At 39.8% G+C, this 288,358-nt stretch overlaps 3 protein-coding genes across 8 annotated transcripts; 2 read left to right on the top strand and 1 right to left on the bottom strand.

Moving 5' to 3' along the window:
- The first annotated feature begins 8,913 nt into the window (after nucleotides 1–8,913).
- Nucleotides 8,914–76,960, top strand: sash3 (SAM and SH3 domain containing 3). Of its 2 annotated transcripts, none has more exons than XM_048544059.1 (8): nucleotides 8,914–9,068; nucleotides 50,855–50,953; nucleotides 51,498–51,644; nucleotides 58,577–58,718; nucleotides 64,784–64,941; nucleotides 66,763–66,969; nucleotides 69,248–69,398; nucleotides 75,810–76,960. In XM_048544059.1, the coding sequence occupies exons 1-8, from the start codon at nucleotides 9,012–9,014 to the stop codon at nucleotides 75,986–75,988; spliced, it is 1,140 nt and encodes a 379-aa protein (XP_048400016.1). In that variant the 5' UTR covers nucleotides 8,914–9,011; the 3' UTR covers nucleotides 75,989–76,960. The 2 variants fall into 2 exon arrangements, with proteins under 2 accessions (XP_048400016.1, XP_048400015.1); XM_048544058.2 differs by having other exon boundaries at nucleotides 75,807–76,788.
- A 4,717-nt stretch (nucleotides 76,961–81,677) lies between these two features.
- zdhhc9 (zinc finger DHHC-type palmitoyltransferase 9) lies at nucleotides 81,678–186,395 on the bottom strand. Of its 4 annotated transcripts, none has more exons than XM_059651457.1 (9): nucleotides 186,378–186,395; nucleotides 130,342–130,502; nucleotides 122,116–122,274; nucleotides 118,695–118,832; nucleotides 111,879–111,927; nucleotides 103,579–103,681; nucleotides 101,648–101,751; nucleotides 98,780–98,861; nucleotides 81,678–96,216 (listed from the first exon to the last, which is right to left on the bottom strand). In XM_059651457.1, the coding sequence occupies exons 2-9, from the start codon at nucleotides 130,430–130,432 to the stop codon at nucleotides 95,992–95,994; spliced, it is 951 nt and encodes a 316-aa protein (XP_059507440.1). In that variant the 5' UTR covers nucleotides 130,433–130,502; nucleotides 186,378–186,395; the 3' UTR covers nucleotides 81,678–95,991. The 4 variants fall into 4 exon arrangements, with proteins under 4 accessions (XP_059507440.1, XP_059507439.1, XP_059507441.1 ...); XM_059651456.1 differs by lacking the exon at nucleotides 186,378–186,395 and adding an exon at nucleotides 185,884–186,338; XM_059651458.1 differs by lacking the exon at nucleotides 186,378–186,395 and adding an exon at nucleotides 163,027–163,044.
- An 18,569-nt stretch (nucleotides 186,396–204,964) lies between these two features.
- Nucleotides 204,965–245,914, top strand: si:dkey-251i10.3 (uncharacterized protein LOC553498 homolog). 2 transcript variants are annotated; one of them, XM_048544641.1, is made up of 14 exons: nucleotides 204,965–205,075; nucleotides 209,284–209,359; nucleotides 211,186–211,256; nucleotides 211,701–211,765; nucleotides 214,782–214,921; nucleotides 215,656–215,811; nucleotides 218,713–218,832; nucleotides 219,914–220,008; nucleotides 227,682–227,805; nucleotides 233,317–233,394; nucleotides 236,052–236,924; nucleotides 239,570–239,760; nucleotides 241,570–241,669; nucleotides 244,696–245,914. In XM_048544641.1, exons 1-14 carry the CDS (start codon nucleotides 205,023–205,025, stop codon nucleotides 244,948–244,950), a joined length of 2,397 nt encoding a protein of 798 aa, XP_048400598.1. In that variant the 5' UTR covers nucleotides 204,965–205,022; the 3' UTR covers nucleotides 244,951–245,914. The 2 variants fall into 2 exon arrangements, with proteins under 2 accessions (XP_048400598.1, XP_048400599.1); XM_048544642.1 differs by lacking the exon at nucleotides 204,965–205,075 and adding an exon at nucleotides 205,137–205,611.
- Nucleotides 245,915–288,358: the final 42,444 nt, after the last annotated feature.

Consider the following 288,358-nt stretch of genomic DNA (forward strand, 5'->3'; position numbering starts at 1 on the left):
TCAGACATCCTGAGGTTGTAAAGTTACTGAAATTGGAGGTCCTAATGATGGCGGCTAGATGTTGGATTCCAGCTACTACCAGTGAGGGCTATGCAGAGCTATGCTGGCAAGGACTGTAACATGGGCATGCCATGTAGGAAGGAGAACTTTCACATTCGGCAGGCCATGATATGACAAAAATAAAGTTGCTGGAAAAGCTCAACAGGTCATGATGTGAAATAGCCACCTAAGCCGATTTGAAACACGTTTAGTGAAGTTGGACCACACAAGTCAAGTGAAAACCTTATGCTAACCATTCACAATTTGTTGTGCTTCTGCTTGAAGGCCCAAACACCTAACTTGGAGTTGAGATGCATTGACCAAGTGTTATTGTACATATTTTGGTGAGTTGCAGGATTTGGACAGGAGTGTTTCTGCATCCTGAAAAAAAGGGCAGAGAGGTTTTGATTTGTAGTCACAGAAAGAGTACTACATTTATGGTGTCTGTAGTCTGTATTTGTAACAGAACAGGGAAATGGAGCAGAAACTACAAAGAGGGGAAGTTCAGTGTCGAGGGAGGAGAAAGAGAGTTCTTCACAGAATGTCCTATCATAGAAGGATTTTCAGGAAATACTGCTCCTATTCTGCTTCAGCCAGGAAAAATGTGTGATGTGCCTCAAATTCAACAAGGAGGTGTTCATGGAGTTACACCACCTCCTTTAACAGTGCATGCAAACATACAGATAGGCAAAGACCAGGCTGCAAATAGCTACCATGGTCATCATCACTGCCAATTTATAAAAACTGGATCCTTCCAGGCAGAAGCAGTCAATATCACAAAAATATCCCAATTTACTGTCCATCTCTGCATTCAAGAGGTGATGAAAACTTTCTGTACCAGCAGAATTCATTGTAGTCTCTCTAAATAGAGAGAAGAAGTCTAACTGAAACATGGCTTTGCCAACTTAGTGGGATTCCTAGTGAAGGGGGGAAGAACTGTCCAAATGCACTGAGATCTTGTCAACTCCACATGTAAATGGGGAGACGGATGGGATCCACTAAGGGTTCAGTTCTATTACTGTATGCAAAATGTTGTGCAAAATGCCTATATCATTGTGTTGCTGAATACCCTCTCTATGTAGCGAGATCATACTAAGATTGTAGGGAGAGGTAAACCTGTCACCTTACTGGCGAACATTGTTTTTATTAACAATTTACACTATTTACACACGTGGGTGAGTGAGTATAACCCTAGAGTCTTGTCAGCTCAGTTCTAGATCCAAGTATGTCTCTACATTAGTGGGCACCATTGAAGCAGCTCTGTTATGTCTGGAGATTCTAGGCTTTCTTAGAGTCATTGGAGATCAAGGAAAAATATCAGAAAAAGGGGACTTGACTCATCTATTTACCACAATAGGACTCAATGGCATAATAACCTGCTGACTTGTTTGAAGATAAAGCTGGTTTCGAGTGAAACTGTTGCTTTAATCCTTTAAATTTGTAGTGGTAAGGAATTTAGTGGTGTCTTTTTGGAAAACTGCTGAGCTATCTTAATTCATAGATCTAGTAGGAGATACTGGAAACTCTGTGTCTCTCTGTACTTGGGCACATGGTAAGTGTGACTGGCAGATTGGGGTCGATCATGAGCACCTCTACATGATCAGAAAAGGCTGCTTCCACATACACTGCTCTGCTTACAGGAAGGAAATTAGGTGGCATGTCTCTTGAGACAAGAGGAGTGTGGTATCTGATTGTGGTTGCATGACGTTAGAATGCTCAGTAAGACTGTGAAACAAAGTTTCAGCTGAAACTGTAGGCAACAAAAAAGACTGGTGCTGGTCAAATGAGACAACAGAGACTGAAAGATATGGGTGATCTCTAAGATGTGCTGTCAAAGAGTGTATGGATCGACAATCACCTGCTCCATCAAACCCACAGCAATAGTGGCATCTTCCTTGTTGCTTGCTCTATCAACAAAGAGCCAGAGCAGATTAAACATGACATTCTGGAGCTGGTTTACTTCATGTCTCAGGCATCCATATTTTGCTGCATTTATCCTGTTCTGAGAAGGAAATGAAAAGTTAAAAGAATTCACCTGTGATCACTTATAAGAAGTGTCATTAGGGGAGAGTAGGTGATTGTCGTCTGCTGCAGAATAAAAGAAGTTCAGGACAAGAGAACTTCTCCATTCAGTAAAGAAAGCTGTTGATTAGAAATGATATATGTAACATCCTTAAACTCACGTCCACTTTGGGAAACTACCACACAGCTGCCCTTATCTTCCATCTCCTTTTAGTTCATTCATCAGATTAGGCATTGCTAACTTGACTAGCATTTAACGCCCATCCCTAATTGCCAGGTAGATGATGGTGGGGAGCTGTCCTCTTGAACCTCATAAATCACACATTAGACAGCAGAAGAGATGAGGCTTGGGCCTTAGTATAGCGTGGAAAAAAAATAGATAAAACAACCCCAGAATCAAATTTAAGTTCTCTTCCAGTTGCTAACCGGAAGTTGGCTTGAGGTTCTATAACTTATGCCAGAAGACAAAAAAAGGTGATCTTCACTAACGCCTATGTCTTGGATAGAAATCTGTGGCTGTAATTCATTCCTATTTTGTCCAGCTGCTGCGACTGTTCTGTTGCTCTGGCAGAGAATTCTTAAGTGTTTCCTTTTGTTACAAGATTGCACATGCACCGATGACTGGGCAATTTTCCCAATTGGTGGGTAATTTTTTACCAATCCACAAACGAGAAGATATGGCTGGTTTTATGGCCTCTTCCATTGTTTTCAATTTCTAAGCATCCTGGCTGGTTTGTAGTTAATAAACTGAACAGACCCAGCTGTGGAATTCCAGGTAAAACCTTGTCTCCCTAGAGAAAACATTTGTTACAGATTTCAGCCCATTGCGACAGCTTTATATAACAACTCCCCTAAACTATAAAATGCCAGAGGCTTGAGGATGACAAAAGTCATGTGTTGGATAACATTGTATCAGTGTGTCCAGTAATCAAAGTGATCTTCCAAATAATAAGAATTATTTATGAAATAATCTATATTCCTCATTCCTGGCTGTGCCAATTAAAACTAACATCACCATAAACTGAAGATGCTATTTCTTCCTCTACCACAAGTTGGGCAAGAATTATTTCAGCAGCGTCACATTAATCTGATCTTTATCAGATTTGGAAACCAGGCCTGATGTTGTATTCTATTGGGTAAATTGTTGGTGCCAACATATTCACTGAGGGGCATGGTCTGGACCAGGCTCTTGATCTAAAGTCTCAGGTAGGGCTAGATACATATCCATTGCTAAAGACTCTGAAGTCGAATGAGCACATCAACTAATTTATTTGTTAATTGCTGACAGTAAGTTTCAAATAATTGCTTGTTTGCTTCAGACTGTGGCCAAGACTGCAAATGCCTCCAGGAATTTTCCTGCCATAAATCTTTTGCTGCTCACTGACAATCAAGCTGATTGATTCCAGAGTTCATCTCCATCCATAGAATCAACGTAGCTTCTGCTTCAGACCCTATCCAAGAATTCACCTTGTGTTCCTGGCTGCTTCAAATGCTCCTGCCATCAATCACGCAAACTGGGAAATTTCTCCAAGCACGTAGTCCACTCCATTGCCACCACGTAGAGAGATCAAACTGATGTTGTAGTGGGAGGCAAATCTGTCCTCATTCTGAGGGACAACAACTTTGATGAATTAGTTATGTTATATAGATAAGGAAGATGTTTTCTTAGAACCTTGCTAGCTCATTTCTAGTTCCAACTGTATCTCTACATCATCAGGCACATTGAAGATATAATCTACTTCTTAGCCTAAGAAGCATGTCATTATTTTGTACTACCATGGAAATAGCCACAATATCTTTATCCTAGGAAGGTTTGCTATGCCAACAGTTTTTGAGCAAATATGTAAAATACAGACACTGGCCGCTTGAAATGAAGGACGCTCTGTACACGCGGCTGATGGCTCTCCTTCATGTGACAGCAGCGGGCCCAACGTGATAGCCATGCTGCCATCAGGAGCATCTTGAAGTAATTCATGGGCATTTTCAAATAAGATTCTGCTTCCTGGATAACTGCAGAGGGAGTTTTACAATATTCAATGGAGCAGGTCTTCAAGTCCTTCAAAATCCTTTTATTACAAGAGTGCAGACATTGCCAGAAGGCATATGGAGGTCTCCTCAATTGGATGAAGAAGAGGAAGAAAGGAAGATGGCATCAGTGACACTTCACTCTCAATAAATATCCTTGAGCATGTAATGAAACTCCAGTCCCTTTAGGATAACATCCCTTCACCAGCCTCTCACTCCACAATTCCCTCTGATTGAGCTCACTCCACGATGCTTTTTTAAAATTAAACAGTTGCAATATGCTTTCAAATTCCTTTTGCAAATATAAAACAGGGTCCTTTGTATTTATAAATGGAGTTTCTAGCCCATGCAAAAGTATCAGAGATAATGGGAACTGCAGATGCTGGAGAATCCAAGATAATTTTGTCAAACATTAAGATTGACAAGTCGCCAGGCCCAGATCAGATTTGTCCTCGGCTGCTTTGGGAAGCGAGAAATGCAATTGCTTCGCCACTTGCGAAGATCTTTGCATCCTCGCTCTCCACTGGAGTCGTACCTGAGGACTGGAGAGAGGCAAATGTAATTCCTCTCTTCAAGAAAGGAAATAGGGAAATCCCCGGCAATTATAGACCGGTAAGTCTCACGTCTGTCGTCTGCAAGGTGTTAGAAAGGATTCTGAGGGATAAGATTTATGACCATCTGGAAGAGCATGGCTTGATCAAATACAGTCAACACGGCTTTGTGAGGGGTAGGTCATGCCTTACAAACCTTATCGAGTTTTTTGAGGATGTGACTAGAAAAGTTGATGAGGGTCGAGCTGTGGATGTGGTGTATATGGACTTCAGTAAGGCATTTGATAAGGTTCCCCATGGTAGGCTCATTCAGAAGGTCAGGAGGAATGGGATACAGGGGAACTTAGCTGCTTGGATACAGAATTGGCTGGCCAACAGAAGACAGCGAGTGGTAGTAGAAGGAAAATATTCTGCCTGGAAGTCAGTGGTGAGTGGAGTTCCACAGGGCTCTGTCCTTGGGCCTCTACTGTTTGTAATTTTTATTAATGACTTGGACGAGGGAATTGAAGGATGGGTCAGCAAGTTTGCAGACGACACAAAGGTCGGAGGTGTCGTTGACAGTGTAGAGGGCTGTTGTAGGCTGCAGCGGGACATTGACAGGATGCAGAGATGGGCTGAGAGGTGGCAGATGGAGTTCAACCTGGATAAATGCGAGGTGATGCATTTTGGAAGGTCGAATTTGAAAGCTGAGTACAGGATTAAGGATAGGATTCTTGGCAGCGTGGAGGAAGAGAGGGATCTTGGTGTGCAGATACATAGATCCCTTAAAATGGCCACCCAAGTGGACAGGGTTGTTAAGAAAGCATATGGTGTTTTGGCTTTCATTAACAGGGGGATTGAGTTTAAGAGTCGTGAGATCTTGTTGCAGCTCTATAAAACTTTGGTTAGACCGCACTTGGAATACTGCGTCCAGTTCTGGTCACTCTATTATAGGAAAGATGTGGATGCTTTGGAGAGGGTTCAGAGGAGGTTTACCAGGATGCTGCCTGGACTGGAGGGCTTATCTTATGAAGAGAGGTTGACTGAGCTCGGTCTCTTTTCATTGGAGAAAAGGAGGAGGAGAGGGGACCTAATTGAGGTATACAAGATAATGAGAGGCATAGATAGAGTTGATAGCCAGAGACTATTTCCCAGGGCAGAAATGGCTAGCACGAGGGGTCATAGTTTTAAGCTGGTTGGTGGAAAGTATAGAGGGGATGTCAGAGGCAGGTTCTTTACGCAGAGAGTTGTGAGAGCATGGAATGCGTTGCCAGCAGCAGTTGTGGAAGCAAGGTCATTGGGGTCATTTAAGAGACTGCTGGACATGTATATGGTCACAGAAATTTGAGGGTGCATACATGAGGATCAATGGTCGGCACAACATTGTGGGCTGAAGGGCCTGTTCTGTGCTGTACTGTTCTATGTTCTATGTTCTATGTTCTATGTTCTATAACAAAGTGTGAAGCTGGATGAACACAGCAGGCCAAGCAGCATCTCAGGAGTACAAAGGCTGATGTTTTGGGCCTAGACACTTCATCAGAGAGGGGGATGGGGAGAGGGAACTGGAATAAATAGGGAGAGAGGGGGAGGCGGACCGAAGATGGAGAGAAAAGAAGATAAGTAGAGAGGAGAGTATAGGTGGGGTGGGGGAGGGGGGGGATAGGTCAGTCCAGGGAAGACGGACAGGTCAAGGAGATGGGATAACGTTAGTAGGTAGGGAATGGCGGTGCAGCTTGAGGTGGGAGGAAGGGATGGGTGAGAGGAAGAACAGGTTAGGGAGGCAGAGACAGGCTGGGCTGGTTTTGGGATGCACTGGGGGGAGGGGATGAACTGGGCTGGTTGTGTGACGCAGTGGGGGGAGGGGACGAACTGGGCCAGATATGCAGTCAGTCTGACTGTGTCCGGTTCAATGGCTTCAACTAGTTACAAACTGTATTAGTTACTTGGATAAAGTAACAATTTTGTATTACAGCCAAATTTACTGTAGAGATGACAGAAAAATAGGTTGGAAAGTAAGTTGTGAGCAGGATATAAATTTTTCCAAATCTTATCAGCCAATTTCCCATCAGTTAGCATTCAATCAGTCTTAAATTGATAGAAGACCTCATCAGAGATAATGGGAACTGCAGATGCTGGAGATTCCAAGATAATAAAATGTGAGGCTGGATGAACACAGCAGGCCAAGCAGCATTTCAGGAGCACATCAATTGTGTTCTGGCCCATCACTTGCACAACAAAAGCATGCTCATCAATGTTCCATTCAGCTCCATTCCTCATTACAGCCTTGGTTCATACATAGACTGAAAAAAGCAGAAAGCGAGAAGTGGGGTAAGACTTACTATCCTTGACAGCAAAGCAGTATTTAACTCAGTGTGTCATCAAGGAATCATGACTCTTCCTGTGCTGTAGGTTTCTTTGTTTAACAAAATTGAGATAAATAGAATGCAACAGGAAAGTTGTCTGCCTGTCAGGGTCACATATAGCATGTAGCTGGTTATGGTTATTGAATACTAATCAGTCTAACCCCAGAGTATCATGGCAGGGGTTCCTCAGAGAAGTGCCTATGCTTTAAACATTTTCATCTGCCTCACCTTCCCTCCATCATATTATCAGAATTTGTGATCTTGCTAACAATTGCAAAAGGTTTACAACCGTTCACAACACAACCCCTCAGATTCTAAAGTAATACATTCTTGCATGCAGACACATGGACAAGATTCAGTTTGGGCTTGTCAGTGACAAGTAACATTTATGCCAGACAATGAGAAACTCCAACAAAACAGTATGTAACTACTGCCTTTGATGTTCATCAGTTTTACTATTGCTGATTCCACTACTGAGAGAAACATTGGTAAAATAGTAATGTCACTATATTAGTAACCCAAGGCCCAGCCTAATGGCCTAAGAATTTAAATCTCACTATGGTAAGAGTGCTTAACGTAGTAACATTTCTTAAGTCCAAAAGCAGAAACTCTAATTTAGTGCTCAAAGTTTGAACTATATGCAATTTAAATGCTATTTTATTCATTTTTCATTTCCTATTAATCCATTTCCTTCTCATATTCATCACTGAGAATTTTCTTTTGATCTCTCAATAGGAGTAACCTACAATCTGTTTTCTGTGATCTGTTTACTCTTCTGATAGAAGAATTCTTCATACTGTTGTCCTTGGTAAATTGTATTGCCAGATACCTTCAATACAATACTCTGTGCCTCAAAGTTACTTTAATCTTTTAGTTCAGCAGTAATGATCCGAGAAAAGATAAAATTGTTTAATTTCCAATTGGTGTCATTTAATTTATGCACTTTTCTGTTATTCTGTTGGATTCAAAGATCTGTTATTATTTGCAGGAACACCAGCATTTAGGTTGATATGAATTTATCAGTTTGCAAACTAAATCAGAACAAATTGATTTCTTATCTGTTGACACAACAAAAGGGTTTGGTTTTTTACGAACTGCTCAACTATATTACAACATGAATCTGTGCCTTTGGCAGGGGATGGGGAAGAGTACTAGTAAGACAAAATTATGAAGGGGAAAGAACAATGTGTGAGACCATAGTTATAGACAAATTTGTTTATAAAAGTGACCATTATGATGTCTATTGCATATGTGGCAATTTTGGTGCTGAACTACTAAACAAAAGAAATAAGTAAAGCTTCAATCCACAATCTGACCATTTACACTTTATTGCCATCAATCCTTTACAACAGGCAGTAACTAAGAAAACATATAACAGCACTTTGGTATTAAGTTTTCTGAAACTATGGAATGCTACTGCAGGTGAAATTACATTGTTTTAGTAAAATAATTACTGTAGAATGCAATACCAGATACATCATTTTTATCATGCCACTATAAAGTTTCATGCAATAAGCCATGACTGGGTCAAAGCCATTTGTCTAAAAATAATTGAGAAATTCTGTTGTGAAAAAACGTAAATATTTCCCAATTTTGCTTTGACAATCATGAATAATGTGCAATTGTTCTAAAATGGATCTTTGACTTGCCCACTACTTACATAAAGCATGCAACTATATATCATACATTGCATCACACTTAACAACCAGTTAAATGTTTTAAAAATGTATTTTGTAAATAATTGCAAATTTGATCATTGAATCCTTGGAATGTAAAAGTATAGCTTTCATATTAGCAAATCTATTTGTCATTTTTAACACCTTAATTTTATTGCTGTGCAAGCAAGCAGAGCACTAAGTAAAACTTGTTATTTCCTTCCTGGTAGGTTTTTGAAGACTGACGTTCTAACCAACACCATTTTGTTGCGGCAACAATTTGCCATGTGACTCCCCTTCCTGTGACTCAGATTCTCTCAGTTAAGCAGAACATCTCTAATTTATATCCTTTTCTTATTTTCATCCTCAGAAAAAAAATGTTACGAAGAAAACCATCCAACGCATCAGAAAAGGAACAAAATCGAAAACCAAAGGTAAGGCTTTTAAGTGACTAGCATTTATGGTGACTTTAATTATAATCAACTGAAGGCATTTTACAATTTGAGGATGAGCTATGTGGTGTCGCACGACTACGCTTTGGGCAATCTTTTAATCACACCACACAATAATGCTGTACATCACAGATGTCAACAGTGTTTCAACAGTATAGTTGTAACAAATTCTGATTAGTTGAAGTTATTCATTCACAGTTCAGAGTGATATGTGTACATTGCCCAGTACAAAGATCAGTTTCACATGTTGATGCATAGTAACTCATGTATGCATTACAAATTAGCTGTTTAGCTATTGGACAAACAATTAATGAATAGTCCTCTTTTTAGGATATTTTCTGACTTAAGTTAAACATGTATCAATGTTATTATAGAATTAAGTATTACAAGATACAATATTACGCAGATCAAAGTGATTTACACATTAACTCTGCAGAAAGAACTATTTTCTGCTTAAGGCATTTAGTGTCAGAAGCAGTCCGACATCTAATCCTTTGTATCTCAAATCACGCAACAGCGTAATTTTCCGAAACGTAAATTACTCCCAAGTGCTAGCCTACATTATAAATTATGGCAGCTTGGTTGAAACTATAACCTTCTGAGTCAGAGATCAGTATCACTGATAATTACAAAGGAAAATAATTTCATATATGCAAATCTTTCACATTAACTGAGTTCTGAATTCAAATTTTGTTTAAACAGGAAAGCTCTTGTTACTGAGTTATACATTTTGAAACGAGGTGTAATACCAAGTGGAAACCACCTCCTGCAAGCTTTCAAAAATAAGCAACAAATCATCTTTGAATCTTCCTGGCTCAATATTAATCTATTTTTTAAGATTGATAAGTCCCTTTAAAGTATATGGAAAAACACCTGAATATTAAAGACCAAAAGTTTGTATTTTTCTAGTATCTTTTAAAGCCAATGTATGTCTCAAAGCACTTTAAAACCAATGAAGTGCTGAAATGTAGTCAGTTGTTGTAATGTAGGAAATGCAGCAGCCAAGTTACAGATTGTTAGCTCCAACAAGCAGGAGTGTGTCATGATCAGATGATATGTTTTTGTGTTGGTGACTGAGGAATAACACCAGGGAAAACTCCCCTGGTTTTCTTGGAAATATTGCGTGGGGATCTTTAATGTCCACCGGAGGGAGCAGGACCTTGGTTTAATCATATTCAAAAAGGCAGAACCTCCAGCAAAGTGGTAACCTCTCAGCTTCTTGTTTTAAGTACTCAAACAAATTACTGAGAGAAGGGCTGTGGAACTTTAGTTAAATTTGCAAAACAGGACCTGATGACATCACTGGGACCTATACTCAGAGGCCTGAGTGTATGGAAACATTACAACATTTTTTTGAGAAGTTAAGGCTGCTAGAAGAAGGATTGTGATTCCGAAAGTAGATGAGTTTTAATATTAATTTTTGATTTTCTTGTGGGCCAAGAACAAGCAGAACAACTCTAATCTTCACCCTGACCCTGAAGTTTCACAGCAAGTGTATAAAACCATTTTGCAGTGGGAGGCTGTGCAGTAAAATGGTTAATTTCTGCAGCAAGTCTCTGTACCAGCCATCGTAATATTTGTGGATCATCCATTAGTGTTCCTGATCAAAAATGTGTACATTTAGGACGCTTTCTGAGGCTTTACACATACCTCCGTGAAAATTGTGGTCGATGATTAAGAGAAATAACTTAGATATACGTACCCTAAGTTTCAAATTTCACACTTACTGAGGAGAACTAACTGTAATAACTTTGATTAAAATTAAAGAGATTCCATAAAGCTTATAAAAGAGAAAAATCTTGAGTTTAAATGTGACTAAGAAAAAAACAATAGATGGCTGTGGTGACCAGGCAAGTTCAGGTGGCCCACAGTGTATTTACTGACACCCATGAGAAGGTTGCTGACAGCGGTGTACTTTCTGAAGCGGAGTATTGTCAAAGTTTCATTGATGAGAAGAGGGGAAATGGAGGGAGCGCTACAGAGGCATGGATTTGCCCTGACGTGGCCCTGCTTCCCCTTGGCCACATTAAGAGAGTTTTTTTAAACTTTCCTCAGATGACCAAAGCCTTCTCATGGTGAAAGTGTCACTAGATTACATTGCACATGATTATGAATAGACCTAGTTTGAACATGTTATAGGCCCCCCACTAGACATTAGCACAGACTTCATGTTCAGCCAAAACTAATGACATTAAAATGAAAAATTGGTGGGAATAGAGTGGGAACTTAAACTGCTCCATTTTAACTCAGCTCCCAGTATATTTCTGCTGTCTGGGGAGCTTTAATTTCCATTTGAGTTGTTGTGTGAGATCTCATAATTTCATAGTTATACTATGTATATTCAAATCACAGTTTAAATAAAAAGTCCCCAAAAATCTGCCTCTTGTCAATTTCCAGAGAGCAGTTTGGTTTCATAGCAGCCATCTTCTAATTCACAGTTACCTGTTCCTGATTTACTCTTAACCATCTCTTCCTTGAAACTATGCAATGGAATTATGAACCCATTCAAAATTATTGAAGATAAACAAAATTAACTTCACAAAAAGGTTTCCAACATTTGGAGACTATTTTCCTTTCTTTTTAAAAATTCCATGTTACTTTTGCAAAGTGATAACATAAAACCAATTTTACAAATGCACAATACAGTGTGGAATATCAGAAACTTGGAATATGTGGTCTGTACTTCACAACATGCTGTCCACATGGGTGAACTTTTCTGGTATTAATGCCATTGGACATTTTGTGTTCTATTTACTTACTAACCCACAAATGAGACACATATTGGATAATGACAGATAATGGATTGCTGTGAGTGTCATAATAGTCTGAATGAAGAGAATCTCACCTAATCAGTCTGTCAACTGGGTTCAAATTCACATCAGAGAATAGTAAGACCTTTTTTTTCCCTATTTCATTCCTAATTCAACCCATGTTTAGATGAGATCAGTAATCTCATTGAGAGATCACAAGAAGAGTGAATTTCATTTGCCAAAAAAATGCCAGCTCACTTTAGGATATTTTCATTTTCTTCGCCCAATCTGGATTGGAACCCTCCTTCCTCTGGAATCTGGTAGACAAGCAGCTGTGCAAAGAGAGTGTAATCTCCTGTTCAGACATTGTGTGCATTGGAGATCAACCCCCAACCCATAAGTATATTCTTTCGTTCCTTGACATTCCCAGTCTCCTTACCCCCTAACCAGGGTTTATCAACCTTGCCCCAGAAAGAGACCATATTTACCTTTGAACCTGGGTTATATCACTACCACCCCTTACGGTACCCACGCTTGGTGGTGCAGATGAACAGGAGAGTTTTCAGCCATCAGTTTGGTCAGCTGCTTTCAGAAGTGTGGCTTCCTCTTAGAAAAGACTTGAAGAGGACAGTAAACCTGCCTCAAATCAATTAAAGATACAACATTTGTTAAAAAGCTTCAGGGTCAGCAAAGCAGTGACTGGCACACTTTTATGTCGGGGTGTCAAGGACATATACCCAGGGTATAATTCAACCTTAAAAGTTCTGTTTGCCTTGGACTGTCAAGAAGTTCTTTATGTTGTCCATCCAATTCATTAAGAAGTACCTCAGCAAATCAGTCCTAGAGTTGCCCTTTAGAATCTCAATCTGTGCTTCATTATTCTAAAAGTTATGTTGAAGTAGTTTTCAGATCTGTATTTTCTGCACCATTTACCATTGTCCATTCCAAATTGCATGGCTGCCTATCTGCGCAACAGTCAGGAATTGATTGCTATACAAGAAACAACCAGTGTACGAGCAACATTCTGTTTAAGGTGCACGCAAAAGTGGCTGTGCTTCAGTATTAAAAGAACCAGACAATGCAAAAAGCTAGTTGCACACAGCCAACAGAATTTGAAGGAAAATTGGCCAACACTATTTTGTATGAGCAACTTTCTGATTCTCATCTACATGCCGCATCTGTAACATATTAGTGGCATCACCTAAAATGCAGCATTACTTTCCATACATACCAGTCTCTGGTTCGACCTCACTTGATTCCTCCTCACTCCCCACCCCCACCACTGCCAACATACATATACACACTCTCTCTCTCTTATGCTGTAGATTGCTTGTCCAACATCTATTGAAGGTTGTGTTAAAATTTCCTCCAATTAAATGTCAAAAGACAGTGTAGTCTTCAGTTCTCAAACTTTGTTCCATCACTACTTATTCCAATATTTTTTCTGCTAACTCTCTGAAGTTGAACCAGACTATTTGAAATATGTGCAATTGACATCAAAGGAAGTTTCCTACCCCTACTGAAACGCTCGTCCGTACTTTTGTTACCTCTGGCCAACCTGCTTGGCAAACTTGAGATTACTCAAACCTCTGCTGTCCATATTTGAACTCTTACCAAATCCTACACTCACACAGCGCCACCTTGATTTTAAATCTCTGATTCTTGTTTTCAAATCCAGCCTCAGCCCTCCATGTCTCTGTGATCTACACCAGTCTTACAGTGCCACTACTGCAGCTACTAGTCCCATCCCCAATCTCAATGTCACCACCGATTCTCAATGCTTCATAAACTCTGACCTTTTGAGCATTCCTAAATCTATTCACCTTACCTTTGGTGGTTGAGGAAGAAAAGAAAAGTATTCTATTTATTTCTCTCTGTTTTTCCCTTTTGGTTACCTTTTAAAAGGAATGCTGCAACTTCAGACAACTGCAGCCCTCTAAACTCAGCCTACACTTCCCTGGATGCAAATCTTTGGATTGAGTCAAAAGTCACAAATTAATGTCCATATCTTTGAATTTTCAATCATTCTTAAATCATTTCTTCCTCTGTGTGTGTGTGTGTGTGTGTGTGTGTGTGCGTGCGTGCGCGCGTGCGCGCGCGCGCGCATGCATTGAAAATCATCACTGGATTTGAATGATTGAGTAAATCGTAATTTTACTTGAATGCTGAACAGATTTTGTGGTGTATCATGTAAAATTGAACTTCGTAGAGATTTTTGGAGAACATATACCATGACCTAAGTTGAAAAGGAAAAGAATTTTAAAATTTAACATCATCTAACCTAACAGACAGAAGTGGAGAAAAATAGAAAAAAGATCAATTTAAGTTACCGCAAGGGTCGGTGTTGGGTCCACTGCTGTTTGTCATTTTTATAAATGACCTGAATGAGGGCGTAGAAGGATGGGTTAGTAAATTTGCAGACGACACTAAGGTCGGTGGAGTTGTGGATAGTGACGAAGGATGCTGTAGGTTGCAGAGAGACATAGATAAGCTGCAGAGCTGGGCTGAGAGGTGGCAAATGGAGTTTAATGCAGACAAGTGTGAGGTGATGCACTTTGGTAGGAGTAACAGGAAGGCAAAATACAGGGCTAATGGTAAGATTCTTAGCAGTGGTGTCCATGTACACAGATCCTTGAAAGTTGCCACCCAGGTTGACAGGATTGTTAAGAAGGCACACAGTGTTTTAGCTTTTATTAATAGAAGGATCGAGTTCCGGAACCAAGAGGTTATGGTGAAGCTGTACAAAACTCTGGTGCGGCTGCACTTGGAGTATTGTGTACAGTTCTGGTCACCGCATTATAAGAAGGATGTGGAAACTTTGGAAAGGGTGCAGAGGAGATTTACTAGGATGTTGCCTGGTATGGAGGGAAGGTCTTACGAGGAAAGGCTGAGGGACTTGAGGCTGTTTTCATTAGAGAGAAGAAGGTTGAGAGGTGACTTAATTGAAACATATAAAATAATCAGAGGGTTAGATAGGGTGGATAGGGAGAGCCTTTTTCCTAGGATGGTGACGGCGAGCACGAGGGGGCATAGCTTTAAATTGAGAGGTGAAAGATATAGGACAGATGTCAGAGGTAGTTTCTTTACTCAGAGAGTAGTAAGGGAATGGAACGCTTTGCCTGCAACGGTAGTAGATTCATCAACTTTAGATACATTTAAGTCGTCATTGGACAAGCATATGGACGTACATGGTATAGTGTAGGTTAGATGGGCTTGAGATCGGTGACAGGTCGGCACAACATCGAGGGCCGAAGGGCCTGTACTGTGCTGTAATATTCTATGTTCTATGTTCTATGTTCTATTTCTCCCCTTTTCCTAACACTGACTTGTTGCCTACGATTTGCTCTTTAAGATGCTAGGCAACCCAAAGCTTCAGTCAAGTTTTTGATCCTAATATCTCCTTGTGTGGTTTGGGATCAGATTTTGTTCAATAATTGGGGAGCGATTAAACCAATTTGGCAGGTAGGTTACAGCCAGGAAGATTTCCAAGGGGTATGGAATACCAGAAGAAATAGGTAACTGAAGAACAGGCAATGGTAAATTATTAGTTTGGTTCAGAGTCAGCGTATTAATGTAAGTAATGTTTGAATTAGGATTAACATTCATCTTATGTGAATGTGCAAAATGTGGCAAATAAGATTGGTGAGTTGCAGAGTGTAAAGTGGCAATAACAGTGTCCTGACTCTCAAAAGGGCAACCAAAACCAAAATCACTGGAGAAACTCAGCAGGTCTAGCAGCATCTGTGGAGAGAAAGCAAACTTCACATTTCAAATTCTGTAAGCCTTCTTCAGAACATAGAGTCATAGATATAAAATATTAACTCTGCTTTCTGTCTACCAGTGCTGCCAAATTGCTGAGTTTCTTCTAAAACTTCTGTTTTTGTTTCATGATTCCTGCATCCACACTTCATTATTTTATCAAGGGCAGACTGAGTATCAATAATCCTGGACTGAAGTTGTTCAGGAAAGATAGAAAAAGAAGGAATAGGGAAGGAATCGGCAGGAGTGACAAAGGAGAGATTGCAATGCTAGCCTAGGGGAATCAAGGATTGAATTCATGGCTAGAACTGAGGAACAAAAATGTGCAATTCCATTCCTTGGTGTGGTGTATGGTTATCAACTCGCAGAATGGAAATTACAAAGTGCAACTAGTATGAGGACATTACACAAAGGTGTAAAAATTATAGAGTACATGTACCATGGTAATTTACTTAAATGAATGTAGACCTGGATAATAATAATGTAAACGGCAGAGAGAGACAAGCATTCCTATTGTGCACCCAGAAGAATTCAGGACTTCCCACACATTCAGGAGTCAGTGATGTTTTTAATAGCTCCGTTGGTTTCAACATCAGCAATGACTCTCCCTAACCTTCTTTCACTGAAAAGAAACTAACAGAATTTTATTACTTAGACATTTCAGTTTGATCACAATTATTTCATTTGCACAGGTCTGCAGATATCAGAGGAACAGGAAAGCTGATGTTTCAGGTTGGGCCAGCTTTCCTGCTCCTCTAATGCTGCCCGGCCTGCTGTGTTCCTCCAGCTCCACACTGTCTTATCTCTGACTCCAGCATTGGCAGTTCTTACTACCTCGCAGGTATCAGTGTATCGTTCTTGGTTTCTATTTAAACAGTATGATTAGGTGCAGTAGTACATGTGCATTTATATATATTAGCTGCAGGGTACATTCTGTATTGACCACAAAATGTAGCATTAACATTTCTAATGTCAACAAAAAAAATTAATGTTTATTTTTAATGGTTGGAAGTCCTCTTTGTTTGGATGAGAGCAGGGGTGTGAAATGGATGTGTTGAACAAACATGGTAATGTAATACAGGAAGCCATATAATCGGGAGAGTCAGAGGTAGTAGTATTAGGGGACAGCATAGTCAGGGAATTGACACTTCGCAATAACAACAAACATGAGTTCAACCAGCTGTGTTGACTGGCTGGTGCCAGGATTCAGGATACCTGCTCGGGACTGGAGAACAACTTGCAGTGGGAGGGTGAGAATCCAGTTGTTGAGGTGCATGTAGGCACCAATGACAGGTGGAACAAGGAAAGAGGCCCTGTGTAGCCAGTATGAGGAGTTTGGCAGCAACTTATGAAGCATAGCCTCAAAGGTAATAATCTCTAGATTACTACCTGAGCCATATGCAACATGGCACAGGGTAAACAAGGTTAGAGATATGAATGCCCGGCTGAAAGACTAGTCTGGGAGAAGTGGGTGCTAGTTAATGGGGCATTGGCACCAATACTGGGGACAGTGTGATCTGTACTGTTGGGAGCATCTATATCTGAACCATACTTGCGAACAGCATGGCCAGAGAAGTAAAGTAAATTTTAAACAAAAAAGTGTGTGCAAGGGCCAAAATTTGGGAAGTTGTAATGAATCAATACGTTCGGAAAAGGCAACAGAGGAATGAATTAATGAGGGAAATGATAAACAGACAATGGCAAGAAAGGACAGAGAATGTCCATCCAAAAGCAAGTCAGCAAATAAACGTAGAGGTGACACAAAAAATATATTCACAAAACTTAAGGCACTCAACGCATTCAAATGTGACTTAGCATTGAAACAAAATAGATGAACTAGTAGTATAAATTGAGATAAATAAGTATGATCTAATGGCCATGAGACATGGCTGCAGGATGACTGAAATTGAGACGTGAATATTTAAGGGTTTGTGACATTTAGGAAGCACGGGAAGCTAGCAAACAGTAGAAGAGTGATTCTAGTAATTAAAAACTATATTACCACAATAAAGAGGGATGACCTATATTGATGAAACCAGGATAGAGAAGCAGTCTGGGTAGAAATGAGGATTAATAAAAGCAAGAGGTCACCTTTGGGAGTTGCATCCTAATAGTATCCACATGACTGAACGTGGTATCGAGGGAGAAATAACGGGCTTGTCAAAAGGATAGTGCTATTATCATGGGGGATTTTAACTGATATGTAGACTGGCAAAAATCAGATGGGAAAAAGTATTTCAAATTAGGAATCTATTGAATGTTTTCAGGACAGTTTCTTAGGCCAGCATGTTATGGCACCAAACAGAAAGCAAGCTATACTAGATAACAAAGTGTGGGGCTGGATGAACACAGCAGGCCAAGCAGCATCTCAGGAGCACAAAAGCTGACATTTCGGGCCTAGACCCTTCATCAGAGAGTCTGTGATGAAGGGTCTAGGCCCGAAACGTCAGCTTTTGTGCTCCTGAGATGCTGCTTGGCCTGCTGTGTTCATCCAGCTTCACACTTTGTTATCTTGGATTCTCCAGCATCTGCAGTTCCCATTATCTCTGATCACCAAGCTACACTAGACCTGGTTTTGACCAAAAAGGCAGGATAAATTACTGACCTCATACTGAAGCATCCCCAGGTAGATATGTGGTTGTAGTTTTATGCCTAAATTGTTTCTGAAATTTGGCTGCTATAAAGAATCATTCTGAGGTTCGCTCTTCCTGTAAATGTATACAGAAATAAATAAATACCACTAAACTTAGCCTAAAGATCCACCTGTACAATACTATCTGTCTAGACTGAGCACCAAATGGCAGCCGTCTTTGTTGTTTACTTTGCACACTGTTAATTTCCTATCTCAGAATTAGCCAGACATGTCAACAATGAGAAGCCTCTCAGGCGAGAAGAAGAACAAAATTTTAAAAAGGAGAAATTTTCAGCATAGAGTACTTCTACATCTCATATCAGCACAGAGTTTCTCTCAAAATCACATTCTAGTCCAATCTTGGCCTCATCTAGAGGAAGTGCTGTTTCACACTTGAGAGCAGAGCTCCATCCTTTGTGTTATTGTTACAGCACTGTTGATGAGATTGGAAGGTGACATTAATCTGTTCTGTACTATGGGAACTTTCTCTTCAAGACAAAAACTTCAAAATTTGTGAGTTTTGCCTAAAAAGAGCTGGACAAGGTAGTTATTTATCACTATTGAAATGTTTGCTCTGAGGTTCTTGCGCAAGTAATGTACATTATTGGTATGAGTAAAAAGCCTCTACACTCATACTTGCTCATCATTCATATGCAAAAATACCACTGCTTCAACTGCCAGAACTGTGCAACCCTATAAGCAACAAGCACTTGCTTTTCTCAATTCAAGTCACAATTAAGGAAGTAAAGCAAATCAAGAATCTGTTAGACCATAGCCAACTATCAGGAAAACAAGCTTCTATATTGATTGCACTTTATTCAAATTTATACCATTGTAAGTTAAAGAAATTATGAAGCAGTTTCTGTGAAAATTGAAAATAGGGCGTCTGACAGGAAGTGGTTAAACTCTTCATCAGACAATTGGACTTCTGCCTGTAAACTCCCTTGCAAACTGAAGTGTGGGTCAAAGCACTCTGAGTTACTTTTGCATCAATAAAAACTTGCACATATATTTAAACAAAATGTCTCCAAATGCCTGTACTGGAATTTATTTTCAGACCAATAAAGATTAATTTCTAGGCTCAACTAAGGTTGTCTAAATGCCAATTTGAAGAGAACTGTGTTTTGTGCAAATCATTTGAATTGAAAAAGAGAACAAACTGGAGAAATAGAAATCGCATGTATATGTAATCGCACTTCTCAAGCTACGTGTGCAAAGTCAGGTTTCTCTGTGAAAACAGTAGATCAGTTTATTAAGCAGCTTCTTTAACACAAATATGTTCCAGTTAAACCAAGATAATGAGGAGTTATAATGTCTGTAATTGCTCATAGAGACATTTTTCAACCTTAGGTGGGCTGTGGGTGAGAAGACATCAAAGTAGAAAGGAAAGTAGAAATGGAAATCAAATCCTTAATGAGGGAACGTATAACAACGGGCAAGTCAAACCACCATTCTCTCAAGTGGAATAAACCCAGCTGTGGGCAGAATTACTAAAGTAGATGTCCTGCACAGCCTATTAGTTATGGCATAAAGTATTGCACAAAAGACGTAAGAGAAGAAAATGAAATCTGTCATTTTTTTTAATGTTGTTTTTCCAACCACTAGTCTGTGTACTGGGACATTATATGACATCTTAATAGGGACATTAACAGGCCATAAAGGCAGTCACCTTTTCCATCACTTGGTCTCTTCCTTGCTCACAGACAGTTACCAACATTTGACACTTGAGGCTATCGGGAAGGATGAATTGCTTCACACCCTCACCTTGTCATGAACCAGCTGACGGAGGACTCCATCTTCCCCCTTGACCCTCTTCCTGCAACTCAGCAGTTTCAGTGTCTGCTTGGACAGTCACCTGATGGTGCTGGGTGTGTAGGTATTGGGCCTTCTATAATGTAGCTGATACCTACATAAAATCAATTGAGGTAAATGGTAATGGTGAAACTACACCTTACTTTACCTGTCTGAATATATTTTGAGTCTCACTCATAAGTGCATTGGTACGGTTCACCGAATCATCGTCTGAATGTCGTGAAGAATCAGGGTCAGAATGCTGCCCTTGACTGGAGCCTGGCATCAGCTACAGTCCCTTTCAGTTTAACAGAAGTGGATTCCTTCTTATGGTCAGGCTTCTAACTAAACACATCAGCATTTGCATGGCTTTTGCTTGACCTGTATTGGATCAGGGATGAAAACTATGCTAGTTCAGTGGCCTATTGGGTCTCTGTTGCTCCTCTTTTAGCAGACACTTGGAAGTAGCTAAGTGGGTTGGCGTCTGTTAACTCTTCAAGTTCTGTACTGATTAGCATGTCTTTGAACTTCCAGGAAATAGGTTACCTCAAAGCTGGCAGTTTGTGTTTCTGATGAAGGGTCTAGGCCCGAAACTTCAGCTTTTGTGCTCCTGAGATGCTGCTTTGCGTGCTGTGTTCATCCAGCTTCACACTTTGTTGTCTTGTGTTTCATATTGAAATAATTCTCCATGTTTCTTTCTTTCATTCACATTGGAACTCCACTTGGCATAAGTGTTAACCACGATTCTCTACCCTTGAACTTATGACAGCACCCAAGTCAAGGAAACTGTTGAGTTTGAAATAGTGCTGGAAATCTGAGTAGCTAAGGACATGTAACATGACATACTTCTGCTTCAGGGTGGACACATTGAAGTCTGATTTCCTGTGATGCTCAACGATGTATGATGCCTCATAAACCCTTTCCTAACCAGCGTAAATTATAGAGTAGGGCGAGCACCTGCCCATAGCCTTGAACAATCCACTAAACCAGGAACCCATGCAGTTCCCTTCCCATCTTAGGTTCAGACCACTCCTCCACATTTGGATTTTCAGGAGTAATGCCCCCTTTAGTAATAAAGAGTCCAAGATACTGTACTTTTATCTGAAAAGGTTGACACTTCTCTGATTTGTCTTCCATGCTCAGCTGAGTCAAGTATGCTAAGGTGGTGTCTAGTCTTGCAAATATCTCCTCGAATGATGAATTAAAAATGAGTAATATACAGATACACAATGACGGATTGAAAATTAAGGTGCCAAAAGGTTTTTCCACCTCACGTAATAAAGTGAAGGAGCATTGCAGATCCCAAACGGCATTCTTCTCTGTTGTGAAGTCCCCAGTGCTTGTTCAAAGTGCACCTTTTCAATATCTTGTTCAGAGTTGAGTAGCTGATTGTAACTATAGGCTGAATCAAGCCTGCTGATATATTTTGTGCCTTTGAGATGCTTTCTCAATCCTAGGCAGGGGGTAAACAACGTAGGACATTCGCTTCACGTGCCTGGTAATTGTACAGATACAACATCCCCCCTCACAAGGAATGTGGGGTAGGTATAGATGACTGCCAGATGTCACTTCACTCCAAAGAATTCTGCAGGTAGTCCTGGACCTCATTTCAAAGATGCTGTGGGACTTGTCTGAAAGAAGTCTTTACTGAATGACCATCTGCAGTTACAATACTGGGATTTACCAGGTCACATTACCTATTGTCATTATAGTCTTTACTGGGAGTTGTCTGTGCTTTATGAGAGTACAAACAAGCTGCCTCTGCAGGGTCGCCTCCAAAATGCCAACATCCATCTTTGGTATGAAGTTCACGATGACTCTTCCAAAAGGCCACTGTCAATGATAATGGCAAGTTTAAAGGATATTAATAGGCATTCTGATTGGAGCTAAACATCTTCATCATTGACATTGATAATCTACAAGGGTACTGTACCTTTTTCTCCCAGAGTCAAGGGTCAATCCCATTCTTACACCAAGTGGGAACTCTGCTACATGTGACATGTGACGCTGCAGCAAGGCCTGATGTTGATCAGTTGGGCATAGCTGACACAAGCCTTTAAAATCAACCATGATGCAGGCAGATAAAAGAACAGCCTGATCCCCAGCTACCTGAAAAGCTCAAGGGTCTTGTGCAGGCTTCGAAGTTCTTTGAACAACTTTGTCAATCATGAATTCTACTTGCATACTTTAATCCCTTTTAGGGAAGGAAACTGCCAAGCTTACCTGGTCTGCCCTGCATATGGCTCCAGATCCCTCGCAATGTGATTGACTCTTACTTGCTCTCTGGGCAGTGAGGGATAGCCAATAAACACCGACTTGGCAGTGCCACCCACATCCTGTAAAAGAATTAAAATAAACCTCATGTTGAAGCAACTGGACACCACCAACAGCTGTGTGTCCTCAATCCAATCTTCAATTGCTGATCATTGGGTGTTTCTGAACTTTGCGGAATCTGTTCAGCCTCCCACCCATCAGCAAATAGGATATCTGAACAGGAGCACTGCTGTCTTCCACTGTAGCATCAAGAGAATGCGTAAAGGGAGCCTTTGTCTGGGTTTGCCGAAAGGTCCAATTCCCTCTGCTGCTACATGAGCCTCCAGTCATCCTGAAGCAGTTTCAGCCTCCCTCAGGGATCTTGTCAGTTTTGACTCCTCCATCATCCATCTCAGCCTGGCATCTTTCAAACACATCTGCCATGACTTGATGCCTGTGCATTGGAATCTTGCCAACAATGCCAGGAATTGAATAAGTGATTTGAACACACGAGTGACCCAAACATCATGAAGCAGGGATTCTTTATTCCACTGGCATCAGATCGTTGCAAACATGGAAAAGAAATAAAAGTGAAACAAGAAAATGTTTACAAAACATGAAGCCTATGGTTTACATTAAATTAAGGAATCCTTTCTTCCCACAAGGCTTCCTTACCTCAACAACACCTTCGTTTTTCAGAGAAAATCCTTTTGAGTCTTCCAGGTGCCCTCCTTCGCTGTTCCCACTTGCTGCTTGAGGTGCTGGCATAACTTTTCAATCTCCCTTGCCCATTAGTGTCTTTTGGTGGAAGGAAGTTTGTTGTCCTAGCCTTCTCTATTGCATATGACTCCACAACCAAGAATCACAGCTGACTTTTAACCATCTTCTGAGATGGCTTAGCAAGCTGCTCACTCACATCAAAACTGCTACAAGTCTGAAAAAGGACTTAAACTGGATGGACCGCTCAGCATTGACCAAGCCATTTGAAACAGCAATGACAATGACAATCCTGCTGACAACCCCTTATTAATGTCTCAGCATTGTGCTAAATTTGGGAGAGCTGACCCAAAGATAGTCATAATCATAGCATAATGGATAAGAAATCATTCCTTAGACCTAATGACCTAGACACCACCATTGCTAGTCCTGAGGATGTCCTGTCCCACCACAAGAGGTAGCAGCACGGTGGTATACATTGAGAGAGAATTGCCTTGAAAGTGTACAACATTGAATATATACTTCGCAAAGTTTCATGGCATCAGATCACTCACCACCAGCTGTTGCAGGTTCTGTTACACACTATAAAACTAATAACAATTAACTCCCTTGCTTCTCTTAGCCTAAAGGGTACTTTTGAAAAATGACTAAAGCATTCAAAATTTATTGTACATATCAAATATTGTTTTACATCAACAGGTGGAATGTTACAGGAATTTGAGCAAGATTTCCAGCAGAATCAGACATGATATCTGATGAGCACCTCTCAAAGTCAGGTGTAATCATTCTGTCTTTGATGCTTTTCCCAAGCAGTATGGCATGTTTCCTGTTAGGAAGCAGTAAGTTGCTAAAAAATATTAAGAGGGATTATTACTTGTTAGACACCTTGTTGACAGCAAAACTTGCCTCATTAATATTTAACTTTCTATCTTACCAAACTCATCCAAACAAGGTAAACATCAAGAAAACTCAACGTGTATTCAAAGGCGGCTACCTGGCAGATTCAACTTGCCACTTGTGCTGAAGATCCACTGAACACCACCAACTCAAGGCAAATTGCATGAGCACATCCTGTACCCATTACTAGTGGCATCTGCTGTACCAGCTTCAAAGAACCCTCATGGCATATCTCTTATCCTGTTACAGAACAGTACTGCAAGTCAATGTTGCACAAATTGTGCTGCACCAATGACCATCAAAATACTGTAGCTGCAAGGACTCTGTGTACTCAGGGACTCAAACCCAGCTCATGGACTGGGCAGGCTCCATTTCTGGGCTCAGTGCTTGCTGTCCTAGCACGTACGCACTCTGAACCTTCCCAGATGTTCACAGCAGCCTTGTTTTGACTTTTTGCATTTTACCCCCTAGCCAGCAATACCAGACTGATATTAGTTCTGTTTTGCCATGTCATTCAATGCAGACATATTGGAAAAGACCTCCCCATAGGTTTCAGCAAGCTCCAGCCAATTCAAGTAGATTAGCCTTTGCTCAGAGGGTCCTGGCAGTGTAGGTCTAGAGCAGCCTCTAATTCCAGTCCAGCAATTTGGACACAGTAAGGCAACCATTCAGCATGGTCAGAGTCAGCATACTCTCCATGTAAAGGTGAAGAATTGAATATTGGGCAACCATCTCCCATGTTTACTTTTTCTACAGTGTTGAGATCTGCTTTCCTCCTGGCATGCGAGTGAAGCAGGTGTGAGCTGAAATGGAAGTGGTTAGCATAGCTTTAGCTTTTGGTGAAAGGGGGTGGAGATGACTTGAATGGGTGAGTAGCCAGAGCAGAGAGCACAGGGTTATTGCTCTCGGGGGTGGGTGAAAATAAGTGAAAGTGATAGAGCATGGCCTTGGTGACAGGTACAGTCGCAGAGATAGTGAGTGTGAAGAATTTTGGAGAAGCTAATGGAGTGAAGAATATCTTTGGCCTTTTTCCTACAGTGCTGGGCATTCTCCAGCTAGCAGAGAATGTAATAACCAGGTTGGTAACCTCAGAGCAAGCTAGCACAGTCTGGAGTTGTAGCATCAATGGCGGAAGTTGGAGGAAGAGGAAGTCTCATTTCTGCATGTCCCCTTCTACCAGGAACCCTGGGTCACTGCTTGTGGAATAGGGTGCCAATTTCCCCTCTGTCTGCCATGTCTGGGGCAAATATCAAGAACTGTGCAGGGGAGCTTCAGACTGACGGCATTTGTTTGGGTACAGAGTGAGCTTTTCAAGATGATGTAGTCACAAGGCATGCCAGTCTTTTGACAAATATCTGCTTAGTGGTAAATTATTCTGGGAATGGCACATGGCAAGATGCAGCTGGAATTGGACATCAGAAATGCCACACAGGTGTGGTAGGTAAGAAATAAGACAGGTTTGATATGGTGGAGCAAGAATAATTGCTAGGCCTTGAGAAGCAAACACTTTAAAAGACTCAACGCAACTCAGACCTGGGGCTGAATCTTAAGTTTTTTGGTTATGCTTCTGCTGCAAAGTACTCCCTGCATAAAAAGAAAGTATTGTATTTATATCATACTGTTCATGGCCACTAGCCACATCATAAAATGCTCCTTGTATATTTACCTAAACGTGTAGACTGGACCTTGGTTCAATATCACATCTGATAGATGGCACACCTGACAGTGCAGTATTCCTTTTGCACTGAACTCTCAGTGTCAATTTTTGCACTCAAGGCCTAACGTGGCTTTAGAGCCCATGACCTTTTGATGCAGAAGTGACAGTGCTACCAATAGAGCCACAATGACACGAATGTCATTGCAAAAAATGGAAATGGAAATTTGTGAAAAATATAAATAAGTATTCTTGTCGAGACATCCAAGCGAATTCAAGCTTCTACTGGTAACTCTCTAGAGCCACAACCCAAAGTGACTTTCTGGGAATGAATTGGAAATCTGTATTTGGAAGTAGTTTGGTGATGATCCAGCGACATCCAGTGACTAACCATTAGTAACGTTTCCCAGTTGAGGCAACAGATCAACATCCCATTCCAGCTCACTCTAAAGCCTCTGCTGTCTATTTTCTTGCAGATAACTCCCTCATCTCTGACAGTTAACTGAAAATAGACTAGAGATGAAGCAGAACTTATTCAAACATTAACAAAGCCACAGCCTGCTTTGTGAGCAATGTATTATTTCATGAGTTCTTTTATTTGCTGAAAATCTCCAGAATCACTCAGAATTAGGAAGACAGTAAACCTACTGGTACAGTTAAGAAGGCATGTTTATGTATTCATCAATATTGGCTTGTGGAATAGTTTGCTTTCAATGCACATCCCATTTGCTGCTCTTACCATTATCCCCTTATCAGGCAAAACCATTCTGACCCCCTTCTGATTTGCATTCCATTCATTGCCCTCTAAAAAATTACATTGTTCCAAAATTCAGTTGTTCCCACCTTCAGACAAATTCCATTTTTTGACTGCCCTTGTCTTTGCCAAACGTTAATTGTTCCCTGTGTTCCAAATTCTTGAATTATTGCTTATATTCTCTTGTTTAAAGCCATCAAGGAGTTGTCCTCTTTATCTCAATAATCTTTTCCATATCTGCAGCAGCATTGCACATCCAACCCCATCTCCTGCTTTATGGGCAAGATAGCTCACGATGCTGTACAGCTGCTGCTCAAGATGAAAGTGGCTGCCCCCATCCTCTTTAAGGGCAGGAAACTGCAGGGTCTGCATGTTCTCGTGTGGTAGAAGAAAACCACTTCCTGGTAAAGCAAGAAGAGTGTCTTAGTGTTTACAGGATGTCATTTATTGCAGCTTCGCATTTAGTTATAAGTTATATTATTATGATGAACAATGTTTCAGAAACTTTGGGAGAACCATATGCTCGGTCTAAGTCCTTTGAGATCCTGACCTATTCTGCCACAACTCCATACGATATCATTTCCGAAGCTGGTTGTGGTGGCACACCTCAGAATTAACACTTTCAAACCCATATGCAATAGCCACCACCCCCAAATTCCCTTTTCTCTGACTCCAGCTATTTGTATCCCTTCCTCCTTTTGCTTCACAATTAGAGCCTGTATTTTCAGCTAAGTAAACGTTATACTCTGGAATTCCCTCTCTAAATACCTCTGTATCTTAATATCTACATGCTGTGAATTTTTAAACAATACTTGTTTTTTATTGATTCATGGAATGTGGGCATTGCTGGCTGGGCTAGCTGCCAATCCCTAGTTGCCCTCAAGAAGGTGGTGGCAAATTGCTGCCTTAACCTACTGCAGTCCATTTGGTGTAGGTAGACCCACTTCCATATTCTTTTGACCAAGCATTTATTTAAGCCTCATGAATTTGGTCTGACTAATTTAAAGAAAGATACCAATGAAGCACAAAGTTACTTTTTCTATGCTAAACATGACAAATACGAATTGTCGTTCTCTAAAACTCAGCCAGGAGCTTTACATGCATGAGATAAAAGAGGAAGTAGCAACTTTAGGGTTAAGATATACATGGTTGCTCACTGTTAGCACCCCCACAAATTCTGTATTTTTATTTGCAGCTAACATTTATTTTTAAAGAAATGTCTCAAAATGTTTGTAGAATAACTTTTTACATTAGTCCAAAACAGAAAATATGGGTATGATTTACATGAAACCCAATACCTTTAAAACATGGCTTGCATTCATTGATTATTGCCATTTATGATGCTTCTCAAAAGTTTTATTTTGTGCAGAAACTCGAAACAGTAAAAATTAATTATTAACTTTTTCAAATCCTTTACTTCTGAAAACCTTTTATTTACCATATTTCTGGTTTTCAGACACATTAAAAAGAGTTTGATTTACAATTATTTCACAGTAAAAACAAAATTACAGTACTTTTGCTGTTCTCAACTTTGAGTACATTCGTTGATATGGTTACACAGAGCTATCGCACAAAGTGTTGCATTTGTAGCTGATCATACCTGTCAGCTGTGGAGAATCATTGTTTCTCAGGATACAACAGCCTGACCATGTGCTCTGTGGACAACCTTACAGAATTCATCAAGATCAGTCTCCCATCATTTTCCTTAAATTACTAGAATATTCACGTATTTTATTTTTCATGGTCTTTCAAAATACACTGGATCATTATTTTTATAACTGAGAGAGAAGTAGAGCCTGCAGAAATATATGGACAGAGCCAAAGATGTGTATTAAAGGATCTGGTCCTTATATCTCTATACCAATAAATGTTTGCAGAAAACTACACTTGTTTTGCAATACAAAACTTGATTTTTCTCCCTCATACCAAGACAAAATTTATGCATTTATTTTTCTAAATGATTAGAATTTGGAGATAAATTTTAGAACCTTTTGGAGCTAATACTTTAAATTTTCAAACATTAAAATAAAAATAAGAAATGGAGGAAGTCGATTTTGTTAAGATCCTCAGAAAACAAAGAAGGCAGCTTACTTTTTTTTGTTGTTTTCTGCCTGTTTTATTATTCACAAAGAGATCAAAAGCAATTTTTGTGATTATCTGGGAGCCATATTCACTGTTGCACTATAGTGATGTGGTGAATGATAATAGCCTGATTCTTCTGAAGAGTAGCAGTGATGGTCAGATTGTTGGTTTCTCATTAGCCCTAACTTGACACTATTGTGCATTCTACAGGGATCCTGTCTCTTACAGAAACGCACAGTGTATTGTCCCTCAAGGAACCCTGTCTTGAGTGGAATCAGGGGAAGACTAAGACATGCCCCTTCTATAGCGCAAGTCACAAATATAGACTGATGAAGACGCTAATTTTACAAATGGCTAGCTTTCAGTGCAATCAAAGAGAATGGCAGCAAAGCTAATGCAGTCAAACAGCTAAAAAGGATTGCACTCCACGCAGAAAGAAAGACGTGGAAGAACTATGGATAAGCACAGGTTCACCAAATAGAAGGAAATGTCACAGATACAGATCAAACTATAATGTTTCTTGGGTAGGAAACGTTCCAACATGGAATAAAGGAATTATTCAGTGCAAAGAAAAAGATGATAAAAAAGATTACCTGATCAGAGATATAGCAACAGGGCACATGAAATTAAAAGGAAATGAAAATAAAAGGAACCAAACATGCACTATTTAGAAATGATGAAAAGTTTGATATCAGAATGGACATAGGGCTGATTCCTACATTTTTTGACTCATATCAGTTGCTGCAAGCTTTTTGGAGGGTTTTTTGCTTTGAGCTCAAGCAAGATTTCTTGCCATATCTTACTAAACTTACCTGATTAACAATCTACCTCACCCCTATGGCGGGCTCTCTGATGAAGGATCTAGGCCCGAAACGTCAGCTTTTGTGCTCCTGAGATGCTGCTTGGCCTGCTGTGTTCATCCAGCTCCACACTTTGTTATCACCCATATGACATTGTTTTTGCCCAATTTTATCCCATCTAGTTACACACTATTCTCAGAACAACTTCCCATCAGTGGATAGTCCCTGAAAGACTTTCATCCAGTGTGCTGGTGCCATCTTTAAAAGCCCATTATGCACATCGTCAAGCACTGGCACACCGTTGCCCCTCACTGACAATGTGATGGCACAGCAAGCTCAAAACCCTGCTGCTCATAGTATATGGCTGACACTCCCTGACCCCATTCTGTCACCTAATCACTTTTTACCCACTACAGCACACACTTTATCTGTTCTTTAGCTACATTCTGTCTAAACACCCTCTGTAAGTCACTGCTACTCTGTCCCCAGTGCCCACTGGATACCCGCAGTTTGCCATTGCCAAGCAGGGATATATCACATACAGTCAAGCCATTGAACAACACTACCCACCCTCCAACATGGCTATTTGGTTGAATAAAAATGCAATGTGTTTGCCTGACAGGCAGCTGGCACATGTTGTGGGTGTTAGATTGCTATACTGCACAGAAAGAGATTTGCCATGCCATGCAACAAATAAAGCCCCTCCCCAGAGAGAGCTTGAATGACGCACCTTACCAGCAATCTGTCTCCATACCAACATCACCTATAGCCTTTGGCTGAAGTGCCAATGTGCTGACAGACATGGCAAGGGATGGACAAGGTGAGCATAAGGTCAGTTCTAAATTAGTGAGTGCTAAGAGATTGAGTAAACAGTCCTGAGATGCAGCCTGGAGCAATTTAGGAGGTGGGTGTCAAGAATTCTTGCTGACTGGCTTGTTCAGTGTGTTTGCAAGATAGGAATCTGAATATCAAAGAGGCAAGTTGTGATCTTAATAAGACATTTAATAAAACTCACTGCTGCCTATCAAGAAACTTACCTCACCACTCAGCAGATATAGCAAGTAGCTTCCAATATTGAGATAGACCTTGTCAGAGGTCTCACATGATTCTGCCACAAATCTAGCCCATGTTGTCAGGCCCCTATATAATTCTGCATGAAGGAACCACACAGCTGCATGAAATGGTTGGATGTGCCAGTTCTCAGAGAAAAGAAATTCACAAAACCATTTAGAACTGGAAGGGGTTTAGAAACAAGCCAACAACCATAAACCTAAAGCTAAAGCTTGATACTGATGCTCATAGTAAATGCAAACAGATCTATTGTGAAATTGGTATTTTTAAAAATTGTACACATCTGGTGGAGGCAAACTGAGTCCTGAAAAAGTCACAGCAATCTCTGAGATGAAAACATCAAGAGTCAAGAAAGAGTTGAGAAATTTCCTTATTTGTTGCCACTGGTTTGGTCCAGTGGATGTTCTTCTATAATTCATATGTTAGAGCACGCAACAAATCTACAAGAACTGATGAAAGAAGATACAGAATATTAGTGATCAAAGTAACATGAGAGGGGTTTTAACAAGCACAAAGAAGTAGTATACATGGACACAAATCTGTGTCATGCTACAATAGAAAGAAACCTAATATTCTGCAACTAGACGCTTCTTTACAAGAACTGGTCATACCACGCTGAGTTTTAGTCATCTTATTTGGGGAACAATTTAACTGAATTGGAAGCAACTTAGAGAATGTTTACTGGATTAACACCTGGAATAGGCAGGTTGTCTTATAGGGAATGGTTGGACAGTCGAGACTTGTATCTGGTAGAATTTCGAAGAGTGAGAGGAGTCGTGATTGAAACATAAGATCCCAAAGTATTTTGACAGGGTGGATGTGGAAAAGATATTTCCTCCTCTGGAAGAATTCAGAATGAGAGGGTCATTATTTCAAAACGAAGGGGCTCTCCTTGAAAACAGAGATGAGGTTATTTTTATTCCTCATAGCATCTTGAGTGTATTTGGAACTGCCTTGTTGAAAAGGCCAGTAGAAGCAGAGTCTTTGAATATTTTTAAGGCAAGGGTAGATAGACTCTAGGTAAGGAAGAGGATAAAAAGTTATTGGGGGTAAATGGGAATGTGGAGCTGATGTTATAATCAAATCATCCATGATTTTATTGAATGACAGGGCAGACACATGTTATTGAATAGCCGACTCCTGTCCTAATTTGTATGTTTGTACGAGAGCAGCCCTAATATCCAAGAGAAAACATCTAGCATTTATATTCAAACACCTATATCAACCGAGACTTGATTTGCCAAAATTTGGCATTCATGTATGAATGTGAGAAATTCCATATGGGATAAAGTTCTATTTAGAGAATGATCATTGCCCTGTAGAGCAGATCTACAAGAAAAGCCTGTGTTGAGCTCCAGCAAGTGGTTACTTTGAGGTCATAGAATTACGATTTCATTCTGAAATATAAGCCAGAAAAGGAATGGTGCTGGCAGATGCCTTATCTCAGCTTTTGTCACAGGAGATAAAAGATCTAGTTATGAAAATCGATCATCTAGTGAATATATCAAACCAAATACTGAGTAACATTAGAAATGAGACTTGCAAAGATGAAGATTTACAGATACTCTCTCATCAAGCAGTCAAGGTATTACCTTCCTGGATACAGCGAGCACAACCAAGCACTCTAACTGCAATGGCATCTCAATAGAGGGTGCAGTTCTGTTAGCTGAATCCAAAATAATTTTACCCCAAATGATGCCAGAAGAATCTCTTCAGAATATACATGAAGGCCACATGGGAATGCAGAAAGAGTAAGCCCAGAGTCAGGTGAGTTGTGTACTAGATAGAAAGACCTTCATCCATTGCGCCAGTACCATCTTTAAAAGCCCATTATGCACATTGTTAAGCACTGGCACACTGTTGCCCCTCACTGACAACGTGATGGCACAGCAAACTCAAAACCCTGGCATCTGCATTCAATATATGCCAGCACAACACAAAATTTGCAGCAGGAAGAGGATATGACAGCCACTGTAGCACCACCACAGCATAGTATGCAGTGGATGTTGATTTATTCACTCATTGTTCATTAAAGAATTGCATTCCATAGTTACAAATTATATTTCTAAGTTCTCTTACCAAGACGTGAAAGCTGCAATAAATATTTCAGCAATATAAGTTGTGAGCAAGTGATTCCTGAAAGATCAACTTGTGACACTTTCCACAGAACCGATTTCAGCAATTTTTCTAAAACAGCAGCCAGAAATAAACACATCTCCAAATCTTAGAACTATGCATCACAGTTGTGTTCCAAACCGCAAGCTAGTTAGGATTGTCACTCACCATCCACTGATTCAAGTAAGAAATATCAAGATGTTACATTTTCCTCTATTCTTGATTCTCATTTTATAAGTAAATAAATACTACTATAAATAACTTCCAATATCATCTCATTCTTATTTGTTTGGGAGATTGTCTTAAAACAAGCAGCAGGATTCTGTTCACAATGCTCGAATCAAATGAAATCATTATGCTTTACTTTCACAACGTTTTTCAACAAATGAAAATTTACTTAAAGTTTGTACAAATGGCAAATACCAAATTAACTGTAGGAAGACAGTTATCAAACCTTCTGTACACCAGTGTCCATGGCAAATTCAGTTTTCTTTTTGATCATCATTTGGATAGTTGGGAACAAGATCAGAAAGTGCAATTGACATTCCAATTAAATTAACTCCAGACAGCATTTGGCAGTTAAAGAAAAAGTTTTTAATCCCTTTTTAAAAATGAAACTCTTGCTAATTGCTACAAATTTTAAAATAGCATGAAATACGATTCTCAAGGGGATGTCGGGAGACCTTGCTGAATTTTGGATAAACATCCAACAGCTGCCACATATCAAAATCTTAAATGCAATCTGAAATAAATGCTTTTAAAAGACATGGAAAGACTTGATTTTACATGACAATTAACACTGTTGTTATTCCTTTCGTAGCAGCCATATTCATAAAAACCTTCCATTGCGTTATCTGTGACATGGACTAAATTTGCATACCTCCTCAAAAAAGCAGTGAGGAAATGCGACAGCAAAGCTCAAGGTGCTTCCTTTTCAATATAAAGCCTGGCGTTAGTTAAGATGACAGCAATCGTCTGATCATAACCACAGACCTGTGGCCTGGTCCTGATGTAAGAATTGACAGCTTGAATGAAGCAACAATAGGGGCCAATTGTCATGTGGGCAGTCCAGACAGACAGGAAAGAAAGGTAAACTGCACCCACTGCCCACAAGAGTCCAACATTTTTGGAAGTACTGAATGGTACTTGGTTACCAAGCAGAGTAGTCAAAATTGCAAGCCACTGTACCTGGATCTCCAATTACTTTCTAGCAAACCCACACAAGAGTAGATTATTGCATGAGAAGGATGAATAAATGACACCAACTGCTTTTGTCAGTGCAAGTATTTGGACTGGGTCAGTTATTTACCAGGGTTTCCATTGAAACACAGAATAAAGGAGCAGCAAGAGGCCATTCAGCCCTTCAACCCTGCTTCACCATTCTTCATGATTATGGCAGGTAGTCCAACTCAATAGCCTAATCCTGCTTTCTCCCCATAACCTTTGATCTCATTTGCTTCAAGTGCTATATCTAGTCACCTCTTGAATACATTCAATGTTTTAGCATCAGCAACTTCCTGTGCTAATGAAGTCCAAGGCTCACCACTCTTTGGGTGAAGAAATATCTCCTCATCTCCGTCCTAAAGCATCTACCCCAAATCCTCAGACTGTGGCCCTTGGTTCTGGACACACCCACCATTGGGAACATCCTCCCTGCATCTGCCCTGTCCAGTCCTGTTAGAATTTTGTAAGTCTCTATGAGATACCCCTCATTTGTCTGAACTCCTCATACATCAGACCCACCATCCCCAGAATCAGCCTGGTAAACCTTCACTGCACTCCCTTGAGAGCAAAAGCATCCTTCCTCAGAAGAGGAGACCAAAACTGCACACAATATTCCAGGTGTGGTCTCACCAAGGCCCTGTATAACTGCAACAACACATCCCCGCTCCTGTACTCTAAACCTCACAGCTTTGACTCCATTCACAGCCCTGGATTCTTTGCAATTCTACAGATATCGACCATTTCAAATGATCCCTGAACAATATTCTTCTCTTCTATCCTAGATCATTAAAATTACCTGGAGTTACTCTGTGTACTCTGGCAGGATCTAGCACTAGCAAAACTAAGGGATAATTTGAGGGCAGCTATCCATCATGAAAATGAAATTTAAAAAGGGATAGTATTCAACTTCACCTTTATTCACACTGCTTTTTAGATCACTGGTTTTATCAGTTTCTTGATTGCTGCTAGTCCCAAAGATAATCATGTGATGACAATCCAAGGAGGCATTCTGAAAGCATTCGATGATAATTTATAAAACCCACATTCAGGGTTATGGGGAAATGGCGTAAAGTCAAAATCCACAAATAGCTGGTGCAGAGACAATGGGTTGAATGTCCCCCTTCCCCGCCATCACATTTCTGTGATTCTTGATTTTCCCAGCAATCTTCCACAAAATATGGGATTCTTCAGTGTCCTCAGCAGCTATGCAAATCAACAAAGGTGACCACACCAGCCACAATATCAATATCTACCTTCATACCACCAGGAAAGCTCTTGACATTACACACCAGGGGCAGGCACTCAAGGATCAATGAGCCTCTAATCTTTCTGCTAATCATTACCCCTTGGAATGGGACAGACCCCAGAAGCACAAATTGTGGAAAACAGCATCTCATTCTGTTAATGTTTCAAATCATTAAAGTTTTCGCGGAATTTGGTTAGTATGGAGGAGATCAGTGGGAGGTCTTGTGTCTTGGTAGATAGTGCCCCTGGCTTTGAATGTAAAGCTGTGGGCTGAGGACATATTCCAGAAATTTTTGACAACTGATTGAGCATCCATGACCCTGCCGCATACTTTGACAATCAATCTGCTAACGTTTCCAACTTGCCCATGGCAGATAGAATGAGTAGGAGATTTTCTCTCCATCTCTCTCTCTCCATCTGCCTCTCTCTCTTTCTCTAACCCCCCTCACCCAACCCTGTTTCTCTACCTAAGAAAGCAAAGTGTGGATCTGGATGAACACAACAGGCCAAGCAGCATCTCAGGAGCACAAAAGCTGACGTTTCGAGCCTAGACCCTTCATCAGAGAGGTTTGGTGCTCGGGGGTGGGGTCATGATGGAGGGGGCGGTAGGAGGAGGTGTCGGAGAGTTGGCGTTTGGCCTCGGCGATGTAGAGGTCAGTGCGCCACACTACCACTGCGCCTCCCTTGTCTGCAGATTTGATGGTGAAGTTGGTGTTGGAGCGGAGGGCTGCCCATTCTGTGGGGGAGAGGTTGGAGTGGGTGAGAGGGGTGGAGAGGTTGAGGCGGTTGATGTCTTGACAGCAGTTGGAGATGAAGAGGTCAAGGGAGGGTGGGAGGCCTGGGGGTGGTGTCCAGGAAGAGGAATTGTGTTGGAGGCGGGTGAAGGGGGTCAGTGGAGGGAGGGTTGGGCTCCCGGTTAAAGAAGTAAGCGTGGAGGCGAAGGCAGCGGAAAAACTGCTCTATGCCCAAACGTGACTGGTATTCGTTGATGTGTGGGTGGAGGGGGACAAAGGTGAGCCCCTTGCATAGGACTGACCGTTCGTCGTCAGTCAGTGGGAGGACTGGGGGATGGTGAAGATGCGGCAGTGCTCAGTGTGTCTGTCTTCTCTGAGGTTGCTGGCTGTGGAGGCTGTGGGCAGAGCGATGTGGTCCTCGGCTGTGGGCGGGGTTCCGTCGGCGTCTGCTGTGGGCGGGGTTCCGTTGGTGTCGGCTGTGGGCAGGGTTCCGTCAGCGTCGGCTGGCCCAAAACATCAGCTTTTGTGCTCCTGAGATGCTGCTTGGCCTGCTGTGTTCATCCAGCTCCACACTTTGTTATCTTGGATTCTACAGCATCTGCAGTTCCCATTATCACCAATTTCTCTCCCGGTATGGTTAATTATGGGCGACAGGCAGAGTGGGACAACAGTAAAAGCATGGGCTTCAAACTCCCCCCCACCGCCGCTCTCATTTACACAAAGAAAACTACCGAAACTACCAGTTCAATCCTTTTCTCTATAATTCCCACTGAACAGTTGTTCTGGAGACATTGATTTGCAATAAAGATTTTCAAAATGGCTCTCTGGCAAATTTCTCCTTAGCAACAAGCTTAAGAGGCTGATGACATTGTCCCATTCCCAGGTTTTATTTGTTGACACTAGCTGTAAATGTGTAGAATGAAGCTCATGCTCCCATCTGTGTAATCTTCGGGAAAACCCGCAGCATTTTGGGTCAGTGCTTCAGATGCCTCAGTAAGTATTGGATCATTTTACAACATAACACAGCTAACACATAATGCATCATGGTAATCTATTAAGCAACCTTAGATTACAAAGGGTCCAGAAATGGGAGACCCAAGCCTTAGCATCTTGGCAACCATGGATGACATATCTTAAGTACACAAGGCTGAACAGCAAACCAGTTGCTGACCGGTAAAAAAAAGGTAGGTAAATACCTGGGACTGATCTGGTGTTTCCAAAACCTTATTAAGAAAATAGGGGAGAGATTGCTGGGCCCCTTGCTGAGATACTTGTATCACTGACTGCCACAGGTGAGGTGCTGGAATAATACAGCTTAGCTAATGTGGTGATAATGAAATGTGAGGCTGGATGAACACAGCAGGCCCAGCAGCATCTCAGGAGCACAAAAGCCGACATTTCGGGCCTAGACCCTTCATCAGAGTCTCTGATGAAGGGTCTAGGCCCGAAACGTCAGCTTTTGTGCTCCTGAGATGCTGCTGGGCCTGCTGTGTTCATCCATCCTCACATTTCATTATCTTGGATTCTCCAGCATCTGCAATTCCCATTATCACTTGACTAATGTGGTGCCGTTATTTAAGAAGGAAAAACCAGGGAACTACAGACCAGTGAGCCTTATGTCAGTGGTGGGCAACTTGTTGGAAGGGATCCTGAGGAGCAGGATTTATATACATTTGGAAAAGTAAGGATGAATTAGTGATAGTCAACTTGGCTTTCTGTGTGAGAAATCATATCTCACTAATTTGATTGAGTTTTTTGAAGAGGTGACAAAGAAGATTGATGAAGGCAGAGTGGTAGACTTGTCTGCACGGCCTTCAGCAAAATGTCCCACAAAGTTCCACATGCTAGACTGGTTAATAAGATCAGATAACATGGGATCCAGAGGAGCTAGCCAACTGGATACAAAATTGGTTTGAAGGTAGGAGACAGGGTGATGGTAGAGGGTTGCTTTTCAGACTTAAGTCCTGTAACCAGCGGTGTGCCACGGGGTTGGTGCTGTGTCCGCTGCTTCTTGCCATTTATATCAATGCTTTGGATGTGTTTGTAGGAGGCAAGGTTAGTTGTTTGCAGATGCCACCAAACATGTTCGTGTAGTGGATAATGAAGAAGATTATCTCAGAGTATAACAGGTCTTTGATCAAATGTTCTGAGGAACTATACTAAGCACTACTTCAATAAGTAACATATATGTTAAATTACAGAATAAATCCTCCTTTGATTTAAAATGATTGAAAATCTCTCCCATGCTTTACTGTACTCTATCCCTTAAGAGGACTCTATTTTGTAGAAATGAATCCAAACTGATTCCAAATTCCTCCTTGATTTTTACTGGCTCAGTGAATGATAAAGACTTTTCTTTTATTTTGGAAAATACTTTACTCATAAAATATCTCTCTATACATATACAGCCACTGAAGCAATTTGGTTCTGTACTGTATCATATGAAGAAACAAATTGTTGTTCAGTTATTGGACACCGTCGGCCAGTGGCTCAAATGCATGTAAATCCAGTCTTCTACAAGTAGGCAAAACCTCTCTGATGAAGGGTCTAGGCCCAAAACGTCAGCTTTTGCGCTCGTGAGATGCTGCTTGGCCTGCTGTGTTCATCCAGCTTTACACTTTGTTATCTTGGATTCTCCACCATCTGCAGTTCCCATTATCACTAATGCCTTTACTTTGTCGGACAGTGAATGGTAGAGATGCATTACCTTTATAGCTCCTCCCTTGTGCATGTGCTCATGAAAGTTTTGCATTCAGCTAGAAATGTTAATTAGCCATTCTTTAGATTCCAACTCTCTTCCATTCAAAATAGACTGTTTAAGATATAACCATTTTCAAAACCTGCCATATCTAATACCTCGCCTGTACCTTGAAAGTATCCATTGTCACATAGCTTTCCTCTTCACAGCATGAATATTTGACACCTTTTTCCCCAGTAAAACAAATTTGGTTTCACCTTTAATCTTCAACAAACAAGCCACCCAGGCTTGTTGTGAGCAGATCACATTACTCCCATTCCTTACCATAAATTAAAAATACAGTCCCAAAACATTATAATCATAAAACTTTGCATTCGTAATAAAATCCCACAACTATCCCTTCATCTAAACACACAATTAAATCTGATATATCCAGTGCTGTATTTCCTATACATCTTTAGCACGACCAGTTTCTGAACTTAATGTATCATCAGCGCAACCGACATTTTAATCAAACTAAACTTGATGATATGTAATTGCCTGCTGTTTGTCTTCCAATGGACATCACCAGCAATGCAATGATAATGTATTTCCACATACTTTGCTATCATACTTCATCTAACTGGCATGATCAAGTGATGTAAACATATGTGAATATGATATTTTTGAGTTAGTATTCCGTGATGTACCACCAATGGGACCCTTCTCAAAAGTAGAAGGCAAATTTGTCCATGAGTCCTTTCTAGTCCAGTTGCAGACATCACAAAGTATGCAAGAAGTTCCAAATATTTCATGTATTCTTTTAATTCCTTACACCAGCCTATTTTCAGATATTAAGGTGGGCTGGGCTCTTTGCAGGATTCCTGCCATGAAGCGAAAGCTTACTATTGCAACTGAGGGAATTTACTTTGTACTGTTTTGCATGCCACTATACCATCAAAAGACTTCCAAGTGCAAAATTTTTAAAGGGGATAGATGAATCCTGAAAATTGTGGCAGTGTTTATAAATGAAACTAACAATAATAGAGTTGAATTGGAGGGAGAATTGGAGGTATGTTTCTAGTCCCTCTTACTCCCATCCTCTCTGTTTCTAGTTTTCCAGTTCTTGTCTCAAGTCTACAGCTAGGCTGTTCCTGCCAATCCTAGGACAATGATGAGACAATTTCTGCGAATCCATGTTCCACTTTCCTATAAAAGCACAACTCTAGGAATGCTGGAAATCTGAAATAAGAACAGAAAGTGCTAGAGTAACTGAATAGTTCTGTTACAGAAACAGAGTTAATGTTTTGAGTCCAAGATGATTCTTTTTCCATTAACTCTTTCCTTCTCCACAGATGCTACCAAACCTGTTAAGTTTCTCCAGCATTTTGTTTTCGTTTCACATTCCTGTTGACATTTGCATCCAGTGGACCCAGCAGTAAGGCTCACAGTCTGATTTGTGGCAGAATGGTATTAATGGACCAAGATCACAAAGTCAATAAAAGCTAATATTGTGAAATGCCTATGTGTCCGGATTACACATAGTTTAGCTTCCTCTTCCAGTTCTAAAGAAAGGGAAGAGCTATTATTATGCCCTAGCAAAAGAAAAATAGATATTGTTTGTGTTGAAATAATAATAGGTAAAGAGCTTCAACATGCCATTTGTTGCTCTTGAACGAATGTAAGGTTACATATAAGCAACAACAGGTGAAGGCTTGCATTAACTTTCAGCTGGAAGTAGTTCTAGTACATCTCCATCTACATTACCTTTTCTATGTACTTGCTCAAAAAAAGCTGCAATGTGATCCAGACAGGTTAAGTGAAGGGACAACAAAGTGAGCAAATACATTTTGGATCAGTGTGAGATATGAGAGTTTCTTTGGTCGTAAGAGAAAAAAGCAAAATAATTTTTAAAATGCATGAAACTTGGAAATGTTGGTACACAAACAAAAAATGGAAATTGCTGGAAAAAGTTCAACAGGTCTGGCAGCATCTGTGGACAGAAATCAGAGTTTGCATTTTGGGCCCAGTGACTCTTCTTCAGAAATCATGGTGTTTATATTCAGTGGGACTTAAATGTGCTTATACAAGAAACACAAACTTGCAGACAGAACAAGTAATTTAGAGACAAATGGCACATTGGATTTGATTGTAAGGGGATTGAAGTGCAAGAATAAGAAAGTTATAGTACCATGGGGCTTTGGGGAGACCACATCTAGAGTACAATGCAGTGTTTTGGGCTCCACATCTAAAGTTGGATATATTTGTAATCCAGTAAAATTTCACTAGATTGGCATCTGGAATGAGATGATTAATTTATACAAAAGGCTAAATGAATTGGATCTTTATTCTCCAGATCTGAGAGGAATCAGAAGTGATCTTTGTGAAATGTAAAATGCTACATAGGGATTTGACAGCCTAGACATTTAAAGCTTGCTTCCCGTGGATGGTGAATTTAGCACACAGGAGCACATTTTCAGGATGGGGGGGGCAAGAATTTGGGACTGAGATGGGGAGAAATTTCTTCATTCAAAGATTTGTGAATCTTTGACATTCTCTACCCTAGAGGATTGTAGGTGCTTTATCGTTGAATATATTTAGGGCTAAGACCAAGTTTTAGTCTCTCGGGGTTTAAGTGAGAATTCACATGGCACCAGCTTATAGCCCAACAGGTTTATTTGAAATCACATGTTTCAATGAGCTGTTCCTTCGTCAAATTTCCCCTGATGAAGGTGCAGTGCTCTAAAATCTAATGATTTTGAATAAACCTGTTGGACTATGACCTGGTGTCATCTGGCTTCTGCCTTCGTCCACCCCAGTCCAACACCAGGACCTCGACATCAAGGGAATAAGTGGATTTAGGGAGTTAATTGGGAAAACAGAGTTAACTATGTTGAATAATGGAACATATTTTGAGGCCTATTCCTGCTCCTATTTTTAACATCCTTATGAATTTGAAGGAGATCTACATTTTGGCTAGAGAAGGACTGCCGCCTTGTTCTGTATATGTTCTTTCTCTGATGTGTTCTATAAGTGGAATACAAAAGTGAAAAGCACCAACTGTCATAATGTCAAACAGTCATACTCTGATTTCAGCAAGCAGTTCACAAAATGGAAATGTATGATTGTGCGGTTACATTAAATAGGAAGGTAACGTGGGCTGAATGCATGTCAAAATGTTAGATTGCCAGAGAAGCTTGAGAATGCAATGTTTTATGATGGGCATTCATTGTGAGCATTAAAAGTTTGTTCAAAACCAGTGTGACTGTTAGCCTATGAGATTATATGTTGAAAATGCAGTCTCAAATGATTTGTGGATCATTGTGTTGGGTTTTACTGCAGCAGGCCTGGCAAGGTGGTTATGCTTCTTTCAAAATGCTACAAGATTGCTCTGTACAGTGCTGCCACATAGTGTTCATGTAGAGGTCCTATGTTTCTCATTACTAACACGGAGATCTCCTTTCCCTGCAATAGAATTCCGATGTTTCCATCATGAAATGGGCTATTTTTGGTATGATGAACTACTTTCATCAAATTCTTTTGCAAACATGCACTTGCAAAACCGAGAAACTGTAATAGCTGTCCATTGAATTTGTTACAAAGAAAATTAATAAATCCTGAATATTAGCAGTTCCTATATTCACCAATGTAAGAGCTCCTAACCAAGCATTTGCCTCAACAAAATTAAAGAAAAAAAAATTGGGATTTTCCACTTTTGTTCTGCTACTGAACCTGTTTTAACACAGAACATTACAGCACAGTACAGGCCCTTCAGCCCTCGATGTTGTGCCGACCTGTCATATCGATCTCAAAACTATCTAACCTACACTATTCCATGTACGTCCATATGCTTATCCAATGACGACTTAAATGTACCTAAAGTTGGCGAATCTACTACCGTTGCAGGCAAAGCGTTCCATTCCCTTACTACTCTCTGAGTAAAGAAACTACCTCTGACATCTGTCCTATATCTTTCACCCCTCAATTTAAAGCTATGCCCCCTCGTGCTCGCCGTCACTATCCTAGGAAAAAGGCTCTCCCGATCCACCCTATCTAACCCTCTGATTATTTTATATGTTTCAATTAAGTCACCTCTCAACCTTCTTCTCTCTAATGAAAACAGCCTCAAGTCCCTCAGCCTTTCCTCGTAAGACCTTCCCTCCATACCAGGCAACATCCTAGTAAATCTCCTCTGCACCCTTTCCAAAGCTTCCACATCCTTCTTATAATGCGGTGACCAGAACTGTACACAATACTCCAAGTGCAGCCGCACCAGAGTTTTGTACAGCTTCACCATAACCTCTTGGTTCCGGAACTCGATCCCTCTATTAGTAAAAGCTAAAACACTGTACGCCTTCTTAACAGCCCTGTCAACCAATAGAGTAAGAGTTGGAGAATGTAGTGTTAAGTCTGTATGGTCCTCTAAACACTTCACACTTTAAGTACAGTGCCTACTTCTTGTGCCAGAACACAGAAAGACATTACAGACAAGAACAATAAGGCGAAGTATGAATGGAATGAATTATACAATGACTTTTTAAAACTGAAAAGGAAACAGAAGAGAGACAATCCTGGAAATGTTCAAGAAAATCTCGCCTTTACTGATCTTCATTAGCGTAGGAGATGATCCTTCCATTTCCACCCAGGCCCACATGTGACTCCAGACACTCAGCAGCATGGTTGAGTACTCAACTAAGCTATTTGCTTGCCTTAACAGAGTAAGATATACGGAGTTAAATGATTCCACAGTCACAATTCGGATCAAATCTAAACTCTGCAGTCCTGCCATTTCAGCAGCGAATCATTGTGAATAATTAAACAGCTCACTAGAAGAGGACGCTTTGTAAATTTTCTCATCCTCAGTGATGGGGAAGCCCAGCACATCACTGAAATTGCTAAGGCTCCAGCACTTGCAACAATCTTCAGCCAGAAGTGCCAAGCCCAAGATTCATCCTCCAGTGGCCTCCAGCATCGCAGATGCCAACTGTTCATTCCACTTGATATCACAAAGTGGTTGGAGGCAGTGGATGCTGTAAAGCTTATAGATCCTGACAACATTTGGCAATATTACTGAAGACTTGAACTCTAGAACTTGCCATACCCATAGCAATGATGTTCCAGTGCAGTTACAACACTGGCATCTTCCCGTCAATGTGGAAAATTGCCCAGCATTATTCTCTATACAAGAAACAGGGCAAACACAACCCACTCAATTACTGCCGTATAAGTCTGTTTTCAATCATCAGTAAAGAGATTGAAAGTGTCGTCAGGAGTGCTCTAAAGCTGTACCTGGTTAGTAACAGCCTGTACAGCAACACACAGTTTGGGTTTCACCTCAGCCAATCAGCTCCTAAACTCATTGCAGCCATGGTTCAAACATGGACAAACAGCCAAATTCCGGAGATGAGGTTAGATTGATTGCCATTGACATGACAGTGCAAGTGACCAAGTATAGCATCCAGGAGGTCCAACCAAACTGTAAAGATTGGGAAGTGTGGCAAACCTTCTCTGCTATTTGGAGTCATATATTTCACAGAGGAAGATAATTGGTTTGTTAAGGATCAGTCATCTCGGCTCCAGGATATCTCTACAGGATTTCCTTCAGTTAGTGCCCTGGGCCTAACCATCTTAAGCTGCTTCATCAATGATCTTCTTAAGGTCAGAAGTGAGGATGTTTGTTGATGATTGATACTGAGCATTGTGCAATCATAACTCTTCATGCTGAAGACGTTCTTGTCCAAATGCAGCAAGACCGAGGCAATATCCAAGTGGCAAGCAACATTTGCACCACACAAGTGCCAGGCAATGACCATCTCCAATATGAGAGAATCTAACTACCACCCCTTGACATTCAATGGCATTACCATTACTGAATCACCTGCTATTAACATCTTGGGAGTCACCATTGACCAGAAACTGATCTGGACTAGCCATATAAATACATTGGCTACAAGACCAGATTAGAAACTAGGAATACTGCAACAAGTGTCTTACCTTCTGACTCCCTGAAACCTGCCAACATCTACAAGGTACAAATTAGCAGTGTGATGGAAAAGTCCCCACTTGCCTGGATGGGTGCAGCTTCAACAGCACTCAAGAAGTGACAATGGCAAAACCTACCCAGATAACCCTGCAACAGATTGAAGACAGCTTCTTTCTGCTGTTGTCAGGCTTATGAACAGAGCTCTTATTTACTAGACTTGATCTTTCTCTGCACCTTCTCTGTAGCTGTATCACTGTATTCTGCATTCTGTTGTATTATCTGATGTATTTATGTAAGGTTTGACTTGTCAAGTTAGCATGTAAAACAATACTTTTTTTTGTATCTCAGCACGTGACAATAATAATTCAGATCAATGCCTTCCTCAGCATCTGAGGACTGATCCCAAAATTGTCCTACAGACCGGTCAAACATCAAAATGGCTCATTAATGATCAATGATTCATACCTTTCAGCCTGTGTCCCAGACTCATTGATCACCATCCTTAGATATATGCTGCCTATCAGTAGAATGGATCCACTGTAGGTGTCAGCACTGTGGGATGCAGTCATGAGAAAGATGCCGTAGGAATCCTCAACAGTGACTGTGCAAATCACGAAGTCTCATGGCATCAAGTTAAACTTTGACAAAGAAGTGTCCTGCTTTTAAAAGCTCCCCAATCCACAGCCTCCATGTCTATCCCCAAGATTGCCTTGGTACAGCATCATTACTGACTGAACCAGTCAAGGCCTGAGATCATATCCATTAGGCTGGGTTTGCAGCAGTGGTGAGAGAACCAACAAGAAGAAAAAGCCTGCATGACCTCACTATCACTAGTATTCGACCTGACAAAGTTGACTATGTCCATAGCAGAACTGTCAAAGTGACCACTTCACCATCCTTGTAGCAGCGTAGTCCACTATTCAGACAGAGGCTACCATGCATTGTGCTGTATGGTACTGTTGTGCTAAGTGGGATTCACATAGGACTATAAACCATAGAAGCTGAAGCGTGTCAGTTGGCCTATTGAGTCTGCCCTGCCATTCGATGACATCACGGCTGATCTGATCATTCCCATAATCCTTTACTTCCTTACCGATTAACCTCTCTACTTAGCCTTAGATTTGGGATTAATGTCAATTTCATCTGGCCTCTATGATGCAAATGTACTACTGCAACAATTGTTGACCTTTTTATTGTGCTCTCATATGGATTTCACTAATTTTGTTACAAAGATTTAAAGTGAAAGTCTCACTGAAACTGCATTTTCTGCAATAATGTTTTTTTCAGTCTACTTTCATTTTTTGTAATTGCTGACAAACTTGCTTTCAACTGAAGAATAGGGATGTAACAAATGAAATTCTGCTTTGTTTTACTCAATACACATGATTTCTCACTTTGAAATTATGATTCCACTTCCCATTTTATCTGAAATATTTTGCATTTCAAAATTGATTAACATATGATTATCATTACACTCATTTGATGTTATTGTTTGTCTTGTCAATGTAAATCTATCTGCTACCTTGGCCATATTAGAAACACCTCCATGGCATAAACTGTGGATCACATGCATTTTAACAGAGAGTTCAAGATGACTTTGTCTTCTGTTTTATCAATCTACTGGGAGCAATATATCTTAAAGTGCAACAGTTTACTGTACATACTCTTTTCATTATTTAACTTGCGATTAAGATGAGCTGTAAGTCTCAGCTATAGCATCGAGCTCTTGAGAAGCCCAATTTCTGTCCAAGCTCTTTAAGAGTGCTCCTTTGCCATTTCAAGCTGTTTCCTCTGCGGCTGACAATGAGGCCTTTTGGCAACCTCGGCAGGGCGACGGCTAGCCTGGCCTTCTGAGCACGTGTGGTAGGGGCAGTAGGAGTTGTTCCTTGGAGAGAACGAGCCCAGTATTGCTGGAGCAGGCCTTTAGGAAGCTCTCAATGGTGGTGATTGTGGGTCCAGCGGCGAGTGGTGGCACCAAAGTGGTGCATCTTTGACGCTGGTGGGCCCAGCAAAGGACTCGAGGTGGTGGCAATGGCATTGGCTTTCAACGCCAGGGGGGCCTCTGCATTTGGCGTCAGTCTAGTTGCTGCAGTGAGGTGGGTCTGAATTTATACTCCAGGTGGATTGACAGGAGTGATGTTTGCTTTGGTGGCAGCGTGGTAGACCCGGTGTGGTAACTCCTGGAATAGACTGTGCAGGGAAAGCATGACAAAGAGGAGGAGATCGAGCCCCAGTAGGAAGCGTATTCCCTGCATGACTAAGCACTTTTGAAAAACTGTAGTGTTCGACTTTTATTTTTACTCCTTTATTTTTCTACTTAATACTCAGAATTACTGTGATGTTTAACTTTGTTCTTTCTTTCTACCTTCTTATAATTCTATACGTAGGAACTTGTACCTAACAAAGCTCCTTGTGTGGTTATATTATACACTTTTCACCGTACTCCTGTATTTTCAGTTTCATGTACAACATTCTCCCCCATGTCCCCCAGCCTTTGTTTATCATACTAAAATATATCTGCATATATATAAAATTACATTTATCACCACCCGATCTCCCACCAAGCCTTTGACTTTTCAAAAGACTAGTTTAAAAAAACAGGACTGCAGATGCTGGAAATCATAAGTGAAAACCTAAATTCCTGGAAAATCAGCAGGTTCTGGCAGCACCTGACCCAAAACATTAACTCTGCTTTCTCTCCACAGATGCTGCCAGACTTAGTAAGTTTTTCCAGCAATTTCATTTCTTGTTTTGGAAAACTGGTTGTTTGCTGAGTGGAACGCCATTGTCTTTGATTCCCTTTCTGATAGTCTTGAAGTCTCTAGATCCCTTTATACTGGAGGGCATTTAATCTCCTGGATTTCATTCACAGAGGACATCTTCCCTTCTGAAACTGTGTCTACGATCTTTGAGCATTGATCATCTCTTCTCAGTGATGGCCTCCATGGGATTCTATGCACTCATCTTTAACTTGTGTCATCAGATTTTTATCCTCAATCTGCCTTGTAGATTTTGTGCTGAAAGGGATAAACTGTTTATTTTGGCATGTTGATTTGTTTGAACTTGCTCATTCACTCTCAGTGACTATTATTAGTGAAAAATGTTTGTTTCCTCAGTTCTGCTATTTGAGGATTGCATCTGTCTTGGCATAATTTTTGTCACATTCTGCCAGTTTGAACATGACTGCCTATAAGAGAATGTAAAATCTGATTGTGAAGTTTGCATATATACATATGTATACGTATATGCATGTGCATATATATGTGTGGGTATACGTATGAATATATATAAATAAAATATACATGCACACACACCTATATGTGCATGTGTTTTCTACTATTTGGAGAGTTGATTGTCATAGCTTTAATTTAAATATTACACTTCCTGGACTATTTAATTACATTGTTGACTATATTCAGTCCTTTCTTGGCTATGGTTCACTGTCTGATAATATAGCGTCAAACCTGAAAGTTGTGAGATGACCTTTGACCTAAGTATCAGATTGCTAATATCTATGTTCTGAAATCACCTTATTTCCCTTAGGAACACTTTAGGTTGCTGTTCTGTTGTACATAGTCCTATCTCATTAACCTCTTTATGTGAGTAGCTAATATCCTGCACTTCTGAAATTAGGTCCCAGTTCTGCAATTTCTGAAAGTGACCTATTACGTGACAGATAAGGCCTTCAGTATTAATAATTACACACTGTCTCTGTCTGCTGATGGTGCTGACAGGGATATTTAGTGTCCTAGACACAGTATCAGTTTCTCACGTAACATTTCTGATGTTGTAGCTTGAGAATTTAATTGACTCTGCTGATAATCTGTGCCATGTTGATTCTCTCTTCTTTGGGTTGGTCTTGTGACAATATCAATTACAAGTTAATTTGTAGCCAAACGTGTGTTAAAGTGCATGTTGTTTAAAGCAGGATCCTCCTCTCATTAAACTACTGACTGACTTTCCGATACCACATTAAACCAAACTGGCCATGTAAATCTTTAACAGCACAGAGGATGGTGGCAGAAAATTTACCAGATAGATTTTGTAACATTATAAGCTGTGGTAAGGATTCAAGTTTCAACTGCCAACATTCTCCAAATTAAATCCTCCTGGGTCTTTTTAATATTTTTTAAAAAACTTTAGTACTTGCTCGTGACTTCCATAAGTAGTGTAAATCTTTTTTTTCAATTGACAATGATTAGAATCATAAATTCTGGACAATGAAGATAGACTGAGTAATGCAGCCCTATTGCCACTCCCTTAACAATTCCATTTTGACATGATATCTAACAATATGCCTCTTCGAGTACAGATGCCTACTGTCAAACCATGTACAATTGGTTAATTTTACTGTTCACTTAAAATTCAAATGTATTTTTACAACCTGCCAGCTCAAAGAGTATTTATTTTTAATATATATATATGGAACTTAAATTAAGTTGTATTTAAAAATGCAAATGTTGCAAAATTTTTTTTGATTACCAACAGAGGAAGTGTTAAATACTGTTTGAGCACACCATTCTTAATCTATTTCTTAATTGTTATAAATTTGCTAACATGGACTTAACTGCACAAACCCAGATAGTCCCAAACATAAATAGCAATCTGAACTGAGTTGGTTTCTTTCAACTAGGAAATATTTAGGGATTTCCAGTTAACCTCAGGCTAGGGGTATCAGCCAAGATCATGATCTTTATATGATGACATCAGCTGGGAAGTACCATGTGTGGACATTGGTTGTCAACAGCATCAGGCTGCAATGTAATGATTCCTATGTTTGAAAAGCCACTGATGTTAACTGCTGAAGCTTGTATATGAAGGCTGTCCACTTGAGTAAAATACCACAGATTACTGATACCTATGAATCTGTACATTGGCAAGAATCAAAGACCTCATCTGGGAAGATTAATAATAAAATGAAATAAGTGACATTTAGTCGCAATAATTGATAAATAAAAAAACAAAATTTGAATATATGATGTAAGATGATGCACAGGGAAAAACCATGAAGCATTTGTTTGAATAATCAAATGCTTTTCAGCATTTTCATTTAATAAGCATGCCCATCTCCTTTATTTGCAATATAATAATAACAGCAACTCGATTTTTTTATTATACATTCAATTTAAAACAATTGCCTTGGAATCAAAAGACAGTTTAAATTGAGAGAGAGTCCAAACATTTGTCACATAGAAGGAGCTGAGTGTTCTTGTGCATGAAACACAAAACGTTAATGTGCAGATACAGCAAGTAACTAAGAAAGCAAATGGAATATTAGCTTTTGTTGCTTATGGGATTGGAGTTTAAAAATAGTGCAGTTTTGTTACAACTGTACAGGATATTGGTGAGGCCACTACTTGAGTACTGAGTACGGTGTTGGCCTCAATACTCAAGTAAAGATGGACTGGCACTAGAGGCAGTTTTAAAAAGACTGACTGGGCTGATTCCTGGGAGGAAGGGCCTCCACAAAATATCTGTAAAATTTTAGCCATCCCAACAAGTTAGTCAAAGAAGTGAGTTTCAACAATGGTATTAAGGAAGGATGGATGGAAGATTTTTAAGAAGTGAATTCCAGAGCTTAAAACTTGACAGCTGAAGGTAAAATTTCCAATGGTATGTCACAGAACAGGAGATGAATGAGAGGATTTGAGTTTTCAAGTAGTTTTAGTGTGGAGAAATGCTAGAAATTTAAAGAGAAGTAAGGCCATGATGACATTTGGACTCAACATTAGATTTCAATGTTTGAATATTGCTTTTTCTTCTAAGCATTTTGCCTTGTACCGATAAGAAAATTTCACAAGAATACCACTTTAAGGAGAAAACCAACATTGACACCGCAAGTGTTATCATTAATAAGACTGACACTAACATGTGCTAATAGAACAATAATGTGCTTACCAATCATTAGGAACACTTTACACTCACATCCTAAATCAACACGTGACACACAACAGATGTCACACCAGACAGTTAAGAACATCATTCTTACTTCAAAGATTGCTTAGTGATTAGTCACTTATTTCTACCAAATATCAAAGATCATAGCTCCCTTAATTTTTACCATGGAACACTAGCATACTACAGTTCAATATCTATTTATAGCACTTTTATTTTAGCAGGGACATTAGTCCATTTAAGGTTGATGCTCCATGACAATACAAACCAAGAATTTCCTATAATCTGGTAGCTCATGGCTATTTCAGACCCAATTTTTACTTTATTGAGTTGATTGTTTCAGAATATTTGTTCGAAATATATGTTTTCTATGTTCATCAACAGTTGGAGTGGGATTAAAGTGACATGAAGGTAAATTTTCAAGTGATGGTACTCCTCCCACAATGGCAAAGAATCACGTTTCCTTGCGGAGTGAAAACAGGGAAGTGGGCATGTTTAGGAGTTGAGATTAGGATAAGGTGAGAGAATGAGAATAGACTGGCCATCAGAAGTATAATATTGGAGCAATGTTAACATTAGACTCAAGGGTTAAGAAAACCTGGGCCTTAATTGCATTAAATATTTGCGTGTATTGATATTTATGATACCTTGGCTGTACAATATTTATTTTTTATGTTTATTGAATTAAGGTGAAAATGCCACTGGTTCTCCAAAGTTTATCATTTTTCTTACCAGCTCTCTCTACAAAGATCAAGCAGCTTCAAGCACTTTGAACGCTCAAAGCCCCCATCATCACCATTGGTTACTGAACAAGACCTCAATTTTACTGAAAATGTAAGTCCAGTGAATAACTCTGTTGAAGATTTAAACTTGTGATCTTAGTTTAACAAAATAGAAGGTAGGTTCTCTTGAATATTCTACATACAGCAGTCTTTCCTTTTCCTTCACTTCACTTTTTAATCTTGTCACTCTTCCTGCATTTTTTATACACAGCAACTCATGTAAGGAAGGATTTAAGCCCATTCATCATCCATATCATTTTATTAGTTGAATACACCATTTTTCTAATTTTTCATAACTAGAAAAAAAACAAGTGAGTTTCTGTAATGTTGCTGACGTGCGTTACAAAATACAAATGCTATCTCTAATGGAAATATTCATAGATTTAAAATGTTTTATTTGATATTAATTACAAACAAATTAAAACATTCACATGAAATAAATTTGACTACTTTTTACAAGGATGGTTATCTGTTTGAAAATAAATAGTTTAATGTCTTGTTAGAAACGTAGACAAAATAATTTCATGCAACTACAGTAGTATGTTTATCACTGTATCAAAATAGATCCAGTTGACCTGACACTGATTTACTTACAGGTGGGAATGGCTGACACCAGGGAGCCTAACACAGAAGAAACGCCCAAATCTGGAAACAAACTTGGAAAGAAATGGCGAGCAGTTATTTCACGAACTATGAATAGGAAAACTGGTCGAATGATGGTGAAAGCTTTGGCAGAAGAAAGGGTAAGAACTAATTTTGGGTTCCACATTGTCGCCACAAATGTTCTTTTGATTTGCGATGCTTTTCATAGAAAATTTGTGAAATAGAAGCTGGCTTTTGGCCCATCACAGCATGCTAGTCAAATGGTAACACAGTTGCACTCATTTGAACTATGAATCCATGATTTCTTGCATCTGAAACACTGAAGTTTCCCAAGTCACCATGGTACGCCTGGGCCAACTAGTCACAAATTAGTGTTGCAGTGTAAGTGACTCTGGAAGAACTACAATCCTGGAGTGGATATTAAGTTGACAGAGTGAGGTCACACAACATTTACGACTGTGCACAACAGAGTAATGTTTGAAAAAGAACACATTTTACTTGTTTTGCACTTGTTAAAATCACGTTGAGTCACTGAATGTTATAGACAATCATAATCTTTGATGTAAGAACCAGCTGCAACATCTCTGGCAGTAATGGGGCACTGTGAATGCCTCGATGGTGAGTGGATCCCCTGCAGTTGCAATGGCAATGAGCACAGTATTTTTTTTAAGAAAGTGAGCAGTATGATATTGGTAGTAAACAACAGAATTTCAAACAAGTGACAATCTTCATGCATACTAAATTTCAATTCAACAAAGTCAACAAAAAGTTTTATTGTTATATTGGTATGCATAGATCTCATTAGAAATGTCTGATATCTTGCATCTATCTCAAACAAGTCTTGCTACTTTAGGGAAGACAGCACATGTAGCAAGTATTTTTATAGGATCAGATATCCTACAACAATCAATTTAGTCAACTCTAGAAGTTTTTAATTGGATTATTCTGAGGAATATCCAGGAATTGAACCTTCTCAATGATTAATTAACGGGAAGATAATGGAATGATTTTCAAGTCTTTAAAGACACTACCACCAACCTGTGGAAATGAGATGCTAGTGTTTTTAAAGAATAAGTACCATTTCCAATCTTGCCCCAAATTACAGTGTACTTAGCACTACTTTGTCAATGTTCTGTCTCTGTGGGACAAAAGCAGCCACAATTCATCTGTTTGGCCCATTTAATAAGAAAATTGGAGTTCTGTTACACTCAATGGAGGTGCTGTAAATCACAGTCTACAAGTTGACCGTTGAAACTTCAACACTTCAAAAAACAGGTGTTGTTTTATACACCAAGAACAAAACATAAAGCCCGACGTTGGTCCAGGTAGTCTTCAAGTGAGAAATGTGAGAAAAAGAAGCCTAACACCTATAATTCAAATTAAATTGACATAACCTATTTTTGAAAAGAATGAATTGATCCTACAAGCCTTGCTTTAACCACAATGAAAATGCTTTCACATTCAGGCTTTGGTGTCGGACACAGATATCACCAAACACAGTCTGAGTGACTTTGGTTATAGCATTAGTGTAAGGATCCCACTCTGGATCAGATTTAATTATGAATTTCAGCATCATTCCCCCACAAGAAAACATCATCTGGAAAAGCTGAACAGGCTATTCGGCAGTTTTTTTCAATTATCTGATGACACTTCATGAGTTAATGGCCCTCCATGATCTGATGACACAACAATGCATAATATCCAATAGGGAGCACACGTATTTCCACACTTCATTGGGGATCTTTCTTGAACAACCACTCACCCATTCCATTAAGCACAAATTTGATTTTTAAATGGCTCAATAAGGCACATATCCAAAAATTAAACATTAGGTGTGCTTTCCACACATTTTTCCATTAAGACTCCATTATGAAGTTTGAAAATTGTCACAATTCCCTTGTGAGAACTGTGAAAGAGGGGGTGATGCTTGTGGGAAGAACTTTGAGGGCAAGGGGCAGTAGATCTATAAGAGTGAGTACTAGCATGCATAGGTGTAAGGCAGTCATTGATTCCTCTGAGCTTATGGCTGCACATGGGGTCCCAGTCCATTCTTGGGAAGCCCCTATTTCAATACAAGTATCTCTTAATTTTATAGGATCAGAACATGTGGAAACCAAAAATCTTGATTCTTTGTGTGGCTACCTGGATGGCTGTGCCATATAATGTTATTATAAAGGCATAATGTTTTTGGAATTGAATTTTTAAGGATTATGGAAAAATCAATTTATTTCAAGTCTTGTACAGATACTTGTTTTTATTTTATAAGGGGATCAATTAAAGATGCATTGAAACATGTTTTAGTTTTTAAACAAAGTCACTCCAAGGAATTGGCATGACTTCAGGTAAGGTAGAAATCAGTTGCTTGGATTTTATCGCTGTTTTGTTTGAAGGGTATTTTGCTTGTAGATTGTTTGGTTTCTAGTCGCTGAAAAAAACCTGTTGAGGAATGGCTGTCCGGCTCATCTTTTTGAAATACCCTTGTGGTGAATCCATTTGAGACCTGCCCTCGTGAAGAGCAACTAAAAGTCTTCTCAATTCTATGTTTCCTGAGCAAGCTGCATCTGCAAAGACTCCACATAGACCTGCACATGCCGGCAATCTGCCCTCTTGTTCAAGAACGCCAAATTGACAGCCATCTGAATGTTATATATCTTATTCAGTTTGTCCTTCAAGAACTAATCATTATTGGCCAAAAGTTATTTTTCTACCAAAGTGAATATCTACAGAAATAACTCCTATCTGTCTCATTGGGTCACATATATTTTGTGTATTTAGATGGGTAAACATTGATACTTTCATATTACAAACTGTGTGACCAGTTTTCCAATTTTATTCAGTGAGTTTTGTTTTGTAACAAATCTTGTTAGTATTTATTAAAGAAGCCTGGTTGATGAATCTATCTACACAATGTCTGATAGGGAAAGAATTTGCCTGGCTATATCAGGGACAAGGTAAAATAATTAATTCATTTTGTGATCCATGAATGAGTGGGATGACAGAGAGAGTGAGAGAGGGAACAAAAACTCATGGGGAACTTGATTTTCAGTGAGGTTTTATGTTTGAGAATGTCTGTTTGTTCTGAGGCTATGCAGACTAAAATCTTCTCTTCTGAAAAACCAGAGGAAATAAGAATCGCCTTGAACCTTTCCACTTCATGCTTTGGTTTCTAGACAAAGCAAAATTCAAAATGTCAATGGTTATTCCTGGTTTTGCAATTTTTTTATGCTGTATCACTGGAATCTGAAAATGTTGGCATGGAGGCTGTTTTGTACTCTGAGCAAGATTGATCTTTGCTGCAATATGAAGCGTTTCCAGTCCATAAAATGACCTTACCGGCTACTTGTTTTATCTGAAATCTTTGCTGAATTCAGGTTTTCTTTATCCTGCATAAATGCACATATATTCATTGAATTTCTGGCAATGATGCAACCATTCTGTGAATTTTCAAGGAGCTATTCAGATACATGCTGCTCAGAATCAGCCACACACTGGTCCCCATTCGTATCATACAGTTCATCTTAGTATCTGTGCCTAAGATGATGTACTTCAGCTTCTACTGTTGCACTGAGTTTCCACTAAAGCCAAATGCTCTTGTGGCAACAAATTTAATGAGATCAGATGAGTTGATGAGCAGCAAATTGAATTTAATCTGGATAAATGTGCAGTGAGGCACCTGGGCAGAGCAAACAGGGCAAGGACATACAGGATGAATGGTAGGACCCTGGGAAGCACCAAGGATCAGAGGGTCCTGGATGTACATTATCCACTGTTCCCTTAACTCATTGCCCATAAGAGTGGTAAAGGCAAAGCCCCTCATAATATTTAAGAAGTAGTTAGCATTGAAAGCATACACCTAAGGCATGCAAGCCTGTTGGGAGTAAATTACTACAAACTATCTTAAATTTCCATAATTATTAAGAAATTACATAAAACCGAATAGTGAAACAATTATTTAAACTTTAATGCAAGAAAATAAGACCTCTCAGATAAACAAGTTAAGCCTCAAACCTAACTCTTACCTGACAAAAGCTACAATTTCAACCAACAGAGTCTGTCTCTGGATATGTACAGGTTTTGATGCTTATGTAGGTTTACTCATCAAAGTTCTGCTCCTGAAGCATCCTGGAGTTGAATTCTTTTGCAATTTTCTCTCTTTTAAGTCTGCGGTGTGACATGATTGATGATCCTTTACATTCTTTCCTTCAAAATATTAAAGCACTCCTCTGGAACTATTGTATTCAGCATTGACTGTCTGTTTGGTAACACAACTTTTCCTGCATTTAAGCCCTTTACTTCAGGACATTGTTTAATAACCTGCTGCCTCATGACAAATGGGTACTAAGAGTGCCTGCAGAAACAATGTTACCTCCTCTCTCCCAGGAAACAGTTTGTGTTGCTTCTTCTCCTTCCCAGGGATGAAAAATTACCATGTTGCTTTTAATACCTTCGTAACAATTTGTTCTTGCCACTTAACAGTTTATTCCAGAAAGAGTTATTACTGATTCTTTCAATCCATGAACAGTTGTTAAGTTCTGAAGTTTACACTATCTCAAAGCTATGAGACAATGGGATTAAAATAAATGAAATGGACATCAGTTACAAGCTGGTTGCCTGAGATGGCGACCGAGAGGTCCAGGAATGTGAGGGATGTGCTGGAGATGGCCCAGGTGAACTGAAGGTTGGGGTGGAAGGTGTTGGTGAAGTGGATGAACTGTTCGAGCTCCTCTGGGGAGCAAGAGGCGGCGCCGATACAGTCATCAATGTAACAGAGGAAGAGGTGGGGTTTGGGGCCTGTGTAGGTGCGGAAGAGGGACTGTTCCACGTAACCTACAAGGAGGCAGGCATAGCTGGGGCCCATGCGGGTGCCCATGGCCACCCCCTTTGTCTGTATGAAGTGGGAGGAATCGAAAGAGAAGTTGTTGAGGGTGAAGACGAGTTCGGCTAGGCAGATGAGGGTGTCGGTGGAGGGGGACTGGTCGGGCCTGCAGGACAGGAAGAAGCGGAGGTCCTTGAGGCCATCTGCATGCGGAATACAGGTGTATAGGGACTGGACATCCATGGTGAAAATGAGGTGTTGGAGGCCAGGGAATTGGAAGTCCTGGAGGAGGTGGAGGGTGTGGGTGGTCCATTTCAAGCCCACCGACTCCCACAGCTACCTAGAATACACCTCCTCCTACCCATCCTCCTGCAAAAATTCCATCCCCTATTCCCAATTCCTCCGCCTCCGCCGCATCTGCTCCCAAGATGAGGCATTCCACTCCTGCACATCCCAGATGTCCAAGTTCTTCAAGGACCACACTTTTCCCCCCACAGTGGTCGAGAATGCCCATGACCGCGTCTCCCGCATTTCCCACAACACATCCCTCAAACCCCGCCCCCGCCACAACCGCCCAAGAGGATCCCCCTCATTCTCACATACCATCCCACCAACCTCCGGTTACAACGCAACATCCACCGACACTTCCGCCATCTACAATCCGACCCCCCCACCCAAGACATTTTTCCATCCCCACCCTTGTCTGCTTTCCAGAGAGACCAATCTCTCCGTGACTCCCTTGTTCGCTCCACACTGCCCTCCAACCCCACCAAACCCGGCACCTTCCCCTGCAACCACAGGAAATGCTACACTTGCCCCCACACCTCCTCCCTCACCCCTATCCCTGGCCCCAAGATGACTTTCCATATTAAGCAGAGGTTCACCTGCACATCTGCCAATGTGGTATACTGCATCCATTCTACCAGGTGTGGCTTCCTCTACATTGGGGAAACCAAGCGGAGGCTTGGGGACCGCTTTGCAGAACACCTCCGCTCAGTTTGCAATAAACAACTGCACCTCCCAGTCGCAAACCATTTCCACTCCCCCTCCCATTCTTTAGATGACATGTCCATCATGGGCCTCCTGCAGTGCCACAATGATGCCACCTGAAGGTTTCAGGAACAGCAACTCATATTCTGTTTGGGAACCCTGCAGCCCAATGGTATCAATGTGGACTTCACCAGCTTCAAAATCTCCCCTTCCCCCACCGCATCCCAAAACCAGCCCAGTTCATCCCCTCCCCCCACTGCACCACACAACCAGCCCAGCTCTTCCCCTCCACCCACTGCATCCCAAAACCAGTCCAGCCTGTCTCTGCCTCCCACCTCAAGCCGCACCTCCATCTCCTACCTACTACCCTCATCCCACCTCCTTGACCTGTCCGTCTTCCCTGGACTGACCTATCCCCTCCCCACCTCACCACCTATACTCTCTCCACCTATCATCTTTTCTCTCCATCTTCGGTCTGCTTCCCCCTCTCTCCCTATTTATTCCAGAACCCTCTCCCCATCCCCATCTCTGATGAAGGGTCTAGGCCCGAAACGTCAGCTTTTGTGCTCCTGAGATGCTGCTGGGCCTGCTGTGTTCATCCAGCCTCACACTTTATTAGCCTAGGCGGATTAATTGGGCCCGTCCTTGCTGAGTTTCTCTGCTGTAGTACTTCATAGAATCCCCACAATGTGGAAACAGGCCCTTTGGCCCAAGAAGCCCACACAACAGAGCATCCCACTCAGACCCATTCCCCTATAACCCACCTAATCTACACATCCTTGGACACCATGTGCAATTTATCATGGCCAATCCACCGAACCTGCACATCTTTGGACTGTGGGAGGAAACTGGAGCACTGGAAGAAACCTACGCAGACACTGGGAGAATGTGCAAACTCCACACAGATAGTCGCCCAAGAGTGGGATTGAACCCGGGTTCCTGGCCCTGTGAGGCAGCAGTGGTAAGCGCTGAGCCACCATCCCACTGACAGTGAAGTCTGATGGACGAAAGGAACACAGGTTGAAGCCACTTAAAGGAGGGCTTAAGTATTTCAGAAAATTCTGTAAAAGAAAAAGTAAACAACAATTGGAATGGAGTTCAGGATTTGGAGGCAAAACTATTAGATGAAATTAAGAGTTAGTTACAAGCAACGACAGGTTGTAAATTTAATCACAAAATAACACAAATCAACAGCTGAATTAAAAAGTATTCAAATACGAGAAATGAAATTCACATATTGATCTGTTGTCTCATTTCTTCCTTCAGAGTGAAAGTGGTGAAGAAAGCCCCATGTCTCCCATGACACCTGATGAGCTCACGTATCTGCGACTAGGAGATGGCATATCACACTCACCCAGTGAATCAGAAGAGAATCTCAACAGTCCACTCAGCAGACAAGCTTCGAGCAGTAAGTAACAACAATAAATAATAGTAACAACAGACTGAGGACTATAAAATTGTGAGAAAGAAACTAATGAATATTTCCTTCAAGTCATATCGGATTGTTGTTTACAAAGGTTGCTATACTGAAAATTCACTAACAAAACTTTACTAAAACTGAGCCAAAAATGAATTATTGAAATTTGGTCATTAGGGAAAGACTTTAGAAATGATTAATACTTTTACTTGGAAGCAAATAAATGTTTCATAAATATGATTAAGATTCAGAATCAAATTAATGATGTGAGACCCACCTCAGTTGATCCTTAGCTTTTGTAATAACAACTTGAAATTTTATTGAAATTGTAAGTTGTCTATGTTCTTTATTTTTAAATCTAGTAACCGTTTCAAAATATTATAAATTCATTAAATTTAATCTGATTTATCTTGAGCAAGTGGTTTCAGGAAGATGTGATAATCTTATTACCCTAAAACATTTACATGAGAGAAAATCCTGACCTACTGTATGTAAACATCTGGAGAGCTGATTCCAAAGTACATTCTATGTTGTTATAAATTAAAAGAGTTGAAGGTTTGATTTGGTGATCAGTTATACATTGATTTTTTTTCAAAGATTGTGTTCAGCAAGGTACGTTTTACAAATTTAGGGTCTTGCCTTCAAAATTCTCCGATGTAGCAGTTCCAAAATAAATCCCGATAAGTAGTCCTCACATTTTAATTTCATGATGCTCCCACTCAATATCTCACAATATAATAACAGTGCATGACTAAAGTGAAGATTTCTGCTCTGAACCTGTAAGTCATGTCTCCCACATTTGTTCCATGTAGATAGCAAACTAAATTAATCAATGTAATCCACCCTCTGCACATTTGATTTCTTGGCAGGCATCACTGGATGAGTTAACCTTCAGCTTTGAGGGGCTCTGGGTGTAGAAGTTGTCCCCACCCTTGTAAATTTCTGCTCTATGTCTCTATTAAAAAAATAAATAAACTAATTGTATTTATATCCAGAGATAGTAGGAACTGCCAATGCTGGAGGCTCTGAGATAGGAAGGTGTAGAGCCGGATGAACACAACAGGTCAGGCAGCATCAAAGGAGCAGGAAAGCAAATGTTTCGGGTCTAGATCCTTTTTTTGCTTAGGAAGGATCTAAACCCAAAACATCAGCTTTCCTGCTCCTCTGATGCTGCCTGACCTATTGTGTTCATCCGGCTCTACACCTTGTTATCTTGTATTTATATCCACATGTCTCTGACTTAAAGACATCAGAATGAATATTAACAAAAGCCCAGGCGACAGGCTATAAAATGCAGCAACCAGTAAAATTGCAGGGACACAAGTTAAATTACAGGCATCCAAAATAGATTGGCTGTCCACCCTGAAGGAACAAAACAGAAAATGTTGGAGAGCCTGAAAGGTCTGGAAGCATTTGTGGAAAGAGAAACATTGTTAATGTTGAGTCTGGTATGCTTCTTCTCCAGAACAGAAAGGTGTTGGAAAACAGCAATTTTTGTAATTTTCACAGGCTCAAAGAAAGAGCAACTGTCAAATGATGTAGGGGCCCAGTGCAAAAGTCAAAGTTAGTGTTAATAGTGGAAAAAGCAACAGATGTAAAATGGGTGTAAATGAAGATGTGAATGGGAGAATTGACCCTTTTGATAAAATACAAAAGAAACAAAACACAAACACAACATGACTGTGGGGGAAGGGCAAGAATGCAAGAAAAATGGGGAACAGATATAACGTAGTCAGTTTCTGAATCTATTGAAATCAATATTGAGATCTCAAGGCTAATATGCTTAAGTTGAAAATGGGCTGTTGGTCCTTGAGCTTCTGTTGCGCTTTGTTCGAACATTCCAGTTGGCCCAAAGACAGAAATGTTAGCATCAGAGCAAGGTCATTTATTGAATGCAAAGAAACTGGGAAGGCAGGGTCATTCCTGTGGACAGAATGGAGAGGTTCCGCATAACCGTCACCCAATCTGCTCTTAGTATCTCCATGTTAAGGAGACTGAAATGCAAGCAGTGAATGTAATAGACTAAATTAAAAGAAGGACAAGTGAAACATTGCTTCACCTAGAAGGTGTGTCTGAGGCTTTGGATAATAATGAGGGAGGAAGTGAATGGGCAACTGTTACAACTCCTGCGATTGAATTGGAAGGAGTGCTAGGGAAGTGAGGAAACATTCGGAGTGATGGAGGAGCGGACCAGGGTGGCAGAGGAAATGTGCTGACAGTAGCAGAGAGGGGAAGATGTTTTTGGTGGTGACATCCTGCTGGATGTAGATGGTATACAAGAAGATTATCCTTGGAATGTGGGTGTAGTGGGGTGGAAAGTGAGGACAACTGGGACCTGTCATTTTTCTAGGAAGATAGGGAAGTGTTGTGGACAGAAATATTGAAGATAGGTTGCACGTGGCAGAAGGTCCTGAAAACCACGACGTTGGGGGATTCCTCCGTCAAGGTAAGAAGCTGCGATGTCAGAAGCAGCCCAGTGGAAATCGGCGTCATCAGAATAGATGTAACGGAGACAGAGATTTCTTCTCACTATGCGGACAAGACACCAGCTATATTTTTTTAATTCACTTGTTGGATGTGGGCATTGCTGATTGGCCATTAATTATTACCCATCTCTAGTTGCCTTTGACAAGGAGGTGGTAAGCTATCTTTTTGAACTGGTGCAATTCACTTGCTGTAGGTTGACCCACAATGCTGCTATTGAGGGAGTTCTAGGATTTTGACACAGCAACAGTGAAGGTATAGTGATATATTTCCAAGTCAAAATGGTGAGTGGCTTGAAGGAAATGGTGTTCCCATATATCTGCTGCCCTTGTATGTCTAAATGGAAGTGGTTGAGGTTTTGGAAGGTGTTGTCTAAAGATGTTTGGTGACTTTCTGCAGTGCATCTTGTAGATGGTTTACACTGTTCCAAACAGCATTAGAGCTAGATGGAGTGGGTGTGGTGCTAATCAAGTCTGCATTGTCCTGGATGATGCTAAACTTATTGAAATAACAAGGTGTAGAGCTGGTTGAACATAGCAGGCCATGCGGCACCAGAGGAGCAAGAAGGCTGACGTTCCAGGCCTAGACCCTCCATCGGGATTTTTTTTCTGCAGGAGGGTCTAGGTCTGAAACACCAGCCTTCCTGCTCTTCTGATGCTGCTTGGCCTGCTGTGTTCATCCAGCTCTGCATCTTGTTATCTCAGATTCTCCAGCATCTGCAGTTCTGACTATGCCCCAAACTTCTTCAACGTTCTTGGAGCTGCATACATCCAGGCTGGTGAGGAGTATTCCATCACACTCCTGATTTGTGCTATGTGGATGATAGATAGGCTCTGGAGAGTCAGGAGGTTAGTTACTCACCACGGTATTCCTAGCATCTGATCTGCGCTTGTAACCGTCGTATTTACACAGCAGCTGCAACTGAGTCAGTGGTCAACAGTAACCCCAGCATGGTGATAGTAGGCCAGTCATTGATGGTAATACCAGTGAATGTCAAGGAGCAGTGGTTAAATTGGCTGTTATTGGAGATGGTCATTGCCTGTTATTTGTGTGGTGTGAATATTACTTGCCACTAAAATGGAGACAGACACCCAATATTGGGGGCAGGTGGTGGCCTCACATGGTAAAGGAGGCACATGGTCACATAAGACAACACCCGTGCCATCAACAACGTCCCAGAGGTTCTGAAGACGACTCACTGTACTCAAATCGTCTACCCCACTTTCTCTCCACAGATGGTGCCAGACCTGCTGAGTTTCTCCAGCAATTTATTTTTGTATCAAATTCCCAACAGTCTTTCCTCAGACCCTTGATCCCACATATTTTTTTCAAATTCACTGTATGCTGCAGGCTCAAATTCCATTAAGTTCCTGAATAACGACCACCTGTCCAGCTGGCATTGCTGAGGTTTCAGAGTTCCTAGCTCTTAAATGGGCAGCAGACAGTCTGCAGTAAAATTGCCAAGCAGATCCTACTATCAGCAAGTGCAGCAGCGTGTCCTGCTCTTTCGATTTTGACATTCCATTCAGCTGATATAATTCAAACCATTGTATGGCTCTGGACTTATAAAACCAAGTCAGCTTGGAACCAAGCACCTAAAAGCATGAGGGGGAAAGAGGGCTGAAAGGATTCACAAGAACAATCACCAGGAATGTGGATACTGTGGCTGTACTGCTAAAAATAAGAATCGAGGAAATCACATGGTGATTTGAAAAATCACAGAGGAAAGGGGGCAGGGAGGGAGGCTGGATTATTTCATGTAAATGTGTTTTAATTACTGCCAAAAACTAAAGCAAAAAGCTGTATAAATGGTGTAACGCCTGCACAGAAACAAAAAACAAATGTCTTGTCATTCCAAAGTCAGAGAATGGTGGCAGGGACAAACAAAGCGAGATGCAAACGGTGAACGACAATGGTCTCAGCAATTTTCCTCCTGGTACATCATTTCCTAACTTGTGCTTGCAGCTGCTCTGAAGATCCTTTTAAAGGAGAGGGAGGCAGAAACTGCAATTTATTAGTTGTATCTACTGTTTATCATCCAATGCAGTTTATCTGATCTTAAGTTGCATGGTACTCCCGCACAACAAATGATGAATAATCTACACTTAGGGAAAAAGACTGTCATGGAAACGCAGCATCAGTTGCACCATCTGCATATGGGCAAGTGGCTATCTTTGCCACCACCTTGGTGTTTGCTATAACGTAAACAAGGTAGAGGTCACATGACCATTACAAGTCCACTAGGGACAATGCCTTTGCCCAGAGACAAACAGCAATTGAGAAAAACAGTTCCAATTAGGGAAAGGGACTAAAACCTGACCACTAATTGCAGGTAGTGGTTAGGATTCAGAACGCAACCTTAGTGCGGTGGTGGCAGCAGATTGAAGGGTGGCTTTTAAGAAGAAAATTAGATTATTTGCTGAAGAGAAAAGAAATGCAGGATGACAAAGAAAGGGCTAGGCAAATTGCTTTTACAGAGAGCCAACATGGACATTACAACTGGCCTCTTTCTGTGCCACAACCATTCCATGATATTTTTGAAATATGACAGAATTAGGCCTGTGCCGTATAGTTTAGTACAATATGGGTGCACAAGATAATGGCTTAGAACATGCAGCAGTGGCAAAGCAAGCATGCACAGTGGTGGCCTGGAAGGAAGCCTCGTAGATTTTCAGCTACTTCTGTGGTGAGATCATAGAGGTGCTAGATAAATAGGCTGACAGTAATGATGCAGAATAAGACCAACAACCCTTGTTCAATCTAATGATGGATGATATTGCACTAAAATCTAGTCACTTCCAAAAGTTGGTAAAAGCAAAAGAAAGATTGGAACATATTCTTTAGGTGAAGGTAGCAGTTTTAAATTTGTAGATATGCAGATAATCTTAACACTGAAATTTATCACTTTGCCAATATGAAACTTTGTTGATGGTCAGGAAGTAAAATCACAATTGCATTTTGTTAAATAAAAAATACCTGTTCATGGATTTCCTAACAGTAATCTGAAAGTGGAAAAAAGGGCGAGTTCTCATTGCAACCATTGTTTTCAATGATTGATTACTGATTATGGTGGATGAGAATGAGTTCAAGTACATTCTGTATCAGCAGTGAGTGACATCAGATTGTCAGAATTGCCCAGTTCATCTGTGCTTGCATTAAATCTGGTGGTTGCAGTTAACTTCAGGGGGATAATTATGGCACATGGCCACTTGCCATCTAACCACCCCTTTTGGCCCAAGATTCCAGACCAAATGTGTGTGAACAATTTTCTTATCCTCAAAAAGACCAAGAGAGAGTCTCTGTTTGACGTTTGATTTCTTGCCCCAGCCATCATCTGGCCCTTGGCCTGAAATTGAATGAGAATGTTTGAATTACCAAGAGGTTTGTGCTACAAGTAGGCATTAAGAGGAGTGATTTTCTTCAAAACATTTAAATTAAGACCCATTAAATACATTTTGTACAGGCTTCCATTAACTTATGAGAATGAATACAGGCAGACAAATAACATTTCTTATGTCATTGACTCACATTGTATTGATACAAAAAGATCGAAATGTATGCTTCTGAAACAGGTGGGGAGCCTTGCACCCCAGACTCTGAATTCAGCAACAGGGACAGTGTGCAGTTGGACAACCTACCTCCTCCTTACCTTGGACCATTCTGCGGCCGGGCCAGGGTCCATACAGATTTCACCCCAAGTCCGTATGATGTGGAGTCTTTAAAACTCAAGGTATGACTGCACCTGACCTGCTCCATGCTCAGGATGTGAACACTCAATAAGATCATAATGCAGGAGAATACGTCAATGTCTCTGGACAATACAATAATGGGAAGGTTATATTCAGCACACAGTTGATTAATCCTGTTGGTATACCTTCATTATTTTACTAATTATTTACACAAATAATGTGAAACGTAACAGATGAAGTAAAAAGTAATTTGAATAGGCCTCACATTTTGGGAGCCAACGTCAAAGATAAAGAGGTTTTCTTCTCTAGTCTTGCTTTTTATTATACACCACTATAATCAGAATGATATTTTATTAAAATAATCAATATATAGCAAAGGTTTTGCAATAGATCCTTGTTATAGTTAGGGCACACAAACAGCAAAAATTTCCAGGGGTATTTGAAATATTAGATTATTCTTGGCCAGGCTCATTAAGGGCCCTTTTCTCTTGGCAAACCCAACATCCTTCTACCCTTCCACAGGCAGCTGCATCGTGGTCTTTTAAGGTGGGATATGGCCCAGATGTGCAACCTAGTTAATAAATGTTAATCATTGCCTTGCTATCTGTCCTAATCAACTTTGATGAGGGCAGATACAGCTGGGAACATTCAGATCAATAACATTGCAATATGCAGAATCACGTTTCAGACAATATACTTTGCCTAATGCATTAATACACTGAGCTAACGTTCTCCTAACTAGAAGGATTATGCAGTAGCATAAGTTGGAGATGCTAAACAGACATGGATCTTCACATATCACTGTCATATCTCTTAATTGCTGACTGAAGGACAGCATTGATTGCAGGGTGACTAACAGACCTTTTAAAAAGTAAAACAGAGAAAGACAGAATTGGAAACAGTGAGAATTAAAAATGATCTTTGGAAGAACGTGTCAAAACATCTTCACAACAAAAACTGATTTAGGAGCCTGATATCGTTCTTAGGGCTAAAATGATTGGAGGGTGGTGTGAAAGTGGTCACATGATATTGAGCCAAATAATCAAATCATGTTCATACTAAAGGGCAGAGCAGGCTCAAAGGCCAAATGGCTTACTTTTGCCCTATGCTGTAAGTTTGTGATTTGTTAACTGGAAGCAGCAACGAAAAAGGGTCATTGATGACCGAATACTAGACACTCACATGCTTTCAGTTTGGTAGGGACAGGAGAGCATGTGGGTAAAGTAGGGTGAAGCTAGAAATGAAAAATACTCAAATCCACAGGATTGTCAAATCAGCTCTTGTAGTGCGAGCTCTCATGGCAATGGTTGCTTTGTTGCCCCTCTGCTCACAACCTTCAGTTTATAACTGATGTTACTACGTTTTCTGGGAAACTACTTCATACAGTGTAATGGCTTGATTTCTTGATAAAGGTATTTTTCAAATCCTTCAAGTCGTCCCACAACACAGGGATTAGCGATTGACAAAAGAATTAAAGGCAAGTGCTGTTCTGAAAAAGGAAATAATGAATGAAAAACCTTATTGAAAATTTCATAATTAGTCTATTAGTTCAAAACATTTAGAGCACGTGTCTCCCTGAAACTCGTGCATATCATCGCTTGCTGCCATGTGCCTTTCAGATGACACACAGGATTAGAAAGCATCTAAGCAGAACAGTTTCTAATCTCCAACTTGTATTCCACTATTTTGGTAATCAAATTCAGAATCACAAAGACTACAAAAAGGTTTGAAACATTGTCATTTACAAACAGACATAGATGTGTAGATGAGGAAACGATAGACATCAATTGCAAGATTCTGAAATGGTACATGTGTGATCTTTGGGCTTTCAACCAGCTAACCCATTTTCTCTTTACTAACAGAAAGGAGATATCATAGACATCATTGAGAAACCACCAGTAGGAACATGGACTGGCATGCTCAAAAACAAAGTAGGATCCTTTAAATTTATCTATGTCAATGTTCTACCAAATGAAGTAGAACAACCTAGGAAATCAAAGTTATTCACCAAGAACAAACGGCCCAAACCAAAGACTCTGCAAGAATTATTGGACAGAATTAATCTACAGGTGAGACATATTAATATTTGTTCTTTCATAGGAATATGTAAAAGAGGAGGTTTAATATTTAAGAGTGAGTGCAGGTGGAATTAAGTTGGTTAAAAAGCATCAGCAGACCTGGAAACACACCTTAGACATGTTGACTTTATGGTTTTGGTGTGTTACTCTCATCACTTAACTGGCATGCAAATTTAAATAGCACCCACACTGACAAAAAAAAAGGAAAAAGGGATGAAAGACAATTTAAAATTTGACAGAGGTCATCAAAAAATAATCAGTGGTTATAACTACTTTCTTACCAACCACAGAGACAGTTTATTGAAAATGCTTACGTCAGGAGGGCTATGCATGCTTTTTGGAATTATCAAGATTTAAGATTAGGATTTGTGGCACTATGGCTGCCTTCAGTTGAACCTCAGATGAGTTGTACCAAAAACTCACTAGAGAAACTTCCTGCTAATCAGCAGGGGAAGCAGTGCTAGGCATGGAATAACAGCAGAGAGGATGGAAAGAATGGGGTTGAGATGACAGGAAAACATTATCCGCTTAAATCAGGATGTACAAGAAAAATCACTGGACTTGAAATGTTAACTTTCTCCCACAAATACTGCCAGACATGCCAAGTTTCTCCAGCATTTTATGTTTCAGATTTCTAGCATCCACACAGTTTTATGTACATACAGAAAGAAAAGAGTCAGCTTTATCCCACCGGGTACTGCCAGACCACCCAAATTGTCACATCAGGTGACAGCAGATCTTGGACTTCTGCTGAATTTGGTCCCAGCTCAGGAAAGTGCTGCAAAATAATGAAATTTGAAATTTTGCCACTACATTTTATCATACTGTAATTTTAAAACACAGGTAGAAGAAAACTGAAATGTGCAGTGTAAAAAATTTGTCTTTTTAAAAAAATTAAAACAAATAAGACAATATTAATGTTCAGCAGGCAATATCTTCACAAACTGTACTTCCTGTAACAGCCTTTAAATGTTTGAAAGATCATTCTGATTAGGTGCACAGAAAACAACTGATATAAATTGGGACACAAAAATAGAATCTGTGGGAAAATAAGAATTTTTCACAAAATTAAAACATGAATTAGGCACAAAGCTCAACTTAGTTAAAAGAAAATTTGATATGTCTGAGAAGGCAAGTGTAAGTGTATGAAGTAAAAACACAAAAAAAGGATGAAAAAATAGGTTGCAGCAGTTTAAAAGAACTCATATTTCGCACATTAAATTCTACGAGTAACACGTACAATAAGGAGAAAAACATTGAGGGGCGAGGGTAATTTAGGGCAGGAGACCAGGAGAAATTAGTTACCTTTCATTGAAGAGTAACATCTATCTGAAACACTGGAACTAACAGATTTAGGACTTCATTTAAACAAGACAGTCTTCAATAACAATGTCACATTGAGGGAATACCGTGAAGAGTTAGTTTAAAAGTATTTGCTGAAAATCTTGTGACTCGAATCCATAAATGATAGCCAAAGTAATACTTTGAAGTATTTGTATCCATGTTGTTGATTCATCTCATTGAAGAATGTTCTTGAACTCTTAAGATTGTCATAAATATACTCTATAATATTGAGAATTTAAATAGAGTATGGGAATTAGGATATAGAACTGCATAGCTGCTCACCACAACATAAAACAGCCCACCTTCTAGGCCAGGACACTTTGCTTTCAGCAACTTGCAAGGATTCCTGCGAAGTGGGCACTTTTTGTTGAGTCCTACGTTTGGAGTTTTGACCATTTTTCCCCAATGATCAGATTTGAAAAAATAAAAATGTTGCCTAAAACCGATGTAAGTGATCAACAAATTTAAAAAGCAACAGGTTAAGTAGCTTATAAATTAGCTTTGATATTGCCTACTCCAAATGCAAATAAACAATTCACTCACTTTTAGGACACAGACAACAACCTCAGCAAAAATTGTACAATAAGTTGCAGGGGAATTGTTTTATTTAAATCTAGTATCACAACATATTATAGTTCAAAAGCAAAGTACTGAGGATATTAAAAATTCTGAAACAAGAAAGCTGGAAAAACCTCAACGGATCATTCCTTCACAATGGTTTTGATCTTAATTGATTGGAAGAAATTTCTGCTTATTCATTACCAGATATTATTTAACAGTCCAAGGCATAATTATTTCAAAGACTAATTTAGGTACTTTTAAACGGTAATTTATTTTCATCAAATTAAGCCAAAAATTTATTTGGATGCTTAGTCTCGAGTGCCCTTTGTTAAAAAACTGTTTTTTTTTTGCCTTGCTCTAAAAGGAGCATACCTCCACTCTGCTGCTTAATGGCTACCAGACTCTTGATGACTTCAAAGAGCTGAAAGAGACACATTTGAACGAACTCAATATTCTAGACCCTGAGCAAAGAGCCAAATTGCTGACGGCTGCCGAACTCCTCATGGACTATGACAGTAAGTGGGTTTCTTTGATTGTGGATGCAACACAAACAGTTGAAGAGCCAAAAGCCATGGAACACACAACCTCAGATACTATTGCTAGATTGTGTGTGTATGTATATAATATAAACTGTTGTGCAAAAGAACCATAAATGATTCACTGCAACAAAAGTTGGCAAAAAAAATTGCTGAGCCTCCTTATGCAGTGTTATGTGGAACTTTTAAGTTTTGCTTTATCCACATGTACATTAAACAATACCAACAACTGCTATTAAAGGATATTTTGCATGCCAGAGATATTTTTAAAATAACATTAATGGATCAGTTATCATTGGGAACACAAATTTAAATAGTAGACCTACTAGTTCTTATACTAAAGTCTACACATCAACTAGTAAAATCTGACTAGATATTATGTACCAATCATATTCCCTTTTGGATAAAATCTCACCAGGGAAGATAACAATAAAAATTAAATTTTAAATATGTGAAAAGAAGCCTTGTCTTCCATAAAAATTGAACATATAGAGTAATAGAGTCATACAGCACGGAAACAGACCCGTCAGTCCAATTCATCAATGCTGAGCGTGTATCCCAAACTAAACTAGTCTCACTTCCCTCCATTTGGCTTGAATCCATATCGATCCTTGCTGAGATAAAGATGGAGAGCTGGAAAAACTCAGCAGTGAGGAGGGAAACTAATAAGTTAAGAGTCTGACATGACTGTTCTTTAGAATACTACTTGTATTGTATAGCACAGTGTAAAGCTGGATGAACACAGCAGGCCAGGCAGCAGAGGAGCAGGAAAGCTTATGTTTCGAGTCTGGGCCCTTCTTTAGCAATAGGGGAGGCGATAATGGAAGGTGGATGCTATTTTGGTTTATTGTATTGGCCATTCCCGATGTGGGCTCCTCTACATTGGGGAAACCAAGCAGAGGCTCAGAGACCTACGCTCAGTTTGTGACAAACAACTACACCTTCCAGTCAAAATCCACTAACTCCCATCCCAGGGCAACATATCCATCCTGGGCCTCCTCCAGTGCCACAATGATGCCACCCAAAGGCTGGAGGAACAGCACCTCATTTCGCTTGTGAACCCTGCAGCCCAATGGTCTCAATGTGGACTTCACAAGCTTCAAAATCTCCCCTCCTCCGACCTCATCCCAAGACCAGCCCATCTTGTCCCCACTTCCTTGACCTGTCCATCTTTTCCCCCTACTATCTGCTCCTCCCACCTCACTGACCAACCCCCACCTCCACTTCCTACCTACAAAACTTTACTGGCTCCATCCCCGCCTCCTTGGCCTGTCCGTCTTCTCTCCACCTATCTGCTCCTCTATCCACCTTCCATCACCTGCCCATCTCTCCCAATTTATTTCAGAATCCCCTTCTCCTCCCCCATTTCTGAAGACCCAAAACATCAGCTCTCCTGCTCCTCTGATGCTGCTTGACCTGTTGCGTTCATCCAGCTCTTCACCTTGTTATCTCAGACTCCAGCATCAGCAGTTCCTACTATCTCTCGCTATTTGTATTATATATATTTAGCACATCACGGTGCTCCATGGCATCATCCTTGCTGCTCATTCAGAAGCACTTGATGCAAGTTCCACCTCAGGGCTTGATGGTCAAGAAAGATGCATTCATAGAGACAGAAATTAGAAGGAGACCGCCATTTGGCCCTTTGACCATGCTGTACCATTCAGCATCATAGCTAATAGTCTAATTCAATAACCTGTTCCTTGGAGAGGTGGATGCCTCCGTTAGCTGGGCAATTGGTGTGAATCAGATTGGTCCCAATAGCATAGATTTTGATCTCTTTTCTAGCCTTATGGTGGGGGTGGGACAAAGGAGGAGATAATGATTTGGGAGCAACCTCCTTGCCCTACTCATGGTGGAAATCGTACAAATTAAGAGAAGTGGAACATTAGGCTACTCAAGCCTGCTCGGATAGTTAATTAAGATTGTGGCTGATTGCATTGTAACCTCAAGTTCATATTCCCATCTCTTCCTGATTATCTTTCGGCCCCAAGAAGCTATCTTCTTCTTCCTTCATTAAATTTAAAGATTCTACTTCCACTACCTTTTCAGGCAGGCCGTTCCAAAGACACTATTCTGAGAAAGAAATTTACCACAGCTCTGTATAACTGTGCAAGCCCTTATGAGGTAGTGGGGAGAAATCAGTCCGTAGAAGGATTCAAAACAAATAAGAGGTTTTACATAGACTGCTGGTGCTTAAAGTTGATAAGACACGGACACTAAATTTAATGCAGCCAAGAGTATTGAAGGAAGTGTGACTAGATATTACAATAGCACTGGTAATTTTCCTTTAAATCTTCCCTGGACTCGTGATGTGCTAAAGAATAGCAAATCTGATCCCTTGTTCAAAAATGGTTGTAAGGTTAATCCCAACAATTACAAACCAAATCAACTTAATTTCAATACTCAAAAAACTTCTCGATGCTATTATATTAAAAGTAGTATTAATAGTCATATGGAAAACAAATTAATTTGGAAGAGAATGGATGAAATCCAAATGTGGATTTCTCAAACCCAGCTTATTGACACTCAGTCAGTCAATGAAATGTGGAGTGGAGGAGCACAGCAGGTCAGACAGCACAGCAGCAAGAAACGTGATGTTTCAGGTCTGGGCCCTTCAACAGGAATGGAGAGGGGGAAGGGAGCTCAGAAACAGGGGGAAGAGGGATTGGGCTGCGGAAGGTAGGAAGGATGATGATAGATGGATGCAGTTAGGGGTGTTGTAGAGATTGGTCAGTGGGCAGGGTGGAGTGGATAGGTGGGAAGGAAGATGAACAGGTTGTGTCAGGTCAAGGATGTAGGGAGTGAGAGGGAGGGCTGGACATGGGATGAGGCCAGGAGTGGGGAAATTTGGAAACTGCTGAACGCTAATATTGAGGCCACTGGACTGTAAGCTCCCGAGGCCGTATACAAGGTGTTGTTCCTCCAGTTTACGTGTGGCCTCATTTAGACAGTGAAGCCAGCCCAGGATGGCACATGTCGCCAAGGGAGAGGTTTGATGGAGGTGGGGGAAATAGAGTTGAAATGAAATGGCTGGCAACCAGAAGATGGTGTTGTTTGGGACATACAGGGCACAAATTCCCAAGTTATGGCACTCAGTTTGTCTTCTGATGGGGCCACTCAACTGCTGACTTCCTAGCAGCCTTAGTTCAAACAAGAACAAAAGAGCCAAATTCTAGAGGTGAGGTGAGAGTGAATGCTCTCATCAAATCATATGGTCAAGGAGCATGGCAAAACTGGGAGTTGGGGGAAATCAGGAAGAAAACATTTCACTGTTTAGAGACATGCCTAGCACAAAAGGAAGATGGTTACATTTATCAGAGATCTGCAGGAGCTTCCCATGTTTGTGGCTGGAGGTGCAAACATCTTCAGCTGTTTCATTGATGACCTTCCCTCCATTCAAAAGGTCAAAAGTGGGGATATTTGCTGATGATTGCAGTGTACAGCACTGTTCACAATTCCTCAATTACTGAAGCATCCGGTGTCCAAATAGAGCAAGATCTGGACAATATTCCAATTTGGGCTGACAAGTTGTAAGTGGCGTTTGTGCCATGAGTGCCAGACAACAACCATCTCTTATGAGAGACAAAGCAGGAACAAAAACAGAAGTTGCTGGAAAAGCTCAGCAGGCCTGGCAACATCTGAAGAAAAAGTCAGAGTCAGAAGAGAGAGAATCAAGCCACTGCCACTTGACATTGAACAGCGTTACCATCACCGAATTCCTTACTAACATCATTCTGGGGATAACCATTGCCCAAAGGCTTAATTGGACTGGCCACAAAGTGGCTACTAGAACAAGCCAGAAGCAAGGAATCCTTCAGGGGGCAACTCACTTCCTGATCTCCCAAAGCCTGTCTATCATCTACAAAAGGAAATGTCAAGAGTGCAATGGAATACTCCCGACTTGCCTGGTTGAGCTCTAACAAAAATAAAACAAAGAAGGAAAAAAATGCAGCTTGACACATCCAGGACAAAGCAGCCGGATTGATTGGTAACATATCCACAAGCATCCATTCCCTTCACCTCAATGCTCTGTAGCAGCAGTATAGCAGTATAGCAGTATCATCTAGAAACTGCAGTACAGAAATTTACCAAAAATCCTTAGAGTCATACAAATCCACAAGCACTTAGCTAGAAGGACAAGCACAAGCCCAGCAGATACACAGGAACAGTTTCACTTGTGAGTTCCCCTCCAAGCCACTTACCATCTTGATGTAGAAGTACAATCACTTGTGTCACTGGCCATGAACATTCCCAAAAATCTTGGAATTCCCCTCTAATTACATCATGCATGTACTTATTCCAAAATGGGCTGCAGTGGTTCAAGTAGGCAGCTCACCACTGCCTACAAGGAGATCTGCACCTGAGTGGCCCTGGCAGAACCTAAACTGGGTAGTAAGCAGGTTATTGCTGAGCCAGAACAACTTGATAGCACTGATGATGATCATCAGAAAATTGATGGAAGATTTCAAGAGTAGGCTGATTGAATGGTAAGTGGCCGGATAGATTTGTCTGGCTTCTTACACAGGACATCCAAGCAATTTTCTACATGTCAGCTAGGTACCAATGTTATAGCTGTCCTGAAACAGCTTGACTCAGAGGGTTGAAACTTCTGGAGTACTGTTTTCAGAATGTTATTGGGGCTCAGTGTTTGAAGCATCCAGTGCCTTTTGGCACTTGTCTGAGTCTCATTTTTGGAATGAGATGTTCATCGATCTGTTATTCACATGCTGAACACACTGAACCACAATAGTCACCTTTTCCTTTTGTTCCAATGACAACTTTATTTAGTCTCACCTGCCCTCTGCCTTATCCCAAACTTTTGTTCTTCCTGCCCCATTCTATGGCATAAATGACATCATATTTCTACCTTACTGGTGTTCTGAATAATCATATTCAAATTGAAACACCAACTATTTCTCTATCAGACCTGCTGAGTTAAGCAACTCTTCCTTAGTACTTCTGTAGTACTGCACTGAAGTCTCATGCTGGTTATGTATTTAATCCTAAAGTGAGGTCTGAACCCATAAACTTCTGACTCAGAGGCAAGAGATCAGCAGTTTAGCTGACTTCATGCTTCACATTATAACTATTATTTACAGAATACACAGTTTCAACCAACTTAAAATTAGGCACAAATATGTTTAATCTTGAAGTAAACCTAGTGCAGAATCTACTACTGAACCAGTGTTGTTTCTGACAGGAATTCGTCAGAAAAACAAGATGAATTACTTGTGAATGGAACCTATTCATTTCAAAAAATAAAAGTATCAATTCATATTTCCTCCTGGCTTTGACCCATTAAATACATTTGACCTATAGCATCAATGTTTCCCAGCTGCAGACTGATCTAGGAATAGAATTACAGCACAAAAACATTCCAAAAAAGGAACATTGGTGAGGTGGGGGGGGGGGGGAGAGAGAGAGAGAGAGAGAGAGAGAGAGAGAGGGGGAGAGACATAGACAGGCAGGGCCGGGGGGGGGGTGCGCGCAGAGAGAGAACAGAGAGCTAACACAGAGTGTAGAGGTACTACCAGACCTACTGAGTTTCTTCAGTTATTTCTGCTCATTTTGTCTGCTCTATAAATTAGGCACACTATTCTGCATTTACTACGAAATCACCCTTAATAATGCAGGAACAAAAAAATTGAAGAATCATTAGCCTTTAAATACCTTTAATTATGAAAGCAGAACCTAAATTTTAATAGTGATAATGGGAACTGCAGATGCTGGAGAATCCAAGGTAACAAAGTGTGGAGCTGGATGAACACAGCAGGCCAAGCGGCATCTCAGGAGCATAAAAGCTGATGTTTCGGGCCTAGACCCTTCAGACAGTCTAGGCCCGAAACGTCAGCTTTTGTGCTCCTGAGATGCTGCTTGGCCTGCTATGTTCATCCAGCTCCACACTGTTACCTAATTTCAATGCCTGGCTTCAACAAGAGTATTCCTATTAATTTTGAAAGGGGCTCTTTTCCAATGAAATCTTAGTGCTACATAAGTTGTTAGAAGTGTAAAAATGCTAAAGCAACAGTGCAATGCCTTATTAATTTCTATTGTAACGTACTGATCCATTCCACATTCGTGTTTAACACCATCGTCTGATCTGCATTTTGTATCTGGCATTTCACATACTGTATTGATTTGCACCATTTTGTGTAAGGGTGGGGATAAAAAGCTAAAGACTACAGAAGAAAATTTGCATTTAGCTTGGGCCTTCAACCTAGGATAACAAGGGAAATCGAGAACCTCTGGGAAAACCATATTATATTGGTCAAGCATGTTGTAAGAATGCATTTGCAATATTGAAATGAAAGGTTGAAGTCCCTCGGACTAATATTTTTAGGAGTGCCATATATCTGTAAAATCAATAATGTGTTTTTTTTACAGCAGGAAGTGAGACAGAAGAGCAAGGAGATAATACTGACACACAACTCTCAAGCTCAGCTCCTCTGTGTGATATCCCACGGGATTCAGGCTGCTATGAAAGTTCAGAGAATCTGGAGAACGTGCAGGAACATTCTGAATTCAGTGCCACTGAGGAACAAACACAGAACCTTTCTGAAGACTGAGCCAGATCAGTTCATTGTATAAAAGAAGGACGCTGATGCTGACATCTAGTGGCTTAAAAATACAAAACAATTATGGTTAAACCATAAAGCCTCTTTGCACCAAGCTAAAGATTTGAGGAGACTTTGTAAACTATTTGAAGAATACTGGTTTCAAAGTTTGCTCTTGTGGCATTTATCCTACATTGTCTTGGATATTTAGTTTTAGCAATTTATAGAAAGGAACACTGTGACATAGAAATGGTCTGCAGGTTCAAGGATCCAAAGAGGGCTCCATTCCATTGGTTACAGAACTGACAGTTACATCTGTCTGGTCAGGAGATGCTGTGTCTGCATGTATTTGCCATTTACTACAACCTTTGGTGATATTGCATTAATGCATGCAGGTAGGGTAGAATAGTAGAGATACTAGGGTCTTCTTTTTTCAAAGTGCACATGCAAACAGATCTCTTATTCACTCCCCACATATGGGCAGCTTTCCCACAATTTCTTGATCATATTGTGTTGCCAATTGCTAGAAGTTGTTAGCTTCTAGTCTACAGATGTTGCTATTTTGATTTTTCTATCCACCAAAGGCTGTAGTTGCAGGATTAACAGATTTAGCTGTTAAAAAGGTCATTTAAGTAGTGGATGCGACTGTCTGTAACTTTTTAAAAAATTTTTTTAATAGCTTATGTACATTTCAGGAATGAATTTTGCATATTTTTGCAATTCAATCATACTTTGCAGGAAGGCTTTATTCTCATGAAGACCCAACTTTGAAATTTGTTTTGAAGAAGTTGCATTTTCTTTATTTTTCTATTTGATTTTAAAAACATTTGTATTTCAGTTTAAATAAAGCATTTCTTTGCTCAAGTATCAATTTTTAAAAACATTATGTTTATTTTACCTAGTTGTGTCTGATCAGGGGAGAATAGCAAACTTAAATTCCTTGGTGAACAACCAGGTTTAAAAAGAGAGTGCTGAAAATCAATCTGAATGTCACATGCAAAATGCAAATGCCAGCTGTAATACAACTTGTGAAATTTTAGGAGCAAAATAAATTTAACATGTGGAAACAGAGACATCATGCTGGAACTTCCCTGCCCTTCACTGCCAATGCCAAATTTTCACTTTTGAAAATGTTCCTGCCTTGCTTCAAGCTGCTCCATAAATCAACATTCCAATCAGCATTCATTTTTGTTCCCACCACGGTGCATTCCCAACTGCTGCACACAGTCATGCACCCGCACATCCAGGCCTTATGCAATCAACAACCCTCGATAGCACCAGATTCATTATTTTTTCAGCTGGCTCCTATTTTTCAACATCTAGAAACTTCAGCTTTTTAAATTCTGCTGCTTGTCTCAAATCCAATTCAACCACAATCCTTGTCCTTTTGGATTTAGATTTTTCCAAGTGTTCCTACAAAATGTAAACTTATCCTCATGATTGAATCACTTTGTATCTACATCATTCCCTGTCTTTAAACTCCTCTAACCACTCCATTCAACTCACAAAATGCAGGGTAAATCTAAATCTAGGATATTACCATCTGGAAAATTTACTATCCAATCATAAGATTTTTAACACTGGTATCATGCACCATCTAATTACCAATGCTCGTTTAGAATCCAGAAGTATCCTCTCACCCCCAGACATCAAGAAAGGGCCATTTTTCAAATGTGGCTGGTACCACAGTATGTACAAAAGATAGATAGAGGCGAGTATTGAAGGCCAAGTCATCTCAGCAACAGGATGTCACTTGCAGGAATTCTTTTGTTGGATCTAGGAAATAACTTTCAGGCTCAACAATAAGATTTCCTCAATATGGTCATCAGTCCAGCAAAGTGAACTGTTTCAGATGCTCTGACTAGTACAATGTTCAGTTCCATCCTCAATTCCAATTCCTCAGATAATAAATCAGGCCATAATTCAGGCCTAGGATAAAATGACAAATATCAGACTGATACACAGATAATGACCACACCTAACCAATGAGAATCTCAACCATAAAATTTAAGGACTTAAGGTTCAAATCCCTCATCACCATGCTGGGGATTACTACTGACCAGAAACTGAACAAGCAACATAAATACTCTGCCAACAACAACTGTTCAGAAGTCCACTACTCTGTACTGTGTAACTCAACTTCTGTCTTCCCACTATCTCGAAGTCAGAATTAATACCATCCACTTCACTGCAAGTCCATATCTAACACTCAAGCATTCTGACCTGGCACAAAGGTCAGCAAATTGACTGTAATCTCATCCAGTACCTGAAATACTCACTCACTCCATAAATTGTGCCAAGTGGCTGCATTGCGTACTTTCTGCAAGGTGCATAAACTTACCAAGCTTCGTACAACAGCACAAAATCCACAACCTCCAACAATCAAGAAAAGACATGAGCATCAGACAGTAGACTGATGGGATTGGTAATTGGGCAGATTGGATTTGTCCTGCTTTTTCTTCTGGATAGTACTTAGCCAGACAATTCTCCTCAGTCAGACAGATGCTAGTATTTGTGAAGGACAATTCCCCAATGTGCTGAGTAAGTGCACATTTTGTTTCTCCTATTCTAAAAAGTTCTCTCCTAGATGCAGCCCAAGAGTCAAATACCAGAAAAAGTTAACTGTTTGTGGTGTAAAAGTTTCACGTGTCTGCATTAGCAATCTTCCCATAACTTAGGTCTGCCACACTTGTTGCATCACTCATATTTCTGCTGCTGCAGTCTAGTTTCCACCCCCCACCCCTTACTACCCCTAATGCCACTTGCATGAGTGCCTGGCACATGCTGATTTGAGAAACACTTTTGCAGATGGTTTCTAGCCATCATATTTTTAAAAAACTCAAAAAGGTATGGCTGTTGCTGACAAGGTAAGTATTTACTGTAAATGCCTAATGGACAATGAAGTATTGCCAGTTGAGAAGTACTTGACTTGACTTCTGTCCAGGGATCAGCAGGATGTTTGGCCTCATAGCAGTTAAGATACTGAAAACTGCTAGAACCTCTCATCTGTAGCCCAGGCAAAGGTCTTTGCAAACCAGTATGCAACAGTTTATCAGATATGTCTACCATAATCAAGGCTGTAATCTACTTTTGTGGAGAAGGAATGCCAGATTCCAATGAAGCTGCCACATTTTGCATTGACCTGTGCTAGTACAATGCTTCTCAAACATTAACCCAGGTAATGGCTGTAAAATCAAATCGTAACATTGGATAGGTCAACTGCACGTTAGAATATTTAACTGCTATCCCTCATATGTCGCTTTTAAATGAGTTCAAAGTCAAGGGCAATATTATCCCTATAATCACCACCAAAATCATCATGCATGCACATCCATTCTTCAAGGTTTTTCATATTTTCATGCCCAGTGATTTACACATTGCCAAATATCTAGATACTTTCAACTCGGAAGGAGCTAATGTAATAAGTGGATAATGAGAATATTAGTCATCGTCCTTTGTCCCATCCCCTTCCTTGTGCCTGTAATCTTTCAATGGAATTACACAAATTTCTGCTGCAAGAACTTTGAGCATAAGCCTTCATTTACTCAGTGTGCCTCTCAAATAGCTTAAGCTAACAGCATCGTGTAAAACTGAAGAAAGTGATTTGCAGGGTCTAAATCAAGTTAGCAGCGATGGCAACAAGGATGGAATAATGAAACTTCAATTACAAGTTAAGTGAAGTACTTTATTGACTAGTTTATCCCCATTGGTGGTCATTGTGCAATCTTACAGACATTTCAGTCAACACAGGACAAGGCACTCATTTACCTTTCTTTGCAATGAAGGTCTTTGTTACTGCACTTGATTTGGATAAGGTGTTTAAAACAAAACTAAACTAATGTCCAGCCTTACTTCCTCAGATGCTTCTCACTTGTTACCTCATGTCAACGCAATCTTGGGATATACAATATGACACATGAGCCATTTATAACTGGTACCTAGAAGAAACTAACTCTGGCAAAAAACATTTTCTCTAATTAACTGCTGTTCCAACCTGCTGCAGAAGTATTCAGTGGTTCCAGGCTGTTGGAGGCTGCCATCCTGTGAATGACAATTGCCAACCAAATATTTCAAGAGAACAGATCCATGTTGGAAATTCTAACCTTTACAGAATTCTTTAGTTGATAGCAATGACACTGGGAAGATCAAACATTCAAGATTCCTGGCAGTACAAACTACCAGTTCAAAACAGCGTGATAATTTCATGCGTTTAAAGGGGTTTATAATAAAATGATTGCAAAGAACATCACCTTTTAGCATCTGTTACCACAGTACTGAAAATAAGATGTAAAATAAGCTCTCAGAAGACTAAATAACCAGAGCTATTGCATTGGCACTTTTCCATTGGTAGGTTTGTTCATGTTTGATTTTTGCTGATTTATGATTTGATACTTAGGTTATGAAAACTTTAAAAAATGTGGAGCAAGTTTGTAAAAAAATGCAGGTAAGTGCAATTTCTTTTCCTACACAAGAACATTTGAGTGTTGCACTGGTTACATTTGGATTAAAAATCTCAACATAGAGGTTTCTTTTGTCGACAGCACTAAAGTCTCTTCACAGAACAGCCACCTTAAAAAAAGTACCTCGTGCAAAAGTTACATCTTCGTGCTAATTATAAATAAACTACGTGTTACACAATTCCTTGAAGAAAAATGTTTCTTGGGATGGTAATTCAGTTTTAAAAATACAGAATTTACAATTCAAGAACAGATCATTTAGTTCAACTGGTACATGCAAACCAGATGGAGACATCATTTAAATGCAATGTAATAAACTTACTTTTAGTGTAAAAGCTCAGTAATACGCATGTCCCATCCAAAAAAAAAAATCAATCAAATCCTCAACTCTCAATGGCTTAAAGCACAAGATACAACCAAAATGCTGCTACCTACATTTTTGAAATACCAGCCTGGACTATCTTGGGCTTTGGATATCTGCATACTCATCTCCAAATATGCTCGACTCCTTCTGTACGGTAACACTCCTATATTTATATTCTCTAAGTAGGTCAGTGAGCACAGCTCTGTAGTGTAGTGTTTAAGACATTTCACTTCACTTTCTCACTACAGACTGATGTTTACTCCCTTACTGGTGTCAGTTACATTATGATTCGCATAAAATTTCATTTTACCACGACTGAGATTAGACCTACAATTCCTTTCCAGATCTAAATACAGTACTAAAAATGAAGCCTCCAACAATTGTAAGTGCTCATGGACCGCTTGAAGAATCCCATTTTGTGCACTGATGACAGCAACACTGTGCACTTGAAAAATGTGAATTCCCTTTGTTATCTACCTCAGCATTCAGTGTCTGTCATTTTCACTTAACGGCCCAGAAAACACTTCACATTATGCTCTATTAACATTGCACAAAGTGTACACATGCTCATTTTGTACAGTATTCCACTTACCATATTGGATTTTGATTCCAAAGCACATGCAAGGACATTAAGATGTCTCACTAACAGTCCCATAGTTCTTGTCAGATTGACTCTTGAAATTGAGTTGTTTTAGCATCTGATCCATCAAAGTTACTCAGCAACTAACAGCAAAGAGAAATGACCTTTAAATAGTAAAATGTGAGGCTGGATGAACACAGCCTCACATTTTACTATCTAAAGGTCATTTCTCTTTGCTGTTAGTTGCTGAGTAACTTTGATGACTCAGATGCTAAAACAACTCAATTTATTCCAGAACCCTCACCCCATTCCCCTCTCTGATGAAGGGTCTAGGCCCAAAACGTCAGCTTTTGTGCTCCTGAGATGCTGCTGGGCCTGCTGTGTTCATCCAGTCTCACATTTTATTATCTTGGATTCTCCAGCATCTGTAGTTCCCATTATCACTAACCTTTAAATAGCACTGTTTTCAAAGAGGCCTGCCATGAAAAGAAAACATGCACAGTAGAATGTGGAAATAACTAATATTGGTCCATATTGGTTTTGTATACTTCAAAATGGAACTTTAAATTCAGACCAATATCAGTCATTTCAAAGTTTCACTGGATTTTCCTTCTTTATGATTCCATCGAGACAAAAGGCGCCTATCCAAGTGAAAACTGAAAATTACACTACTTCTACATAGAGTTTATCAAGTAGTTAGAGGCATCTGAAAGAGAGGGGTGAGGTTTGTTGAATTAAAACAGAAGGACTTGCTCCCAAAGCACAATTTCTGTAACTATTGAAAAGTTCACTTATCCGCAATCGAAACAGACTCTTAGGTCTGGTTTCTCAAAGTGAATGTGTTACGAACAGCAAATACTATTTTTTCAGTTATAAAGAATTTGAGAATCACGACACTTAAATTTCAAAAGTCAACATTTTCTGATGTACCACATTAATACAAAGAACCTAAGAAAGAGGTGTAGAAGTAATTCATTTGACCTTAAGCAATAAAACCACATGTTTGGCCCAAGCCTTAACTCAGAATCATAGAACCAAATCAGCATGGAAACAGACCTTTCAGTCTAATTTGTCCACAAGGATTTGGTAGAGTACAGAACTTGCTGCTTGGATGAAAACAGATTGACATCAGGGCAAATAGAGGAAAGTCAAATTTTCAAAAAAGCAATAAATTTATATCTTTTCTCATGTAGCATATATTGACGCTCCTTTGAAATTTGGCATTCTCGCATCTATGCTGATCAGTGCAGGATTAAAAAGCTTTCATAGCAGGTTTGCCAATTATTGCAGCATTGCTGAGCAAGGCAATGTCGAAATAGCTGTTGAACACAATAGTTATTGTTGTTACATAAGAAAGATGACAATTAAAACTAAAATACCACTGATGCTGAACATCTGAAATACAAAATACTAGAGAAACTCAGCAGGTCTGGCAGCATCTGTACAGAGAAAGCAGAGTTAATGTTTCAGGTCCAGTGACCCTTCCTCCAAACTCCGAGTTCTGAGGAAGGGTTAACTGACGCAAAAAAAAATTACTGATTTCTCTCCACAGATGCTGCCAGATCTGCTGAGCTTTTCCAGAAATTTCTTTGTTTCTGATTTACAGAATCTGCAGTTCTTTTGGGTTTTATTGGGAAGAGTTTACCTTGAGACTAGTATGACCCCTTTTCCAGAACTCAAGTTCTAAAAGAGTCATACTGGACTCAAAACATTAATTCGGGTTCTCTCTCCAAGGATGGCAGATTATTTCAAAGGGATTCATTAGCTTATCCAACCTAAATTATCTTAAAAATAGCCTACCCTCACAAATGTCCACAATGCATTATCCACTAGTATATTTGATATAGTTGCTCCTCCCTCCTTTGCCTGCAGGACATCCAGAAACTTGAACACGCACCAATATTTTCAAGAACAGCTTCTTCCTCGGCAACATTAGACTTGATGAAAGGACCCTCTAACTTCAAATAATGTTGACCTTGCCTCGCACACCTCCTGTGCAGTGTTACCTATTTGCCTCACTACACACCCCATGATCTGTAAGGCCTTGCTTACTATGATTTACCTTTACTGTTCACAAAGCTTTTGACTATAATAAGTCAAATCAAGTCAAGGAACACCCTCTGTTGTAAAGAGTCAAAAAGCAAAAAAAAAATCAATGCATCACTTCCAAAATGTTTGAGGTTAACTAAACCAAAGTTTAAATTCTAGTGTTGATGGGACATGGTGACTCTGGCCTTTAGGTGAACTCTTAACAAGAATTCACAAGTGAATGGTTTAAATTGATCCAAATCACCTCAAAAGATGAAAGCATTTCACCATATTCTGAAATAACAATTTGATCAGACTATCCGCATAATGAGGTTTTGAACCATCATGAACCACATATTGAGCTAAGTTACTCTTTGGAAACGGCATGTTATTACAGATGGAATTGCCAGAGATTCTTTGAATGTGAAGCCCATGAACAGTAGCCGTCTTGCATAATGTGAAATTGCTGCAAGACAATGGACACACGTGAAATAAATTAAGTACAAGAATTATATTCATATACACTTATTTACAATTAAAGATACACTGATTTCATTGCAAAGAAATACATGATAAATGAAATAAAGGAACCATAAATTAACAGTCACTCAATATTAAGGTGGTGTAGAACAATTTTCTAACAGTTATTATAAATGAATACAAAATTTTTTTGCATTTAGTTTAACATTTCAGATAGAGGGGCATAATTTTACCAACTGAGCCAAAAAGAGTAAACCTGAGGTAAAAGGCTTTTGAAGTCACACTGAATGATAAAGGGAGTTGGTAAGTTTCCCTTTAGTGCTGGTGGCACACAATAAACCAAACTTTTGGGACAGATGCCTTTTGATATCTTGTTGATCAAAAGTCTCATGCTCTGCAGTAGCTGAGTTTTGATTCCCTGACACTACCCCTTGTTCGCACTATTACAATGGAGTACAAATAATATTTGTAATCCATAGTTTGGCCACTGTGCTAAAAAAGCAAATGTTTCTGCAACAGTGACCATCAATGAGCAGCAATAAGACAAGACATACGTAGGACTACCTAATGATCAAGATTCAGCTTTGTTTACTAATGATAGCTTCAAGGTGACTGCAGGTCAGCCACAGCACCAATTGAATGACAAATTGAGCGTAATTCTTTCAGAATGAAATAGCAAAAAAAGTGTATTATTCCCTTACACTTCCCCACCCCACCTCGGTTTTCAATTTAGATTAGACCCTGCTGAGCAACTAATCAGCAAAAATAAAAAAATTATCTTTTTGCCTTAGTTTTAAAACCAGGTTGTTTAATGTGCTTCTGATCAAAAATATAACTTCACACTAGATTCAAAGAAAGTCCAAGTAACAGTAATGGATGGCACATTAATTTTTGAAATAGACAGAAATATTAGGAATTAGTTATACTACAGCTACCACTTAAAGACCTTCAGCTGCTCTCATAGCCCCTGATGAAACCTGAAGCAGTAGCAATTTCAAATCAAGGTTCCCTTCAAATCATTTTTGCTTTTCTACTTCATATGAAGAATACTAACCTCAACATATTCTCCTCCTCCCACATCCCAAAAGCAAACCTCATTTGCCAACTAATTGGACATTAAGTGCTCACCTCCACATCTGAATGATTTAACATTTTAAAGACTATGCCCAAAATACGTACGATGGTGGTTCTATAGCATGGAATTGAAAACTTGGTGCAGTAAGACAAAATTTTATTTTCACGGTACTTGCAAAAAAAAGCGTTATCAGGAAAGGCTGAAGAGGCTGGAGCTTTCTTCCCCTAGCACAGAGTGAGTCTGCAGGGTGGCCATGTAGAGGTTTACAAAATCAGGAGGGGCATGGAAGGGGTGAATAGCCAAGGTCTTTTTCCTCAGAGTGTGAGTCCAAAACTAGAGTGCACAGGTTTAAAAGGTGAGAGGAAAGGGATTTAAAAAAAGGAACTAAGGAGCAACTTTTTCCACACAGCAGGTGGTGCTTGAATGGAATGAGCTGCCAGAGATAGTGCTGGTAGAATTACAACATGTGAAAGGCATCTGGGTGGGTATATGCATAGGAAGGGTTGAGGGGGTTATGGGCCAAATGGATCTAGGTCAGATTGGGGCGTCTGCTCAGCGTGAACAAATTGGACTAAAAAGGATCTGTTTCCATGATGTTTGACTCCATAAACTATTTCATCCATTGAACCAGGTGTAATTGTTTTTTTTTAAATAACAAGGATTTGCTAGATTTTTTTTAAAAAAATAGACAATACTGTTCTTTCAGCATGGGAAGAAAAGTGATACTTCAGAAGGAAAACTCAACCAGGATTGTTTTTCCATCGACCCCTGCAGGTAAGTTGACATGGGAGCAAGGGCCAAGTAAAAGAAAGATCTGATTAAGCCTCCTCAAATATCAAATTGGGGATCACTAATGAGACTTACATGAAGAACAGCCAACTGATGATGATACTGGAGAGCTGCCAGCTATTCTAAAATTGTACTTCAATGGGAATCACTGGGGAGATACGCAAAAACAAAACTGATAAAGGAGGAAGTGTGTTCCAATTTTTAATCACTTCTCATACGTGCTTGAAGACACTCAACAATATTCATAGGAAAATGCTGCTTTTGAACATTCTCTAGAGTGATGCAAGGTCCACATTTTCTTCTGCAGACATTTAAAATTTTCTACTTAGATTCACTCATCATATTTCAAACAAAAAAAGCAGGTCCACATTTGCTCAGAAAATTAACATAATGGTGGGGGTGGTGTCTGCCAATGGTTAGCACTGAACTCTGATCATTACCTAAAGACCAATAAATTGTCTAAAATAAATGCGCTATAAAGAAATAACTTGAATTTATTAAGCACTGTTCACAGTCAAAAAAAACAGGTCCAACATGCAGATCATAAACTTTCAAAAGCAGCTATATTTTAATTACAAGATAGCCCATAACATGTAGACTGAGAGATTTGGAGAGATCTCCCTTCCTTCTTTCAAAATGGTGCACAGGTTCATTCATATTTGAACCTGCTAAAGTTGGATGTGAATACATCTCATCTCAATAATGTCATCTTACAGGGTGCATTTCTCCCTCAGTACTGCCAAGACTGATAACAGTATCTGGTGGCAGTAATACAATGTCTATTGTCTAGTATGATTTAGATCTGAGGAATGAGCTTTTAGCATACTGTAAGCTGACATTAGGAACTGTCCTTTCTCTAACTCCTGAACAGATGTGCAGACCCAACCACACTCTCTGCTTTGAATCCAGAGATTATCAGGAAGATCTCCTTAGCCTTGTTGATCTCGATCTATTAATCAGGATCAAAAAGGAAGCATTTATCTCAGTAATAGCATTGTGCAGATTAAAAAAGGTAGCCCTTCGGTTCATAAAGTGCTTCCCTGCAGTCTCTCCCTGTATTCCAACAACAGTGGGAGGTGCTGTTCCCCACAATAGCATAAGGGGAGCCATTCATCTCAAAGTCTGCAGGTGGTCAGTAGCTGTATCGTCCAGAGGTGTCGTTGCGTTCAATATAGAAAAAATGGTCAATGATGTCTTCTGCATCACCAGGTTGAAGAGGGTGGCGGGTTTGGGGAGGAAGTTGGGAAGAGATTAACACACAGAAAAAGTGAAAGCTCTATAAACAGATGCATCACAAGGCTAAAGGTGCATGGGGGCAAAAAGTTGCAGACTTATGCTTCCATCACTGTATAACTGACAGGAGAAACAAATTATCCCTTGCACCTCACTTTGAGTTTTAAAAATAACATTGCTAAAACTCCTGTTAATAGGCACAAACATTGAAATGTCACATTCCATTCCCTCTTCCACACTGCTGGTATTCCAGGCTTCTAACCAAACATCCTGGGTGACTGCCATACTATTCACTTCCAGCTATGTCGAATGATCTCTTGGCTAACATTAAATTCCACCTTGAAATTTTGTTGAGGTCTACAATAGGTTTTACAAGCCAAGTGCACATGTCTAATTAATCTGCATTAAACTTGAATATTACTTACTATCAACACCCTTATCTACAGTTTTGCACACCCAATGGAACAACTAAAATCTTATTAGCCAATATGATAGCAAACAACTACTTTCCAAAGCACTTAATTGGCAGGACTGAAAAGCACTACATGAATCAGGTCCTTTCTTTCATCCATTAATACGCATTTAGAACTACATAACGAAAACATTCTCAAAGACATCTTGGGTCTGTTGAATATTACTGAGAACACAGTACACATCATGCAACAATTTCAATTCTCACCACAGATAATAATTCAGTCCTGATTTTTGTAGTGATTTGAAAAATAACCAGATACATAAAATGCTATCAGCCAATACTCCAAAAGTGGAACTTTTCCATAAGTCTTCAGAGAACTACCAAATCTAATCCCACAAAAGAATGAATGAGTCAATGACAAAAATTTAATTCCAGAAAAAACCCAAAAACATCTCTTTTGTTGGAGGCTAAACACTGTTCTTGTTACATTTCAAATAAACAGTTCTTCTCTCGAAAACATTCACTTTATTTACAGGTCATAGCAGCACTGAGCACCAGCAACATCTTTTTAAAGATTTAAATTACATTACAAAAACTTACCAGAATATTGAGCAACAAAAACAGAATTGAAATGCAACGTTTTGTCCAGTTAGTTAAAAATTCCCCCATCTCCTCCCCCCCCTTGCATCATTCAAACAAATATACAGTATGAATCTACAGTAATGAGAAGAATCAATAGTTAATTGCAATGGGTGGTCTAGAAAAGGAATGTGAAAGCCACTGAAGATCCTATTTTCAGACATGTATAGCTATGAAAACTAATTAAAAAATGAACATACAAACTACTATTTCGGAAGGTGATAAAATACAATTTGCATGTTTAATTTAATTACTCTGATCTCCAGATACCAAAGGCAAACAAGTACTTGAAAAACAAGGCTAATGAATAAATCTGCAATTGTTTGCATGGGATTATGCAAACAAAGTGCAGCAAATGTTGAATTATATTGAGAGGTGGTGTATAGATTGTAAATCCTTTCCTTGTAACAAAAGTAAACACTGTATAACTACCAACTCATCTGAAGGAATAGGGTCAGTCTCAGCAAATGATTGGGATTCTGCTCCTCATTCTCTTGGCCCACGGGAAAATACTGAGTGAACGTGGAGTGGCTGCACATTTAGTTGAAAAAACATGTTAAATGATTCCAAAGGAGCTGTCCAAAGTAACTAAAAAATTCTGAGGAGGGGTCCTACCCAAAACTTAAGCTGACCCCTTACAAACATTGACTAAACCTGCTGTATTTTCATTCATGTTTCCAGCAGTTTTGAAATTTGTCTTTTTTTCTTCCTAATTCATGTATTTTTTTTTATGAAGTGTCCCGATCAGCTAAACCCAATGTTCGTAAAATGTACGTTCCAAAAGTACACTTTCATTAAAAAAGCTAAAACACATTGCCGCTTTGAAAAGGAGTTTTCAACATGAACCAAAAGAACAAAAATGTAAATAATGAGTATTGACAGAGGATATAATATTCCCAGTCAAACTTTTGACAGGGACAGATTTTTCATTACAGGTTTAGTAAAACCTGACTGAGCCCCTTTCAGCATGGCAGGCATGGTGTTTAGGTACAATATTAAAACAGTTCCAATTCTTGTGGGATAAAATATTTTAAATTCACACTTTATAACAGAATGTCTTAATACATTTAGTAAAATTTTGATATCTTACACTCAAAGCCATTGTACTCCCCTCAAATAATGTTTTCTTGAGTGATCAAGCAAAAGCCAATGCATTAAAAAACCTTAAAGACAGTTCAGTACCACTGAAACAACAGAGATGAGGTAAAACTAAATTTATTTCTGTCAAGCTTCACATTTAGAGTATTGAAAACTTAAGACATCAAGATTCTCATTTGACCATGAACTAAACCAGTGAAAAATAGTTAATAAGAAATCATGTGAAGACTTAAACTATCCAACTGCAAAGTGCAGGCAGTCTCTGTCCCAGTGCAATGCTGCTACTAGATAGAAGTCCTTTCTCCTATATTTAGATGAACCTCAAACCCAGCATTTTCTAATTCCAAAAAGTTGCCATTGTAAAATGGAATTAATTCCTTTAAAATGAAACACTTTTCATGCTTACTACAATTAAAATCAGCTAAAGATGAACAGGAGCTAGTTGTAAACTTCTGCACACAAATTTCTCCCTACAGGCAATCAGAAGTTTCCATTTACTTCATGGATGAACACAAGGGTCCCTCCAGCTTTCACTCTCATTTTCACTCTAAAAAATTTTTACACTGCTGCACTTTGCAAAAGGAATTTACACACCAAGCTATTTCCAACCAGCGCATTCCTTACTCAGAGCAGAATGTAGAAGTCTTCGTGTGGCACTTTGGGCAAAATTGGGAAATTACACAATGATAATGCACAAGCTGGAGAGACTACCAGCAAGATCTGAAGATGGAAAGACTGGCTAAAACAGGGAGAGATAGAGATAAATGGGCTGCAAAACAGAAAAGGGACCATAAAAGGAGACAATGAAAACATCTGGCATAAGTGAAACTCTGGAATCTAGTATTAAAGAGATCTTAGTCAAGCATGAATTGCCCTTTCACGAAACCATGTTGTCTCTGCCAGGCTGCATTAATTTTCTTTTTAAAGTTTGCTTTTTAAAGACTAGAGGCTTATTTGAAGACTAAACAAGTGACATGGATAAAGGAATCTTGCAGATCTAGTGTACTTGATTTCCAGAAGTCATTTGCTGGGTTGTCACAAGTTATAATGCCAAATAAAAACTTAAGGTGTAGGAGGCAACATATCAGCTTGGATAGTGGACTGTTTAAGTAAAATGAAACAAAAAAGTAGGCCAAGAATAAATAATTTTCTGGTTGGCAAGATGTAATGTGTGAAATGCAACAGGACTCAACTATTTAGAAGCTATAAAAATGATTTGGATGAAGGAACTGAAAAGTATGGTTGCTGAATCTGATGAATCGAATAGAAGTAAGAAAACCAAGTTGTGAAGAGGACACAAGAACTCCACAATGGATATTTTTGTGTGGCTGACTGTTGAACCAAACTAGCGTGGGAATAAAGTGGGAAAATGCGAACATGCCAACATTGGCATGATGAATGAAGAAAAATATTTAAATACTAGATGGTATACTATCATACCAAGTGTAGAAATTGATCAGAAAGACAAATGAAATGCTGTCATCTCCTGGAATGGAATATTAAAAGTTAGGGATTTGTGCTTCAGTCCAAGAGCATTGGTAAGAACACACCTAGAGTACCGTGTAAAATGTTGGTATCTTTATTTAAGGAACGACATAATAGCATCAAAAACAGCACTTGATTGGCTTCTGTGGAGAAAGCGTTGTCTTACGGGTAATAGCTGGGGGTTGGACCGGTACACAAAGAAATTTAGGAGAGGGAGCGATCAGAGTAAAGAATCTAAGATCTTGTGGCAACTTGACAGGGTGGATGCTGGGAAGATGTTGGTCATATGAGAAGTACTAGAAGTAGCAGATACTATTTAAAAACACGAGAGTGTGAGAGCGAGCACGTGAGACAGCGCGAGAGATCACGAAGCATTGAGGGATTCTGCAAACAAAAAAAAAGTCATTGGGATTTTCTTTCCCAAGGCAGCAGTGACAGGGTCACTGCAATGATTCCTTTTTTAAAAAAAACAGAGGTGGTTATTTTTGTGACTCCCTTAGTCATCAAGGACCCATCAGGCATAAGCCGGGAAGTGGAGCTTAAGTCACAATCAGATCATTCATGATCGTATCAGAGCTTACCAACTGCCTTAGTCTGGAAAGTAACCTACTCTTGCTCCAAATTTATCTGTTTATAGGTTTAAATGTTCAATCTACAAAAGGACGAGAAAACCTCTGAAACAGAGCAGCAACAAGGATTTTACGATTGAGGATCTTGTGCATCTCTGAACTGTGAAATCTCTGAACTGTGAAATCTTTGAACTGTGATGATATTTGGTGACGGCGTGGAACAACTGAGGAAAAAGAGGATAACTTTATTAAGAGGAAAGGGCATGATCAGGTAAGACGAAAACGTGTACAGTCATCATTGGAAGAAAAAGATTGGAGGTAGCTTTTAAAGGAGATAATATAATTGGGCGACTAAAAACAAAAAAGCGTGAGTCATTTTTCTTTAGTATAGACCAACCGAACACAAATTTAAATTAATCAGATTTCAGCACGAGAGAGAAAATATTTGGAAAGAGGGTGTACAATTTTAGCTAATTGTTTTCACTTGTAATGATTCTGAATTCTTCATTTGTCATCTAGATTTTAAATCAAAATTAAACGTTTTCCTCAGTTACAATATTGGTTACTGAAGAAATGGAAATTTAATTTCCAAATGGCTAAATACAAGTATATTTTGCAAGAAAATTGAGCTGTCCTTTCCTTATCCAAATTTTAAAAACATTGCACTGTAGCCTCTAAAATAGGGAAATGTACCAAATAAAACGCAAATATGCACTTTCTAGTGGAGTATACATAATTTACCTTGCAATTCAGTTTGAGAACAAAGTAGTCAGCATATCCTTAAAAAAGTTAGAACATCATTTTGAGGTTATTCAAGACACTAGTCAGGCCTCTTCTGGAGTAGTATGCAGTTCTGGTTTCCCTGCTATAGGGAGAATGTAATTGAATTCAGAGTTCAGAAAAGATTCACTAGGACATTGCTGGGAATGGAAGGTTTGAGCTATGAAAAATGGGCTGGATAGGCTGAGACCCCCTCCCCCTAAACCCCTTTGCAAAGGCTGTTGGAGGTTGAGGGGTGACCTTACTGAAGTTCATGAAATCATGAAGTGTGTAGAAAAGATGAACAGAAAGGGTTTTTATCCCTAGGGTGGGGCAGTTCAAAACTGAAGGGTTATTTTTTAAAAGACAAAAAAGGAGAAAGTTTTGAAAAAAGAGACTCTAGGGGCAATTTTTTTTTTAAAAAAACTGATTCATGTGGAATGAACTGCCAGAAGTGGTGAATGCAGGTACAGTCACAGCACGTAAGAGACATTTGGATAAATGCATGAATGGTTAAAAAAGACAGTTTCTAAGGATGTGAGCCAAACACAGGCACATGAGACTCGTTTAGTTTGAGAACTATGGTCAGCACGGACTAGTTGGACTCGAGGGTCCGTTTCCTTGAGTGATGTCTAACTCAAATTCTGAATTGTTCAGTTTATAAAGTGCTAAAACATCAAAAATATCTGCTCAATTGAAGTTGAATAGTTAAAGCTTTCTTATTAAAAAGGTGCAATGCCAATATATGGCATACACTGGAGTGTTATTTTAGAACAAAAAAGATATTCCAACAGGTCACATAGCATCAAGTAACAGCTAAGATAACCACAAAATTAGAAATAAGTAACTATATGCCCACAACTGTGCTATTTTTAAATCTTCAAATTTTACTTTAAAAGGCCTAATTTCTCAAGAATTCCCAAAAAGATTTTACACAAAATGATTACAGGATGAGAGGAAGATAAATTCACATCATCTATTTGTGCGTTAGCACTCCATTAAAAGCATGGACTCTTCTCCCTTCATTGAAATTTATTCTTCCTCCAATTTCATTGGCTACATCCAAACATAGATCTTAAACTTATTTTGTACACTGATTAATTGAACAAATGCCAAGATCAAAAGGATGGAACGAAGGTCCAATATTGAAGATTATTTGTGTTACCGTTCGTCATGTCATGTACATCAAATTCCCTAAGAAAAGTAACCTCTTAAGCCCTTTTTTATTGCACTCAAATCTAGGTCACTAGGGCAAATGTTTATTTGGCTAGTTTCAAATGAATCTTTATTGACACCAGCATGAAAAATAAACTGACTGAGGAGGGAATTTAACTTCTAAAGTGCTTTCCCACCATTTGGACAAAAGACTGTTTTAGAAGTACTGGAGGAATAAACAGATTAGGTTCATTTGGTTAGTGTTTTGAGAATAGAAACTACGTTATATAAGACATTAATTCAAATGATGTAATTTTCAATTGACTGGGATTTGTTTAGGTCAAAAACATTGAAATAACCAGCTATGAAGTAGTCATCAGGTACATAAAATTCATAAACCTCATTATTCAAATCAAAAATTTGTCAGTTGAAAACATGGCAAGCAAGAAAAGCTGATGCTCCTCCCATATGCATGCCAAATAGTGCATGATTAAATGTTTAATCCTTGCAAGATGTGCTTCAAAACATTGTAATCTGTTAAATGAAACATTATATCTCCTACATAACTAAGTGCAGTACAAAAAAAAATCATCCAGCTGAAATTACAGAATGCTGAACAACATTTACTCTATCAACTAGAATTTTGATATTTTTGTTTAAAACAACAAAAGCTGGTCACTTAACTTTTTTTAAAAAAATGCATTAAGAACAGTAGGTCATAAATCTCAAACTGCTCCTACATTGTACATGAAAACTATTGGGTCAGTTTTGGTTGCTGAGCCTGAACAAAGATAATCTAAATCAGAAAAAATTGACAGCCTCTTCTTTCCCTGCCCCAAAATAAATGCCAGGTGGAATGGCATGCTGTGCTAGGGCTCTTGACTGTCCAGCTGCTTCCCTCCCCTGAAAGATTGAAAAACCTTTGCTGTTAGTGGTCAGAGTAACGCAACTCACCAAACAGCTGTTTTAATTAATTGGCACCACCCATCTCCCAGCATGCCAAATAACAGCTTACCGTACTTCATAATGTTCAGCACTGCAACAATACAGTTCTAGGCATCGGAAATCTTAAACAGAAAAATCAAGATTTTGGTTCCAAAAATCTGGTTTACACTTGGAACAAAAATCACATACGAGAAAATAAAATTCTCATTGGGGTCAGTGTGGCTTCAGCACTACAGTTCTTCCTGTATACCATGGAGGATTATGGAATAGAATTGCTTTATTAAAACCATTGCAGCACTTAAGAGTACTTAAATAGTGCAATAATGTATAAGCTAATTGAATCCTGCACAACTGGGTGACTGAAACAAACTAAATGAATTACCATTTTCACTGACACCACAATTCTATTCTTATTACCATTAACACATAATAGTCACTGCCAAAAAATATAATAAATTTCAAAATGGTTGAATTCAGTATCATGAAAGGCACTGTTGACTGCGCAGAAGAGATTAGGAGCACAAGCATGTTTGTCAGTCTCCGTCTTGTGTTTATGCCTCAGTTTGAAGCTTTAAAATTAAAAAAAATAATGAGTGTTCAAACACAGCTTGGAGTTCAGGGACTTCAGCCTTTGGGCAAGGCCACTGCTTCCTCTTGGGTCTTTGTTGAAACTTGGTAGTTTTAAGAAACCACTATGGTCATCTTTGGACAATAGAAAGACTGTCTAATTAGCAACAATTAAAAGGGAAAACCTAATTTTTCTACGTATACCTTAACTGCAGCTGCACAACATTTTTTCTATTGAATTATAAATGGCACCAAACTACATATACTTTCCCTTAGGTCAAAATATTCCCTCATAGCAAGTACTCCTAAATAAAATGGACTTGTTAATTTAGAACAAATGAGTGATTTTGGTAACAAACTTGAACCATAAGATTCTGTTTCCAACTTCACTTTTGTCTGCTGTCTTGCACCTGTGCACTCCATCATTTACAATTACATGGCAGAATGACTTGTGAAACTATGGCTCCATCTTATAAATCGCACAGGAATGTAGAGGTTTAATTTTGTCAGTAACTATTCCTCCTGGCCTCGTCATTTAAGCCACATGCATTTTGTATATTATGTTAATATAGGAGTGGCCCCAGCTCACAATCCACTAGCAAAAACAACATACACCACAAGTATCAGATTGTAATTTCATGAAAACATCCAATGGCAGCATTAGTTCACAATTTGGTCTTTAAAAAAATTTGTATCACTCTACCTGGAATAAAGTTCAAATGTTCCTTAAACTACATATAAAGTTCATAAACCCAAAAGAGACCACACACACACACACACACACACACACACACACACACACACACACACACAACCTTTCTCACAACCATTTAAAATTGATAGCTTATCGCTCGTAACATGCCTGTAATCAGTGACATTTAAAGTTAAACTGGTCAGCTCTAAACATAGGCATGTTTTGCATAGTACCCACCTGGAACTCAGCATAAATGAGGTATTCACATTGATATTTACCTGCCAGGCATTTTCATGATGTTACAATATATCTTATGTGGGTAATAAATAGACACTTGATTAGTTAAATCTTTTGCAAACTTCATCTGTCACCTGTTTTTATATTCTGAATTAAAATAATAAATGTAATTTATGAAGAGACAGATTTGACCATGAATGGGTAAATTGGCCTTAGAAGGGTCAAAATGCTCTATCTTCAACCTATCTTCATCATTCCTCATCTGCAGTTACTTCTCATCAGCTACAACCTTAAAAATTCCTTCATAAAATAAAATGTACAATACTGATCAGATGGAAATTGCAGTATCAAACCAATTTGCATCTTAGTTTAGCTAGATGAACTGTCTTCCAACTTCTTTTTTGTGCCTCAAGTCTTTTTTGCACTTAGTTCAGGAACAAAATTTATTAGAAGGCATGCCCCTGGTATAAAGCTCCTTTTGTAACTGCATTCCTTTGCAGGGCAATAGTGCCAGACTGCATATTTAAGTCCACTGGTTGTGTAGATGGAAGTCGTTGCTTCGTGTCAGTTGATGGTACTGTCTCTTTTGCATCCTGTTCAGTTTGCCCAGGTACCACAGGATTTTCTTTTACTGGTGCTTGTTCATTGGGTATCAATGGAGTTCTACTTGCCTAACAAAACAGAAACAGGAGAATTTACCATTATAGCCTTCAACTATTTATATGGATGGAAAAGAAACAAAATCATTACAAATCATTAAAACCAGTCCTAATAAAATGTGGTTAATAAAATGTGAGGCTGGATGAACACAGCAGGCCAAGCAGCATCTCAGGAGCACAAAAGCTGACGTTTCGGGCCTAGACCCTTCATCAGAGAGGGGGATGGGATGAGGGTTCTGGAATAAATAGGGAGAGGGGGGGAGGCGGACCGACGATGGAGAGTAAAGAAGATAGGTGGAGAGAGTGTAGGTGGGGAGGGGATAGGTCAGTCCAGGGAAGACGGACAGGTCAAGGAGGTGGGATGAGGTTAGTAGGTAGATGGGGGTGCGGCTTGGGGTGGGAGGAAGGGATGGGTGAGAGGAAGAACCGGTTAGGGAGGCAGAGACAGGTTGGACTGGTTTTGGGATGCAGTGGGTGGGTGGGGGGGGGGGGGGGGGGGGGGGGGAGAGCTGGGCTGGTTGTGTGGTGCAGTGGGGGGAGGGGACGAACTGGGCTGGTTTAGGGATGCAGTAGGGGGAAGGGGAGATTTTGAAACTGGTGAAGTCCACATTGATACCATATGGCTGCAGGGTTCCCAGGCGGAATATGAGTTGCTGTTCCTGCAACCTTCGGGTGGCATCATTGTGGCACTGCAGGAGCTGCTCCTGAGATGCTGCTTGGCCTGCTGTGTTCATCCAGCCTCACATTTTATTATCTTGGAATTCTCCAGCATCTGCAGTTCCCATTATCTCTAATAAAATGTGGCTTTTGTTACAAAAAGTGAATGTGTACAAACGCACATGTTAATGCAGTTCTTGTGACATAATTGAGGCCATGATTATGAATTTCAAAGTCAATGGAGCTTGGTATTCCGCACCATACGATAAATGATGCATGTGTACCTGCCCAAGCACATGCAGATAAATGATGGGAACATAAGAGCTTTATAGCTGCAGGCCTGGAAGGCTGACAGCAACACCTAATTTGCTTTTCAAGGTAATCAGAAGAAGAGTTCAGACCTTTCTGCCCATAACACTTCTGACAGTGCTAACCCATATTGCACTGGCGTAATTCTGTAATTTCTAAGTGCAACTTGAACGTCTTCATCCTTCTTAATAGTACTATGATAGTTCTGGCTTTCTTTTCAGCTTCAATGAATTTGGGATATGCTGGGAAGTTGTAAGATGCCCAAACCAAGAATTTAACAAGTATTTGAAATAATCACTAGCAAGTTGTGGACATTTTTCAGAGACAACCTAATCAAGAATGCTAAGTTAGCAAAGATGCCCTTTAAAGTCTAAACTACTGTCTCGGCTACTGTCAGGCATAAGCTTTGACCTCAAATTTTAAAAAAAATCAATGACAATCAAGTAGGATTTTCTAGTAATTATGAATAGATCCAATTACAGATGTTTCTTCAATCTGGACAGGAATTGAGTTGAGATATATGGTTCCCTTTATTCTGATCTCTGCATTGCATACATGTGACATCAAAAAAATTCTTTTTTTCAGATCTGATGTTCCACAGAAGCCCATGCTTTGCACATTGTGATACCCTTATAGCTTGCTGTGTATTTTCTCTTAAAGGGAGACAGGGATGTTAGCTTCTCTGCTTACACCAGCAAATAACACAACAACTGTTTTTCATGCTGAATTTCATCACTGGACCACTGGGATGTTGCTGTGGCTAACCATGCGTGAAGAAGTCAGGAGCTAATGAGGTCTGGCAAAGTACAAACAGTGTCAGTGAACAGATTATTGCTGAACAGGTGTCTGACAGTGCTGTTGACAGAAGGTATTGTCAGTTTACTGATGATTGAGGGTAGACTGACGGGGCTGTAATTGGCTGAATTGAATTTGTCCTGCTTTTCACAGGCAGGACCTGGCTGAACAATTTTCCACTTTGACAGCTGGCTGCTACAGTAGCTTCACCACTAACCTGAGCAGTTTAGCTAGGCATGCAGCAAGTTCTCAACAAGTCTTTTGTACTGTTGCTGGAATGGTATCGGGGCCCATGGCTTGTGCCATATCCAGTGCTTTTAAAGTGCACCAATTTTTGAAGGCAAGTGAAAAAAGTAGAGTCAAATAAGCAGCAAAACAAGCAGTCAATTTATTTGGGTGTAGATTGCAGGAGGAATCACAGTCAGATTTCCATTTCGAAATGGCATCTTTAAACCCCAACCCAAACCAGAGGTTAGAACCTCAAATGTCAGCAATTAATGACGTAGCTGTGCTTGACTGAGGCACCGAGTGGTTTGTGCTCAAGTTACACTCAAGTAACGCTGGTGAACACCCCTCAATAAAACATTTTATTGCCTGTGCCTGCGTCCAAGCAAAGATGAATCCTTCCCATCAAATCTCCGACAATTTTGTCCCACAGGAATGCACACAATTGCTTCTTTAAATCAGCTTTGTGCTGTTACCTCCTAACTTGTTCCTATGAATGAAAATGATTTACAATGTTTCTTCTTCGGCCATATTTTAGTTTTAACCGAGTATCAAAGTATCCAAAACACCAATGTCAACTGGGTCTTACCGTCATCGGTGGCGCTGTACTTGCAATTTGGTTAGCAGTAACACCAGTCTCATCCTGAATAAGTCCTCTCCTGTCAAGAACACTGAAAAAGAAATATGTTTGGTATTGATTTCTAATTAAATAAAACCTTTTATTCCCTTTTAATGGTAACACGGGGTGAGGGTAGGAACTGGAATGACAGAAACCACGACTGCGAGTGCGAGCAAGAATTTTAAAAAATAGCATATACTGGGGGCACAACATGGGAAGGCGTGTTGCCATTTAACGGCACCATAGTCTCTACTTTTCAAATATGTCATACAATAGCACTTATAAAACGATCTGAAGCTAGATTTCACAAGATTTGTTTATAGGTATTTGACGTGGACAGGCAACATGATCTGCCAATGTCCAGTTCAAAATTGAAGAACATCAAAATACATATAGTTTTTGTTTAGCTCAAAGTCAAAAGTATTTGTCCAAAAAATTCTGGATGCAAGCCAGGCAGTCAATTTGCATATCGTAAGATTCCAAAAACAGCCAGTGCAACAGTGACAAATCACTTCTGGCATTTTAAGGAGCAGCAGATAGAGTACTGGTAGAACTCCTTGTTCTTCTCTGAACATTGTCATGGGGTCTTTGATATTCACATGATCCAGTGGAATAGGAGGACTGCCTTAATTTGAAAATCATAACCAAAGGAAGCACTCAGGCAGTGCAATGGACAGTTCTTACTCAGCAAAAATAACTTGCTTCATTTTTCGGAGAAGGTTACTACACTTATAGATTTTGTGGAAAAATGAGGACCGCTTGCAACTGCAAAATAATGCAAAACAATTTCTTCAATGTTTTTTAAAATTCTCAGAACAATATTCTTCACAGCAAATTAATTCTTGTGTAAGCAGGACAAGGGGGATTATGGTATACTTACAGAACAGTGGTAATGTGACCAGACTAGTAATTCAGATGCCTGCACTAATACCCTTCATTCTAACTGAACAACAGTAATTGAAATGATTGGAAATCAATTAAAAAATCTGGAATAAAATTCTAGGTCTTAATGGACTGTCATAAAATCAGGTGGGATTTTATGTATGTCCTTTAGGGAAAGAAACCTGTCTTCCTACACACAACTCCAGATACACATGCCAATGCAGTTGACTTTTATTGGCCCTCTATCAGAAAGCCACTTGTTGCATTTCACACTGCTACAGCAAAGTCAAAAACAGATGAAACCAGATGGGCTACCTAGCATTGAAATGAGGCACAACCCACTGGTTCCTTCTCACCAATTAGTCACGTATGGAGCATCAGACATACCGTCATACTGTCATACTCAGTGCACCAAACTTTACAGCCATTCCTCAGTCTCTACCATTACCAGATAAAGGTGGCACACTGATTATGCAGTCAGGAGGGAGCATCCCTCAAAATCCCCAACATTTTCTCCAGATTGCATGAAGTTTCGTGGGTTTAGGTCAGTCATTAGGAAGAAAGTTGCCTGTTGATTTAGTCAAAAGTGCCAAGTAGATGATGCAATCTGATCATCTTTAAAATAATTCAATTCATAACGAAATAGCTGACTACTGGATACAAAATGGAACATCCCAGTTGTAGTACCAAAACTCTGCTTAGGAACTAGGTACATCCTTCGCTAAGCTGTTCCAAGCCAGCTACAACATTGGCATCCACCTCAATGTGGAAAATTGCAACAGTAAAACAGCTAAACCCATCAATTACTACTCCAACATTCTACACTCAGATGGAAAGTGTCATCAAAAGTACTGTCAAACAGCACTTAGTAATCTGTGCGCTGATACTCAGTTTGGGTACTAACAGGGCAACCTAGTTCGAGATCCCATTGCAGGGCCAAACAGTATGCACTTGTGACTCCTAACAAAAGTTACAGCTATGATAATCTGGGGATAAAACTATCTGAGGATAAACCACTGGTTAGAGCTGCATCCTATATATAAGGAGATAGATGAGACTATTGGAAGTCAATCATTCCAGCCCCAGAACATCACAGAGCACTTCGGTATGGTGCCCTATTACCACCCATCTACAGCTGCTCAATAATGAATCTTCCTCCTCCTGAAGGTCAGAAGTGGGGCTTTTCAAATCAGATACCAAAACAGTCTATGCTCACACGCAACAAGACCTCAATAATAGGTAAGTAGTTAAGTGGCAAATAATATTCATGCCACACAATTGGCAGACAATGACAATTGCTAAGAAAGAAAGAATCTAACCATTGTCTTATGATATTCAATTACATTAGTATCACTGAAACCCCAGTAGCAGTAATGCTTCTCCTTGACTGCCACACCTAAGTCACAAACCATCCTGATTTAGAAATAGATCACCATTATTTCCTCATACTCACTGTCTGAGGGCAAAATCCTGGAACTATTTTCCTATTACCACTGCAGGTCCGTGGGCATGGACTGCAGAACCTCAAGACAGTGGTTCACCACTAAAATTCTGACCTTACCAACACAACTCAAATCACAATAATCAGGAATAAATAAAAACAAAATAAATGGCAAAGAAGGTAGCTGCTTTGTGCACAGTAGAGGAGGTCCCTCAAATACTAAAAAGACTAGTAACGAATTGTCGAAGTGCTGTTGGTTGTAGACTAAATGAATGTTGACCCAGACATGGATTGCTAAGCTCCTACTCAGCAGTTTAGACATCATTTAGTTGGTCCTGTGATTTCAAGTTCTGTGCAAAATATCTTCAGTTCTGTGTAAGGGTCATTCGACCCGAAACATTAGCTCTGATTTCTCGCCACAGATGCTGCCAGACCGGCTGAACTTTTTCAACAGCTTCTGTTTTGGTTTCTGATTTACAGAAGACCTGGCTATTGTGGTTTTTAATCTTTCTTACCTTGGTGGCACTGGTCCACATAAGATCTCACAACAGTTTTTTAACACACCATCATGGCTGTAAGGATTATGAATTCCATTTTTTCCTGACCAAGAACCCTTAATCTGTAAAAGGCAAATTAAAACATTTTTGAAAATAATAGTTTCAAACACTAAGCACTCATCGCCAGCTACATAGATACAATTTTTTAGCGACTATTATTCTTGCTATCTGAGCATGTGGATCATTCTATGCACCAGCACTGACTATTCCAAGTTAAAGACAGTGTATTCCCATCAGAATAAATCAAAGTACTAGTTACAGCGACACTTCATCCGTCACATAATATTGACCACTGCTTCAATGGAGTATCACCCAATAAATTAAAGCCAATAATAATGATGACTAAGTGAAAAGTCAGAGATAATAAAATGTGAGGCTGGATGAACACAGCAGGCCAAGCAGCATCTCAGGAGCACAAAAGCTGACGTTTCGGGCCTAGACCCTTCATCAGAGAGGGGGATGGGGGGAGGGAACTGGAATAAATAGGGAGAGAGGGGGAGGCGGACCGAAGATGGAGAGTAAAGAAGATAGGTGGGGAGGGTGTAGGTGGAGAGGTAGGGAGGGGATAGGTCAGTCCAGGGAAGACGGACAGGTCAAGGAGGTGGGATGAGGTTAGTAGGTAGCTGGGGGTGCGGCTTGGGGTGGGAGGAAGGGATGGGTGAGAGGAAGAACCGGTTAGGGAGGCAGAGACAGGTTGGACTGGTTTTGGGATGCAGTGGGTGGGGGGGGAAGAGCTGGGCTGGTTGTGTGGTGCAGTGGGGGGAGGGGATGAACTGGGCTGGTTTAGGGATGCAGTAGGGGAAGGGGAGATTTTGTCAGACTTGGCTTGTATTTTAGAAGTCAAAACAGTGTTCAAAAATACTGAATAGAGGGTTTAACTACTCATATTTTGACAATGATTATATTTCCCATTTGTGTTAATAACTGTTTGTTAGGACAAAACTGGAGTAATGCCAAAAGAGGAACTACTGTCAAAGCTTTGTGCCTTACAGTCATCAGTCCAGAATTGCACAGATGCCCCATTTCAAAAGGAATGTACTGTACTGAATAGTTGGCAAGTGGAATCTGTTTGGGAAAGATTTAGCCATACAGGATGCTTATTTTCAAACTGTTCTCTGGCTCATTATTCAATATTTTTAAAAGCAAAAAAAAAGTTAGGCATAAATGCAAGCCTTATGGCTCAAAGGGATCAACGTTCATGTAGAAAAGTAATAGACTATAGAAGAAAAATAGCAATGATTACGTTGTTTTGGAGAATTACCTTGAAAGCAAAAGCAGCCATTTTGGCATCAATATAATCAGTACAAATTTTTCACTTAAAATCTATTTGTGAAAGAATATTTTTACATCAATTTGTCACATTCCACTTGAAACAGTATTAATATTAATGACAAGATGTGCTTGTGTACAACATATAAACCTTATATTTTGCAGTCTACCGCTAACATCTACAGGGCCAATAGGAGGGCAATAGATTCAAGCATTTGTCTGTTTCATCCAACAGCAGGGTCTTGGAATTTAGAACAGTTCATTCTGAGCATTATTGGTTTGGAAATCACCTTTTGAAAATGAGGAGCTTTCATAAATGAAAGCATTGTTCAGCTGTTACTAATATAAATAAGTCAAGTGAAAGCATTACTGTACTTATAAAACAGTGCAGAAAATATTTAATTTAGTTACCACATAATTAAGTTGAAATAATAAATCACCAATGTTGCTAGCCATAATTATTGCTGGCAACATTTAGCCTTTGGAATAAACATTGCAAGTTGCCATTTTTTTAGATAAATATAAAGAATAATAATAATGAATAGACATCATTTTGATTGATTAGGAATAGTTACAGCCCCAAAGCCAAAGCATTCCCCTGTTGTGCACACATTACTTACATCTTCGTTGGTGGTCTGGTTGAGTGCAATAAGATAGGTGTGAAATCCAGACAGACCAATCACAGACCATAACGTGAAGAAACAGATTACCACTTCTAGTACCGTAATGACAAAGTTAAGGAATGACCAATCAATAGTAAATACACTTGCATAAAATTTTAAACATTTCTACTTCAACAGCAAGCTCTGAATATTTCAAACAATGCACTAACAATCACTATTACTTGGTTAAGCAGCAGTGCCATAATACAGCATTTCGACTTAACAGTCACAGCAACTCTTAATATCAAAGTAGTAATTGTTAGTTATTTTACAATACTGTGTAATAAGAACATTTGCATTTTTAAAACTGCATAAATTAAAGTACCTCGAGCAGCCAGACCTCCTCAGATTCAGACAGACAGACATGGTCATAAACAGATCCAGACCCCAAGTTCAAGTGTCACGGAAATATCAGAAGCATTCAAGGAAAGATAAATATTCCATTTTACTATCAATGCTACCTCCCCACATGGCTATTCCTAAACTCAGCCAAATACAACATTCTTTGGTTTATGAACTTAAGCTCTCTTTTACACACTATTCCAGGATTTCAAAAAAATCATTTCAATACATCTACCACAGCTGCATTAAGTTTTATAGCGATACCAAAAGCTTACATTTTTACATAATTGAGATCCTTTCCCTAGAAAATAGCAAAATGCAAAGGTAATAAAATGTGAGGCTGGATGAACACAGCAGGCCCAGCAGCATCTCAGGAGCACAAAAGCTGACGTTTCGGGCCTAGACCCTTCAGAGAGGGGGATGGGGTGAGGGTTCTGGAATAAATAGGGAGAGGGGGGGAGGCAGACCGAAGATGGAGAGAAAAGATGATAGGTGGAGAGAGTATAGGTGGGGAGGTAGGGAGGGGATAGGTCAGTCCAGGGAAGACGGACAGGTCAAGGAGGTGGGATGAGGTTAGTAGGTAGATGGGGGTGCAGCTTGGGGTGGGAGGAAGGGATGGGTGAGAGGAAGAACAAATAGGGAGGCAGAGACAGGTTGGACTGGTTTTGGGATGCAGTGGGTGGAGGGGAAGAGCTGGGCTGGTTGTGTGGTGCAGTGGGGGGAGGGGACAAACTGGGCTGGTTTAGGGATGCAGTGGGGGAAGGGGAGATTTTGAAACTGGTGAAGTCCACATTGATACCATATGGCTGCAGGGTTCCCAGGCGGAATATGAGTTGCTGTTCCTGCAACCTTTGGGTGGCATCATTGTGGCACTGCAGGAGGCCCATGATGGACATGTCATCTAAAGAATGGGAGGGGGAGTGGAAATGGTTTGCGACTGGGAGGTGCAGTTGTTTGTTGCGAACTGAGCGGAGGTGTTCTGCAAAGCGGACTCCAAGCCTCCGCTTGGTTTCCCCAATGGAGAGGAAGCCACACCGGGTACAGTGGATGCAGTATACCACATTGGCAGATGTGCAGGTGAACCTCTGCTTAATAAGGAATGTCATTCCTGGGGCCTGGGATAGGGGTGAGGGAGGTGGTGTGGGGGCAAGTGTAGCATTTCCTGCGGTTGCAGGGGCAGGTGCCGGGTGTGGTGGGGTTGGAGGGCAGTGTAGAGCGAACAAGGGAGTCACGGAGAGAGTAGTCTCTCCGGAAAGCAGACAGGGGTGGGGATGGAAAAATGTCTTGGGTGGTGGGGTCGGATTGTAGATGGCGGAAGTGTTGGAGGATGATGCGTTGTATCCGGAGGTTGGTGGGGTGGTGTGTGAGAACGAGGGGGATCCTCTTGGGCGGTTGTGGCGGGGGCGGGGTGTGAGGGATGTGTTGCGGGAAATACGGGAGACGCGGTCAAGGGCGTTCTTGATCACTGTGGGGGGAAAGTTGCGGTCCTTGAAGAACTTGGACATCTGGGATGTGCGGGAGTGGTTTGTCTTATCGTGGGAGCAGATGCGGCAGAGGCGGAGGAATTGGGAATAGGGGATGGAATTTTTGCAGGAGGATGGGTGGGAAGAGGTGTATTCTAGGTAGCTGTGGGTTTTATTTTTGAAAAAAAAAAATCAGTCACTTCCATGCAAGCTTGTTAAAGCATGTTCCTAGCAGAAACAAATGCTCATCAATTCACAGCTAGTTATTTAGAAGCAATGAAACCCTTCCATTTTTATGGCACTTGACCATATTGCTGTACTGTTTTGCATCGCTTCACACAATTGGACAAACAAGGCAGTGGAATGCATGAACAACAGTAGAATCAGAGGGACTTTGGTGTGCATGCACACCAGACTCTTTAAAAAAGGTATCAGGACAGGTGGATGAAGTGGTTGAGGCACCTATTATTTACTTTTTTAGCCAAAGCAGGGGGAATTTTAGGAGAAGGGAAGTTATGCTGGAACTGTAAAACAAAAATGGCTACAGCTAGTGTATTGTGTACAGTTCTAGAATCCACATCGTTGGAGGGATGGGATAGCATTGGGGAGTGCAGAGAAGATTTACTAGGATATTGTCTGGGCTGAAGCAGTTTCAGTTATGAAGAGAAATTAGACAGACTGGGGTTGTTTACATTAGAGCAATGGAAGTTGAAAGAGGACATAATTGAGAAGCATAAAATTATGAGGAATACAGATAACATACTGTCACTTGTATTTATGAAAATAGTGAGATTTGTACAAGTCAGCACAATTTGGTGCCATTTTTGTCACAGGAATTACAGAGATAATTGATACAACGTTGTCTTTTGTTCCCGCCATGGCAATTTGGGTTTATTGAGTGACTATGGGACACTGCTGAAGCCATACCCAAGGCTGCTCCAGTAAGAGCAGCTGCTGAAGCCAATGCTGAAACCACTTCATCGCCACTGCAGCATGGAGAGACAGACCAGACCCAACAAAAATCACTGATGTTGAAACGGTCACTCAAGCTGTTGCCATTTCAGTCACTGCCCAAAGCTGCCTTAGCCATGAGGGACAAACCAGAACTATCATACCACAACTGCTGTAGCCATTGCTGAAACCGCCACACTGCCACCAGGAGAAATGGATCAGAGCCTTCAATAACACTGCTGCCACTACGGCCATGTGGAACAGACATCCAGATCTACCACAGCAGACCCTCACAACTGCTCTCGCATCCATCACAGCCACATATAAAAAGGTGAATTTTGATTAAAAAAAAGAAGAAAAATGGAACAAAACAAAGAAAAAGAACAAAACAGCTAGTCACGTGAGCCAGAACATACAGGCACAGAACTCAAACACTTTCTACTTTACTGCCACCATTAAGAAACTTTACCCTTTGATGGAAATATCAATGGTTTGGGGAGGGGGGTGGAGACATGGATTTAAGGTAAGGGGTTTTAGAGGCAACATAAAGAACTCAAGCAGGGAATTAGGAGAGTAAGAAGGGGCCATGAAATGACCTTGGCAAGTACAGTTAAAAAGGCAGTCTCAAGCATTCTACACATTGATGAAAACAAGAGGACTACTAGGGAGACGGCAGGGCCATTTGAGGATAAAGAAGGCAACTTGTGCTTAGAAGCAGAGGGTGTGAGCAAGATCCTAAATGAGTACTTTGGATCAGTATTCACCCAGAAGGATATGGAGGATAGTGAGATCTGTGTGGAGCATGCTAATATGCCATGGCATTTTGAGACCAAGAAAGAAATGGGTCTTTTGAAGAACATTAAAGGTAGAGAAGTCTCCAGTACCGATGATATCTAGCCCAGGTTACTGAGAAAGGCAAAAGGAGAGATGCTGGGGCCTTGCCCAAAATCTTCGTATCCATACTAGCTACTGGGCTGGTCCTGGTGAGTAACTAATGTTGTTCCTCTTCAAGAAAGGAAGAGGGATAATCCAGGTAGCTATGTAGTGGTGAGTCTCATCAGTAGTTGGGAAGCAATTGGAGAGAATTCTTGCGGATAGGGTTTATGCACATTTAGAAAAGCATGGCCTAATTAGGGACAATCAGCATGGCTTTATGCAGGGTAAATCACATCTTACTAACTTGATTGAATTTTGAGGAGGTGACAAAGGTGGTTGGTGAGGGTAGAGCAGTCAATGTTATCTGCGTGGATTTTAGTAAGGCTTTTGACAGGGTCCCTCATGGAGGAGCGGATCCAGAAGATTAAGATGCATGGGATCCATGGTGGCTTAGCCATCTGGATTCACAATTGGCTTGCCCATAGAAGGCAGAGGGTGAAAGGGTGTTTATCTGGCTGGAGATTGTGACTAATGGTGTTCTGCAACTGGAACCTTTGCTGTTTGTGACACACAAAAATGACTTGGATGAAAATGTAGATGGGTAGGTTAGTAAGTAGGCAGGTGATATAAAAGTTCAGTGACGTTGTGGATAGTGTAGAAGATTGTCAAAGAATACAGCAGCATATAGATAAGTTACAGATATGGGCAGAGAAATGCCAGATGGAGTTTCACCTGGGTAAGTAGGAGGCGCTGCACTTTGGGAGGTCAAATATTAAGGAAAAGTATACAGTTAATGGCAGGACTCTGAACAGCATTAACGAAGGTAGGATCCAGGGGTTCAAATCCCTAGCTCCTTGAAGATAGCCACACAAGTAGGGAGGGTGGTTAAAATAAAAGCATATGGCACCTTGCTTTTATTGGTCGAGGAATTAAGTACAAGAGATAGGATGTCATGTTGCAGCTTTTTAAGCCTTTGCTTAGGCCTCACTTATCGCATTCAATTCTAGTCGCTTAGGGATATGGAGGCTTTGGAGAGGGTGCAGAAGAGGTTTACCAGGATGCAGCCTGGATTGGGGGTAGGAGCTATAAGAAGTAGCTCGAAAATCTTGGGTTGTCTTCTTTGAAGTGGTGGAGGCTGAGGGGAGACTTGACAGAAGTCTGTAAAACTGAGATGTGTAGATAGGGTTGATGGCTAGAATCTACACCCTGCCCACCCACAAGAACTGAAGTGTCTATTACTCAGGGGCTTGCATTTAAAAGGTGGTGGGGGTGTGGGATGGGGTCATGTTGGTACAATGAGGGGCAATTTTTTTTTAATGCAATGGTAGAAATCTGGAACATACTGCTGGGGTAGTGGTAATAGTGGATATGACAGGGGCATTTAAGGGACTTTTAGATAGGCACATGAGTATGTAAAGAATGGAAAGATATGGACCAAGGGCAGCCAGAAGGGATCAGTTTAATTTGGCATGTCATTTCATGAACGGCTCATTCCTGAGTTGTAGAGTTCTAATGTTCTGTGTTCTAAAGGAAAGCATTTTTCATGCAGAGGGTGGTGGGACGCTGGAACTCTCTGCCTGTAAGTGCACACATGGGCACACACACAGCTATGGGCCAAGTGCTACAAAACGAGATTAGAAAAGTTATGGTCATTTTTGACTGGCATGGATGTGATAGGCTGAAGAACCTTTTTCTGTTTTGTAGATGTCTAGCACTCTAATTTGCAGTGACATCAAATTGGGAATCAGTGGAGAACAATAATGTTACAGTGTAACACGTTTACTGTAGAGATTCTGAAAGCCCTTCAGAAGAATGTTAACACTCAGCCAAAAGGAGAGTTACATTTGTGTAACCAAAAAACGTATGGAGGGTTTTTCAAAAAGCTGAGATAAAAATGTGAAACATGACTAGGAAAAATGGGGATCACTTCTAAATGTAAAGACATCCAGGAAAAGGAGACCACAAACTAATAATTAACTAAAATGGACAGCTGTGTGGGTGAAATGCTCAGATTAGGAAACAGGAGTTACAAGTACAGACTGTAGAAACTGCAATGGTTATAATTAAGAGAAGAAACAGAGGAGATTTTCTTCTCCCAAGTAAGAAACACTAGAAGTTTGAATGATATTGACTGTGATCAGTGAACTCAAAGATTGAATTAGTTTGTATGCTCCAGGCAGGAAACCCAAGTGGTTTTTCTTTAAGCCAAGCTTCAAACTTGACTATTCCACCATAGCATTTATTGCATCTTCAGTAGGAAAGCAGGAAGCTCATCTCTACTTGAATACAACTTTCAATCATTGGAAAAGTAAAACTGATACTAGAGATGAGGCTTCAAGCAAAATAACCTGAAAAGCAGAGGCTATAAAATAACCATAAGTAATTAATTAGGTGTGCGAATGTCCAGTATAAGGAACTTCTCTCCTGCTTTGGAGCACGTGTCATAGCCTGTTTTATGAAGTTTGTTACCAGCAAGATGGCAAATAATATCTTGCTCAATGTTGTCCATCGAGGGCACGGCATACAATATCCCTGGTGAAGATTGGGAGTGTTAGCTTGTTACAAGCAGTAATTCTTAACCTCTACTGATTAGAAAATTGATCTGTATTAGATTCTGTAGTTCACCCAAGATTGTAATTAACATAACCAACATTACAAATCAATTTTCTGGTCACTCTCTGGACTGTTACTTGTAAGAACCTGCAGTGTGAAAACCATCAACAGTACATCATAATGTTTTACTTGTGACTCTGTTCCAACGTATGTTATTGGACATATTGGAATTTGGGCATGTCCAAAATTTGTAGAAATCTGTTTAATAAAATTAACATTTTGAATATTCAGAAAGAAAGAAAGCATTGACAAGATAAATCTGCGTACAACGATCACTGATTCTACAGTATGATCCTAACCTTCAATTGGAGAAGTAAGGACGAAAATGCAGTTTAGAATTAGTGATATCTAATGCTGACTGCACTGGGTAACCTCACACAAAGGTGACCTCGAGTGCAGTATGAGGAATTAATGGAAAGAGACAACCAACGGGGGATGGAAGGGCCAACTAACAACAAATTCAGATGAATAAGTTTGGAAATAGGTTTGATGAAAAGCGGCATCTGATAATTTCCTTGAGCAGCAGTATAATAATCCCATTTCTACATAACTTTAAAAAAAAAATCATACAACTATATAATCAGGACAAATAAAATATCAAGATAACAAAGTGTGAAGCTGGATGAACACATCAGGCCAAGCAGCATCTCGGAGCACAAAAGCTGACGTTTCAGGCCTAGACCCTTCATCAGAGAGGGGGATGGGGAGAGGGAACTGGAATAAATAGGGAGAGGGGGGAGGCGGACGGAAGATGGAGAGAAAAGATGATAGGTGGAGAGGAGAGTATAGGTGGGGAGGTAGGGAGGGGATAGGTCAGTGCAGGGAAGATGGACAGGTCAAGGAGGTGGGATGAGGTGGTAGGTAGGAAATGGAGGTGCGGCTTGAGGTGGGAGGAAGGGATGGGTGAAAGGAAGAACAGGTTAGGGAAGCAGAGACAGGCTGGGCTGGTTTTGGGATGCAGTGGGGAAGGGGAGATTTTGAAGCTTGTGAAGTCCACATTGATACCATTGGACTGCAGGGTTCCCAAGTGGAATATGAGTTGCTGTTCCTGCAACCTTCGGGGTGGCATCATTGTGGCACTGCAGGAGGCCCATGATAGACATGTCATCTGAGGAATGGAAGGGGGAGTTGAAATGGTTCGCGACTGGGAGGTGCAGTTGTTTGTTGCGAACCGAGCGGAGGTGTTCTGCAAAGCGGTCCCCAAGCCGCCGCTTGGTTTCCCCAATGTAGAGGAAGCCACACCGGGTGCAATGGATACAATATACCACATTGGCAGATGTGCAGGTGAACATCTGCTTGATAATCTGAGAATCTTGGATTCTCCAGCATCTGCAGTTCCCATTATCACTCACCCAAGCCTCCCTAACCTGTTCTTCCTCTCACCTATCCCCTCCTCCCACCTCAAGCTGCACCTCCATTTCCCACCTACTAACTTCATCCCGCCTCCTTGATCCCTCCCCACCTATCTTCTCCTCCATCCATCTTCAGTCCGCCTCCCCCTCTGTCCCTATTTATTTCAGAACCCTCTCCCCAACCCCTTCTCTGATGAAGGGCCTAGAGGCCGAAACGTCAGCTTTTGTGCTCCTGAGATGCTGCTTGGCCTGCTGTGTTCATCCAGCTCCACACTGTTATCTTGGATTCTCCAGCATCTGCAGTTCCCATTATCTCAGATAAAATATCATGTCCTTCAACTTGAGCATCCCAAACCAAATGTCCAATATTTCAGGTATAAAAGGAGAAATATGCAGAGTTTAATCTGTAGATTTAGCATCCTAATCACTCAAATCTATCAATCCATGGGTTATCGGCAATGCATACATTACATCATTTCATTACTTAAATGCTGTTTACATGCTAAAAAAATGCTGTTCTATGAAATCATAGCATGTATCTCTATTTTTCGGATGTTATCATGCATTGCAATCTTCAAATTCCTATAAGCTGTAACCGGTTTGAACACTATTTCCTAAAGTCCAGAAACATGCATGCTTCTAACTCCATCAAAAAGGATATGTTCCTGGTGTGTCCTTCAGGGTGTTTAAAAAACCATTGTCCACAGATCCTGTTTAAAAAAAAACACACATGAGAATGGTTTGAACAGACAGGCTCCAAAAAGGAAAACAAAGGCTTTATGTCACAGGGAGGCAGAAATTGTAGTGGTAGGTTTTTTTGAGGGGGGAGGGAAGAAAGGGGTGAAGAGGGGGTGGGATGTAGAGGCATTAAAATAATAGATCTATAGGGCATTCCTTCAGAAATTGAATTTGACAAATTTAGACAAAAAGATATAAAATAAATGGGCACAACATAAAAAAAAGGAACTTCTGCCACTCTGTAAACGTCATCACAAAAAGCTCACAGGAATAATAGTAAAAACAGCACCATTTTTAGAATCCAGGCTCAGGCACAATTAAACTTCAAGGAAGTCTGCAGCTGCATGGAAATGGCAACGCTTTAGAGACTAGGAAGAGTCTGTGGTCCCAAAGGCAGAGAGAGATCAGGATTATCACTAATTGATAGGGAGGGGTACGTGTTTTAAGTTTCTGGTGTAAATTGTAATCAATGAGCACAGTTTTATGCGATTCAATAACTAAATTTATACATTTGACCGATTAAGGATAAAAGAACACCTTTCACTTTGAAACTCAAGTATGAATACAAATACAGTCCATTGGATGTACACTTGAAAAATCTTGGGAAAATCTGAACAAGATAAACTAGTCTGATAAAACCACTCATTCAGTTATCAACTTCCATTTGAGAGATATCCTATTTTTAACTATTACAAATTGCGACAAAAATAAATATTAGAAATATGTAGAAGTTTGGTTTTGAATTTTGAATTAGCAATGTAATCATTTCAGACACAAAAGAAAGAGCAGCAAAAGTATTTCTTTAGCCAAGGTGATTTATTTTATACTTCTAGATTTGAGTTTGCTCGCTGAGCTGGAAGGTTAGTTCAGACATTTCTTCACCATTCTAGGTAACATCAACAGTGAGCCTCCGACAAAGCGCTGGTGTTATGTCCCGCTTTCTATTTATCTGGTTAGGTTTCCTTGGGTTGGTGATGTCATTTCCTGTTTTTGTTCTCAGGGGATGGTAGATTGGCTCCAAATCAATGTGTTTGTTGATGGAGTTCCGGTTGGAATGCCATGCTTCTCGGAATTCTCGTGCGTGTCTCTGTTGTCCTAGGATGGATGTGTTGACCCAATCAAAGTGGTGTCCTTCCTCATCTGTGTGTAAGGATACGAGTGATAGTGGGTCATGTCGTTTTGTGGCTAGTTGATGTTCATGTATTCTGGTGGCTAGCTTTCTGCCAGTTTGTCCAATGTAGTGTTTGTCACAGTTCTTGCAAGGTATTTTGTAGATGACGTTCGGCTTATTTGTTGTCTGTATAGGGCCTTTTAAGTTCATTAGCTGCTGTTTTAGTGTGTTTGTGGATTTGTGGGCTACCCTGATGCCAAGTGGTCTGAGTAGTCTGGCAGTCATTTCGGAAATTTCTTTGATGTAGGGGAGAGTGGTTATGGTTTCTGGGCCCATTTTGTCTGTTTGTTTGGGTTTGTTGCTGAGGAATCGGCAGACTGTGTTCGTAGGGTACCCATTCTTTATGAATACGCTGTATAAGTGATTTTCCTCTGTGCTGCAGTGTGTGGTGGCTCGTTGGAATAATGTTCTAATGCAGCTTCGTTTGTGGGTGTTGGGATGGTTGCTCCTGTAGTTCAGTGTTTGGTCCGTATGTGTTGTTTTCCTGTAGACGCTGGTTTGAAGTTCCCCATTGGCTGTTCGCTCTACTGTGACATCTAGGAATGGCAGTTTGTTGTTGTTTTCCTCCTCTTTTGTGAATGTTATGCCAGTAAAGGGTATTATTGATGGTCTTGAAGGTTTCCTCTAATTTATTTTGTTTACTGATGACAAAGGTGTCATCCACGTAGCGGACCCAAAGTTTGGGTTGGATGATTGGCAGAGCTGTTTGTTCGAGTCTCTGCATTACTGCCTCTGCTAAGAGGCATAACCACTCTCCCCTACATCAAAGACATTTCCGAAATGACTGCCAGACTACTCGGACCTCTTGGCATCAGGGTAGCCCACAAACCCACCAACACACTAAAACAGCAGCTAATGAACTTAAAAGGCCCTATACAAACAACAAGCAAAACAAACGTCATCTACAAAATACCTTGCAAGAACTGTGACAAACACTACATTGGACAAACTGGCAGAAAGCTAGCCACCAGGATACATGAACATCAACTAGCCACAAAACGACATGACCCACTATCACTTGTATCCTTACATATAGATGAACAAGGACACCACTGATTGGGACAACACATCCATCCTAGGACAAGCCAAACAGAGACACGCACGAGAATTCCTAGAAGCATGGCATTCCAACCGGAACGCCATCAACAAACACATTGATTTGGAGCCAATTTACCATCCCCTGAGAAAAAGAACAGGAAATGACATCACCAACCCAAGGAAACCTAACCAGATAAATAGAAAGCGGGACATAGCACCAGCGCTTCGGAGGCTCATTGATGTTGTTACCTAGAATGGTAACGAAACGTCTGAAAACTAACCTTCCAGCTCAGCGAGCAAACTCACATCCAGAACCTCAACCTGAGCTAGAAATCTTCTCTGAACTCACTATTTTATAATTGTTTGGGAGGGCTGCTTTGGCAGCCTAATGGGCTTGTGTCTACTTCAGGATTTTACAACTTAACAAGGTGACCCATTTTTCATCGTCATTGGAAATGTGTAGACTTGGAGTTTGTTTTTAAGTTTAAAGAGAAACACTCATAGCTCAGATGAGGAGGTTTTTGTTTCATACCAGAAAACATTATGACTTGTGCCTATAAATAGTGTGATGAGTTTTAATGACTTCCAAACCACTTCTCTGGCAACAAACCTTCAAATTACCTAGTCTCTGAAGGTGGTTGTGGTATTTTCTAGATGACCACTGCAGCTACCTCTTGGTATTTGTCACCTCTACTTGTAAAGTGGGACACAGTGACAGCTGTTTGAGATAGTCTGCTGTCACCCATCCTCCTCTATCCTTGCTTTGTCTGGGGCTTATCTAAATATTCGAGGGAGAGGATGTCCCAACATTACCTATCTACAGGAGAGACTGTAGCACTTTAGCACGGTAAGAAGTGCAACTACATTTGGTCAGGGATTATTACTTGAACCTTAGACAGCTAGTACAGATATTTCTGCTCCTTCCCCCCCTCCCAAAAAAAAAGGTAGTATAGAACTCCTATTCTTCAGCCCTAGACAGGGGGACACCAGGAGTATGGGTTAAGCTAATGTAACATGAATTTTAATCCTTTCAGAACCATTACCTCCCCTTGGTTTATGAGGCAAGAAGTAAATGTTCTTCATTGGTGTGTAAACATACTTCAAAGGACAATTTCAACAAAATGTGGTACACAAACACACGACTCAAGAAAGACCGATAATTTGGAAAGGTTCTGAATTCTGACGATTTTAAATACATAAATGGAATGCATATTGGAAGATGGAGCAAAGTTTTCTTTTAAAAGAAAATTGTGGTTTGTTTTAGTTAGAATATCGTCCATTGGCAAAACAATGGATAGACGCAAAAAAGCCCACAACAAGTCTGTTAACATCTGTAAATATAATAAGCAGCAGGCAGAATTCCTTTGCTGCTAGATCCATGCCACAACATTTATCAAACAGGAGGCTGGAAGAACACAGCAGGCCGGGTAGCATCTGGAAGAAAGGAGTAGTCATTGTTTCTTCAGGTCCTGAAGAAGGGTAATACCCGACACATTGACTGCTCCTTTCCTCCAAATGCTGCCTGGCCTGTTGTATTCTTCCAGTCTCCTGTTTGGCTATCTTGGATTCCTGCATCTGCAGTTTCTTTTCCTCACTACGTTTATCACTTCAGTAACATTGGAGCCCTCAGGGGCAAACTGAATGCTGTGTTTGGGCTTTAATGGTAGAATGTTTCATTCTTATATTCTATGAAGCCATTAAAAAACAAAATCAGGTTATCTCCACACATTGCCGTCACTTTAAATCCCACATTAGTTAGAGAAAACTCAGCACTAACTTTAATCCTGATGCTGGAACACTAGATATAATGTAAACAGACTGACCCCTTCAGCAATTTCAATTAAGATATGGACCTTTCCCTTTTGAGAGGTCTTATAATAGTCCTGCTTTTCTTGAAATGCCACCTAAGCAGCCATATACTAATAGGGTCAGGGCTCACATTTCCCCATTCCCAATCTCAAATTGTCCACCACAGCCCAGTCCCTGACTCACTCCTGGGCCTCCCTTAGTTCCCCTGCCAGCAGTTTCCATTGCTGTTCTCACTTCTGCTTCTTTCAACCTTGCTGACCACTACCACTAAAGTTGCTCCTCCAATTGCAAATTGCTCCTTTCCTATTTGTGCTTTCTGCAGAACCTGACAGAACCAGCCTATTGTTGGAGCAGTGGCTCTTCATTTCCTTTCACTCTATTTACATGGGCAGTTTTTCTCTGGTCACTCCCAAAGGTGGAATTTCTGGGATAATTTGGGGATTTTGGAGGCAGATCATACCATGCACTACCACCACCTCCACCCTCCGCATTCCTCCCCCCCCCACCACCACCCTACCTTCCCTCCAGAGCTCCTAATGCATTCCAAAGAAAGGTCAAAATGACCTGAAACACCAACTCCACACCTCTGCCAACAGGCCAACTGAGCACTTTTTTTTTTATATTCACTTCTGATCTATTTTAGATGGTCATGCAAGGCAAAAAAGAGAAATGCAGAGAAACCAACTTTGTTTTAAACATAGTCACATTAGCAGAGAGATGTACAGCATGGAAACAGGCACTTTGGTCCAACTCATCCGTGCCAACCAGATATTCCCCCCTCATTTAGTCCCTTTTGGCCTATATCCCTCTAAACCCTTCCAGTCATATATTCATCGAGGCTTTTTAAAATCTTCTCACTGAACACACCCCTCCCAGCACTTCGACAGCTCAGTCCATACATGTACCACCCTCTGGAAAAGTTGCCCCTGAGGTCCCTTTTTGAAATCTTCCCCGTTACCTTAAACTTATGCCATCTAGTTTTAGACTCCTCTACCCTGGAGAAAAGACCCGAGTTTTTCACCCTAACCACATCCACCATGAGTTTATAAATTTCTATAAAGTCACCTCTCAGCGACTCCACGGAAAACAGTGCTGCCTGTTCAGCTCCTTGCTATGGCTCAAACCCTGTAATCCTGTCAACCCTTGTAAATCTTCTGACTCCTTTCATGTTTCACGACATGCAGGCAGACCAGAATTGGACAGAGTGTTCCAACAGAAACAGATGTGAGCCTAGACTTGCAGCTGGCAATTCTTTGCTGGTCAGGTTTTAACTTGAGAAAAATTTCAAATAAATGGAATGCAGTATATGCTTAACTATTCCGACAATTAGTTTGTGTGTTCATAAATGAAATAAAGCATGTCAGCAAGCCTTGGAAATTAAAAACTGTTCTCGGAAGATTTTTTTCTCTGCCTTATTTCTGTGGAGGAGACCACAAGTAAAACCTAATTCTTTGTTCGTTGAAAATTAGCTCACACATCCCCCATTAAAACAAAGTTTGTTTTACAATAGCCTATTGCACAGCTCAGGACATCTCCAAGTAAAAACGACCAAAGTTCAATTTCAGTATCCCTACATTTTCAGGATTAATGAATTGTTACATTGCAGAAGGCTATTTAAGCCATCATACTGTGTCAGCTCTCCAAGCGAGCAGCTCACCCAATACCAGTCTGTTGCTTTCTTCCCGAAACCCCAACGTGCTCGGTTTTCAAATAACCACTTAATATGCTTTTGATTTTCTCAATTTAACTTGCTGCTAGCACATTCCAGATCATAAACATTCACTATGCAAGAATCGCTTCCTTCTCATCAATATTTCAGATTTGAAAAGTTTAAAGTCGCTAGCAAAATAGGCTGGATTACAAAGTGTGAAGCTGGATGAACACAGCGGGCCAAGCAGCATCTCAGGAGCACAAAAGCTGACGTTTCGGGTCTAGGCCCAAAATGTCAGCTTTTGTGCTCCTGAGATGCTGCTTGGCCCGCTGTGTTCATCCAGCTTCACACTTTGTTATCTTGGATTCTCCAGCTTCTGCAATTCCCATTATCTGAGCAAAATAGGCTGACTTGGAATGGTGTACTATCGTGCAGGTTCCATTGTCCCAATGCATCCCTACCAGTAGAACTATACACCTTAGGAAGAAAAAACACTAAGATAAAAGGATTATAAATATTTTAAAAGTGTGCACATAAATTGAGTGCTTTCCTGCATGACCAAGGTTAAACACAAATTGTAAAAGTTTTGCAGATGCTGATCGAGAGCAAGAGTGGGAGCGAGCCAGACAGCCAGTGGGGCGGTTGGGGGGGGGGGGGGGAATGGAGATGACACATAGGGATTCTACGTAGCTTTTGGTAGACAGTGTCTGAAGCAGTCCTGATTTGTGATAAATTAGCAATCTTTTTGGGCTGCAGGCTGATCGGATGGCATATTGCAACATATGACATAGGTGCAACAGATGATCTGTTGCCCAATGACGAGACAGAATATAGCCCAGGATACTCAGATAAGAAAATATATGTTTCATTCACCATATTACAGAAGCAGATTTTTTTTTAATAAAGTGAATCAATATTTGGTCTGACTTGGTGTAATGAGATCAAAAGTGAAAGTCAAAGCTTCAAAATGGACCCATGCTTTTAAACAGGCAATGAGACTTCCTGAAACCTTATTGTAAATGTTTTGAGCAATAACTTTATAACACAAGTACTTTCTCTTGAATACTTACTCAGTGCCACATGTACAATATCAAAAGCAAAGATGTAGACAGTGAGAAATGACAACGATATGGTGAAAAGGTAAAAGAAACGGTAATTCCTCTTTCCAACACAGTTTCCAACCCAAGGACAATGGTGATCAAATCGCTCTGGGGGGAAAAAAAAGTACACCGGAAATTAAAAAAGTTTTGTACGTTCTTATAACTTTGTCTAATTCAAATGTTCCTGGCTTTCCAACTCTGAAGCAAAGACATTTGGAATGGTATATTCACAGGAATTTCTGTCACAAGCAAAACGCTGCAAGACAGGCCCTGTTAACATCAGGTCGTGGAGAAATTTTAAGGTATGATTTGCAATGACATTGTTTTTCAGAGGATTTTATGAATATCTCCCATTTATCAGCATCACAGTGGGGCAGGCATTTTTAATGAAGGGTCATTGTCTATGTTAGCAATGGATTTAATGCATGATATGGATTGGGTCATAAGACACTTCATTCAGTGTTTAGCAATCACAGCCAACATTCATTGCACTGACCTTGAAACTCAGTCTTTTCAACTGAAACAAAGCAAAAACTGTATTTCAAATCAACAATGAAATTTAAAAGATAGCATGCAAATGGAACCAAATCAAAACTACCGTACAAAGTAAATTTGACTTTGACAGTAGGCTTTTTTTCCTAATGTGCCTTGTGTATTAACTATTTAGGAGCGTTTAAAATTGGAGATTTTTTTTTAAAAACACATGAACTGTGCACAAGAGCCCATTGATAGAGAAAACATCAGGCATCTGACCACTTACAAGTACTGCACCCAAAGGCAAAGGCAATAACTGCAATGATGCACTTCCAGATCACTTAAAATCACTACAAATGGAATACCATAAAAATCAGAGTAGTTACAGCACAGAATGGGTCCTTCAGCCTGTCACATCCATGCTGGCTGTCTGAAAGAGCAACAAATTTAACCTCAATTCATGGCTTTTACCCTACAGTCCTACAAATCTTTTCATATAAATTATCCAATTCCCTTCTGAACGCCTCAATTGAATCTGCCACCGTAACAATCTCATGCAGTGCAAACTCCAAACACTACTTAAAAGTAACTTCTCACACCACAATTGCTTCTCGTACCAATCACCTTGAACTGGTGTCTTCCAGATCTGGATCCTTGTATCAATGGGTGCAGTTTCTCCCTATCAACACATTTCAGAGTCCTCAATTTCAAACACATTAAAATCTCCTCTCAACTTTCTCTGCAAGGACGACAACCCCAGCTTCCCAAAGCTATCCACATAATTGGAGTGCATCCAGAAACTGTTCATGTGAACCTTTTCTGAAGTCTTTACTGTCTTCATTTTCTTTCAAAGGGTGACGGAATGGTTTGATTAAAAGTATATTCTCAGGTCCCTATGTTCGTGAAATTCTTTAGAATTCTCCTTTTCAAAAATTTTAAAATGTTTTAAAACAACACAGTACATTGTAAGTTTATAATTTCTACCAATGCTTTCACGGACGTTTTCACAACTTCAGTTTTACTGATGCAACCTGCACAACAGGATTGACAAATACTTCTACTCTAACGAAACAGCAGTATTCAGTTTTCAAGGGCATTGTCTAAACCAGTGTTTTTACATTGTTTTGCAAAGTTTTTAGATAAATGTTCAGAGATGAGTCAAATCAGCAGCTTCTGTTCGCCAGTTCAACATTCAACAATGATAACTACAATTTACCTGGTACTGACGTAATTCTGGTTTCTTCAAATTCAATTACAAACCCTTGTCCCACACAGTTAAACTTTCAACAACCCTCAACTTACCATCCACAGTTAGTAACTACACAATATTAAGCTACAGCAAGCAAGAGAATGATAGCTTTGGGTGTCCATATTTTGTGTTTGGATGAGGGTAACCCACTGTAAATTGCAATAAAAGGTATGATGTTTACACCAAAAACAGAAAGTAATGACACAACATTTGAATGAGAATTTTTAAAAGTGATGACAACACATACTGAACTAGTTCACCAGACGACTTACTGCACTGCAGCAAAAACCTTCAAATGGCAAAAAAGAAGGAAACCACCTTTGACTTAATGTCTCTGAAGAGAAAACATCACAAGTCAGTGTCCCAACGTCTGAGAGACAAACCTGACCTTTTCAAAGCTATAGCAGCATTATGGTGGGGAGGAAAGCCAGAAACTTGTTTGCCTGTGGTCAATGGTATGTGCAACTCCAAGGACGTTGTTGACTTGCTGGCCAAGCTGGCTGGTTATTAGTTCAGACATGTTGTCACCATCCTAGACAACATCAGTGTGGCCTCCGATAATGCAATGTTGTTCTACTCCACTTAGAATCTCTAAATGATCTGGTCTGTTGAGGTAATGGGAACTGCAGAATTCCAAGATAATAAAATGTGAGGCTGGATGAACACAGCAGGCCAAGCAGCATCTCAGGAGCACAAGGGTCTAGGCCCGAAACGTCAGCTTTTGTGCTCCTGAGATGCTGCTTGGCCTGCTGTGTTCGTCCAGCCCCACATTTTATTATCCTGGTCTGTTGAGGTGTTTGGTTCTTCTTCACAAGGGTTTGTATATGGGGTCTAATTCTACATGTTTACAGATTGCATTATAGTTGGAGAACCTGGCCACTAGGAATTTCCACACGTCAACAGTTGGCTTGAGCTAGGACAGTCACATCATCCAGTTAAATTGATGGCTTTTGTTGTCTGAGTGCACTGAAATGAGGGCAAGTTCACGTTACTTTGTTGCTAGCTGGTGTTCACATATCCCAATGGCTAGTTTCCTTACAGTCTGTCCAGTGTAATGTTTTTGGCAGTCCTTGCATGGTATTTAGTACACTATGTTTGTCCCTTATGTTGTGGGTATGGGGTCTTTGGTCCTTGTGAATGTTTGCCATAGTGTGGCTGTGTTCGTGCACTACCCTGATTCCTAGTGGTCACAGGAGTCTCATTGTCAGTTCCAATATGTTCTTGGCATACGGTAGCATGGCCAATTTATTAGGGCATATTGTGTCTTCTTGGGTGTTGTCTATCTCATAAGCATGCGTGGATCAAGTTGATGCGGTACCCATTGATAGCAAAGACCCACACTCTGCCACTTTTCTTCTGCATGGAACCGACAGCACATCTTGGCTGCCATATGTCTTTAAAAGGCACAAATACAGGTATCTCCCACTGCCTGAGAGGCAATGGGAGGCATTCTAATGTTACACCAAAGTCAAGTCTCACCTAACCAGGACATTTACATTTGAAGATCATGTGCATTGTTTATGCAACATGGTGAAGGGTTAGGACCTCGACAATGAATGAATTCCTAATTCTGGGTCTAGACTCTAATGGAGACAAATGTTTCTCCATCCCTCAGGCTACCCAATTGTCTCCAAGTGCATTTCAAAGTAATAAATGAGCATTACATACCAACACAGTTATCACAAACACTACAGTGGGATGCCCGTGGCGGGCGGAATATCTTGCATGTGTAGCAGTATTTCAATTTGATAATCTGGTTGTTTATCTGGATATCTTTGATTCTTGGTGGTGGTCGCTGGCCTGCTGGGACATTCCCATTGGCTGCCTCTGGAGATTAAGATAAAGAAAACACAAACTTTGTAAACTAAACAGTCAAAAATAAAACAAAATAAAGCATAATTAAGTTAAGAACAAAGATCAAAGTCACATTGAATAAAAACGGAAGAGGCGCTACTGGCACAAATCCACTAACAGTCTCCAGCTTAAAGGTCAACACTTACACATTGACTCAACTAGATTCAAGATACTTAGTATTATTGAAAAAAAGCTAGATACTTCATTTCTATGCAGTGGCGAGTCCCATTTTCCACAAAAGGATTCCAATTTATTACAAAACCCCACTCTCACTAAAATAATAGAACTTCACAAAAATTTGCTTTTGAAAAAGAAGTCCACGTCACCAGTAGCAGAAAGAAATAAGAGATTTAGGGGGAAAAAAGACTAATATCACTTTAGTTACATTACCATTTAGGGAAAGCAAAAAACAGAAGTGAACTAAATTATGAAGGTTTTTCCAAGCAGGGATTAAAGTAATCAGCAAATATATACAGGACAGACTGTTCAAAAATAAGATATAAAAGGATTTGGGAGCAATTACTGAATTAATATCTTTGAGTCATTGGTTGGAACCTTTAAATAGCTGGGCTGACTACTGAACACAGTCAAAAGTAGTTATTTTGGAATTTCATACAAATGACAAAAAAAAATGTAAAAATTTGACTAGATTTCTTACTTAAAAGGCTGATCATCTGCAAAAAAAAAAATTGGAGGCCAGCAATCACACTGAAAAGTGCACTGGAGAGGCAGATTTATAACAAAAATTCTACAAAAAAAAAGGCTGAGTACAGAGAACCTAAATGTGTTTTTTTTTCAAAAAACAAAAAAAAAAAGAGAGAGAGAGAGAGAGAGAGAGAGTTCAAAAAATTTAATTCCTGCAGGAGATGGGGCAAACTGGAGGCATTCCACACTCCACCACTACCACCTTAATGAAAAGAAAGAGGGATTTTCACCACATTTGTAGCTTACAAACTAGTGGTTTAGTCTGAAAAGCAAAATCTATTTACTGAATTTCAGTGAAAATAATTTCATATTTGAAATGTAGAATTTCATTAGGTTTCTGAATATTTCAAAACTTCTTACTTCTGAAATTATTTACTCTTCAAATTAATTGACACGATATGGAGATTCAAATTTGGTCCTGTCCATTCATGGTGTATAGCGTGGGGGTGTAATGCATTATTATAATATATGTCTTTTTAAACCCAAATACCTCATTTCTGTTGATACATCTTTAGCATAAGAAGCAATGTGATTGTTATAAATGTTTGCAATTTTAGACATAAAGAACAGTTTATTCTTACTTAATGCCAAACATGCTGGGTATCAGTCACAACTGTCTGAACTGTAGACATTTTTAGATTTCCCTTGTCACAAAAGACAAAAAAGTTAATTTATTTCACTGGCCATGTAGTCACTGCAACTGAAACATATTCAGATTCTCTTATTACTTCCATGAATTATCACCACACTGAGCAGGCAATATTAAGTAAATGGTGATTTTAATGTAAGGGCACTATTTTAGAGCGATTACACTCAGTCAGAAACCCATGTGATTAAAATAGCAACTGTACTGAGAGAAAAATCTATCCATAATTAACAATAAATCTGCTTCATGCTGATGTTCTCTTTCAATACGAGTAACTGCAGCCAACTAGAAACAGCAATTTAATGAAACAGGTCATTCTATACAAATCACACAAAATGGAATTTATTCCACTTCCGACCCACTATTTGCTGCATTTGTACTTGCATCAAAAGAAAAATTGGTTGCAAACATGTTCTAACAGATTCTACCATTACACTACATTTGGTTACATGCAGGACAAAATGTAGATAGTAAAAGTAGTGCAGAACCTGCCTATCGGCTTGGGGAAAAATAAGCTGCTGCTAGAAGAATACTAGGGTGGACATTTTCAAATTTATCACAAGCCGAGTAAGCTGGCAGAACAAATGCCCACCCGTTGTAAATTAGCTGTTTTCAAAAAAATTCAGGAAGATTCTATGACAGACAGCAAATATGATTCTCCAAACTGTTAGCATTGAAGATGCACATTGGAGATAAAAGAGTACAAAAAAATGCATTGAAGGGACACAAAACTAGAGGCAAAGAAACAAAGAAAAACAATTATTCTAGATCTCACTCAGAATAGCCAACTACAGAAATCGAGTCGTGATTCACAGACAATCTATTTTACCACCTTTAGGAAGGTGTTCAAGCAGTTGTCAGCACTAATGCCTATAAAGCACTGGATTCGATAGGCTTGCCTCGGATAGCACTACTGATTGACATAAGGTCATTTCTAATCCGTAGCGTCATTTCATCTGCATTCTAGTTTCCCATAATTAACCAAAATTATTACCTGTAGCCCAGTCTAATTAATTTAAAATTGATTTACTTCCAAAAAGATCCAAAACATCACATTTCACCCATCCATTTTGATATGCAATTTGAATCAGTAACTTTCAGAACTGTTTCCTCTCAAGTAATAGTCTATCTTGTGTAAAATTGACTTTTGGGCCATAGAATCCTTAAGCTTCATTTTTTTAAAAATGTACAAGTCGACGTTACACTTTCCTGACACCACGTTTCATACTATACCTTGTATAATCAGACATAACTCTTTTCCCATTGAATCAATTACTATTCTGACAACAGACGATGACCCAATTCTCATCTGTTGCTCCAAATCATAGCTGCAAATCCACCAGGAAGTTGGAAAACCTCTTCTGCAACCCTTGCTTACACCCAATTTCTATTGTGTAAGACATAATAATAATGTACATTGCTCAATTATTCGCTGGTTCTAATGTAATGTTTGTCTCGTTCTCCCTGCTTCCTAGGAAAATATTATGTTTTCTTCCTTTGTCACATATGCCTTTAAGTGGCTTAAAAATGGAGGGGAAAAGTGGCACTGGGTATTTCTTGCTTTTGTGGAATACTGATTGCAAGCAAATCCTGGGAATAAGGACTGCTGGCACTTTGAAAGTAACGACTGCAGACTTTGGACAGAGCACAGGAAGAATATTGCTGGAATAAACTGATATTGGCAAAGGTAAAATTTATTCTCAAAAAACTCTTGGCAAAAAAGGTGAAGTACCAAATAATTTAATCAGTAAACAGACTTAAAATGGAACAGGTCAACTGGATTTCAAACCTCAAACATTACTAATTTTTAAATGATAATAAAATGTGAGGCTGGATGAACACACCAGGCCCAGCAGCTTCTCAGGAGCACAAAAGCTGATGTTTCGGGCCTATATCCTTCATCAGAGAGGGGGATGGGGTGAGGGTTCTGGAATAAATAGGGAGAGAGGGGGAGGTGGACCGAAGATAGGTGGAGAGGAGAGTATAGGTGGGGAGGTAGGGAGGGGATAGGTCAATCCAGGGAAGATGGACAGGTCAAGGAGGTGGGATGAGGTTAGTAGGTAGGAGATGGAGGTGCGGCTTGGGGTGGGAGGAAGGGATGGGTGAAAGGAAGAACAGGTTAGGGAGGCAGAGACAAGTTGGACTGGTTTTGGGATGCAGAGGGTGGAGGGGAAGAGCTGGGCTGGTTGTGTGGTACAGTGGGGGGAGGGGACGAACTGGGCTGGTTTTGGGATGCAGTGGGGGAAGGGGAGATTTTGAAGCTGGTGAAGTCCACATTGATACTATTGGGCTGCAGGGTTCCCAAGCGGAATATGAGTTGCTGTTCCTGCAACCTTCGGGTGGCATCATTGTGGCACTGCAGGAGGCCCACGATGGACATGCCATCTAAAGAATGGGAGGGGGAGTGGAAATGGTTTGCGACTGGGACGTGCAGTTGTTTACTGCGAACCGAGCGGAGGTGTTCTGCAAAGCGGTCCCCAAGCCTCCGCTTGGTTTCCCCAATGTAGAGGAAGTCGCACCGGGTGTGGCTTCCTCTACATTGGGGAAACGAAGTGGAGGCTTGGGGACTGCTTTGCAGAACACGTCTGCTCGGTTCGCAATAAACAACTGCACGTCCCAGTCGCAAACCATTTCCACTCCCCCTCCCATTCTTTAGATGACATGTCCATCGTGGGCCTCCTGCAGTGCCACAATGATGCCACCCGAAGGTTGCAGGAACAGCAACTCATATTCCGCTTGGGAACCCTGCAGCCCAATAGTATCAATGTGGACTTCACCAGCTTCAAAATCTCCCCTTCCCCCACTGCATCCCAAAACCAGCCCAGTTCGTCCCCTCCCCCCACTGTACCACACAACCAGCCCAGCTCTTCCCCTCCACCCTCTGCATCCCAAAACCAGTCCAACTTGTCTCTGCCTCCCTAACCTGTTCTTCCTCTCACCCATCCCTTCCTCCCACCCCAAGCCGCACCCCCATCTCCTACCTACTAACCTCATCCCACCTCCTTGACCTGTCCGTCTTCCCTGGACTGACCTATCCCCTCCCTACCTATACTCTCCTCTCCACCTATCTTCTCTTCTCCCCATCTTCGGTCCACCTCCCCCTCTCTCCCTATTTATTCCAGAACCCTCACCCCATCCTCCTCGCTGATGAAGGGTCTAGGCCCGAAACGTCAGCTTTTGTGCTCCTGAGATGCTGCTGGGCCTGCTGTGTTCATCCAGCCTCACATTTTATTACCTTGGATTCTCCAGCATCTGCAGTTCCCATTATCACTGATATAATTTTTAAATGACCCTTCTTTACAGCCTGTAAACTCCCGTTCTACAAAGAGTATATTATGACAAAATTGATTAAGTGGTCAGAAGGACCCTCAGTGGTTGATGCTGTAGCTGGAAACTTCAATCCAAATCAGATGTGGCTTTGACCAGTTTAAGAGTAGAAAGTACAAAACTAAATGAACTCCATGACGTTCCTAATTGAAGGATATCAAGAGGCGGCAGAATTGAAACATTATTTGCTCTAGGTCTTAAGTCATAAAACAAAGCAAAAAAAATAAAATAGATGGTTTCCTCCTGTAGAAAGAGGGAAACTAGCGCTATCTATACAAGCACAGCATCAGGAAATCCAGATGCCACAACAGCAGGTTATAACAGAACAGGTTTATTTGAAAACACAAGCTTTTGGAGCATAGCACTTCACCAGATGAAGGTGCTACACTCACAACCCATGTGTTTTCAAACAAATCAGTTGGACTATAACCTGGTGTCTTGTGATTTCTGACCTTGCCCACCCCAGTCCAACACCAGCACCTGCACATCAGGAAATCCACACAAAGGGAATGTGGAAGCAACTGTGTTTTTGGAAAGGCTAAAGAATAGTAATTATGTGGAATTTGCTATAATAAAGAAAAAGGTTCCAGCAAATAATACAGATGCTTTCAAGTGGAAGCTAGCCTAATGGCAATGTCGCTGAACTGTTATTCCAGAGACCCCGGCAATATGAGACCTGGGAATGTAGATGGTGGAATCTGAATTCAGTACAAATTGGAATCAAGCGCCTAATGATAAGCATGAATCCATTGCTGATTGTTGGAAAAACACACCTGGTTCGCTCATGTTCTTAAGGGAAGGAAACTGCTATCTTTATCTGGTCTGGCCTCAATCATTGCAGACCCATCAGCACTGTGGTTTATTTTTAACTGCCCTCTGGGTAGTTAGAGATGAGCAGTAAACGCTGGTCTAGCCAGCTATGTCCAACTCCTCCCCATAATGGAGTAGAAAATGTGGGAGGGGGCACAAGACACTTGCAAAAGATATAAATGAGAAAAGATAGCAAGAGGTTCAAGTACAGCATGATCAGCTGCATGGCTTGGAGGCCCAAGTGGTCTTTTTTCTGAGCTGTATATCTACATTATCCTACGTAACATACTTCCCATTTCGAAGGGAGTTAAATATTAGTCGAATTTAACCAGCATAGATCAGAATACATTTTTGAACAGTGTCTCTTAATTATAGGCCCACACAATGAAATAGTACAACTAAAAATGAAGTATAATAAAAGTACAGTCCAGGATTCAAATAAACTGGGCATATTATTTACGCATAAAACAAGCGCCAGGATGATCTGAATACTTCCCTTAAGCTTTAGGGATCCCTGTACTTAAAATAGGCTGCGCAAGTGCCTGGCCCAACTCCTATAAAATTTTCCTTAAAGTCGTAAGTTAAAGGGGAGAGGGCAATGAATATGGAGTGGAGTCATTTGTATAACAATGTGAAAACAAAAAAAGGTGGTGAATAGTGGCAAGAAATTAAACCAAATTTGAGTGAGTGCAACATGAAAGGCCAAAGCCCATAGTGCATAGGACAAAAGGTGTAAAAGAACAAAAAAAAACAGAAAAAGATTCAAAACCAGAGGACAAGCACAACAACAGATAAGTGGGGAATACTAGGTTTTTTTAAAAAAAAAACACACCAGAAGTCTTAAGGATTTTCAAGAAAAAGAAAAATCAACATTCCTTAATATTGATACAACAACAAGAAAGGCAGATTTGGTAGAAGAGGCTTAATTTCAAGAGAAGATGACAAGATTGAAGGAAGGGCACATAGAAAGATAATTTCTTCAGTTCAATTGCCACAAACAAGGGTATCAATTCTAGGACAGTACAAAGTAGAAATTTAAGTGGCATATTTGAAATACTGGAGAATAAAAGACACTAGTTTAGGATTAGATAGGATTAAATACAGAGTCAGGCCACTTCAAAATGGGTTCTCAGTTACGACAAAACTCAAATTAGCAAGATATTCTTTCCTTCAATCCACCCGTTTTAAAACATATACCTAATAAAATATCCCCAGCTCTCAACAGGCAGTGAATACAGAATTTTTAAGTGTATTTAAAGACAGTAGTAGATTTTTCATTGCCAAGAGATAAAGGATTCTTCGGGGTATGTACAAATCGAGAGTTTAGGTTAAAAATCGGATCAGCCACGATCTTTATTTCACAGCAATGTCATGGCCGCAAAAGGAGATAACTAATTGTAATTGCTTCAGGTTTCTGAATTAACTAGAAGTGGTACTAAGGCCAAATGAGACACGAAGGAAACTGAAGGGAGAGAGTGAACATATGGGAGATGCTGGTCAATTTTCCTGCCTCCCTTCAAGTTGAAGGGATGCAAGAGAGCTGAGCAACTGAAAATGTTGCCATCATAATTTTGATGAAGGGTGCACAATATGCTCAGCTACTACAATCCAGTTACTTTAATGTCAGTGGTGTAGACGCTTCTAGGAAGAGTAAATTGGAACAAAATTAAATGGTCACTTGGACAAATGTGGATTATTCCAGCACAGAGTCACAGGCAAATCATGTTACCTTGTGAGTTTTTCATGAGGAATATTAAGCGGGTAGGGATTAACCAGGGTAATTAGTGTGTACTTGGACTTCCAGAAGGCATTTGATAAAAATGTCACAAATCATACTTTGAGAAAGTTATCCCCCACCTGGGAGTAGGAGGAATCGTAACAAAATGGATACAAAATTGGCTTAGTGTAGCGATTAACGGATTTGGGATGGAGAAAGGTTTATAGTGGAGTTTCCCCACAGTTGCTGGCAGGATCTTTGCTCTTGATGATACACATTAATAACCTAAACCTTGGTTTACAGGGAATTTGTTGATACAAAACTTGGAAGTGTTGTGTACTACAAGGAGGATAGCATAGAATTTCAAAAGAGGACAGACAAGTTGAATGGACAAATGAAATTTAATGCACAGCTGTTTTTCATTTATGAGGAAGATCTCAAAACAACAAATAGTACGGTTCTACAGGAGCATAAAGAACCTTGATATAGGTGTTTGTATATAAAGCATTGGTAGTGTAACTTCCCTCCTGCCCAATACAGGAAACACAGTCTTCATCTCCCAAGTATGACAATAGTATGGTCAAGTGCAACTCCAAATAAACTCACTTCTACTGAAAACTAGACAAACTGTCTGAAGCTTTTATAAAGAGTATGAGAAGTCCTACTTACATTTTAAAATTCTGAATACAGGAACACTTCACTACGCTAAGAATCAAACAAACTACAAACTAGCTGTTGACTCCACTTTCAGAAAATGACTTTCATTTTTACTTGACTACAAAAGCATGAAAAAAATTGAATAAAAGCCATTTACTTAGTGTTCCATTTTTCCTACCTATTTCCATCTCCACAAATGCAGCCTCATCTGGCTCAGCACGTGGGAGCACACCAGGATCACTGAAACTGGTACGGAGTAACATTGCCATCACGAAGATAAAGAGAACTATTGCGAACACTGGAATGGCAGGGGAAAGATGTATCGCCAAATATGGACACCTGAGGAAGAAGAGAAAAAGATATAAAAGTTAGCACTCATTAAGTATTTACAAGCCAATCACACTACCATAGGAAGGAACAAATTCTCTGCTTCCAACCCAAACTCCCATTCCACCAATTTTCGGATTCATTAACTGAACCAACAACCTTGTAATACAAGTATACAGATTACATTATAAATAAGTGACAGGATAAAATTGCTCACAAAGTCTCAATGCTAAGGAGGTCTTGCAGCACAATGGAAGTGTCCCTCCTCGTGGATCAGAATTCAAGAGGCTTGTAACAGAAATACATCACAACATATTCAAACTTGTTGATAAAAAAGAAAATAAAATTTTTAATGCTGAACTATCTTACATTACGTAGCTATATGGATATGAATACCTTCCTGCCATAGAACCGAAAGGGAGTTTATGACCGTATTATCCATTAGCTTTAAATCCCACTAGTATATTTTACTTGCACTTTGGTTTCAGTATATTCAGGTGTGCAGTTTACTTAAAGAGACAAATCTATTATGATTTCTGTGATCAACAACCCACAGAGACACACTAAGATTCAAATGGACATTTGAGATCCAAAAATGTGAAAATGGTACAGCCAGACAGAAGGTGAATGCAACTGGCAGATTTTTTTAATATAGTAAAATGTGAGGCTGGATGAACACAGCAGGCCAAGCAGCTATTTAGATGATACAGGAATAAATAAAAGTTGGTTATGAAAATGTTACTTTAAAAAGGTTTCATTTAAAAATTTCAAGAGAAGAGAACTTTGATAACTCTCATGGTTTCTGTTCAAGTTCATCCTTCAACTAATGCTTCTCATCCACTTAGAACTGGATCTGTACTTGTAATTAGACTTTCAAAATCACTTGACATACTGGCTGAGATACTGCACGATGTAATGTCATACAAGAATAATTTTATGGTTAATGATCTAAAAGTACAGCATAAAAGCCATATATCTCCAACCTGAAGTCTAGTGAAATCGTAACTTTCATGTTTAAATTTCATGATGCGCAGACGCAACATGTTACGTGTTGTGTTACAAGGGTAGACAGAAATACAGACATCTTTTGAAGGCACTTGGTTCCATTTTAAAATGATGCTCATCATGCATCAACATGAACAACTTTAAGTGTCTATCAACTGGCTTTATGATGAACTCCTAATTTCAATGAATCAGGAAATTACATTTACTTCATTTCTTTGCAATATCCAAGAAAGTGACTAGGCTAGCAGTCTCCAAACTTTTTAGATTCTGCAGCTAATCATCCTCTTCCAACCATTTTGCTTGCCAGTCTTCTGGTTTACTTAGCTTTCTGCTCTGCCTGCGTCCTGCTTGCATTTTAACTTTATCATTTTGTCTTAAGCACTCTAGCATTTCTCAATTTGTTATTAATCTTCTGTAAATCGTTCTCCCACTGAGTAATATTACTCACTAATTCTGCAGTCCCATTTTATTTGCTGACCTCAGTAAACAGAAGAATTTGAACGTGAAGTACATGCTGTTGAAGTTTTGACCCGACAGGTCTAGATCTCTTTCTTAGATGTCTCTTAAGTTGCTCCGATCTCTCAATACTGATTCTAGTAAATTTTTCCCACCAAGATCAGACTATTTTTTGGTCCATCTTTTGCTCCCTTTTTCAATAACAGTATATCACATGCAAATCTTCCATCATTTGGTACCCAAAGAGAGATGGTTGGAAATTGATCCTCAGAGCTTCTGCTTTTTCCTCCTTTGCTTCGAAGGAAAAGTAAAGACAGCTTAGGATACAATTCAGCAGATCCTGCTAAATGAAGCTGCGTCCACATGCAGTAAACCCAAAACAAGATTGGGCTTGGGTTAACACTCCTCCTGACCCCACAAGGCCTGCACAAGATACACTGGAGATTAGACAAGTTAGGATAGAATCCACTTGCACAGCTTCAACACTCAAATCAGAACAATCTGCCCACATACACCTCCACACCAACATGTTCATTTCTTCCACAGCACAGTGGTTAGACCATCAACATATCATGAAGATGTACCCTGGCAGTTTAACAAAGGATCAATTGACAACACATTCCAAACCCAGATGAACACAAGTAGCAAACAAATGGAAACCAAGTTCTCTTAACAACATCTTAATTTCCGACTGTTTTGTCTTTTCTTTACTGTCACTGAGTCAAAGCCCTGGAACTCCCTTGTTAGTACTCCCTAGGTGTACCTATACCACATGAATTGTAGCAGTTCACCACAGCCTTATTAGTGACAAATGCTGAACTTTGTAACCATTGTCACAGCTCAATGAATAAAACAAAAAGTGGCAGCCAGCCTTTATGGACATCTGTGTGAAGAACTGGAATAGGTCCAACTAATTTAGACTGCAAAATTGGCCCTACATGCACAGCAAAATACATCAGATCAAGAACAATGCAAAACAAAGAAAAGTTTGAGATAATTATTACTTGATCTTGTGCTCTAAGCCACTAGTGCTACCAAACAGGGAGATACAGGTCTAAAGTATGTCAAGATGTGGATGCTGACTCATACATGGTCCCTCAGCCTGTTTGCTCATCATTAGGACTTTTCAGTTCCTTATTCACTGAAGAACTAGCATTATTTATACCTTTATATTGGTTACTACTGTACTGTTGAAGATGTCTCTTTTCACATGCTCATTCTTAAACAGATATCAGAGTCATGTGATTAATAAGTCATGCAGTAACTAACCGCATTATACCACAACATTCATTACATTGAACATAGTCAAGTCAGGCCTCTAACAGGTAACAGACCCCTGTTCAAAAACAAAACAAAAAAAAAACAGAAGATGACAACTATTTCCTAACTTTGGCCACATGCATCAAGTTTTGCTTACTGCATTATGCTAACTCAAGCAGTCAACATTTAAAAGGCAATCACCCAAGACTCATCACAAGCTCAATTTTTTTCCCTTCAAGCACCAGTTATAAAAAGATTGTGAAATGAGTAAAAAGTTCAGGATCAGTTTTAATTGTTCAGTTTATTTACTAAATAGGTTTAAACCAGTTGTCTAGTATCAGATCATTGTGCCAGTTAACATGATGAAACTTGTGGAACCAAAAATGTAACTTCTGAAAGTTCTAAAAAAACAAAACTGCTGAATAATAAGTTGTATTCAAATATTTTAAAGTTTACTTTTCCTTACATAAAGTCTGCATGTCGCTGCAGTGGCAATTTGATATCAAATAGGGCAAGATTAGTATTTCAATACAAACACTCCAATTCCCATTTCAACTATTCACTTGGTAACTTTCTCTGAATGAACGTAAAGTACTTTGAATGACATGGCCCATAAAAATCTTCTGAAAAGCCAAATCTCTCAATATGCAGCAACGAATTATGCTTTAAGTGATGTTAATTTCATACATCTCCTGCAAAATTCAAAAATGATTATATGCAACTAGACACAGTCAGGTTGCCAATGGTTTACTGGGTTTAATCAGCCAGGCTCACTAAACTGAGTCAAATGATGTTTTCAAGTCCAGTTTTACAATTTTCTGAAAACTTACATTTAAAATTGATAATGAGCAAATGGAAGCCATGATTAGATAATGGGATCCAAAAGGTAGTCACAGGTTAGTGGTCTTGCCAACATGCATAGGAAGACCACCTGGCTATATCCAAATGTTTTTTGTCCTTAACTGCATGACTAGACAGTAGATCAATTGCCAAAATTCTAGTGATGAACTCAAAAACACTTGAAAATTGAGACCATCCCTGTAACAAACAGGTGCCAGAAGACACAAAGTAACAACTTGCACCATTCCGAAACACTTGATTTTTATATTTGAGATGGTATTTCTTTTTAGGAACCCACCACTCCTTTGAATTCCTTACAAGCCTTCATTCTCCATAGATGAAGATTTACTATCATAGAATAAACATTTAACCAAATTCTGCTCTAATATTTTATCTGGATGCTGCACAGTTCCCCCAACAATATCCTTTAAAACTCGAAGTAACCTAAACAATTGATCAATTTGAAAGCCTCAATCCTATCTTCTCTCCAGAAGATGTTCTTCCATCGGAAACAGTCCTAACTAACAAGCTACTCTTTAGCCTCGTATCTCAATCACCATGTGTGGAGATCAAAACAGTTTTGTATGAAGATTCTCCAATTGGAGGATAGTTTCTGTAGTTTTATGTTGTGTTTCCCCCCCCCCCCCCCCCCCCGCCCCAGTTCCATTTTCGCTTGAGCATGTTAAAATGCAAAATAATTGTTCCTGATTGAATGCTGTCAATTTAACAAAATTAAAAAAACACATTCTAATTTTAAAAAATCTTGTACTATTTATCTATCTACGCCTCTCCCAGGAGAAGACGTTGGAGGAAAAAAACTATAGATGCTGGAAATCAGAATTTTCTGGAATAACCCAGATCTGGCAACATCTGTTGAAAGAAAGCAGAGTTAATAGCTCTGGGTCTGAAGGGTCATTAGACTCGAAACACTAAGTTTTCTCTCTACAGATGCTGCAAGAAAACATTGACGATTACTTTGCATTGTTGCGTGTCATTTTCAGTAGTCCCAATGGGAAATGTTGACAGAGTCACACAAGGAGCAGTCATCGTCTTCCCTCAAGGAAGACTGAATCCAGAAACAGTGCTATAGTTACCAAATACTTTTCATGTAACTCATGTTAAAAATTCAAGTTGTGTGATTGTTCATTACAAGATTTACAAACCAGTGGTGCTAAACCCAGTATCTTCAGTCTACAGATTTCAGCGCTTCCCCTCTGTTCATATGCAGGCATTAGTGGCTTCTCTTCCAACACTAAAGCACTTAGTCATATGACTAAGGCAAAAATGACCATGTAGTGTCCTGACTAAAGGTGGTGTTTTGCTTAACATCCTCCATTGACTGTAAATGCAGTGCATCCACCCAGCGATAAAGCCCTGGACTATTCACAATTACAGTGCAGCCAGTAATACAATTAAGCTTTGAAAAATTTAGTATGAAATTACAGCATTGCCAAGAAAAAAAAAAATCCTTGCCCATCCATGGTCAAAGAAAACAGAACTGCAGATTGGACATCATGGAGGCAACAGTTCAAGATACAGTATTACCTCAGCTTCAGATTTGGTGGTTAATTCGGAGCAAGTTTTAATCTATTGTAATTAGATCCAAGGAATAAATCAACAGAATATTAAAGGTATCTGCTCTTTTTAATAATGTTAATTTGCTTCATTTATTTACTTTAAAAGCAAACTTAATTGTGCTCAAGTGTTTTAACAAGAGTCAATTTCTAGAGGAATCTTAAGTACCTGTAACAGATTAAATGGAAATCCGCATATGGAGCTCTGAAATCAATGTTCATAGCAGGCATATTGGCTGTTTGAATTCCTGACATCAAAAGATTTCTTGAAGTCTACAGAAGACTTACCTTTTTAAAAAAATTTGATTTGACATGCTGTAATTACAGTGAGCTATGTACTTTGCTAGATCAGTTAGAAAAAAAAAGAAAGAAAGAAAAAAGTGATTGAAGGTGGCAGCTCAAGTGTAGCTAAACATAGTGCAAGAGTTAATAGTGATATCCTCCAGACGAGGATTACCTTAAACTGCCAACATGGACAACCAAATTTGCTTGCTTGATCCTCTCACTTCACTCATTTGTACTACTCAAAAGGAAGTAGTAGCTCACCACTGTATCCCCACACCACTAGCTTTCAAAAAAGATTCCTTCTTTCCCAATTATCTGACTTACTGCATGCTTGTTTTCAAGGCAAGGGCTGCCCATGGATAACTGCTCCATGGTTGTGTGCTCCAAAATATTGAGCTTGGGAAAATGTAAGACACAGTGTATCAAGTAAACCATGTTAATGGACTGGATGACAGCTTGAAAGCAGGAATTCTAGGATCAAACATCTAGTAATTCTGATGATACCCCTTAAAACAGGCGACCATTGAAAAGGCCTGTTTCCAGCCTAATGCTGTCAACTTAATGGCAGTGGTTGAGATTTTCTTTGGGGATCGGGGGGGTGGATATGAAGACGTTGTTGATTCTAGTTTCCACAGGTGCACCACGTTGCCTTTAATTCCTTCTACTAAATAGAAAATCATGGGCAGATAACGCATGATTGTGGCAAGCTACAAATGTACAAGTGCAGTTCTTCAAACAAACAAACATATCCAGTTTCCTGCCCTTTACATGAAAATCCAGCTCCATGATTTCAATCAACATACCAAGAATGACATTTCAACTATTCAACCACTGCAATGTGTGTGATGACATTGATCTGATCAGGAATGCACATTGAAAAATGTTGGAGATATTGCAACAGTTTTACTATTATTTTGCTTACTCCAGCATTATTATCCATAATTGATCTTGCCTATCCAGAGAAACTAATTTCTGTGGGGTTTATCCAAAAAATTAAAATCTGATCCATTTTGCGAGAAACACATGAAGCTTACTTATAGCTATTACATTTACCTGCTTACAGAGCGCACAAGTTTCTGGATAATGACTGGCAATTATCTTCACACAAGGGCACTCCTCAGGCAAATTGGATTGATGACAAGTAGTTAGCCAAGTTCAAACCTTACCGTATTTCTTTTTAAATACTAATTAGTGCATGAACTACACTGTCTTTTTTCTGCTCTTGACTGCAATAAGATTGTGTTTTTGTAAAGGCAGACATATTAGAATGCTGACTTTGTTCCAAAACTACTCTCATGACCTCCTCGCCTTCCAACAGCACCTATTAATCATTTAACATTCTTTACAGTGGTGCCCCAAACATTCAAGAAAGATGTTAGTGATTAACTGTACTGCCAACTCAATCTACTTATTCACTGCTTATGATGCTGCCTCCTCTGCTGTAGAAGCAACAGAATTTGGAGTGTTTTCAACAATAACTCTACAGGTTACAAACATGCTGTGTTGGATGCTTGCCATTTTTATTGTAAAAATGTACTTAATTCATTAAAAACCATAAGTACATACAAAAGGTTCTAAATCAGTTCAGTACAGTCTTTGCAGAGGAAGAACAGTATTGGAATTGTGACATTTCTCAGAAGTTCACAGTAGTTGGGGGGAAGAAAAGGCATTTTCTGCTGATGCAAAAACTATTTATATTCATTTTGAGGTAGCAAGAGGGTCTGAATGGATGCTTTATTATTCATTAGCGGAAAGACGTCAGATAGTGGTCTTTCCCCACTGCAATCCGGCAGCAGCTGCCCCAGGCTTTCATGTGAAATCTAGCACGTGGCCCTGGACCTTGGAACGTGCAAGTCTGCAATATTCTATTGAGGTCAACTCTTTACACTGGAATACCAACAAGTTTCAGGCAGAGAGTGAAGTGCATCTTTCAGAGTTGGTGGTCTGCAGGCACAGTCGACGTTTGCCTTGGAGTAGATCCCAGCGAACACTCCCCACAGTATGGAGTCCTGCTTCAGTGCCGCTCGTGACAAATCTTGATTAAAACCGCAGCATCCCACTCAAGACCTGCTTCTGGAACGTGCTTTTGCAAAGAAGTTGGGTGACTGTCTCTTCACCAGCAGAGCTGCTTCAAGAGCAGCGTGCGGTGGCATGTGGAAACCAGGCATGCTTGAAAGATCTCTCAGCTAGTGCCCTTCTCACCACCAGCCAAGCTGTGTCTTAGTGCTTGTTAGAAAGTTTTGGTGATGAGGCCAAATGAGTAACAGTCTGCCTGGGGAACTATATGACAGGATCTACCCTCTGCTTTTCCCGCAGGGTAGCAAGGACACTACATGCTAACCACTTCCTGATGGGCTTCTGGTCAAAAAGGTGTTTTTCTTTGAACACTCTTCCACAATGGACAAGTTTGTGCTTCCCAGTGGAGAGATCAGGCCCATCCTTCATGAGGAACAGGTCGATCCTCTGTACATGACAACTTTTGCCTGTTGGCATACCAAGAGACTACACACAGCTTGGTGCAGCCACACACAAAAAGGTCGCCATTATGAGGAGGACAGCATTGGATACATCCTTTCTCCCCCCTTAACTAAAGCTTTATACATGGTGTCCCTGCAGACCTGGTCCATCTTTGATGTCCAGATGAAGTGGAAGATGGCTCAGGTGACTGCAAAGGCACAGGATCTGGGAATGGGCCAGGCCTGCTCCAAATACTGCAAAACCAAAAAAAAATCTCATCTGATGAGTAGGTATTTAATTTTACCTGCAGTGGCACGGGAGCATGCTTCACCTTGGCAATATATTTCTCTCAATTAAATTTTACACATGCCGCAGCCAGTCCAAAATACATTTCCAGCACCTTCAGTTAATCTCTCCTGATGGTGAAGAGGGTAAAGTAATTGGCACAGGTCGCAAAGAACATGGCCTCACTCTTGCCTCAATTTACCTGGGCTCTCAAGGCCAGCTCGAACTGGTTGCAGATACTCATGAGTCTGCACACTGACAGCAGATCCGAGCAAATAATGGCAACATCATCCATGTCCAGGCAAGCTATGACCTACAGGCCTCTGCTGCCTGGAATAGTCACCCCTTCTGGCTCATATCCTTACTGATGAAGTGGGCAAAAGGCTCTACACGACACACAAACAAGGTGGGAGATGGAGTGGACAGCCCTGCCTGACTCTACACCTGATCAGGTAGCTTTCCGATTCTTGATCATTAACAGACTGCACTACTGCTGATGTTGGTGTACAGCAGACGATTCAAACAAGCCACAACACACTGCAGCAATCTGGAATTATGCAAAACAGAACGGGAGTACTTACATGGAGTTTTTAAAGAGGATTAGATAGCCAGAAAGCGCACACTCCTGGAAAACCTGGCATTCGAACTAGAACTACATCAACACACAAACAGGATGTGACATACAAACCACTGATAAAAAGAACCAGAAGTAATACCAACAACTCCAAACAAAGGCATATAAGTAACAAGCGGGACAGAACACCGACACTTCACCAGAGGCTCACTTACCATGTTACCTGGCAGGGTTACGAAACGTCTGCTACCAAACACAGTGGCTCAGCAAACAAACCTATAATGCTGTTATCCACAACCCGATATATAAATCTGCTCAAAAACTTCAATACTTTGCCCAAAGCCCATTTGGAAACGCATACCTCCCAGGTCAGTGCGCAATGTCCTGTCAAAGGCCTTGTCTTAATCAGGGCTGATGAGGAGACAGTGTCCAAATGCAAACACCTCCCACCCCACTCCACCTGAACGTAGGAGATTGTGTCGGAGAAGCATGACTTTCTCAGACGTCATCCAGTCTGGTATGGCATAGGTTTGGTCAGGGTGAATTACTGGTCCCAGATGTTCTGGGGAAAGGGTCATCAGACCCGAAACACCGACTGATTTTTTTCTTCATGGATCCTGCCAGACCTGAGCTTTTCCAGCAAGTTCTGTTTGTTCTAGGCCACAGCAGACCTGACCTGGTTGGCAATAGCCTTAAAAAGGATTTTGTAACCTGCATTCAGCAGTAAAACTGGTAACCAATTTCTAATTTCCTCCCTATCCCCTTCCGCTTGTAGATGAGGATGATACCTTTCCACACGCACGCACACACACACGCACACGCGCGCGCGCGCACACACACACGCGCTTCCAGCCTATCAAGTCCCACAGAGATAAATACAACTTGGCTGGTAATCCATCGCTCCTCGGAGTTTTATTCTTTTCAAAAGGATGAAGGGCCTTGTTCAGCTCATTCAGAAACAATGGCTAATCTAGCCTCTCCCATGCGCAGTCATCTAAAACATTTGTGAAAAAGGACGGGAATGGACAGGAAGCTGTCTGTGGGCTGCATATCATACAGAGTCTGGCATAAAAATAAAAGGATTTGCTGATCCTCAGGATGTCAGGCTGAGAACAACATTATTGTGGCATCTTCTTCCTTCAGACTACTGATCATAGAACTATCCCTATGCACCCTTGGGAAGGAGGAACATGAGCACATTTTGTTCTGCTCCATGGAGCAGATCCTGGACTGTAAGATTATCTTTAGAGGCAAAGCTTGCTGGTTCTTCATCTCCTGGAGATCCTCTTCAACAACTGAACTCAGTCATCTGCAGCAGGAGCAGGGTCTTCACGGTTTTCTGGAATTTACATAGCTTCCCCATCTCTCTCCCACCTTCAGAACAGTTTGGAGGATGAACACCCTCTTAAAGGTTCCCCTTGACTGTTTTTATCAGAATGCTGGAGACTCAGAGACTCCACACTTCCCTCAGCCACATCATCAGTTTTGAGCTCCTCGATATGTTCTGGAGTCAATAGCTTCATGTTCAGCTTCCATATTCCCTTGCCCACCTGCTGGTCATCCCATAGGTAACAAGTGGCCAACAAAAGGTAGTGGTCAGTGAAGAACACCAGCTTGACATTGACCGATCTGACAAAATGGTCAGGAAATAAAACAGGTCAATCTGCTCAAAGATTTCCTATCAATTTATTTTAATTCTATTTCAAAAATATATATTATTTATAAAAATCTATTCATAAACATATTGACAGAAGTTCAGTTCTGTATAGCAGCATAAGAAACAAACATTAGAATTTGACTCAATCCAAACAAACCAGAGGCATTTTTTACTTGCACAAGACTATATTTACAGGCATTTGAGGCACCAGGAGAATCCGATAACTGAACGACCCCCCATTAATCCTACTCCCACACATTTGTCTCTAACCTCTGGCATTGTTCTCAAAACTCAAGACACATCAACATTAGGCACTTGTAGACTGAAGATTTGAAAATTTTTAAAGTTATCTGTGGTAGGTTTCCCCAAATGCTAGAGAAGTTAGCATGAGCAATCTATAGTTATGTTTCACCTGCTAATCAAGAGACATTGGCCTCAAAACATCAGAAAAACACTTTGTTCCTTGATATTCATTCATTTGCATATCAAAGAATTAGTGGTTAGATCAGTGCATGGAAAAAGGTAGGGGTATCTCCTCCAAAATATAAGTTTGAAAGATCTCCTTGTAGAAAAGAAAGTAAAATTCTGAGATAGAGTCCTGAAAAAAAAAAACACCAATATTTTCCCCTTATGTAGTAACAGTGAAATAATAGCATGCAAAATGAAAAATGGCAGCCCTTGCCTTTTCTCCCCACATTTTCAGTGTGAATTGCTCTAGTGAGAACCAAAACGAAACACTGAACAACTAGTTTGCGATGTTTCCTTATTTACGGAACTTAATAGCTCTTCAACAAACTCTTCAATGTGGTTTTACCAATGGGGAATAAAATCAGGCAGCTAACAAAACAGTCAATTTCCTGATGAATGGATTCAGTTAAAAATAACCTAAGCATAACAAAGTGGTCCTGCTTAAAACAAATAGTTTTAATTCAAAACACCAGTGACAAATGATTCACTCCTTTCAGAACGTCCTTCTTAGACTTAAAGATTGTTACAAATTTAGCATGGTACCAGTCTTGTTAAAAGAAGCCTGGACATAGTGACCAGAGATAATGGGAACTGCAGATGCTGGAGAATCCAAGATAACAAAGTGCGGGGCTGGATGAACACAGCAGGCCAAGCAGCATCTCAGGAGCACAAAAGCTGACGTTTCGGGCCTAGACCCTTCAAAGGTCTAGGCCCGAAATGTCAGCTTTTATGCTCCTGAGATGCTGCTTGGCCTGCTGTGTTCATCCAGCCCCACACTTTGGTTGCTATGTCCAAGATAATAATCTGTTTTAATGAAAATTGATCAAGAAAAGGGGTGAGGCTTTGAGGCTTTAAAAAAAATGCACAAGGAGAAAATCTAGTTGTACTTAAATTAGATTTCTGTCCTCAGTAGTTTGCCAATGGTAATGATAGCAAGCTTTGGTGGAAAATTGCAACTGCCACCATGCAACATTTTACAATTGAACATCTTCAGCCACCCTATCTCAATAAGCTGACATTTGGGTCATGAGCCAATCTTCTTGGAGCAAGATGCTACAGCTGTACAAAACACTAGTGCGGCCTCACTTGGAATATTGTGTGCAGTTCTGGTCGCCCCATTACAGGAAGGATGTGGAAGCATTGGAAAATGTGCAGAGGAGATTTACATGGATGTTGCCTGGTCTGGAGCAAAGGCCTTATGAAGAAACGCTGAGGGACTTGGGTCTGTTCTCACTGGAGAGAAGGAGGCTAAGAGGGGATTTAATAGAGACATTCAAGATGATCAGAGGATTAGATAGGGTGGACAGTGAGAGTCTTTTTCCGAGGATGATGACGTCAGCTTGTACGAGGGGGGCATAGCTACAAATTGAAGGGTTATAGATTTAAGACAGATGTCAGAGGCAGTTTCTTTACTCAGAGTGGGAAGGGCATCGAACACCCTGCCTGCCAATGTAGTTAACGCAGCCACATTAGGGGCATTTAAAAAGAGTCCTTGGATAAGCATATGGATGATGATGGGATAGTGTAGGGAGATGGGCTTAGATTAGTTCACAGGTCAGTGAAACGAGGGCTGAAGAGCCTGTTCTGCACTGTATTGTTCTATGTTCTATGAGTCACTAGGGTTTTCATCCAAAAATATTCATAAGTGTTTCAAAACAACACTTTACACAAGTTTTAAATGTTTTATTGTATATTTGACAACTTTAAATTTTAAAAATTGTTCTAGGGATCTGCTGGCAGGCCAGCCCTTATTACACATTACCATCTCTGAGATAGGTAGTGAGCAGCCCACTGCAAACCATGCAAAGACACATCTAAAGTCATTAGGAAGAGAGCTTCAGTATTTTCACCCAGCGACAATAAAAGTGAGCGATCAGATGTTGTGTACAACTCTGATGAGAACTTGCAAGTGGTAGATTCCCACCTGTCTGCTGCCTTTCCTCTTCTAGGGGTAACCAGTTGGGCAGGTGCTGATCAAGGAGCCTTGCTTAATACAAACTGCTGCCACCCTATGCCACTCAAAGGTAGTGGGTAAGGTGAAAGTTATGGTGGTGTCAAGCTTCAAGCGTTGTCAGACCATAAAGATACAAGTGCAGAATTAGGTCATTCAGACCATTGAAAAGGTGAAGCACACTCAATAGTGGCTGCTATGTTTCACAATCCATTTTCCCGCCTTCTCCCTGTAACCCTTGGTGCCCACACCAATCAAGAACCTCTGTCTTAAATACATAAATCACTTGGCCTCTGCAACTTTCTGTAGCGATGAGTTCCAGAGATCAACAACTTCTGGCTGAAGAAATCCCTCTTCATCTCACTTCTAAAACAGTTGTCCCTTCACTGAGGCTGCCCTCGAGTCCCAGTTTCTCCTACTATTGGAAGATCTTCTCCACATAGGCCTGGATAGAGTGTATATCAGTTTCTCCATGCTCCTCCCCTACTCAAATCTGTCTAAACTCCAGTTAGTACAGAATCAGAGTCCGCAACCGCTCTTCACATTACAAGTCCTTCACCCCCGACATTCATGAAAGAAAAATCCAAAAGAACTGTGGACGCTCTAAATCAAATGAAAAATCAAATTGCTGGAAAAGTTCAACAGGTCCGGCAGCATCTGTGCAGACAAATTGAAGTTTACGTTTCAGGTCTATTTACCCTTCCTCAAACCAGGAGGGAGGTTCCGAGGAAAGGTCACTGGACCCGAAACCAACTCCAAATTTGTCTCCGCAGATGTTGCCAGACCTGCGGGGTTTTTCCCAACGATTTCTGTTTTCATTTCATTCTTTTGAAACTCCTCTGGACGCCCTCCAACACCAACACAGGCTTATTTAGATGCAGGAAGAGATGATAGGTAAGGAGATTGATTGCAATTTGGAAAAGTAGAGGCAAATATGCACAGCACATAGATTTAGCAGCAAATTAGGTAACAATTGATTTCTTTGAAGTATGAATGGGATTATCAGGGCAGTCAAAATGGTGTCCAATAAACTGCAATGTTATAGAAATGTTAACAAATTTGAAGCAAAGATTACAGGGGCAGTGTGGATACAAGTGATCTATACTCGTGACCCCAGTTTTGTACATCCCACAAGTGGGAATGTTTTCATTCAACCTAATCAAGGGAATGGATTTGGTGTAGAGTCCTGCTGTATCACAGGAGTCTGTATTAGGATCCACTCTTCTGATCTCTATGAATGCCTTAAATTGGAGGGAGTATTCTGCAGGATGAACTGATAAAAAACGTGGATAGCAGAAGACATTTAGTGTTAAATGTGAAGTGATGCATTTTGGCTGAGATGAGGAAATGAGCAGAGTTACAACTTTAAGCTGGTACAAGAGCAGATACCAGGTATTGTGCATACTCAAACGTCAGAGCCTGCTGAGAAAAAAAAGTGGTTTAAAAAGTAAAACTAAGAATACTTCATTTTGTAAAAAAGAGGCAAAGACTACAAAGCAAAACAAAATGGTTATGTTACTGATTAGGCCGTGGCTGGAATATTGCACCCATTCTTCACACTCACTGAGGAATTAGGTCACTCATCCCGATGGGATGTCACTGGCCCAAAACAAACACAACCTGCAGATGCTGCGTAACCTGTGGAGGAATTCCAGAATTTTCAGTCTTTCCAGGCTTGAACCATCAGGCACTTTTGCCTTTAATTCAATACAGATAAAATAGGGCTGCTCTCATTTTAAAAAAAAAAGGACTTGATACATGTACAAAACCCTGAATGATTTGGTCAGAGTAAATAAGCAGAAACTGTTTCCAATCCAGGAGGACTAACAGAGGACAGGGTTTTAAAAGGTGAAAAAAAGAGATGAACATTTGAGCTTTGCACACAGATAGTTGCGACCTGAAATGTAGTTCTTGAAAAAAAGTGTGTGTGTCATGGAACCAGGTTTAATCAAAGGGAACTGGATAAATACAAAAATAAGGGGAAGTCTGCAGGGCAGCAGGAAGTAAGGGACTATTAATCAGTTCAATCAAAGAAGAGTGAAATGACCTCCTCCTGTAGTTGAGCCAGTGATTCTCAACAGCAAACAAAAAAGGAACAAAAGAATCAAAACAGCTTCCAAAGCAAACTGTTTGTTTAAAACAATTAGCTCCATGTGTCAGAAATGGAAAACAAGATGATTTTGGTGAACTCACTGGCAAGTACCTCGGAGATACATTTTTTGAAATGCCAATTTAATGGAGGGCTTAAGATAAAGGCAAATGAAACAGGTTGGATATGTGACCAAGAAGATAAATGATGGAAAAATGGTAGATGTAGTCTACAAAGGGGACTTTAGCAAGTCCTTCAAAGTTCTGCATGGTAGACTGGTAAAAATGGTTAGATATCATGAAACTAGCCAACTGGATACAAAAATGGGCTTGACGGTAGGAGACAGTCGTGGTAGAGGGTTGTTGTTCAGACTGTGACCAGCAGCGTGCTGCAAGGATCTGTACTGGGTTCACTGTTGTTCATAATTTATAAAAAAAATTATATGAGAAAATTGCATATGTGACAAAGCCTCCCAATGAGTACAGTGAAAAGTTCACAGTTACCACATTACACCACCATCTTTAGGGACAAAAGGTAAGCAGGTACTGATACACAAGTTCAAATTCCTTAGGAAACTAAACAAAAATTAGAAAAGTAAAGAAAGAAATCATCCTGCATTATATATGTCATAGGAAAAAAAAAATTAGCAAATTAAAGTAGTATAAAGTTCGGACTATCAGTCCTTCAGGCCCTGTCCATGTCAGCACCTAACCTCAAGGCCAGCCTCTATTGGACCCACCAAAACGGAGGCTTCGCCCCTCTTTAGGCACCATCTCCTCGTCACTGGACTCATTTCATTGACACTGCCGAACCCACACTTGTCCTACAACCAAGAATTCTAGATCTGCAGCCAGGCTACCACCCGGCCATGAGTCACACTTTAGCTGCAATGTCACCTTGGCTGCACTGCCATCTTGAGGAATTTGCTGCCATTCCTGCCACAGACCCCAAAGGGGCAGGAGAAACCATGACCACCACTCCACATGCAGCCAGCTCCTGCTGCTGCCCTGGCACAACTGACCAACCTGCCAGAGGGGGAAAAAAAAAGGAAAAAAAAAAAAGTGAAAATGAATAGAAGAAAAAGTAAAAACAAAAAGAGAAGAAAAGCAGATAGGAGAGGATGGAACCTGGGCCCACACTCAGCCCTGTTCCTCCGCCACGATCTTGCACCAAAAATATGCTTAGTAAGTTTGCAGATGACACTAAAATTGGTAGCCTAGTGTACTCTTAGCATTCTTCCTTAAACAACAGGATCTTGATCAACTGGGCCAGCAGAGTATAATTTAGTTAAATGAGAGGTGCTGCATTTTGGCAAGACCAACTAGAGCAGGCCTTGCACAGTTAATAATAGAGCCCCAAGGACTGTATTTGAACAGAAAGACATCAGGGTGCAGATATATAGTTCCTTGAAAGTGGCCTTTTGCTCACTTGCCTTCAGTCAGAACAAAGAGTATTAAAGTTGGGACATCAAGTTACAACTGTACAAGACACTGGTAAGGCCACATTTGAAGCACTGTGCACAATTCTGGTCACCCTGCCAAAGGAAGGACGCTATTGAACTGGAAAGTGTCCAAACAAGATTGGCAAAGATGTTACCTAGACTGGAATGTTTAAGTTGTAAGGAAAGGCTGGGGTTATTTTCCTTGGAGTAGAGGCTAAGAGGTGACGTTAGAGGTTTATAAAATCATGAGGGCATAAGTAAAAGGTGAATAGGCGAAGTCTTTTCCTCAGGGGAGTGAAACAAGAGGGCAAAGGTTTAAGGAAAGAGGAGAAAGATTGACAAGGGATCTAAGAAGTCACCCTTTTCACAAAGACGTGATGCACATTGGGAATGACCTGCCAGAGAATGTGGAGGAGGCAGATACAATTACAACATTTAAAAGGCAGCTGGATGAGTACATGATCAGGAAGTGTTTTGAGAGATTAATGCAGGTATAAAATCACAACATTTGAGACATTTGGATAAGTACAAAGATAGGAAAGGTTTAAGAGAAATATGGACCAAATGCAGTTTGGGAAAGCTGGTCGGCATGGATAAGTTGGGCCGAAGGGCCTCCATAAAGCACTGGACAGGCTATCAGGAGGAAGAAATACTTTGAAAGAAACAAGTACATGGAATGTTGCAGCATAGACAAAACAGCCACAGAACAAAGCCCTTGGAGAAATAGGATGAGAAGACAGAACTGGAGATGGTGAAAGTGTGTTACATTTACAGGTGTAGAAAACCTAAGGCCCAGACCAATGCTTTGGGGACATGGATTAATGGGGCAACTCAGCTGCTGCTGGATTTTAAATTTTACTAATTAACAGATCTCTAATTCAAAGCTGGTCTCAGTAATGGTGGCTGTAAAACTATTAATTGTAGAAAAAGATCTGGTCTACGAATATTCTTTTGGAAAGAACATCTAACATTTATAGCAGGTCTGGCAGACATGTGACTCAAGGCCCATAGCAATGTGATTGATTTGTACGTGCTTTTTGAATCACCTAACAGAGGACAGATCGAGAGCAATTAGGGATGGGTAGCAAATACTGGCCTCATCATACTTGTAGCTCAAGAAGTAAAGAAAAGATAAAAGAAAGCAAGAACTTGGGATGAAATACATTTCAGCTAATATTCCAAGTGACTTGAGATGTCCATTATTTAAGTTACCAGAGACTTGAAAAGAGAAAAATATAGACTTCTGTAGGCAATAGGATAGACTGCAAGGAGAACAACAGTATAGGGTTATCGGTAATCAGAGTACATACTGCAGCTGGGATGTGAACATGTTTTGATAATACTCAATAAGATAATCCCATGCATTAACTCGAACATTATTGGATAATAGGTTTAGTGACTTGGAATGCGAACTGTGCAAATAAAAAAAACAAACTTGGGTAGAGAAAGGAACAAAAAAAAAATCAGAAATTGCTGGTAAAACTCAGGCCAGAAAGCAGAGAGTTAGCATTTCAGGACTAGTGGCCCTTGTTCAGAATTGTAAGAGTCTCAATGTTAACTCTTCTTTCTCACACAGATGCTGCCTGATCTGCTGAATTTTTCCAGCAAATTCTAATTTTGTTTCTGAATTATAGCATGCACCATTCTTTGGATTTTTGGTTAAAGATGAGTGGGTAAACTGCGACATTTTTGATTGGTACTTATTTGTAGGAAGTCAACTGGAAGCTTGCTGTCAAAAAAAATGACATTAAAAACCTTCCTGCAATTGACATTTCAGTTGTACACCGTTTTCTTGGTGTGTACAACTCCCAATCATGCACAAATAAAAAAAAAGTAAAAGAAAACCCAAAGTTTAAAAGAAAGAGGGTTAAAACGCACCCTTACAGACCTCAATGACAGTACAATCATTTCCCAAGTATAAGCTTCCCACGTCAAAAAAAAAAGAGATTTTCCAATTGTATTTTGTGGGTTTTACTGACTGCACAGCATTTATATTACCCATCCCTGGGTGCCCTTGAGAATGTGGTGAGCGCTGCCTTCTTGAACCAGTCCAGTGTGTGTATGTTGTGGATAGACCTACAACTCCATTAGGGAGGGAATTCCAGGATTTTGACCCAGTGAATGAATGATGATACATTTCCAAATCATAATGGTGCATGGAGAAGAACTTGAAGGTGGTGGTGTTCCCATTTATCTGCTGTCTTTGTTCTGCTAAATCAAAGCGTTTGTGGCTTTGAAAGTGCTGTCTAAAGAATTTCTACAGTACATCTAATAGACGAAATACACTGGCGCTGCTGAGCATGGGGTGGAGAAGGGTGCGGATACAGTGTCAGTGTCAATCAAGTGGCTGTTTTGACCGAGACACTGTTAAGCACGAGTGTTACTAGAACCACACTTATCCAGACAGATGTTGGAATATTCCAACAGAGTCCTGATTTGTGCCTTTTAGGTGGTGGTGCATATACTTAAGACAGTCAGGACGCGAATTATGCACTGCAATATTCCCCTCCTGACTTGCTCTTGTAGCCACTGTATTTAATAGTTGCCAGTCCAGTTCAGTTTCTGGAAAATGGTAATTCTTAGGGTGTTGATAGTGGGGTGGGGGGGGGTGGGGTGTTGTTTAGTGATGGCAACACCACTAAAAAAAAATCAAAAGGGCAAGTGGTTAGATTGTTATTGTCAGTTTTCAGACTAAGACTTGGACCCCAGGCTTGTTGCTTTTGGACATGGACACCTTTAGTACTGAACAAGTCATGAACAAGTAATAAAAAAACACAAGTGGTAAAAAAAGAGATAATGGGAACTGCAGATGCTGGAGAATCCAAGATAATAAAGTGTGAATCTGGATGAACACAGCAGGCCAAGCAGCATCTCAGGAGCACAAAACCTGACGTTTCGGGCCTAGACCCATCAGAGGAGTTTGGATTTAGACCTGGAGTGGGTACTAGAAGAAAATTTAATCCAAGAGCACTCTTCAGTAAATATCTAGAAGCCAAAAAAAAAACACCTGTAAATGCCTCATGGGCCATAAAAACGTGTTTGTGTTTATCACCAAAAGATAATAGAAATGTTGCTGAAAATACGATATTGACGAACAATATTTAAAGTCTTGACTGAGTAAATAGCAAACAAACTAGCAGTGTGACAAATCAGATGTGTTTCAAGTGGGGAGCAATATAGGTTGTAGTCAAAGTTGTTTGATCTGTACATTGTATGAATATTTTGTTCAATCAGATGTATTTTCAGGTATAAAAGCATGAAGCAAAAACAAAATCTTGCAATCTACTGACAACAATACACTTGAGAAGCAAATGGCCTAGTGGTATCGAACTAGTGATCCAGAGACCAAAACTAATGGTGTGTGGACATCTGACTAATGAAGAAATATCAATGAAAATTGAATTTTAAAAAGCTAGACTAAAAGGCAGTCATGTCATTGGATGGTAGTAAAATCTCATCCGGTTCACTCATGTACTTTGATAAATTTGTTTTTAAACTTCATCCATTTCCAGATGCAGGAAAAGGGTCTAGGCCTGAAACGTCAGCTTTTGTGCTCCCGAGATGCTGCTTGGCCTGCTGTGTTCATCCAGCTTCACACTTTATTATCTTGGATTCTCCAGCAGATGCAGTTCCCGTTATCTGATTCAATTTTAACTGCCTTCTCTATTAGTCTGGCAAGCCAGTCAAATCACAGACAGACATTCAGATGGGCAAATTCCAGCCTGGTCAGCGGCACCCACATTCCACATAAGAACAAAAAAAAAAGCACGACTTGGATCTCTTCTGAATCTGCAACAAATCTGGTAGGAGTTTAGAATATAGATGGAGTTTTGAACAGAAGACAAAAAAAAAGTTAGAAAGTAGTTGTAAAGAATACAAAAGAAAGGAATAAGTGACAATTGAAGTGGATGGTAATGCACTGTAACAACTTTGTCCAAATGGTTAGGTCAAACGGTCATATGATAAAATAGTGCAGATATACGACAAAAGTTAGAATGAGGGTAGGAGATAACCAGGAATAAAATTGAGAAGGTGAAGGATGTGTTAAAAGAAAATTCAAGCTTGTAACAAGGAAATAAATTTTCAAGATGCTACATTCAATGCATTTTTCTGTGTGCCTCAGAAACCAGAAAACAGTTAAGATCAGTGGAATAGCAGCCTGTTGAAAAGGTGGATGGTACAAATATCAAGTAAGACAAATGAAGAGGTACTTGAAACTGCAAGAACTAAAAAAAAAAAGTGCAAACAGACATTCAGAAAAGAAAACGTCAGCATTTCAGACACTTGACAGGAATTCTGATGCATCAGAACTGCTGCAAAAAGGGCAGAGTGGAGGGCAGCCAACCAACTGATGTCAGATTCATAGCAGACAACTGATAGTGCACACGTGAGAATGGTGCAAGACAGAAGACTATGGCTTACCATGTCAATAGATTTCCCAGCACGAGTAGCTACAAGTGACAAATCAGTGCTCAAATCAAATTTTCCTCCAGCCGGTTACAATAGTTTAGCTGATAAAAGCAGTGTATAAATATCAGAAGATGCAATTTGCTAATACAGTGACAAAGACGTCGGGGCAAGTTTTGAAGCAGCTTTTAAAGATGGCGAGGAGTCATGTCTGTCATACAGAACAAAATCTGTTGCCACACAATGTTGAGAGAATTGCTAATATGCTTAAAAAGTGCACAAAAAACCCAACAATCGGAAGAGGCCCATTTTTCCTGTTTAACAGATATGCATTAATCACGTGGTATGCATGTATTGCAAAGTCTTGGAAAAACTAGCCTATTTTGCTTTACCCCAAATAAAAATGAACATGTAAGTGGATCTGTTTAGATAGTTAATATGAATTGTGATGTTGGTGACATGGACTGTGGTGATAAGGATTATGCAACGCCTAGCAGGGAGTCTGGTGCAATCCAGTTAGGTACACAACCTTCATTTTTGGAACACAAGTTCAATATGTTACGCTATGAAATAACTGCACAGAGATCAGTATCCCATCACCAAGTCAGCATTTATTTATGCAGAGAACATTGACTGTTACCAGCCAGCTTTTTTCATCAACAACGAATGTGCAGACTGTGAGAAATCATTCCTTAAACATATAGAAGTTATGTAAATACAATCAGAAGCCAGCTTTTCCTGCAAGTTCAGAATCAGACATGAGCCACTACATTTTAGGAAAAGGAATACTGTAGGCAATTGAATTTCAACAAAAAAAAAAGTACTACAAAAAAAGCTCTCATATGTACAATATAAAAAGTGTTTCAAATAATCCCAACTACATACAAAACTTATTCATCACCAAGAGCTTACACACTGATTAGTTACTTTAAAAAAAGACAAGACTAGCATATTATTCTACAAATTTGATGAACTAGCTTCTTCAAACTCAGAACTGCTCAACAGCCTTAAATTATATCAGTGGTAATGGGAACTGCAGATGCTGAAGAATCCAAGAAAACAAAGTGTGGAGCTGGATGAACACAGCAGGCCAAGCAGCATCTCAGGAGCACAAAAGCTAACGTTTCAGGCCTAGACCCTTCAGAGAGGGGGATGGGGAGAGGGTTCTGGAATAAATAGGGAGAGGGGAAGGCAGACCGAAGATGGAGAGAAAAGAAGATAGGTGGAGAGGAGACTATAGGTGGGGAGGGGGGGGGGGGGGGGGAGGGGATAGGTCAGTCCAGGGAAGATGGGCAGGTCAAGGAGGCAGGATGAGGTGGTAGGTAGGAAATGGAGGTGCGGCTTGAGGTGGGAGGAAGGGATGGGTGAGAGGAAGAACAGGTTAGGGAAGCAGAGACAGGCTGGGCTGGTTTTGGGATGCAGTGGGGGGAGGGGGGGGATTTTGAAGCTTGTGAAGTCCACATTAATACCCTTGGGCCGCAGGGTTCCCAAGCGGAATAGGAGTTGCTGTTCCTGCAACCTTCGGGTGGCATCATTGGTGGCACTGCAGGAGGCCCATGTTGGACATGTCATCTGAGGAATGGGAGGGGGAGTTGAAATGGTTCGTGACTGGGGAGGTGCAGTTCCCCAAGCCTCTGCTTGGTTTCCCCAACATAGAGGGAGCCACACCGGGTGCAATGGATACAATATACCACATTGGCAGATGTGCAGGTGAACATTTGCTTGATATGGAAGGTCATCTTGGGGTCTGGGATGGGGGTGAGGAAGGACGTGTGGGGGCAAGTGTAGCACTTCCTGCGGTTGCAGGGGAAAGTGCCAGGGGAAAGAATGTGGTGGGGTGGGGTTTTCCAGGGGAAAGAATGTGGTGGGGTGGGGTTGGAGGGGAGTGTGGAGCGGATAAGGGAGCCGCGGAGAGTGTGTGGTCTCTCCGGAAGGCAGACAAGGGTGGGGATGGAAAAATGGCTTCGGTGGCGGCGTCGGATTGTAGATGGCGGAAGTGTCGGAGGATCATACGTTGTATCCGGAGGTTGGTGGCGTGGTATGTGAGAATGAGGGGGACCCTCCAGTTCCCTCTCCCCATCCACCTCTCTGATGAAGGGTCTAGGCCCGAAACATCAGCTTTTGTGCTCCTGAGATGCTGCTTGGCGTGCCGTGTTCATCCAGCGCCACACTTTGTTAGCCTTGACATTATAATCACTGCCAAGCCCCACACACACACACACACACACGTCCCCATTACATTTCTTAATGCAGTCACTGAATTCTGCTGTCTCACAAATAACAGATGGAAAACATAGCTTCTTGGAGTCAAATGTCATGTGTATTTTAACAAGCATCAGAAGCAAAGTCCTTAAACCACTGGTAAACAGTGGATCAATAACAAGCTTAGTAGAATAATTGGAAACTGTTCTGTTAAGCTGCTGCTGCTGTAATTTATTCCACTTGTGTTGGAGTATATATTTCACTGCACAGAGAAAATCTTTGATTCAAAGTGTATCCACAATTGTTTTGAAACTCATGACTGCAAGTTTTGTTCACTCATCACCTTGAACACCAGTTCAACTGAAAATGCAAGGTCTGTTGACTAATGAAAGATGTATCATTAGTTTCATCCTTTTTGTTACACCATCACACTTTCAGAGAACATAGCAAGAATGATTATTATTACTACAAGGTCCAGTGCAGCACTCTTCAACGAATACTTCTTTTAATGTCAAAAAACAAAGAGTGCGCTCCGAAGATGCTGCTTGGCCTGCTGTGTTCATCCAGCCCCACACTTTGTTATCTTAGTGTTGATTACAAACAGGTTAATATTTATCAAAATCATGAATTGATCCTCAAAAGAAATGAAACTTCAACCATAAATAATTTATGTAAGTTCCGAAAACAACAGGGTATGATATCACATGCACTGAACAGCAAATATGACATTACACATCTTGTTAAAAACAAAAGCTTTCTAAATCAGTATTTTTCTTAGACCAGGAAAATCCTAGATTGGTGCATCTGGCATGCTAACTTGCCTAATTGCAACAACCAGAGCGCAAAGGAACAATGTCACATGCATTTAACTCAAAATCCACGCAAAATAAACAAAATGATGAATTTTAGAGCACGTTCTATTGCCCTTTAACCTAGTGAATCATCTTTGTTTTCATGAAAGAATCCTGCATTGTTTTGGACAAATATTGGGATACCAGGCATCAAGGCAAAGCTTTGTAAATGCCAATAATTTTTCCAATTCCTACACCCCCGTCAGGTGAATTGCATTACACCCAAACGTTAGCAAACTTGTTAATGATCTGGGGCACCTGGCCAGTTCACTCCAGTCTGATTTAGTCACAGAATACAAAGTACACTTGAAGTCAGCATCACATAAAACCAGCGGTTGTCCCCAGCTTTAATTTCTTATGGCCGTTGTCCTTCAGCCAAATTTGAGTATACTATGTTGAAACTAAATGTTATTTTCGTAAATCTAGGCAATTAAGGGTGATATAACAAAGTTGGTTACAAAGTTACGGACTTGCTCACTGAACAAGTGTTAGATTACAGCTGTCTCGTCACCCTGCTTGGTCAGTGAGCCTCTGCTGAAGCATGTGTGTTCTGTCCCGCTCGTTATTTAGATACATTGGTTGGTATTACTTCCGGTTCTGTTTTTCAGTGGCTTGTATACTGGGTCGAGTTCAATGGGTTTGTTGGCGGAGATCCAGTTGGAATGCCAGGCCTCCAGGAATTCCCTGGCATGTCTGTTTGGCTTATGCTAACATGGATGTGCTGTCCGAGTCGAATTTGTGCCTTTTTGTCCGTGAGCATTGAGACCAGTGAGAACTGAGTCATATCTCTTGGTGATAATAAAATGTGAGGCTGGATGAACACAGCAGGCCAAGCAGCATCTCAGGAGCACAAAAGCTGATGTTTCGGGCCTAGACCCTTCAGAGAGGGGGATGGGGAGAGGGAACTGGAATAAATAGGGAGAGAGGGGGAGGCGGACCGAAGATGGAGAGTAAAGAAGATAGGTGGAGAGGGGATCAGTCAGTCCAGGGAAAACGGACAGGTCAAGGAGGTGGGATGAGGTTAGTAGGTAGCTGGGGGTGCGGCTTGGGGTGGGAGGAAGGGATGGGCGAGAGGAAGAACCGGTTAGGGAGGCAGAGACGGGTTGGACTGGTTTTGGGATGCATTGGGTGGGGGCGGGGGGGGGGGGGGGGAGAGAAGAGCTGGGCTGGTTGTGTGGTGCAGTGGGGGGAGGGGACGAACTAGGCTGGTTTAGGGATGCAGTAGGGGAAGGGGAGATTTTGAAACTGGTGAAGTCCACATTGATACCATATGGCTGCAGGGTTCCCAGGCGGAATAGGAGTTGCTGTTCCTGCAACCTTCGGGTGGCATCATTGTGGCAGTGCAGGAGGCCCATGATGGACATGTCATCTAGAGAATGGGCGGCAGAGTGGAAATGGTTTGCAGGGGAAGGTGCCGGGCGTGGTGGGGTTGGAGGGCAGTGTAGAGCGAACAAGGGAGTGCTCTCTCCGGAAAGCTTTACCACTCTCTCCGCGACTCCCTTGTTCGCTCCACACTGCCCTCCAACCCCACCACACCCAGCACCTTCCCCTGCAACCGCAGGAAATGCTACACTTGTCCCCACACCTCCTCCCTCACCCCTATCCCAGGCCTCAAGATGACATTCCACATTTAAGCAGAGGTTCACCTGCACATCTGCCAATGTGGTATACTGCATCCACTGTACCCGGTGCGGCTTCCTCTACATTGGGGAAACCAAGCGGAGGCTTGGGGACCGCTTTGCAGAACACCTCCGCTCAGTTCGCAACAAACAACTGCACCTCCCAGTCGCAAACCATTTCCACTCCCCCTCCCATTCTCTAGATGACATGTCCATCATGGGCCTCCTGCACTGCCACAATGATGCCACCCGAAGGTTGCAGGAACAGCAACTCCTATTCCGCCTGGGAACCCTGCAGCCATATGGTATCAATGTGGACTTCACCAGTTTCAAAATCTCCCCTTCCCCTACTGCATCCCTAAACCAGCCTAGTTCGTCCCCTCCCCCCACTGCTCCACACAACCAGCCCAGCTCTTCTCTCCCCCCCCCCCACCCAATGCATCCCAAAACCAGTCCAACCTGTCTCTGCCTCCCTAACCGGTTCTTCCTCTCACCCATCCCTTCCTCCCACCCCAAGCCGCACCCCCAGCTACCTACTAACCTCATCCCACCTCCTTGACCTGTCCATCTACCTTGGACCGACCTATCCCCTCCCTACCTCCCCACCTATCTTCTTTACTCTCCATCTTCGGTCCGCCTCCCCCTCTCTCCCTATTTATTCCAGTTCCCTCTCCCCATCCCCCTCTCTGATGAAGGGTCTAGGCCCGAAACGTCAGCTTTTGTGCTCCCGAGATGCTGCTTGGCCTGCTGTGTTCATCCAGCCTCACATTTTATTGTCTTGGAATTCTCCAGCATTTGCAGTTCCCATTATCTCTCATATCTCTTGGTGGCTAGTTGGTGCCAGTTTTCTTCCAGTTTGGTCTGTGTAATGTTTCTCAGTTCTTGCATGGAATTTCGTGTATTACAGAACAGTCTGCGCTCCCCACTATGTAATCCAAACTCTGGAACTGGTATGCAGATAACACCTTCATGATAATCAAAATGCACAAGACGAGAAGAAACCCACTGACAACATCCTCATCAGAATAAAATTCATAAGACGAAAGAAGAGAATAACCAACTACCCTGCAACAGCTATTAACAAAACGTAAAGGATCCTGCACCCACAACCAATAAAACTAACATAATATACAAAATACCAAGCAAGGACTGTCAGAAACTGGAAGAAAAAAAAACTGACAATAAAAGTATAGATGAACCTGAACCGACTACCAAGAGACATGACCAATTCTCACTGGTCTCAATACACATGGAGAAAGAAGGACATGAATTCAACTGGGACAACACATCCATGTTAGCACATGCCAAACAAACACACAGACATGCCAGGGAGTTCCTGGAGGCCTGGCATTCCAACCAGAGCTCCATCAACAAGCACATTGAACTGGACCAGACATACAAACCACTGAAAAACAGATCCAGAAGTAGTACCAACCACCCCAGCAAACAAACAGAGGCATATAAATAACAAGCAGGACAGAACACCAACGCTTCACCGGAGGTGCACTGATAATGTTACCTAGCAGGGTGACAAAACATGAACAATTAAACACACCGGCTTGGCAAGCAAGTATGCAACCTCATCCACTGGCCAAGCTACAAATCTTCTCAAAATTTAAAACTGATTTTACTGATGCTAAGCTCAGCTGCGCAAGCAGTGGAGATACCACTGATCCACGAATGTTGAGGTCTAAAAGGGAACAAATGGCAGCTTGCGCTCCTACTCATGAAAAAAAATCCAGAAACTTTGAGAGAAGTATGCACAGACTGAAACAAAAAGGTAGTAAGGATTGGCTGCAAGACAAATAATGTACCATCACCTTTATCAAGGCTCACTTAGATGAGATACCCAGAACTTGATAATGACCAGGCAAACAAAATTCCAGGAGTCAGAACACGGAGAGAAATGGCAGAAAAAAGCCACTTGTTAAAATCCTTCCTGCTTACTTCTAAAAAAACCTCTCGGCAGTACTTAAACTCCCACATGGAGCTCTGGCTTCAGATTATTGACTCAACATGATTTCGATCAGAATTGTAAAAACCACACAGGAACCAGCAAATAGAATTATCAAAAAACAACAACTAAATGCCAAGCCACATTACACGCTGAATAGCATGCAAATATATTCCATTAATAGTGACTGAATTACTGGAAATCTTCTTGAGCAAATTCCATGCACAAAAACCTTGTTAACATTAAATGTAGTTTATTGACCAACTTTTGTTTCTTTATATCAAAAAATGCAGTCTGAACAACTGTTTGCTAAACAGTGGGAGCTCGGCATTGAAAAGAATAATAGAATCCTTATGTGTGGAAGCAGGTAATTTGGTCTGTGGAGTCCACACTTAACCACTGTAGAGCATCCCAACCAGACCCACCCTATCCCCACATTTCCCATGCTTATCCCACCTAGCTTGCTCACTACAGGGCAATTTAGCACAGTCAATCCACCTGACCCACACACTTTTGGGTTGTGGGAGAAAATAAAACTCAAGCACCCAGAGGAAACACATGCAGACCGGGGGAAGAGAATGTGCAAAATCCGCACAGATAGTCATCCATGGGTGGAATTGAACCTGGGTCCCTGGCACTGAGGCAGCATTGCTAACCAGTTAGCTACTGTGCCACCCTAAAATTTAACTTTTTTCTTAAATCAACCTGTCCACGGATATTATTACACACCTCTAGGGCAGCTGGAATTTGAACCCAGATTTTCTAGTCTAGGGATAAGGACCCTACTTCTGTTCCACAACAGAATACTTAACAGAATAAGAAAAGAACACTTACTTGTCCTCAAAAATAAAAAGGTAAATACTTGTCAGTTAACATTATCTTTACACAATGCTAAGTGAACGTGGTAAATGTTTAACATAACAGGCAACTTGACAAGAAAATATCAACTCTAAACAAATACTGGTTAAAGATTATATACTTTAGATATTGCACAATTTGTTTCCATGGATGCTGCAAATATTCAACTAGTTTAGCAATGCTGCATCATAGCAACCATCTCTGAAATTTGCCTCAAAAACAACTTGTTCAATGCAAAAAGCATTTTTAATTAAAAATAAAGCATTTAGAGAGAGATCATTACTTTTGCAGTTACCAAACATGAAATGAACAATGGCCAAATTGTTGGTCTTGTAGCTTAAAAACAACAGATGGTGAGAGACAAAGTGCCAAGATCTGATACGAAGCAACATAAATCCTAATTTGACCAAATTTTAAATATTTTCAAAACTTTGCCAATACTTTTAACCATGGTTTGTGTGGCTGAGTAGGAGAAAGGAATGCAATTCACTTGGACTGCAGTGTATGAAAATTTAAAAACACATGGAATGTGGAAAGTGGCAATCTATTGAACATTTTACTTTCCATACAAAAAATCTTTCAGTAACATTTTAAACATTTGTTTAACCTGGAAGGACTTTTTTTTAAAAAACCTAACTGTAGAGCCAACTTCTGAAAGAAATCAAGTGAAACTCTAGAATATCTTTCTCGTCCTCAAACACAGTAGTCATTTGCAAGACATCTCTAGACAGAGCTACTTTGGTACCTCCTCCAGGTCTTCATTTACAAGCTTGGAAAAGTTGGAATCACTGATGCCTATCCCTCCCCTATGAACTTTAGTTCCTCCATTTCATAAAAAGCATCGATGCTTTTAACTGATAAATGAAACCTATACTTTCCTGTTTAAGAGTTGTGTAATTTCAAAGTGAAAGCTTCTATATTAAACACTCAACTTGTTTGATTTAAGATGACAAACATGAGATCATAAATTTTTTAATGTGGTGGTGTGAGGGACTGAAGACAGCAAACACAGTGCCAAGAGCAGTCCTTTTTCCTGGGTATCAAGAACTTTTAAGCACAGTAATTCCTTGTTCAATGCTGCATTTGCATTCTTTTGAAATTCAACTTTAAGTGAAGATTTGCCCACTGCAACTAATGCAAAAATTAAATTTGGGTGCCAAAAGAGCCTCTCAGGAAACACTAAAATGTTGCACCCTGCAAGTTGAAATACCGCATACAATTCTTAAATTGATGACATTTAAAAACACATTTAAAAAATAAAAATCAATGCTCATTCTACTTATCCCCAACTGGTAAACCCTCCTCCTTATAAGCCCGCAGTACAAGCTACAGCAAACACTAGACACAAAGAAAAAGTACATGTGGGTGGAAGACACTATTTCAAAATGGTGACTGCCGAGGCAGATTCAGTCAAAAACTGACTTCTGTTCCATGAACTGCAGAAAGACATTGCACAACTCCCAGCTTCTCAACACACAAGACCCAATGTGAACTTCATTATTTCATTGGGGTAGGAAAATAAAGAGGATGCATGTGGTTCACACGAAGAGTGAAGTTTCCAATATTTAAAAAGCAGCAGCAATTTCCTAGGAGGGCCATGATGGTAACATTGTAAAGCACTAAAGAAACATTGCTATCTATGCAGGAAATCATGCTGAACAATAAACAAAACACAATGGCCAAAAAGGATGCTGCTTGCAGTTCACCACTCCCAGTACAGTTACCTCTAGTCAATTCCTTCATTCCCCAAATTTAACATTGCACGTAGCCAAGACAAAATGCTGTGACCCTGTGAAAATTATCATTGGTCTGTTAAGTAATAGGAAGTATCTTCACAGTAAATATTCATAGCATTTTATCTTGACCATTTCTTTCAAAACAGTATTTGGGCTATAGGAAGCAGAGGGGACAAAAAAAGTCTTTTGATTTTTATAACAGATAGAAAGAAAACAAATCTGATGATATCTCCCATCTGAAACTCGTCAGACATGACTACACTATGCACTGGAGAAAAGTGGGTCTAAATTAAAAAAAAGACAAAGACAAAGACAAAAATCAGCTGTACTTACATTTCTGAAGAAGGGTCCCGATCCAAAACATCAACTTTCCTGCTCCTCTGATGCTGCCTGCCCTGCTGTATTTCCCTAGCAACATATTTCTTATCTCTTATTCATAGCTGTATTTAAATATTTTAACCTTGTGAAACATCCCAAAGGTGGGTTACATGACCAGCATCACAACATTTGACACTGCACTATCTGACTAGTGATGTTAAGACACAAAATGGGTTTTGAATTATTTTTGTAAGATGCTTCTTTCAAAGATGACAGATGCAGGGAGGTTTAGGAAGAGGCTTCAGAGCTTGATGTCTAAATCAGCTGAAGGCATAGTTGCCAACATTCAAGGGGTCTGTGTAACTGAAGAGCAATTTGCTGCAAAATTTTCATGCTAAAATCGGCTTGGGCTTATCCATACTCCTTACTAAAATACACAAAATAGTAGCAGAGCAGTTTTAGTCATGTCAAAGTTCTCAATGCAGGATCAGACTTTATTTGTACAGATACACCCTTGTAGTATTATTGGAAAAGGATACACGGATGAGACAAGACTAAGTAGCAAGGTAAGCAAAAGTAAGAGCGATTGTTTCGCATAATATTACTATTAGATTCTATTGAAATTCTAGCAACTCCTTTACAAAGCAGTCTGGGACAAACCAACACAGCCCAGAAACCCTCTTAATGAACTCTGTGGGTCCATTTGCAGCATTTTATTTTATTCATTCACAGAATGTGGACATTGCTGGCTGGACCAGCATTTATTGCCTATCCCTAATTGCCCAATTAAGAGTCAACCACATTGCTGAGGGTCTGGAATCACATGTAGGCCAAATGTCAGATTTCCTGCCCTTAATGACAATCGTGAACCAGATGGGCTTTTCCCCCTGACAAAACCATGAAACTATTGCCAGTCATCACTAGATTCAACTCAAGATTTTTATTACATTTATATTCTGCTATCTGGTCTGGTGGGATTTGAACCGGAGTCCCCAGGTCTCTGGATTAATAGTGTATCAACAGTAGCACTAGGCCATCACCTACCTCAATTATGCTGTAGTTCAAGAAGGCAACGCACCAACAAGGGCAAATACAGATGGGCAATAAATGCCTAGCCAGTGACGCCCATGTCCCATGAATTATTTTTTAATTTTAATATTTATTAAATACCTAGCATTCATTTTTATAACTTCTGATCAAGCATCCAGTATCTAGTTTTTGTCAGCATAACATTTTAAGGGAATTTTAAATATTCATCTATTTGCTCCCTCCCAAATGCAAGATGACTTGCTTTGCATACATTAAATGATTTGTTAAACCTTGAACATCACATTTCAGCACCTTCAAGAGATAAACAGTGATAAGGAAATAAAAAAAAGTGAGGAGACAAGGGAAGAAAAAATGTTAAAACTGCAGCAAGCCTGGACACCTAATTCCATGTTTTATTTATTCAAGACAATTAAGCTCAAAGATTGCTCAGCATAAAACGACTCAATTCTTAAATTAATTTTGCAGGGCAGGCAATTGCAGTGGTAATCACACTGGATTAGTAATCAAGAGCAGCGCAAACCTAGCTTTTTTCACCAACACCCTCCTCCCATTGTGACACCACTTCAAAGGCATCAAAACTGCCCTTGAGCAGTTGGAAACCCCAAAGGCCAGACTGATGATCTAGGAATAAGGGCTCAAAATCAAATCAAATGGGGGTAGAAAAAGGGGGGAGAAGAAGCAACACAACTAGACAATTGACAATTATGAAAAGATCAAACTAACTAAAAAAACACACAGCTGATTCATTAACTTTCATCAGAAGGAAATCTCCCATCCTTGCTTGGACTGGCCCATATGCAACTACAGATCCACAATGTGATTGACCCTTAAAAACACACCCACCCCCAAAATAGCCGAGTAAGCCAGTTAACTAGGGATGGCAACAGTTAAAAAACTAAAGCTGCATAACTAAGGCAAATGCAGTTTCAAGTGTTTTGCCCCCATGTCTGGTGCAAACATGAAAAATTTCCTCCCTCCTTCTGATTTGTTTATTGCCCAAAGTTTAGGCAAAATACGTAGAGTCTTTTTCATGTCAATCCAACAGAGTTAATGTAGGTTACTGCTAGGAGGGAGCACACATGTTGAGCCAGACCTAGTCAGCAACTAACATTCACAAATAAGCACCTCATTCAGATGTGGGAACACCAATCCATATTTTTAAAATCGCAAAAGCAATTTAAAAAGAAGTTCTCATATACCTAAATTATCACAGGTCAATTAACAGCATGGGCCTTCAGGTCCGTATGCCTTACTATAGAAGGGAATTGGACTTTATTCACTTGCAGAGAACTCATGAACTTCACCCTTTTACCAATTTTAAAACCTATCAACATATTTAGTTTGCAAATAATTGTTCTAGTGTCATTACAGAAAGATGTATTAATACAAACCTTTTATCAATAAAAAAAACTTGTTTTCAAATTTCTCAATGCTGCCTTTAAACTTCAATAAGGTATTTCAAATCTCAAAATAGAGAAACTAAGTAAAATCAAAATCATCAATTGTAAAAGACCATGTCTAGCAATGGCCTAAACTGCTTAGTAAAAGAGGATTTATGACAAAGCATCTAGTCAGCTGTTGTTTGCATAAAATAGTATTTCATTTGTTTGCAATTAAAACACAAACTTAAATTGTATCTAATCTCAATTCCATTGCTATTTATAAACCAAAAGATGTTGATCATAACCATTATCTAACCTCAACTGATTTTTGGTTTCAACCTTGAATATCTTTGGGCATGAATGTATTTGTTAGCTCCTTAGCCTATGAATAACGTCCTGCAAGAAACACATACAGATAGAGACAGATGAACAAATGTTTTGCAGTACTTGGTGTTTTAAAATACAAATGACATCATACTGCTTCTCCGGTCAGCCCTTTATAACTTTATTGCAGCATTATTCAGAATCAGCACGTTCAGAAAATAATTGGTCTCAGACTGAGAAACTGAACACAATCATATGCTATCTACCCATTGTTCCATTCCATTTTCACTATACATAGTAACAGCACATTAAAGTAAGCGTGACTTTCAAGTGACGAAAAACAAGACCACAAATCATTGGCAACCTTCCATTCACTGAACATTTATAGGCCATCAATTTAACTGCATTCAATGAAATCTTGAATTGTACTTGATAGTTTACAAAAATGCAAAAAAAAATTCCTCAGAAAATAAACATCAGCTAGACAACACAAGCTCCAGTTGAAAATTCATGCTCATTTCCCGCAATTAAAAAAAATCAACAAGACTGTATCCTGATCATCAGATATAGTCACTGTCACATTCAGCTTTAGAGTTGGCGTAAGAGCAAATCTTGTTATTTTAATTCAGGGTAAAAATGCATGAGATACCACTAACTCATTTCTTCTTAGAAACCCATGATTTACCAGCAGTGTCATTCCCACAAGACAGACTAGTTAAAAACAAAAGTATCTGCGTTCTAGGGAAGTGTAACAAGCTGCAACAAAATTGGTTCAGAGGCCGAAAACAAATTAATAATTGATGGGCATGTTTGACAAGTGGAAGGCTCAATACTGTGTCCCGGCCTTCTGTGCAATATATTAGTGACTTGGAATTAAAATGTAGGATGGCATAATCAAGAATTCTGTAGGCAACATAAAAATTCTGCTTGTCCAATCATGGGGTCGGGGGGTGGGAGGAGAAGGTGCAGCAGATATAGGAACAGGAAGAGGCCATTCAGCCCCTTTAGTCTGTTCCAACTTACAGCGAGACCATGGCTGATTTGTGGCTGTACTCCATATGTCTGCCTTGAGCCCATAACCCTTAATACTTCTGCCTAACAAAAAGAAAATTCTCAGGTTAAAATTAACAACTGACCCAACAGCTCTTACCATTTGTGGAGGAGATCTCCAAACATCTATCACCTTTTGTATATAGAAACACTGCTTAACATCTCTGAACAGTACGCCTCCAAGTGTCAGATTATGCTTCATTCTAGAACCTTCAACTGGTGGAAACATTTTATCTTGATCTACTCTTAAATTTTCAGCTTGAAGTCTTCAAGATGCTATCAGATCACCTTTAACCTTCTCAAGTCTAGAGAAAACAGGCACAATTTGTAAAATAAAACAAAACTGCAGGTGGAGATCAGAAATGAAACAGAAATTGCTCAAATCTGACAGCATCTATGGGAAGAAAGCAGACTTAATGTTGAGTCCAGAAGATCTTCATCACAACACCAGTCTGTACAATCTATCCTCATAACATAACCCCGAAGCCCAGATGTCATTTTTGTAAACTTATGTTTTACTCCTGCCAATGCAATATACCCTTCCTAATGTACGGTGTCAGATCAGCTCTCAGTACTCCAAAATGGGGTCTAACCAGGGTTTTGCATAGCTGCAGCATAACTTCTGCATCCTTGTACTCCAGTCCTGTAGGTAAAAAAAGCCAGCATTCCATTAGGCCTCTAGATTATTTTGTGCACTGGTCACATTGAAACATCTATACACTTGAACCCCCAAATCTCTTTGGACAGCCACTGAATTTATCTTCATACCCAAAAAGGAGCAAATAGATTTCTACTTCTCAGAGAAGTAATGATGTGATGCACATTTGGGGAGATCAAAGGCAAAACACTAAAATGAGAGAAAATTGGAGGTGTATAGAAAACAAACCGCCTCGGAGCAAATGTTCACAGATGCCTGAAGTTAGCAGGACAGGTTCGTGAAATGGATAAGACAACAGTGGAGAAAACTTCAATTTGTGAGCCAAGACATACAACTCAAATTAGGCAGCTTAGACTTTAACTATCTAAAACTAGTTAGACCACAATTGGACACTGTATGCAGATGGATCAGTCTATGACTGAAAATAGATCACTGCACTGGAGAGGATTGCAAGAAGATTTGAGGATGATGTCAGAACTGGAAAATTGCAGCTATGAAAGGAAAGACTGGGTGGGCAGGGGTGGAATACAGGAGGCTGAAGGGAGTTCAGATTTCGGTGTGCCAGGTTGACAGGCCTGCATAAAATGAAGGAAAGGGATCTGTATCCTTGCACATTAGGGATTAGGGGCAGAGTCTAAAAAGGTAGTTGAAGTATTAGAAGGAAGAGGAAAACTACTTTCACTGAGGGAAAGTGGTAGAAGCGTGGAAAAAGTCTGACTGTCCACTCTATCTATACCTCTGATCATTTTGTACACCTCTTTCAAGTCATCTCTCATCCTTTGTCATTCAGAAGAGAAAAGCCCTAGCTCTCCCAGCCTTTCCTTGCAAGACCTTCCCTCCATTCCTGGCAACATCCTGGTAAAATTTCTTCTGCACCTTTTCCAACACCTCCACATCTTTCCTGTAATGAGGCGACCAGAGCTGGACACACTACTCCAGATGTGGCCAAACCAGGCTTTTGTATAGGTGGAGCATAACTTCACAGCTCTCGAGATCAAACCCTTTATTAATGAGAGCTAACATACCATACACCTTAACTCTATCCACCTGTGTGGCAGCTTTCAGGGATCGGTGGACATGAACCCCAAGATCCTTCTGCTCCTCCACAATGCCAAGAATCTTTCCGTTAACCCTGTATTCTGCTTTCAAATTTGTCCTTCCAAAAATGAATCACCTCACACTTTTCAGGGTTAAACTCCACCTGCCACTTCTCAGCCCAGCTCTGCATCCTACCAATGTCCCTTTATAAGCTGGAACAGCCCTTCGCACTATCCACACCACAACGCACCTTCGTATCATCCGCAAACTTACTAATCCACCTTTCCACTCCTTCATCTAAATCATTTACAATCATCATAAAATAGAAGAGGACCCTGAACAGATCCTTGTGGTACACCACTCATAACTGAGCACCATGTTGAATATTTTCCGTCCACTACCACCTTTCGTCTTCTAAGGGTCAGTCAATTCTGAATTCAATCTGCCACATTTCTCCCTATCCAATGCGTCCTTACCTTCTGCGTGAGCCTACCATGGGGAACCTTATCAAAACGCCTTAGTTAACTCCAGGGATACCGCATCCATTGTTCTACCTTCATCCACGTGTTTGGCCACCTCTTCAAAGAATTCAACAAGGTTTGAGGGGCATGATCTACCCCTCAAATCCATGCTGACTATCATGAATCAAACTGTGTCTTTCCAAGTGATCATAAATCCTGTCTCTCAGCACCCTTTCCAGTAACTTACCCACCACTGAAGAAAGGCTAAGTGGCCTGTAATTTCCAGGGTTATCCCTGTTCCCTTTTTTGAACAAGGGAATGACATTTTCCTCTCTCCAATCTTCCAGCACTATACCCACGGACAGTGAGAATGAAAAGATCTTTGAAGACCCGGTGATTCCTTCCCTCACTTCCCATAGGATCCTTGGATAAATCGCATCAGGCCCGGGGAACCTATCAATCTTCAAGCCCCTCAAATTTCCTAGCACATCTTCCTTACTAACAAACAAACATCGACCTTCTCTAGTCTACCAGCCTGTTTCACACTGTCTTCTTCTACAACTTAGGTCCCTCTCATTTGTGAAAACCAAAGAAAAGTATTCATTGAAAAGACCTCTCCTATCTCTTTCGGCTCCATCCACAAATTCCCTTTACAATCCTTGATCGGCCCTACCCTTTCTATGGGTAGGCATTCTCTTATTCCTCACATACATGTAAAAAACATTGGCATTTCCTTAATCCTATCTGCCCAGGTTTTCTCATGCCCCCTTATAGCTCTAAGCTCTTTCTTCAGCTCCTTCCTGGATAACTAGTATCCCTCTAGAGACTTTTCCTTTCCTTGTTTCCTAAACCTTACATAAGCCTCCTTCTTCCTCTTAAAGAGTGTCATTGGACCTCTCTCAAGAACCATGGCTCCCTCACCCGACCTCATCTTCTCTGCCTGCTAGGGACAACATATCGAGCACACGCAGTATGCATTCCTTAAACAATCTCTACTTTACTATGGTGCTCTTCCCTGACAGCATCTGTTCCCAATTTATGTTACCCAGTTCTTGCCTAACAATTGTAATGACCCTTCCCCCAATTATAAACCTTACTCTGTTGTATGTACCTATCTTTTCCACAACTATAGTAAAAGTAACAGAGTTATGATCGCTACCAGCAAAATGCTCTCCTACCAACAGGTTTAACACTTGGCCCGTTCATTGCCAAGCACCAAATCCAATGTGGCCTCTCCTCGTGTTGGTTTATCTACATACTGTGTCAGGAATCTTTCCTGAACGCACTGGGCAAAATTTGCTCCATCTAAACCATTAGAAGTAAAAATGTTTCCAATCAATATTTGGAAATTTGAAGTCACCCATGACTACAACCCGGTGACTTCTGCACCTTTCCAGTATCTGCCTCCCAATCCACTCCTCTAATTCTCTGCGACTGTTTTTTTTTGGGGGGGGGGATCTGTTAAAAAAACCCAAAGCGACTGCTCCTTTCTTGTTCTGGACCTCAACCCAAACTGACTCTGTAGACGTATCAATCTCAAATTGCCATTCAGTAACTGCTACACTAGCCCTAACTAGAAATGCCACTCCCCCGCCTCTTTCTCCACTCTTCCTATTTCTTTTAAAGCATCTAAATCCTGGAACTTACAACAACCATTCCTCTCCCTGAGTTACCCAAGTTTCTATATTGTTAGCTGACTTTGTACAGTATTTTTTTTGTAGAATCCCTACAGTGTGGAAATAGGCCCTTCAGCCCAAAACACCCACAATGACACTCAGAGCATCCCACCCAGACCCATTTCCCTATAACTCACCTAACCTACACATCTGAATACTACAGGCAATTTAGCACATCCAATCCACCTACCCTGCACATCTTTGGACTGTGGAGGAAGCTGAATCGCCCAGAGGAACGCCTGAGATACAGGGAGAATGTACAAGCTCCACACACAGACAGACAGTCAGTCACCAGAGGATGGATTTGAACTCTGGTGCTGAGAGGCAGCAGGGCTAACCACTGAGGAAACTTGTCAAACATTGTAACACAGCCTCTATTTGAACTGATCTCATGACAATGAAATCTGTCAATTTGTTGGGCGAGTTGGTCGCAAGAACACCACCACAACATATAGGAACAGGTGCAGACCATTTTGTTAGTCAAGCCTGCTCTGCCATTCAAACACAAATATGAAATGATTTTTTTGAGCTTCAACTCCACTTATTTGCCTACTCCACAAATCCTTTGATTCTCAGTCAAGGGATTTTTTGGAGGCAAGAAAATGAAAGTTCCCACCAGAAATATTAAATCGCTATTTTTCATTTAGATACAGGCTCATTTACTGAACATTCCAATTTGATAAAAATTTCCAAGTGTATTCATTCTAAAGAAGAACAAAACAGACTAATTCACTTAAGTTACATGTCAACATGATACTTATTCTTTATTTAAAAACTAATGACCTCAAAACATGCATTTATTAAAACATTCTGTTGCACAGAACTGGTAATTGTTACGAACTGTTTACAAGGAACACCATAACCTCAAAAGCTTGCATGTTGTATTATTCACTGGATAATTATTGATGTCATTGGCACTCTGCCATTAAGGGTCAATAGCTTTTTCAACATGCACCTTAGAGATTACAAAAACACTTGCAATAGCTCGGAAATCTCAATATCAATTCAGGAGACAACTATATATAAACTAATATCAATGACATTTCAATTAATTGTCATATTAGTACGACTTTCTAAAAATCAAGTTTGGCCCCGAAAACAAAAAAGATGAGTTTTTTTTAATTCTAACAAAAGATAGAGAACTAGCAACTGGAATTAATTCTAGTCTTGGATCCCTAAAACTGCCAAATAGGGATTTTGGATACTCCTCCTTCCTGCAATGTGAAAAATATAGTCATCCTGAAAGCCAGGACAGAATAAAGAACATATCTCAATCTCAAACATTAAAAGAAATGTACACAAAGTAGTAAGTTAATTGTGCAATCCTCTATGCTTCAATGACATCACTTCTCATTATAAATCCTAAAGAGTCCCAACCTTTTAACATTTGCTCATAAAAACAATCCCTTCATACTGGGGATCATCCCAGTGAACGTTTACTCATCTGAGCAGACACACTTAAGCCTAGTGATTTGCTGCTGTGACACAGCAGGGTAATTGTACCTAATGGGGCAATACTTGTTAGATCCCCAACACAAGTGGTGAACTTGAGTAATGCAATAATGAAAAATTCACTGGGTGTTTATTACAGTTGGTGTATATACATTGGCATACTCTCAGTGTCTGGGCTAATCCAAGTAAGTGATTAAATTACGAACAGTAGCACACGTCGCAGGTGGCCCCAGTAAGATAGAGACTGAGACATATTATACCCTCAGATTACAAGGTTCTGATACACAATGCGATCATAATCAGTTGTCTTTAAAATGGTATACTGACATACTAATGGCAACATGATGCAACACCAGACTTCCCTATAACTATTTCTCCCCGCACTGCACCTCCAAGGTCGATGCTCAGCAGTATTTGAGTCAGGATGGGAGTTTCCTCGCTGAGCTGGAAGGTTAGTTTTCACATGTTTCGTCACCATTCTAGGTAACATCATCAGTGAGCCTCCGACGAAGCGCTGGTGTTATGTCACGCTTTCTATTTATCTGGTTAGGTTTCCTTGGGTTGGTGATGTCATTTCCTGTTTTTGTTCTCAGGGGATGGTAGATTGGCTCCAAATCAATGTGTTTGTTGATGGAATTCCGGTTGGAATGCCATGCTTCTAGGAATTCGCGTGCATGTCTCTGTTTGGCTTGTCCTAGGTTGGATGTGTTGTCCCAATCAAAGTGGTGTCCTTCCTCATCTGTATGTAAGGATATGAGTGATAGTGGGTCATGTCGTTTTGTGGCTAGTTGATGTTCATGTATCCTGGTGGCTAGCTTCCTGCCAGTTTGTCCAATGTAGTGTTTGTCACAGTTCTTGCAAGGTATTTTGTAGATGACGTTCGTTTTATTTGTTGCCTGTATTGGGTCTTTTAAGTTCATTAGCTACCGTTTTAGTGTGTTGGTGGGTTTGTGGGCTACCCTGATGCCAAGGGGTCCGAGTAGTCTGGCAGTCATTTCGGAAATGTCTTTGATGTAGGGGAGCATGGTTATGGTTTCTGAGCCCGTTTTGTCTGTTTGTTTGGGTTTGTTGCTGAGAAATCGGCGGACTTTGTTCATAGGGTACCCATTCTTTTTGGATACGCTGTATAGGTGATTTTCCTCTGCTCTGCGTAGTTCCTTTGTGCTGCAGTGTCTTCTCAAAACTCACTAGTATTTGAGTCAAACTCATCAATTCCACAAAACCTCCCAGTTGCCCCAGTTTACAGGGAACATTGCCCAACATGCATAATTATTGCAAACCCATACATCTTTTAAACAGTTGGAAGTTAGAACCCGAAGAGTGAAGCGCTTATTCTGTCACCTTTCAAATTCAAAGATAATCCTGAGGGCATCAACCATAAACAATAGTCAAAGCAGCTAAAGCAATTTATGAATAAAATCCAATCCATGGGATTGCAAAAGAAAAATAGTTGGTAGATGTTGGACCTGCAAAAATAAAGGTATATTGTGAATCACTGACGCTTGCCTACAGCATCTACTCAAGGCAGCAAAACGAAAGTATCTAACAATAGGTATTTAAGCTGTAGGGTATGTCCAATCTTTACGTAAATGCTGGAGGCAGGAGAAAACAAAACAACAAAATGGACACAAGCGTTAAAAAAGAGAGACTTGCTCCTCATTTGAAAATTAAACAGTAAGAGAAGAGTAATGGTTCTGGTGGCACAATCCCAAGAGTAAAATGGCACATTTCCCCACATAATAGGCAAAGATCAATGTTTTATTCATTGCATTCTCTTCATGAATTCACCACCCAAAAGCTTCCTAAGCAGACACATTTAGGAATTAAATTTAAAACTGAAAAAAATTGTTTATTGAAATAAAAAAGTCAACCAAATGTTTTGTTATACTATTAACTAAAATGAGACCTTCAAAATAAAAATACACTGTTGCTCTGACAAAAATTAATTCATGAATTCAAGATGATTTTCTTACCCCATGCAACTCCATCCCCCATGCTTCTTGTTCACAATATGCCTCTGACAAGCCAAAAGCAAACAAACAGTTTCTAGTCTTCCAAAAGGCGGTAAAAGGTTAAAATTGAATTAGAGTACACAAGCATTTGCCTTGACCCCTCTCGGCAGGCCAGAAAGCCATACCATAAGACAATGAAGGGAAATCATCTAGAAACCAAGATATGATTGGTCGATCTAAGTCATAACTTAGATATCTTACAATAACTAGTAGTTCAACACAAACAGAAGTGTGCAGGCCATGTTCAGAAATCCTCAGCTGATGGCTTCTTTCATGAACCTTAGAGAAAAGTGGAATTTCTAAACCATGAAACACTTTGGTAAGAAACTCCAAAAATGGGCTGGAACACGACATACAGAATATGAACAGTTGCATGATTAAAAGTTTTTTGTATTTTCAGAACCCACAGCATGAGGTCACCTTATTACTAAAGTGAAGGTTTGTCTTTACATTGTTTACCTTCCAAAAAAGAGAGTTGCAGGCAAAATCGTAAGAACAAACCCTGACCAAATTTGTTAATTTTGGAGCAAATCAGCCTATAAGTGGCCAATAGTCGTAGATTCTCCCACCAGAGGAAATATCCTTTTCACATCAACCCTGTTAAAAACTAGTCAGGTTCTAGTAACTTTCTGTCAAGACACTGCTTATTCTTCTAAACTCCAGCATATCTAACCCTTTCTTTTAAAGGCACTCCGTTGGATACCCAGGTCCCTCACCATTAAAAGGTTAATTATTTTTATTCCAATTTAGGGAAAAAAAACTGCATAATTTCATATTCCCCACAATCCACACCTTTTACCAGATCTTTGCTCACAACCTATCTAGGCCTTTTTGTAGCTCCCATTACATCCTATTCACGACTCAATTTCCTACCTTTGTTTCATCAGCAACTTAATTCTACCTCTAGTTATTTTGAATTTCAACATTGAGGCCTCAGATCTAATCCCAGTTATAGTATCCTTCCTATTACACTGGAGGGGGCTCAAGGATGTTGCAAGGAATAGAGAGCGCGAGCTATAGAGGAGGGGCTGGGCTTCGGGTCCCCCCCCCACCTCTGCCGCCACTGAAGCGCGGGAGGTTGAAGGGTGACCTTACTCAGTGTTTTATAAAATCACGAGGGGAATAAATAAGGTGAATGGTAGGTGTCTTTCTCCCCACCCCCGCAAAAGGTGGAGGCTTTGAAGACTCAGGGACATATTTTTAAGTGGAGGAAAAAGATTAAAGACACGGGTAGGGGGGGTGGTTCAGCTGTTCTTTTTAAAAGTCAAACAGTGGTTCATGTGTGGAATGAACTTCCACAGGTAGTAGTGGATGCGGGTACAGTAACATTTCAAAGACATTTGGATGTGTAGATGAATAGAGAAAAGTTTGGAGCAGTTTAGGCCAAGCACAGGCAGGTAGGACTAATTTAGTTTGGGAACATGGTCAGCAGGGACTGGTTGGACTGAAGGGTCTGTTTCCATGCTGTATGACTGACACCATTCATTACTTCTTCTCAACCAGATAAAAAAAAAGGTTCACTTTTACCTGTTCCCCGGTTAGCTGGCCAAACTCCAATGCACACCAACGTTTGCCCTTCACTACAGAAGTTTTATTTTAACAAAATGCTTTGATATCTTACGTTATCATTAAAGGCCTTCAAGTGCCCAGGGCTTAGTTTTAATTCCTCCAATGTCTGGAAATGCTGGGGAATACTTTCTCACTCGTGAGATCAACGGGGTCATTGAACCATCAACTGGCTTGCGCCAATATCACATTTGCTGTAATAATCACCCAAAGGCAATCTGGCCTTTTGACACAATCAAGTTATGACAATTTCGACATAGTTCTCCAAATGAAGCAAGGAAGGGAATAAACCCACAAAAGAACAAGCGACATGAACAAATAAAATGCTCCGGAAACATACAATACTACCAAATGACCTGGCTGTTAACTTGATATTTAAGATTCGATTCATAACTAGTGACTTTAATAAGCCCAAAGAACATGAAAGCCAATGAGAATTGGAGAAAATGTCTCCACTGGTTTGAGTCAAACTGTACGAAGGAAGATGTTAGTAATTGCTGAAGGTGGAACATTTCATATCCAAGACATTCAGGAGTTCCTACTGCAGAGTCCTTAAGACAGTACACTAGGCCCAATTATTTGCACTTCCTTTCATAATAATGTCAGAAGTACAGGAAAAATACCAGGTACTGCATTAGGTGCAACCAATTATGGGGTGCCAACCTAGTGAAACTGCAATACAAAATATATGCACGCTAAACATTACTGAATGCTACGAACCAAACAGTGACCCCAAAGGCCAATGGAGCAGAGCTCTGCAGTAATCATGACAAGATAGTATGAACTGCAGGTGCTCGAGTCAGAGGCAACACAGGGTGGAGCTGGAGGAACACAGCAGGGCAGGCAGCATCAGCAGAACCAGGAAAGTTGATGTTTCAGGTCGGGATCCTTCCTCAGAGTGTCTGAACGGTCCTGATCCAAACCATCACCTTTCCTGCTCCGGCTGATGCTGCCTGGCCTGCTGTGTTCCTCCAGTTCCACAGGGTGTTGTCTCTGCAGCCATCATGTTGCATTAATCAGGGTTAACAAAGCATGGAGCTGGATGAACACAGCAGGCCAAGCAGCATCTTAGGTGCGCAAAAGCAAAAGTTTTGGGCTTTGACCCTTCATCAGAAAAGGGGGATGGGGAGAGGATTCTGAAGATAAACAGGGAGAGAGGGGTAGGCGGACCGAAGATGGATAGAGGAGAAGATAGATGGAGAGTAGAGTAGAGTATGGGTGGGGAGGCAGGGAGGGGATAGGTCAGTCCGGGGAGGACGGGAAGGTCAAGGGGGCGGAATGAGCTTGGTAGGTAGGAAATGGAGGTGCAACTTGAGGTGGGAGGAGGGGACAGTTGAGAGGAAGAACAAGTTAGGCAGGCGGGGACGGCCTGGGCTGGTTTTGGGATGCAGTGAGGGGAGGGGAGATTTTGAAGCTTGTGAAGTCCACATTGATACCATTGGGCCGCAGAGTTCCCAAGCGGAATAGGAATTGCTGCTCTTGCAACCTATGGGTGGCATCATTATGGCACTGCAGGAGGCCCAGGATGGACACGTCGTCTAAGGATTGGGAGGGGCAGTTGAAATGGTCCGCGACTGGGAGGTGCAGTTGTTTATTGCGAAACCGAGCGTAGGTGTTCTGCAAAGCGGTCGCCAAGCCTCCACTTGGTTTCCCCAATGTAGAGGAAGCCACATCGGGTACAGATGATGCAGTATACCACATTGGTGGATGTGCAGGTGGACATCTGCTTGATGTGGAAAGTCTTCTTGGGGCCTGGGATGGGGGTGAGGGAGGTGGTGTGGGGGCAGGGGTAGCACTTCTTGCTGTTGCAGGGGAAAGCGCCGGGTGTGGTGGGGTTGGAGGGGAGGGTGGAGCGGACAAGGGAGTCGTGGAGAGAGTGGTCTCTCCAGAAGGCAGAGAAGGGTGGGGTTGGAAAAATATCTTTAGTGGTGAGGTCGGATTGCAGATGGCAGAAGTGTCAGAGGATGATGCGTTGTATCCGGGAGGTTGGTGGGGTGGTATGTGAGGACGAGGGGGGATTCTCTTTTGGCGGTTATTTCGGGGTCGGGGTGTGAGGGATGAGGTGCGGGAAACACTGCCAAGGGAGTTTTCGACCACTACGGTGGGGGAAGAGGGGTTGTGGGGGAAGTTGTGGTCCTGTAAGACCGAGGACATCTGTGATGTACAGCAGTGGAATGCCTCATCCTGGGGGCAGATGCGGTGGAGGGAAAGGAATTGGGAATAGGGGATGGAATTTTTTGCAGGAAGTTGGGTGGGAGGTGGTGTATTCCAGGTAGCTGTGGGAGTCGGTGGGCTTGAAATGGACATTGGTGTGTAGGTGAGCTTCAAGATCGCCCCTCCCCACACTAAATCTCAAAACCAGCCCAGCCCGTCCCTGCCTGCCTAACCAGTTGTTCTTCCCGCCTATCCCCTCCTCCCACCTCAAGTTGTACCTCCATTTTCTGCCTACCTACCTCATCCCGCCCCCTTGACCTGTCCGTCCTCCCCACCCATACTCTCCTCTCCACTATCCATTTTTCAGTCCGCCTCCCCCTCTCTCTCTATTTATTTCAGAATCCTCTCCCCAACCCCCTTTGCTGATGTAGGGTCTAGGCCCGAAACGTCAGCTTTCCTGCTCCTAAGATGCTGCTTGGCCTGCTATGTTCATCCAGCTCCACACTTTGTTATCTCAGATTCTCCAGCATCCGCAGTTCCCATTATCATTAATCAGGGTTACATGTGTGTAATTCAACGACTAACAGGAAAGAAGAGATATGACGTTCTCATCCTCAATGACAGCGGTACCAACATATCAGTGCAAACAAGTCAAATAGATTACTTCTGCTTCCTACTGAGGCCTTTAGCATCCTACATCCCAGTCTTAGACCTATTTTATCTGTGCCCTCACAAAACATCTGAAGCACTAGATGTAAAAGCTGTGCTTGGGAACATCCCAACTGTACTAAAGACATGGGTTCCAAAACTAGACAAAAAAAGTGTTCTTGAATCAAGCTGTTCCAGTTTTGCTACCTGACCTGAATGACGACAACTGGACAGTTATGTCCTGTCCAAAATAAAACAGAAGCAGCCCATGAGATGCATCAGGCTATTCCAGAATGTGAAAGTTGTAGCTGACAATCCATCAAGTAGCACCCACTCACGGATGCTCAAGTTAGGTTCTACTAGGATCACATCGCTCCTGATCCCATTAGAGAATTTCATTCAAAAATGGGCTCAAGTGCAATTCAAAAAAGGTCAAATGCAAGTGATCCCACTGACATTCAAGCAGCATTTAATCAAATGTGGCAATTAAAGAGCCTTAAATTCAATGAAGAAACCATGGGAAAATTCTCCATTAGTCAGTTTCTTTGTTAGTAAAAAGGAAGATAATTAATTGGTCACCAACAACCACATCAGACCCAGGATGTCACTGCAACAATTCCTCAGGATAATGTCCTAAGCCTGAGCAGCAACTGTCTTGTCAATGATTGTTCCTCCACCATAAAAGGTCAGAGGGAGGATGCTCACACATGATTAGCATTCAGTACCAACAACAAAACAAATTAACAGTACCCAAACACAGCCAGGCCTTAATATTCAGCTGATATCTATCCTACTTAAATGACCATCTCCCCTGCACATTCAATAACGTAACCATCCAAGTTTCCCAATACCAGCATTGGTGCTGGTCAGGAATTAATTAATCAGCCATACAAACACTGTCATTGAAATTGGGTCAAAGTATGAAATCCCCCATTTCTAATTCTTCTCCATCTCCCCATTCACCATCTAGAAGGCTATAGTGAGGAATTTAGTTGAATTTTCTTTTAGTTTTCTTGGAAACAAACAACTCAGACAACAAGTTCAAGACCATCCAAGAAAAAGCAGCATACTTGATCAGAACCCCATCCAGCTCTGTGCACCACCTGCAATTCCATAAGTGACCACCTAGCATAACAATGGCAAGTACAAGATAATCATCATCCAAGGTCCACAGAAGTCATGAAGCTGCTTCACTACTGCTGGAGCTAAATCCTAGAACTATACCCCTCACAATGCACCACAGCAAGTTAAAGGTTGGATTTCATGACCATTAGGGCAACAAATCCAGACCTTGCTAGCAATACTCAAATCCCATCATCTAAGGAATTATATATGCTTCCCAATATTGCATCGGTGCGTGCTCTCAGATGTTTTCGTAGTAGTAGATAGGGAAAAGTGTAGAAGTCGAGTGACAAAATTGATAAAGGAAGACATTGTTGCATTTAAAACAGAGGACACTTGAGCAAGACAAAGGACAAAATTCAATTGGTAGGAGTTCAGAGGCAAAATAAAAAGTATGAACAGGTACTGAAGGCATCGATGTAATGAAGAAAGGGTTTAAAAAGGACAAATCTGCAGGGAATTCATACAGATGTGCAAGAACCTTAGCGTGAAAGATGTTTTTCTTTTCAGAATTTGGATAATTATGTTAGAAAAAGGAAAACAAGGGGAGGAATGTTATGGTAATTTACAGATCAATATGTTTCAGTCCCAGTAGGAAGGCAGCAATGCTGTATCTGATGCTATAGAATGAAATGGGTAAATGGACTAAATACCTGTATGAGATCATCTGGATAGGAGTGATCATTGCAACATGGGTTCAGCTCAGGGAATTGCACTTTGCTCTTCTTGATTAAAGAAAAATGCTAAACTAAAAGAGAATCAACTCAATTTGGGAATGACTTGGTGTTTGGGGCAGGGGGGTGGCAGGGGAAGAGCAGGTAATAAAAACCAAAACATTTTGACAGAAAAAAAAATCAATATGCCAATGGGTGATTGCAAACTGTGTTGAAACAATTTTTTTCCTTCAAAGGGCAACAAAAAAGCAGGACTTCTTGGATGACAAGGGAGACAGAAACATGGTGAAATAAAACAAAGCTGAATTATGAGCATCAGATGAATTCTTCAAGCTGGAACCTAGCCAAACATAAGACAACTAGCAAAGACTAAGAACAGAATGATAGTTGACATTAAAGGTAATCTAAATTATCCTACTAGCAAATAAATGACAGTGAGGAAGCATCATATTGGGCTAGGCATAGAATGATGATGTACACTTTGAACTGCAGCTCAGGATTAGAATATTTAACAAATTTGATATCAACGTTCACCAAAGAGGACAATGACAAAATACTGTCAGAAGCACAATTATATAGAGTTAAAGCAGGAGGACAAAAATTTATCATTAGGATGCAGTGGAATAGTTGGCTATGCTTAGATTGGGTATTTGATTACCCAAATCGCTTGCTTTAAAAGGTAGGTAACAAAATGAGAAAATAAAAAGATTGCCTTGACGCTTTAATCCTCCCTAAATTTGGCTTAGAAAATACTGATGGCGGCCAATCCAGCAAATACAACACACATGTTCACGAAAAATACAAAAGGCATTTCTTGTAACAAGCCAGTCAGGTTCAGGAACGGATCATTTTAAGGAAGTAATAAACTCAGGAACAAAAGCTTCAAACTTCGCCAAGTGCATATTGATTTAATTAGGGACAGTCAGCAGGGATTTCTAAAAGGCAGATCATGTTTGACTAATCTAAATGAATCTTTTTGATGAAGGAACAGAAACCGGCAGCACAGTGGCTCAGTGATTAGCACTGCTGCCTCAGTGGTAAGAGCCCAGCTTCAATTCCAGGCTTGAGTGACTGTGTGCGGAGTTTGCTTCTTCTTCCCTGCCCATCTGCGTGGGTTTCCTCCGGGTGCTCTGGTTTCCTTCCACAGCCCAAAGATGTGCAGGTTACATGGACTGGCCATGCTAAATAAGGTAGGGTGATGGATCTGGGTGGTATGATCATTGGAGGTCGATGCAGCTTCAAATGGGCCAAATGGCCTTTAACTTTTCACATGAAATAGAACAACAATGTGGGAACTATAGTGGATATTGTCTATATTGTCAAGAAAGTGTACCATAAAATACTGATTAACAAAACTAAAACTCAAGGAAAAGAGGATCAGCATCAAATTGAACTTTAAAAATTGGTTCTGGACAGAAAATGTGTCATGGTATATGGTTATTTTTTTCCCAGATGGGAGGATGGTAGATTGTGGAGGATGTTAGTTCTGCAGGAGTCAGCACTAAGATCACTTCCTGCTGTACAGGAAATTTTCCAATGATACCAAATTTGTTGTACTGCAAACTGCAAAAATGATAGCAATTGAGTAATACAGGACAGACAGAGACTCGCAGATATGGTAGAGAAGTGGCAGGTGAAATCTAAAACAAAGAATTGTGTGGTGCTGTTTTTTGGCAGAGGCATAGCAAGAAGCAATTCACTTTTAAACAAAAAGCACAGTCCTAAGAAGAGACTGCTGGTAGAGTGATATAGAATTCACATGTAACTCAGGATACAAAATCTTAATAAAACTACTGAGTACAAAGAATGGAAGTCATGATGAACCTAAACAAAAAACTCTGGTCACATGACAACTAGCATCTTGTGCGTGGTTTTGGTCACACCACATTTTAAGAATATTGCAAGGGATCTGAGGGATTGCAGGAGATGAATCAGAATGCTGCTTGGTATTGGCAATTTCAGTTAGCAAGATTAGAGCAAGGAAACCTTCTCTTCTAATTGGGAAATAAAGACTCTGAGAATGATGCACCATCCATTGTTAATTAAGTTGGTTCAAGGTAGCATCACATTGAAAAAATAAATACAATGCCATCAAGCTAAATTACAGGCCAGAAGATGAGGAAAGTTTTAGAAACTAAAAGATGACTCAAAAACAAACAAATTAGAATATGGTAGTCAACTAGCGAGCAATTGTTCCAGACTGCAAGAACTTCTACAAGTATCCACTTAAACAGCTAGCCTTTTAGAGGATTGTGACTGGGAGATTAGTAATGGTAAATAATGAAAGAGCAGGGAATTTGAATAATGTTGTCTCCCTCACAGTAGAACGTGCAAAATCATCAAGAATAGGATAAAACCAGAGGACAAAGTGAGAAATAAAGAAACTAAATGTATTCAAGAAAACTAATGGGTCAAAAGTCTCCTGAAATTGTTGCCCTCTAGCCTAGGGTCTTAAAAAAAAAAGTGGTTACAAAGATAGAGGATGCATTGGGTGTAAACTTCCAAAAATTCCCCAGATTCTGGAAAACTTCTACTGCATTAAAAACAAATCACTGCAAAGCTGACACCATCACTCAAGAATGAAGGGAGTCTTCATATTTCAGGTTTATAAGCAGGAAACCAGTCAGCCTACCATCATTGTGGAAATGCTGGAATCTATTACTGAGTAATTGCAAGACAATTTGACATCATTATAAATACAAAGCAGAGTCAACAAGGTTTATGATTGGAAAATGGTGTTTGACGAATTATCCGAAAACAAACAATAGATGAAAAGGGAACTAGTAGACGTAGATAAAAGCTCAGTATCTGGGGCAACATAATGGAGAATAGAGAATTAACTAACTAACACTACAGTTTCAGAATAAATGGCTCAGTTTCAGGTTTAGAAACAAGTAGGAGGTACCACTAGGGTCAGTGTTAGGGTCCCAATTTACTATCTATATTATGACTAGTCTGACCGACTTGACTGCACTGCAGCTCAGTTTCCTGATAGTACAGGGATAGGTCAGAACGTTTGGAGGAGAATGTAAAACCTATAGCACTTTATAGATTTTAAGTGAATGGGCAAAAAAAAAAATTGATAAGAGGTGTATAATCTGAGAAAATGCAATGTCTTTTACTTTTGTCAAAACAAACAAAATATTTAAACAGAGGCACCACAGAATTTTATATTAGACCGGTATAGTGTCCTGGTGCATGAATCTCAAAAATACTATAAATAATTAGGACGGCATATGGAATGTCAGGCCTCCATAACTGAGCATAAAGTCAGATAACAACTGTACATGGTACTGGCAAGACTATACCTGGACAGTGGTTTGGTCTCTTTACTTAAGAGATGACAAGCTTCACATTGGAGGTAGTTGACATACAGGTTCTGAAGTTAATTCCTAGTATTAAAAAGGGACATTTGGAGAAATGTGAGCCAAAAAAATTCAAAAACAAGGGGCAATCTCATTAAAACAAGATTCTGAGGGGCCTTATTTGAGCAGACAAAAGACATCGCTCCTTGTGGGAAAAATCATGAGTGGTGATCAGAGGGGACAGCAAGTGCATGGGGAAGCCTACAACACAGATGGTCAGGTCAGATAATAACCTCTTGTTAGAGGTCGAGGGAAGCGCACACCAGGGGCCAACACTTCAGGCAGGCTTTTGAGCCCTCCCTGCCCACTTGGCCTCAAACATAATCATAGTTGGAATGATGAGACTGTAAAATTTTTAAAGAATTTGGTGACAGGATGCCTCCATTTTGAGAGGCATAAAATCCACCAACTTCCATCACCTGGTTGGTGATTCCAAGTTCATAATAATGTGGCTAACTCAGAACTAACGTGAAACTTCCTAACAAACCAACCATTCAGTTCAAGGGTAAATTGGGGATGGGCAACAGTCACTGTTGATGCCCACATCCCATTTACAAATAGAAAAGGAGTGTCAAACTACATGCCTACTCATCAGTGATTAAAAAGTCAATAGTTTCTGCACTCTGAACCCTAGGGAACCAAGAGAAAATTCTGTACCATATTTTACAGGCCAGTATTTGGAACCTGACTCATTGAATACTATTTGCAATAAAGAACAATGTCATATATTATGTCCCTTGATTATCAAAGGGAAACATTGTGTAATATTGCAATAACTCTGGGCACAAAGGAGATATTCACACAAAAGTGCTTGGATACAAGGAAAAAAAAAAGTGATTAATTTAGAAATCATAGGACAAATACTCCTAACGAAGCACAAGATCTCTCACATAACTCATCGCTTCCCATTTAGTCTCATTTATATTCTCCAGATTTAACTCTGTGCAGTGCAAACATCCCCCTCACTAACAACAAATTCTGTGCAAACCTGGGTCCAATAAACTGGATTATTAATCTGCTAACATGTGCTGTTTCACAGTTCAGAGCCTCTATGCACAGGCCAATTTGTGAATTATCACATTTCAAGCACTTAATACTTAAGTATTTCGATTAGAATTAAAAACATCTTTGTAATCTGATAAAATAAAGCACATAAATAGGAACAACTTTTTATAATACGTCACACTGCTCTTAAGAGATTCCTTTAAAAACTTTTCAACACACAAAGACACTTAAGAGCAGTTACATTTTCTCAGTTCACCTACTGCCTTGAATGTGAGACATCACAACAAATGCAGAGGGCTTATACTATGTGTTGGTTCAAGGTACCCGGAAACAGGGCAAAGAGAAGAAGTAGGACAAAACAATGACAACTTACACTTGCAAAGCAACTTCCAAACAGGGGGTAAAACAAAACATTTCACAGAAAAATCAGATGACACATGAAAGCAGAGGAGGAATTATGGTCAAACTTCATGGTTTTAATAAGGCTTTTGGTACGAGGCAGTAAAACTGAGGGAACTTAAAAATTCAAGAAGTACATGAAAGATTAATTCCAATTCAAAAGCTAGAGGTAGAGAGTGTGGAAAAGGGAAGCTACATATTAAAACAGAACTATCGAGGACATATTCATGATTTCAACCACAAGCTGTGGTGAATCAAAGAGGAGGGTGAGGATATGGCCAGATTGAGGTCAGGATGCTAATAGAGCTCAGTACAACAGGGCCATAAGAAAGTAGACTCTAGCACAGCAAAAACAGTTTTGATGGTAGGGTCTAGCTAATATTATTGTAAAGAATAATGTTAACATTGAATTCAAGGTCAATCTTGAGAACCAAAGAAAACACCATTTAGATCATAAACTGTCCTATTAATATTCTAAAATAACTTAAAAGGAGGTGGAAGATCAAATACTACTATTGTTTATTTTACCTGTACATACAGCCTCAATTCTTTGCAGCTTTACTTGGATAGGCACATGGATAATAGTAAAATGAAGGTTAGTTTGATTTCAGTAGGATAATAGGTCAGCACAACATCATGGGCCAAAGGGCCTGTACTGTCCTATGTTCTATATTCAAACATAGAACATAGAACACCAAGATACTTGCTCTGCCTGTGGAGGACAAGAGGAGCTCGGCACAATTCCCAGGGGCTGCACTGCAGCCAAAGAGAAACCTGACTGATGTTCCATTTTCTCCAGCCAGGAATACTAAGGTAGCCACTTTTACCTTGAGATTAACAAGGATAAAAGCAGAAATCAACAACTGCAGTGTTGCTTCACAAGGATTTGTTTGCATTGGATTTAATTCAAAAATGTTAAACAATATTGTGTATGGATGCCGACAAGTGAATTTAAGGAAACATACAAATGCAAGTTAGTTTAATCAATATTAACCTAAAATCACAGTACCAAAGCTATGGAAACTACAGAAAGAAGAACGAACACCACCCCTAATTCTGTCACTGCAAACCTCAAGCCATATTTCTGGGTGAGTCCATTTCGCAGTAAAGAATTATTTGTCCTTTCAGGTCAGATGAGGAGAAATTGAGCATCATGCAACTTGGGAACTCTACTTCTGAATATAGCATAGATAGGGTTATTTATTAGTTTTATAAGGCAGAAGATAGATTCTTGTCAAGCAAGGGACTAAAAAGGTTATCAGGGAGGGGAATGAGCAGTAAAAACAAATAGATGAGGTATAATCATAGTAGCAGATCAGGGTTGAAAGACTTAATATACTATGTAAGGGCAAAGCATTTCTAATCACAATGTCTGTTCCATGTATTGAAACTGTTCTGATGTACCTCAAAAAGTGAAGTATAACACATTAAGAGTTTGTGTCTATTGGGCTGTCATTTTCAATAATAAGTATTTTGCTCTCAGGTCACATACCTGACAACGGTTGCCTGTTGTCAATATTAAGATTGGTACCATTGTATTGGTACACACAAATGGAACACTGTTTGGAGACCAGTTGAACTTTACTACAATTTAAGTCAAAATGTTTTGTAAGGCACTGCACAAATTTTTTTTTTTGAAAACAGGAAACACGTATAATGACAGAGATAAAGCTCTGAATAAGGGTCTAGGCCCAAAACGTCAGCTTTTGTGCTCCTGAGATGCTGCTTGGCCTGCTGTGTTCATCCAGCTTCACACTATTATCTTACACTTCTAATGACAAGCAATTTTAGTGTTCTACAATACACTGACTTTTGTTTAGAAAATAATCCCATGCTGCAAATTTAAACAACACCTAAAACAAGAAATTTACAACTTGCATTTGTATACAGCAGGATCGGATTATTGTAAAATGGGGGTTGGGGGTGGGAATGGTCTAACTTAGGGCCCTATTGCCTGAATTCACAGGGGTTTATTTTAAGAGAAAAGTCTATTCCTTTTTCCAATTCCTGAACAAGATATGTAGAATTGCAAAAACCAGACAATCCTCCAGCATAACAAACCAGTGTCTAACGCATGAAAAGGCAAGTCCTTCTGGTCCTTAAGGAGACACCAACATACTTGCTCTGCCTGTGGAGGACAAGGGGAGCTCGGCACAGCGCCCCAGAGGCTGCGCCGCAGCCAAAGGAAGGAAGACCTGACTGATGTTCCTTTTTCTACAGCTAGGAATACTGAGGTAGCCACTTGTACCTTCAGATTAGCTTAGATAAAAACGGAAAATAAATCGAGGACTTTTCAGAGCACCACCGTGTATTTAACCACGTAGTAGTTCTGAAACTTTTAAAATCCAAAGACGGAACTTTTTTTTTAAAATAAAAGCAAAGTATGCCAACCATTAATTGAACGCTGCAAAAGCAATTATTTGGCAGGCTATTTTGTTCACATTAGCCAAATATAACAGCATGAAGGAAATCAAATTAATACGCATCATTTCACCGCGAACGTCACCACGACGAGAATTACTCGAGCTGTCCTGGTGGACTCCATTCCCGATTCACAAGAACTGTCATTTTTGAAGGCTTGCCTCTCGTTGACCAAAATAATGATTTGCGAAATTACTACTACTTTAGAATCTAAAACAAATCCAAACGTTTTAAAAAGGAACCCCACCACACCATAGTTGTCAAGGTCATTGCTCTCAAGTGAAATTTTACAGAGAATAATTAGCTCAAACTTGAAACAATTAACAGCAAGATTTCGTTTTATTTTCCTCTCTACAACACAGAGCGACTCGCATTCAAACAGCTAAGATTGACAGGTAGCTAACAGAAGTAGTGGACACAGGATGTTTAAATCCATCACAGCACGATTTAAAATTCACGTAAATCAGTTGCGAGCTCTACGCCAGAAAAATGGTTTTAAATAGAAATCTAAGCTGCACCGCGAAAGCTTTACGGCTCCTCAAACACAAGGGTTCTCTGCTAAGGTATGATTTTCGCCACTTTTAGAAGCCCAGGTCCTTACACCTCTCTCAAAACACAACAATTCTGCATTCTTGTCATTGTTACTCACTCAAATCCGAAAAACAACGCGCTGGTTCCTACGATGAGGAAGACGGTAAGGTAAAAAACTCCTTTCTGTCGAGCCATCATGATCCTACCATCGCAACAGAACGTGTTTCTCCCTGGCAGCTTCTGCCATTTCCGCGTTGGCTTTTTCTCGCTCTTCATGGCTTTGTAATTCCTTTCGATAACTCTTTACAATGAAAAATCTCTTTTAAAAAAACTCAATCAAATATAATAATGCCTTCTTTTTATTAAAAAAAGTTTCAGATCGATGTCAGTATATAATACAGCAGACCGCTCTTTCCCTTTGTTCCCCGGGTATGCGGTCCTCAGTTCCCCTCCTGTTCCTTCCTTTCCTGCCTCTACCAGCTCCTATATTCAAGCAAATTCAGCACTACCTCTCTATTCGCTGCTCCATCTCAGAGACTCAGCCAGAGCTCCGTCAGCCACGCCCTTCCCCAGCTCCACTTTGTAAGACTGCTTGTGCGCGCCCCCGCTCACCTGCTGGTTCCCGTGGGCGTGCGCGCGCCTCCAGCTTGAAGCGACCCATTCATTCGCACCATTCTTAGCCGACAGACAGACAGGCTGTTGTGAGTCACTGCCACACCGTGTTTAACCAGGTCGACAGTGGATGGGACCAGAACAGAGATTTATATTTGCAAAAATTACTAGTCGATGATCGAGGCCATTTTTGGGATTGAAATTTTTTTACATAGGTTCAGTGGAAGTGTTAAATCTCTTAAAATCAGTGTCTGAATTCGAGATCACAAAAATTGCACCAAGTAATTTCCTATCCCCCAAAAAACCTAATGATGCTTAAATACTCCAGCTGTTAGTGGCAATGACAGATCTTTGATTCAACATGGAAATCTGTCAAATAGGCTGTTCTTATCCTTGTGAAAACAGTATCTCTCTGTCTAGATAAACATCGAGCTACGTTGAGCTACATTGAATGGTATTTGCGCAGTAGACACTCGCCACAGAAAGTTAAAGCTGCTCTCCAGTGATGTAAGGAGCCTGCTTTTTTGTGATGCTATTTCAGGGTTGCATATCTAATTAAGGCTGGAACAGCCATCAGAATTTTTTTTAACAATACGCTTGTTGACGACAGTCAATTAACTACTTTGGCATTGTAGAGCTTCATTTCTTGGGATTTTAATTGTTGAATATTTTAAATGTCAAATATAAACGTCTTTTTAAAGTTTTAATCTTTTTTTCTCACAATCCAATCTTTATTTTTCTCCATTCTTATGGTTTCATACTAAATATGTTTTGTGGACTTGAATTTGAAGGATATCTGGATTTTGTTTAAAGAGATCATGAAAAGACAACAGAACATATTTCTTAGTAGTCATGGCCTTGTAATAACTACTTGTTAACTAAAGAGCATTTCCCTGGTTTCGACTTATAGATTTCAGTTTCCGCATTAGATATATATTGCTTGTGGCATTTGGTGATTAGCTACGCTAGTTTTCCTGTTACTGTAAAAATATTAAAGTGAATCTAGTGTGAAACTGAATTGTTCATTTGTTAAACTAAGAATCTGATTGACATTTTACGTTGAAAATAAACGATGTCTGTACAATATAAACAGCCAGTTTCAGCTTCAATCATGGAACCAAAGATGGCAAGACAGGTTAAGTTTAGAATTATTTTTGTACGAGGAGAAGTTCTTCATATGCAGGAACTATCGTTAACCTGGTTATCAACTGGATCAGCCAATGTTAGCCACGCTTAATCCAACTGGGGGGATCAAGCTCACTCCGTTAAAAACCTACAGTTCATTATCATGATTTAAATAAGGCCAATGAATTAAGATTATTTTTTCGACCCTTACCATTGCTGTGGCCAGAACATTGACCCAGCTTGCTATGTAATTTTCAATGCCAGGATTACCACACTTTCCAAAACTAATAAAGTTGCAGTTTTCTTGAAACCATGGGGAAACACTTTGGTGATTGAGATTTGTTAATTGCAGACTCAGTGGGATTTGAACTTCATCCTACAATTTTCCACAAACAAAGATCCTAATCTCTACCATGCTATGCAGTAAATGCCAGCGATCAAATTATTTGAGTATTCATATGGTTTCTTAGACTAGTTGCTTTCTTTGGAACAACATTTTTATAGTCACAATAGTCATGAATCATCAACTCAAGCAGTATTTGATCATCTTGGACTTTTACCCCACAATGTCAGTTAATATAGCACCTCTGGAGAAAAAGTACTCTAATCTGAATGTTGGGTTTAGCTTAATTGATTTTCAACATATCCTCTAGCTGCACACTGTGTCTGATTTAAATAATTTGCATACATGTAAGTTAACCATTTTTCATAGCATTTTAAAAGAACAGGATGATATGTCCTTTCAATTTCAAAAATATAAGATCATGATATTGTCTAGAGTCATATGCAAGTTATTAGTAGTTAACACAAATTCTGAGCAAAGATTCCATGCAGTAGTTACAGTGTTCTTAACACTTGCAAGAGAACAAAATACTGTTAGAGCAACTTCCAAAAAGACAAACAGAAGATTGTGAGTAGTTGCAGCCGTTTTCTTTCTATTCAGAGACACTTTGAAAAATCTAAATATAGATGAAGAAAGGAAAATAAATCAATGTGTTTTAGTCTATAAGAAAATTCTCTCCAATTCCCATTTATACAAGGTATATATACCAAAAAAGTGGACCTGTGCTCACATTGTAGCGTAATTAAACTATAAGACAAACTTGAGTAGTGCTGAAAAATGACACATTTTGTTAAGGCTTTTCATCTTGATACTTTTCAGGATATTTTGCAAAAATTGATATTCAATTGGAGAACAAGCATTAATAGGAGAGGACCAACTGTTGATAAGTTGACTCTGATGTTAGAGCCCTTACTGTGGACAACAAACCCATTAACACTACTAATAGTTAATAGCATGGCTCTGATTAAATTTCAAATCAGACAGGCTGATTCTGATTGGACATGGAATTGCCATGAGAAATGAGCTAGTGAATGGCTGTTGCCAAATCTATGGAGGTGCAATAATACAGAGCACGTCCATGTTCTCCCTTTCTGCAAAGTATTGAGCCGCATCAATTAATAAAGGTTCCAGTTCACACAAATGCTCCACACTGCAAGCTTGACTGACAATCTTAATTTTCTGCCCCTTCATTTTCTGCTTAGACGTTTTACATCCTTCAGACCTCAACACCGAGTTCAACAACTTATGACCATGAACTCTGTCCTCCCTTTAGATCACCAAACTTCCCCCAGTGCTTGTTTGCATTGGTTTAGTCTCAGCAGAGCTGATCTATTTTCTGTTATAAGCACCTCCTGTTAACATATGCTTCTCCTCTACTACCACTTAGCATCTCCTTTCGCCTTTTGCTCTCAGCACCGTTAACATTTGTTCCACTTGCTCCTCTATCCCCCTTTTTCAACAGCATAAAATCTATCACTTTTCCAGTTCCCTTTATTTCTGAAGAAAGTTAATTCTGTTTCTCTCTCCACAAAGTCTGCCAGACACGCTGAGTTTCTCCAGCACTTCCTTTTTTATTTCATTTCTCCAGCAGCTGCAATATTTTCCTTCTAATGAATATCCTTTTCTTAGTTGTACAATAAATATTTAGTGTACAAAGTATGTAATGAGATAGGGAACTGAGAGGCCCTGATATAATGCAAATTGAGCATCAATCATCAAGTTATTGCTGAGGAAGTGCTGATCAATAGCACTGCCAAGAATACCCTCCATCACTTGCTAATGATAAAAGAGTAGACTTGATGACGTAAAAATTAGCCCTGTTGGATTTAGCTTGCTTTTTGTAGACAGGGTATTCCTGGGCATTTTTCCATGTTGTTGCTTAGTTACCAACATTGTAAATTACTTTGAACAAGTTGTCTAAGTGTATGATTAGTTCTGAAACACAGGTTTCAATATTACAACTGTGGTGTTATCAGCGCCTGCACCCTTTGCTATGTCCAGAGTCTTCAGCCGTTTCCTGATGTCCCGTGGAGTAAATCAAATTGGCAGATTGGCATTTGTGAACCTGGTGCCCTCAGGGGAGGCTGAGATGGGTCATCTCCTCAGCACTTTTTGGGCATTAGGTGGCAATTAAAACAACGTTTCTTTGTTCTTGTTTGGCTCGGGACCTTGAAATTACATAGAATCAAGAGTTAATGTTGAATCTTCACAGGGTAACTTCCTCACAAATATACACCATTGTGCCATGTCTTTAGTGTGTCTGCCCTGCAGGATATATCAGGGATGGTAATAGATAAGTTCAGAACAATAACGTAAAGAATGGTTGGCTCAGTACGTCTCTGTCAGTCTATTACTTAACTCATCTTTGTTTTGCAACGGCCCTAGATGTTAGCAAGAAGAATGTTTTTAATCAATTAATTGAATTTAATCTATAAAGGATTAGTCCAGGTCTTTGATTTACTAGTCTATTAACATACAGAACCACCTCCACTTTGGTGGGATTGTACCATCCACTTTTTCTATCCTCCCGCCATCTAATACTATCTTCAATTATTTTTCTATTTCATGTTAAAGTATTGTGATAGGTTGGTTTAAATAATCATTTATGTTAATGTACTTCAAAACCTACTAATTCTTTGCATGAAACTTTTTCTTTCAACTTCCTTCTTTAGGCTCTTTAATACACATCATATATTTATGTCTTCTTATTAATGATACTCCCATGTCAAAGAGGTTGGAACTGAGGCATAAACAAATTTGACAGAAATATCCTGGTTCCCCATATAAGGAACAAGCCTCAGACTGGAGGCCAAAATGCTGAATAAGATGACAATGATCAATGGCTTGAAAAGCATTCATTATTTAAAACTCCTATTGAATTTTATACATAAATCTCAAGTTCTGCATTGGACAGAGTCTATTCTGCACTCAACATCTTTAGTCAATTTTAAAAAAAATTCTTAATCAACTTTTCCAGACATCTCAAGGCACACCTGCATGGCAGGTGGGACTTGAGCCCATATTTTCTGGTCCAGAGGTTGGCACACTATCACTGTGCTATAAGGCTCTTGAGTCTTCGATAGACTACTATCAACTGGTCGACACAAGTTGTAATAACAACAGGTTTGGGCCTTCAGCTACTGGAAAGTGAAAATACATTACATAAATGTTAGTTATTTTCAAACACCAGTTTTCTCCTTCCATAGTCCATTATTTTATTCACTTTCTCTCATCATTATCTGCGTACAACTCTGGTCACCGCATTATAAGAAGGATGTGGAAGCTTTGGAAAAGGTGCAGAGGAGATTTATTAGGATGTTGCCTGGTATGGAGGGAAGGTCTTACAGGGAAAGGCTGAGGGACTTGAGGCTGTTTTCATTAGAGAAGAAGGTGGACAGGTGACTTAATTGAGACATATAAAATAATCAGAGGGTTAGATAGGGTGGATAGGGAGAGCCTTTTCCTAGGATGGTGACAGCGAGCACGAGGGGGCATAGCTTTAAATTGAGGGGTGAAAGATATAGGACAGATGTCAGAGGCAGTTTCTTCAATACTCAGAGAGTAGTAAGAGAATGGAACGCTTTGCCTGCAACGGTAGTAGATTTGCCAACTTTAAGTACATTTAAATTGTCATTGAACAAGCATATGGACGTACATGGAATAGTGTAGGTTAGATGGGCTTCAGATTGGTATGACAGGTCGGCAAACATCAAGGGCTGAAGGGCGTGCGCTGTGCTGTAATGTTCTATGTTCTATATGTTCTATATTATTTTTCATGTATGAGGTCAGATTGTGTGCTAGCAGGCCATTCAACTACAAGGCAGATTGCAGTTGAGCTTTATCTTATCAGCAAATAGTCCTTACATTCACTTTCTAGATCTTATCCCTGGAGAAAAGTCATTAGCACTAACTTTTTTAGTCTGTGCATTTTGAGACTGATTGGTCTTTACTGTAGATAAAATATTGTGTTGTGTTCAGGTGTTGGAATTGCATCACATAATCTTTACAAATTGTATTTCCTTTTGGAATCTTTGATTCTACTTTTTATTGTGTGACTAGAATACAATGTTGCATCTACTTGGGACAGTTTATTCATTTAATGAAATAGAAATGACTTTGTACAAGAATAAAAACCGTAACATAAAGTTTAACGGTAAATTATGTAAAGGATAACAGCTGGTGGTTAGGTGCACATAAAGTAATAGATATCTGGTAGTTAATTACATGTGAAAAAGGATACCTGGTAGTCAGTTACACAAGAAGTTATTCGATCAAACAGCCATAAATGCAGTTTGATCTGTTTACAAAAATAAGCAAAATCCTGACTTTGAATTACTGTTTTAAAATCAGTGGACCTATGGAACTGCTCATTTTAAATAGTGTTCTTTGGATTTCTCACCTTTTCCTATTATCCTGCAGATAGCATGAGTGAGGTAAAGGCAAAATGATGTAGGTTAAAATTTAACAGAGATGTTACTGATGTAGAACATGAAGTTAAACAGCATTAAATTACTGCCTCATAAGTCACTTTTTATTTGTGGCAGATAACAAAAAAAACCTACATAATTTTCTTTGTAATTTTTCAAACATTATGCATACATCTCTTTTCGTGTGTGATACTCTGCAACTAATTTTTAACCAATGCAGCTCATGGTGAACAAGTTGAGTTCCAAATGTACTGTGTTTGTAGAAGCACTTCATTATTTCACTCCTAATTGGTCTGGCTCTGACTTTTACTCTGTGTTCCTTATGTTCAAATCCTATTCATACATTCTTAAGAAAGCAATGACATTAAGATTAGGGTTAGTCATTAAGGAGCAAAATCATGAAGCTTTTTTAACACAAAGTTTGCTGAAATTTGGAATTCTGTCCTTCAAAAGGTTGTGGATGTTGGTTCAATTGAAATTTTTAAGAATGAGATCAGCAGATTATAATTAGGGTGATGTATACAGATTAAAAGTATGACTGAAGTAGTGGAACCAATCATCATAATTTATTTGACAGACTTAACAGTTTCAAGGTTTGAATACGCTTGATCCTATGTTTCCTAACTCTGCAAGTGGTTGTAAGTTGGCTAATGAGGCGGTTTTTGTTTGAGTTTATCCATTTTTTTGTGTGGGTAGGAAATACCTGAGCAATTTTCCACACTGTCAAGTAGATGCTTGAGTCATAGATGCACTGGAATAGCTTAGCTAATGGGAAAGCTAGTTACAACGTAACTCCTATAATATAGCTACCAATTTCTAATGACTAAACTGAAAGGCCTCTAAGTATCAAGGATTTTTTTCCTCAGGTTTCTCTTCATCACATTGGTACAATCTGAGTTACCGTGATATGTAGATTCCTTAACAAATGTAGTCTGATTGATTACTTACAGTTTGAGCATAAAGTTCAATGGTATCAGCTTAATTAACAAAGAAATGATTTTGCATGAGGAAAGTGCAAACTGAAAATTCATATATGTGGTACAATAATTACATTTTCAGCAGGAAAGCATATTATCATGGCAAACATTCACACATTATCAGACGCTACAATAATTTAAAGGTGAAAAACTATCACCAAGAAGAAATGATTGCAGTTAGAACTTAGTCCCCATTTACATCCCAAAAGGAACCATTATAGTGAAAAGTAGTTTTCATGCCTGGAAGTAATCATCAAATGTATTTCAGGATGCAGGACAATCTTGCCTTAGGCACAGCAATGACAGCTCAGAAGCTCATAAGTTCTACATTTATATTATCTGTTAAATAATTCACAACAATGCACTACATGAACTGACCTGCTAAATAATCCATCCAAGGCTAACTATTAATGATATTCTTTGCAAGCTGATTTCTCATCAGTTATCTACCATGTCAGGTTGTTAATTTTTGGGGAAGCCTGAAAGAACTCAATCCATCCATGTGCAATGTGTTTGCAATGTTGCTATCTATAAGCTAGATTTTCAACTTAGCAAATAGACTTTGTGGATCAGAGTCTGGAATATTGATCCCCCAATTTCCATTCCAGATAATATTTGGTAGACAATTGTCAAACTTTTGCATATCTTACCAAGTCTACTACGGAAAGTTTTTATTTTATTCACTCATATAGGATGGGTGTTGCTAGCTGCAGCAGCGTCATTTCACATCCCTTGTTGCCCTTTAGAAGGTGGTGATGAACTACCTTCTTGAACCTCTGCAGTCCATTTGGTGTAGGTACTGTGACAATACTGTGGCTTTAGAAGGTGTATTTTGTCAGGTTTGTTTTTGAAGAGACGTTTTAAGGCAGAGATATCGAGCTGTCTACTTGAATCCAATAAACCACTTGTGAGGTCTTGGGTTTTTAAAAAGTTGGAACAATAGAAGCAGTCTGAATGGATGGAATCAAGCTACCACACAACCAGGATTTTCAATTTTATTTCTTCAGTAGCAGTTGCTGCATTCTTGAAGTGAGGTTTGGAAGCTGTGGTAGAAATATCCCTGCTACTGTCTCCCTCAGAGTTTTCTCTTGATGCTTTTTCCTTCTGGACTGGAGAATTGTCTATAAGACAATCTATTTTAATGAATTTGCCTTTGCCAAGGGTGTGTTTATAGGATGTTACTATCTTAAAGCAGTTACTGTTTAATGGTTAAATATTCCATTAAGTTTTCCAATAGAGTTGTTATTCCAATTTCTTCTTTCTTTTGTTGTACTTTAAGTATAGTGTTTGAATAAAGTGTGTCTTGCTTCAAGACTGGTAGTTTGATCTATCGAGTTGCATCTGGAATGCAATGCCTGGCACTTGCCTTTAAAATAAGAAAAAGTTAAGGTCTAAACTATCTTCTCAATATATTTTGGGGGGTTTTGGCCTAGTCCATAACAGTACACCTATAATGCAACTAGGGAGAGAGTTCCAGGATTTTGACTAAATGATACTGAAGGACGGCAGTATGTTTCCAAATCATAATGTTGATTGGCTTGAAGAAGACCATGCAGGTGGTGCTGTTCCCATATATCTGATGATCTTTAACTTCTAGATGGAAATGTTCATGGCTTTGGAAGGTTCTGAATCAGGAACTTTGGTGAATTTCTTCAGTGCATCTTGTACATGGTCCGCATTGCTGCTCATGTGTATTGGTAGTGGAGGGAGTGAATGCTTGTGGATGTGGAGTCAATCAAGTAGGCTACTTTGTACTGGGTTGTGTCCCATTTATTTAATGTTGTTGAAGCTGTACTCCTCCATGTGGGGAGTACAGGTGAGAGTCTGAGACTTGGATACAGGCACAAGATGGCTTCTTGATGCAAGTTAGCACAACAAAATGGCTTCTAGGCTACAAACTGTTAATTATGCTAGAGCTGCATAAATAACTAACCCTCAGACTGCTGCAAAGAAAGATTAGCAGACAATGCGACTTTTAGAATACAACAGTAACTTGATAAGATAGAGAAGTACTAACCGCTTTAACTGACCTTCAAGTCAGGTGCAGCGGCTCTCTGTGGCGGGATAAAAGTGACCTAGGCACTGTGACATAAGTTGTTTACCAGTTAACATCATTGGACCTAGTAACTGCCAATGAAGCAATATTACATATTGATTGGTAATTGTTTGAATATACTGTGCGATCACGCCTTGTACCCTGCTTTAGGAAAAGTATAAAAATGTCTTTGTATTAAGCTGTGTATGCAGATCCTCTGAAGAATACAGAAGTGGTCAACTTCTGTGTTTCTGGATGCTCTGTACCCAGCCATATAAGAAATAAAGAGTAAAGCCTTAAACAGCCAGACCAATTGTGAGTGCTTATTGATCGATCGCGGAATCGAGAGACCCCGTTGGGGGTCAAGATTTTCACAGCTAACTCCTGTAATGCGATAGTTCCGTTCTTGTGTGATCTTGAGCTATAGAAAATCGCGTTACAGAAAATCACCATAGAAAATCACGTTATAGAGAAATTGCTATACCTGTACAGTAGAAAATCCACATTATCCAAATAGCGTCCACTATGCATCAATTTCGTTCCAGCAAATTTGCATTAACGAAGTACACGTTATAGCAGAATTATCTGCATTCAGGCATACTCAGACTTCAGACTTGTGCCTGTAGATAGTACACAAGTAATAGAGAATCAGAAAGTGTCGTTTATCTCAGAACTTCCAGTACTTGACCTTGCAGTCATAATATTTATATGACTCATCCACTACAGTTTCTGGATAGTGGTAGCACAGGGATGTTGATTGTTGGAGATTCAGCAAAGCTGTAGCCACTGAATATCATGGAAGATGGTTAGGGTCTCTTCTTAGACAATTTGTAGTCATTACCTAGGACATGCACACTGTGAATGCTACTTCCATCTTATCAGCCCAAGCCTATATGTTATCCAGGTCTTGCTGCTCATAGGTAATGGACTGCTTCAGTCCCTGAGGAGTTGAACATCCCCACTTCTGACCTTATGACGGAGGAAAGGACAGTGATGGAGCAGCTTAAGGTGGCTGTCACTAGGACACTGTCCAGAGGAACTAATGCAGTGATGCCCTGGAAATGAAATGATATACCTCTGACAAGGATTCCAACTAGTGGAGAGATTTCCCTCTAATTCCCATTGACTCTAGTTTTTTTGAGAGAGTCTTGATGCCGGAATCAAATGCTGCATTGAGTCAGGGGCAGTCATTCTCACTTCACTTCTAGAATTCAGTTCTTTTGTCTGTGTTTGAACCAAGATTGTAATGAGGTCAGGAGTTAAGTGGCCCTCGTGATATTCCAATAGAATATTAGTGAGCAGGTTATTACTAAGCCTCCCTTGATAGCACTATCAACAAAGCATTTCCTACAATATGCTGATAGTTGAGAGGAGGACAATAAGACAATAATTAGCTGAATTGGATTTGTGCTTCTTTTTCTGGACAAGACATACCTGGGCAGTATCCTATTTTGTCAGGTAAATCCTAATAATGTCACTGAACTGAGAACTATTATTGGAATGTTGTCAAGCACCATAGCCTTTACAGCATACAATGTCTTCTGCAATTTCTTGATAGCACGTGGAATGAATGAAATTGGCAATAGGTTTTCATCTAAGATGTCAGGGACCTAAGGAGAAGATGGATCTCTGAATAAGGTGCGAAATGCATTAGTATTGTCTCTTCCATGTACAAGACATAAGTCAGGTGCATGATGGAATGTTCTGCACTTGTTTAGATGAATGCAGATCCAAAATCTTTCAAGGTGCTCTCCACCATCCAGGTCAAACATTTTCTCAATTGGCATCCCATCCACCACCTTAACTCCTTTCATTAACTTCACACTATGTTAGTATTGTTATTATGTTGTACTTACCTCAGGAACTTGCCCAGACTTCTTTGACAACAACTCCCAAGATAAAACTTCTACTTTCTATTAACCTAAGATAGGAGGTACATGGAAGACCAACATCAACAAGTTCCCCTCCAATCACATACCATTCTGAATCACAAATATATTGCTGTTCCTTCATTACCACATGACCAAAATCCTAGAATTCCCTCCTTATCAATACTGAGAGTACCCACTTTAGAAGGACTGTGATGGTTCAAGAACGCAGTTCACCACTACCTTCCCAAAAGCGATTGGGAATATTCAATAAGTAATAGCCTTGCCAGTGATTTCAATATCCCATGAATGAATAGAAACATAGAAGATAGGAGCAGAAGGAGGCCATTCAGCCCTTCAAGCTTGCTCCACCATTCTTCACAATTATGGCTGATCATGTACTCAATAGTCTAATCCTGCTTGCTCCCCATAACCCTTGATCCCTTTCACCCAAGGGCTGTATCTAGTCACTTTTAGAGCAGCAATCATGATATCAATGTGGGGGCACAGCTGCAGTGGTGATATGAGATAATGGGAACTGCAGATGCTGGAGTATCCGAGATAACAAAGTGTGAAGCTGGATGAACACAGCAGGCCAAGCAGCATCTTAGGAGCACAAAAGCTGACGTTTCGGGCCTAGACCCTTCATCAGAGAGGGGGATGGGGAGAGGGTTCTGAAATAAATAGGGAGAGAGGGGGAGGCGGACCGAAGATGGATAGAGGAGAAGATAGGTGGAGAGGAGAGTATAGGTGTGGAGGTAGGGAGGGGATAGGTCAGTCCTGATATCAATGTGGACTTCACAAGCTTCAAAATCTCCCCTTCCCCAACAGCATCCCAAAACCAGCCCAGCTCATCGCCACCTCCCTAACCTGTTCTTCCTCTTACCTATTCCCTCCTCCCACCTCAAGCCGCACCTCCATTTCCCACCTACTAACCTCATCCCACCCCTTGACCTGTGCGTCCTCGCCGGACTGACCTATCCCCTCTGCTCTCCACTTTTCTGCTCCTCTATCCATCTTCAGTCCGCATCCCCCTCTCTCCCTATTTATTTCAGAACCCTCTCCCCATCCCCCTCTCTGATGAATGGTCTAGGCCCGAAACGTCAGCTTTTGTGCTCCTAAGATGCTGCTTGGCCTGCTGTGTTCATCCAGCTTCACACTTTGTTATCTGCAGTGGTGATATTAATAGTAATCCACAAACATAGAACATAGAAAAGTACAGCACAGTACAGGCCCTTCAGCCCACGATGTTGTGCCGTGGGTTCATCCTAATCCAAAAATAAAATAACGTAACCTACATTCCCCTCAATTCACTGCTGTCCAGGTGCATGTCCAGCAGTCGCTTAAATGTCACTAATGAGTCTGCTTCCAAGTCTACCACTGGGAAACTATTCCATGCGCTCACAACTCTCTGGGTGAAGAACCTCCCTCTGACGTCTCCTCTATACCTTCCTCCTAACACCTTAAAACTATGACCCCTCGTGGCAGTCAGTCCTGCCCTGGGGAAAAGTCTCCGGCTATCGACTCTATCCATGCCTTTCATTACCTTGTACACCTCGATCAGGTCACCTCTGTGCCTCCTTCTCTCCAGGGAGAAAAGTCCGAGCTCGGTCAACCACTCCTCGTAAGACAAGCCCTCCAGTCCAGGCAGCATCCTGGTAAACCTCCTTTGCACCCTCTCCAAAGCCTCCACATCTTTCCTATAACAGGGCGACTAGAACTGGACTCAATATTCCAAGTGTGGTCTCAGCAGGGTTTTGTAGAGCTGCAGCGTAACCTCGCGGCTCTTAAACTTGATCCCCTGTTAATGAAACCCAAACTTCATATGCTTTCTTAACAACCTTATCCACTTGGGTGGCAACTTTCATGGAGCTATGGACTTGAACACCAAGATCCTGCTGTTCCTCCGCACTGCCGAGAATCCTGCCTTTAATCCTATATTCAGCATTTAAGTTTGACCTTCCAAAATGCATCTTCTCGTATTTATCCAGGTTGAACTCCATCTGCCATTTCTCAGCCCAGCTCTGCATACTGTCAACGTCTCACTGAAGCCTGCAATAACCCTTGATACTATCAACCCAGGATAATGTTTCGTAGATAGCACAAAGTGTAGCCTCATGGCCTGACATATCCACGACTCAAACATTACCATCAAGCCAGGGTATCAACCCTAGTTCAATGGACAGTGCAGGAGTGCATGCCAGGTGCAGCATCAGGCATATTTGAAGATGAGATGCCAACCTAGTGAAGCCACCAAACAGGATTACTTGCATGCCAAACAGCATAAGCAGCAAGTGATGGACAGAGCTAAGAGATCTCACAACCAATGGATCTGCAGTCCTGTCATACTTAGTCGTGAGTACTGGTGGACAATTAAACAACTCATTTGAGGAGGAGACTTCACAAATTTTGCCATCCTCAATGATTGAAGAGCCTAGCACATCAGCACAAAAGATAAGGCTGACTTTTTTGCAGCAATCTTCAGCCAGAAGTGCCGAGTGGATGATCCATCTCAACCTCCTCCAGTCGTCTGCAGCATTACAGATACCGGCCTTCAGCCAATTTGATTCACTCCACGTGATATCAAGAAACAGTTGAAAGCACTGGATACGCAAAGGCTACAGGCACTGATGGTATTCCGGCAACAATACTGAAGACTTGTGCTCCAGAACTTTCCACTCCCCTAGTCAAGCTGTTCCAGCTCAGTTACAATGCTGTCATCTAACCGACAATGTGGAAAATTGCTCAAGTACATCCTGTACATAAAAAGCAGGACAAATCCAATCCGGCCAATTACAGCCCATCAGTCTACCCTTGTTCGTTAGTAAAGTGATGGAAGTGTCATTACCAATGCTTTCAAGCAGCACTTGCTCAGCAATAACTTGCTCAGTGATTCCCACTTTGTTTTCCGCCAGGGACGTTCAGCTCCTGACCTCGTTATGGCCTTAGTTCAAACATGAACATTGAATTTGATAGATTCACGACCCTTTGAAATAAATAACTGCTCATTGTTTCTGTTTGAGACTGCTATCTTTCAACCTATAAGTATAACCTCTCATTCTATGTATGAATATTAAAAAAAAGTCAAGACATCCTGACTTCTTGAGACTGCTGTCAAGTTGAACAATTTAGGACAAAGAGGAATCTCTTCAAAATATGGATGAACATGATAATGCCAGACCTACCAAATGTCTTACTTTGAACATATCCTTGAAACTTCATGCTTATTTCCACCAACATGACTATTCTTTTCCTTGCTTCCCAAAAATCACTCCTTCAATTTGAATTCCACATATCCTTCAGCTTACATTTAAATAATGAACGGTTGCTACTGTCCACATTGTGGCATAAACAACATTGCTGCCTTCAGCAATGTTTATCTTTTATCGAACATTATCAAAACAAGTTATCCAATCATTTACCTTATTGCCACTTATGGGATCTAAAAATGTAGAAATTCGTATTCCCTATAAAATAATTCTTCAAACACACTTTCTTTGACTGAAAAGCTCTGGGAATTCCAGAGGTGATTGAAGATACCTGTCTGTCTTCATTTATTTTGATTGCATTTGAATGAATTTTTTAAAAAAGTCTCCAAAATGAAGAATTTGTTTCCACGCAGAGACTTCTTCTCTTGCACACACATGTTACTACTCAACATGATAAGGTGCTTTGTCCTACTTCAATCCTCATTCATAGGGTGCACATTAATTCCAATTCTTCTTGCAGGACTAGCTGGCAAATATTAGCTGGGAGACTCTAAGAACAGAGAGAGCAACAACCACCTTCCTTCCTTTTAGAATCTCGTTGGTGATTTTCTCTGATGTCTCAACCTTTCCATTTGACTGGTGAAAATGTGGAGATGAAAGAATGTTAAATGTCTCAATCTATTGTGACATGGCTGAAATCTTCGCCAGTGAATAATGAGTTATGAATTATCTTAATGTCTGGAAAGCCTTAATGGCTGAATTATGCTTTAAAGCATTCTGCAATCTCACTAACAGCTTTTGAAGTTAGCTGAACTAATTCCCAGCAGTAAGCATAGTAGTCAACAGTGATGGGATAATTAATTCATACAAAAGTGAAGAGGTCTATTTCAAGCTTCATCCATGGTCTGACTGCAACATCAAACATCATAACACATCTTTAGCCATCTTAGCCTGTTATTTGTCATTGCATTGGCTGATGAGGTCTTTTAATCTTATTTCTCATGTTTGGGTAGTACAGCCATTCTCTAGTGTTCCTCAGATTTGACTCAATTCCTTAATGGTTTGCATAGATACACTTCAGCATCCTGAGGAATAATACCATTCCTTTCAAAGAAGATGACAGCTCAGGTTGTTAATTCATCACTTAAGTGAATTGTGGTCATTTTCTGATGAAGGGTCTAGGCCTGAAACTTCAGCCTTCCTGCTCCTATGATGCTGCTTGGCCTGCTGCGTTCATCCAGCTCTACACCTTGTTATCTCTTACGCTCATTTTGTCTTTCTCAAACAGCTATTTATTAAAATATTCACAACAAAGACAATAGTTCTCCCTCTCTCTGAGTATTGTTATACTTCACTGGGGTAGTGTGCAGAAAATCAAGCCCTGCTATTTTCAGAATCATCACAAAAGGTAAGATTTTTTAAAGCGTGATAAGTTCCCTAATTTTGTCACTGAAGAAGGGTCACTGAGCCTAAAACATTAACTCTGCTTTCTCTCCACAGATGCTGCCTGACCTGATGGTATTTTCCAGCAATTTCTGTTCTTATTTCTGATTTTCAGCATCCACAGTTCTTTGTTTTTTTTCCTTAATTTACCTTTCCTTTAGACCCAGGTTGACAGAAAGTATGGGCCAGGTTTCTGTACTTAATGGAATTACTATTTAATACAATTAATCTGACTGTAGCAACAGATAAATTATTATGAACCATCAGGACATAACAGAGTAACTTGTCCTAGCTTTAGATTTGCTTCAATTGAGATGAATGGGTTTTGCTGAAAATCTACTGTGTGGATCTTTATTCTTCCCATTTTATTGGGCTCAGCTTTATTTGACCTTTTGAGATGAGTATCATTTAATTATACAGCCTCAAGCTCATCACTAAAGGCTTCAGTTTTGGATCACTATCTTCAGTGACTTTGCACAGATTTAAGGAGATCATCTTCCAGTTGTCTACAAACTCAGGATTCCGTGAGATGTATCAGTGTTGTCATACACTGATCTATAGTCTCCCTCTCTCTCGAGCTCTGTTGTTGAATATATACTGCTGTTAACTCTTCAAAACCTATAAAATTTCTTTTGTCTGGTATTTGTTCTCCTTAGAGATTTAAGCCACAAACAGTTGGTAGCTCTCTTTCTTTCGTACTCATAGCTGGATTATTACACTTAATTGCTCAAGTTAAGTCTGCGGCTATTTCATTGTTTTGCCACTCAATTCAGGGAAAATTATCTAATTCTGTTTCATAGCTTCTTTCATTTCCACAGCAGCATGAAGTGGAAAATGCATGGCCGTTTTTTAAGAAAAGATTCTTCCTTGCAGTTTCTTTCAGCTCTCTTGCAGCTTTGAAAATTTGCATATTTTTAGCCAAACTGCTTCAACACCATGTTTCAAGTAATATATTTAATGACTGTGCACAAAGGCATTGACAGCAGAAGTAGAGGTCACATCACTTCGTAAGCCAGCCAGTACACTTAGGGTAAAATTACATGTGATGTAGTGATAATGCCTCAATTTCTGCAACTGGAGGTCTGGCTTTAAGTCCTACTTGCTCCATAGATGTGTATACATCTTTGAACAGATTGATTAGAAAATGTCGACAATAGAATTCTGAGGGGCTTTTGTTGTGTAGTGGTCGTGTCCTCAGTTCAGGTCTCATCTGGTTCAAAAAGTGTATCACAACATATCTGAACAGCTTGATTAAAAATATGAGCAGATCTTGTGACATATTAGTAGTATTCACCTCTGCGTTCAAATCCCATCTTCCCTGTGGATGTAATAATATGTCTGAATGGGTTGACTAACAAATATGTACAATTGTATTTTGTGGGACTCAAATGGAGCAGTGGTACATTCCCTCCCCCTAAGCCAGTTGGCTTATGTTCAGGTCCCACGTGTTCTAGAAGTGTGTCATAATATCTCTGAATTGGCTGATCTCAAATTGCACTTCTCCAAACAGCTACTTTCCTACACTTAGATAACAAAGTGTGGAGCTGGATGAACACAGCAGGCCAAGCAGCATCTTACGAGCACAAAAGCTGACGTTTCGGGCCTTGACCTTTCGTCAGAAAAGGGGATGGGGAGAGGGTTCTGAAATAAATAGGGAGAGAGGGGGAGGCAGATCAAAGATGGATAGAGGAGAAGATAGGTGGAGAGGAGAGTATAGGTGGGGAGGTAGGGAGGGGATAGGTCAGTCCGGGGAGGACGGACAGGTCAAGGGGGCGGGATGAGTTTGGTAGGTAGGAAATGGAGGTGCGGCTTGAGGTTGGAGGAGGGAATAGGTGAGATTAAGAACAGGTTAGGCAGACGGGGAAGAGCTGGGCTGGTTTGGGATGCAGTGGGTGGAGGGGAAATTTTGAAGCTGGTGAAATCCACATTGATACCATTGGGCTGCAGGATTCCCAAGCAGAATATGAGTTGCTGTTCCTGCAACCTACAGGTGGCATCATTATGGCACTGCAGGAGGCCCAGGCTTGGGGACCGCTTTGCAGAACACCTACGCTCAGTTCGCAGTAAACAACTGCACCTCCCAGTCGCAAACCATTTCAACGCTCCCTCCCATTCTTTAGACGACGTCTTTCCTGGGCGTCCTGCAGTGCCACAATGATGCCACCCAAAGGTTGCAAGAACAGAAACTCATATTCCACTTGGGAACCCTGCAGCCCAATGGTATCAATGTGGACTTCACAAGCTTCAAAATCTCCCCTGCCCCACTGCTTCCCAAAACCAGCCCAGTTCGCCCTGGCCTGCCTAAACTGTTCTTCCTCTCACCTATCCCCTCCTCCCACCTCAAGCCGCACCTCCATTTCCTACCTACTTACCTCATGCCACCCCCTTGACCTGTCCGTCCTCCCCGGACTGACCTATCCCCTCCCTACCTCCCCACCTATACTCTCCTCTCCACCTATCTTCTCCTCTATCCATCTTCGGTCCACCTCCCCCTCTCTCCCTATTTATTTCAGTTCCCTCTCCCCATCCCCCTCTCTGATGAAGGGTCTAGGCCTGAAAACGTCAGCTTTTGTGCTCCTGAAATGCTGCATGGCCTGCTGTGTTCATCCAGCTTCACACTTTGTTATCTTGGATTCTCCAGCATCTGCAGTTCCCATTATCACTGATCACTACGTTCCTACACTTGTCTTGTTCAAGCAGGTCCTTACATTATACTGCAAATCTCTGTTGTAAGTTTGTTCTTTTGTCATTTTTAACAATCACGTTTGCAGCTTATAATCAAACGTCAATGATTACAGCGAAATTTTACACATAGCAGTTAAATGTCTGCGGCTGATCTTGTTTATTGAGTGGAAACAGTCTAATTTTCAGAGTCTAATTTATAAAATATAGACTCATCCGATGCATTTCTTTATTTTCTCATTTTAAAAAAATACTTAAAATATTTTTAAACTACAAGGCTCACTTGATTGTTATATGCCCTCGGCCTGCTTCACATTACAATCCACGTTCCTAAGAGCTCTGAAAAGATTGTTCTTTAACGTGTGACACTGTGAGGTTGATAAGTCAGTCTCTGGGCCAAGGTATGAGCCTGTCTCCATGGTCACCGTTACGCCAGGGGCAGATTTACGGCAGGCTGCCTGTTCATTACGACCGTTGGGCCGTTGCCGGAAGTGTGTCGCTTGACGGTAGCTGAATCCATGTGCGGGGCCTGAGAGATGGTGGGGAAGAAGATGGAGCCGGTGCAGGGAGAGGAGAAAGGACGGTGCAGGTAAGAAGGAGTTTCTAGTTTTCGGCATCCTGGACTGGTCTGTTGAGTGGCGTCTCTCGATGATCCCTGCAGCATGTTTATGTCAGTTGGGAGGGTGTCTCTCGGTGAAGACACATCAGCCAGTAATTCAGGGAGGTTGGTGACACCAAAGTGGTGTGCAAAGCTGTTACACTTCCCTAGGCTAAAGTCACATTGCACTTTAGTCAGTGACGTTACCGACTCTGATTATCGCTAGACATAAAATTACATCTGCTAGCAGCTGGGTGGCAGAACAGCATATGATGCAACTGAAATAACACGGTGTAGAGCTGGATGAACACAACAGGCTAAACCGCATCAGAGGAGCAGGAAAGTTTGACGTTTCCGGTCGGGTCCCTTCCTCTGAAAATATGGTTGGAACTGAGCCTTATTTCGCCTCTTCAACCAAAGCAGCTTCACCTGTTGACAGAGCCGGACTTTATTTTCAGCAGCTTCGTTGCGTTTCTCCCAGGTGTTGGAACAAGTACTTCTTTCAGAGATATGACACGATAGACCAGGTGAGGAGCATACATTCTTTAGGCGCATTCATCAGAATTCATTCTTCAATGATTACCACCTGAAAACAAATTTTTCAGTTATGAGTTTTGTTAGGACAAGATTGTGGTAAAATCTCTGCTTCAAAATGTTATTAATTATGCTGATGACTTAGACAGAATGCTAACGAAGTACCAGTATTCTTTTGCAGTCCACATATCACTCCCAGTTACACATTCAGAAGTAGTAGGATTTTTTTGTCATCTTCACTTTAATTATGATATTTTTTGTGCTACCAGATCCAATAAAGAGCACAGTACTGTTCATATTTCAAAGGCCATGATTAGCATGGGCATCCTATACAATTCAGAGATTGAGTGTTACTCATTTTTGTTTTCAGTCTGCTTTCTCCACTTCACCATTGAAAAACACAGTCTTCAGTTCAACCTCACAGACAGACTCTGCTTTCTTTCCAAGACCCTCTTCCCTTTCCCTAGCAGTGTCTCAGGCCCAACCAAAGTATTCACAGTTTTGGTGTTCTTTTCAACTTTGATCTAAGTTTTGAACTCTTTTTTATTCATTATCAAGGCTATTCCCATCTCTACTTAAATTGTAGAGTTTTACAATACGAGAGGAGACCATTCAACCCATTCTCCAGTCTTATCTCTGTAGCCATCTAACTGTATCAAATATATATCTGGCTGTCTTTTGAAACCTCCTATGGGATCTATCTCCTCCACTCTCCCATCAGCACATTCCAAATCGTAACAACTGAGTAAAGAAGTTTCTCCTCATCTCGCTCCTCGCTCTCTTGCTGACAAACTTGAAGTTGTAACCCCTAATTACTGACCTACCAACTAGTAGAAATAAACTATCCTCCTTTACCTTGTCAATATTGTCATAATTTTGAACACTTCAATAAGGTCACCTTTTGTTCTTCTCTGTTCCAAGGAGAACAAGCCCAGTCTCTCATCTTTCCTTCAATTAAAATCCTTCATTCCTGATATCATTGAAAAGGAGATTGTTGTTGGAATATTTGTATCATTTTTGAGAAATTAAAATCCATGGTAGGAGCCACCAACCACATTAATTCCTTTGAACTCTCGCCAGGGCTTTAAATTTCATCCTTAATTAAGGTGTCCAGCACTGAACGCAATACTCCAAATGTATTATGACCAATAATTTATAGAGATGTAGCATCACTTCCTTGTCTTTATACACTGTGCTTCTATTTATAAACCCAAGCATCCTACAAGACTTCTTAACAGATGTTTGAATTTGCCTGGTGACGTTCACAGAATCATGTATGTGTACCTCAAGGTCCCACTGCTCCTTTACTCTCCTCAAAGATGTACCATTGAGCCTGTATTATCTTTCTGTCTTTATTCCACCAAAATGTATTACCTTTCATTTCTCTGCATTGATTTTATTTTTATTTGCCAATGTCTGCCCAAATTGCCAACTTGCCAGTGTCCCACTTAAGTTGCTCGGCATCATCCTTACAATTCACTATTTTCTCTGCTTGGTATCATCTGCAAATGTAGAGATTTTGCCCTCAACACCTATCTCCAAATTGTTTGCTTCAGTCAGAAAAAGCAAGGGTCCAAATGCTGATCTGTGGAGAACGCAACATTCAACTTATCTCTAGAATGAGAAAAGCCCATTTGTACCTACTCTCTCTTTCCTAACCTTTAGCCAAAATCTCATCTGTGCCAAGTACCTATCAATCCCAAACACTTCTGAGGAAGGGTCTCTCACAGGAAGGGTCACTGGATCTGAAACGTTAACTCTCTTTTCTCTTTCACAGATGCTGCCAGACATGCTGAGCTTTTCCAGCAACTTTGTTTTTGTTCCAACACTTTTAACTTGCTAATGAACCTGCCATGTGGCACCTCTGTCCTTGTATTCTATTCAGTGCTAAAACTTGTGTTCCTCTGTAGAAGATTGCTGACATATCACTTTGCTTCTTCCACAATCCATAAAATCCAATTAGTAAAATTTCAGCTAACTCTCACTCACCAACATCCATGTTTTTGCTGACCCATAAGGTTGGTAATAAATTTTATGTCATCAGTATCATGTAATCATACATGACCTTTTCCCAATCTGTCTCAACAATCTTCTCCAGTTCTGTATCCAGCTGCTTCAACTCTCTCTTCCTCTAATCCTGATCTCTCAATATATGTATTCCTCCCTGGCACCTATTTCTTCAGTAATATAAATCATTGTATTTTCTTGAAGTGTGGCATTTTTGCTTGTGTTCTGTTGAACGTATGATGAAATGCCCTGGCAACAGGTTCTCTTTTCAGCAGTGTTTAAGTCCTAGATTCTGGAGTTCCTTTGCTGTGCCTCGCTGCCAGTTCTTTAAAAATATCTTCTCAAAATCCACCTGTCACCAGGATTTCAGTAACTACTTCCTTAGTCTGGAGAATATTTTCTTGTAGGCTGTCTGAAGTTTACATATTCAACAAATTGTTTTTAACAACCTGCCTATATGAAGGACTTCCACTGATACTGGGGCTATTTCATTGATAAATGTGTAAACACAATTGCTGTTTTCACAAGCGAGTATAAGGTTATTGTAAGAGGTGATATGTGTTTTTCTTTTGTATTTCTGTTGTGCTGCCATATTTCTTTGTTATTTAAGTTCACATATTCAGAAGTTTAGATAATTCAAGATGATTCTTAGTTGTTAATCAATATAACAAACTGTTAAGTTAGAATGATACAGTACCTGCCTTTCATTACCATTTACCTGGTAGCTTCATTAACCTCTACATACATTGTGATCATGTTACTTTCAGTATACATTATAGTCAGATTAATAATGTGTCCTCAGATACATGCAGAAGCAGTTTTGCTCCGAGATCTGTTTCCCTTTGTGTAATGTGGAGCTGTTTCCAAGTCTGTTTGCTGTGATGTAAGTGTAATTCTTTCATTGCTGCCTGTGTGGTAAATCAGACCTCTCACAATTCTTTCTTTTCATCTTCCTCTGTGAAGAAAGGAGGATTTGTCACACAATTTCAAAATAAATTCAAATAACATGTAAGTACGTTTTGGTTGTGATCTCAGCATTCAAGGTCTGTTTAGGCAAGTGAGAAGTGACTTTTTGAACAATTTCCTCTGTTGAATTATGTTCCATCTAGCGTTGTTCTTCATGGATATGAGCGAAATCAGGGCCGGAAGATTCTGACGATGTAGAACCTGCTGTTGCTTGGACATGTTTATTTGGAAGTTTTGTTTCTCCCTGTAGTCCAAAGCGTACCATTTGTTGTCAGCTGCATTTTTGTAGTTCAGGTACAACATATTTATTTGAAGTGGTTTGTTCAAACCGGACTGTACTTTATATTTTGTCAGTCCATTTGTGTTGGCAAAGAGCGGAAGCTGTCAAACAGCAGAATGACTGACTGCCATTGTTTGATGCTTGTTGCTCCTGAAGATGGTGTTCCCTACTTGTGGAAGCAGTGCCATAGTTTTACAGAACTGGGGTCAAGAATTGATTTGTTATTCTTGGCCAGCGTACAATATAAAATTTTTAGATGTTTGACAGAAGTTCACTTGTGCTTTGGAAAAATTTCATTTAATGTCAATTTTACCCTTTTTTTGAAACAAAGCTGTTCTTTTTTAACATGTTTCAGCTTTGAATTGTTCAATTTGTGTGACTGTCAGTGACCTTGTATTTTTCTGATTCTCAGAGATTTACTTGCGCTTGGAATGGAAGAAGAGGATTTGTTTCACACTGAACATGCCTTGACTGCCAGTGAGGATGAGGTATTAACCTGTTTCTTGGAAGTTGCTTATTTTAAATCGTCACTTTGGTTTGTAACTGTAAAACAGAAAGACTCCATTTACGGCTCTGGGGTCACATTTGCTCCGACTGTCAGAAATCTGAACAGTAAAGCTTATGTAATTCTATTTAATGCTTCTGTGTCTTATTTGCCACTCTACCTTGTTTAAAGTTTGAAACGCTGAAGGTATGGAAAGAGCTGTTCTTAGTTCTCTTGCCTTATTGATGTCAAATAATGGAACAGAAAATCTCTTGACATCTGAAGCTTGATGACAAATTAAAAGGAGATTGTCGTTGGAATATTTGTATCATTTTTGAGAAATTTAAGTCCATAGCAGGAGCCACCAACCACATTAATAGAAGTCTGAAATTAATGATCAGATTGTAGCTGATGGATATCCATAGGTGATGAGGATTGGAAATTCAACAACTGTCGGTTATCTGTTACATTTCTTTATTCTGTAATCGTTGAACCTCTTGGTGTGCTAGTATTTAAAAGAAGGTTTTTACTGCTGCTGGTTCTGTTTCAGTAGTTGCTACAGCCTTTAGGTTAAGGACTATTTGGCTTTACGTTCAGATCAGTAGATTTTGACAAAAGATTTGCTACACACAGAATTAGGTAACCAGAAGACAGAGGAGCAAAAGTAACACATTCAGTCTATCAAGTCTACCTGCCAATCAACAAGATCATGGCTGATTTGATAATCTTCATCTCTACTTTCCTGCTTTTTCCTGAACACCCTTGATTCACTTACTGACTAAAAATCTATCTAGGATATAGGATATATCCTAGGTTTAGCCTAGCATATACTTAATAACGCAACCACAGCAGCCCTCTGTGGTAAAGAATTCCACAGTTTCACTACCCTCGGAGAGAAGGAATTCCTCCTGACTTTTGTCTTTGTGTGACCCTTTATTCTGAGATTACACCCTGTGGTCCTAGACACACCCCATGAGCGAAAACAATATTGCCTACCCTGACAAGTTCTCTAAGAATCTTGAATGTTTCGAATAGTTTACATTTCATTCTTATAAATTCTGAGTCCAGGTCCAACCTACTCAAACCAAACTCCACAGATGACAAACTCTACCTGCTCGATTTCTCCTGATCAGACAACCCTCCATATCTGCTTTATATCTAGTGAACATTCTGTAGACTGCCTCCAACGCCAGTATATCTTTACTTGGATAAGGGGCCCAAAACCATTCACAGTATTCCAGATGTTGTCTGACTACTGCCTTGTATAGTTTACCTCCCTGCTTTTGTGCTCCATTTCCTTTGAAATAAACATGCCATTTACCTTCCCTATTCCCTATAAACTTTGATGCTAGCTTTTTATGAGTCATAGACGAAGACCTTCAAACCCCTCTTGCATTGTTTTCTGTGGTCTTTCTCCATTTGAATAATATTCAGCTCCTCTGTTCTTGTGCTAAAGTGCAAAACCTCTGATTTAGATGATGCATATTTTGGGTTATAAAAACTTGAAAATGTTAGGCTTGCACCTGTGCATACAGTTATTGTGGCCTTAGGGGAGCTAAATATCACTTGAACAACATCTTCTGCACTGCCTCTCGTTGTTCAAGGAATCTATGACTGGACATGATCAGAAATGGAATTGAGCTGTACTGATTTGCAGTGTGGCTGAGTCCTAGATTCTGTAATAGTGGTGATGCTATTATCTACCAGGAAGCATCTTAAATTGGAGCAGTTGAAAAACTTGAACCTACACCCCTGGTGGCTTAATCTATTGCTACAACTATCTTTTTCATGGAGCCACTGATTCATGTTTTTAATTTCTGCATTTTTCAGGATGCCAGTGATGATGAGAGGAGGCATCAAAAATTATTGGAGGCAATTAGTTCCCTCGGTAGCAAGAGAAAGTAAGGACATCAAAGGTCTTTTCAAGCCGCAGTAAAAACAGACACAAACTTTTATGTGTCATATCGTGTTTATAAATCATTGAACAAATATTAGCCCTGATAAAGAGTGCAATTGTACTTGTTATTGAGAAGCTTTCAGTTAAAATCTAAAATATTGTTGTTCATTTGCTATAGACTACAGCTAAATTAGTCTTTGTTGTGAACTCCCAATGCTTTAAAAGTTTATCTTGATCTATTGAGTAAAGCAGCATTCTGTATATGTGTGATTACTTTTCATAATGCTTTCTTAGCACAGGGACTAATCACTTCATCATTCTATGTATCTGCCCTTACATCTTTAATATAAAGTCAACATCCAAATAAACTTCTGAGCAGTGTTTCATAAAAATATGAAAACATCTACTTGTAGTAAACTATTAGACTTTATTTTTGTTTCTAATCTAGGCCGAAATTGACAGAGAGGACAGAAGCCAGCTTGCAGGTGTCTGAATTCACTGTCAGTTCAGAAGGTACAGTACTCAAAAAGATTTCTGCACAAAGAACATTTAAAGCCAACATGAATGCGCGTAATGATGCTGCCATGTATTAAACACTTGTGCTTTTAATTTTCTTTGCCCGTTGGTCTCCTTTGTCTCTTTTTCAAATGTTTTTATTCTGTCTGCACCCACTGATATGGTTGCCTAACAGCTTCCCTTGGCTTAGACCAGAAAGCTTCAAGAAAACACTAATGCCTCTGCTTACTGAAGAGGCTAAGGAAATTTGGCATGTCTGTTAAAAACTCTTGCCAATTTTTGTAGATGCAGAATAGAAAGCATTCTATCTGGATACATCACAGTGTGGCAACTTCTCTGCGCAGGGCTATACAAAACTGTGGAGTTGTGAACACAGCCCAGTCTGTCACACGAGCCATTCTTCATCCATTGACTCTGTTAATACTTCTCGTTTTCTGAGGACGGCAGCCAACATAATCAGAGACCCCTCCCACCCAGTTGTAAGAAGATACAAAAGCTTATACACACATCAATAGATTCAAAAACATCTTCCTCCCACTGTTGCTAAACACCTGAATGGACCCTTCATGTTTTAAGTTTAATATTGAGCTCGCTGTTTGTGCACCTTCTCTACAGTTGTAACATTGCACTCTTTCCTTTGTTCTATTACCCTAATTCACTTGTTATGCTAGGATCTGCCTGTACTACATGAAAAACCTAGGTACGTGACAATAATAAATCAAATAAAAAGTAATAGAAACCCAAAGTTTGTTTTTTTTGCAGTCCATATTTAGCTTGGTTAAGATTCTGCTGCAGATGAGCATTTAGTAACAGAGGGCAGTCAAAAAGCAGCTACCATGTTATCCAACGACAACTAAGGTATGGACGAGACTGGCCGATGTTTCTTAACCTACTAATCTTCTCAATCTCTGTCTCTGAAATCCAGTTGAAGTTAGAATGTACTCAACTGTAATTGTAAACCTGCTACCTTTTACAAATGTCATGAATACATGAATGTCTCTCTATTGTGACCTGATACCTGTTTCCTCTTATGATAGGCATCTGGGTTTGCATCTTATGACATTTGTCATAAGATATCATCTTAAGCATACTATGCCCAATCAGTGGCTTGGAGTCAGTGTCCTATATTGTGCAGTCTGCTGAACTGACCATGTCAATCATTCTTTGTGTTTAAATATAACCATAAATCAAGGCGAGGCTTTGTATGCACCTTACAGTAGAACTTAATCAGAAATCCAAAACAGCTTGGTATCTTCTTCAGGGGATCTGGGATCTGTTTGAACAGGGCAAGCAACTGTGTAAAATTCTTCATCAGATTGAAGATTTCTTGCTGAGACATGCAGTGCCTGAACAAGGTATTGCAGTTTAGAATAGTTGATTCAATGCCAAATCATGTTCAAGAAATAAAATAATGTGAGGATAAGAAAGATGAGATTGAGAGAAAGATAAGTAACATGTTTTTAAATCTTTCAACAGTGGTTAAAATCTGAAGGACTGAGACTTCAGACCTGATTTCCCCATTTAACCATGTGCATCTAATCATCAAATGTTGCTGCCCCATGTGGTCTTTAACAACGTAGTGAGCAGTACCTTTACCTCAAACTCCTGATTATCGCTTCTGAATCAATGGATTGATAACATCACAAAATCAACTGTCTTAATCTAGAGCTAATGTTGATCAAATCAGTTATGATTTAGGTGCTTTCTCAGTTTGTCATTGGGGAGCTGGTCTAAAGAAAACTCAGGTTTGATTTGTAATATGCCAAGTTAGCTCAATTTAGATTGCAGTAGAATGCTACAGTTGCAAACATGAAGCACTGAAGCACGCTGCAAGTCTTGCACTCTCTGTGGAGAGAGAAACAGAATTAACATTTCAAACCCAGTATGACTGTTCTTCAATTTCAGTGTTCTGTTTTCGGGAACTTTGTGATGGCTGTGTTACTATGGGCCCTAGAGAGTTATCTCCTGCAATTCTCCACTGCTCACAACAAAATGTATCCATCAAGCTTGTGCTGCCCTTGGGTTAAGGAACGAGAAAAGGTTTCATCTGTTTTATAGTTTAGTAGCCAGATGTGGTTGCTGCTGTTAAGACCTCATATTGCATTTTGTAGAAAACTGAGAGATATGTCCTGGGATAACTGTAATGTTGGAGCATGCATTCAGAGCTGCTCTCACTGTAATATTGGATAGAGGATTCCAGAATTTTGACCAAGCGATAGCTGCAGAGTGGTAGTATTTGTTCAGGATAGTATGTGACTTTGATTATTTTAATGGCATTGCTGTTCTAGTTTACCATGCAGTATCACTTTCTGGAGTGGAATGTATTTTGACATTTGATGGAAAAAAAAAGGAGAAACTTCAGCTGTAATTTCTACCTCCTTTCACAACACTCAAGCAGACTGCAGACAATTATCAAAGCATATTGTGAGAAAATAGCTGGTGTACTGCTGCAGCAAACACGGGAGGAAATTTGTGACGCAAATAGTCTGAGGAGAGGTTCACTTTTTTTTTCTGAGAATATAAACCGATGAACAAAATTACGCAAAGCATAATTTCGTTCTGGCTGAATTTTGTTTTAAGTTCATTAACAGGATGAAGGCTGGCTAGGCAGCATTTTACTGCCCATCCCTAATTGCCCAGAGGGCAGTTAATAGTCAACCACATTACTGTGGATCTGGAGTCACATGTGGGCCAGACCAGGTAAGGATGGTGGTTTCCTTCCTTAAAGGACATTAGAGAACTGGATGGGTTTTTCCGACGACAATGGATTCATGTTCGTCATTAGATTCTTAATTCCAGGTATTTTTATTGAATTCAAACTCGACCAGATGCCGTGGCAGGATTTGAACCCAGGACCCCAGAAAATTATCTGGGTCTCTGGATTAACAGTCCAGCAGTAATACAACTCAGCCATCGCCTCCCTATGTTAGGCTTGTTAATTGTTCCTTGTTTAACTTCATCGCTGCGCTGAAGATTTTTAATTGATTTAATCAACCTGCACACTTCTTTCTAGGTGCTAATGAGAAGATTCAGCTATCAGATCTGCTGGGAACCATTAAACCATCTCTGAGTACTGTGAAAAAACAGCTCAAGACTTTTGAGAAGACAAACAAAACCCTAGACTTACCTCTAAGCAAACAGCAAACTGAAAAGGTGAATTATTTTAGGATTAATATAGCTAGGGTTGCCTTTTGAATTGTGATGAGTTATGTGCTATGATCAGCAATACTGACCAGTATGGTCAGCAATAAATTGATGTATCAAATGGATTAAAAACACGAAAATGCCCGAGAAAATCTTCCAGATAAGAGACATCAGTGATTTCTCTCTCTTTTTTTGTCAGCTGACATCATTTGATTTAACCCTTTAGTGAAAAATAACAACAAACATGTCAACATCACTCAGTTTGCTCATGTTTTCTCAAGGCAGTGACTTGCAGTGTGCCCTCCAATCTACTTTGTAATGTACAGCCTCTTCACTTAAGCATTCAAATTGTTTTTGTATAGCCATATGTGTACAATTATTCAAATTAGGTCTCTTTGTGCTCAGCCTGTGGGATGTTTCTGGGTTGTTGCACAGTCTGGCAGTTTAGCCCAAACATTGCCTCGTCGTGTGGTCTACAGCTTAGTTCTAGTATGTTAGGTATGTATGTTGGACATGATAAAACCATTGAATGGTCATCAGTAACTGAAAGACATTTCTTGAAATTGGTAGCTTTATAGTAGATATTGAAATTCTAACACTGTGAAAACAGTCCTTCATAACAATATTGGTAATTATCAAATAAACTATACATACCCATAAAACTGATATTATTTCACCTTTGCCAATTTATCAATAAGGATTGATTATTTGAACATTTTTAAAGAGTTTGTTTTTGTCAAAAGATTCAAAGGTCATTGGCATATGAGAAAACGTCAAAAGAAGTTACAAAGTGGAATCATACTGTGCTACAGAACCGGAGAGCAGAACAGCTCGTCTTTCCATTAAATGCGGAACCTCTAACTGTCAAACCAGTGGAAGAAATGATAGCAGGCTGGAAGGTGTGTTACAGTATGTGGTTTGTAGAGGATGCTTTCTGGAAAGAGTTGTTTTGCTGTGCTCATAACATGAATTAAGCCAAAAATGAAATTTCCCAGTCAGCCTGGAATCATAGGTCGGATATAGTTGGAAATGTTATGTCACTTTCCAGAGTCCAAGGACAGTATCGTAAAATTCCTGTGGATGAAGACCAAGCATTCATACGTCTGTTGACTTGCTTATGTAGCATTTGTTTTTTTTTAAATGTGCAATTTTGGTAGGTATTTTGTTTAAATGTAAAATCATGTAAACTGAGAGCAGCAGCAGGCCATTTAGCACTTGAAGCCTACAGCAATATTCAGTTTGGTCATGGATGATACTCTTTCAGTGGCATATTCTCACTTTCTTCCCCATACCCTTAGTTGTCTTTAAGATCTAAAGATGTATCTATTTCTTTCTTAAATATATTCAGTCAGTTGGCCCCCTCAAAAAACACAACACACTCATATGCAGCCTTCTTTTGTTAGAGAATTCCACAGGTACACAACTTCCTCATCTGTCTAAAATTGGTCAACTCTATATCCTGAGTCTGCATCCAGCCTGCAGAGCCCTGTTAGACTTTTATACATTTCAATCCGATCCCCTGTCATCACTCTAAACTTCAGTGAATATTAGCCCATTTGAACCAATCTCTCCTGAGGACAATCCTGATGTTCCCTATATCGGTCTAGTGAACTTCTGCTACACTCCCTCTCTGACAAGTAAATCCTTTCTTGGCCACATTGTACATACATTGCATCTGCTGTGTAGCCAATTCACTCAACTTGTCTAAATTACATTGAACTCCATGCATCCTCTTCACAACATAATCCACCCAGTTTGTTGTCAGCAAACTTGGAAATGTTGCATTTGGTTCACTTATCCATGTCATTTATCTCCACGTTGAGCAAATAAAACATTAAACGATATGAGCAGACACAACCCTCATTATTGAAAAGCACCAAAGGCTTATTATGTCGAGAAATGTCTTGGAGAAACTGTCTGGAAATAATGCAAGAAAATTCTCCACCCCGTAAGACAGTACCTGTTTATGGGATAGTATTTCCTGTACTAATACAGAATAATGAAGTTCAGAAACAGTCGTCATTAAAATTGAAAATTCAGCATGCAGAAAGTCACTGACATAAAGCAATATCCAGTTCTCTCGGTAATTTTGTTTTTTGTGCACATTCTTTCTCTGCAATCGTAGCTGAGTAGAAATATGATATGTGACTCACTTGATGTCTGTCCAGTTTAGGCAATAGCCAGCTGAGCCAAATAAATCGAAAGGCTCTAACTTCAGTGCTTAATGGTGACTTTAGTTGATCTCTCCAGAACTAGCACGTAGCTATTCAAATCAGTTGGAAGGTCCTCAGGCCAAGGAATGGTGGTTGTTGTTTTTTAATCTCATGTTTAACTTCTATTTGGTTAATTAGAAGTTCATTTTTATGACCTTGCATCTCTCCTTGTTGGAAAGTGCATAAGTAAATATTGAGTAAAGACAGAATTTGTCTTTGTGATGCTTTCTGTCATGAAAAAAACTAGCTGACATTCGCGTTCTGAACTTGCGTATAAATAATGGGTCATATGAGAGATTTTTTAAAAAAACTCAAATAAGCTATGAATTTGTCTCCAGTGATATTTTACTCATTCCAATTTCCCATGTTTGAACTTTGCTTGAAAAGGTATTATTAACTTTTCAATTTCTTTCTGGTTTCAATGTTTCAGTTGAGTCTGTAGCAAGCAGTTAGACTTTTTAACAATCATCTTGGATTGTAGATATTTTTTCCCTTTATTCTTTTGTTATCTGCACGTTGTAATCTCCTTACTGCTGTGTGCAGAAACAAACTATTGCTAACCTTACCATTGTCCTTCAAAAGTACAGACTTTGAAATAAGGTTATGCAGCACTTAAGCCGCTTCAAGATTCAGTAAGTTGACTGTTGATCTGTTTAGTTTTTTTGCTCCCATTTACAGCTACCCTTCCATCAGCATAACCCATGATTCCCCTTCCTTTCCCTGCTGAACAAGAATCTATCCACCTGTCTTAAAAATATTTATTAACTCTGTTTCCACTGCCTCCTGAAGTAAAATTGCAAATTCTTCTGAAAGAAGCAAGATTTTCCTCATTGCTGTTCTGAAAGTCTGGACTCACCCACAAGGGTGCTGTTTCCTGCCAGCAAGCCAATCTTCTATGCATGCTAATATGGTACCTCCTACATTATGCCTTTTTTATTTATACCAATAACCTTTTAAGGCACCTTATCAAATTCTTCTGGAAATCCAAGTACTGTACATCTGTAGCCCCCCCCCTGTTATCCAAAGCACTTTCTACTCCTTCGAAGAATAGTAATAAATCTTAAGTTGGTCCACAACTATAACTTCCATATTTGTTAAGACCTTAGTGAATTTGCCATGTCCTTGGATTCCATTTCTGTCTTTAGAGTTGGTCTACAAGCATGGTCTTGTACAGAAAAGTATTGCTTAAAATCCTACCATCACAATTCATTTCCTTTCCATTTTCTCCACATTTTGCTAATCTGCTTGCTCATCTCTGTTCTTCTATATTGTTTCATAACCATTGTCACAATTTGCCATTATGCCATTGGATATCATTTGCAGTTTTGAGTTTCTACTTATTTTCACAGAGGATCTTTCAATTCTTATGCCTTGAACTTTCATGTATCAAATAACTTAAGATTAATCTCAACAATGGCTCTGTCTTTCCAATCTGAGAGTGTTGTCTTAATTTAAAATTCTGCTCTTTTCAGTCTAGTCTTCTTGCTATACGTGCAGCCAAATTTCCTTTTAATTTCACAAGTAAGATGTAATATGTATTCATGTCTGTCTCTGCAAAGTAATTTGTCCTTAATTTGTTCAATCAAGGCACGGACACCCTTGGAACAGGAGATTTTCAATTTGCTTCACAAGAACAAGCAGCCAGTGACTGTTCCAGCATTGACAGCTGCAGAGCAAGCTTCTGTCCGAGCTATGAGCCTAGAGGAGGTACACTTAATATCTAAGCATGTACACCTGTTGCAGAGAAGTTATATCACTTGCCTGCTTTGTGCTCAGAACTGAGCTACAGTGAACCGGTGCTCCATAGACTCCAAAGTCATATTTGGGACAAGGAAAGATGATTGTTGGAGACCAGTAGTCCTCGAATATTGCTGCAAGGGTTCCTCGGGGTAGTGTCTGAGGCTGAACCACTTTCGGCTGTTTCATCACTGATCATTCCTCTGTTAAAGGGGTAACATTTGCTGATATTACAATGTACAGTTCCAGTGGTGGTGACTCAGATAATGAAGCATCCTTTGTCCTTGTGCAGTGTGACTTGGACAGCTTCCAGGCTTGGGCTGAAAAGAGGCAAGTAACATTCATGCCCCATAAATGCTGAACAACAACCATCTAAAGTTATAAAGAATCTAACCATCTCCCCATAACAATGGCATGTTAAGGCATTACCATTGTTGGTTATGATTGACCACAACCTGAACGGGACCAACTATCAATAGTTACATCAAGAGCAAATCAAAGGCTGGGAATTTTGCAATGAATAACTATCCTTGTGACTCCTGAAAGCCTGTACATTGTCTACAAGGCAAAACTCAGGACTATGAAGAAATGCTCTCCCTATTGTCTAACTGATTGGACCTACAGTTTGTAAAAGAACCAACTTGTTTGCTATCCATTTAAAACACTCATTTTCTCCCTGACTGATGCATAGTGGCAGCAGCTTGTACAATCTTCAAGATGTACTAAAGCAACTTGATATGATTCCTTAAAACGGCATCTTCTGGACCCCTATGACCTAAAAGGACAAGGACAGCAGATGTATGGGAATGTCTTCCCATGCAAGTTCCAGTCCAAGCCACGCTTGAAACTTGGAACTATGCTGCCATTCCTTTACTGCTGAGGCAAAATCCTGGAACTACCTAACAGTACTGTGGTTGGATTTTACCCACAGTCCCAGGACTGCAGCAGTTCAAGAATGCAACTCGTTACCACCTTCACAAGGGCATTTAAGGAAGTTAGCAGCATCCACATTCTTTGGGAGCATAAGAACATGTTTTCTGTTTCATTTAAGGCAAAAGAACGTCGAGCTGAACTGCAGAAAGCAAGGGTCCTTCAGTCCTACTATGAAGCTAAAACAAAAAGATCAAAGAAAATCAAGAGCAAAAAGTAAGACTTTCAGATTCAGAATTAGTTTTATAATTGAGAGAAGCTAATGCTCAGTTGATAAAATTTGGGCTGAATTCTGCTGGAGAAAGGCGCCTGCTCATTGTTATTTCTTTACACCCTTCAACTCAAAGTACTTTTACATCATAGCCTCATGGAAGTAAGAACTAACAATGTACAGGACATAAATCAGGGGAAGGAAAAGGCATGTTAAAAATACACTTAGAATAATCATGTGATCTTCAATATGCAAGTAGACGAGGAAGATTAGGTTGATTAGAGGATCACAGGAAAAGAAAATTGTCGAATGTCTATTAGGTGTTTTTTTTGGAGCAGCTTCTGACTGAGCCCAGTGGGCACAGAAAATTCTGAATTTGGTAATAAGTACTGAGGTGGATGTGCTTATGGAGCTTAAGGTGAATGAACCGCTAGGGGCAGTGACCATATGATGATGGAGTTCGTCTTCCAATTTGAGAGGGAGAAGCTGGAATCAGGTGTAATAGAGTGACCACTCAGGAAAGGTAACTACCAAGACACAAGGGAGGAGATGGCCAGAGTTGAATGGAACAGGAACCAAGCAGGGAAGATAGTGGAGTAGCAATGGCAGGAGTTTCTGGGGCTAATTTGGGAGGTACAAGAGAAATTGATCCCAAGGAAGAAGAAACCATGGCTGACCAGGATGTCAAGGACAGCATAAAAGCAAAAGGAAAAACATAACAACGTGGTGAAGTTTAATGGGAAGCCGCAGGATTGAGTAGTCTTTAAAAACCAACAGAGGACAAAAAAAACAGAGAAGATGAAATGAGGGTAAGCTAGCTAGTAATGTGAAATAAGGTTCAAGAGTTTATTTACATATACAAAAAGTAAAGGAGAGACAAGAATGGACATTTCCACTTTACCAGCCTCATTTTTCAATGGTCTAACAGGGAACAAAGAAATGGCAGGGAAAATGAATAGCTACTGTTCATCAGTTTTCACAGTGGAAGAGCCTAGCAGCATATTAGAATTTCAGGAGCGATAGGGCAGAAGTGAGTGTAGTGGCCATTGTGAAGGAGAATTTGCGAGCAAAACTGAAAGGTCTGAAGGTGGATAAATTACTAGAACCAGAGTTCTGAAGGAGGTAGCTCAGGAGATTGTAGAAGCATTGGTGTTGATCTTTGAGAAATCACTTCTGGCAGGGAGGGACCTTGAGGATCTCCAAGAAATTGGAAAATGGCTAATGTAACAGCCCTGTTTAGGAAAGGTAGAAGGCAGAAGACTGGAAATTATAGACCAGTTAGCCTGACCTCTGTCATGGGCAGGATTTTTAGAGTGCATAATTAAAAATGAGATTGCAGAGTACTTGGGAGTGCATGCTTAAATAGGTTGAGTCAGTGTCATTAAGGGGAGGTCATGCCTGACCAATCTGCTAGAATTCCTTTGAGGAGGTAACAAGCAAGTTAGACAAAGGGAATCCAGTGGATCTATTTGGTTTTCCTGAAGGCTTTTGAGAAAGTGCAGAATGGGAGTCAGCTGAATAAGATGAGAGCCCATTGTGTTAAGGGCAGGGAACTGGCATGGAAAGAGGATTGCTTGGCTGACAGAAGGCAGAGATTGAGGATAAAGGGTTGGATAAAGTGACTAATGGAATGCTGCAGGGGTCAGTGTTGGGACCACAACTAGTTACGTTATAGGCTAACAGTCTAGATGAAGGAACTGAGTGCATTGCTGCTAAGTTTGCAGATGATACAAAGATATGTGGCATGGCAGGTAATGTTGAGAAAGCAGAGAGGCTGCAGAAGAGGCTAGGAGAGTAAGCAAAGAAGAGAGAGGAGGAGTACACTGGTGCAGGATTATACATTTCGGGAAGAATAGTGTAGACGATTTTCTAAATGGGGAAAAGTTTCAGAAATCTAAAGCACAAAAGGGACTTAGGAGTCTTAGTTCAGGATTCTCTTAACCTTAACATGCAGGTGCAGTTGGCAGTTAGGAAGGCAAATGTCATGTTAGCATTCATTTCAAGAGGGCCATATTATAAGACCAGAGATGTACTGCTGAGGATGTACAAGGTTCTGATCAGGCTGCATTTGGAATATTCTGAGCAGTTTTGGGTGCCATATCTAAGGAAAGATGTGCTGCCGTTTGAGTGGGTCCAAAGGAGATTTATGAGCATGATCCTGGGGATGAAAGGCTTGTCATTATGAGGAGCGGTTGAGAACTCTGGGTCTGTAGTTGGAGTTTTGAAGGATGAGGGCGGATCTCATTGAAATTTGCAGAATACGAAGAGAACTGGATAGAATGGATGTGAAGACTAGAACCAAGGACACAGCCTTAGAGACAAGGGATGACCCTTTCAGACTGAGATGAGGAGGAATTCAGCCAGGGGTTGGTGAATCTGTGGAACTCATTGTCATAAAATGGCTACAGAGACCAAGTCTTTGAGGTTATTTAAGACAGGGATAGATATGTTCTTGATTAGTAAGGGGACCAAAGGTTGTGGGGCAAAGGCAGGAGAATGGGGTTGAGAAACATCAGCCATAGTCAAATGTTGTAGCAAATTCAGTGGGCTGAATGGCCTACTTCTGCTCCTATATCTATGGTCTTATGTTGTGGAAAGGGCAGGGAATATCTGGACCCTTGGCGAATGGTGAGCCATCTTAATTATGTTAAAAATGATACAGATTTAACTTGATTAGTGAATAATGTCAAATGAGTTATGAGAGTGAGGAATAGAAAGGTTGTATAAATAAACAGAAAAGGGCATAACACAAAACCTTTGGCATTCCTAACCTCAAAACAATTTATTTCTTAAAGGAGTGTAACTTTGAACTTTGTTCTATTTCTGGACTGTTATGATACTAGCTGACAGTAATACTAGACAAATCATACTTTAAATCAGAGACTCTTGAAAGATCTTAAGTTTTTTTTGTTTTTGTTTACCATGGAAGTCAACAACTGAACCTAGTGACAAGGGACTGCCGATGTATTTTTCATAGGAGAACGTAAACATTTGTTTCACTTGACCAAAAAACACAAATTATGTTATCCTGTATAAGAATTAGTTATCACAGTTTAATTGCAAATATTTGAAATGTTTCAATCGTTTACCGCCATTATGACCTTTCAGACACTTGAGCCTCAGTGAAGAGTTGCCTCTGTCTCCGCTTCTTGTTGAGCTGGTACAGCTGTTTCCCTTTCAGAAAAGTTTTGTGCTTTCACTGGATGTTATTTTCATTAGCTAATGTCTATTCCTGAGACCCATATACAAGCTGCTGACTCTCTGCTTTGTAGGTTTTTTAGTTCGCTAACACCTCATCAGTCTTCTGTTTGTGGAGCTTTCTTCTTACTGATTTCTAAGCCACTCAGGACTTCTGTTAAGGTCAGATTGCTTGGAGACTGTTAACAGCACCTCTGCTGCCAGGGATGCCTGTTGTCTGAATGAACCTGCACGCTGTCTGACTACTGATGGATTGTTCTGATTTTCTCTGTTACTGATTCCAGTTACTAAAGAGCAGCGATCTGCTTTCTTCCTCACTTCTGTCGTTTTTTTAATGCACTGAACTGTTTAATTTGATCTTTAAATACTTGAGGTAAAATGCATATAAACCAAACATACCTTCAAGCAGCTTGTAACCACTCTCAACAAAAATGAAACTAAAAAACTAATCCCTTTTGCAACAAAATAAAAATACAATTTCAACTTGAAATTATGCATTGTTCTTACATTTTAGAACCCAAGCTTTTAATCAATAAATTATTATGAAGCCTCATCATAGGACAGGTGAGATTGATGGTAGCCTGGTGCTATTATTGTGCATTTAAAACAATACTTGTCCTGTGAACGACCAGAAATGACTTTGTGTGATGTGTTTTGAGTAATGGAAGTGCAAATAAAAGCAAGCTGTATTGACATGATTCAGAACAAAGCACCCCACTTCATAAGCACTCCACATATTCACCCCCACTACACCATTGCTTCCTTTATAAGATGCACTGCAGCAATTTGGCAAGCTCTCTTAAACAGCATCTTGCAAATGCATAACTTCTACACTTTAAAAGAACAAGATAGCTTGCATGTTCCCCTCCGAGTTGTACTCAATCCTGCCTTAGAAATATACTAGCATTCCTAAACGATCACTAGCTCAAGCTCATCTGCCACCTAAGCTGAAGTAGTTCACGAAGGCTGGTGCACCCCTTCTTGAAGACGGTTAGTGATTGCCAATATGAGTAGTGCCATGCATCTATGATGAATGATGAAAGACATGGGCTACTTACAAGTACACAATCCACTGTTGGTAAAATGTAATTCTAAATTTAGTTTATTCAGTTTAAACCTGTTATAAATAAACATATGAAAGAGGAGCAAAAGTAGGCCTCACCCATCTCTTCCAACATCAAATAAAGTCATGGCTGATCAGTTGTGTTTTGCATTTTACATTCCCATCAACACACTGTCATGGGTGACTCCCTTTCTGAAATGTGTTAGAGATGATTTTCTAGAACAGTATGTTGAGAAGCCACTGAGAAGAAATTCTGTTTTAGACCTCGCACAATTTAATGAGAAAGAGCTAATTATCAATCTTATTGTAAAAATAACTTTTGGGATAAATTACACTAATATGCTGGAATATTCCATTATGTTTGGAAGTGAGTTAGTTTATTCTAAAACATATTAATTGGAAATTATAAAAGGATGAGGTACAAATGGCAGAAGTGAGCTGGGAAAATCAATTGAGGCAATCTGTAGACAATGAATAATTTTAAAAATAGGACTTACAGCATGACTATGCAAGGTACAAAAACTCAAAAGATCAGTCAACTGTGGCTAACAGTGGAGGTTAATCCTGTATAAGATTAGAAGAAAGGTTTTTAAAGGTTCCAGAACAAGCAGTAATTCTGAAGATTGAGTTTTATAGAATACAATAAAGGATGATCAAGAATCTAAGGGAAAGGATGATCAAGAATCTAAGGGAAAGGGAGAATAGAATATGAATACTTTGCTCAAGAAAACAAAAATGAAATTGATGCGTTACAAGGAAATGTTTGGCTGTAATGAATGTGAATTTCCTCTAAGGAAGATACCAGAAATTTCCCAGAAGCAGCGGTCCAAGTGGCACAGAAGAATGAGGGGTTAAAGGCAATTAAAATTAAGAAAATTGTACTGGAGAAATTAATAGGGCTGAATGTTGAGAAATACCCAAGAGCTGATGGTCTTCAGCTCAGAACATTGAAGGAATTGGCTATAGAGATAATCAGTGCCTTGTCACATACTTTTTGAAGATACAGTGAAAAGTGTTCTGTTACCAAAATCCAGCACCATTTTGAGCTACAAAAAGAATTTTTAAAACATTACTTGACTAACAAATCATCTTGTGTTCAAATTGAAAATCAAGCATGGCTCCAGAGCTTCTGCAAGGTCTCTGAAAGGTATTCCAATTCTCAAGGACTGATGCCTGCGTTTTGGAAAATAACAAATGTCACCCCATTATTTTAAGAAGGGAACAATTGAGAAATCTGTCAAATGTAGACCTGTTCACCTTGTGTCAGTAAAGAAAATGCTAGAATCTATTAATGAATAGATACCAGATTGAGAGCTTAGTCAACATGGATTCGTGAATGGAAAATTGTACTTGATGAACTTTCTTGGAGTCTTCTGAAGATGTGATTAACAAAAATTAAAGGAGAATTGATGGACATAGTATACTTTAGATTTCTTGAAGGTATTTGATAAAATCCCCGCAGAGGGTTAGAAAAATTAAAGCAAATGGGATAGGGCTTATGTACTGGCATGGATGATGACTCACTAACAGAAGATTGAATAGAAATAAATGGTTCGTTCCCTTGTTGACAACTGTGACTAGTGGGGTACTACAAGGATTATTACTTCGGCCCCACCTGTTTACAATATAAGTCAATGATTTGGATGTGGGGACTAATGTAATGTTTACACATTTGTAGATAATACAAAGCTAAGTGGGAATGTGTTATGAGGAAGATGTAAAACATCTTCAGCTTGAGGAAAATTTGGGTAGACTTAGTGAATGGTCAAATACATGGCAAATGAATGTACAATATGGAAAAATGTGAGGCTATCTGCGTTGTAGCCAAAACAGAGGTATAAGGTATTTCTTAATCAGTAAATAATTGAATATGCAAAAGAATCTAGTTTTACTTGTTGATGAGTTATTAAAGCTAACATGCAGGTGCTTCAGGCTATTAGGATGACTGATGGAATGTTAACCTTTTATTACAAGAGGAGTGATTAATGTGTAATGAAGGAATAACAGGAGGTTGGTTAGACTGCACTTGGACTATGGTGTTGGTCTCCTTACCTCTGGAAAGTTACATTGCGGGGCTGTCCAATGAAGAGAGATTGGGCAAAATAGGCGTTTTGAAGAATGACTGTTGATCTTGTTCTAACTTATAAAATAGTTAATGGGATAGTCAGGGTTGATTCAGGTAAGATACACTCCCTGTTTCAAACCAGGGTGCAACTTAAAATAAAGGGGATGCCACTCATGTATGAGAAATTTATTTACGTGGAGGGTTATGAGTCTTTGGAATTCAGAACCATAGGATTGTCTTTGAATATATTTAAGGTAGAGATTGATTTCTAATTACCATCAACCTGTATGTCAGTGTTAATGGGGTGACCAAAAGGGATCAGTGTCTGATCAGACGTGATTGTATTGAGTGGCAGATCAGCCTGGACATGCTAAATGCTTACTCCTATTCCTACATTTTTATTGCCTAATGAGTTGATTGACCTCTGCCTTAAAGTTCAGTGCCCCACTTCCACTGCTTTTTCAGGCAGAGTTCCAAGGTTGCTCAGTCTTTTCCAGAGAAATTTTTCTTCTCATTGCTGTCCTAAAAGGTGACCTCTGCTTTAAAGTAACGCATCCTATTTCTGGACTATCCCACAAGATAAAACATCCTTTCTATGTCCACCTTGCCAAAGCCATTCAGGATCTTGTACACTTCAATGAAGCCATTTCTCATTCTGCTCATTCCATTTATCAATATAGTAAATCTTTCTGCCTCCAATGTATTTACATACATCCTTAAATAAGGAGACCAATACTGCATGTACTATTCAAGATGTGGTCTCATCAGTGCATATAACTGAAACAAAACAGCCTTACTTTTGTGTTCACACTTCTTCTAGTAAAGGATAGCATCCAACTGGCATTTTTGATATGTGCTGTACCTGCAAGCTAAGACTTTGAGATTATGGAATAGAACACTTAGATCATGCTGTACCTTGTAGTTCTGCAGTGGTTCCTCATTTAAATAACACTCTGCTGTTTTATTATTCCTATCATTTTTTACTCCCTCAACCTATAAGTCTGCAGCTTTAAGTTTTCTTAACAACATACTTTCCTCCCTATCTTTGCGACATCTGCAAATTCAGTAGCCCATGACTTTGCTCCTCTCATATAAGTCATTGATGTAAATTGTAAAAATTTGCAGGCTTGGCACAGATCCTTGAGAGACTCCACCCGTTACATCCTATGTTAGTGACGTAGAAAAGTTTTGGTTTTAAAGAAATATTTAAACCACAGAAGTATGGACGTGTATACAAATATTAATGCCTCTGTATTGTACTTTGTCCAAATGAACATATGATGTAATTGTTTGAATGCTTGATGTGACTTCTTGGAAACAGTTCATTATATTTTTCAATGTTCTCCGCATAGATTCCACAAAGTGATGAGGAAGGCTAAACAGAAAGAGATTTTGAAGCAATTTGAAGAACTAAAGAAAACTAAGCCTGAGGAAGCTCTTGAAGAACTGAGTAAAATGGAGCAAAGACGAATGCAGGTGAAAAATAATGTGCTTTAGTTACAACTACTGAATCATAGTACATTTCACGTGCATTATTGCCATTTCATCTAGTACATTTACAAACCAAAGAACAGTGCTGTTGCTAACTTTAAAGCATGAAAAAAGCTATGTTTCTTAATTAGCATCTGGTGGAGGGGCAATTTGATCAAATGGAGGTAAAATCTATCAACCTTCCTATGTATTTGCCAAGATTCTGCACACAATTGAATTTTGCTTTTCGTTACAGTTGATTTGCTTTTGTTCTAGAGTTTCAATAATTGTTTATCACACTTTAGTTTGTAGAATCCTTTTTCTGTCAATTATTGAAGTCGTAAAATGTGTTTTTTACACTGTAAACTGTGATTTGCGACTTAATTAAATTTTCTCTGAATTAGAAGGGGATGACCTGAAGTTGTCAACAATGCTATGTAAATGCAACACCTTTTCACAAGTGAGATCCTAGTGTGGAAAAAAAAATGCATCTTTCCTCCTTGACTTGTCTGCAGCCACAGACAGAATCCATCGCTCCAACTGTTCCAAAATCCTTCTGGTATCCACTTGGACTATTCTTGCTTAGTTACATTCTTAACACTTAGATCTTAGTCAGACCATCCTCAACAATAGTGTTGCTTCTCAAATCCTCTGTTTCATCACCTCTGAATATCTCAAATGATTCACATTTGATCCATCAATCCACTTGCTCATTTAAATGCTGTCCTTTGTTGAAATTCTGTGATAGCATTGGGTTTATTGTCTATTTGCATGTCACATAGAAGCATTAGGCACAAGGCAGATCATTTGATTGCTCAAACCTTCTCTGCCATTTGATAAGATCATGACTGATTTGTTTGTGGCCAAAGGAAGAGGTATTAGAAATCCTTCAGAGGGTGAAGGTAGATAAGTCCCCTGGGCCGCATGGGATTTATCCTCGGATCCTCTGGGAAGCCAGGGAGGAGATTGCCAAGCCTTGGGCATTGATCTTTAACTTGTCATTGTCTACAGGAATAGTGCCAGATGACTGGAGGATAGCAAATGTGGTTCCCCTGTTCAAGAAGGGGAGTAGAGACAACCCTGGTAATTATAGACCAGTGAGCCTTACCTCAGTTGTTGGTAAAGTGTTGGAAAAGGTTTTAAGGGATAGGATTTATAATCATCTAGAAAAGAATAAATTGATTAGGGATAGTCAGCACGGTTTAGTGAAGGGAAGTTTGTGCCTCACAAACCTTATTGGGTTCTTTGAGAAGGTCACCAAACAGGTAGATGAGAGTAAACCGATTGATGTGGTGTATATGGATTTCAGCAAGGCGTTCGATAAGGTTCCCCACAGTAGGCTATTGTACAAAGTGCGGAGGAATGGAATTGTGGGAGATATAGCAGTTTGGATCGGAAATTGGCTTGCTGAAAGAAGACAGAGGGTGGTAGTTGATGGGAAATGTTCATCCTGGAGACCAGTTACTAGTGGTGTACCGCAAAGGTTGGTGTTGGGTCCACTGCTGTTTGTCGTTTTTATAAATGACCTGGATGAGGGCGTAGAAGGATGGGTTAGTAAATTTGCAGACGACACTAAGGTTGGTGGAGTTGTGGATAGTGACGAAGGATGCTATAGGTTGCAGAGAGGCATAGATAAGCTGCAGAGCTGGGCTGAGAGGTGGCAAATGGAGTTTAATGCAGACAAGTGTGAGGTGATGCACTTTGGTAGGAGTAACCGGAAGGCAAAGTACAGGGCTAATGGTAAGATTATTAGAAGTGTAGATGAGCAGAGAGATCTCAGTGTCCATGTACACAGATCCTTGAAAGTTGCCACCCAGGTTGACAGGGTTGTTAAAAAGGCATACAGTGTTTTAGCTTTTATTAATAGAGGGATCGAGTTCCGGAACCAAGAGGTTATGGTGAAGCTGTACAAAACTCTGGTGCGGCCGCACTTGGAGTATTGTGTACAGTTCTGGTCACTGCATTATAAGAAGGATGTGGAAGCTTTGGAAAGGGTGCAGAGGAGGTTTACTAGGATGTTGCCTGGTATGGAGGGAAGGTCTTACAAGGAGAGGCTGAGGGACTTGAGGCTGTTTTCATTAGAGAGAAGAAGATTGAGAGGTGACTTAATTGAAACATATTAAATAATCAGAGGGTTAGATAGGGTGGATAGGGAGAGCCTTTTTCCTAGGATGGTGATGGCGACCACGAGGGGGCATACCTTTAAATTGAGAGGTGAAAGGTATAGGACAGATGTCAGAAGTAGTTTCTTTACTCAGCGAGTAGTAAGGGAATGGAATGCTTTGCCTGCAACGGTAGTAGATTCGCCAACTTTAGGTACATTTAAGTCGTCATTGGATTAGCATATGGATGTACATGGAATAGTGTAGGTTAGATGGGCTTGAGATCGGTATGACAGGTTGGCACAACATTGAGGGCCGAAGGGCCTGTGCTGTGCTGTTATGTTCTATGTTCTAATTGCTTTCTTTTGACACTTGTCAATGAAGAATCTCTTTAACTCAGTCTTAAAAATATTCAATGACCCTGCCGCTTCAGTGTCCTTTACCATTCTCCAGGCAAAAGAATTCCACTGGACCCATGAGAAAACAATGTTTCTCCTTATCTCGTTGAGAGACCCCTTATTTTTAAACTCAGTTCTAATTGCTTCTGCAAGTGGAAGCATCCATCCTGACTATTCCTGTCAGGATCTTACATGTTTCAATAACCTCATTCTTCAAAGCCACAATGGATGCAAACTCAAAGTATCTAACTTTTCCTCAAAGATAATCTATTCATATCAGCTCAGTGAACTTTCTCTGAATTGTTTATCTTTCTAATATATCATTTCTACAGTAAGGAGAGCTAAATTCAATATGGTCTCACTAATACCTCCTTTTTTACAATTAAAGCAAAACTTCCTTGCTTTCCTATTCCATTCCCCATGTAATTAATGACAACATTCAATTTCTCAAACATTTCCTACCTTTGCTGGTTAACTATCTGTGCTTTGTGTGCTGGGGCAGCCAGATTTCTCTGTGCTCCAGATTTTCTGTGGCTGTGTCTAAAACATGCTGCTTTAAGACACTGCCCCAGAAAATCATAAACTTATCTTCAGGGTTTCCTTGCTGATTTCTATTTCCTTTCTTCCCGAAATCTCTGTTTTCTATGACTCCTCTCACCCCCAAGTCTTGCACTTTTTATGGCTTTTATTTTCAATGGCTTATCCCAACTTTTACCTGTCCATCGTCTAGTGTGTTTCCTTGGCAATCTGCTGTACTGCTTTTTGACATAGCAAAGCCATCACCTTCACCCACTTTGCATCGTTCCATTAGATAATTCTTTCCTTGGAACAGAAAGCTTACAGCCCAAATACTGAGTTTGAATTAGAATAATCAATGCTAGGCTTGATTTTTAGTTATTTAGCTTCTCAGGCTGTTTTCTTGTCTGATTCCTATAAAGCTCCTGAAGGAATAACTTTGCAGCTAACATGGTAATATAATTTGAGGTAAAATTCTAAACTTATTGAAAGGTCTCCTGAAAGCTGCATGTAAAACTGCCTGTTGAGAAACCTAATGGATGATGTGTAGAAGGTATTGATTAAATTGTTTACTTTTTGAATAGGGGGAATCTGTTACAGGCTATAATTCCCAATGAAAGGAAACACTGGTAGGTCCTGTTTCTTTAAAAGTAGGAGACATTCTTCCAAAAGTGGTCAACCATCATCCAGACCCAGTACATTTGAATTAGCAGAGGTAACGTCAAGTCACAGTTAAACATTTCACACACACAGTTCTGAGGAAGTGTAACCGGACCCAAAACATTAACTCATATTTTTCTTCACAGATGCTGCCAGTCCTGCTGAGCTTTTCCAGCAACTCCTGTTTTTGTTTCTGATGTACAGCACCTGGAGTTCTCTTGGTTTTTATATAGTTAAACAGTTGTTACATTAGGCATTCTTTTGATTTAATCAATTGTGAAATTGTGTTTTAATGATGGGTAACGGCAAAGGGAGATTTATTGTTCATTCTCAGACTGAATTCCAAACATGATTTACCAGGAACGCAACTATTTTTTAAAAGCTGATGCTCATAAATGAATATTACTACTTACCAAATTATGGTTTTGAAATTGCTGTGCCAGATGTTAAACTCATTTAGTCTGTTTGTGTGTGTGTGCCTTTCAAATAATTTGTCATTAATTTCAGCCGCTATATCAAGCATATAGTTTGTAATCATTCGATCTAGAATCTTGCATTTGAGCAAATGGTCAGTAGGACTTCTTGGCGCAAACAATAATAGGCATCCTGCAGCAGGTAATTTGGAATAGTGGCTTTGCTTAGCTGTAAGATTTAACAGAGCAGCCACCATTAAGAGGAAGAGATGTGTAAAAGAGTGAAAAGGAGAAAATGTCATAAGAGGGGAATGATACATGAGAAAGGGAGCAAAGGAAAGAGAGAGAGAGAGAGAGAGAGAAAGAGACACATATAGAAAGAAAGTGGCTGGAGATAGAGATTGAACAGAGAGTATTGGAAGGCAGAGTAGAATTCTGATTTTTAATTGGATGGTTTCAAGTTAAGCATGTCACCTCAGCTATGCAAGGATTCAAAATGACTTGCATGATATATTTGCAGTGATGGTGTGAATATTGACTGACCATCTGAAAAACATGGGAATTTCCAAAGGTTTAATCAGCTGTAAGATAACACTGCTTTCTGTTCAGAATCCTTTCAACACTTAACTGGCACTTCACTGAATATACAGAATGGGCAGTTGATTAAAATAATTAACAATATATTTCTCTGCTAATTAGCAGAACATCACCATTTCTATATCTCAGTGCATTTTGCTTGTATGAAAGAAAACCAGTATTCGTGCAACCTCTCTAGAGTACCTGTAATTGGCACATCATTAGTCTGTTTGCACATAATGACACCAGTGATACTTACGTGCCCATAATATTTCATATTGACACAGATTCATTCTTTTGCTTGGCACTGAGACTGCATTCATTCAGTATCGCCTATGAAAGCACGAACATAACATTCATTCAGCATTGCCCAAGAAAGCGCATCATTGTTTCTATAAAAAACATTGTGTTCTTTGACAAAACAAAGGAATTCTTTAAAAAAAAGACTGGCTCATCAAGGTTTGTGATCAAATCCAAAGACAAATGGAAAAGACTGTTTAGTTTCAGAAACACAATCCGTCAGCCTTTGACAAATGAGGAATATTAAAACTTTTAGAAGAAACCAAACTGAGTTGCTATGAGGGTGGCAATTTGTTGCATCATTATTTCAACATGTAATTTGAAGTTAACTTCTTTATATTATGGAAGTCTGTGGAATGCTTAACTCGTAAAACATTTAGATCAGCGCAATGGTTTTTGAATTAATAATGTAGGATCTTGTCGGAGATCAGTGTGAATTTCCTGTTGAGCTAAGGAATAGAAAATCAGCAGCAATTATAATGTTCAGTCTGATTTACAGACAATATGTCTATGTTATAAAGCTGAATTGTTGTCACTTCCTTTCATTGTTAGGAACGAATGACACTTCGACATCAAAACAGTGGAAAATGGGCCAAATCTAAAGTTATTATGGCAAAATATGACGCTGAGGTAGAGTATTCTTTTATTTTGACAGCTAATGCCTGCCTTGCACAGCCTTGGTGATTAAGGAACAGAATCTACACAGAATCTGAATGTTTCGGCTAAGGTGTGGCTTTGTGAGTAAAACAGACATTTCTGGAAGTGCAAGTTTGGTCAGTGGTGACGTATACAGATCTTTCCAAAGTTTTAGCCAGTTTCTCCACCATAAATGTTCCTGCTACAAAAAGTATTTATTGGCTGTCAATGGGAGTAGCAAGATGTATGGTTTTGCAACACTTCAATTTGTAAGTGTATTTGCTGTCCTAAAAGTTGATATTTTTGCAGATTGGAGCTTTATTTTTACAGGCCTTATCGAATATAATGCAATACACAGTGTAGTTGAACATTTTAATCACTTTATATACACATGGAGAGAATATTTCCTTGCTGTTAACTTGCATATGAAATAGACAGAATTGCAGTCTTGCACTTCTGAGTGGCAAGAATCTAGAGAGAAAGTCAATTTCAGTGAAGAAGGAGAATTTTTGAAAATTATCCTCCTATTCCATTGCCTACCCCCACACCAAGCAAAATGAGATCCAGATCAGTGATCACATTGCTTGTTAAGCGACATTTCTCGGACCCCACATTGTGATAACTACCTTACATAGGATTGTAAGAAGTAGGACCAGGAGCAGGCCACTCAACCTCTCATATCTGATCTAGTTATTAAATAGACAGATCGTTGACCTCCATTCCATTTTTATGCTCACATTCGATTTATGATTACATTCGAGCCCAGAAGTCTATCTCCGCTTCAAATGTATTCAATGATGCAGCACCCACAACGTTTTTGGATTGAGAATTCCAAACATTGACAACCCCTGAATGGATAAATTCGTCCTCATCTCAGTCTTAAGAGTCATTAGAGGGCACTGTTGTTATCCTGTGACTATGTCCCCTACTTCTAACCTCAAAAGTAGTGGTGCAACTTTCAATGAAATCAACTCATTCTAAACCCAGAGAGTATAGGTCCAATCTGCTCATTTCACATCTTTGACCAGTCATCTTGTACTAGGAATTGATCTAGATTGATTCATCCAATGGTACAACAAATTCATACTCCCTGGACACGCAGGAAACTTGTTCTGGTGGTCATTGACTTGTTACAAAATTAAATCCCTTTTTTCTGGGTTTTAGCCTGTTCCTGTTCATCTGTATCTTGTATGCATATTCCCTGATTCTTTATGATTTTTCTAATTCAAGTAGTGTATGCACACAGACAAAGCCTACTCCTTGAATTATGTTTCAAAAAATCTCAAACAAATAAGCCCAAAATTGAAGTTTCTCTAGAAGTTTCCTGATCAGGCCTGTAAGCCTGCCACATTAATAAGAGTCTTTTAAAATGCGCCTTATTCTTGTGATCTTTCCCTGAACATTAACCAAGACTTCTGTATCTCCCACAATATGAGTGAACTAAAACTGTCCACTGTTTTCTAGATGAGGACGAGTCAAAGTCATCTTTAAGGCTGTAGTTAAATATTGTAGTGTCCTAACAGTACGTTAATATGCTTTTGGTCAAAATTATATGCTAATAGTCAGTCATACAGCCCAGAAACAGACTCTTGGTCTAGCCAGTCCATGTCGGGCATACAGTGTAGATCAAGAACTTTGGAAACTTAATTCCTCCGCACATTCAACATGACATCAGGTAGTTGATATGTGTTACGTCTGTGGATAATTATACGTTATCATTAAATGCCACCTGCCTGATGATGGGTCTTTACTTCTCATCTGGGATTCCAAACTCAGCAAAATCTTTTAGTTGGGAATTTAGATGCCTATCCAAATTATAATTAAGTACAAATGGGGAGTTCTACAGTAACCACCATCATCGCACAATCACTGTCATTGATCAACCCTCTGGCTACAAGATTAAGTTATTTTTCAGGTCTCCCAGGGATCTGTCATTTTAATCTCATGAGACTTTATCTTATACACTAGCCTACTGTGTTGCAACCTGAATAAAACCAAGTATTGACTGAAATATCTAAACACTTTATAAGAGTAGGAAGCTAGTGAGACTTAATTACCTCTGCACTCCTGCCCTGTCTTGAGCCATTTCACCCCACTCCTGTGCTGTGTGTGCAAAGTCAAGGCCTCCTTTGCAACCATTGTAGCTGTTTAGGAAAACTCTTTACTTTGTTTGCAGCAAAGTTTACATTTCAGTAGAAATATTAGTTGTTTTGAGAAGTGACACAATATGTTTGTCTTTCAGTAGACTCTGTACAATATCAATGATTCCTTTTAACTGAAAGTTAATCATTTACTGATGTGTGGCAAATGGTGATGAAATGGTGGATGTGTATGTCAGTGAAATCAAGTTTACTATGAATTAGTGCATTTCCAAACAGTGTGCACACTAATTGAAGTACAAGACATGGTTTAACACTGAAAATGAAATGTTACATTTGAGTTGTCTCTTGCTGGAGTACAGGGATTTTGTTCTATTTTATTGTGTTTTATGAGATCTACTGTAAAAAGTTCCTGCTTTGTGAATTGTATTTGGCAAATTATTTTATTATTTAATGGAATTCACGTGCATCAGTTAGCTAAATACTGTACGCCTATATGTCAAAAGCAGATTTTGTTTAACTTATTCTGTTAATATTGTCTATTTTGACTAGGCTCGCAGTGCAATCCAGAAGCAGCTGGAGAAGAACAAAATGCTCACAACGAAAGTCCTAGTTCCATCAGATAGTGAGGATGAAGTTGTAGCAAAGCTGGACAGGGATGAGACTGTTCCAGATTTTGTGAACGATGCTGAGATGAATACAGTAGCAAATCCTTGGATGGTGGGAAGATTGAGTGCTGATCCAAAGAGTTTTGAAGCACGAGAAACTGAGCTTGTCATTCCTGCAAAAATTGATCAGAGTGAAGGATCAGATGATGAGAAGGACCTCTCTGAAGATGAGTTACTGCTGCAAGAGTTTGAGAAAAAACGGACAATTCGTAAAGAAGGTGATGGTGAACTGGCTGGATCATTTGCTATTGTAGATGAGAGCAAGGATGACGAAAGTATGAAAAATAATGGAGAAAAGGAAAGGGCAGCCTCTGCTGACCAAAGTGAGAAAGAGAAACATCTTGAAGACGTGAATGAGTTTAATCACCTTTTTCGGAAATTGATTGAGAATAAATCTGAACCTATGTCGAGAAACCCCAAAAAGTATCAAAGAAAAAGCAAGGAAGTGTCACTTGAGAAGAGTGAGGAAGATGCACAGACACTAGAAAACCAAGAAGAACCAATACTCGATGAACAGTTAGAGCGCAAAAGGACAGTGGAAGATTTGGAAACTTTGATTCAGGAAGAATGTCATAATCTTAATGATGCCTCAGCCTTGAATACACCACGGATCAGTGGAGATGCAATCAATTCAGAAAAGAAAACAAATGCGACAACAGAAGTTCGAACAAACCATCTCATCAATCCTAAGAAAGTATTGAATGTTACATCCAAAATCATTAAAATGCCTTTGGTTCCTACAGCAGTAGAGGAGGAGGTAAGAGAACTAGTAATGAGTTTTCCCTAAATTTAATATACATTTGCTAATTGATTATTGATTGAGATAAGCAGGATCTCTAGTTACTGTTTTTGATTCTTCAGCTCACTGGTCATTTGCCAGTTTTGTTTTGGCAAGTAATCTAATGGCCATTACAGGAACAGGACAATCATTAGTTTTAAGGTTAATCCATAGTTGGTACGAACAATACTAAAGCCTTGATGAATCAGTATTGTTGTATTTTATCAGTCTCTGTCATGCATAAAAATTATCCTGGAAGCATAATGATTAAAAATTTCTCTACCATTGTGAAAATTAAGACCTATTTTGTATGTGTAAATGCTGATTTATTTTGGACGTTGGTATACTTAAGAACCAGGCAGGTCTGTCCAGCCCTGTTTGCAATACTGTTAATGGAGAGATTTATTTTAACTGTGTATTTTTGTTGCGGAATTACAGATAAACATCCCAATAGATTTCCGCTTTGAAATACAATCAGTCCTCTGTGTCTGTGAAACCCCGAACGGGGAATTCACCTGTCAACGTTGAAAACAACAACAAAAATCGCAAATCCTCAACTTTTAACCTATTTTGAAGAAGTTCCGCACTTGCGATTTTTATCATTCACGGGGGTTCTCAGGAATGGAACACTTACGGATATGAAGGAATGACTGTAGCTGCATTCAGATAATTGTACCACCTCTATCATGTTCTTGGTTTTCAGCTTATTGCTTGACTTCCATTCATTTTCTAATATTGAAAAGATTATATAGTATGCAATTTGTCAAATCTTTCTGTGCCAGCTACACTCAAAGTTTTTAGGCATTGGGAAACTAGTTTGGCATGTAGAACTCATAACATTAAGATTATCATGTCTGTTTGCTGTGGGTGACAAGACCAATAATTTTGATTATGTCTGTGTTGGCCCATTTCCTCAACAATTTGTTTGATATGTATACAAAGGCAAGTTAAATCTACAATTGCCTGTCAATTTGAATTTGATTGGCGGATATTTTTATGTATAATGCTGTGTGGGTCTATTTCTGCCTGAATCTCTGCTATTCAAATGGGCTTTACATTAATCTTCAACTGATCAGCCTCAATTCTTATCCAAGATATTCTTAGAAATATAGAATTCTAAGGAACTTAAAAGGCGAAAATATATTAAATTCTTCCTAATCTGTTTTGTAAGATGACTTTTGCAGTTAACATAGTTTTCAGGGGCCATGTTCATTTAGAATCATAGAATCCCTACAGTGCAGGATCTGGCCATTCGGCCCATTGGATCCATACCAACCCTCTTAAGAGCATCCCACCCGGACCCACCCCATCCCTGTAACCCTATATTTCCCATCCCATAATCTACCTAAACTGCACATCTTTCGAATGTGGGAGAACGTGTAAATTCCACACAGACAATTGCCCAAGGAATTGAACCCAAGTCACTGGTGCTGTGAGGCAACAGTGTTAACTGCTGAGCTGCTGTGCTACTCACTTTTCTTTTTATAATTCCTTCAGTGTGTAACTAGTGTAGTTAGGAACTAAGAATGAAATGAGAAAGTTAACTTAGTCAAATGTTGTCTATCCAGGGTGAAAAAAACAATGTAGGGAGTGTTCTGCATACAAGTCTTGCATCTCCGTGCAGTCCATTCTGGGAGTTACCGTTGACCAGAAACTCAGCTGGACTAACCATATAAATACAGTGGCTTTAAGAGCAGGTGCAAAGCTAAGAACCTTGCAGGGAGTATCTCACCTGCTTACTCTCCAAAGCTTATCCACCACCTGTAAGGCACAAGTCAGGAGTATATTGGAATTCTCCCCACTTGCTGGACAAGTGCAACTCCAAAAACTCTCAAGCTCGACATGATCCAAGATACAGCAGTCCACTTGATTGTCACCACATCCTCAGGCATTCAGTCCCTCCCATCACTGATGTTCTGCAGCAGCAAGTATGTACTATCTATGAGATGCACTGCAGATGTTCACCAAGGCTTCTTAGACAACACCTTCCAAACTCATTACCTCTAAAGCTGCAGGTACATAGGAACACTACCAGCTGCACGTTTCCCTCCGAGCCACTCACCATCTTTATCTTGGAAGTTTCTTCAGTGTTGTTGGTCAGAATCCTGGAACTCCCTCCTAACAGCACTTTAGGTGCACCTACATCAGATGGTCTGCGGTGGTCAAGAATGCAGCTCACCAGCACCTTTTTCAAGGACAACTAGGGATGGCAACAAAGGCTAGAACACAGTTCATGAGAGTTGCTACAAACTATGAAGGAGTTGTGTTGCACTATCTAGCTGACATTTTTCTTCTCAGCAAAGGTCTGCATCTTTGAATAATTTGTCTGCTTCCATGTGTGCAACTGAAATCAGACTTAAAATTTTGAGCAATCTTTTAGTTGTGTTCCAGTATTTCCTTGAATGATCCAGGAGCAAATTATTTGAGATTATGGCCCTCAACAAGAAATCAATGAATAACCGATGAATAAGAACAGGACATGCAATTAAAATATTGCATGCTACATTTCTTAAGAATATACTTCAAATTCAGGTATAAAACATGATAGATAAATAGGTTATTGACCTGAATATTTATTTTGACCCTCTTCTTGAAATAATTTTCAACTTATTCTTTATTCTTAGAATGAAGAATATGAGGACCAGCGTATGGTCATTCAAGAGGCCTTTGCATCAGATGATGTCATTGATGATTTCATAAAAGATAAGCAAAAGCAGATTGATGCGAGCAAACCAAAAGACATTGACTTAACCTTGCCAGGGTGGGGTGAATGGGGAGGACAAGGTCTCCAACCAAGTAGAAAGAAAAGAAGAAGGTGGGTCTGTTGAAAAATAATCGTAGTGTGGACAGTTCTCTGCTGGTTACTTACAATGTAAATTTAAGCCTTTGTATGAAGATATGTTCAATGTTCACTCTAAGCCAGTTGATATCTTGTATAAGATTTGATTACAATGAAGAAAAGGCCCTTATGTCTTTAGTGGTCTAAAGTCTATTTGTTTCATTCATAAGTGTAAAGAATAGTATAGGAAATATTGGGAAGACCTACCACCACCAGTTTTAATGATGCTGTGGAACATGTTCATTTGCAACTGGAAGACAGGCATTTCTGAAGTACTTGAAAATCAAACAGGAAAGCAACTTAGTGTTAAACAGGTGGACATCACCGCAGCATTTCTGATTTGTTCTTCTCAAAGTGTATTATTTTATCCAGTTCAACTGGTTGAAAACGTTCCACCCTAAAATTGTACTTATATCTGTTGACTTCTGGGCATATTATTCTTGTAACAACATGCTAATTACAATATTTTATCCAATTATAGCATTATTTCTTTAGTGTCTTGCCCTGTCTATCAAGAATTAGGACAGTAGTCTAGAGTTGTGGGCTCTGCCCAGAAAATTATGAAACTGACTCTGGCTATATTACAGCATCTACTGAGATGATTACACACCTGTTAATATGATATCTGTGATGAGGAAAATCTTGAGCTACACCAAAATTAAACTCCAAACATTGTGGATGAAGAATAAACATTTAGAAACTTCAAACGTTGACTTTGGAGATGTGTGAAGTGCTATAAACACTATACTAAGTTCTTTGAAGAGATGACAGATATTTTGGATCAGTGTCTGAATCATGTTGATTTCCAATCAAACATTGACTTTAGATATTCTGTCTCCATCTTGTTATTTTTTGTTTTGCTTGTTCAGTCTTGTATGGGCTCTTTCTTAATCCTTTCAGAGTATTCAGATTGTTTTTTAATGTAGCAATTTGCACTTTATTTGGACATGATTTTTATTTGTACCTAATTATTACTTTTTTTTGGCTGTTACACCATGAAATATTTTTATTTAATTTTCCTTCTCCTTGAATGATATACTGTTTTCCCAGGATTTGTGTTCTAATTTCACATTTCCAGCATCCAAAATATTTTCTATTTAGCTTAAGGAATTATTGTCTGTAATTGCAAAGGATGCTGAAGTGGAAATCACAGTATATAGTCTGAGAAGTAATAGAAACTGCTGACAGATACTAATAACAGTTCATTTTAAAAATGGATGAAAATGGTGCTTTGAACATGTAAAAGCATGTTTTCAATTGAGATATTTGAAAACAGCAGCTCAGTGGATAAGACCGTAAAACGATTGGGCATTGCTCGCTTTTATGGCAAAAGGTGTAGAATGTAAGATCATAAATATAATATAATACTGTGGGCAGTTTTGGACTACGCACTAGGAGTAGGATTGAAGTAATTGAGTGTACAGCACAGATTCACTTCTAAGCTGTTTATATTTGCATTCCCTCATAACAGAAACATTCCAAATTCACTTGTCATTTTTCATTAAAACAGAATTGCCTACAGGGTGTTTGGGGTGTTTAAAATTATAAAATTATTGACCATAGGAGATTGAAACCAATTGCTTTCAGTGTTTTCGCAAAGTCTAGAATGCTCTAAATCTCAATGTCTAGGACATCATTAAAACAAAATGATATTTCTATGTTTGAACAAACTAAAATTGAAAGAGAACATGATGTGGTAAAAATATTTTGGAAGGGTTTCTTTGGGCGTATCTGTGGATAACATCATACCTAGCCCTGATTGTACTCTTGCTGTTAATTCTCTAGGTTCCGCATTAAAGCTGCTCCACCTCCACCCAGGAAGGATCAAAATTTGCCGCATGTTATAATCAGTGAGAAGCGAGACATTGGAGTTGCAGCACACCAGGTAAGGGAGAATATTATGCTCTTGACCTCAAAATTTGATAAGTATGCAGTCCATTCCATGGTATCAATGATTAAGTACAGTGTTCAAAATTGAAAACTTTGGTCAATTCGGGAGTTCCTATGTTCACTGGTGAATTAATAGCTAGAGGCCATAAGTTTGAGGTAACTCAGCATTGATTGCAGTTGATTTTGGGCAGGGTGGGGAGAAATAATAAGTCAATGATTACAAGATGATCAGAGGATTAGATAGGGTGGACAGTGAGAGTCTTTTTGCGAGGATGATGACTTGTACAAGGGGCCATAGCTACAAATTGAGGGGTGATAGACTTAAGATAGATGTCAGAGGCAGGTTCTTTACTCAGAGAGTGGTAAGGGCGTGGAATGCCCTGCCTGCCAATGTAGTTAACTCAGCCACATTAGGGGCATTTAAACAGTCCTTGGATAAGCATATGGATGATGATGGGATAGTGTAGGGGGAGGGGCTTAGAATAGTTCACAGGTCAGCGCAACATTGAGGGCCGAAGGGCCTGTTCTGCGCTGCATTGTTCTATGTTCTAATGGTATGATGTAGAGAGTTTTAAAAACCTACAATTTGCAGTAAATCCAATTCATGGCCCACCTCAGTGCTCACTGAACTATATAGGCTCCCAGTTAAAATTCCCATTCTTGTTTGCAAATCTCTCTATGCCCTCAGCCTACCCTATTTTTGTAATTTCCTCCAGCCCTATAGGTCATTGACAAATTGCACTGTCTAATTCTAGTTGCTGCTGTATGACTGATTTTAATTATTCTGTCATTAACAGTGATGCCTTCAGCAATCGAATTCCTAAGCTCTGAAATTTCCTCCTTAAAACGCTCCTCCTCTCTCTCTTGCTTTCCACCTTTTAAAACCAATTTGTCACCAAGCAAACTTGTTCATGTGCCGAATGTCTTGTCATGTGGCTCAGTATCAGATTTTGCTTTAGTGTTCTCTTAAAGCACTGTAGGATGTTCAAATATATTAAAGATAAATATAAATTATTAGTATACTGCCTTATCAAAGATAGAAGCAGAGTCTCCATGGCTTTCAAAACATGCAAATGAATAATTGAAAAGGGAATAGAAAATACAAGCAAGTATGAGGGGAGGAAAAAAAGCCAACATTTCCAGCTAACCGGACAGATTAGCAAACTGGCACAGATGTAGGCCCCTGAGTATGCTGTTAAAATCTCCAGCTCTGACCTTAAATCAGTTTTTTTTTCTTTTTTTTTAAACTTGAGGTTCTTGTTAAGAATCCGTTCTTACATGGGCTACTTAAGATTTTGTTTGAATTCACATTCTGTATTATACTGCTGAAAAAGACATTTTTTGATAAAAGGCTGCAAATTAATCTGTAAGAGCCCTCCTCTCGACTTCTGGTATGGTTTTCGCAAGGAGTGATAATTTCCTGTGCCATCTCCCAGTTCTGAAATGGAGCATATGTTGTGGATATGTAGGATTAATTTCATTGCTCTGAGTAACTGGTCACTGACTCTCCCATTGCATCCTGACCTTGGATTCCTCACTCAGATGAGCATTCTTTATGTGCCTTCTCTTGTCAGTGCACATCAGTTAGCTATTCCAGTCGGAAGGGCATCATGCTGCTCCTAATGTCAACATATTCACTTTTCCACAATGGTTACTGAAGAAGTGGCAGTTTTCCCTAGCATAGAAGTGCTGTGTTCAAATATCTTACTACTACTATGTATTCCTTAATTAAACAACAGATTTATTTGAAAGCACAAGCTTTCAGAGCATAGATTTTTCTGAATAAGGGTCCAGACCCGAAACTTCAGCTTTTCTACTCCTCTGATGCTACTTGGCCTGCTGTGTTCATCCTGCTCTATAACTTTGTTATCTCAGCTTTCAGAGCATAGCCCCATTGTCAAGTGAAGGGGCTACACTCCGAAAGCTTGTGTTTTCAAATAAACCCGTTGGACTGTAACCTGGTGTCATGTGATTTCTGACTTTGTCCATCCCAGTCCAACACTGGCACCTTGACATTATTTAATTGATAATCACCCTTTCTGGAGATTGTACTTGAGACATGTTTCACCTGAGCAGATCTGTTGTTTACTGGCCAGTAAAATTAGTGTTGAGAAAACAGACCAGAAACAAATAGTAAGTATAATGACATTCTTAAACAGGCAGTCTGTGATTGGTGGAGTGCCTCAAGGCTCAGTATTCTGGACTTGGTTACTTACAATCTATGTTAACAGATATTAATGCATTTAATTTGCTGACAATACAAAGCTAAGTTGAAATATAAGGAATGCTGTACCACAGTAAGTTCAAGAAGGAGATGTGTTTTTAGGTTGTAAAGGTATCAAGGGATATGGGGAGAAAGCAGGAATATGGCATTGAGTTAGATGATCAGCCATGATCACATTGAATGGTAGAGCAGGCACCAAATGGTCTACTCCGGCTCCAAGTTTCTATGTTTAGTTTCATATCCATATTTAGGGGATGATATATTTGTATTGGAGGCAGTACAGCACAGTTCGTGTTCACATAGCTAGGTCTTAAGGTTGAAAAGCGTATCTAAAGGCCTATACTCACTGGAGTTTTAAGAATGAGGTGACCCGATTAAACATACAAAAATCTGAAGTGATTTGACAGGTAGACATTAATTGGATGTTTCTGTTGGTTGGGCAATCTAGAATACATGGTCATGTTATTAGAATGAGGAGTCGATTATTTAGCACTATGAAATACAGGAAGAAATTCCTTTGCTCAAAACATTGGGATCTTTACAATTCTGAAGTAGAAAGTTCAAGCTACTCAGTCGTATGTTATGTTTAAGGATAAGATAAGCAAAATTTTTGTCTCTGTGGGCACTGAGGAAAATGGAGTTAAAAACCAAAAACAGTCATAATTACATTGAAAAAGGCAAAAAATGCTTTACGAGCCACAGAGTCTACTGTTTCCCTGTTCTCGTCTCTGAGTTTGTGATTAATGTGTCAATTATCTTGCCTGGTACTAAACACTTAATTATTTGTTTTGATGCAGGTAAATGAACTACCTTTCCCATTCTCACATCAGAATCAGTTTGAGAAGAGTATCTGTGCCCCTATTGGGAGCACATGGAATACTGAGAAAGTTATGCAGAAATTGACGCTGCCAAAAGTTGTGACAAAAATGGGAACAATAATTGAACCAATCTCTGAAGATGATTTGCTTCAAGAGAAGAAGAAAAGTGTGAAATCAAAAGTAGGACAGCATCCTCATAAACACAGAAAAATGCAGAAGAAACCATTTCATTGATGATAAAAAGAATTGTTGCTTCCACCACAAAGCTAGTCATTTCTGGAGTATCCAGCTGATGTTGATAGTGGATTTGTATCATACCCTTACAGAATGTATGTTAGTTAAATCTGACATCCAGACCAGAATTTTGTCCTGGTTATAGCACAATTTGTGGAGGTGCCCTATGGCTATCATGTTTAGTGGAATGATGAAGGAACAGATCAAAATCAGTCATCACACATCACAATAAAAGTAACTTTATAATTATCATTTGGAAAGTCTTTACCTTGCACGTCATATAGGGGAAACTTATTTGTGATGGCCTGTACTGTTGTAGGCGAGCCTGATGCCTGTATGGTACCAGGGAAGGGTAAGGCACCCCTGGATAGATTGGGAAATCTATAAACTATAATGTTTGGTACTAGAAAGAGAAATATTCCTCCAACAAAAATGCAGTGTTTCACCAGAGTGGAGATGGAGGGATGTGGTTTTTAATGTCCACTTTTTTCCCTTTCCTGAAATGTTTTCCAACCAAGATACCATTACACAGGTGATGTTTCTTACTCAAGTATCTTTTAGTACTGCGAGATCTCGGTGACTGCTTGTGGGTTTAAACTGAAGTGAGTCTAAATTGGTCAATACTTAAATTTCCCCTGAGAATTAGTGGGAGACTGTTTTGGAGCACAAGTAAAAAGTGGGCTCTGGAACAAAAGTTTGAGTGAATCCTGTGGAACTGTAGCTCAGTGTGAATAGATATCTGCAGGAAAAGAGAAATAGTAAGAGCATTGATATCATCCTCCAGTTTAATGGGTCAAATAAACTGAACTGTGAAAAGGTCTGCTCTGAGTAGCCTTAAGCGGTTAGAATTATGGATTTCTCATTAAAATTTATTGTGAAAGAATGGAGTGTCATCTATTGTTTTTACACAACTGAATGTTATAATAGTGACCAGGAATTAAAATACTATTGCTGATGAAAGCCAGTCATGTTAAAGACTTCTTTGCTTAAAAATAGATTCAAATTGAAAACTTGTGGGGAGCTCTCTCCAGAGAAAGCGGGACATAACACCAGCGCTTCATCGGAGGCTCACTGATGATGTTACCTGGAATGGTGACGAAACGTCTGAAAACTAACCTTCCAGCTCAGCGAGCAAACTCACATCCAAAACCTCAACCTGAGCTACAAATCTTCTCAAAACTCGCTAGAACCCTCTGTTCGTTTTGTGATCTATTCAAATCAAACCATGATTTTTTTGTTTATCTGTGGCAGCAGCACCCCCTACAGAACTTGGTGCGTTATTGCACCAAATATTTTCATCTTCATTTAAATTAATGTTACTACTGTTCCTGAGTGATGATGAGCTTTGGGGACCTGTAATATAGAAAGTTGGTGGTCAGATTAAAAGCTCAAACTGAATTGTTTGCAGTTTTGTAGTAGACATGATTTTTTGGAGGAGATTGTGAATCTACTTGGATTATGATCAGGAACATTGCCTCTGGTATCTTACCAAAAAGATGTTCCACATGTGTAAGCATAGATACTGAATGTTGTTGGGCTAACAGTCATAACTGAGCAATAGCTCCAGTGCCTCAATTATTCTGTAATCTTTTTTTCTGAGTTACGTCTCATCGGACTCCAATCCTGTAATCGTTCTGTCCTCTACCCCACAATCAAATTGACTTCAGGCAACTGGTGCAAAAGTGTGAAATTTCCATCTCCGTTTTCAATTCCTTTTTTCAGACATTCTTCAAAATCTACAGCCAATTTTCCAATGGATTAAATTGGAGATGGATACAATGAATTTGGAGCAGAAGTAGGCTGCTTGGTGTCTGAAGCATGTTCGGCCATTCAAAAAAATTGTGACTGATCTGATTTAGTCCACATTCCCACCAATTACCGATAACTATTTTTCCACTCCCCACTTCAGCACTTGTTTATTAAGACCCATTTCCCATCACGTTAGAATTATTTGAAGACTCTGCCTTCACCAACTTTAGAGGCAAAGAATGCCAAAGATGCTCAACTTCCTGAGCCAGTAATTCCTCATTTCTGTTTTAAGTGGCTCACCCCTTACTTTAAAACCATAAGAATTTGGAACAAAAGTAGGACATTTGGCCCCTCAAGCCTGCTCTGCCATGCAGTAGGATCATGGCTGAATTGATAATGCTTGCATCCACTTTCCAGTCCTTTTCCTAGAACCTTCCGGATCCATCATCAGGAGGGGAATTATCTTGTCTCAATCTTAAATATACACACAGATTCTGCCTCTACAGCTCTTTGTGGCCAGGAATTCCAAAGATAGTCAACCTTCTGAAAGAAAATACGCCTTGTCTCTGTCTGAAATTTATTTTTACATTGTGCCCTCTGGTTCTAGACTTTCCCATGAGGGGAAATATCCACTCAGCATTTCTGTCAAGCCCGTTAAGAGTCCTATATGTTTCAATGAGATCACCAGTCATTTCTTTTAATTTCCAGTGAGTGGAGTCCCAGCCATTTTGACCTTTTGCATGTAAGGTGACCCTTCCATACCAGGGATCATTTTTGTGAACCTTCTCTGAACCCCGTCCAATGAAATTATTTTTTTCCCTTAAATAAGGGGACAGTGCAATAAGACTTCCCTATTCTTAACTTCTAATCCCCTTGAAATAAGGGCCAACGTTCCATTAACCTTCCTGATAACCTGTTGCAACTGTGTTTTAAATATGTATTTTGTGCACAAATACCCTGAAATCCCTTGGCATTACAACTTTCTGCAGTTTCTCTCCACTTAAATAATACTGTTTTGTTCACCCTTCCAAAATGAGCAACTTTACATTTTACCACATTATACTCCATTTGACAACTTTTTTGCCACTTAGAGTCATAGAGGTAAACAGCACAGAAACAGACCTTTCAGTCCAATTCGTCCAGGCCAACTAAATATCCTAACTTAATCTAGTCACATTTGCCAGCGTTTGGCCCATAGCCCTCTAAACCCTCCTTATTCATATACTCATGCAAATACCTTCTAAATGTTGTAACTGTATCAGCCTCCATCATTTCCTCTGGCAGCTCATTCCATTCACACACCACCCTCTGCGTTAAAACGTCCCTTAGGACCCTTTGAAAACTTTCCCCTCTCACCTTAAATATATGCCCTCTAGTTTTGGACTCTTCCTCCCCAGGGAAAAGACCTTGTCCATTTACCTTATCCATGCCCCTCATGATTTTATAACTATAAGGTCACCCCTCAGCCTCTAATGCACCAGGGAAAATAGTCCAACCTATTCAGCTTCTCCCTACAGCTCAAACCCTAGCAACATCCTTGTGAATCTTTTCTGAACCTTTTTCAAATTTCACAACATTCTTCCTTATAGCAGGGCGGCCAGAACTATTTACTTCATATATAAATATCTTTCTGTAAACTGATTGTATTCATCTTGAAACGTGCCTTTCCACCTTTTTTTTGTGCTGTCTGCAAATTTGGCTGTAGTACATTGTTTCTTTCCTCCAAGTCACTACTTTTGCAGATGGTGCGAAAACAGTGGGGTGGTAAATAGTGAGGATGATGGCGTTGGATGTCGGGAGGATATGGATGGGGCTGATCATTGCGAGATTGAATTCAATCTGAAAAAGTGAGAAATAATGTACTTGGGCAAGACAAATGAGGTAAGGCAATACATGATGAAAGGTAAGATTCTGGGAAACACCGGATCAGAGGGACTAGGTACTCATGCTCAATCCCTTTAAGATATCTGGACAGGTGGAGAAAGTGATTAAAACGCATATGGAATAGTTATCTTTATTAGCCGAGGCTTACAATTTTAACAGCAGGGATGTTATGCTGGAACTGTATAAAACATTGGTTAGGCTACAGCTATGTATCATGTACAGTTCTAGAATCCACATTGTAGGAGGGATGGGATAGCACTGGACGATGTAGAGGAGATGTGTTAGATGTCATCTGGCCCTGAAAGTTTCTGTTATTAAGAGAGACTGGATAGACTGGGGTTGTTTTCCTTTGGGCAGGGATTGAGGGGGGATTGAGGCAGCACACAGGCTGAGTGGTTAGTACTGCTGCCTCATACTGCCAGGGACCTGGGTTTGATTCCACCCTTGGGCGTCTGTGTGGGTTTCCTCTGGGTGCCCCAGTTTCCTCTCAGTTTAAAGATGTGCAGCGTAGGTGGATTGGCTATGCTAAATTGCCGATAGTTCCCAAAGCTGTTTAATTAGGTGGGTTAGACATGGGAAATACAGGGGTAGGGGAACGGGTCAGGGTGGGATGCTCTTCGGAGGGGCAGTATGGACTTGTGGGGCCAAATGACCTGTTTCTATACTGTAGAGATTCTATGATATGATCCTATGATTGAGATATATAAAATTGACATGCATAGATAGGGTAGAGAGGAAGAAACTTTTCCCGTTAATGGAGGCACCATTGACTAGTGGCATAAAGTAAGGGGCTTGAAGGAGCTCATAGATGTTTACAGCATGGAAATGGGCCCTTTGTTCCAACTTGCCTCTGCCAAAATCTGTGAGGCATCCTTTTTCATCCTGTTGGTGGTAGGAATCTCAAAGGTTGGTGAAGGCAGAAATCCACATAACATTCAAGAAATATTTTAATGTATACTTGTGATGCCAATGCATACAAGACTATGGGCCGAACTCAGCTGGAAAATGGGATTAGAGTAATTAAATGGCTATTTTTGACTGGCAGCAACATGATGGATCAAAGGGCCTTTTTCTGTGCTATGGATTTTTATGATTCTAAGTCATTAATATATTGTAAACAGTTGCATCCCAGCTGTCACCCCTGCGGAACCTCTCAAGTTACAGGTTGCCAACCTGAAAAGATCCCCTTACCTCTGTTCACTGTTACCTGCCCATTGGTCTGCTCTTTATCATGTCAGCATACCACCTCCACCCCACAAACTTGTGTGATTAAACTTGATGAAGTATCTTGTTGAATGCCTAAGGAAGTCCAAATCCTCTCAAAAGAAGAAGCAACCTCTCCATATCCACCTTGTCAGGACCTCTTAGGATCTTGAATTTCAATCAAGTTGTTCCTTATTCTTATAAACTGTAGTAAGTACGACCCTTGCCTTTTCAACTCTCCCTCAAAAGACAACACACAGGTATTCGTTTTGTTAAACCTTTCCTGAACTGAATGTAACACACTTGCATCCTTCCATGAATAAGGTGACTGACACTGTACGCAATATTCTAGATGAGGTCTCATCAGCACAACTTGAGAGGTTCCGCAGGGGTGAGAGCTGGGATGCAACTGTTTACGATATATTAATGACTTTGAATCACAAAGATCCACAGCACAGAAAAAGACCCTTTGATCCATCATGTCCCTGCCAGTCAAAAATAGCCATCTAATTTCTCTCATCCCATTTTCCAGCATAGTCTAGCCTATAGTCTCATGTGCTTTGGCATCGCAAGTGTATATTTAAATACTTCTTGAATGTTATGTGGATTTCTGCCTTTACCTACCTTACAGGCCACGAGTTTGAGATTCCCACCACCATCTGGATGAAAAAGGTTTCCTCTCAGCTTTTGGCATGGGCAAGTTGAAAAATAAGATTGTATTAATTTTCCTTTTGTGAATCATGCACTAAGATGACCAGATCTGCCTGCATCTTACAGCACCGTAATCTCTCATCTTTTAGACAATATGCTTCATTTTTTTCATTATCTGCTAAAATGGACAATTTTATATTTTCCTACCTTACCCCATTTGCTAGATCTTAGTCAACCCACACAGCCTTTCCACATTCTTTTGTGACCTCCTTAAGTTCTTTCCATAATTTACTTTTCTACCTATCTTTATGTCATCACCACATTTGATAAACAACCATGTTTTGGTTCCTTCATGCAAGTCATTTATACAAAATTGTAAAATGTTGAGGCTTTGGCACGCAAGCCATTACACTTTGCCAGCTAGAACAAGACCTATTTAGGTATATGTTTGTTAGCTAACCAATCTTCTGTCCATATCAATATGATAACACATATACAGTGAGCTTTTATTTTCTGCAATAATCTTATTCAAATGCCTTTTGAAATCCAGGTACACTACAACCACTAGTTCCCCTTGATCCATAACATATGTTATTTCTTTAAAGAACTCCAATAAGATAAACTTGGAATCATAACAGTGTGGAAGCAGGCCATTTGATCCATTGCATCCACACCAACCCTCAGAGCATCCCACCAGACCCACCTATCCCCCTACCCTGTGCTTGAAACCCTACATTTCCCATGCCCAATCCACCTAACCTGCATATATTTGGACTGTGGGAGCACCCAGCAGAAACCCACACAGACATGGGGAGAATGTGAAAACTTCACACAGTCACCTGAGAGTGGAATTGAGCCCGGGTTCCTGGTGCAGTGAAGCAGCACTGCTAACCGCTAAACTACTGTTCTTGAAAACTTGACTTTACCTTTCACAAACCATGTTGATTCAGTTTTCCTTGAACTTTCCTACGTACCTTGCAATAATGGATAAGCTTTCTAGTTTTGACTCTTAATCTGAATTAATTTTGGTCATGTCCTGAAAACTTCCATCTGCTGTGTTCAAATTAGTCAACTCTACAAACACTAGATTTTTAAAAAAATTTTAATCAGTAGGAATAACATAATAATCTACTGTGAAAGAAATTATACACGAATGTTATCTTCTCAAAATTGCCTGAATGCTGTACAGAATATATACTTTCCACTTCATAAGTATCCAGAGTATAGGGATCATTTCAATTGTGACACAAACACAGAAATGAAATGACTTACTCATTTTAAAGTTAATACAAATCAATAAGTAAGGTACTGTAAGTGGGATAGGTGAGCTTCAATGCCAAAAATCTATCAAAAGATATAATGTCAAATCAAATTGAATCCATTTAATGTCTTACCCTAAAACCCCAAATATACTTTCTCCCATTGAAAAAAAAATTTTAAGTATTCTCGAAGGGTTTCTAGAAATGTGAAATTTTAGTGAAAGAGTCTTATTTTAATGTTGTTTGGTTGCCTCCTGCTTTGCAAACGTGAGCACTAACCCTCTGTGACTCTTGTATGTGATGCTATCTCGGTAAACATTATTCCTTAATTATTCAATGAAGATTCCTTTATGAAGTTGTATGTTTTTATTTGGTCAATTTTAATGTTTTGTAACTTAGATTTATTAAGTCTCTCCCCTATTCTTTTGTCAAGCCTCACTGGGTTAGCATGCTAGAAATTGAGCCCCACTACTAAAGTCGCAAAAGTTACAGATTTAAAATAAGTACAAGTAAAAATCCCCAAATTTAACTGATTTTCGAGCCCAAGTTGATGGAAAGCACAGACCAAGTTTCTGTACTTAACAATAAATTACTATTTGTTGCGAGTAATTAGACCCCTGGTATGAGAAAACAGTCATGAGCCAGCAGCGTCTAATGCTGAAAATTAAAATTGTAATCCCCTAAAACTTACACCATATGTGCACAGATAGACAACGAAAGGAGAAGCAAAAACAAATTTCTGGAAAAGCTCAGCAGGTCTGGTAGCATGTGTGGGAGAAAAATCAGAGTTAATGTTTCGGGTCGAGTGACCCTTCCTCAGGATATACTATGGGCAAACGAAAGTTGTAAGGCAAGGTCATTAGTTCCTATGTGTAAGTTCCTGAGTAGATCCTTATGATGCTTGTTCTGGTAAGAATGTTGATTCTAAGTTACTTTTCTCTGGAACTTTGCTCCGGTTTGCAAGAGTCACAAAGTGACTGGCAGGGGCATAATGGATCAAAGAGTTCTGACTTATCAGTTACACGTTACAGCTTACAACAGCTGCTGGAGGAAAGATGAAGTTGTTTTCTTCAAGTTTTATTAAAAAATTGTGGAGCATGAGCATCACTACCTGGCCAGTATTTATTGCCTGTCCATAACTCAGCTTGAGGAGATGGTGGTTAAGCTGCATTCTTGAACTGCGTACAGTCCACATGGGTCAACCTTCAGCGCTTGTTATTAGCGAAGGAATTCCAGGATTTTGCCCCAGGAACAGTGAAGGAATGGCAATATATTTCCAAGTCGGGACGGTGAGTGGCTTGGAGGGGAACTTGCAGCTGGTGTTTGCTGCCCTTGAGAAGACAGGGACAGCTTTTATTGCTGGTGAAGTTCAAAAAATCTCCATCTTATTCCAGCCTCAGGCTGAAAACCAATCACTCAGTTGCTGACAGGCGAAAGGCTTTTATAATCAATAACTGGTCATTAGTCCACAGAACAATGTGTGCACAGAATCCCTCGGCCCCAATTCATCTGCAACCACTTGAATTCTTGAATCTAAGTCAAAGTGCTGGAAAATCTCTGTCAGTCTAGCAGGATCTGTGAAGAGAAAAACTCAACATTTTGAGTCTCATGGCCCTGCGTCAGAATTTCTGACTTCTGATTAAAGGCCACTAGGTACAAAATGTTAACTCTGCTTTTCTCTTCACAGATGCTGTGAAACATATTCAGTTTCTCCAGCACTGTTTTTGTTTTGGATCTCTAGCATCTGCTGTTCTTTGTTTCACTTCAATTACCGCTTGTTCCAACAGTTGTTTTACACATTGCTAGCCATAAATATCAAATTTCTTGCTTTCCAAAACATACAGCAATTCATTAAAAACTTGTACTATAACAGTTTCTTCACATATCAGTCTTGCAGTTCTAAAAAGTAAAAAGTAAAATGACACATTCAATCATGCAAAGAATCCTTGTTAAACATTTATCAGTAAAAGTTTCTCTGCCATTGACCTGAGTGTTGTTTGTTCCTGGTGTCTAATGGTATTCATTTTAAAAGAGATGGCATTCAAAAGATACTTACCAATTGGATACCTCAGTTTAATCATTCCTTCCTGCGGTAAGTATTTTTACACATGGCCATGATGATTCAGAGATAGTAGGAACTGCAGATGCTGGAGAATCTGAAATAAAAGCGCGTAGAGCTGGATGAACACAGCAGGCCAAGCAGCATCAGAGGAGCAGGAAGGCTGACGTTTCAGGCCTATTCGGGCATTGTTATCTCTGGCCATGATGATGCCACATTTCTTTCCTGGCTGCCTTTTGCGTGGTTAAACTAATGTTATACCTGTGCTGAGTACTAGTCTATTAAATTAATTAATAGTGCTTCTGTACCATTTCCATATCTTCGTCCAAGTATATCAAAGTGGACATTCCAGGTTTTTGCTAGCAGTGATGGAGTCTTTAATGTTTGCCTCCTTGTTCTGCCCAAATCCTTACCTTTAGATGTTTTTAATATCACTGTGTTCCACCTGAGTAATTGTACTTATTTCTCAATCAAACATAATGTAATGATTTCTGGTTAGAAATATGATATCTTTCGTAATCACTTCTGACCTCCTCCATGGCAGGTGTTAAACCAGGTGGCATGCAGTTTCCTGCTTTCTGGCTCCCCCCACTCTTTAAATAAAGGATTTACATTTGCTGTTTGCAAATATGATAGGATCTTTTCTGGATCTAAGAAATTTCGGAAAATTAAACCAATATTTCAACAACTTCATTAGCTTGGTACATTTATATTCTGTAGTGAAGACCTATGCATGAACCTGTTCAATGTTTTTGTTAATCATTCATTGGATGTGGCACCACTGGCTGGTCCAGCATGCACTGACCATCCCTGATTGCTGATAGGGCAGCTGAGAATCTACTATAATACAGTCACGTGTAGGCCAGACAAGGGAAGGATAGCAGTTTCCTTCCCTCAAGGATATTAGTGAACCAGATGGGTTTTTTTTCCTAGCAGTTGACAATGATTTCACCATCATCATTAGACTTGTGGAAACAACTATTTACAATCTGTTAGTGACTTGGTTGTAGGGATTGAAAGTACTGTGGACAAATTTCCAGATGACACTAAAATAGGCGAATATAAGTTGAATGAAGAAATAGAAAAAAATTGCAAATAGATACTGATAGTTTAGGTGAATAGGCCAAAATTTGGCAGATAAAGTTTAATATGGATAAGTGTAAGGTTAACCATTTTGATCAGAGGAACAAAAAGACAATTTATTATCTAATTGGAGAGAAGCTTTGGATTTCTGAAGGACCCTAGATGTCCTCATGCGTGAATGGAAGAAAACTAGTATGCAGGTAGGAATTTACAAATGGAATTTTGGTATTTATTGCTAAAGGAATAGAGTATAAAAGTAGGGAAGTGTCGCTGCAACTGTACAAGGCGTTAGTGAGATTGCACCAGGATATTGTGCATAATTTTGGTTCCTTTCCTTAGAAGGGCTGTAATTGCATTGGAGGCAGTTTGGAGGAGCTTCACTAGATTGATTCCAGAAATGAGGGGTTTGTCTTACGAAGAGAGATTACGCAGTTTAGCCCTATACTTTCTAGAAGTTAGAAGAATGAAAGGAGATCTAATTGAGGTATGCAAGATTCTAAAGGAGATTAACAAAGTTGATGTAAAGAGCATGTTTCCACATGGGGTGTTCTAGAACATGAGGTTATTAGTTTAAATCTGCTACCCCTTATCCTAAAACTAAGTTACAAAAAAATTACTGTTCTGAAAGGACTATGAATCTGTGGAATTCACTACCCCAGAGTGCGGTGAATTCCAGAGAAATAGATTATAATTAGTGATGAGTTGAAAGCTATGAAGAGTGGGCAGGCAAGTGGAGTTGAGGTTGAGATGAGATCCGCCATGATCATATTAAATGGCGGAGCAGGTTAGAGGGACTGAATTGCCTATTCCTGCTCGTCCTCCTTATGTTGTTATACTCTTGGTTTTTATGTTTCCATGTCTGAAAACATCACCGATAACAGGGTTCGAACTGGGTAATCTTATAGGTGGAAAACAATAGTCTTAGTGATAGTATAGTTATGTGATCAGAAGCACCTCTAAGTTCGATGTGAAGTTCTGGATAGTCTGGTTCAAGCATGTGTCAGTGAGAAGATCCACATATTTAGTGGATGGAGTGTAGTTTGCCTAAACTCATAGTCCAAGTTCACAATTGCAAACATTACGGAAGCAATGGAGTTGTGCCATTTATGAAACATCAATGATGAGGAACAAATGGAAGAAAATAAAATAACCTCATCTCAGATTGAGTTTGAACTTGATCCTTGATGCAAAAATAGTTTTTACCTCCAGTGAATTAGTTGTGAACAAGAGTGTTAAGCAATACATTTGCAATTGAGAATGCCTCAACAATTCTTCCACTGGATGAGCTTGCTCATAAGTCATGTCCCACTTCTTAAAAGTTTCTGTCCTGCATGTGCTGAGAGATCTGATCCAGATTGAATGGTAAAGTGTAGCCTTTCAGTGCACACAAATTTCTGTCACATTTGAGACATCATTCTTTGTAAGTTTAGATCTCGTATTCATGTAGCTTAATTGTCTGTGTAGGAAGTTCCAGGCTGTTCTGAAAGGTAATGTACTTGTGAAAACAACATGGTGTTATTATTATTGATAATACAACATGACTTGATGTGTTCAATACTGGATGTACTAGCTTTCAATTGGAGAAGTGGGTTGTTAATTTTTTGCCTGCTTCTAAAGTAAAAATTTCTAAATAGTAATTTAGTTCTGTCTACATAACGGTTTTAGTCTTTTACTTTGAAGTTGTGACAGTTTCTGTCTGTACGAAAGCACTTTGACTTAGATCCAAAATGTGAATAACTACTACTTATATACTTTTTTTCTTTTTGGTAACTTCTTTTCAATTGGCTTAACAATGTAAGTACAGCAGAATTTAAGATGATGAGATCTGGTATATATTTCTGTTGAAGAACATTGAAAGACAGGATGCATTTCGAAAGCAAGTGTAGGAACAGAGCAGTCTGTATATGTATATACAGATCATTGAGGTGGCAGGATAAGTGGAGAACAATTATGAATGTGCGTGATGTCCTCCACTTTATTTACTAGTGCAAAACAATATAAGAGCAAGGTGATGTTCAATTTGAATAAAATACTTGTTAGACCTCAGTTGGAGCATCATGTACAGTAGTGGGCACCACATCATAGGAAAGATATGAACACAGGGGAGAAAATGCAGGAGTGATTTACAAGAATGGTTTCCAGGAATGATACTCTATCCTCAAAACTGAAGTTTAAAGAATTTAGGACTGTTCTCCTTCGAAAGAAGGCTGATAGGAGATTTGATAGAAGTTTTCAAAATCGTGAATGGACCAGATAGAGTGGATAGAGAGAATTTGTTTCCACTCATAAAAAGAACAAAAACGAGAGGACATGGATTTATGGTAATGTGCAAAAGAAGCAAAAGCATTGTATGAGAAAATTTTTTCAGTCAGCATGCAGTTAGGATCTGGGATACACTGCCAGAAATGTGGTGAAGTTGTCTTAAATTGAGGTATTCAAGATGATTATTTGGATAGAAATAATGTGCAAGGTAATTGGGAGAAAGCAGGAAATTGGCACTAGGTGATGCTGTTTGTTTGCTGAGCCAGTGAAGACACAGTGGTCCAAATGGCCTCCTTCAGACTCTGTAATTCTATGGTCTGTATGACCAACCATCTGAACAAAGTTGTCTGATTTTAGTGTCCTGCTGCTTATTTGCTTTCTATGCTGCACTTGGTCTCTAGTCAGTAACTCTTCCTGTGTGACCTCTTCAGTGAGGGCTAAATTGTCTATCACAGCCTCTCCACTATTGCTCTAAATCATGCATCTTTCCTGGGATGTGAGTTATTCAACACTTTTATCTTATTAATCTGAGACCAAACTTTTGTGTCCTCAATAGCATTTTCACATTTCTTTTGATTCCAATGACGTGACAAGTAGATTGTGGTCTGTTTCCACCTGAAATCTCAATTTCATGATCAGAGGAGGTCACAGCACCACATAATGGCTAGAGCCTTTTTTGATTGTTGCACATCAATGCTTTCTTTCAGTCAGTGTTCTTGATGTGAAATATACTAGTTTCCTGTTTCAATCATCGTGGACTCAATTGAGTATTACACTAATCCCATAGAGAAAGCATTTCCAGGTACTACTATAGGCACTACTATAGGGTGTTGTGCTGAGCTAATGTGTCTGTAGTTAGTGGCTTAACCTTTACATTTCTGAAAACTAGTCTGTTCCAGACTGCAGGTCGGTCTGAGACTTTGTGAGACTCGCTAGATATGGAATGAACTCCTCCACTGAGATGACTATCTCCAAAAAGCAGTGAACATTATTGACATTCTTCACCTTATAACTCATTAATTGCCCTCATCTTTGATAATTGCAGTGATTCTTTGCTCCTATATTGTGATTCAAGACATGATTTTTGTGTTTGCAAATTAATGCCTCTCATTGAATAAAACACAATTCCTTGTCATGCTCCTTTCAAATCTGTACTTGCATATCACCTTTTGACAGACAATACTTTACTTGCCTTTAAGGTTTTGTGACATCACCCATTGAAGGATTTTTGAAAAGTGTCATCAAAATTCAAAAGATAGACAGTTGAAACAAACTCAAACAAATGGAGTAGTGAAAGAACAGTCTTAACTTGTGGACCAGTGCTATTTGCCAAAATCTACTGTTCGCATCTAATTTGGTGAAAAATCTATCACAGCCTAATTTTACCAAATTATTACCCATGGGCAAAGTTGTTTGAACTTCCCTCTGAGCCCCTTGTTTGTTTGTATGAAGCCTATGCACGTCTCAAGCTCTCCATTGGAGTCAGGATCTGTTTCCAATCCAGAACACTGCCTTGTTGGCTATTTAATTAGTGATATTACATTGCCTCACAGCATGCTGCTTAGCCATGCCTTCAGTTTCCCAGCAATAGGTAAACTTCGAGGAGTAGATAAAAATATTGGCTTAGCATCCTTCTGCAGTGTAGTCTCATGCAGATTGAGGTTTCTTAAGCCTTTGAGAAGTGTGGGAATTCTTCACACAATCCCTTATTATTTTTATCCTGCAGCATAGTGTTCAATATCCCTACAAGAGCTAGATTTATTTATGGTTTTAAGCAGAAATACAATATATCTTGGTTCTTCAAAAAACTGTTCTCATTGAACTTTCACTCCTTTGGCTAAGTGTGGTAATGAACTGACCTTGTACTTGAAAATTTGTGCCCCCTGGACCTTAAAAGTTTGTTGCTTGCTGCTTGAACATTCACTGATTTTAACGATAACAAGCTGTCGGCCACAGCTGCTCCTTTATCTCATTTCGAATCTGCATTAAATTGTTTCATTTGTAAGATGACAGTCCAGAAGCAGTGTTGGCCTTCTAAAAATGTTGGTTTGCCTTGCTGATTTTAATCTTCCAATCTTTGGATCTTCACTTTTGCAAGTCCATTTTTTTAACATCTGGAATTTTCTCCATAACTGCGTACTTTTGCTCCTGTGGTGATGCTAAATTTCCAAATCTGCACTGGCATTTGAAGGGTCTGACACTTTCACATCTATTGTACTCAGCTCCCCCTAATGGTTACTCATGGCATTTGTGATATTGCCCCGTGCCGAAGCTTCGACATCTTATTTTGTGATGCGATTGTTTCGTATCCTTCTATAGTTCTGCCGACTTTTTGGGAGGATGAACCTCATTGTTGTCTGATTCAAGACCCTACCTCAGCCTGTGTCAGACACTGCTTGTTCATCATGAGCTTCACTTTTAATGAAGATAATCATATATTTTACATTACACGCATGATGATTCAAGCTCTTATAGGCTTGTCTTGTAGTCCTCCACAGCCCGCCACAAACCACTATGTGTCAGCTAGAAATGATTCAACCAATTGCCCCAGGGAATGTGGGTTAAATCCTGCCAAATGTATCACAAGATTCTGATTTGAACTGAAGACCACATCAAATACCTTTGCCATGGATCTGAGCCAGTTGTAATTTCTTTGATATCCTCTCAAGGATGGCAGCTCAGGGTTCAGTTGCATACAGGAATGTAGTGACCTAATGTCTTTATGTGTTTTCATATATAACCCCGAAACTGTTTGGTGTCTCTGGGACCCTCTCTTCCACAATTGCTACTTCTGACTTTGTTGGCCTTCAGCACTCTGAAACAACTGTGGCAATATCAATGTTTTGGTTAGTGCTGCCAACCCTTAATATTCCTCTACCCCACTCATCTGGGTATGTGTTGTGATCTTTTCCGGCACGTTTAAGTCTTTTGACTTTATCTCCTGGTCTTTCGGAGTCTTCCTTTTTTTTAACTCATGGACTTTTATCTGTAGCTTCAATTCACGCTGATATTTAAGTCTCCCTGGTATTCAGCTGGGCGGCTCTGCCCTGAGTTTGTTTCATCTCCACCTTTAGCTGGTCTGTAAGTTCTGCAAGGTCCTTAGTCTAATATGTTGAGTACTGTTCACAGCTCTCCAATAATGTTTCCTTTCCTCTCCTCCACGAGTGTCAATAGTATATCACTAGATATCAGAGTTTCATAATATCGTTCATCATCATTAACGTATGCGTTTTCCAATATGCCACACTGCATTAGACAAGTAGGATACTGAACAAGAGAAATTGATAGTGATTAAATGTGCAACAAAATGACTGCAAATGTAATATCTGTTGTTTTCTAGGCTTAGATTGGTACGTTTAAACAATCTGTCATTTGTTCAATTTCAGGTAACTTTTTTGCACTTCTTATTGTTTTATATCCTCAGTAAAGTGCCCCTAAACTACTGTCATCCCAGACAGTAAAACGCATGCCTCAATAGTCACCTTTCTAAATTTGATCACAGCTATTGCTTTTCTCAGTATGCTGTCCGATGCTTAAGTACATTTGTGATATTTTGGCCACATTTAAACAACATTTCACTTTATGTCAATTTGCTGCAGATGTGGAATCAGAGAATAGAGCAATACAGCATGGAAACAGGCCCTTTGGTCCAAACTGGTCCATGCTAACCTTGGTGCCTGCTCAGATAGTTCCAATTGCCTGCATTTGGTCTATATCCTTCTAAGCTCTTCCCATCTTGGTACCTATCCAAATGTTTTAAATGTTGCTATTATACCTGCCTGAACCATTTTCACTGGTAACCCATTCTGTATATGCACCACCCTCTGCGTGAAGAAGTTGCTTCTTAGGTCCATCTTAAACCTTCCCCTTCTCACATTAAACCTTTGTGCTTGAGTTTTCTATTCCCCATCCCTGCAAAAAAGACTATCTACATTCATCCTATCTATGCCCCTCATGATTTTATACACCTCAATAAGGTCACTCCTCAATCTCCTATGTTCCAAGGATTAAAGTCCTATTCTGGCCAACCTCTCCCTATAACTTAGGCCTACTACTCCTCGCAACATCCTCGTAAATAACCAGGTCTTACCTTTAAAAGGGTGACCAAAGCTGCTCAGAATACTCCAAGTGTAGCCTCACCACTGACTTACACAACTGTAGCATAACATCCCAACTCCTATACTCAGTGCCTTAACCAATGAAGGCCAGCATGCTAAATGCCTTCTTCACCACCCTGTCCACCTGTGATGCCACTTTCAACAAACTATGTACTTGCATTCCTAGGTCCCTCTATTCCACCACACTCCTCAGAATCTGATCATTTACTGTATAATTCCTACCTTGGTTTGACTTTCCAAACACTTCACACTTAACTGTGTTGAATTGCATTTGCCAATCTTCAGCTCACTTCCCCATCTGATCAAAATCCCTCAGTAATTTTTGCTAACCTTCTTCACTATCAACAATACCTCTGAATTTTGCATCATCCGCAAACTTACTTATCATGCTTTGTACATTCACATCCAGATCACATATGTAAATGACAAATAACAAAGGTCCCAGCATCAGCCCCTGTGGCACACCACAAGTCACAGGCCTCCAGCCCAAGAAACAACCTTCAACCATCACCCTCTGCTTCCTAGCATCAAGCCATTTTTGAATCCAGTTAGCTAGCTCTCCCTGGATCCCATGTGACTTAAACCTTCATGACCAGCCTGCTGTGCAGGACCTTGTCAAAGGCCTTACAAAAGTCCACATATACAACATCCACTGTACTACCCTCATCTATCCTCTTGGTTACCTCTTTGAAAAAATCAAAAAGATTTGTCAGACGTGATTTCCCATGCACAAAACCAAACTGACTGTCCCTAATCAGACATTGACTATCCAAATGTTGGTTGATCCTGTCTGTCAATATTCTCTCCAATAACTTGCCTACCATTGATCTTTAAACCTTAATATATTTATTTTTTTGTAAATAGTTACCTGGAATTGTTGAAGTTCTATTCTGCTTAAATAATTTCACAAGCCAGAAATATTTGTTGAACTGTGGATGAGAGATTTATATTCCTACAAGATATTTGCATCAATTTAATGGGGAGGCAATGGCGTAGTGGTATTATCATTGGGCTATTAACCCAGAGACTCAGACAACATTCTAGGGACTCAGGTTCGAATCCTGCCATGGCAGATGGTGGAATTTGAATTCAATCAATATCTAGAGTTAAGAATCTAATGATGATCATGAATCCATTGTTCATTGTTGGAAAAACCCATCTGGTTCACTAATGCCCTTTAGGGGAGAAAACTACCATCCTTACCTGGTCTGGCCTACATGTGACTACAGAACCCACAGCAACGTGGTTCACTCTTAACTGCCCTCTGGTCAATAAATGCTGCATAGCTAGCAAGGCCCTCATCCTTTGAATGAATGAATGAATAAAGAAAGTGATCAGCCTACTGACAGCTAAACAGACAGCAGAAATGAAATCTACATAGGAAAATTGTTAGAGATTAGGATTGCTTCAAGTAATTGTTGGTGTGTGGTTTTCTTAAAACACAATTGAAGAAACTTCTACAAGTTCATTCCTATTTTTGTCAGTCTTTAGAATATTGTGTTGTTATGTTCTATCTAGGATACTGGGCATAATATTTTTGAAACTAACTACTCAACCATGGGATATTGAATTTATTAATTGTTAATTTATTCTGTGGGATGCAGAATTATGCAGCCCAGGAAATCCAGGAATTGAACTGAATGTCTGTTTGAGCCAATATTAGCACTTTGTCCCCTTTTGATAGAGAGATAAATTCAGTGGGACATCCTGGTCCTAGTGGCTAAGAACAACAAAGTCTAATTGTATAGTGTCCTGAGGTTGAAAATGTTACATGGCATTCTAGAAAATGGACAAGATCAAAATAAAAAATAGATTCTCATTATTCAAGGATAATTAACGGCTGCTTTTCGGATGTGAGAAGACACAGTTACAGTGTGGCACATGTGATTATCGCAGCACCAAAAAGGAGACATGTGGATGAACCAGTCAAGCTGGAGACAGCATTTTCATGTCCAAGCAACAAGACACATTGCAGTCAAGGTTGCTGTCTGAGGACTCTGATTGGTGGAAGGCATGTGGCCATTATGTCAGTGATTCAGAAAGGATTGTTTAAAGTTTGATCAATTACCTTATGCTGCTATTTTTACCCATAAAATTAATCCCATGTTGTTGAAACATTAGGAGAACCTTCCAAACCTCCAACCCCTTCTTTCTAGAGTGACAAAGGACAGCACATACATGGGAACACCACCACCTGCAAGATCCTCTCAGGGCCACTCACCATCTTGACTTGGAAACATATAAGCATTCCTTCAGTGTTGTTGGGCCAAAATCCTGGAATTCCCTCCCTAAGAGTGTTATGGGTGAACCTACAGCACATGGAATGCCAAAGTTCAAGAAGGCAGCTCAGCACCACCTCCTCAAGACCAAGTAGGAATGGGGATTAGATGCTGACCAGCCAGAGATGCCTGCAAGAGAATTTTTAAGAACTGGTCAAAATATGGCTATTGATGAAAAGGCAAAATCTATTGGAAAGTACTCCCAAGTTTCTGTCATTAATGGCAGGGAAAAGGAATCATGTGAGTGGAATGCCCCAAACATCAAGCAGTATGTGAAGGGGATATGACCAGGTTTCAGAAATACCTGGGCTGAGGCTCTAAAGAAGCTGAGGCAAAGGTATTAACTTTAATATATTGCATGAAAGGATCCAACAGGTCAGTGAAAATGCAGTTTCACAGTCATAGGGCTCAACATTGAGCAAGATATTGTCAGCTGAGTATGAACATGTTGAAATTTGTGGCACGTGATAAATGAGCAAGAAAAGCTTTGGAAAAATTGCACCTGGAGGTTATCTGGAGATTATTATATAAGCAAAAATGTAGATGATTGAGGAAATAATTGTTGATAGTTGTATCTAAAGGATATTCAACAATAAATATGGGATTGTGAATCAGCTAAATAGAGGGGTTGCACCCTCCTATCCCATTCCCCACCCCACCTGCCCAAACCACCATGAGCAAAAAGCACTGCTTTCTTGAAAAACAAAGGGTGAAAAGAAGAAATTTAAGTGTTAGGGGTGGTGAAGTTTGATTTCGGTTCCTACTCTGTTCATGGCATTAAACTAGTCTAAAATGAGCATGAAAACAAAAGAATGCTGAAAATCATAGCATGTCAGGCAGCATCCATGGAGAGAAAGCAGGCAGGCGTATCGAGTCTGGATGGCTCTTCATCAGAGCTGACATGAAATGTGGAGGGGCCGGGGGCAGCATTTATGCAATAGTTGGGGTTAGCGGGGTTTGGGGGGGTGGGGGTGCTAGTACTGGGGGACAAGGGCTGCTCCAATAATGAATACATCATGTTAGTAGTTAATTGTATGTCATTTGGAGCCCAACTTCTCCTTGAGTGGATTTTATTGTGTTTTTGCTTCCTCAAACATTGTAAGAATGAATATTGATGTCAAGGCAATTGTTGATCCTTCAGCTTGGGTGAGGATTTCTTCTTGGTGTTTCTGTGTTTATGAATTTTCTTTTCAACGTGATAATATTGCTGGGGCGCGGTTTCCCATCTTTTCCCAATTACTTCACTTGGTTAAGCTACAACAACGTATCAGACAAGACTCTGTTTAAGGAATGGATATGACACGACAGGTGCAGCATGACTAAGTGAAGATTAACACTCCTTTTACTGCATCTCAGCGCCAACATCAAATGAGTACTATCCATTGAGTGGTATGGTGCTTTTCAGCTATTCTAATCTCGGCAAAACATTGGCAAGTTGGGCTCTTGGTTGTCATTTGTTACCCATTACAGCATATCATAAGCATTTTATGTTGGAACTTGTCAATATGATCATGTGTCACCAAGAGTAATAGAATCATAGAAAAACACCTCTTCCTTGGTGTACAAAAGTGGTCACAGAATTCATTACAGTGCCAGTTGCAAAATAGAGGATAACATTTGAATTCGGCAGTAATGTCTGGTGATGATAGACAATCAACATATATGTCGGGCAAATAATTAAATTTTACTCCTGTCATTTTTCTGTTACCTCTTGAACAACTGAGAATGTGAATACAGAATTACAACTGCTTACAATCTTATGGGTCATTTGACAAAAGCTATAAACCAAGAAATGTTTTGTGATTTGGAACAATCTTATAGCATTATGAAGTATACAGGGATTATTCCTGCATGCAGATGGTAAGAAACAGAAAATTGGCATCTTTGGGCCTTCCATTTCCCTGCTCACAGTTGTAAATGTTATCAGCACCATGCCTGAATCCTTTTTTACACAATAGATTGGCTCTAAATTCAGAGCTTCCTGCAGTTGGAAGGTGTAGTACACAAACTGTGAATTTATGTAATTCTGACATTTAGTTCATGTATTCCCAAGGCTATGGACCCTAACCTCCCAAAACAGGCAAAGCTGGATAAGTTCTTGATATCAAGAATATGAAGGTTATTGGGGTGGACGGAAATGTGGATTTGTGGTTACAAACTTGATCAACTGTGATCTTATTAAATAGCAGAGGAGACTCTAGGGGCTAAATAGTCTTCTTAAGTGTCTTGTTTGTATGTTTTCAATTCAGGAAAATAACAATGTTTCTCACATCACAGCTTAACATACATTAACTTGTGGTCTGTATCTCTTGTCTCTGTTTCAGCTGATAGGAGAAAAATTGGACTCTACAGCGCTTGCCTTCAGCACTGCACAATTTTCTAACAGTCAAATAGTGTCTGTGGTCTGTGCACACACAGATGACAAGATGCCACCTTGTTGTAAGCGTTTGCTTACACACAGCTAAAAACCAGTGGCAGCATGTAGTCAATGATATAAGTGTGCAGTTCTGATTTGATGCTAATATGATAATTTCTGTTCATCACACACCAGCCTTCTCCCTCTCTTAAGCATGCAGAACTGAATATTGTTGGATAGTACGAGGAACCCCAACACAAGCTATGGTATGCCCTTAAGTGGGTGTTGTTTATAAGCTGTGTGCATCATCAGACAGGATGCATTATCTTCAGACATGTGATAAGGTGTTAGAATATGTAGTTGACCAAGCAAGATATACTAGTGAGAGCTCTCCAGTGACACATACGTATCACTGCAGCTTTCAAACAAAGAAATCACAATGTATTTTAGCTGTTCTAATCAATTAATTTGTCACAAATCATGTCCAGTAGTTTATGATCAATTTCTGCAGTGATTTGCTTATTGTTATCTTGTGATATCAAACATCAGAGCAAGTTTTTCACACCCTGTGGTGGGATAATTGAATTTCACTTGCAATAGACTTTTGGATCCAACTGTAATTTGCTTTTCATATTTCATATTGCACATTAATAGCCTTTTCTGAGATGCATTGACTTCCAGGGTCTTCTTCCTTAGATCATCATGTTGTAGGCTGCAAGTTTCTGCCGATAATACTTGTTCGAGTGATTTACACATGTATTAATGGTTCTCCTGCCTTACAGATTCCCTTGACCAAGTTGCTATTTTGGAAAAATTTGGTATGTGTGGTGCTAAGTAGTTTAAAAAAAATGTTGATCATTCCTGCACGTCATTTTTGTCATGGGGAGATGTCATGTATTATACATCTTTGACTTACCTGGTTCTGGAAGGATCCCATATCCCCATTAGATAAAGCAAAAGGATCGATCTGACCTACGTTCACCTGACACTTCTTCCTACGGAAGAAGTGCCTTTCAGAATGATCTGCTGCTATTGGTGAGTGTAGATTTTTCATGTCCTCTTCCTTGATTATTCCCATGTCATCAGTAATACAGATACGTCCAGGAATATTTTCCACAATTCTATCCATATACTGATGGAACGGATCCTGGCTGACAATGCCAAAAGATACCACCGGGAGTAAAATCCTACAAATGGTGTTCTGAAAGTCCTAATTTCTAAGATTACTTTGCAAAGTAAACTGATCAATATCCATGCTTTGGGATTACTTGGGATTCAGTTTCTCTAATGTTGAAACTTTGTGTGGGCCAGTCTTTAGAGAAAGGTTTGGACATCTTGGGAACAGCATACCCCAATGTGCCATCTTCCTCTAGTATATACATTGGCTGTAACAATGTGGCATGCTGATGTACCTGGGAGATAATATGATTGTATTCCATATTGTCCATCCTGCATTTAAGTTCCTCTTGAATGTGAACACTACAATCTCTGGGAGGGACAATTATATTAATTATATCTTCTCTGAGATGCAACAGAGTAAAATTGATAAAATTTGCTATGGCATTAAACTTGTCCGGGTATATGTTTGTTGTTAGTCCAGATCTCACTAGTTTGAATATTGTTGACCTATTCTGCTGTGATTTGTGTCATAACGACTTTATGAATGTGACATTGTTAAGATTTGTACACACTGGTAGCGCTGCTATAGCTGGTCTGTTTGTGTCCACTTGGTAGAATACTTATGCATATTTGCTAAGGCTGTATGCTGTCATCAATATATCAACAAAATGAATGAGTAACCCATTACATACAATCACTTTGACTGTTGTAGCTTGTATCATTGACTTTTAGTAATCCGAGTGTAGATCCTTCAGAGTTCTGACAATGACATTGAAATCTGGGTACTGGACACCAAGGGTTTTCCAATGATGACAGGTCTGCATAAGTGCACAGCATGCTTACAAAGAGAACTATGCTGTCACTGGATCATTGAATGCAATTAGAATCTGAGGAGCAGCTGAGGGAGACAAGTAATTGCAACATGAACTGGAGGAATAGACAGAAGAAGTGAGGCTACAATGTAGTCAATCCTCTCTCACCCTGGGTTCTCTGTGATGAAATAATTAGTGAGCAATACTATTGAACTCAACCACAATTCCCTATTCACTAACATTGCAATAATCCTTACCTTCCTCTAAGACTGGCCTTCAGATTGTCCAGTTCTCATACAAAAATAAAGCAGCACTAGAATGTGCAAGACAAAACATACAACATGGCAAAGAATAGTGGTAAACCAGAGGAATGGGAAAATTTTAAGTTAACAAAGATTACAAAAAAAAATTGGAGAAACTAAGCTATGACAGCAATCTAACAAGTAATATGAAAACAGATAGTAGGTTGGAGTATAAGACCTGAATACTTTCAATTCATGTCTCCTGATGCAAGAATGTTCCCTCTTCCTAAATATAAAGAAGTTGTCCAGAAACATGGTTGTACTTAAGCATGTGTTGTCAATTTGATAATTATAGAAAAAGCTAAAGTAGAGATTACAAGATTAACATTCCAGACTTGAATATTACAATTTGGAGGCTAGACAACTTGTGCCTATCTAGTGATATTTTCGCTGCCTGGAGAGTATGTGTTCTCTGTTGCACTTGTTTGATGACTTGTTTGTCTTAATGCTGTTAGCTGTCACTCAATATCACTGCTCAATTATTAATGTCACCTTCATAATGTAGAAAACTAATTGTTAGTGTTTTTAAGCTATGTTTTCTTTTTGGAGTGTTTTGGAGCTGTGATTTTGAGGACCATTTAAGACAGCCTCATGTTATTTACTAAAATAGATCAGCAGCTTCTTGTGCTTGCTTCTTCTAAAAATGGAGAGAGGACAAGTGTGCTCTATGCTTCATTGCATGTCTATATCCTTCATTTTGGTTATATTTGTGACTTAGCCTTTTTATTTTTAAATAAACTACTGTTAGAAATTTCTTGTATCTTAAAAGGACTTATATTCTATTCTTTAAAAAAATTAGGTCAGTCCCTATCTACAGATCTGTATGGTTGTCTGGGTTCACAAAAACTGATGCTGCTGAAGGGTAAAAACTTTCCCTTTGTCTAAATACTTTGCTGTCCAAAACTATGATACAGTTGGTCTTCAATTAGTTTTCCAAATATCTGTCAGCAAGATAATGGAGTTTTTTATAAATCGCTGCTGCTGGTATGACGATGTATAGGAGTTTGCTTCTGTCAGGATACTTTATTTAATATGGTAATGCATGTGTTACCTCACATGGGCTTGGATACTGTGGTATTAAATAATCCAACAGACATTTAAAGCAACAAATGATTATGCACAAACATTATTTTACTCAGGACCATAAATGTTTGGGATAACTTTAAAAGATTTGATCATAACAGAATATATGTTGATTCCACATGTTTATTGACGGCTGAGACTATGTTTTGCATATTGGAAAGGACGAGCTCTCACCATCACACCCCGGCCTGTGTCAAGTTGGTGCTGGACTATGCTATGCTATTGACATTGAGGATGGGCAGAAATTTCAGTGCATCAACCATTTGGTTCTGAACTCATTCAGAGATATTAAGAACTGCAGATGCTGGAGTCAGAGGTAACACAGTGTGGAGCTGAAGGAGCACAGCAGGCCAGGCAGCATCAGACTAGCAGAAAAGTTATAGCTTAGGGTTGGGACCCATAAAGGTCGTAACCCAAAATGTCAACGTTCCTGTTCCTCTAATCCTGCCTGTCCTGATGTGTTCCTTCAGCTCCACACTGTATTATCTCTGGTTATGAACTCAGACTGGCCTTCTGCTGTGGTGCTAGCTTATCAAAGCCTTCATCTGAGACTTCTATGGCCAAAATAGTATTCGCCTTCAGGCATCATGTGAGCTAATACCTGTACCAATCTTTCCTACCCCCAGCTTGGCTCACACGCATTTGAGCCAGATATCTCACTATGAGCAGACCTTCACTCTTTCCTAACATTGAAAATGCGTTGTTTCAGTATTTGAAATCTATAAGCAAATGTAATATCATGTGGCAATGTTTCTTTATTTGCTCCCGGTGTTTGAGAATATTTCAGTTTGTGATTTTTAGCTTTCTGAAATGATTAAGGAATAAAATTGAATTGCTATGCAGGGGAAAAAGAAGTGCACACTTGCCCTATCTGCAGCTTCTCCGTGAAAGGAGATTCTGGGACGAGGGAGAAGTGATTTAAAACAAAAGACAATTAGTTTTGTGGATAGTCCCCTCATTGATCCCTGCAGCTGTGCCACTTACGCCTCTTCCCATATTGGCAGTGCTATCTCAAACACAGGACTGAAAGCTTGCTGGTGTGCTGGTTTTCCTCCAGTTCCTTGCTTTGCACATGTGAACTTCTGCAAGCAAGCGGGAAGTATATCAGTGAGTATTCTGGAATGTGTATGGAAGATGAGCTTGTTATAGATGAGCAGCTGTTGGTGTAAGAAACCTGACAGCTGTGTGTATGAGAATTACAATAATGCCAAATGTGTGATGGTAAATAAAAACATACAAATTAAGTATAATAAGGTGTAGAGCTGATTAACATAGTAGGCCAGGCAGCATCAGAGGACGAGGAAAGCTGACGTTTCGGTCTGGACCCTTCCTTACAAATGGGGGAGGGGAATGGGGCTCTGAAATAAATAGAGAGAGGGGGAGACGATGACAGAAGGTGGATAGAGGAGCAGATGGGTGGAGAGAAGACGGACAGGTCAAGGAGGCAGTGATGAAGCCAGTAAAGGTGAGTGTAGGTACGGAGTTGGGATGGGGGTTAGTCAGTGAGGATGGAAGGGCGGGTTGCTGGGAGGGAAGACGGACAGGTCAAAGAAGCAGGGACGAGATGGGCTGGTCTTGGGATGAGGTCGGGGGTGGGGAGATTTTGAAGCTTGTAAAGTTCACATCGAGACCATTGGACTCCAGGGTTCCCAGGCCGAATATGAGGTGCTGTTCCTCCAGCCTTCGGGGGGCGTCATTGTGGCACTGGATAAATTAAGGGATTATTTACTCGTTTATAGAGATTATTGGTTCGTGAATACTGGAAGCGTAGCAAGTTGTGGTTGCTACCATATAAAATTTGGAGATTAGCTTACTGACCTTGACAACTTGTGCGTGATAGTTAAACTTCTTGCTGCACTGCATCTGTATTCCTGATACTAAACTCATGGCAATGACTTCTGCTGGTACTTCCAGTACTTTGGGTTTCTTGTCTGAGGGGCCTCCTACCCACTTCAGAAACAAGACTTCCCTCCTTCTTTCCACTTTCTCACCAAGACTGGAAGTGCAGTATCTGAATGCTTTGGTGCTTTTACTCTTGCATGTTCAACCATTCCTCAAAGTATGATAATATAGATTCAATGTTAAGATGAATCTCAGTTTTGAGCACCCTCAATGTACCTCTTCTCAAAAAGTATTAAGCTACATCTAATTGGGACTAAACAGTGGCGATATTGGGTCACCAGCTGATGTGTGGAAGCAATGAGCAGCTTGGGCAGCACAGGTTGCCAATGGTAATTATGTAAAGTATCTGAGACCATAAATTTACTTTGCTGCCTGCAGCATAATGTGTACTGTGATCTCTATTTCTGTTTTAAGTATTAGGCAATATCTCCCAAAAAGTAACTTTGACACTTGAACACTTTCTGATGTTTTCCGCTTTTTCTGCCAGCTTTTCCTGACAATGCCAACTCTTGCTGGTTAAAACATAAAGTGTGTGTCTTGCTCCTACTCTTCCATAATAACCAATGTTAAAAGTAGATTTATATAAAAGCGATATTATTTAACATGAATCGTAAATTATTTCTCATTCCCAATTCTTTTTGGTCTCTCTCCTGCTATATGATATTCCCTGCAGAGATTATATGTTAGAATCTGATTCTCACCAGTTGCCAATAGCTAACAGCTGGTTGCTGTACTGATTTGGATCTCACACTCTCACTTTATTCTGTTTATTGATAGTTTGGCTGCCACTGGAAGCTTGGTGGTGAGGAGTCAGAGGTGAACATGCATCCGATCACAATGGCACAGCACGTTGACACTTGGAATCAAACTTGACACTGCTGCAGATTTTATGTATATTTGACTTATGAGGAGCTGACTGCCTCCAGTCATTGTTGGCTCAGGGGTTTATATGAAGAAAGATCTTCCAGTCTGAGTCCACAGAGATCGGTTAAAATTTAAGAAACTGAACGTTACAAATGGCATCTTTGGACAACGGACAGAAAATTGTAAGGGAGGAAAGGTGCACAAACTTAAATTTGCTGCATTTTAAAAATAGTTAATTACAGTGCATAAACAGGCTGATATCCTGTAACAGTTCCATAAAAGCAAACAAAGATGGCTCTGAACCTCACCCAAATTTCAAAAAAAGTAGATTGTAAATCAGAATTACCATGAATAATGTCAGAGATAATGGGAACTGCAGATGCTGGAGAATCCAAGATAATAAAATGTGAGGCTGGATGAACACAGCAGGCCAAGCAGCATCTCAGGAGCACAAAAGCTGACGTTTCGGGCCTAGACCCTTCATCAGAGGGTCTAGGCCCGAAACGTCAGCTTTTGTGCTCCTGAGATGCTGCTTGGCCTGCTGTGTTCATCCAGCCTCACATTTTATTACCATGAATAATGGCCAGTTATGGATCTGATCTATAATCTGTTATTGAGCTGGTGGCCCTTGGAGAGGTTAGGTGCTCTACATTGCTTAGAATGGTTGCTAGAGACCAAAGTCTTTTAAGATTGCAGTTTATTTATCATTCTTATCTACACACAGATTTAGTGTTTAAAATTTGTCTTCAAGGCACTCAAAATCTACACTTGGATTTCTGATTTTAACGCTTTTGTTAGAGCTAATCTAGGTCAGAGGTATTTTCATAATAACTTACTTACACTGAGTTCAAGTCAATCAATTCCACAAATGCTTAATCTAGGCCTTTAGCATTAACATTGCCATCCTATTGGGAAGAAACAGCCTGAGAACGTTCCCTTCTTCCAAACAGCATGTTAGAATTTTAATAAGTTTTGGTTATTGCATGGACATCATAGATATTTTAAGTATCTGAGAGTTCGGAATACATACTTCCCCACTTCAGGAATATATAAGATAGTGTTTCCTTCAGCTTTAACAGACAAACTTAAAAGGAGACAATTTATTAATTTTGCAACTTTATTAATAGAAATCAACAAACAAGTGGAAAAGTTATCTGCACTGCCAAATAAACAATCAAAAGATGCAATTCAAAAAATCTAATAGAATTCAGTTTGTTGTTATTTAAAACTACTCAGAAATATCCAAGAATATCTATGTATATCTCAGTAGAATATCCATCAAGACTGAATATAAAATTGAGTAGGGCAACTTCTCCTATATGCAAAATACATTGAGAAATATTATCTGGAAAGTTCTAATGCTTATGAAATTTTCAATGGAACTAACTCATTTTTATATTGTTTTGATCTTCTCAACCCCAAAACTGCTTTGTAAATGATGGTGATAAGCCTTTAACTAGGTTCCTCCCACTGTCTTGTGATAGTGTATCATTTAACATTATTCCTAATTATTCAGTGAAAATTTCTTTATGAAGTTGTGAACTTTTATCAATCAATTTTTTGTGATATTTATAACTACTATCTGAAGATTTCTTTTACCTCTCCCTTATATTTTTTAATCTTTGTTAATGGTTTATCAGTACAAGGATGTTTAAAGTCTCTATCTTTCAGTTTAACTCACATTTCTATCTGATTTTGACCTGATGTTGTTTGATCCTGGGGTCTAAATGTATTCATATTTTAAGGACATTCGTCTCTTATCGGTCAAATGCTTCAGGTTTACTAATTTCATTATCTGCGTTGTAGTTAACATTTTATTTTTATGCCGAGATGTGATGGTGCATGCTTCTTTCCAGGGATTTCTTTCAGTGATTAACTATTATTAATACATTTTAGTTTTGCCTGGTACGATTAGTGCTGGTCTATTGGCTCCACTCTAAGACCTCTCCACAACCCCATGGCTCCTCTCCATTACAATCCCAGACAGTGTAACACCTGCCTGTTTACTTCCTCCAAGGCCTCAGACACAACTTCCAGGTGAAGCAGTGCTTTACCTGCACTTCACTCGATCTAGCCTACTGTATTCACCATTCACAATATGGTATCCTCTACACTGGAGAGATGAAGTGCAGACAGGGCAAACACTTTGAAGAACACCTACGTTCTGTCTACAAAAATGACCCTCAGCGTCTGGTTGCCTGCCATTTCAACACACCACCATGCTCCCTGGCCAACATCTCTGTCTCAGGTTTGCTACAGTGCTCCAGCAAAGTTGGAAGAATGACAACTCATTTTTCATTGGGAACCCTGCTGCCTTGTACAGTCAGCATCCAGTTCAATAATTTTAGAGCCTGAGCACCTTCTGCCATTTCTTTAACCCAACCCTCACACAGCAGGCCGTGTTATCACATGGGTTGCTACCACCAACAACGCATTATCAGCCACTAACAGTTCCCTTTATTAGCTATTCACTCTCTCAAGTTGACCTTTACCCTTCCTTCAAATGCCCAACTGTTGTTCTCTCTGAGATCCAACTTCACTTATCATTTACTCCTTCCACCTACACTCACCCTACCTTCAGCATATATACCAAACATTTCCTAGCTACAATCAGTTCTGAAGAAGGGTCGTTCAACCCGAAATGTTAACTCTGCTTTCTCTCCATAAATGCTGCCTGAGCTGCTGACTTTTATTTTTCAGCAAGTTCTGATTTTGTTTTTGATTTACAGCATCTGCAATTCTTTGTGTTTTTTTCACTAGTCTGTCGATTTCATTAATAGAATATGTGTGTCCTACCAAAGTAATCAGATTTTTTCTCAATCAAACCCATATTTCTAACCAGGTGTCATTGCAATTCTGCTCCTTAGTGAGACATAAGGCTATACAGCTTCCCTAAACTAATGACAAGCGTTGCAGATCTTACATGTTCAGGTTTCTGTTTTCCTCATAAATATCTCATTATTTTTCCACTGAGATTGGAAGAAAGTCCAAATCTGCCTCACATCACCTCCCATCTCCATAGAAGAAGAACCTGCAAAATGTATGGTCATACTGACTCACCCAATAGTGCAAAATTGCAGACTGAAGGTTTTCTCATTTTCTGGTGCTACCTGGCTTTCTCTCAGCGCTCAAAATCAACACAATTACAGCTACTTCTAACACTCGGTTCCTTGTGTTGTCTTTAATGGTTTGCTGCCTCAATACAAAAAGCAAATGACATCATAGGTCACATGATTATGACAAGTTACAGTGAACAAGTCACAAAGTACAAGTACATTTTTCCAAACACATTACCTTCTTCATAAAACAGATATCATGCATATACCACTCCTTGCTGACTTCAAGGTCGGGGAGTTGATCCCTGAAGATCTTGGGAAAATATGGTTGACGGCTGGGAACCACAATCCTCTGCCCTAACCTCCCATATTGTTGCCTCTGCTCAAATTCCTACTGTACTCAGGGATATGAGAAAGTAACATGTCCAGAACTATTTCATGTCAATTTTATTGCATTTCTAAATCCCAAACAAAGCTGGTAGAAATTAATTGGCAACTAACTAAAAGTAGATGATCACTTCAAATAGCTGTGATTGGGAGTGAGGAAGGTGGTTCTTCCCGCTGCTGATTACATGCTTGAGAGGAGGTGTTACTTGGAACAATGAGGTTGAATATGGCAGCACTGCAGGCTGACTGACCTCCTGATCTGTCTGCTCTGCAGTTGCTTTCTAAACAACCTGCTCAGAGAAGTTGTTAGACACCTCGCGATCAGGTGGGAGCTGAACCTGGGTCTCCAAGCTTAGAGGTAGGGATACTACCACTGCACCATAACAGCCATTCTATTTGCTTGGCGTGATTTCATCATACACTCCTACCGCCTGTGTTTACATAGATACACGCATGCACAATGAAAACACTATAGCACAAATGGCAACTGGAGCATTAAAATTCCACTGTGCTGTGAAGCTGACATTTACAGTCCAGGTGAACACAAGAAGAAACTGTCATCGGACTTGTTATAAGGAGTCACTTTTGTGTATTTTCCAGACTGAGGTGCATTAGCAAAGAATAGTGCATGAGTGCCTCTTATAAATCTCTTGGTCTGAGAAACTGGACCACAGGTGTTGCCTTTTAAGTCTCATTTTTGCAGTAAACTTCATGATGACACTTCTGTGTGCCCTAGTCTGTGGTACTTCATCTATCATATTTGCTTCTGACATCTGCATTAAAAACAGCAGTTTCGGAAAATAACTTTTAAAGCATACTCTCTTGGTTAGGAAAACTAGAAGTAGCATGGAAATGCCAGCAGAGAAATGCTGGAAAATAGTAAATAATCTTCAAAGTAAACAGTATGTCTCACTGTCAGCAAGGCAATGGAAATAGCAGAGTACCACTATCTTTGCAGTAGAACTGCCGCGTTGGTCCTGTGCCAAGTTAAATAGCTGCAGCTGTGCATGCCTGCCTGCCTGCAACCTGAACACGTGACTCGGAGACAGATTAGAGAAGCTTTAGCATCTGACCCTCCATGACTTTAGATATTGTACAAAAAATGAAAGACTGCAGGTATAGAGGTCTCAGGGTTGAAGTAACAAAGGTGAGATTTACGGTGCACCATGTAAATACAGCCTTAATTTTTTTCAAGTAATTAATTCATCAAAATACAAAGTAAAAGGCCATTGCTTGGTTCTCTCTCTTCTTTCCTTATGGAATTGATTCTTACAGAATGCAGTGATACAGAGTGCCAGCAGTCTTTCAGTCACTCACCCAAGTTACCATTCATCACCAATACATGCACACACAACATACTCCATGCCCTTATCCCCAGAGAGGGGTGAAGGGAATAGCATTTTGGAAAGATGACATAAGACTTGAGTGGAACTAAATACATGTGGCCTGCTTCTGTGCCTTTACTCCTATGTAATCCTGCACATCCCTTTATTCAAGGTTTTGGTCATTAGACTGAATATCACTTTGGGCATTAATATTACGTTGGGCATTGTATTATGTTAAAGCTGCTTATAAGTACAACTGTTATTTTGACGGTGGTGGTGATAGCTGCAGTGACAATGGTGACTTGGGACATCTTATGAAGGTATAGGCTTTATGGCTGAAAAGAATTACACAGCTTCTGATGGAACATCTAAAAATTCCATTGCGTTTTCTTACATTTTAGTATTTGAATTACAGGAGGATGAATGATTAAAACACAGTGTTGCTTACAGTCTTGATCTTCTACAATCGTTGAAATGTATTCTTTATTAGAAAAGTGTTAAAGGTTCCTGTGTTCACATGCATGCATTGTGTTTACATTTATAGTGAGTATTTGCTATAACTGGATACATTTGTCAGCATTAACGTTTGAAATAATTGGTAAATGCATTACAGAGGTGCAGCCTGCTCAGTCCTCTGGCAGAAAAGTTGGCAGCAAGCCAACAGACCAGAAAGAAACCTGCCTCACAGTCACAGCATACAGTGTATGGCTGAGGAGCTGGAGAGTAAAGAGTGCTCTCTGTCACTGGGGAGGAAGTCCCACTCTCCGATAGCGGCAGAGCTCAGTAAAGGGCAATGGGAGGATTGCAAAGAGTCCCACAAAGGAAGAAGCCCAGTGGAACCACAGACTCGGGTAAGTTGGTGAGGAGAGCTTGACCAGCTTTGGGGGGTGGGGGCTGGGAGTGGGAGGCATTGGTGCGGTCAGTAGGAGAAGGGTGGGTTTTGAAGTAAAGATTGGTAGGCAGGAAAGACTATTCTCTTCTCAGGATGTACGCCAGTAACGCATAGGGACCCTCCAACATACTGCAATCTTCCTCCAACTGTTTCAAAAGCTTGTTTTAATTAAAAAGCTCCACTCGGCCAGCAGAACACGTGAGATGCTGAGTTAAGATGGTGTCGACTTAAGGTATAATCGTTAAAAATGCAACTGACACATTTATTTATATATGCTGGTTGGGGAGTCTGCTGAATTCATGACCTGCTCGCCTCTCATGTCATGGGGATAAGTCCAGGAATGAGTGGGAATGTGGTGGCTAGCTGCCTGACCTACTTTATAAGGCCTTACAGTGAAATCATACCTGGCAGGGCATGTAATATCTAGCCCATTTTTTCTAATGTAACTGACTAATCTTGTGTGCTGGATGTAAGTATGTGGGTGCAGCAAGCAGTGAAGAAAGGAAATGGTGTGTTAGCCTTCATAGCAAGAGGATTTGAATTTGGGAGGAGTGTCTTGCTGCAACTGCATGGTGTCTTGGTGAGACCACGCCTGGAATATTGTGTGTAGTTTTGGTTTCCTTATCTGAGGAATAATGTCCTGGCTATGGAAGGAGTGCAAAGGAGGTTTACCAGTTTATTTCCTAGCAGAGTGGGACCATCCTACGTCGAGAGGCAGATCATGGATCATAGGTCCCTACAGTGCGGAAACAGGCCCTTCGGCTCATCAAGTCCACACCAACCCTCAGAACATCCCATCCCGACGCATCCCCCTATAACCCACCTAATCTACACATCCCAGAACTCTATGGGCAATTTAGCAGGGCCATTCCACATAACTCGCACATCTTTGGACTGTGGAAGTTAGGACTATATTCACTAAAGTTTAGCAAAACAAGGGGTGGGGGTGCTTTTAGAACAGGGTTAAGGAGGAATTTCTTCAACCAGAGAGTGGTCAACCTATGGAATTCTCTGCCACAGAAAAGTGTTGAAGCCAAAACATTGAAGGCTTTCAGGATAGATATAGTACTTAGAATAAAAGGATCAAACAACATGGGGAGAAAGTGGAGCAGGGATCTGAATTGGACATGAGCCATGATCATATTGAATGATGAAGCAGATTTGAAGGGCCTACTCCTGCTCCTAATTTCCACATAAATAAGTATGTTCACATTTATAAGTGTATAAGTTTGCAGTAGAGTGTTAGAAATTGTGTCAGGAAGCAGTCAAATAAACTGGAATTCTTGGTCTTCTGCCTTCAGTGGCCTAAACCAAGAAAAGATGCATACATTGGTATCTGTTGAAGGCAGGATTAGGTATAGCTGTGATGCCCGAGGTCAGGTAGCACATCAACATCCACGGTCTATAGTCACGTGTGAGAAACATTGATTTGGGAGAAATATTGGAGGTTGAGCACAAACTATCAAGCCTGCACTTTCAGAAGACAAGGAGAGAGAGTAAGAAAAAGAAAGGACACCTGTGATTTTGAAAAGATCGGTTTAGGAAGAACTAACCAAAGAATCCCATTAGTAGTTGCTGCCTGTGTTACAACTGCAATGAAACAGTGACAAACTTTGTTCAGCGACTGATGAACACTCGATGGATCACAGTAATTGCCTTGCCAAGAATGTAATGGGTTGTGTGGCCATCACACAGGCTGAGAACAAACTGCTATTCATGTGGTCCGATGATTATTATATATCTTCTTCACTGTCAGATGACCTGCTTCTTTACCAAAGTGTAGTGCTGTGAGTAAGACTGCCTAAACGTTGAAAGCTCGTGATTGCTCAATCAGTTTGGAAATATCGATGTCTAATATAACTCCAACTGCCTTTTTGAAAAAACACTGATGTTTATTTTTCCACTTATTTCCACTTTTCCTCACAAAAAGAATGGGAGAATGAGCAGTAAAGTTTGTAATGGCAAAGCAAAGATCAGATCTCAAGTCAGCACCACATTTCCTGTGAAATATTTATCAGGTCGTCATTTATATTGGCAAAGGTTTGTATTTGGCAAAAGGTGGTAAATCTAGGTTATTGGCATTCGTTAGTAACAACTTGGCATCAGTCGTTATCGTTGGTTGTAATCTAGTTCTACCATATTCTATGTAAACACGTTTCAGTGAAATATAATAGCGATTGATCAAGGTTCTGAAAATAATTAACTTTTAAAGATCTCCAGCTTATTTCAATATATCTCTACCATTCACTCATCATTTCAAGTCTTAATTTATTAATTATCTACATCTCATTCAACCACTCAGTAAACAAATGGCATTTTCATGGAAATGTATGCCAGTTGCAGAGAGTTATAGCATTATATACCTGGAATTCCAGAATGCCTTCATCCAAAGACTTTCATGCTGCTCCATTACCTCAAATGCCCAAAGTTATAGGCTATTGTTTGAAAATGGAGAATGTATTTATTAGGGGAGTGATGTCAAAATGAGAGAAAATTCTGAATCAAGAGCAGCACAGATTATTGCTGCAGTTCTAATCTTTACATTATTGAGGAACTAGGAACAGTTCATTTCTGAATAATTGTTGGTGGCAGAGAATCTCGCTCAAGAGCAGTATTTATCGGAAGATTGTGGGTGGTGTGCCTGCACGCTGCCAGCAAGCTAGTGTTGCCAAGGCTGGGGAATTTCTTTTTTTCGAAAATTAACCTCAGAAATTGGATACAAACCAGTGATGACTACTTAAGATATAAGTTAAGGTTGCAGCTGGTAACTATATAAAATGGGCAAACAGTGACAAATGAAATTAAGTAGAGTTATACATTAGAAAATGCTAATTAGGAGAAGAAGTCTGTATCATATACTTTTGTAACATCTTTGATTAAGAATATCAATATTCCCCACTCCCAAACTCAGTCCAATTCCAAGACAAATAAATCTCTCAGTTGGTTTATCCACCTATTGGCCACACCTAGCTCTGCCATTGGCACTAGGGCTTGCAGATGCAGATTATCTAGTTGTTACAACATTGCTCTTTGTGAGAATCTCCTATGTTCAAGTCATCTATTATCTTGTATATATTTAGGTCAGCTACTGCCTAGTTGATTTAACTCTGGCTTCCAAGTCACAAGTTTCTAGATTAAAGTTTATTGCAGGCATAAAAATCAGTGCTGACATTCTGGCAGTGCAGTACTGAGGCAGTGCTACATTGTTAGAATGCAAACTTTCAGATGTGGTGTTAAACCCAGGACTTATCTACGAGCTTGCATTCCAGTGCATTATTTTGAAGAAGAGCAGGTGAAATTCCTGGTGTCCTTGACAGTATTTATTCCTTACTCAACATCACAAACAAGATTATTGAGTTATTATCACATTGTTTTTGATGTGAGCGTGAGCACAAATTAGTTGCAATGTTTCCTATGTTACTAGTTGATTGGCTGTACTTCAAAAGTAGTTCACTGGCTGTAAAGCACTTTGCGATATCAATTAGTCAGCAAAGAAAGCACCACGTAAATGCAAATAAGTCTTGCTTTTTCTTTTGTCTTCCCTATTACAACGATTATTACACTTTAAAAAATACTTCATTGACTACAGAGTTTGGTAGATGTTACAATTAATTACAATAGCATAATTTAAGACCATTTAGTTCAAACTCTGTAACATAAATTCATTCCTGTTTCAGCTCATGTCTGCTGAAACTCTCATTTGTGCCAGCATTACCCATGGACTTGATTGTCCCAACATACTACGGACCTGTTCCTGACATGCTACCTCCAGTAAATTTGAGATTATCTCAGATTCTGCTGCCTAGGTCTTAACTCTCAGCCAATCCCATTCCTCTATCTTCCTTCTCCTTGCTGACATATTATTTACATCTGGTCAAAAAATGTGCTTACTTAAAAATGATCTATCTTATTTTCAACTCCATCCATGGCTCTGCCTATCCTCTAATCTGTAAATTGTATTCTCCCCCAACACCACACTGATGTGCTCCTCTAATACTAGCTTAATATTCTTTCATTTTTTGTCTTGGTCCATCATTGCTGGTCACATCTTCAGTTGTCTAAGGCCCAAGCTCAGGAATGCCCTTTAAATGTTTCAACCTCACTTTTCTCCTTTAAAACCTATCTCTTTGACTGAACTTTTGACATTGATTATCTGACATCATACCTCCTTTTTGGCTTGGTGTATTTTATGATGTTGCAATGGGAATTTCATTGTGTTATTGTTAGAGTTGATTAGCAATGCAAGCCAAATAGGAGTCAGGAAGGTACAAAATTGAAGAAACTATAGCGATTGGCACAGTAAAGACTGCAGATGCTGAAAATCAGAGTGTATAGGTGTGAGGCCGGAAAAACACAGCAGGTTAGATGGTATTGGAGGAGCAGGTAAGCCAGCGTTTTGGGCCAATGAAAGGTTATTCTAACAAATGAAACTACTTGGAAGTTTAAATATTATTATAACATAGAAATATGGTTGTTATCATTCTAAATGTCGATAAGTGAGCTTATAATGGAAAATTGTGACTAGAAGTATGCAAGCAGACACCTTTTTGTATGCATTAGATTCTAGTGAAGTATCTGTGCCAAAAGAAAAATGTATTAATATGAGAAATTATAAACTGACCATCTTAGGAAGTGATAAAGAGTACAAATCTAAGAGTAAACCAACAGATAAAGTTGGAGAATAAAAAGGCAAAATTAAAGGCTCTGTATCTGGAAGCACTTTAGTATTTAAAACAGAACAAATGAACACACAGTACAAAAAGAAATAAATATGTGCAATCTGGTAGCTATTGCAGAGACCTAATTACAGGATGACATGTGTTGGAATATTGAAAGGTATAGGGCATTTAGGAGGACAAGAGCTAGGAGGGTGGCTCTGTTAGTTCATAACATTGTTAGAAAAATAGGAACAATTGACCTATGTTCAGGAAAGCAAAATGTGGAAACAGTTTGGGTTGGGATGAGCAAGGATAACACAAGAAGTCAGTTTTGGGAGTAGTGTATAGGCCAGTTAACAGAAACCATATGGTAAAGTGGTGCATAAAGGAAAGCACAATAGGCACTTGTCAGAAAAACACAGTGAATACCATGGAAGATTTCAAACTACCTGTTGATGGGAAATGTCAGATGGACAAAGATAGTCTGGGTAAGACGTTCATTGAATGCGTTTAGGATGCTTTCTTCAAAGATTATGTTCTGAAACCAATCAGAATACAGGCCATTGTAGACCAAGGAATCGCAATAAAATAGGACTAATTAATGATCCCTGAAGTGGAAAAATCCTGAAGCTGCAGGGTCCATAACATGATTGAATTTTATGTTTCATTTGATGGAAAGGGATGTGGACACTTGTTAAAAAAATGAAAGCAATTATAAGGGCATGAAAGTAGAGTTGACTAAAGTAAATTAGCAAATTAGCTTAAAGGGTAGGTCATTAGAGATACAGTGGCAGATATTTCGGGGGATATTTCAGAATAGATACATTCCAATAATAAGAGAAAATCCAAAGGACAGGTCTACTCTGCACAGTTATCTAGAAAGAATAAAGACACCATCAAATTTAATGAAAAGTGTGTCATTGTGCAAAGACAGGTGGCAGGCCAGATGATTCCACATCAAAGGTCATTATGGAAAATAAAAGCTCATGCTGTTGGGGGTTGGGCGTAGAATATGGATAACAGATTGGCTGGATAACAGGAAGCAGAAAGTAAGCATAAATTGTTCTTTTTCATATTGGCAAGATGCAAAATGTGATGTGTTACAGGAATCAATGCTAAAACCTTAAATGTTTATAATTTATTATAAATGACGTGGATGAGAGAACAGATATATAGTTGGCAGATTTATTCATGACATAAAGATAGGTAGGAAAGTTCATTGTGAAGAGGACAGAAGAAAGCTACAAGGAATATAGGAAGGTTCCGTTAGTTTGTAAAGATCTGAAAAATGGAATATATTGTAGGAAAATGTGAAATTTGTCCATTATGCCAGAATGGATGAAAAACAGGTAGCTAAATGGTGAAAGATTACTGAGCCCTAAAATGCAGAAAGGTCTGGGTGTCCTCGTGCATGAATCACACAAGGTTAATATGAAAGTAAACAAATAATTTGGAAAGTCAATAGGATGCAATTGTTTATTGTGAAGGGAATCAAAAATAAAAGTAGGGAGATTATGCCTCAGAGATATCAGACATTGCTGACACTACATCTGGCACCGTGTACGGTATTGGTTCACATTTTTAAGGAAGTTTGTAAATGCATTGGAAACAATCGAGGGAAGTTTTTCTGAAGTAAGACCTGGAATAAGTAGTTTGACTTTAGGGAAAGGTTGAATAAGTTCAGCTTGGATTTGAGTTTAGAGAAGTAAGGGATGAAACATCAAAAGATCTTGACAGTGTGCATTTGAAAAGGACATTTTCTCTTATGGTAAAATCTAGGACTAGGGGGGTCACTGTATTAAAAAGATAAGGAGTTGCCCATTTAAGACAGAGATGAGATTTTTTTTCCAGAGGGTTATGTATCTTTTTAAAATTCTCTTCCTACATTTGTGTGTTTATATACACAAAATTAAACTCCACTACCGGTGATTTCTATCGTCATAAGACAATTTGTTACTCTCCTTGACCTCATGAAAACCTGGAGAAAGGTAAAGTATTAGTAGAAGTTAATATTTATTGTCAAGGAGTTGAATGCAGGAAGGGATTAATTAGGCCAAATAGTTTGCTTCCCAGATGTAGGTTCTAAACTTTGCTATCTTTGTTGATTTAGCTGTTTTAAATAAATAACTTAAGCAGAAGATAAATATCATATAAACATATATTTATCCAATATAATTTGTGAGTAATATGTTTTCTTGCTTATATTACTGCCTTGATTATGCATGTTGGATGTAATAAGAACTACACACAAATCATTACTTTAAGAGAATTGAAGAAGATATCTTGCCAGAATAGGCACAGGAAGTTGAATTCTGAACTATAATGGGCCTGACTGCCTTCCATCTCCAATCCCAACAGTGAAGGCTCGATCACCACTCACCCACAAGCTTTTAACATCACCAGGCTGCCATTCAAAAGGCACTCAATCATTTATTAAGGTAGTAAATTGCAATAGAATTCTCATATTCTTAATTTCTCAAAGTCACAGACCAATTTTATACACTTTAAGCCTATCTCCATTCTAGTTACCTCTATTTTTGCATTCTAAATCCTGTGAATTCCCCACACATAGATGGAATGCCGAAATAAAATGCTTAATGATCTCTCACCACCGCTCATTTGGGATTAAGAATAATCAATAGCTCAGGTAAACCCGCATGGCACAATGCTCAAGAGGGTACAGAATCTGAGAAACCTGGGGATGCATGTACATAAACCTTTGAAGATAGCAGGATTACTGAGGAGGCTATTAATCTTCCTTCTACTCTCTGCCTGATTTTGACAACTTCCAGTCCTAGTGCAAGAACCTCCTATAGTCCAATCTTTCAACTGGCTGATTAAATTCCCAATTTACTCACTGGGCATGAACAACTCTAGATTCTAATATCATCCCAATCCATTGCTGTTAAACACCTGCCTTGCTGTTGTCATTCCATTATCCATATTCTCTTTATGAAGATCATGGCAGTCGGTGCAAGATTTTATGGAGTCAATTTCTTGTTAATTGTGCTCTTTAAAAATTAAACAGAATGACAATGTACTTGGTAAAGTCATGTTCTCTTAGCTGGCTTATTATCCCCCTGCCACAATAAAGCTGACACCTTAGGAAAGTACCATAGGAAAATGATGAGGGTCCACATAGAATCTTATTTTGAAACAGGCTTCCACCCATTCTTTACAAGGTCACTTATGTGAAGAGAATGTTAGAGTGTAGCAACTGCTTAACTTAGATGTACTCACTTACCCAGCCATAACACTGGAGGTCACTGAGACCAAGCATCACTGTTCTTTTTGTAATATTTCACCCAATGTGAATGTTTCTCACAAGCCTAGCATTTAATATCCATCTCTAATGGCTCTTGAGAAGGTGGTGAGCCACTTTCTAGTGGGCCTGTAGTCCATATATCAAAGGAACTCCTGTAGTACTGTTGAGTCAGTTCTTCCCAGAATTTAACACAGGCATATAAGAAGGAACGATGATATATTTCCAAGTTAGAATGGTGTAGCATGGAATGGAGTTTGAAGATGGTAGTGTTCCTGTATATCTGTGTTTTTTTTGTTTTCCTGGACGGTTGTTGGGGTATTGGAAGGTGCTGTTGAAATCTTGGCAAGTTGTTGCAGTGTCCCTTATAGATGGTACACAGCTCTGCTAGAGTGTACCAATGGTGGAGCAAATAAATACTGAAGTGGTTGGTGGTGGTTGCTGGAGTATCAGTCAAGTAGAATGCTTTATCTAGGATGGTGTTGGGCTGCTTGAGTGTTGTTGGAGCCAAATTCATCCAGGCAACTCCTTTGTTACATATTGAAGATGATGGAAAGGCTTTGGAGCTCAGAGGTTGAGTCACTCAGTGCAAAATATTCTAACTCTGATCTGCTTCTTGTCACCACATTACTAATGTGACTGGTACAAATAAATTTCAGTGATGACGTTAAGTTTGTTGATATTAGGAGATTCAACAATATGAATGGTTTCAACTGATAAGAGAAGGTGTTTAGATTCTTTTTCTGGAGATGCAACTTGAGAGGTATCAATATATTATTTGTCACTGATCAACCAAGACTGAAGGGTCCAAATCTTGCTGCATGCAGATACAGACTGCTTCATTGTCTCTGGTGTAACGAAAGAAGCTGAACACATAAGTAGTTCCTGTTTGTGACCTCAATTTGAATGGAACGGGTCAGACATTAAAAGATCTAGTTTTAGTCAATTTAATGCAAGAGCAGATGCTTTGTTTTCATTCTAATAAACAATTGGGTCTCTAAAGCTTATGAATTAGAAATTGACTGAAATCTGTTTAAAACATAAAAAGGAAGAAAATTGTAAAATGATGCAATACTGCAGAAAATTGTTAACCGGGAGATTCTGTTTTATTTCATAATAGAACAGCACTGAAACTGGTCATGAGCAAATGGATCTCTTATTAACCCACAGATTTAGAATCAACGGTGACTGTTGAAGGCTCATGCACCAGTCAAATATTTCCTGCCATCTTACTTTTTAAATTATATTATTAGACTATTTTGCTACTGAGAAAAAGAAAATTAAGTGTGGGGATAAAGGGCTGCTTTTCAGGGTGGCATCCAGAGTTCCACAAAAGCCAGAGTTGGGACCATAACTATTCACGTTGTACAGGAACAATCCAGACAAACAAACTTAAGGCACTGTGCTAAGTTTACAAATGACACAAAATGTATGAATGGAGGAACAGGTAGTGCTGAGGAAGCAGGGAGTGTGCAGAACGACTTGGACAGGGCAAGGGAGCGGCACTTGGAATACATTGCGAAAGCATGAGGTTGTGCACTTGAGTAGGAAGAATACAGGTGTAGATGGTTTTCTAAATGGGGAGAGGCTTTGGAAATCTGAAGAAACGAGAGACTTGAGAGTTCTAGTTCAGGAAAATTGTAAGCTTAGCATGCAGGTTCAGTTGGTAGTTAGGGAGGCAAATGCAATGTTATTATTCATTTCAGGAGAGGTGTATTCTATTCTAAAATACACAAGCAGGATGTACTACTAAGGCTTATATTGCTCTTGACAAACCACATTTAGAATACTGTGAGCAGTTTTGGACTCTATACTTAAGGAGGGATTTTCTGGCCTTGTAGGCATTTATGAAAATGATCCTGGGGATGAAGGGCTTGTCATATGAGGAGTGATTGAGGATTTTGAGTCTGTTCTTGAAGGATGTTAGAAGGATAAGTGGTGATCTCATTGAAATTTACAGAATTCTAAGAGGCCTTGACAGAGTGGATGTGGAGAAGATATTTCCACAGGTAGAAAAGACTAGGATCTGGGAACCCAGCCTCAGGTTGAAAAGATAATCCTGTAGAACTGAGATGAGGAGGAATAGCTTCAGCTAGAGTGTGGTGAATCTGTGAAACTCATTGCCACAGAAGACTATGAAGGTCAAGTCATTGAGTGTATTTAAGAGTGAGATTAGTTCTTGATTAGTAAAGGGATTGGAGGTTATGTTGAGAAGGCAGTAGAATGAGAAACTTATCAACCATGACCAAATGGCAGAGCATGGTCTGAATGGCTTAATTCTGCTCCCTTATTTTACAGTCTTGTGTTACCAAGATGTGAATATCATTGCAGTGTTTTCATGTTATGACATAATGAAAATAACACTGACTGGAACTCTTTCTTCATGTCACATCAAGCCTGTCAAGAAAATTACTTTGTGTGTCTCTTCAGAGCTCAGTAGGTTAATGCACATTGTAGCATGATACCAGACCACCCAGAAAAGAAGACCTCACATCTGATCTCTGGTCTGTATAGAATTAATTGTTCATATCTGTAGCTGTGGAAGGGCACTGCAATTAGCCTTCACGATTCTGCATCACAAAGAAAAGTCAACTAAGTTTCCACTCAGAATTACATCCCTCTGATTCTCATTGGAAAGTTCACGTACACAAAGGTTGTGAGAAAAAAGGATTTATTTGAGATGATGATTAACCGACTTATCTAATTACCTTTTTTTTACTTAATACATGATGAATAATCATTCAATTAGTGGGCCAATATCTATCACAGTATCAGACACTGCTGTCAGGACAGCAAAGAACAAAATACCGTACATATTAATAATTGGCATGCTAAGCTCAGCA

This window comes from Stegostoma tigrinum, chromosome 15, assembly GCF_030684315.1.
Source record: "Stegostoma tigrinum isolate sSteTig4 chromosome 15, sSteTig4.hap1, whole genome shotgun sequence".
Taxonomy (NCBI): domain Eukaryota; kingdom Metazoa; phylum Chordata; class Chondrichthyes; order Orectolobiformes; family Stegostomatidae; genus Stegostoma; species Stegostoma tigrinum.

Bases quoted from the DNA above. Each gene is read 5' to 3' on its own strand.
- zdhhc9 (XM_059651456.1), bottom strand. From the start codon at position 186,041: ATGAAGAGCGAGAAAAAGCCAACGCGGAAATGGCAGAAGCTGCCAGGG. The intron at 103,682-111,878 runs ATATCCTTTTTG...CTTTGTCATTAC, and splicing joins CTGAAGGACACACCAGGAAC to GGTACTAGAAGTGGTAATCT. The intron at 96,217-98,779 runs GTAAGACCCAGT...CTGTTTTGTTAG, and splicing joins GTACAGCGCCACCGATGACG to GCAAGTAGAACTCCATTGAT.
- sash3 (XM_048544058.2), top strand. From the start codon at position 9,012: ATGTTACGAAGAAAACCATCCAACGCATCAGAAAAGGAACAAAATCGA. The intron at 58,719-64,783 runs GTAAGTAACAAC...CTTCTGAAACAG, and splicing joins CAGCAGACAAGCTTCGAGCA to GTGGGGAGCCTTGCACCCCA. The intron at 64,942-66,762 runs GTATGACTGCAC...CTTTACTAACAG, and splicing joins TGGAGTCTTTAAAACTCAAG to AAAGGAGATATCATAGACAT.
- si:dkey-251i10.3 (XM_048544641.1), top strand. From the start codon at position 205,023: ATGGTGGGGAAGAAGATGGAGCCGGTGCAGGGAGAGGAGAAAGGACGG. The intron at 205,076-209,283 runs GTAAGAAGGAGT...TCTGATTCTCAG, and splicing joins GAGGAGAAAGGACGGTGCAG to AGATTTACTTGCGCTTGGAA. The intron at 214,922-215,655 runs GTGAATTATTTT...TTTTGTCAAAAG, and splicing joins GCAAACAGCAAACTGAAAAG to ATTCAAAGGTCATTGGCATA.